Below are 274,839 nucleotides of genomic sequence, written 5' to 3'. Positions count from 1 at the left end.
TCAGGACAAGGACTCAGTGATCAGGACCAGAGCTCAGTGATCAGGACCAAGACCCAGTGATCAGGACCAGAATTCAGTGATCAGGACCAGGACCAGAGCTCAGTGATCAGGACCAGGACCCAGTCATCAGGACCAGGGGCCCAGTGATCAGGACCAGGGCCCAGTGACCAGGACCAGGACCCAGAGATCAGGACCAGGACCCAGAGATCAGGACCAGAATTCAGGTGATCAGCAGGACCAAGACTCAGTGATCAGCGACCAGGGCTCAATGACACCAGGACCAGGACCCAGTGATCAGGGACCAGAATTCAGTGATCAGGACCAGGACTCAGTGATCAGGACCAGAAGCTCAGTGATCAGGACCAGGACCCAGTGATCAGGACCAGGGCCCAGTGATCAAGACCAGGGCCCAGTGATCAGGACCAGAATTCAGTGATCAGGACCAGGACTCAGTGACCAGGACCAGGACTCCAGTGATCAGGACCAGGACTCAGTGATCAGGACCAGAGCTCAGTGATCAGGACCAGGACCCAGTGATCAGGACCAGCGAGCTTAGTGATCAGGACCAGGACCCAGTGATCAGGACCAGAATTCAGTGATCAGGACCAGGACTCAGTGACCAGGACCAGGGCTCAGTGATCAGGACCAGGGCCCAGTGACCAGGACCAGGGCTCAGTGATCAGGTCCAGGACCCAGTGATCAGGACCAGAACTTAGTGATCAGGACCAGGCTCAGTGACCAGGACCAGAATTCAGTGACCAGGACCAGAGCTCAGTGATCAAGACCAGGGCTCAGTGATCAGGACCAGGACCCAGTGACCAGGACCAGGTTCAGTGATCAGGACCAGAGCTTAGTGATCAGGACCAGGATCCAGTCATCAGGACCCGAATTCAGTGATCAGGACCAGGACTCAGTCATCAGGACCAGAGCTCAGTGATCAGGACCAGGACCCAGTCATCAGGACCAGAGCTTAGTGATCAGGACCAGGGCCCAGTGACCAGGACCAGAATTCAGTGATCAGGTCCAGGACCCAGTGATCAGGACCAGAACTTAGTGATCAGGACCAGGCTCAGTGACCAGGACCAGAATTCAGTGACCAGGACCAGGACCCAGTGACCAGGACCAGGACCCAGTGATCAGGACCAGGACCCAGTGACCAGGACCAGGACCCAGTGACCAGGACCAGGGCTCAGTGATCAGGACCAGAATTCAGTGACCAGGACCAGAGCTCAGTGATCAAGACCAGGGCTCAGTGACCAGGACCAGGACCCAGTGATCAGGACCAGGAGTCAGTGACCAGGACTAGGGCCCAGTGATCAGGACCAGGGCTCAGTGATCAGGACCAGAGCCCAGTGATCAGGACCAGGCTCAGTGATCAGGGCCAAGAACTTGAGCTCAGTTATTGTAGAGGTCTTACTTTATACTCTGTTTGATGAAGCACAGTTCTAGTCTTTGCCTAATATTTTTGGGGCAGAATCAGCTCATGATCCATCCATGCATCTGAGACCCTCCTTCATCCATGAGACAGGCATTTGTGTCTCCAGAGCCTCTGCCCCCCTTCTTCCCCTCCCTTCATTCAGAGTCTGAAAACGTCTGCCTTTGGGATAATTTATTGCACCAGAAAGGAAGGCCTTTGTGGGTGGGGCTGTGGCTTCTGACCGGGACTGATGCCTTTTATCCAGCTGGGCTCTCTGGAGGCTCCTCAAGTTTCCTTCCTGCCAACACGAGAGGGGTCAGGGCCTGGTGGCCTCCCGAGGTGGGCAGGGTCCTTGCCAATGCCCTGTCCCCAGCATGGCCTGCCTGCTGTACACTTGCTGAGTCCAGGGAAGGCCACACCCAGGGAAGCGGGTGCCCTGCCCTGTAGGGGCACATAGGGTCTGCCCCCGGCCTGCACAAGCCCTTAGTGTCTGTGCAGGCACCATCCCCCTCTGAGGCCGGTCCCCCACTGGGGAGGGACAGTCAAGCTCTGGTGAGGCTGGGCACTCCCATCCCTCAGCCCAAGGCTCTGCCTCCTTGCCCACCTGCCCAGCTGGCTCCTGCTCAGTACTGGGGGACCTCCCGGCTGTCCGGTGTGGCCCGGATGCTCGTCACGGTCAGCGCTGTGCTGTAGAAGAGGCTCAGCAGGAAGAGGGTGAGCAGGGTGACTGTCGTGGGCCACAGGCTGTCCTCCGGGCTGTCCTCCTCGGGGCTGCCCTGCATCAGGTCCAGCACCAGCCAGGGCTGAGGTTCTGTAAGACACAGAGGCTTTGCCAGGCCTGGGCCTGCTCGGGCGGGGCCAGGCCAGCGCCCTCCCCTGCCCCGACTCTCCGGAGGGGACACGGGCAGCCAGTGCCCGGTCTCAGGACTGAGGCTGCAGACGCCCAGGGAGGGGCCAGGACCCTGCAGCTCTGAAGACACCCACGGGGCTCCCACCTCCGGGGTCTCAGGACCCCTCAGGGAGAGACGTGGCAGGGCAGGAGGGTGGGCACGGCTCTGCTGCCCCAAGGAGAGTTAAAGGCCATGGTCTCCCGACTCCCGGCCCCGCCTGTGTCCTCGGCAAGCCCTTGCACTTGGACCTTCTTGGCCTGGGCCCTGGGTGGGGCCAGAGGCCAGCCGCGCCCACCCTCAGGATGCTCCAGCTTGGGACACGGAGCTCGGTCTGTCTCTCGCTGGGCCAGGGGCTGGGTGGACAAGACCCAGGGGCTCGGTTGCTCTCCCAGGAAATGGCTGATAAAGCTACAAGGAACACAAGGAAGGCCCAGGTGAAAGCCCCAGCTCGGGGTCCCAGGCCTAGGCCTTGCCTGTTAAGTGGGATCTGGGCCTGCTTGTCATAGTTGACCCATCCAGGCATCTGTCCATCCATCCACCCGCCTCTGCATCCGTCCACTACCTGCCCACCCATTCACCGGTCGGCTCTTTCACCCTCCCACCCGTCCATCCATCCACCTACCCATCCAACCCCCATACACCCAGCTCTCTGTCTATCCATTTGTCCATCTGCTCACCCATCTATCTGTCTGGCCATCCACTCATCCACCCACATGTTGGTCCGTCTGTCCACCCGTCCGTCCTCCTGTCCACCTGTCTGTCCACCCTTGCGTCCGTTACATGCTCTCTCTGTGCTGTCTGCTGGCTCCACCCTCGTCTGCTGACCCTCCCTCCTCCCCACCTCTCTAGAAAGCTCCTCCTGTGGCCAGGTCCTGGCTCTTGGCAGCGGGTCCACCTTCTCTGCGACAGCACTTCCCCACTGCTTCACCCATTGCCCTTGGGGACTGGCCCTTGAGAGGGGGCAGTGGCCAGCATTGGCAGGGGGCTCCAGCCCACCTTGGCCCTGGGAGGAGAGAGATAGCCAGAAGGCCATGTCCCCTAGGCGGGCCCAGAAGGTGCTGGACGAGAGCAGGGGCCCAGCTGCCCCTCGGGGGGCCCTGGAGCAGGCGCCCCACAGCAGCCATGGCCTGTCCTCCTGGGCTCCGCCTCCCCAGGCTCCCCTCCTGCCCGGAGCTCCGAGCAGAAGCTATCGAGGGTCCCTGGGTGGAGGAGCTCTCTTCTGACCCTTCCCTCTGCCCGCCATACTGTCCATGGTTTGGGCCACACTTGGGCTCAGGAAGGGATGGGAGACGTGAATCTGGGGGCCAAGCAGGGAGCAGGTGCTGGGCTTCCGCAGTGGGTCCCTGAGCTGTGCCCAGCTGGACAGACAGGGGGTGCTGAGGCCAGGAGGGGCCTGGGGCAGTGGAGCTGGGCCTGGGGAACTTCTGGGCGCTTGGGCGGGGACTCCCCTAGCCCTCCTGGAGCTGGGTCTAGGCTGCCAACTTCCTGCACCTGCAGGGCTCAGGCGTGCACGTGTGCGCGTGCGCATGTGTGTGTGTGCGTGTGAGAGAGAACGTGCATACACAAGAGCATGTGTGCGTGTGTGCGTGCACCCCTGAGTACACGTGCAGAGCGGTGGGTGTGGGGTGGGGAGAGCTGTGCTCCGGGCGGGGGTGGCCCCTTTCTGTTCCGTCAGGGGCTCTCCCGTGCAGAGGGTGGCGCGGGGCCCCGGTGCCCAGCCCTCTCTGAGCCTCTTCTCCTCCAGTCCCTGGTCTGCAGGCTCCCCGCTCTGGCTGGCTCGTGCCTGCCGGCTGCCCCTAGAGGCAGCTTCCGGAACTACAAGTGACCTCGTGACCCCTTCCCTACCGCGGCCCCTGCTCCCAGAACCCACCAGGCTGTGTCTGCTTCGCACGGTCAGCCCTAGCTCGGCCCTCACTGCTGTGCTCACACCCATGTGCACACACACACACGTGCACAGCCGTGAAGGCATGTCCAGCGCCAGGCTGAGGGGACGCCGAGGCCTGGAGAGGGTTGGCGCTGTGGCTTTCCTCGTGGGACCTGCCCCCTCCCAGTTTGCGCAGACCCCGAGGAGGAGCACGGCGGCCGCAGGGAAGCGCGGAGCTGCTTCAGGCGAGCATGGAGTTTATTCAAGGGCTGGGGGTGGGGCACTCAGTAGCAGACCCCATCCACCTCTGACATGACCACAGACACGTTCACGTGGGTGGGTTTACCCGCCAGGCGGTCGATGGTCTTCTGGGTGAAGGCCAGGGGCAGGGCCTCGTGGCCCACCATGCAGGAGAAGGTGTCCCCCTGCTTCCAGACCTCGGCGTCCACGCGTAGCACGCTGGTCACGGCGAAGGTGGCGACACTCTGGCCGGGCTCGGGCAGGGGTCCCCAGGTCAGATACTTCTCGCGGGGCAGCTCTTGATTGCCCTGCAGCCAGCGCACCAGCACGTCCCTGGGGCTGAACCCCCGCACCAGGCACGTCAGCGTCACCAGCTCGTTGAGGGCCAGCTCCTCCGACGGCGGCGGCAGCAGGTGGACCTGAGGCCGGAACGTGTTCGCTGCAGGGCAGAGAGTGGGTCAGGGGTCAGGGGTCGTACAGCGAGGAGAGCGCCCCTGTGCCCTGGGCCCCCCGTGCCTCAGTCTCCCTCTGTGAGGGGTGGGCAGGGCTGGAGAGGGAGGGGCAGGCTTGGGGGGGGTGTCTTGTGCGTGGAGTGTGCCCAGCCGCCCACGTGGTGGTCCAGGCCCACCTAGGTCTTTCTTGATGGTGGTGGTCAGTGGGCTCTCGGAGTCAGGGTAGGTGGCAGAGCAGGAGAAAGTCTGTCCGCTGTTCCAGGGGTCGGCACAGCCCGGCAGGACGCTGGACACGCTGTAGCAGCCGCAGGAGTCGCGCTTGGGCGACCCCTGGACGGCGGTCTTCCCACCTGTCGGGCTCCAGGTGAAGCTGGCACCCTCGGCGCTTTTCAGGCCATTCAGTGTGCACGTGAGGCTGGCGTTGGAGCTCAGGAGCAGATCCTCGAGGGCTGGAGGCTGCAGGGACAGGCTGGGCTCACAGTTTGATGGGAGACACTCCTCAGGACAAACTGAAAGAGAGGCAGGTCAGGTCAGTGAGCCCTCTGCCCGCCTCCCCTGGCCTCCAGCACCAGCCCAGGCCCCTCATGGCACCCCCACTGGGGGCTCAACCCCCTCTTGTCTGAGTAGAGGGCCCACAGGAAAATGGTCCACGTTGGGTTGGGGTGGGAGGATGGGGCCTCACCCCAGCCTCCCCTCTGACCTTTACATTTGCAGGGCACGTCCACGGTCTTGCTGGCTTTGGAGAGGTGCTGCACTTGGCAGGTCACGAACTTGTTTTCTGGGCACAGGCTGGCTGGCAAGGTCAGCTGGCTGCTCATGGTGTACTGGTTCCCGTCCAGCACGGCGGGGAAGTTCCTGACGGACACATTGTCGCCACTCTGGTTCCAGGTCACGCTCAGAGGTGCCGATGGGAAGAAGCCCTGGACCAGGCAGCCGATGACCACCTGCTCGGCTGGGTCGTTGTTCCCAAGGCTCAGTGGGAAGATGCTGGGGCTGGCTTCACTCTCTGAAACACAGGGTTCACTGTGAGACAGCAGCCCTCTGCTGACCGGACCCCTGACAGCCCCACAAACACAGGGCGACGGCCACCTTTCCTTTACACAGAGAGTGAGTGACTGGCCCAAGGTCACACAGCTTGTACGAGGTGCCCCTGGGGTCAGCAGTGCCCACCTGAGTCCAGGCGAGCCATTTCTGAGCATGCCCCTCAGGGCTCTGAGGATGGGGACCACACACGCTCTTCAGACGGGGCCTCTGGGTCAGGCCACTCCCGGGTGGGGGTCCTGGCTGACACAGGGCTCTCTCACTGACCAGCTGAGGCTGTGGGCACTGTAGGAGCCTTAGCTGCCCTCTGTGTGGTGGGCCCACCTTGCCCTCCCCCAGGGTGTGGGGGATCGTGAGAAGTAGAGAGCTGGCTAAGCAGAGACAGCAGCCTGGGCTCGAAGCTGAGTCTGTTGGGGCTTAGTTTGGCTGTCCTGGGGCTCTGGTGGGGAGGGGGAAGCCTGCCTTCTGTGTCCCGCTCCCACTCTCTGGATAGTGTCTCAGTCACACTACCCCCCCGCCCCCTCCCCGACGAATCCCCCCACCTGTTCTAAACCAGCAGTTGGCTTCAGTGGACTACGAGGGTTTTGAGGCTGGAAGCCTAGTAACAAATCAGTCCTTCAGGGCTGCCCCCTGGATGGCCCCTACAGAGGGCATGGGCTATACCTGTGTTTTCACAGTCCCCTTCCTGTCAACAGGTGAAGGCACAGGGGAGAGTCAGAGGAGCACCCTGGGGCTGCGTGGCCCTTGTGTGTCCCCAGGAAACACGGGGTGCTATCTGGCTGGACAGCAGGGCTCTGGGAGTGATCCCTGCTCAACCCACGCCTCCAGGTCAACTCAGGCACTAGCCCAGTCACCCACATTCAACCCAGCCCAGCCCAGCCCAGCCTAGAGTAGTCCATTTTAACCCAGCTCAACCCAACTCAGCCCAGGTCAACTCAATTAAAACCATTTCAACCCAATTCAGCCCAGCTCAGTACAGCCCAGTTAATCTCAGCTCAGCCAAGAAGAGCCCAGTTTAGACCAACTGAGAGGGTAACAGGCAGGAAGGCCAGGGCTCTCCAGAGGAAACAGGCCGCAAGGGTCAGACGTTTCTCCTCTCTTCAGCGGCAGGAGGAAGCAGACCACAGGCCTCAGATTTTTCCCTTCTCTGTACAAACTTAGAAGGAGGTTTCTTTTAAAATTCCGTGTCGCCATGACGACATCTGGTTCCACCTGAACTTAACTTTTCTCAAACCTTGAGCTAACTGATGCATTTTTCCTATGGGAATGTTTTTCTTAAGCTATGTTAATGAACTATGTATTTACTCTATACTCTGTCTTCAAGTCAGTTCCACCTAAGACTCAGAACCAACCTGACAAACCAGTATATTTTACCCATGCAGATATTGTCTTAAGCTATGTTATCCAGACCATGTATTTGCTTGGAAACCTGCCTTTCTTTAAGATTCATGTCAATCATTTTATGGCCTGGGATGACTCACTTTGTGTCAACGTCATCTCAAAATGCATGCTGTGGGTGAGGGGCCTGGTGCCAGTCTGACTTTTGAGACATTTCCTTTCTCTAATTAACAGCCTCCTGATAGGCATGTAACTTATTCCTAAAGACTAGCAGGGGGGCCCTCTTTCTGCCCCCTTCTGATGTCTATGTCAGAAGCTGCCTCTCTCTCTTTTATACTTTAATAAATCTTCATCACACAAAAGCTCTGAGAGATCAAGCCTCGTCACTGGCCCTGGATTGAAGTCCTCTACTCTGGAGGCCAAGAATTCCAGCATCATTCACGGCTCAGCAACAACCTTTCAAGCTCAGTCTAGTTCAGTCTAGTTCAGCCCAGTTCAGCCTAGTTCAGCTCAGCTTACCTACCTCAGCCCAGTTCAGCCCAGCTCAGTCCATTTTAGTCTAATTGAGCCCAGTTCTACCCAGTTCAGCTCAGCTTGCCTGGACCAGCTCAGTTCAGCCAAGTTCAGTCCAGTTCAGCCCAGTTCAGCCCAGCTCACCCAGCTCAGGCCAGCTCAACCCTGCTCAGCCCAACCTAGGCCAGTTCAACCCAGTTCAGCCCATTTCAGCTCAGTTCACCCAGCTCAGCCCAGCTCAGCCCAGCTCAGCCCAGTTTATCCCCGCTCAGCTCAGCCTAGCCTAGCTTAGTCCAGCTCAGCCTAGTTCAGCCCAGCTCATGCAATTCAGGCCAACTCAACCCTGCTCAGCCAGCCTAGGCCAATTCAATCCAGTTCAACCCATTTCAGCCCAGTCCAGCCCAGTTCACCCAGCTCACCTAGCTCAGGCCAGCTCAACCCTGCTCAGCCCAGCCTAGGTCAGTTCAGCCTATTTCAGCCCAGTTCAGCTCTGTTTGCCCAGCTCAGCCCAGCTCAGCTCATCTCAGCCCAGTTTAGCTCAGCTCGTCTCAGCCTGGTTCAGCCCAGCTCAGTCCAGCCTAACCCAGCTCAGCCCAGTTCAGCTCAGCTCAGCCCAGCTCACCTAGCTCAGGCCAGCTCAACCCTGCTCAGCCCAGCCTAGGTCAGTTCAGCCTATTTCAGCCCAGTTCAGCTCAGTTCACCCAGCACAGCCCAGCTCAGCCCAGTTCCGCTCAGCTTGTCTAGCCCAGTCCAGTTCAGTCCAGTTCCACCCAGTTCATCTCAGCTCACCCAACTCAGGCCAGCTCAACCCTGCTCAGCCAAGCCTAGGCTAGTTCAGCCCAGTTCAGCCCATTTCAACCCCGTTCAGCTCAGTTCACACAGCTCAGCCCAGCTTAGCCCTGCTCAGCCCAGTTCAGCCTAGTTCAGCTCAGCTCACATAGTTCAGCCCAGTTCAGCCCAGCTCAGTCCATTTTAGCCTAATTGAGCCCAACTCAACCCAGTTCAGCCCAACTCAGCCTAGTTCAGTTCAGCTCACCTAGCTCAGCCCAGTTCAGCCCAGTTCAGTTCAGTTCACCTAGCTCAGCCCAGCAGCCCAGTTCAGCCCAGCTCAGTCCAGCCTAGCCCAGCTCAGCCCAGCCTAGCCCAGCTCAGCCCAGTTCAGCTCAGCTCAGCCCAGCTCACCTAGCTCAGCCCAGTTCAGCCCAGCTCAGTCCATTTTAACCTAATTGAACCCAGCTCAGCCTAGTTCAGTCCAGTTCAGCCCAGTCCAGCCCAGTTCACCCAGCTCACCTAGCTCAGGCCAGCTCAACCCTGCTCAGCCCAGCCTAGGTCAGCTCAGCCTAGTTCAGTCCTGTTCAGCCCAGTCCAGCCCAGTTCACCCAGCTCACCTAGCTCAGGCCGGCTCAACCCTGCTCAGCCCAGCCTAGGTCAGTTCAGCCTATTTCAGCCCAGTTCAGCTCAGTTTGCCCAGCTCAGCCCAGCTCAGCTCAGCTTAGCCCAGCTCACCTAGCTCAGCCCAGTTCAGCCCAGCTTAGTCCATTTTAACCTAATTGAACCCAGCTCAGCCTAGTTCAGTCCAGTTCAGCCCAGTCCAGCCCAGTTCACCCAGCTCACCTAGCTCAGGCCAGCTCAACCCTGCTCAGCCCAGCCTAGGTCAGCTCAGCCTAGTTCAGCCCAGTTCAGCCCAGCTCAGTCCATTTTAACCTAATTGAACCCAGCTCAGCCCAGTTCAGCTCAGCTCAGCCCAGTACAGCTCAGCTTGCCTAGCCCAGCCCAGTTAAGTCCAGTTCAGTCCAGTCCAGCCCAGTTCATCTCAGCTCACCCAACTCAGGCCAGCTCAACCCTGCTCAGCCAAGCCTAGGCTAGTTCAGCCCAGTTCAGCCCATTTCAGCCCACTTCAGCTCAGTTCACCCAGCTCAGCCCAGCTTAGCTCTGCTCAGCCCAATTTAGCCTAGTTCAGTTCAGCTCACCTAGCTCAGCCCAGTTCAGCCCAACTCAGTCCATTTTAGCCTAACTGAGCTCAGCTCAGCCTAGCTCAGTTCAGCTCGCTTAGCCCAGCCCGGTTCAGGCCAGTCCAGCTCTCAGCTCCCAGCCCAGCTCAGCCTGCTGTGTGCAGCACCCTGCTCTGTGTCTGGTGGGCGGCGGTCTGCCTTTCTTTCTGGAGCCTGTCCTCTGTCCTCCCACCCCAGGAGGCCCTAGAATGCCTAACTACAGAGGAGATGACGCCCAGCAGCTTCTGGGACCCACCTGCTCATGGCTGCCTTAGGGCCCGTGTGGCTGGGAGGGGCCCTTGCCTTCTGGCCATGTAGCCCCGCGCTGCAGGTCCGTCTGCTTGCCCGCCCTGAGGCGCCGGAGTGGGTAGAGGCCTAGGCCTTGTCCAGGCCCTCCTGATGGCTGTGTAGTCTCAGCTGACCCTGCCCCGCTCTGGGCCATTTGGGCTGTTGGTGAGGCTGATGCTGTGAGGGGCAGGCTGGGATCGGCTGCGTGACCCCATAGATGGGGTCACTCACCCACTTCCTGTCCCGCCAGTTGTGGCCGCTTGCCTCCACGTCATGTCTGGTCTGTGGTCTGGCTGTGGTGGGGCCAGGTGTGTGTGGCCTGGACTGTGGGACCCCCAGGAACTTGACCCTTGCCTGAGACTTTGTGGGTGCAGAGGCAGGCACCATGGGTGGGGGGGTCACAGCCCCAGGGGGCTGTCCATGGGGCTGTGCTGGGGGCCGAGGTGGAAAGAAGCCGAGGCCACAGTGGAAGAAGCAGAGGCCACAGTAGCCAGAGTCAGGGGCCACGGATCACTGAGGGAGACATGGTCCCAGAGTGGAGAAGTGAGGCTGGAGGGGGAGGAGGCCGCACGGGTCAGCAGAGGCTGGCGCCCCGAGGGACAGGCACTTCAGGGTGACCCCAGCAAGCAGGCCTCCTAGACTGTCAGGGTGCAGGGCGGCTTGTGGGGGTGGGGCCTCTCCAGCCTGGCTACAACCCTTCCTCTTCCTCCGGGAGCGGCGGGGTCCTTGACTGGAGCTGGAGCGGGGATGTGGGGGTCGCCCCTGTCTGGAGTCTGGAGTCCTGTGTGGTGGGGGTGGCTGGCCTCCTGCCCCTGCTGCCTCCGCCCTGTCTCCTGCTCAGGACTCTCCCACCAGCTGCCCTTCCAGCTGCCCAGGCGCTTGGTCTCCCTGGTGGCCCCAGGAGGCGGCCCCTGCCCGGCCTCTCTGGTGGCCCTCTGGAGGCGGCCCCTGCCTGGGCACACAGTGGGCTGAGGGGTTTGGTTTGCATCTGTTTTCTTATAAAGTTTATTTGTTTTTTAACTTTTGGCTGTGCTGGGTCTTCGGTTGTGGTGTGCGGGCTCTCTCTGGTTGTGGACAGCAGGCGCTGCTCTGACTGTGGTGTGCAGGTTCTCGCTGTGGCGGCCTCTCTCCTGTGGAGCACGGGCTCTGGGTGAGCTCAGCAGGTGCAGCTTCTGGGCTCTAGAGCCCGGTAGTTGTGGCTCACGGGCTGAGTTGCTCTGCGGCAGGTGGGGTCTTTCTGGACCAGGTGTCGATCTGGTGTGCCCTGCACTGCAAGGTGAATTTTCAGCCAGTGGACCACCAGGGAAGCCCTGTTCCTTCATTTCTTCACACACAGAAGGTTCTGGAGCAGTACAGGGACCAACAGTCCCCTCCCGGGAAGAATACCGTTGTGGGGAGGGCGGCTGGCAGGTGGAGATGTTGGGCCTCAGGGGGAGACCGGCTTTTCCCTGGGGCAGGGGTGGGGCCGGGAGGGTAGGAGGAGATGATGGAGGAAAGGGAGCCCAGGGCGGCATGCCAGGTGGGCACACACACCCTGGCTTGGTTTAAGGACCTCTGGGGTCTGTCATGAACCCTGGGTCACCCATAGTGCCACCCACAAGGGACATTTCCTCCCAGGCTGCCGGCTGGCCTTTGGTCCACCCCACGCCCACTGTGCCAGTGGTGTCTGCATCGTGGATGGCTGGCTCCGAGAATCCTTCTTCTTGCCAGCCCTCAAGTGCCCAGGGCTCTGTGCCTTCTGGGGGTCCTTGTGTCCCTCATGTTCCCTGGTGCTGTCCCCGAGAGAGCTGGAGGGACAGGCCTCAGGATGTGTGGTCACATGTGGCCTGGCGGGCATGCAGGAAGCAGAGGAAGGTGGTGGGGGTTGGGGGCTGCCCTCTCCAGCATCCTGTGCCCACATACAGGCAATGCTACCCTACCAAGGTCACAGATGGGCATGGAGCTTTGGGCAGAAAGAAGAGCTTGGACTTGAGACGGATGGACGTGGGGTCTATAGGATTGAGAGCCGCAGGGTTTGGGGGAAGGGTCTGAGCCCTAGTGGGCACTGTTCGTAAGATTCACTGAGCACCTTCGGGAGTCAGGGACTTGTTCAATGTGGGTCCAGGCTGGAGAGGAAAGAGCTGGGACTGGATGAGTCCTTCTGGGCTTCTTCAGAAGCAGGAGGGGCCTCAGCATGGCCAAGGCCTGCTGGCTGGCAGTGAGGGTCCTGGGGCCATGATAAAGACCTCACTGCAGGGCTCAAAACAGCAGAAATTGAATCTCATGCTTTAGAGCCAGAGGGAGACTTGGGTTTGATCCCTGGGTTTGGAAGAGGCCCTGGAGAAGAAAAAGGTTACCCACTCTAGTATTCTGGCCTGGAGAATTCCATGGACTGTATAGTCCACGGGGTCACAAAGAGTTGGACACAACTGAGTGACTTTCACTTGGAGCCAGATGCCTGAGATCAAGGTGTGGGCAGGGCTCTGCCCTGCCTTCCTACCTCCTCCAGCTTTCAACCACCCAGGCATCCCAGGCATTGCCCTGATCTCTGCCCCTGTCCTCATATGACCTCCCGCCCTGAGTCTGACCTCTCCTCCTCTGTCCCTTGTAAGGACTCTTGTCGTTAGATTTAGGGCCCACGTGGACAATCTCATCCTAAAATCCTTTAATCGTATCTGCAAAGACTGAATAAGGTCACACTCATGGGTTCCAGGGCTTAGGACGTGGGCATAATTTCTGGAGGGGCATCGTTCAGTGGTGGGTTAATGGAGAAAGAAGAGGAGGAGGGACAGAGGGGACCCTGAGAAGCTGGCATCTTGCTGCTGGGAGAGCACGTGCAGCAGGGTCACTGGTTCAGAGCCCAGCTGGCTGGCATAACCCTTCCTCTTGTCCTTCTCTGCAGCCCTGCTTTTGGCTGAGCACTCACCGTCCAGCCCCACTACAGGGGTTGCCTGCCACTGTCCTCGGAGAGACACCAGGGAGCGGTCCTGAAGCAGGAGCTTAGTTCCCTGCCCTCGCATTGGACCTGCACAGCCTGGATGTAATCCCGGAGTCCTAGCTACTAGAGCACCAGGGGCTGCGGACTAGAAGGAAGGGTCGCCTGGCTCTTGCCTTATTTGAAAGCACGAATGTTCCAAGGAGGCAAACACTGTAAATACAGGTGTGAAGTTTATGATTAGAGACACAGCACAGCATGCGGAAAGCACGCAGAGAAGAGGCTTATTTATTCAAGGCAGAGCAAGGCAGAGATACCAGCCTGGAAAGAAAGGGTGTGGGCATCCTCCCTAACAGGGAGGAGTGCAGTGAAGAGGTTGCTAACTCTTGTGTGTTGACCCATGTCTATGTTGACTCGTGTGTTTTGACTCATGTGTATGTAGACTCACGTGTGTTGACTCACTTGTACGTTGACTCGTGTATGTAGACTCACGGGTGTGTTGACTCATGTGTATGTAGACTCATGTTTATGTAGAATCACATGTGTGTTGACTCACATGTATGTTGACTTGTGTATGTTGACTCGTGTACATTGACTCATGTGTACGTTGACTCACATGTAAGTAGACTCACATGTATGCTGACTCACGTGTATGTAGACTCACACGTACATAGACTCATGTGTGTGTTGACTCATCTGTGTGTTGACTCATGTGTGTATTGACTCGTGTATGTAGACCCACGTGTACGTAGACTCATGTGTGTGTAGACTCATGTCTGTGTAGATGCATGTGTGTGTTGACTCACATGTATGTAGACTCACATGTGTATTGACTCACTTGTGTGTTGACTCGTGTGTAGACTCATGTGTATGTAGACTCATCTGTACATTGACCCATGTGTACAGACTCGTGTGTGTGTTGACTCGTGTATGTAGACCCATGTGTATGTAGACTCGTGTGTGTTAACTCACATGCATGTAGACTCACGTGTACATTGACTCACATGTAAGTAGACTCACATGTACATAGACTCACATGTATGCTGACTCACGCATATGTTGACTCACACGTATGTAGACTCACATGTGTGTTGACTCACTTGTATGTTGACTCGTGCATGTAGACTCACGGGTATGTTGACTCATGTGTATGTAGACATGTTTATGTATAATCACATGTGTGTTGACTCACATGTATGTTGACTCACGTGTACATTGACTTACGTGCACGTTGACTCATGTAAGTAGACTCACATGTACATAGACTCACATGTATGATGACTCACGCGTATGTAGACTCACATACATAGACTCATGTGTGTGTTGACTTGTGTGTGTGTTGACTCGTGTATGTAGACCCATGTGTACGTAGACTCATCTGTACACTGACCCATGTGTAAGTAGACTCATGTGTGTGTAGACTCATGTGTGTGTAGACCCATGTGTGTGTTGACTCATGTGTGTGTAGACCCATGTGTGTGTTGACTCATGTGTGTGTAGACCTATGTGTGTGTAGACTCGTGTGTGTGTAGACCCGTGTGTGTGTAGACCCATGTGTGTGTAGACTCATGTGCGTGTAGACTCGTGTGTGTGTAGACCCATGTGTGTGTAGACTCGTGTGTGTAGACCCATGTGTGTGTAGACTCATGTGTGTGTAGACCCATGTGTGTGTTGACTCATGTGTGTGTAGACCCATGTGTGTGTAGACCCATGTGTGTGTTGACTCGTGTCTATGGGGCAGTTCTTCTGGGTTTTTTCTCCTCTGGCTGATTATCTTGCCTCTTTTCCCACACTTGACCTGTCCTCGGGCCCTCCCCATATGCATATGCATTTTTTACTGAGGAGGATTCTAGCACAGGCTAACTGGACATTTGACCACACTGATTATGGGTTACACTCTCCCTTTGTGACCCTGGAGGAGCTTTCCTTCACAGGTGCAGCTGGGGAGGATTCCCTGACCTCAGGAGTGATAGGTGGGGTCTTCTTGTCTCTACCTGAGCAGAGCTCAGCTCCTGCCACTAGTTTTGCCCTTGGAGTTTCAGGGAATCACTTACTGCACTTGGCAAACTCCACCTGCTCAGCCCAGGACCCTCTCTCTCTTACCTCACCCCTTTCCCTCCTGACTCTGGGAAGACGTGTGTGGTCAGTGTGTGGTGACGCCCAGCTCACAGGGCTGAGCCCTCGTGGCCCTCGTTCTGGGGTCCCCAGTAGGTCTCATTGTCTGGGGTGCAAGTCAGAGAGAGAAGACAGCCCACTCTGCCCTCAGGAGTCCCAGCTCAGGGGACAGGGAGGAGGGTACCTGGCCTTGGCTTGAGAGAGCCCTGCAGGTAGGGTCTGGTCTCAGGCCTGTCTCCTGAGACTGTACGGGTCTGTGCAAGTGCGTCATGTTCACCTGTGAGGGTGGAGCACGGCAAGGGCTGTGGCTGTGGCCTTGTATGAGGCTCTCTCCTGGTCTCACGTTCTATTTGGGTCAGACGTTTGGTGTCTCTGGACAACCTCAGAGTTGCCCAACCCTGGGTGTTCTACGCTCGATCCCGGCAGGCTGCTTGGTCTATGTTGGTGTCCATGGGGTGTGGTCTCCTAGCATGGATGGCGACTCTCAGAAGGGCCTTCACCATGAATGGTCTCTCCTGTCAGTGCTGACCATGACTGACCCTTTACGGTTTGCCTGCTGGGAGTGGGACTGTTGTCTGACCTCCGTATGGGGAAGGGCGGTGAGTCTGGGCTGGAGGCCAGTGGAGCAGGTGTGGTGGAGGCTGAGGCAGGGTCTCTTTGGGCATCAAAGGATGCTTGAATCAGGCCTGGCTGGACACTTGGGTGCTCAGGACCCAGAGCTTTCTTCTGCCTGCTTCCCTCTGCTCCTTGCCTTCTTCCTTGGGTGGAGGTACCTCCCACTTCCATGGGACCACAGGTACCTCCCCTGAAGTATGCTCATGGGATTTTTTACTTTAATGAACTTTACTTGGAAAAGTTAGGGGAGAGAGGTCAGACAAGGCCACAGTGGGGGGTTTTTGGGGTGGGCTGCTGGGCTGAGTGGGCTGCGGTGCAGGCCCCTGTGTAGAGAGAGGTCAGACAAGGCCACAGCCGGGGGAGGTTTGGGGTGGGCTGCTGGGCTGAGTGGGGTGTTTGGGGTGGGCCTGGGCTGAGCCGGCCGCGGGGCAGGCCCTGTGGTAATGCCCCTGTGCTGTGGGACCTGCCTCCCACTCTGGAGGCCCTGCCTGCAGCCCTGAAAACCCCCACAGCTCTCCCCAGAAGGGCTTCCCTGCCCCCTTATTCTGCAGGCCCAGCACCTGGGGGTGGGCAGCAGGGAGGGTGGACATGGGGACAGGGCAGGGGTGGGGGGCAGGGCCCTTGGACCTGGGGCAAGGAGGCAGGACAGAGGCTGGGGAGGGAGCTCTTGGCTTGGTTGGGCTGGACTCAGATGCTGGTTGGGCTGGACTGGGGCTCTTGAGTCTTAGGTGGGCTCTGGACTCTGAGCATGGGGTGGGCTGTGAGCTCCAGGCCCTCCCCGTGTTATGGGGGCGTTTCTGTTGGTCAGGATGTGGTCCCCACCGCAGGGGCCTGGGAGGAGCCTAGGGTGGTCAGTGTCCACTCCCAGCCCAGGTCCCTGGAGGGGGCAGATGCTCTCCTGGGACTTTTCCCTAAGTAGGGTGGGTGTGGGAGCTGAGAACGGGCCTCCTTGCTGCCTGTGACCTTGAGGCTGGGCTGGACTGTCTGGACGCCTGCATGCTGGTCGTTGAGGCCCTCAGTACTTGTCTGCTCCTTTCTCCTTCCCAGCGCAGCTTGGCAGCCGCAGGGATGCTCAGACACCAGGAGGCAGTGGGCGCTGCGTGACATTCGTGTAGTCTTGGGAGCCCTGGGGCTGCCCCTGGAGGATGGCGTCCAGGACCCACTTCACCTGGGGGAAGGCACGTGTGAGGCAGGTTCTGAGCCCAGCTGGGGCTCCCCTTCTCGGGGCACCCCGCCCGGAAGTGGGGCATCCGTGCCCACCTTGCAGAGGCTGACGGTGGCGCCATAGCTCACGCTGAGCAGGAAGAGCACAATGAAGACAAGGAGGCTGGTCCAGGTCTCCTCTAGCTCCTCGCTCTCAGCTTCCTCTGCACACAGGTCCTCGAGCGCCAGCTCTGTGGGCAGCGGTGGTCAGCCCCCTGGCCTGGCGTCAAGGTGGGGAGGACAGGCCTGGCCACCTTTAGGGAGTGGAGGGAGCTGGGCCTGGTGCCCTGGTCCTGGGTGGCCTCCCCTCTGGCCCCTCTGGCTGGCCTGGCCATGGGGGCGGAGGCCCCTGAGCCGCAGGCAGCTGTGTGGGGGAGTCCGGCCCCCTGCCCCTGTCGTCCATCCTTCTACCCCCAGGTGGTTGGGGTTTTGTCTCCTACCATTTTGCACAGCTTTCTGCTGACTGCTGGTCACTTGCACTCGACTCTGTGGGCTCCTCACCTCTGTCCCACCCCGACTCCCTGCTCCACGGCAGGTGGTGGCCCCTGGCCTGGGGAGTGTCCTCTTCCATCAGCTGCATGGCCCGTGGCTGCCTAGCCCGGCTCCCTGGGTCCCATACCTGCTCAGCCTCACTCTCGTCAACCTGGGGGCCCCTCAAAGAGCATGGGGCTGGCCTCCCTGCCTGGAGCCCTCAGGAGAAGCCTGGACCCGGGATGGCCCCTGGAGTCAACAGATCATCACAAGGGGCACCCGAGAGCTGTGCCCAGACATGTGGACCTTGCCCAACCTGTGGGAATCCAGAGCTGCCCCCAGCCCTCTGCCCGTCCTGTCCCGGGGCTGGGCCCCTCCTCTCCCAGCACAGCCTCCACTCCGGGCTCCTTTCAGGGTGTGGGTTGTGCACGTGGTGCTTTCTGTGTGTGTGTGGCGGTGCCTGTGTGCTGTCCACACGTGCATCCACATACATGTCTCTGTGATTGTGTCCATGTCTGTGTGCACTCAGGTGTGTGTCCATGTGTGTCAGTGTGTGTATCTGTGTGTGTTCCCATGTGTCTGTGCATCCAACTGGTCACCTATGGGGTGCAACTGACAGAGAAGGGTTGGCCTGGGAGGCTGGGACCACAGCAGGAAACCACGTGGGGCAAGGGAGGGTCCAGGGTCCAGGGTGACAGGGTGTGGCCTGGGTGAGAGGGTGTGGCCTGGGTGAGAGGGTGTGGCCTGGGTGAGAAGGTGTGAGGGTGTGGCCTGGGTGACAGGGTGTGAGGGTATGGGCTGAGTGAGAGAGTGTGGCCTGGGTGAGAGGGTGAGAGGGTCTGGCTTGGGTGAGAGGGTGAGAGGGTGTGGCCTGGGTGAGAGGGTGAGAGGGTGTGGCCTGGGTGAGAGGGTGTGAGGGTGTGGCCTGGATGAGAGGGTGTAGCCTAGATGAGAGGGTGTGGCCTGGGTGAGAGGGTGTGGCTTGGGTGAGAGGGTGAGAGGGTCTGGCTTGGGTGAGAGGGTGTGGCCTGGGTGTGAGGGTGTGGCCTGGGTGAGAGGGTGAGAGGGTGTGGCCTGGGTGAGAGGGTGTGGCCTGGGTGAGAGGGTGAGAGGGTCTGGCTTGGGTGAGAGGGTGAGAGGGTGTGGCCTGGGTGAGAGGGTCTGGCTTGGGTGAGAGGGTGAGAGGGTGTGGCCTGGGTGAGAGGGTGAGAGGGTGTGGCCTGGGTGTGAGGGTGTGGCCTGGGTGAGAGGGTGTGAGGGTGTGGCCTGGGTGAGAGGGTGAGAGGGTGTGGCCTGGGTGAGAGGGTGTGGCCTGGGTGAGAGGGTGAGAGGGTGTGGCCTGGGTGAGAGGGTGTGGCCTGGGTGAGAGGGTGTGGCCTAATGAGAGGGTGTGGCCTGGGTGAGAGGGTGAGAGGGTCTGGCCTGGGTGAGAGGGTGTGGCCTAGATGAGAGGGTGTGGCCTGGGTGAGAGGGTGTGAGGGTGTGTTCTGGGTGAGAGGGTGTGGCCTGGGTGAGAGGGTGTGAGGGTGTGTTCTGGGTGAGAGGGTGTGGCCTGGGTGAGAGGGTGTGGCCTGAGTGAGAGAGTGTCGCCTGGGTGAGAGGGTGAGAGGGTGTGGCCTGGGTGAGAAGGTGAGAGGGTGTGGCCTGGGTGAGAGGGTAGGCCTCTTGTGAGTGTGTGGGATGCTGCCTGTGGCTGGCAGTAGATGGGTGTGGAGCCTTGGCACCAGTGGATATGGTGGCCTGAGGGTGCTTGGGAGTGATGGGTGTATCCCAGACCGATTCAGAGTGGAGTGAGGCTGAGCAGCAAGATGGGGCACTGGACGCGGAGCCCAGCCCAGCAGGACCTCACGGGTAGGGGGTAGCTGGGGGGGGCAGAGAAGCAGACCCCACACTCGCCCACGTGCGCAGCTGGCCTGCTTGTGCCCCGGAGGTGACAGTGGAGGCGCGTGCTGGCGCCTGTGTGCGGGTCTAACTTGACCCATTTCTCTATCTGGAGGGCGTCTGTGTGAGCAGCTGGACTTGGGAGCTTGGGGGCTTATCTGTGTCCAGAGGGGCTGGCAGGAGCCTCGGGTGGAGGCCCCCCACCTGGGGGTCTGAGACCCCCAGAAAAGGCTGAGGCCTCTGTGGTCCCTCCCCTAGGACCGCCCTCTGGCTCTTAGAACTTGCTGAGTGGGCAGAATTCATAGTGGGGTAGAGGGAGGGCCTCGACATGGAGAGTGATGCTGGACAGAGCCCTGCCTCAGCCCTGTCTGCCTGCCGAGCCTTCCCTTTCTCTGTGCCGGGACATCCCCCTCGACCCTGACCCACAGCCCATGAGCCCCAAGAACAGGCATGCCCAGGGCTCTGAGCAGGCACCAGAGTGTTTATTGGCGGTGGACAGAAGGTCCCACTGGCCCCTCCCCTGCCCCGGGAGAGGGGCGGGTGGGAGGGCGGGCATTATTTACCGCTGTTAATGAACACCGATTTCTCCAGGGTCCTAGTCTTGGGCAGTGCCTCGTGGATCACTTGGCAGGTGAACTCATCGTCCATCTTCCAGCTGGCCTTGGGGACCGCCAGGCGGCTGTAGGCGAAGAAGGCGAGGCTGTTGTTGTCGGCCCTGTCGGGCTGCGTGGTGGTGTGCTGGCCTTCCCGCATCGGTTTCTTGTTACGCAGCCACTGCACAGAGATGTCCTTGGGGAAGAATTTCTGGATCAGGCAGGTGAGGGTGAGCTCCTCCTGATTCTCCAGCTCCTTTCTGTCTGGCCAGAACACGTAGACCTTGGGGGCCACACGCTTGCCTGCGGACAGGTGTGTGGTTAGCCAGGCTTCTCTCAGGAGGCCCACCTACCTCCCCTCAGCCTGCCACTCACCAACATCCTTGGAGATGGATCTCTGGATATCCTTGGGCAGGTCGCCGTGGCTCACTTTGCAGTAGTAGGTCTCGCCTTCAACCCAGTCAATGACGTCCACCGGCAGGGTGGACGTGACGGTGATCGTCCCGTTGAACTGATGCTTGATGTCGACGGGGTCTGCGTGCACAGGTTTCCCGTTTGCCCTCGACCAGGTCAGGCTCAAGTTATTCGTGCTGGCCAGGTCCACAACCAGGCAGGTGATCTTGGGCGACTTGTTGACGTACAGCTCGAGGGGGGTGGGTGGGATCAGGTAGGTGCTCACGCCGCGGGGCTCGGACTCGGCTGTGTGCGAGAGGGGCCCGTGTGAGGTTGACCACCCTCCTCCCTGAGCCCCCGGTGTCTGAGTGTTGGCGAAGGTGAGGGCCATACCTGTGCACCTGCGGGCGTGGTTGTCGAAGTTGAAGCCGTAATAGTTGACCCGGCAGGTGTAGGTTTTCTCGGACACCCACTGGCCCTGTGTGATGTTGACTTCGCTGTAGGTGGTGGTCAGATTGCCCTCCTGTATCTCGGGGCCGGGCTGTGCATACAGTTCTTTGGACTCGTGCCCGTCCACCAGCCAGGTGACCTTGATCTTGCCTGGGGTGTAGCCGGAGATCCGGCACAGGAGCTGGATGGTGGTGTGGGTGTCGCCGCTGGGGTCACAGGAGGAGTAGAAGAGCCTCACCGAGGGGTCGCTGAAGTTCTTGGCGCACTCTGGGGGCAGAGGAGGCAGGCGTGGGGCTGGTCTCCCGGAGACCCCCAGCCTCTCCTCCCTGCTCCTCCCGCCTGGCTGGCCCGCCCCCCACTCCCAGCCGCCCCAGCCCTGGCTCACCAGTGCTGACGGTCTTCATGGCAGTGGTGTTAGTCTCAGCGTGGAAAACACTGCAGGTGAACTGCTTGGGCTGCTCGCCCGAGACGGTCAGCTGGCTGGTGGTGACGTAGAGACTGGAGTTCGCCATTTGGATGCTAGGGAAGGTCAGGGTGCTCCCGTCCAGGGGCACTGTGTCCCAGGTCACAGCCACTGACCCTGGGAAGTAGTCCTTGACCAGGCAGCCCAGGGCCACAGAGGTTTCTTTTATGCAACAGGTCCTCAAGGGGTAGATGGATGGATGCTGGCTGGAGACTGTGGGGACAGGACCAGGTCAGCGCTGGTCTCAGGACTGTCACCCATATGTGCCAGTCTGACTGCTCACCCGGGGTGGGCTGTGGAGCTGAGGTGGGGTGGTCTGGCTCAGGGAACACTGGGACTCTGCTCCAGCCTTGAGGGACAGATGGCTTCTTCTGGGTCCTTTTCTCACCTCCTGACCCCTCCAGGGACCCCTCCAGCGAGCAGCTCTGCTCCACCTCCTGACCCCTCCAGGGACCTTTCCAGTGAGCAGCTCTGCTCCACCTCCTGACCCCTCCAGGGACCCCTCCAGCGAGCAGCTCTGCTCCACCTCCTGACCCCTCCAGGGACCCCACCAGTGAGCAGTGACAGTCACTGCCTTTGGCCTGAGTGCCTGGACACAGGACACTTGAGTGGAGGTGCCAACCCACCTCCTGGAGGTGGGTGCTCAGAGCCCATGACCCCTGTCAGTGCCTGGGGACCGGAGAGACCTCCAGGAGATACCAGGCTGTTCTTCTGCCCCTACTCAGACCCCTATTGGAGATTAGGGACCCTGAGAACCCCAGCAACCACGAGTTTGTCCCCTCTGCCCACCCTTAGCCTTGGCCTGGGTCAGAGACTCCCAGGAATCACCAGGCTGCTTCCCCACCCCCAACCCTAACTCAAATCCCCCTGGGGATCCAAAGGCCCCCCACTTCCCAGAAATCACCCCAGTCGTTGTGGGCATCCTGTGGGTGGATACACCTGCTGCCCTCTGGGCCCTGCTCCCTGCAGCCAGTGGATTAGCCCTTCAGGTCCCTGAGCTGTTCCATCACGGCTGCCCCCTCACCCCATTCTTCCCCTGAACAGCCCAGGCCCCCTGGAATTCCAACTACAGTCCCTTTGAGAGAGGATGAAGATCCCTCCAGGCCCTTCTCAGCCCCCTCTGAAGCGCCCCCCACAGGCTCAGCCCAGTTCATTCAGCTCAGCCTATTCAGCCCTGTTCATCCCAGTTCAGCCCAATTCAACCCTGTTCATCCCAGTTCAGCCCAATTCAGCCCTGTGCATCCCAGTTCAGCCCAATTCAACCCTGTTCATCCCAGTTCAGCCCAGTTCAACCCTGTTCATCCCAGTTCAGCCCAGCTTAACTCAGTCTAGTTCAGCCCAGCTCAACCCATTTCAGCCCAGCTAAGCCCCGTTGATTCCTGTTCACCCCAGTTCAGCTCAGCTCAGCCCAGTTCAGCCCAACTCAGCCCAGTTTAGCCCAGCTCAGCTCAACTCAGTCCAGTTCAGCCTGTTCAGGCCATTTCAGCCCAGCTCGACACTATTCAGCCCAGCTCAGCTCAGCTCAACTCAACTCAACCAAGCCCAGCTCAGCCATGTTCACCCCAGCTCAGCCCTGTTCCTCCCAATTCAGCTCTGTTTAGCTCAGTTCAGCTCAGATAAGCCCAACTCAGTCTAGTTCAGCCCAGCTAAGCCCAGCTCAACTCAGTTCAGCCCAAATTAGCCCAACTTAGCCCAGTTCCGTTCAGCTCAGCCCAGTTTAGCCAAGTTCAGCCCAGCTCAACCCAGCTAAGCTCAGTTCAGCCCAGCTCAGCTCAGCTCAGGTCAGCCCAGCTCAACTCAGTCAAGCCCAGTTCAACTCAACCAAGCCAAGCTCAGCACAGTTCAGTCCAGTTCAGTCAGTTCAGACCAGTGCAGCTCAGGCCAGCTCATCCCTGTTCAGTCTGTTCAGCTTGGCTCAGTCTAGTTCAGCCGTCCTCAGCCTTATTCAGCCCTGTTCATCCCAGCTCAGCTCTATTCAGCTCAGCTCAACCCAGTTCAACCCAGCTCAGCCCAGTTTAACTCAGCTCAGCCCAGCCCCTTTCAGCCCAGCTTAGCCTGGTTCAGCCCCGTTCAGCTTAGTTCAGCCCTGTTCAAGCCAGTTCAGTTCAGCTCAACCCTTTTCCACCCATCTCAGCCCAGTTCAGCCCCATTCAACCTGGTTCAGCCCTATTCAAGCCAGTTCAGTCCAGTTCAGCCCAGCTCAGCCCTGTTCAGCCCACCAGCCCAGATAGGTCTGGCTGCCCATCTTACCCACCTAGCCATTCTAGTTCGGCTGTACTCAGCTGAGCCCAGTTTCTTCTGACTCAGCCCAATTCAGTCCAGCTGAGTCCAGTCAAGTCCAGGTCCACCTAGTTCAGCTTAGCACAGCCCAGTTCAGCCAACCCAGGACAGCTGACTCCTGAGCTCTGCTCAGCTGGACCAGCCTGGTCTAGGACAGCCAAGATAGGCTACCCTGGCCCCTTTAGGACGGCATCTCTCCAAGCCACCTGGCTCAGTCCACCCAGTTTAACCCTGGATCACCTTGACTCCAAGCAGCCCAGCTCCCTTCAGCTCAGTGCACAGTCCCACGTGGCTGAGGACAGCCCATATGGCCAGTGAGGCCCAGCTGAGGCTGGGATGGTTCGTCTCCCTCCTTGTAGCTCCATCCACTAAGCCGCACTTGGCCCAGAGGAGCCCTGCCTGGACTACCTGGGTCAGGGCGGCTCAGGCTGGATGATATGGGCGCAGCACTCCTGCTCTGCTGCCTGGCATGTGGACTGACCCCGGCAGCTTTCGATCCTGGGCTGGCCACCACTGTCCTGGCTGGCTGTGGACAGATTCACGCTCAGCCCACTTTCCACGCCCTGTGTGTGGTCCCTGCCCTGGCCCTGACCTGTCTGAGAATCTCGACCCCTTTGTCTTCTCCAGGTCGGCTTCGAGCATTTTCTCCCTTTCCTGTGTCCCCATGCGGGGAGTGGACAGTGGAGAGACAAGCAGTGACCTGGAGGCCGCATTCCCATGGCAGGCAGTTCAGGTATCTTCCCCCAGCAGGGTCTGGGTGGCTCCAAGAACTGGGGCGCCCGAGGTGCTGGGTCCTCCGTCATGTGTCCATGGCTGATGTGGCCCGTCTGGCCAGTGGTGGCCATCTGCAGGATCCCAGGATAGGCTCCTGGGTGAGGTGAATCGTTAAGACTCATTGCTGATATTTTTACATCCAGATGGTAGGGCCTGGGCGGGGATTGGGGGAGCTCTGCCTCACTGCTCTCAGCTAAAAATGGGTTGGGAACCCCCGGAGGCCTCAGCAGCCCTGGAACTTCCCTTCTCTCTCTGTTCTTGGGAAGTCGACTGAGTGATGGCGGGTCCCAGGCCAGGCTCCTCTTTGTGGCCTCACCCCCTGGCCTCTGCTGCTGGCTCGTGGCCTCTCTCCTCAATGCCACCAGCTGCCTTGGTGAGCCCTTGGCATGCACTGTGGTCGTGTGATAGCCAGGAAGGGACAGGGCAGCGGGCACTACCACCACTGTCCCCGAGGCCACCCTGTGAGCGAGAGGTCGAGGCCTGGTGGCCCCAGAGCCTGCGGTGGATCCTGGGGCTACCCGAGGGCACACTGCCAGGAGGAGCAGGCTGGAGTCTGGCCCCCTGGGGTGGCCCTGCCTGAGTGTGCGGGGCTGTGAGTCCAGCTGGGTGTAGGTAGGGGAGCGACAGCCTGCCTGGCCTGGGGAAGGCTGGACACGAGCTTCCCTGGAGCCTGGGGTGGACCGTGCCCCCTGGGCTGCCATTGTCCACCGAGGGTGTGAGGACAGCGGTGACCTGTGACCTGTGGGGCAGCTGGTCCCCCACAGATGCTCACCAATGTGGCTCTGCTGGTGATGGCTGAGTGTCAGCCTTGCCTCCCTGCCATGGGCCTGGGCTACCGGACCCTGTCCCCTGGACCCAGGACGTGCTGGGCTGGAGGTCTGCGTGCCAGAGGCCTTGTCAGGCCTGGTCCCCTTGGAGGGCAGAAGACCCCAGCGGGGCAGCTGGATGCCTGGGGTGGACCCAGTGCACAGAGCTGGGGCCCCGAGGACCCCAGAACAGATTGTTCTGGCCTGTGCCACCCCTCCCCCCTTGGCCCCAGGGACAGATGGTGCATGGGAGGTGGACGGGAGGACACTGAGTTCCCTGGAAGGACCCAGGGTTCTCAGAGAAACCACAGGGAGGGCAGAGCCCCACTGGGGAGCCTCCCGCCAGGTGGTGTCAGGCCCTGCAGCCTTCACTGGGTGAGTGGGGCTGGGGCTTGGCCTGTCTGCCTGGGCCTACCCTGGCATCCCTTTGCTCATTCTCTCCTGCTGTGGGCACTCAGGGCAGAGGCCTTGGTGCCCAGCCAATATATATGTTTATCTGGCTGTGCTGGGGCTTAGTTGTGGCATGTGGAAGCTAGTTCTCTGGCCAGGGATTGAACCCAGGCCCCCTGAATTGGGAGCATGGAGTCGTAACCGGGGGGCCAGCAGCAAAGTTCCCCCTTGCTAGTTTTCAACTTGTGATAAGCTTCTCCTGGTTAATCCCTTGGCTGTTAATGCTGCTTATTGAATCCTTTTCGTTGAACAGAAATTATTGATTTCCACATGACCGATTGATCGGTTATTTACCCTCCAGCTTGCACTTTCGGGGCTGCTGTGTGAGCTTCCTGGGCCTGCCGTAACAAAGGCCACATAGTTGGTGGCTTAAAACCAAAGAAATGGACCCTCACGTTCTGGGAGTCTGAACTCTCCAGAAGGCTCCAGGGAAGGAGCCCTCCTGCCTCTTTCAGTGCCTGGTGGCATCCAGTCTTGGCCTCCATCCGCACACGGCCATCTGACCTTTGTGTCAGCTCCTCCTGTTTTAAGCCGTTGGACTTGATGTGCTTCTGAAATCTAGTGTGAACTAACCTCAAGGTCCTTAAGCAAATGACATTTGCAGAGACCTCATATCCAGACAAGGTCCCATTGTGGAGTGCTGGGGGCACGCACACGGCACCAGGGAGATGCTGCCTCTACTCTTTGCCAGCCTTGGCCAGTCCTTTCCTTCCAGCTTTCAAGCTGGCCTTTCTGATGTAAGTGTTGGATTCCAGCAGGCTCCCCCACCACCCACTCACCTCGCAACTGCTGTGGAGTAGAAATGCAGGTTGAATTTCTCCATGGAAGAAGCCAGTTTCCGCGGTCACCTCAGAAGCTTTCCTGCTGCCCGACAGTGCCACGCTCACTGTAGTCCAAGCTCCGAGGCACGGCCAGGCTGTTTCCGAGTGTTCTCCTAATCCTTGGGTCTGCTCATTTGTGGGTGAGACCATCATTTTCAGTGACGGTTAGGGGTATGTGCTAACACTGAGGCGGACAGTCTCCCCCAAACCCTCCATTCTTTGCTTTATGTTTCAAAATGGTCTAAGCTGTAAATGGATCCCACCAACCCACCAACCCACCAACCCACCAACCAACCAACTCAGCTGGGATTTTGATTTGGCATACACTGTATCTCTTAGTCTGAAGCCGTCCCTTTCTTGACTGGTGTATTTCTCCAGCCACTCAGATTTCTTTCATGCCCTTGAGGGGAATCTGACTTTTCCCTTAAAAGACCTGGGACTTTCTTTTCCGGTTCTCCCTTGAGCTGCCGTGGCTTGTGCTGTCTTTTCGATCGCAGTTTCTAGTAGGCTTTGCTGACGTGGAAAAGCGTGACTGCTCTTGGTAAACTGGTCGTGCATAGGAATTGCGCTGGTTTTCCTGTCAGTTCTAACAGTTTGCAGATTGTGTTGGCTTTTCCTTGGAAATGAGCATATCATCTGCGAATAATACCTATTTCACATCTTTCCTTTCAATCGAAACAGCCCTGTTTCTTTTTTCTTGTCATGTACCATTGGCCAGGACCTCCAATAATCTATTAAATGACGATCTTTCAAACTGTTTCGACCACAGTCCTTGTTTCACATTTTAATTTAATTCACATGCATACATTATTTATGAAAGAATAGTGAAAATGTTAGTTGCTCAGTTGTGTCCAACTCTTTGCAACCCTGTTGGCTGTAGCCTGCCAGGTTCCTCTGTCCATGGAATTCTCCAGGTAATAATACTGGAGTGGGTTGCCATTTCCTTCTCCGGGGGGATCTTCCCCACCCAGGGATTGAACCAAGGTCCCCTGCACTGCAGCTAGTTTCTTTACTGTTTGAGTCACCAGGTAAGCCCAACATTATTTATATATAACATATAATGTATATTTATTTATGTAACTGAAACAAAAGTTTCACGAAAATATTTAGTCTTGTATACAATGCATAGATTTTTCTCATTTTCTTTATTTATTACGAAAGGTTTTTTATTTAAAAACCTTTATTATGAAACCATATAAAGGTTTTTCACTCTTTCTTTATTAAAAAAGGTAGCTCTCTGATTTGATTTCACTGTCCACAAATAGTCAGGTCACATGTGTGAAAAGCACTGCACAATGGTATGGCAGGAGGGACGCGCATACTTGCGTCATCTCTGTTGCCCTAATGGTCCAGGGGCGAGTGATGAGAATGAAGACAGGATACGAAATCTGGTGCAATGGGTCAGGGGACCTGCAGCCGCTACTGGACTGGCATGCAGAGCACACTCTGAGTCCAGCTTTTATTCCTGATTGCAGACCACAAGACTTTCTCAAACCCTATCTTTCTCAAGACACGTGCTGTGTTAATCATGAACTCCTGAATGTCCTGGACGACACTGATGCAGTCCAGGTCTTCTTGTTTACACCCCAGGCCATTCTCTTCTGGTCTAGTCTCGGGAACAGTTGGCAAGGTCACAGGCAGCGTTCACACCCGGCGCCGACCCAGTGTTCCAAGGTCCATGTTTTCATGATGCCAGTCATACTCCCTCCGGGTCTGGCCTTGGGGTTTGAAAGTTAACCATTAACACAGTTTCTTAATATCTGCTGTTTTCCAGATCCTGTTTCTGTGGGATTTCTCAAGGCTGTGAAAGTACATTATTAGGGATTCCCACTACACGGCTCCAGTCTCACGGGAATGCCTCTACAACCTGTCTGTCAAATGTATTCCTTCTTTCTTACGTTCTTCTGGGTCGATAAGTACTTCTTAGCCTACCATTCTAGTCCCCTTGTTGACTTTTTAGATGAGTCTCTTTGCATTACGGTTTTCGTGACTATATACTGTGCATTCCGAACTCACCACAGCGAACTTAGATTAAATATTTGCTACCTCACATAAGTCATTAGATCTGTGAAAACTTTGGTTTCATTTATGGACTCATCCTCTGTGCTATCGTCATGTACACTGCGTCCATACATATTAAAACCCCCATAACACACTGTTGGTGATTTTTAAACAATCAATTATCTTTTCAAGAAACGAAGAGAAGAAAGATAATTTTTTGCACTTGCATCTGTACCATCTCTGAAGCTCCTCTTTCCATCCTGTAGGTCTGAGTTTTCAGTTGGTGTCATTTCCTTTCAGCACAAAGTTTCTCTGTTAGCCTTTCCTTTACTGCAGGCCTCTTGGAAATGCGCTTCCTCAGGCCCTGTGTGTCTTTAAATGTCTATCATACACTCATACTCATTTCACAATGGTATTTTCCCTGGATGCAGAATTCTGGCTGAAACTCCCCGTTCCACTGGCTCCTGGTCACCGCTTCTCCCTGTGAGAAGCCAGACGTGACTTGCTCCCTGTATTTTGGAATGGTATTTTCCCTGGATGCAGAATTCTGGCTGAAACTCCCCATTCCACTGGCTCCTGGTCACCGCTTCTCCCTGTGAGAAGCCAGACGTGACTTGCTCCCTGCATTTTGGAATGGTATTTTCCCTGGATGCAGAATTCTGGCTGAAACTCCCCGTTCCACTGGCTCCTGGTCACCGCTTCTCCCTGTGAGAAGCCAGACGTGACTTGCTCCCTGTACATTCGTGTCATTTCTCTGACTGCTCTCAAGGCACCCTCTTCATCTCTGGTTGTCATCAGTCTGAGCAATATGCCTCCACATGGCACATCATATCATACTTGCTGTTAGGAACTGGCTGAGCTTCTTAAATCTGTGAATTGATACTTTGGCCACATTGGGAACCTTTTCCCGCCCCGTTCTATCGCTTGTCCCTTTCTAGGGCTCCATCCAGTTTTACGTGTTTTCAAGTGTTTCACAGTGTCCCGCAGGACACTGAGTCTCTTTTCTTTATTTTCCCCAATATTTTTCTTTGTGTTCTTTGAATTGGATTAAAAACATTTTATTGATATATAAAGTACAGATTCAATGTGTATCTATATATTATGTAAAATGTATTTTATGTATGTAACACATTAGAATATCTATAATAAATATAGAATATCTCTATGTTGAAATGCAGTTTTCTGACCTTTCTTTTAGCGTCTTCAATCTGCTGTGAAGCTCATCAAGTGACTTAACAAATTCAGAATTGTACTTCTAGTTCTAGAATTTTGATTTGGTTCTTGTAAATAGTCTGAACATTTTCTGTAGAGATTATCTGCTCCATTGACAACCTTGTATCTTGACTGTGGGTCGCATTTTCTTGTTTCTTTGCACAAGCAGTGACTTTTGAGTGTGCGCTTGGTGCTGCAGATCGAACGTAACAAAGGCGATGGACTGTGCGCTCTTCCTCAGACAAGGACTGATTTTCTGTTGGGAGGCAGTTAGCTCCAGTCTGTCTGCTCTGGCACCATTCCTGTATTTGGCGGTAGCTCAGGTCGCCTCAGCCCTTTTGAGCTCCTGCTGGTGCCTCCTCCAGGCCCTTTGGAGTTTCCCCACACATGCGCAGGGAAGGGGCCAGCTGAGATCTGGGCAGAGTGCGCTGCAGGGCTGGGGCTCCCTTTCTGTGGCTCCCTCCTTTTCTGGACTCCTCTCCTCAAGCCCCAGCTGCCCTTGCGTGCAGCCTTGCATCCTGTGATGCGACGCTGTGCTGACTGCGGTTCCTGCTCGTGTCCTAGCCACACCTGGTGCCTGGCCACAGGTACCTCCTCAGACTAACCTTTCAGAGGGTCTCCAGTGTCTTTCGGGCATTCCCCAGTGCCTTCAGATCCTTTTTCAGATAGCTTTTTTTCCTCCCACGGCTTATAATTATTATTTGCAAGGGGTTAGTCTGGGCCAGGCTGCCCCACCTGTGCTGGAGTCAGAACTACTTTCTCTGATGTGGGTTCTCACTTTCATTTCCCTGGTAACCAGCATGTTTCCTTTCAAACGTTTGAGGGCTGTTTGGACATCTTTTGTGAAACCTCTGTTTAATTCTCTTGACCACTTCTCTGCCAGAGTGTTTGATTTTCTGATTGGTTTGCAGGAGCTTTCTCTCTATTCTGGATCTGTTTCTGTTGTGCATGTTAGTAGGAGGAACTGTGAAAGACTTGGCAGTGGGCCAAAGGGCTGCTTCTTGTGATTTCTGTGGAAAGCAAGGTGCTGTCTTGCATGCCCTTCAAGGCTGTCTGATCCTAGAGGGCTCTATGATTTTCACTGTCTTTGAGCTGCTTTATAACTCCATAAGCCATGGATAATCGATGGCAATGCAAATTCTCTGTTTTGGAAGGAGAGTTGTTTCTTCCCTGCCTCCCATCTGTAGACTCCGTTCTTAACGCATTTGTATCTCTTTAATTCTGGCTGTGCTGGGCCTCTGCCGTTGCAGTGAGCGGGTGCTGCTTTCTGGAGGTGGCACGCAGGCTTCTCACTGTGGCGGCTTCTGCTGTGCAGCGTGGGCACTAAGGTGCGTGGGCTTCAGCAGCTGCAGCCCCTGGGCTCCAGAGCGCAGGGTCCGTAGTTGCGGCTCCCAGGCTTAGTTGGCTGGGGCATGTGGAATCTTCCTGGATCAGGGAGGGAACTCGCGTCTCCTGCAGGGGCAGGCAGATTCTTTACTACTGAGCTGTGAGGAAAGCCCCTCCAGAAGGCATTCATTTATTCGGTTGTGTTGCTCTTAGTCTTGGCATGGGACTTTCATCGTGGCATGCGGGCTCAGCAGTTGTGGTGTGCGGGCAAAGTTGCCCCACGGCATGTGTGATCTTAGTTCCCCAACCAAGGAGCTAACCTGTGTCCCCTGCATTGGATCACCAAGGAAAGTGAAAGTGAAAGTGAAGTCGCTCAGTTGTGTCCGACTCTTTGCGACCCCATGGACTGTACCCTACCTAGCTCCTCTGTCCATGGGATTCTCCAGGCAATAGTACTGGAGTGGGGTGCCACTGCCTTCTCCAGAGGATCTTCCCTCTCCCGCATTGTAGACAGGCGCTTTACCATCTGAGCCACCAGGGAAGCCGCTATCAACTCATTTCTGCACCCCTGATTCAGCTGTATGCATGTGGCACTGTGAACTCTGCTTTGCACTGGGTGTGGCCCACTAGAGAGTGAGTGCCCTGTGAGGAGTGTCCTTTGTGTGTCCGCTCGTCCTCAGACCGTGTTTCGAAACCTGCTCTTCAGCAGGTCACTGTGATGTCCTCCCAAGCGGCCTCACGCAGCCCGAGTCCAGGAAGTCCTGTGGCCTGGAGGGCGGGAGACCAGGCGTTGACCAGCAGACCCAAGGCAGCCGCACCATCGCCCCAGCGCTCTGCTCCAGGGCGTGCCCTGGGACGCTTGCCCTGACCCCGCAGAAGGGGCTGCTTCCTCTGCTGTAGGGCCTCCTGCCCCAGCTCCCCCTTCATAGCAGTGGCCGTGGCAGCCCTCACGTCAGTGCTTGTGGGACAGCGCACTCGGCACCTGGCTCTGCCCTGCTCTGTCTTTCCTGAGGTCAGAGGCCACGCCTGTGTCATTCATCAGGGACACTAGGTGGCTGGCTTGATGGCAGGCTTGCTGTCTGGGGAGGAGCTGTCCAGTAGATAAACAGACGCACCTTCACAGGCCTTCCAGGGCTTCTTTCTCTCTGAAAGCCTCCCAGCTGGATGGATGCCCTCAGGCAGCCTGTCCCGAGGGCAGGAATCTGACCGGGAGGGCCTCCCAGGGTCTCTGTAAGAGGCAGTGTGGACAATGGCGACAACGTGAGCTTTGGGCTCAGAAGACGTAGATGAAGCCCGGGACCTGGCTCCCGCCAGAGGCAGGGGGTCCCCACGGACAGGGGCCGCAGGTGCTCACTCTCTTCAGTGGTAAGGTAGTAGCAGTGCCCCGGCCTCGTGGGGGGTCGTGGGCACAAACGAGATCAGGCCCTTGTGAGGGTCAGTCTCACACGCCCCCTCAGTGAGGCGATTCATTCTGACGCTAGTCCGGGTGTTGCTGTGAAGGGGTTTTCTACACGTGGTTAACGTCTACAACCAAAGGGCTCTGAGTAAGGGAGCTGACCCTCTGCGACATGGGCAAGCCTCATGTGACCAGTGAAGGATCTGAAAACAGAGCCGAGGCTTCCTCGGGGAGGAAGGGCTTCCTCCTCAGGACAGCAGCAGCCGCTCCTGGCTGAGCCTCCAGCCCACTGGCCTGCCCCGCGCGTGTGAGCCCTGCCTGTCAGCCCCGTGCTAGCAGAGAGCCAGGCCTTCGGAAGAGAGCCGGTCGTCCCTGCGCGTCGACACGCGTGCGTCGCCGATGCCCGGGCCGCGCTTCGCTGTGCTCCCAGCTCCGCCTCTCGTTGCGCGTGCGTCTGCGTGTGGCTGTGTCGTACGGATTTGTGCGGCGCACGAGTCATCTTTGTCCTGTTGGCTCTGTTTCTCTTGACAACCCTAACAGTGTCTGAAAACTCTGGAGCAGTCAGGACTCTGCACACGTCAGACGTGTTATAATGCTTATACTCGTTGTTGAGCGTACGTTGCTCAGTGGCGTCCGAGGGCCACTGTGTCGCCAGCTCTCACCAGGAGGCCACCATACCAGCCCCAGGTGAGCAGGCTGCGGTGTCAGAGGCCATATTCCTCTTTTGTGGCCGTGTCTCCTGCAGGCTGTCTGGGCTTCTCTGTCCTGGGATCCAGGCCGAAGGAGCAGGTGTTTCTGGAACTTGCCATTGTCAGGGTGGAGGGACGGAGCAGGTGTGGGCTGTGACGGACGCTGCCATGCACGCTCCTGCAGCCGAGGCAAGGCCGGTGGGAGGGGAGCATCACTGCACCGAGGGACAGAGCCGTAGGGGGTGCGTGGTGAGCCGTGGGGACAGTCACCAGCGTGCCCCCAGGATGAGGACACACTCAAGGAGCCTGAAGCCAGCTGCCTGCGAGCTGGTGTGTCAGCCCTGGCCCGTGACTGTGCCCTGCCGGGTCTGTCTGTGCCCCTGACACTGTTGGCTCCTCACTGGCTTGATCCCCCCTCGGCCTCTCCTCTGGCTTGGTCCTCTGCGGCCTACGTTTGAAGGGAGCCCGGAGGTGGTGGTGGTGGGACTAACCCCCAGCCTGAAGTTATGCTAATGCTGTGACCGACACCTCTACTTACTGGCCCCTAGCCACAGCCCGCAGCTGGGCCATTCTGGGTGGGTCTGGGCAGGCCTTGGCCCCAGTGACCCCAGCCTACAGAGCAGTCTGACGAGCCCACAGGGGCAGTGGGCAGATGGGCGCCCGTCCTGGCTCCCTTGCTTGTTCAGGGGTCCAGACACATCTGGGGATGCCTGTAAGAGCCTCCTGCGGGCAGCCCACCTGCTCTCCCCACCCCTCCCCACCAGGCTGACTGACCCTGCGGCTTTGGGCTGCCTGGTGCCCTGGCAACTGCGGTGCCAGGAGCCTGTGGGCCAGGACAGTCCCCGCCAGGACGCCACAGGAACCTCACTCCCGGGCCTGGCCAGTCCCCGGGCCCACCCATGCAGGCTGAGCTCATGGTGGGGCTTTGGTAGCAAGGGCATGGGGTCTCATGTGCCCACACCCAGGTTGTGGTGGGTCCCTCCCCCATCTCAATAGCCCAAGTGTTGCTCTGCCAACCCAGCTGGGTCCTGGGGTGGGGGTATCTGGCCAGGAGTTTCCTGTCTTAGTGGGTCTGGCTGCTCTGACCGGGCACCGCAGGCATGTGGATGGCAGACATGCTCTCACTGTTCTTGGGGCAGGAAGTTCAAGGTCTCAGTGCTGGCGGATTCGGTGTCTTGTGGGGGCTGCTTCCTGGTTCATAGGTGGCATCTCCCTGCTGTGCCCTGAGGCAGGAGGGCTGAGAGCCCTGGGGCTCCCAACAGGGACGGCAATCCATTCCCAAAGGGCTCCACTATCAGGACCACATCCTCTCTCAAAGCCCCACCTCTGAGTGGCATCGCATTTGGGCTGAGGACTTCAACACAGGAATCTCGGGGAAACATTCAGTCCATTGCCCCTCTTCTTTCCCTCTCCCACTCACACTGACCACTCTACAGCCTGGGCCCCTCAGGGACACCACACCAAAGACACCACACCACTGAGGCTACATCAGGTTTCAGAGTTCAGATGATTCCCATGGGACAAGGCAGGAGGCTGGGACAGGGGGCCTCACGGTGGAGGGGTGTGTGTGTGTGTGTGTGTGTAGATGCATATGGAGGTGTGTGTATGTGAGGTGACATTCTGAGAGGTGCGTGTGTGTGTGTGTAGATACAGATGGAGGTGTGTGTAGACACAGACGGAGGTGTGTGTAGACACAGATGGAGGTGTGTGTAGACACAGACGGAGGTGTGTGTAGATGCAGATGGAGGTGTGTGTAGGCACAGATGGGGGTGTGTGTACACAGGTGACACACTGATGGGGGTGCGTGTGTGTGTGTGTGTGTAAGATGCATATGGAGGTGTGTGTACAGGAGGTGACATTCTGAGAGGTGCGTGTGTGTGTGTGTAGACACAGATGGAGGTGTGTGTAGACGCAGATGGCGGTGTGTGTAGACGCAGACGGAGGTGTGTGTGCATGTGGTAACATTCTGAGAGGTGCGTGTGTGTGTGTGTAGACACAGATGGAGGTATGTGTAGACGCAGATGGAGGTGTGTGTAGACGCAGATGGAGGTGTGTGTAGACGCAGATGGAGGTGTGTGTAGACGCAGATGGAGGTGTGTGTAGACGCAGATGGAGGTGTGTGTAGACGCAGATGGAGGTGTGTGTAGACGCAGATGGAGGTGTGTGTAGACGCAGATGGAGGTGTGTGTAGACACAGATGGGGGTGTGTGTACACAGGTGACACACTGACGGGGGTGTGTGTGTGTGTGTGTGTAAGATGCATATGGAGGTGTGTGTACAGGAGGTGACATTCTGAGAGGTGCGTGTGTGTGTGTGTAGACACAGATGGAGGTGTGTGTAGACGCAGATGGTGGTGTGTGTAGGTGCAGATGGAGGTGTGTGTAGACGCAGATGGAGGTGTGTGTAGACGCAGATGGCGGTGTGTGTAGACACAGATGGGGGTGTGTGTACATGGGTGACACACTGACGGGGGTGTGTGTGTGTGTGTGTGTAGATGCAGACGGAGGTGTGTGTGCATGTGGTAACACACTGATGTTGTGTGTGTCTCTGTGTGCAGACTCAGATGGACGTGTGTGTACACCAGGTGGCACAGTGACGGGTGTGACCCGGGGCTCTTACTCTGGAGTCTCTTGGGGTGAGGAGGCAGCTGGAGGCTGACCTCAGGCTCATGTGGGCACAGCTGGAGCGGCTCAAGGGCAGGCACCCCCACTGGGCTTTGAGGGGCATGGGGAATGTGCAGAGGTGGGGGTGAGAAATGGCGTGTTTCCTGCCACATCAGTAAACGAGAATGCCACAGTCATCTGTGGCTGCATCCCTCCAATGTGAGCCACTGGCCCTGAGGGCACTCAGGAGCGAGAAGAACGCTTGCCTCCTAGAAGCCCGCAGGCTGCAGCCACTCCCTGTGGTGAGTCTTGGGGAGCGCAGGGTGTGAAATCGCAGGGTGCCGGCCCCAGGACAGCTGAGGTGAAAGGAACCTTGTCAGCAACCCAGGCTCTTGCGTCTCCAGGCGTGCGGAAAGCGCTAAGTCCCCTAACGTGGGCCTCCGGTTCCGTCTAATGACAGCAACCTTCTGACATTCAGATCGCCGGCCCTTTGTTGCAGGCTTCTGCGTGCTGGCCCCTCCCCTCCTCTCCTCAGGGCCGTTCTCTCAGGATGCTCGAGGTGCTGCGCCCGGGCTTGAAGTCCTAGAAATTCCCACCCAATTAAACATAACTTTTAGGTTGTGAATGTTTTTAAATCGACAGAGGGAAACTGTGAGGAGGGGTGCCCTGTGGTGTGGCTTTTGAGAAGGCAGCATGGGAGTCCTGGAAGGTGGTGTGGGGGGTCAGTTCTCCAGGGGACCAGGGGTAGCCTTGCCAGGGGTTGTGTTCAGCCAGGAGGCCAGAGAGCCAGTGCCCGAGTTGGCTACCCTAGCCTTCCTGATGGCTGGACCAGCTAGCGGCTGATTGTTGGTCTGGGAGATGGATGTGAGGGGCAAGGCCCAGGGCTGGGCAGGCTGGACAGCTGATTGGGTGGTCAGCGTCTTGGTTAGGTGGTTAGTGTGTGGGGAAAGCAGAGTGTGGGGGACCCCCAAGAGCCTGCTGGCAGAGAGGCCTCATGTACATGTGGCCTGGCCAGGTCCCCCAGGGCCAGATGGTTTCCTGGACCATGGTGTCCACCCCGTGGCCATCCTGCTGGCCCCCTCCCAGCACCCAGTCGTACGTCTGGTCCTCAGAGTGATGTGTGAAGTCCTCTGTCTGTCCCTCTACGCACAGGAGCCTGGATCGGCACCTCCGAGGGCCTTGGGGGGATGTGGCCACGCTGACATGATGGCAGCTCCCTGTCTGGAGCCGGTCTTGCTGGGCCCAGGCCTGGGCTGTCCAGCAGCAGGACCTCCCTCCCTCTTGATAGGCTTGGGCAAACACTAGCATGCCCCCATGATGACTCAGCTCCCTGAAAATGCCCTCCAGAGAGAGCCCAGCACGGCCAGCACCCTCCCAGGCCCTGGCCGCCTTCTTGGAGCTGTCCCTGAGCACGACCCTCCTCCGCCCTTGGGGAGGGTCCAGTCTCCTCGGTCCCCGGCGTCTGTGAGGATGGAGTCCTGACTGCATCCTGCATCCAGGCCGGCTGGTGGACACAGAGGCCTCATCGTATGCAGGCGGCCACCCTTCCTGGTCCCTCTCTGGAGCCCTGGGCCCCTCCCGCTTTTCCTGTGGCACAGCCATCACCTCCGTGCAGCCCAGGCTGAGTACAGTGTCCCCAGCGCCCTCTGAGGTCCTTCTCACTGACCAGTGTGTCCTGAGCACTGAACCAGGTCCCTCTGACATCCCTCCCCCAGCTGCCCCTCCTGGCCTGCTTTCACTTGTCCCCTCCTGCTCTGGGTTTCCGGCACCAACCAGCCTGTTTGGGGCAGAACTGCGACCCCAAATTCAAATCTTGCAGCCCTGACCCCCAGACCTCAAGTGTCACTGCTTTTGGAGGCGGCGTCTCTGAAGAGGTGATGAGGGTGAGCTGGGATCCCAGGGTGGGCCCTTGTCCAGTCTGACTGGAGACCCTCTAAGAGGAGGTGAGGACAGAGACAGGCACAGAGGGGTGCGCCCGTGAGGACACGGCATCTACACCCCACGGAGACAGGCCTCAGCAGGAGCCGGCCCTGTGCTCCTGGATCCGGGGTCCCAGGCTCCAGGGTGTGAGTGGTGACGCCTGTGGTCCAAGGCCCCTGCGGTGTTTGTTACAGCCTCCTGTGCTGACCACCCAACACGGGGCACTTGTCTGTGGCTCCCCTGGTGCCAGGCTGGCCTCTGCCTGGGAGGCGGAGTGGAGCCCTAGGGGCGGGTCGTGGGTGGGGGTCAGGCACCCATGAGTCAGGTAGGGATGGGACCAGGGACCCTGGGTGAAGGTGGTGGGGGCAGGAAGCCCGGGGCCAGTGGGGGTGGGGCAGCCGGGCTGTGGACTCCTCAAAGGGAGAAGGTGTGTCAACATACGGAGACTGGCCGGTGAGCTGGGTGAAGTCAAGACGCTTTATTGTCGTTAAAGAGATAAAGACAGCAAAGAGCAGGCTACCGCATTGCGCAGCAGAAGCTTCCCAAGCCCCAGGCTGTGGTCCTTCCAGTCCTGGGGCAGCGCCTCCCATCCAGAGAAGCCCGTGCACATTTCTGCAACGACGGGAGAGTCTGTCCCGAGAGGCGGGGTGGGCCCGGGGCCCGGGGCTGGGCCTCTGTGGGTCTCTGGTCTCACCTCTCACCCCCGCTCTCGGTGCAGGCCGAGCTCCTGGGGGAGTGTCAGGCTGTTGGCCACCGGATGGACTGGCTGCCCTGCCGTCCTGTGTCCTGGGAGCCCCTGCAGCTCTGTCCACTGGGAACCAGTCACCAGGCCCGTCTCCAGGCGGCCTGTTGGCGGGACGTCACCCCTTCCCCCACCAGGGCTCCTGCAGCCTCTGTGGGCCCAGGCCCTGCTCCCAGCAGCGTCCTTGGTGGAGATTACCTGGGTGACCGGTAGTGGTCCTCCCAGGAGCTTGGTCAGCAGGGCAGCTGTCGGACAGCTGTTCCCAAGGATCTGACACAGGGGCCTCCTCCAGGGACCTGTGGTCTGGATCCCACCCTGGGCAGGATGGGTGCCCTGTGCATACGGTGTGGGGACTCAGCTTCCTCCCTTAGGGACCTGTGGTCTGGATCCAGGCCTGGGCAAGATGCGGGGGCTGGGCCCTGTGCATACGGTGTGGGAACTCAGCTTCCTCCCCCAGGGACCTGCGGTCTGGATCCAGGCCTGGGCAAGACGGGTGCCCTGTGCAGACAGCCCTGGACCCATGCACTCTTCGTAGGGCAACTGGTGGCAACGGTGTCTTGCAGGCTGCGCAGAGGCCCTCGGCGTCCATCAGCTCAGGCTGGGGCATCACCTGCTGCTCACTTGGGTCTTTGAGGGGGGCTGGGCAGACAGTGGCGGCTACAGAGCCAGAGTTCTGAGGTACACGGAAGGATGGCCGGGAGCTCAGGGGTTAGCGAGCTCAGAAGGCAGTGGGGCAGCCCTGGCACAGGCTGGGAGTCACGAGTGGAAAGGGGTGGTCCAGCCGTGGCCCACAGGAGCTCTAGGCGCCCTGTCCGATCATGTTTCTGTAGTTGGGAGTGATCGACTGCTTCAGCTCCACCACAGATGAGAGGATCCACTTCACCTGCCAGGGAGAGTGGGGTGAGTGCAGCCAGGACATCACCGGCTAGCTCCCAGGGACAGAGAGGGACAGGGAGGGACAGGGAGGGGCAGGGAGGGACAGAGAGTGGACAGTGAGTGGACAGGGAGGGGCAGGGAGGGACAGGGAGGGACAGAGAGGGACAGGGAGGGGCAGGGAGGGACAGAGAGTGGACAGTGAGTGGACACTGAGTGGACAGGGAGGGATAGGGAGGGACAGGGAGGGACAGGGAGGGACAGAGAGGGACAGGGAGGGGCAGGGAGGGACAGAGAGTGGACAGTGAGTGGACAGGGAGGGGCAGGGAGGGGCAGGGGGCAGGGAGGGACAGAGAGTGGACAGTGAGTGGACACTGAGTGGACAGGGAGGGATAGGGAGGGACAGGGAGGGACAGGGAGGGACAGAGAGGGACAGGGAGGGGCAGGGAGGGACAGAGAGTGGACAGTGAGTGGACACTGAGTGGACAGGGAGGGACAGGGAGGGACAGAGAGTGGACAGTGAGTGGACAGGGAGGGGCAGGGAGGGGCAGGGAGGGGCAGGGGGCAGGGAGGCACAGGGAGGGGCAGGGAGGGGCAGGGAGGGACAGGGAGGGACAGAGAGTGGACAGTGAGTGGACAGGGAGGGACAGGGAGGGACAGAGAGGGACAGGGAGGGGCAGGGAGGGACAGAGAGTGGACAGTGAGTGGACACTGAGTGGACAGGGAGGGACAGGGAGGGACGGGGAGGGACAGAGAGGGACAGAGAGTGGACAGTGAGTGGACAGGGAGGGGCAGGGAGGGGCAGGGAGGGGCAGGGGGCAGGGAGGCACAGGGAGGGGCAGGGAGGGGCAGGGAGGGGCAGGGAGGGACAGGGAGTGGACAGGGAGGCACAGGGAGGGACAGGGAGGGACTCTGCTGGGACCCTGGGGACAGAGAGGGGGCCCGAGGGCCCAGCAGGGTGGGCCCCCACCTTGAAGAGGGTCACGGTGGCGCTGTAGCAGACGCTGAGCAGGAAGAGCGTGATGAAGATGGAGATAGTCGTCCAGAGCCCGTCCAGCTCCCCGTCCTGGGCGTCTGCACAGCTCTCCTCCTCCAGCAGCAGATCTGCACAGGGAGGGGGGTCAGTGCTGTGTCTGCCCACGGGGGGCTGGGCGGGGTCATCGGGGCTTCGGGGCAGGGCTCCCTCTGCGGCCGGGGGGGAGGGCGGTGTGATCCCCCATGGGCCGGGCAGGGGTCACCTGAGGTCAGTCTCTGGGCCCCAGCCCCAGCCCTCCAGCCCTGGCCACTGTCTGGGCCTGGCCTGTGGGGTCCTGCTCCCATCCTGAGCTGTGCCCTGAGCTGGGGCCCTGACCCCACCTCCCCGCAGGACAGAGGCTCAGTTCCTGGCCTCCTCTGCCCTGGGGGCCAGGCCTGGAGCCGGGAGGCTCAGCAGAGCGCACGTGCCTGAGCCCTGTCCCCGAGAGGGAGGGCAGACAGTGCCGGGCTGTGTCCCTGTGCCCGAGGGGTGAGGGTGCCAGGACGAGGGTCTGAGGGGGGATCTCAGCCTGTGAGGGAGGGGCGTGGGTGCCCCAGGGGAGGCGAGGAAGGATGTCTGACCTGGTCAGTGTGGTCAGTGTGGGAAAGGGCCGCTGAGCAGCCCAAGGGCGCTGGAGGATGGGGACCAGCTGGTGTCCACAGGGAGGGCTCACGAGACCCAGCTCTGGGTCTGGGCCCGTGGGGTCACCCCATGGGTCCCCGAGTTCGAGACCTGAGTGTGTGCAGGCGTGTGGGTGAGTGACGGGGGTGAAGCGTGCTTGTGTGCGGGTGGACGCCTGAGTGCGTGTGCAGGAGGCTGGGTGTGGGCTGTCTCGTGTGCGTGCGGGGCTGGGGCTTGGTGTCCATGGCTCTGGGCTCAGTGTCCCCAGGGAGCAGCTAGGTCCCTGCCCTGGATGTTCAGGGCTCCCAGCCTGGGCCCTTTCAGGCACAGGGACGACCTCCCCACGGGTGCACAGGCCTGGCCCCGGGCAGAGAGAGCCAGGCAGAGCCTCCTGGCCGACGAGGATGACGCCTGACCTCGGGAGCCTGAGGGTGAAGCAGGGCCACCCCCCAGGCCACTCTGGCTCCAGGCAGGCCCAGAGTGGACACACGGACTCTGGGCACCCAGAAACAGGGGCCTGGGGACAAGGACGCGGCCCTGGCCCACGGCGTGGGCTGGAGCAGAGGCGGGAAGCGTTGGGCCTCAATCCCTGAGGTCTCGGGGGCTTCCCCCGTTCCTGCCCAGGGTCTGGCCCAGAATGTGGTGGCTGGAGGGGGCCGTGGAGCTGCGCCTCTGGCCAAGCCCCTCCGAGGCCTCGGGCAGCCCCCAGGTGGCCTGCCGGACCCACTCACTGTGTGTCTGGCCCGGAGAGGGGTCAGCGCCCCCACAGATGCTGAACCAAGCGGCCCAGAGTGGGCTCAGCCCGCCCCCCGCAGGCCTGGCGGTCACCAGGGCTCTGCCTCGGAAAGAACCAGCACAGCGTTGCAGGGTCCCAGGGCGGCCTGGGCGCTTTATTCATGGCGGCCCAGGAGGCATGCACAGAGGGAGGGGCTAGGGCGTCCTGGCTGGACCTGGAGCCCGGGGAGGGCGGGCTGGGGGAGGGCTTGCTGGTGCGGGGGCGTGTGGCTCATTTACCCGGAGGCTTAGAGATGGACTTCTGTGTGTAGTGATTGTGCAGAGCCTCGTGCATCACCACACACGCGTAGGTGTCTCCTTCCTGCCAGCTGCTCTTGTCCACCCTGAGCCTGCTGTACAGGAAGTAGGAGCCGTCGGCGTCCAGCTGGGATGTGGTCGTGCGGTACTTGTCCTCCGACTCGGGCTGCCGCGCTCTCTGCCACTCCACGGCGATGTAGTCTGGGTAGAAGCCGGTGACGAGGCAGGTGACGCTGAGCGTGCTTTTGCTGAGCTCTTCCTGGGGTGGGGCCAGGACGTACACCTGCGGCTCCCGGGCCTGCCCTGTGGGGACAGGCAAGCCTGTTAGCACAGAAATCACTCTGATTGGCCCACGGGACCTTCCTGGGCCCGCCCACCTGGCCCACCTTTGTCCCTGGAGATGGTCCTCACGATGGGGGCCGGGAGGGCTTTGTTGTTGACCTTGCACTTGAACTCCTTCCCTCCAGTCCAGTGGTCGTGCTGGATGGGCAGGGCGCTGACCACGCGGAAGGTGCTGTTGAACTGCTCCTCTCTCGGCTTTGTCCTGGCCGTGTGCACCTCCACGTTGTCCACGAACCAGGAGAACTGCACCTCGGGGTCGTCCTGGCCCACGTCCACCACCACACACGTGACCTCGGGCGTTCCTGTGATCATGAGGCTGTCCTTGGGTTTCGGGGGGAAGATGAAGACAGACGGTCCCCTCACGCCTGACGGCGGAGGCATGGCAGATTAGCATCGGGGTCTCACTTATCTAAGGCAGCCGTCCCCCTCCACCCCCACACCCTGAGTCCTCCTGGTGCTGTCCCCATCTGCTGGATGGAGAAAAGTTTTCCCGACTTACAAGGCTGTTTGGGACACTTGCAGTAGTCACTGGAGATCCCTGCAGAGAGAGCAGACTGGGGGTTACCAGGGGCAGGAAGCCATGGGCTGGGCTTAGGGCAGGGATGGGTTTTGGCAGGTCTGAGCCCAGGGCCTGTCTCTGTGGGTCCAGGTGTGTGGACATCGACCAGCCTGCAGCCACCCTGGACCTGGTGGAAACTCCAGACGACCCCCTCCCCAAGCCTGCGAGACCATCAGGAGAGAGACAGGGCCTCCCCTGACACGCTGGGCCTGGTTCACAGCACCCCTGGGGGTGGGGTCCCTGCAGGCAGAGGGGCTGACCCTGGTCTCCTGGAGTGGACACCCTCCCCTGGGGTCGTCTTCTCACCAACACGCTTGTCCACCCTGGTGCTGCTGGCCGGGTGGGCTACGTTGCAGATGAAGGTCTGGGCTCCTGAGGTGCTGGCCGGCACGGTCACCATGCTGCTGAGAGAATAGAGCCCGGAGGACTGCAGGACGGCCGGGAAGGTGCGCACGCCGCTGGTCAGGGCACCCGAGTTCCAGGTCACGGTCACCGGCTCGGGCATATAGCTGGAGACCAGGCAGCCCAGGGTCACGGTGGAGCTGGACGTGTCCCCGCAGCTGGATGCCAGAGGGTAGACTTTCGGGGGTGTGGTGGAGGCTGTGAGAGAGGAGGCTGGGTGAATGCAGGGTCCAGCAGGACCTCAGGTGCCCAGGCGTGGGGCACCTCTGAGCCCAGCCACCATCTGCTTCCAGGGTCTGACGACTGCCCGGCGTGGGGGCCACCCGGCTCTGTGTGCTGCAGCTGGGATGCCTGGACACAGCTTGGGTCGGTGAGTGTGGCCTCCTGGACTAGAGCCCAGGGCCCCTTCCCTCCTCTGGGCGCCTGGCCCTTCTGGTGGCCCCTGCTCCCTCAGCCTGGAGGAGCCTGCCCCCTCATCCTGCTCTGCCGCCAGCCCCCGTCCGGCCTGGCCTCAGGCCTGCAGGCCGGTGACTTTGGGGCCAGCTCTGTGCACAGGCGCTCTGGGCTCATGTCCCAGCCCTGATCCTGGACCCTGTCTCTGAGTTCTCCTCCTTGATTGTCCCCTCCCAACCCTGGTCCAACCAGGCTCCCAAAGGTGTGTCTCTGGCCCCGTCCTTCACCTGGTTCCCATGATTGGCCCTTGGCCCCTGCTCCACGCTCCTGGCTGCCCGGCTCCTCCTCACCAGACCCTCCAGGCCCTGATCTTCCTGGGTGCACCCCACGCTCAGCACTGTGGGGGCCTTGCTTGGGCCCTGCCCGCACCTCCAGCACTGAGTGGCTCTACGGGCCCCAGCCCGTCTAACCGGGCTGTCCCTAGACCCTGGTCAGCTCCGTGGGCCTGCAGCCTCATCTGAGACCTCGAAGAAGAGTCTGGTTAGCTACCTGGGCCCCAGACCCCGGCCGAGCTGTCCCTAGAGCCTGGTCAGCTCCGTGGGCCTGCAGCCTCATCTGAGACCTCGAGGAAGAGCCTGGTCAGCTCCCCGGGCCCCTGCCCGTCTGAGACCTCGAGGAAGAGCCTCATGTAGTCCCAGCCTTGTCCACTGTCTTGGCAGCTGCCCCTTGCCTTGGCCGACCCCATCCACCCTGAGTCCCCACAGATGGCTGCAACACAATGGGAACCCTGGGCCTGTGAATGGAGGCCACCTGCTCTCATCGGGAAGCCCTCCCACTTCAGGCCAGAGCATCCTTCATTTTCCTCTGCACTTGGCCTTGCTATCCCCGACCCTGCAGCAAAAGGGCTCCCTTTAGCTCAGACCCTCTGCCTCCGACTTCAGCACTAGCCGGCCAGCTGCTCGTTCCCAGAGCCCGGGTCACCTGCGCAATCACCACCTTCTCCCCTCAGACACCCCAGAGAGTCCCCTGCCCTCCCTGCCCCTTTCACCCCTAGAAGCCCTACCTGCCCCCTGAGTGCCAGGCGTCCCCTGTCCTCCCCGGCCCCTACTCACCCCTACAACTCTACCCGACCCCCCAAAGCTCTGGGGGCTCCACCGTCCTCCCCGGCCCCTGCTCACCCCTACAGCTGTACCTGACCCCCCAAAGCTCTGGGGGGCTCCCCCTCCTCCCCGGCCCCTGCTCACCCCTACAGCTGTACCCGAGCCCCCAAAGCTCTGGGGGGCTCCCCCGTCCTCCCCGGCCCCTGCTCACCCCTACAGCTGTACCCGACCCCCCAAAGCTCTGGGGGGCTCCCCCGTCCTCCCAGGCCCCTGCCCGCCTTCACGAGCCATGCCTGCTCAGCCAAAGCTCTGGGGTCGCCCCTGTCCTTTCAGCCCCCTGCTCACCTCAGAAGCGCTACGTGCTCTGCTGAAGCTCTTAGGTGCCCCCTGCCCTTCCAGCCTCCGGCTCACCCTCACAACCTGTACCTGCTCCCCCAAAACCCAGGGGCTTCCCCAGTCCTATTAGCCCTCTGCTCACCCTCACAAGCTGTACCTGCTCCCCCAAATCACCAGGGGCACAACAAGTCCTCCAAGGCCTGCTCACTCATAAGCTGTACCTGTTCCCCCAAACACCAGGGACACCCCCTGTTCTCCCAGCCCCAGCCCACCCTCACAAGCTGTACCAGCTTCCCCAAACACCAGAGGTCCCCTGCCCTCCTAACCCCTGCTTACCCTCATAACCTGTACCTGCTCCCCCAAAGCCCCAGGGCTCTCCCTGCTCTCCCAGCCCCTGCTCACTCCCAAAAGCTGTAGCCACCCCCCCAAATCCTCAGGGCTTCCCCTGTCCTCCCAGGCCCTGCTCACCCTCACAAGCTGTACCTGCTCCCCCAAACACCAGGGACACACCCTGTTCTCCCAGCCCCAGCCCACCCTCACAAGCTGTACCTGCTCCCTCAAATCCCCAGGGGCACACCAAGTCCTCCAAGGCTTGCTTACCCATAAGCTGTACCTGCTCCCCCAAACACCAGGGACACCCCTTGTTCTCCCAGCCCCTGAACACCCATAAGCTGTACTTGTTCCCCCAAACACCAGGGAGACACCCTGTCCTCCCAGACCCTGCTCACCCATAAGCTGCACCTGTTTCCCCAGATCTCCAGGGGCCCCCCTGCCCTCCAAGCCCCTGCTCACTTGCAGCCTCACTGCCCCCTGTCCCTGGGCTGCCCCCTCAGCCTCTCCTGCCCCTCTGGCCCCTCTGGGAGCCCTCACCCCTGCCCCGCTCCACTCCTCACCCCTTTATTTCCTGGGCTCAGCTCTCATCCCTGGACTTGCCAGGTGCCCACGCGGCCTCCAGACAGCCCTCCCCTGGAGGAGCTCTGTCCGCCCGGGCCCCTCCTGGCGGAGGTCCTGCCCTTGCTCTCCGCTCTTCTCTGTCCTGGCACCCACACCCTCCTCTGGCCCCTTGCTGCCTCCAGTTTTCGGGTCACCTGCCTCTCTCCAGCTCCCGCTGCTGGTCCTCAGGGCCCTGGGCTCTGGTCAGCCCCCTGCGTCCTGGGGGGCGGTGGGCTCAGCCCTGTGCTGCCCGCTGTGGCCTCAGAGCCTGGCCGGCCCTGCAGCCCTGCCCCTAGTCGTTGCCACTGCCTTCGGCCCCAGCCCAGTCGGGACCCACAGTCCCCGCACGTGGCCCTATCCTGGGACCCACGCCAGCTCCACTGGCCTGTCCAGGAGCCGTCACTGCCCTGGGGTCCTCTCCCTTCCCTACTCCTCAGATCAGACCCTCCTTCCATCCTGGCTGGTCCTCATGCCCACCCAGCCCTGGCCTCCAGAGGCCCTGGTCATGCGCAGCCCTCCCCTCCCGTCTCCAGCCTGTGTTGCTCCTTGATGGCCCACAGCCCCCACGAGCTTCCCAGCCCCGGGCAGCAGCGCTCTTGGTGCGGTGCCCCCTGCCCGGGTTCCGTCCCCGCGCTCGTCCCGCACCGTGACTAGGGGCAGCTGCCTCCCCCAGGCCCACTCGGCTGCTCCAGCCCCTCCGGGAGTCCCGAGGCCGATCTCCCTCCAGGGCTCTCATTCCTGTCCCTGTGTGCTCACCCTCAGGGTCCCCACTCACCCATGGAGGGGGCCGTGCAGGGGGCTCCCCTGCAGCCCGGGGCTCCAGGCCCCTTCCCTGCTCTGGCCCCAGACACGTGTGCTGCTGGGATCTGTGCGCTGTGTCTGCAGCCCTGCTCCCTGGGACTCGGGCACCAGTCCCCCGACGTGTGAACGCCCTGCCCACAAGTCTCCAAACACTAAGAAGTGGATTGAAACCTGCTGGCACGCCTTGCTTCCTGAGGTTCCCTTTTCTTCTGCGTGGTTCTGCCTCAGAGGGCCTGGGGGAGTCCAGACGCGGCGAGTTGCGTCTTGTGGGTGAGTGGGGTGGTTTGAGCAGTGCTCTGGGACCCAAGGGAGGAGTGGGAACCCCAGCCGTCACGGCTTTCCACCTTCCGCTGGGATTATGCCTGGTTGAACCACCACAGCCCAGGGTCTGGGCCCTTCGCTTGTGCCCTCTAGGCCTCCCAGCCCTGGTGGGCTCCTCTTCAGCCCTGTGGGAGGTGTCGTGCCCAGTGTGTGGCCCAGCCTCGGGCCAGGTCTGGGCCCCCAGCCCGCGTGGGCTTCCCTCTAGACCACTGTCCTTGTCTGGGTCCTGACTCTGCCCACCTCCTCCCCCTGCCTCTTCTATGGCTCTGATATCTGGCAGAGGCCGGAACAGCATCTACGGTCAGAGGGCAGCTGTTCTGGCCATAGCTGTTGTCTGTTGGCAGAGTCATGGTGGTCACTGGGGCCCAAAGTGATGGTCGAACTGAGAGACACGGTGCAGCCCCTCCACTACTGGCTGTGGGCACAGTGGCCTCCCTGCGTGTGGACGACAGGATCCCTCTGTTCCTAGTGCCGTGAAATGCTGCAGGGCACCCTAGACCCCATGTGCACGCTGGCTGTCCCATCAATAGAGCAGTAGGGATTGGGAGACACCATAGGCCCTACCCTGGAAGTGCTGTGGGTGGAGGTCTTTTCCTTAGAGAGACAGCAGGGAGCAGTCCTGAAGCAGGAGCTTAGTTCCCCTGCCCTCGCATTGGACCTGCACAGCCTGGATGAAATCCCGGAGTCCTAGCAGCTAGAGCACCAGGGGCTGCGGACTAGAAGGAAGGGTCGCCTGGCTCTTGCCTCATTTGAAAGCGCGAATGTTCCGAGGAGGCAAACACTGTAAATACAGGTGTGAAGTTTATGATTAGAGACACAGCACAGCATGCGGAAAGCACGCAGAGAAGAGGCTTATTTATTCAAGGCAGAGCAAGGCAGAGAGACCAGCCTGGACAGAAAGGGTGTGGGCGTCCTCCCTAACGCGGAGGAGTGCGGGCGTCCTCCCTAACGCGGAGGAGTGCGGGCGTCCTCCCTAATGGGGAGGAGTGCAGTGAAGAGGTTGCTAACTTGTGTGTGTGTTGACCCATGTCTATATTGACTCATGACAATGTTGGTTCATGTCTGTGTTGACTCATGTGTGTGTAGACTCACGTGTATGTTGACTCACATGTATGTATACACACATGTGTGTTGACTCACGTCTGTGTTGACTCATGTCTGTGTTGACTCATGTGTGTGTTGACCCATGTCTGTATTGACTGATGACAATGTTGATTCATGTCTGTGTTGACTCCTGTCTATGTAGACTCATGTGTATGTTGACTCCTGTGTGTGTTGACTCACGTGTGTGTTGACCCATATATGTGTTGACTCATGTGTGTGTTGACTCACGTGTGTGTTGACTCATGTATGTGTTGACTCATGTGTGTGTTGACTCGCGTGTGTGTTGACTCATGTATGTGTTGACTCATGTGTGTGTTGACTCGAGTGTGTTGACTCATGTGTGTGTTGACTCGCGTGTGTTGACTCATGTGTGTGTTGACTCGCGTGTGTTGACTCGCGTGTGTGTTGACTCACGTGTGTTGACTCATGTGTGTGTTGACTCGCGTGTGTTGACTCGCGTGTGTACTGACTCATGTCTACGGGGCAGTTCTGGGTTTTGTTCTCCTCTGGCTGATTATCTCACCTCTTTCCTCACATTTGACCTGTCCTTGGGCCCTGCCCTTATGCGTGTGGATCTTTTTACCAAGAAAGATTGCAGTGCGTGGGTAGCAGGAGGTTTGATAACATTTATTATGGGGTGGTGCCTCCCCCCCAACCTTGTGACCCTCAAGGCACCTTCCTGCACAAGTGCAGTTGGGGAGGCTCCCCTGTCTGATCGATGGGGCCCTCTCGTCTCTGTCCCAGCTGAGCTCAGCTCCTGCCACTAGCTTTGTCCTTGGAGTGTCAGGGAGTCACCTACTGTGCTTGGCAAACTCCACCTGCTCAGCCTTGGGGCTCTTTTCTCTACTACCTCAAATCCCTCTGAGAGACGAGAACCCCAAGAAATGTTTATTTGGAAGATGAAGGGTGAAGGTCTGTCTTCTGTAGCTTCTTCAGGTTGGCATGCGTTCACAGACATCTAGCTGGGGGTCACAGAGTTTCTGCCTTGTTTTATTAAGGGGCCAAGGGTGACTTCTGCTGTTATTTTGAAAGAATCTGTTCCGATGAGTTGCTGGAATCTCTGCATCACTGTCATCTTGCCTGGAAGACTGTAGTGCTCGAAGAGAACAGACTGAGCATGTGGATTAAATGAGGACGGGATCAGAAGTCAGTAAAAAAATATACTGTGACCAGGGGCTCGGGTAGGAGTAAGAACTTAGCCAGGGGCCTGGCAGGAGTAAGACGGTCATGTTTGGTAAGAGTTTTGATTGTGATGCCGCAGAGTCAGAGCCTGGATCATCCTGTTCAAAGGAATGGAGCCGTTTGCCAGACACGTTTCTAATGTCCTTGTTTATTAGCCCACTGTGATGCATGTGGGTTTAGTAGGTCCAGTTAGAAGTAGTTGGACAATCTGGAGGTTGTCGACAAAACCAGTCTCGTTTCTTCTCAAGAGAGTAAGCCTGAGACCTAGTCTGGACCTGGTATTTCAAAGAGACTTGTAGCCAGGTGGCCAGTTGTCTGGTTTTATCTAAGCAGGTTTTAACCTTTAATTTGGTATCAATACATAAATAATAGGCACTATTTGTTTCTTCTTTATGCTAATATATGGACTAAAGCAATTTCATTGTCTCAAATGAAATAGGTGCTAGATGAGACTTTGAAAATGTGAGGCTCAGCCACCAGCTGCCAGCTGGTGTTGTCTTGAGAATGGCTGATGGCCTCAAGTCTGATGCAGCTCATAAAACTGAAGCTCTCAGCAGTGCAAGGAGCTGTGTCAAATCACATCCATAGTGTCCCGTAATATTACCTTGGATGTCTGAGCCACAGTGCTCCCCTCTCGACTTCTAATTGTAATTTTTTCCTGAATAGCCCAAACAGATGTCACCATTAATGATTTTAGTGTTTTTCTAGGTATGAGAAGTTGAAAGAATCTGGGCTTATAGACATCCTTACCTGAGAAGACCCGACTATCTGAAGGCCTGATCTGTCAGTCTTCCTGGAGCACAGAGATCCTCTTTGCTGATCTCCACCCTGAACTCCTTTCAGAGGGTATTGAAGGTCAGCGCTGTAGTGGTTCATGAATCAATCCTGTAGAGATAGTTGGCAAGTGCCAGTTTCCAGCTGGCAGGGTCCCTTCATGGTCATGAATTTGACCAAGTTTTGGGGGGCATTTCATGACCATTTCATCCCACTGTGCTAGGAATGCTCATTCCTGGTTCTGGAAAAGATTTCATTGACAGGCCACTCAATGTATTGTTACTGGACTATACCTTATTATATATAGGTAGTAACTATATAGTAACTATATGTGAACCGTGAAATTCCAGATGTTCAAGCTGGTTTTAGAAAAGGCAGAGGAACCAGAGATCAAATTGCCAAAATCCGCTGGATCATTGAAAAAGCAAGAGAGTTCCAGAAAAACATCTATTTCTGCTTTATTGACTATGCCAAAGCCTTTGACTGTGTGGATCACAATAAACTGTGGAAAATTCTGAAAGAGATGGGAATACCAGACCACCTGACCTGCCTCTTGAGAAACCTATATGCAGGTCAGGAAGCAACAGTTAGAACTGGACATGGAACAACAGACTGGTTCCAAATAGGAAAAGGAGTACATCAAGGCTGTATATTGTCACTCTGCTTATGTAACTTATATGCAGAGTACATCATGAGAAACGCTGGACTGGAAGAAGCACAGGCTGGAATCAAGATTGCCTGGAGAAGTATCAATAACCTCAGATATGCAGATGACACCACCCTTATGGCAGAAAGTGAAGAGGAACTAAAGAGCCTCTTGATGAAAGTGAAAGAGGAGAGTGAAAAAGCTGGCTTAAAGCTCAACATCCAGAAAACTAAGACCATGGCATCTGGTCCCATCTATTCCCATGGGGAATAGATGCAGAAACAGTGGAAACAGTGTCAGACTGTATTTTTTGGGGCTCCAAAATCACTGCAGATCATGATTGCAGTCATGAAACTAAAAGACACTTACTCCTTGGAAGGAAAGTTATGACCAACCTAGACAGCATATTAAAAAGCAGAGACATTACTTTGCCAACAAAGGTCCGTCTAGTCAAGGCTATGGTGTTTCCTGTGGTCATGTAGGGATGTGAGAGTTGGACTGTGAAGAAGGCTGAGCACCGAAGAATTGATGCTTTCGAACTGTGGTGTTGGAGAAGACTCTTGAGAGTCCCTTGGACTGCAAGGAGATCCAACCAGTCCATTCTGAAGGAGATCAGTCCTGGTGTTCATTGGAAGGACTGATGCTAAAGCTGAAACTCCAATACTTTGGCCACCTCATGTGAAGAGTTGACTCATTGGAAAAGACCTTGATGCTGGGAGGGATTGGGGGCAGGAAGAGAAGGGGACGACAGAGGATGAGATGGCTGGATGGCATCACCGATTTGATGGACATAAGTTTGAGTAAACTCTGGGAGTTGGTGATGGACAGGGAGGCCTGGCGTGCTGTAATTCATGGGGTTGCAAAGAGTCGGACACGACTGAGCAACTGAACTGACTGAGCTGGAAGTCTCTGGACCACCTGTCTTACTAGCCTCCTATGGCTTGGGTCTCAAGATGACAGTCTAGAAGGATGTGTGAGAACTCCAAAACTGCAACTGGCTGCTGAACAGCTGTTGACAGGGGAATGCTGGATCCCACCAAAAAGATGCTCCACATCCAAGGGCAAAGGAAAAGCCCCAAAAGTCAGTAGGAGGGGCAAAATTGTGTTTAGAATCAAACCCCATACCTGCCAGAGACGCTCAGAGGGCTCATACGAAACCTTGTGCACACCAGGACCCAGAGACCCCATGAGAGAGTGAGCCTGACCTGCCACTGAGTGTTCGAGTGTCTCCTGCAGAGGCACAGACCAGCAGTGGCTGCCGCGGGGACGGCGCTGTGCAGCGGATCTGGCAGGCGCTGCATGCGGCCTGAACCCTCTTGGAGAAGGTCACCATTGGCCTCACCATAAAGCCGCCGAGCAGCCGACCCACAGACTGGAGAAGGGTTATATGAATTGAGTCCTTGCACTGCGGCAGAAGTCCTGGGCCCACAGCAGACTCCCCAGCCTTGGGATCAGCAAAGGGACTGAGAACCCCCAGGGAACTTGGCTATGAAAGCCAGTGGGATTTGATTACAGAACTTCCACAGGACTGGGGAAACAAACTCTTGTAGGGCACAGACAAAACTCTGTGCTCACCAGGACCCAGGAGAAAGGAGTGGTGGCCCAACAAGAGATGGAGCCAGACTTTCCTCTGAGTGTCCAGGAGACTCTGGCAGAGGCATGGGCTACAGTGGCCTGCCGCAGCATCAAGGGCACTGAGTACCAAGGTCCTGGGGGCCGCGGGGGTTGCTGGCAAAAGTCCTTTTGAAGGAGGTCGCCATTACAACCATTACCCCCACCACAGTTTGGCCTCATACTAAAATACAGGGAGAGAACCCAGCCCCAGCCATCAACAGAAAATCGGATTAAATGTTTGCTGAGCATGGCCCTGCCCATCAGAACAAGACCCAGATTCCCCCACGTCCAGTCCCTCCCACCAGGAAGCTTCCACAAGCCTCTTAGCCGCATACATCAGAGGCAAGACAGAATAAAAACCACCGTCACAGAAAATGAGCCAAGCTGATCACATGGATCACTGCCTTGTCTAACTCAATGAAGCTATGAGCCATGCTGTGTAGGGCCGCCCAAGATGGACGGGTCATGGTGGAGAGTTCTGACAGAACGTGGTCCACTGGAGAAGGGGCGTACTTGCCTTGAGAACCCCATGAGCAATACGAAAAGGCGAAAAGATAGGACACTGGAAGACGAACTCCCCAGGTTGGAAGGCGCTCAATATGCTACAGGAGAAGAGCAGAGAAACAGCTCCAGAAAGAGTGAAGAGGCCAAGCCAGAGCGAAAGCCACACCCAGCTGTGGGTGTGACTGGTGACGGATGTAAAGTCTGACGCTGTGAAGAACAATACTGCGCAGGAATCTGAAAAATTAGGTCCATAAATCAAGGTAAATTAGAAGTGGTCAAACAGGAGATGGAAGGAGTGAACATCAATATTTTAGAAACTAGTGAACCCGAAGGGACCGGAATGGGTGAACGTAGTCCACTACATCACAACTACTACTGTGTGGAAGAATCCCTTAGAAGAAATGGAGTAGCCCTCATAGTCAAGAAAAGAGTCTGAAATGCAGTGCTTGGGTGCAAGCTGAAAGATGATGGAAGGGTCTGTCTTCGTTTCCAAGGGAAACCATTCAGTGTCACAGAATCCGAGTCTATGCCCCACCACTAATGCTGGAGAAGCCGATGTTGTAGGTACTATGAAGACCTACAGGATGCTGGAGAACTAACACCAAAAAAAAGACGCCCTTTTCATCACAGGAGACTGGAGTGCAAAACAGGAAGTCAAGAGACACCTGGAGCAACAGGAAAGTTTGGCCTTGAAGCACCAAATGAAGCAGGGCAAAGGCTAACAGAGTTTTGCCAAGAGAATGCACTGGGCATAGCGAGCACCCTCTTCCAAACACAAAAGTCACAACTATCCACATGGACGTCATCAGATGGTCAATACTGAAATTAGATTAATTATAGTCTTTAGAGCTGAAGACGGAGAAGCTGTATACAGTCAGCTAAAACAAGACTGGAAACTGACTGTGGCTCCGATCATGAACTCTTTATTGCAAAATTCAGGCTTAAACTGAAGAAAGTAGGGAAACCCACCAGACTGTTCAGGTGTGATCTAAAGCAACTTCCTCACAATTATACAGTGGAAGTGACAAATAGATTCAAGGGCTTAGATCTGATAGACAGAGCGGCTGAAGAACTACGGATGGAGGCTCATGACATTGTACAGGAGGCAAGGATCAAGACCATCCCCAAGAAAAAGTAAAGCAAAAAGGCAAAATGGTTGTCTGAGGAGGCCTTACAAATAGCTGAGAAAAGAAGAGAAGCAAAAGGCAAAGGAGAAAAGGAAAGATATACCCAACTGAATGACAAGTTCCAAAGAATAGCAAGGAGAGATCAGAAAGCCTGCCTCAGCGATCAATGCAAAGAAATAGAGGAAAACAATAGAATGGGAAAGACTAGAGATCTTCTCAAGAAAATTAGAGATACCAAGGGAACATTTCATGCAAAGATGGGCTCGATAAAGGACAGAAATGGTCTGGACCTAACAGAAGCAGAAGATATTAAGGAGAGGTGGCAAGAATGCACAGAAGAACTCTACAAAAAAGATCTTCATGACCCACATAACCATTATGTTGTGGTCACTCACCTAGAGCCAGACATCCTGGAGTGGAAGTCAAGTGGGCCTTAGGAAGCATCACTACGAACAAAGCTAGTGGAGGTGATAGAATTCCAGTTGAGCTATTTCAAATCCTGAAAGATGGTGCTGTGAAAGTGCTGCACTCAATATGCCAGCAAATTTGGAAAACTCAGCAGTGGCCACAGGACTGGAAAAGGTCCATTTTCATTCCAATCCCAAAGAAAGGCAATGCCAAAGAATGCTCAAACTACTGCACAATTGCACTCATCTCACATGCTAGTAAAGTAATGCTCAGAATTCTCCAAGCCAGGCTTCAGCAATACATGAACCGAGAACTTCCAGATGTTCAAGCTGGATTTAGAAAAGGCAGAGAAACCAGAGATCAAATTGCCAACATCCATTGGATCATTGAAAAAGCAAGAGAGTTCCAGAAAACCATCTACTTCTGCTTTATTGGCTATGCCAAAGCCTCTGACTGTGTGGATCACAATAAACTGTGGAAAATTCTGAAAGAGATGGGGATACCAGACCACCCTACCTGCCTCTCAGGAAACCCACATCCTGGCCAAGAAGCAACAGTTAGGACTGAACAGGGAACAGCAAACTGCTTCAAAATGGGGAAAAGAGAACACCAAGGCAGTATATTGTCACCCTGCTTACTTAACTTCCACGCAGAGTACGTCAGGTAAAACAGCAGGCTGAATGAAGCTCAAGCTGGAATCAAGATTGCCAGGAGAAACATCAGGGGCTTAACCTCAAATATGTAAACACCACCTCTCTAATGGCAGAATGTGAGGAGGAACTAAAGAGCCTCTCGATGAGGATCATAGCGCAGTGAAAAACCTGGCTTAAAAGTCAGCATTGAAAGAAAACAAGATCATGGCATCTGGCCCCATCACTTCATGACAAATATAGGTGGGAAAACAGAAACACTGAGGACTTTATTTTCTTGGGCTCCAAAATCACTGTGAATGGCGACTGCAGCCGTGGAAATAAAAGAGGCTTGCTCCTTGGAAGGAAAGCTGTGACAAACCTATACAGCATATTAAAAAACAGAGACACCACCTTGCCAACAAAGATCCATCTAATCAAAGCTGTGGTTTTTCCAGTAGTCATATATGGATGTGAGTGTTGGGCCATGCAGAAGGCTGAGTGACCCGTGGTGCTGAAGCAGACTCTTGAGAGTCCCTTGGAAACAAGGAGATCAAACCAGTCAATCCTAAAGGAAACCAACCTTAAATATTCATTGGAAGGATTTATGCTGAAGCTCCAATACTTTGGACAGATGATGTGAAGAGCTAACTCATTGGAAAAGACAGTGATGCTGAGAAAGATTGAGGGCAGGAGGAGATGGGGCCACAGAGGATGAGATGATTGAATGGCATGCTCGACTCAGCGGACATGAGTTGAGAAACTCCTGGAGACAGTGAAGGACAGGGAAGTCTGGTGTGCTGTAGTCCATGGGGTTAGAGAGTCAGGCACGACTGAGCAACTGAACAGTGAGTAGGTTTGTTATAGCTTCTCTTCCAAGGAGCAAGCATCTTCTAATTTCATGCCTGTAGTCACTGGCCAAAGTGATCTCAGAGCCCAAGAAAAATGAAGCAAAGTCTGCCTTGGTCTCCATTTCTCCCCCATCTGTTTGCCGTGAAGTGATGGGACCGGATACCATGACCTTTGTGTTTTGAATGTTGAATCTGAAGCCAGCTTTTTCACTCTCCTCTGTCACCCTCATCAAGAGGCTCTTTAGCTCCTCTTCACTTTCTGCCGTCAGGGTGGTGTCATCTGCATACCTGAGGTAGCTGATATATCTCCTGGCGATCTGGATTCCAGCTTGTGTTTCCTCCGGCCCAGCAGTGTGCACGAGGTACTCTGCATAGAAGTTAAATAAGCAGGGTGAGAACACACAGCTTTGATGTTCTCCTTTCCCAATTTCGAAGCAGGCTGTTGTTTCCTGTCTAGGTCTACCTGTTGTCTCTTGACCTGCGTACAGGTTTCTCAGGAGGCAGGTAAGGAGGTCTGGTATTTCCATCTCCTTAAGAATTTTCCAAAGATTGCTGTGATCCACAGAGTCAAAGGCTTTAGCACAGTCAGTGAAGCAGAAGTATATGTTTTTCTGGAATTCCCTTGCTTTTTCTATGGTCCAGCGGATGTTGGCAATTTAATCTCTGGCTCCTCTGCCTTTTCTGAATCCAGACTGCACATCTGGGAGTTCTCTGTTCACTACTACTGAAGCCTGGCTAGAAGGATTTGCGGTCTAACCTAACTAGTTGTGAAATGAGTGCACCTGTATGATCGAACATTCTTTGGCTTTGCCTTTCTTTGGAATTGGAATGAAAACTGACCTTTTCCAGGCCTGTGACTACTGTTGAGCTTTCTAAATTTGCTGGCATATTGAGTGCAGCACTAATGGTGCCATCTTTTAGGATTTGAATTAGCTCAGCTGGAACTCCACTAGCTTTGTTCATAGCGATGCTTCCCAAGGCCTGCTTGACTTCATTCTCAGGCTGTCTGGCTCTAGGTGAGTGATCACACCATCATGGTTATCCGGGTCATTAAGACTTTTTTTTCCCAGTAGTCATGTACTGATATGAAAGTTGGACCATAGAGAAGGTTGAGCACTGAAGAATGGATGCTTTTGAATTGTGTTGCTGGAGAAGACTCTTAAGAGTCCCGTGCCCAGCAAGGAGATCAAATCAATCAATCCTAAAGGAAGTCAACCCTGAATATTCATTGGAATGACTGATGTTGAAGTTCCAATACTCTGGTCACCTGATGCGAAGAGCGGACTCAGTGCTGGGAAAGACTGAGGGCAGGAGAAGAAGGGGGCGACAGAGGGTGAGACGGTTGGATGGCCTTACTTACTCAGTGGACGTGAGTCTGAGCAAACTCCCAGACAGTGAAGGACAGGGAAGCCTGGCGTGCTGCAGTTTGTGGTGTCACAAAGAGCTGGGCATGACTTGGCTCCTGAACAACAGCAGAGGCCTTTTTGCGCAGCTCTTCTGTGTCTTCTTGCCGCCTCTTCCTAACCGCTCGTGCTTCTGTTAGGCCCACACAACTTCCGTCTCTTGTTGCGCCCGTCTTTGCGTGAGCTATTGCCCTGGTTGCTCCAGTTTTCTTGAAGAGGTCTCTAGCCTGCCGTACCCTGTTGTCTCCCTCTATCTCCTCGCACTGCTCACTCGAGGAGGCTCTCCGGCCTCCCCGCGGGCTCTGCGCTGAGTCGGGCGCATCTTCCCTTTCTCCTCTGCCCCTCACCCCCCTTCTCTTCTCAGTGGTGTGTGGGGCCTCTTCAGACCGCCGCTTGGCCTTCTCGCATCTCTCCTCTTTGGGGTGGTCTTGGTCACCACCCCCCGACCGTGTTATGAGCTTCCATCCGTAGTTCTTCACGCTCTCAGTCTACCGGATCTAACCCCTTGAATGTGTGTGTCATCTCCACTGTTTAATCATAAGGCTTTTGATTTAGGTCAGACCTGAATGGTCTTGTGGTTTTCTTTACTTTTTTCAATTTAAGCCTGAATTTTGAAATAAAGAGTTCATGATCTGAGCCACAGTCATCTCCAGGTCTTGTTTTTTGTTTTTTTTTTTTGTTTGTTTTTTGGCTTTATAGAGCTTTTCTGTCTTCAGCTGCAAAGAGTATAATCAGTTAGATTTTGGTATGACCGCCTGGTGATGTTCGTGTTTAGAGTCATCTCTTGTGTTCTTGGAAGAGGGTGTTTGCTTGACCAGCGTGTTGTTCTCTTGGCAAAATTCTGTTAGCCTTTTCCCTGCTTCTCTTTGTGCTCCAAGGTCAAACTTAACTGTCACTCCAGCTAACTCTTGACTTTCCACGTTTGCACTCCAGTCCCCTATGATGAAAAGGACATCTGTTCTGGGTGTCAGTTCTAGAAGGCCCTGTAGGTCTCCAGCCACTCGACATCAGCCTTTCTGGCACTGATGGTCGAGGCATAGACTTGGGTTACTGTAGTGTTGAATTGTTTGCCTTAGAAATGAACTGAAATCATTCTGCTTTTTTTTTTTTTGAGATTGCATCCAAGTACTGCATTTCAGACTCTTTCATTGAGTATGAGGGCTACTCCATTTAGTATAAGGTATTCTTGCCCACAGTAGTAGATGTAATAGTCATCTGATTTAAATTTGCCCATTCCCATCCATTTTAGTTCACTGATTCCTAATAAGTTGATGTTCACTCTTGCTGTCTCCTTGCTGACCACTTGATTCTTGGCCCTAACATTCCAGGTTCCTATGCAATAGTGTTCTTTACAGCATTGGTAAAAAGAGGGTGAATAGGCTGTCTTTGTCTCTTGTAAAGATGTTAAGGAAATAGTCATGGCAACAGTCGACAAAGAGGGACCAAACCATGTTTGAGTAAAGAATTAAGGGATCTCTGCTCCTTCTGGGGACATGTGAGATTCTACACAGGTGCGGAAAGTTTCCTTGTGGGTCAAAAGCCAGGGAATAACGCCAGGCCGTAATGAGTCTTGCTCCTCCCGGAACTTCGCTTTGAGATCCAGCTTGGCTGAGGGCCGGTGCACACCCAGGGGAGGGTCCTGAGACAAATTAGCCTGCGGGCAGCTGTGGGCAAAGCAAGATGACTGGCTTGAAGGCAGACAAAGATCCGGAACACTGCCACCCCCTGTAGCTCAATTCTTAAAGAATCTGCCTACAATACAGGAGACCTGGGTTTGATTCCTGGGTTGGCAGGATCCTCTGGAGAAGGGAATGGCAACCCATTCTTGCCTGCATTCTTGCCTGGGAAATCCCATGGACAGAGGAGCCTGGCAGGCTAGAGTCCCTGGGGCCCCAAGCGTTGGCCATGACTTAACGACTAAACCGCCAAACTTCCCGGACGTGGGGCGCTCTCTCGAGTTTTCCCTGGTGTCTTTCCACGTGTACTTTTCTTTTTTAACATACTTTTCAGTTTTACCTTCTGCCACCTCATCTGAATTCTTTCTTGACAAAGCAGGCAAGGACCAAGGCTGTCCAGTGGCAGGTCCTCTCTGACCCCTGAAAGGTTTGGAAAAACACTAGCATGGCCCCCAGCTGACCAGGCACCTCTCCACTATGACCCAGCTCCCTGAAAATGCCCTCCGGAGAGAGCCCAGCACGGCCAGCACCCTCCCAGGCCCTGGCCGCCTTCTTGGAGCTGTCCCTGAGCAGGACCCTCCTCCGCCCTTGGGGAGGGTCCAGTCTCCTCGGTCCCCGGTGTCTGTGAGGATGGAGTCTTGACTGCATCCTGCATCCAGGCCGGCTGGTGGACACAGAGGCCTCATCGCATGCAGGCGGCCACCCTTCCTGGTCCCTCTCAGGAGCCCTGGGCCCATCCCGCTTTTCCTGTGGCACAGCCATTACCTCCGTGCAGCCCAGGCTGAGCACAGTGTCCCCAGCGCCCTCTGAGGTCCTGCTCACTGACCAGTGTGTCCTGAGCACTGAACCAGGTCCCTTTGACATCCCTCCCCCAGCTGCCCCTCCTGGCCTGCTTTCACTGGTCCCCTCCTGCTCTGGGTTTCCGGCACCAACCAGCCTGTTTGGGGCAGAACTGTGACCCCAAATTCAAATCTTGCAGCCCTGACCCCCAGACCTCAAACGTCACTGCTTTTGGAGGCGGCGTCTCTGAAGAGGTGATGAGGGTGAGCTGGGATCCCAGGGTGGGCCCTTGTCCAGTCTGACTGGAGACCCTCTAAGAGGAGGTGAGGACAGAGACAGGCACAGAGAGGTGTGCCCGTGAGGACACGGCATCTACACCCCACGGAGACAGGCCTCAGCAGGAGCCGGCCCTGTGCTCCTGGATCCGGGGTCCCAGGCTCCAGGGTGTGAGTGGTGACGCCTGTGGTCCAAGCCCCCTGCGGTGTTTGTTACAGCCTCCTGTGCTGACCACCCAACACGGGGCACTTGTCTGTGGCTCCCCTGGTGCCAGGCTGGCCTCTGCCTGGGAGGCGGAGTGGAGCCCTAGGGGCGGGTCGTGGGTGGGGGTCAGGCACCCATGAGTCAGGTAGGGATGGGACCAGGGACCCTGGGTGCAGGTGGTGGGGGCAGGAAGCCCGGGGCCAGTGGGGGTGGGGCAGCCGGGCTGTGGACTCCTCAAAGGGAGAAGGTGTGTCAACATACGGAGACTGGCCGGTGAGCTGGGTGAAGTCAAGACGCTTTATTGTCGTTAAAGAGATAAAGAGACAGCAAAGAGCAGGCTACCGCATTGCGCAGCAGAAGCTTCCCAAGCCCCAGGCTGTGGTCCTTCCAGTCCTGGGGCAGCGCCTCCCATCCAGAGAAGCCCGTGCACATTTCTGCAACGACGGGAGAGTCTGTCCCGAGAGGCGGGGTGGGCCCGGGGCCCGGGGCTGGGCCTCTGTGGGTCTCTGGTCTCACCTCTCACCCCCGCTCTCGGTGCAGGCCGAGCTCCTGGGGGAGTGTCAGGCTGTTGGCCACCGGATGGACTGGCTGCCCTGCCGTCCTGTGTCCTGGGAGCCCCTGCAGCTCTGTCCACTGGGAACCGGTCACCAGGCCCGTCTCCAGGCGGCCCGTTGGCGGGACGTCACCCCTTCCCCACCGGCGCTCCTGCGGCCTCTGTGGGCCCAGGCCCTGCTCCCAGCAGCGTCCTCGGTGGAGGTGACCTGAGTGACCGGTAGTGGTCCTCCCAGGAGCTTGCCTGCTGGGAGGCTGGGCCCCTGCAGGACAGCTGTTCCCAGGGATCTGACACAGGGGCCTCCCCCGGGGACCTGTGGTCTGGATCCAGGCCTGGGTAAGATGCGGGGGCTGGGCCCTGTGCATAGGGTGTGGGGACTCAGCTTCCTCCCCCAGGGACCTGCGGTCTGGATCCAGGCCTGGGCAAGATGCGGGTGCCCTGTGTAGACTGCCCTGGACCCAGCCTCCTGCTCCTCCAGGCAGAGCTGAACTCCGACGTGTGTGTTCCTCGTGGGGGACTCGCAGCCCACTGGTGTCTTGCAGGCTTCCCAGAGGCCCTCAGCGTCCATCAGCTCGGTGGGGTCTACGCCTGCTGTCCACTCGGGTCTCCGGGGATGGGGGCAGGTTTTGGTGACCATGAGGCCTGCGGGTAGAGATGCGGGCAAGGCTGGCCAAGAGGTCAGAGGTCGCTGGGTCAGAGCGTGAAGGAGCAGGCCTGGTGCAGGTTGATGCTCGAAATAATGGACGCTGTCCAGATGGTTCTGTGGCCACCCTGGACTCTGCTCACAGGAGCTCTAGGCGCCCTGCCCGATCATATTTCTGTAGTCGGGGACGATGGTCCTCTTCAGCTCCACCACTGATGAGAAGATCCACTTCACCTGGCGGGGGGAACGGGGTGGGGGACGGGGTGAGCAGAGACACCTCGATGCGGGCCTCCCCCAGGGCAGTGAGGAGCAGTGAGGGGCAGAGAGGGGCAGAGATGGACAGAGAGGGACAGAGAGGGGCAGAGATGGACAGAGAGGGACAGTGAGGGACAGAGAGGGACACTGAGGGACAGTGAGGGACAGTGAAGTGATAGGGAGGTGACTCTGAGGGGACACTGAGGGACAGTCTGGTCAGTTAGGGGACAGTTTAAGGACAGTGATGGCAGTGATGGGTTGCTGAGACCGATAGGGAGGAAATGAAGGGCAGAATAGGTGATTAGAGAGCTACCTGACTGGGGGTTATAAGTTGAAAAACACAGGAAACTCCTGTAAATTAACAATTACTCGAGAAAGCAGGTTGGTTTAACCACAAGACTAAGCAGTCTTGCTTAGCAACGAAACTGTGCAACAGCAGCCGGAGATGCGCTCCCGAACAGTGAGGCAACGACGGCCTGAGCCCACGACGGCCTGAGCCCACGACGGCCTGAGCCCACATCCTGCCCTGTGAGCTCAGTGAGCTGAGGACCCCTGAGCTAATACAGGCTCTCTGCACACAAAAAGCAAGCATTTACAGGAAGGTGACTTCTAAAATGAAAGACCCTCATTGTACGGAGACCTAAAATATTTTCCGGAGTCTATGACAGTCCTGACCTGACCATCGAGAGGGAAAAGTAAACTCCTCTAGCCTAACTGGGGGAGGAACTGATGACCAAAACGCGACATATACTCAAGAGAGACCAAGAAGGCGTTTTCCCTTCCCCACTTCTCCTTCGATGGAAACCGGTGTCCACGAAGTTCTCAGGGAGCAGCAGCGCCCCATTACCGCTCGTAAGCGTCACAAGCCTCCTCGTCTAAAAACTCATTTCTCAGCTAGCACTCCACCCTTGCTAAATTCTCCCAACTGACATGAAGGGAGGCATGTGGTACAGAAACTCTTCAGAAGCCCTCTGAAATGACCCCAATCTGTCTCAAGGATACGGTGAAGGGAAAACGAACAGATAGAGAAGGACAGGGAGGGGTAGGGAGGGGCAGGGAGGGGCAGGGAGTGGACAGGGAGGGACAGTGAGGGGCAGGGAGGGGCAGGGAGGGACTCTGCGGGGACCCTGGGGACAGAGGGTGGGCCCCCACCTTGAAGAGGGTCACGGTGGCGCTGTAGCAGACGCTGAGCAGGAAGAGCGTGATGAAGATGGAGATAGTCGTCCAGAGCCCGTCCAGCTCCCCGTCCTGGGCGTCCGCACAGCTCTCCTCCTCCAGCAGCAGATCTGCACAGGGAGGGGGGTCAGTGCTGTGTCTGCCCACGGGGGGCTGGGCGGGGTCATCGGGGCTTCGGGGCAGGGCTCCCTCTGCGGCCGGGGGGGAAGGCGGTGTGATCCCCCATGGGCCGGGCAGGGGTCACCTGAGGTCAGTCTCTGGGCCCCAGCCCCAGCCCTCCAGCCCTGGCCACTGTCTGGGCCTGGCCTGTGGGGTCCTGCTCCCATCCTGAGCTGTGCCCTGAGCTGGGGCCCTGACCCCACCTCCCCGCAGGACAGAGGCTCAGTTCCTGGCCTCCTCTGCCCTGGGGGCCAGGCCTGGAGCCGGGAGGCTCAGCAGAGCGCACGTGCCTGAGCCCTGTCCCCGGGAGGGAGGGCAGACAGTGCCGGGCTGTGTCCCTGTGCCCGAGGGGTGAGGGTGCCAGGACGAGGGGCTGAAGGGGGATCTCAGCCTATGAGGGAGGGGCGTGGGTGCCCCAGGGGAGGCGAGGAAGGATGTCTGACCTGGTCAGTGTGGTCAGTGTGGGAAAGGGCCGCTGAGCAGCCCAAGGGCGCTGGAGGATGGGGACCAGCTGGTGTCCACAGGGAGGGCTCACGAGACCCAGCTCTGGGTCTGGGCCCGTGGGGTCACCCCATGGGTCCCCGAGTTCGAGACCTGAGTGTGTGCAGGCGTGTGGGTGAGTGATGGGGGTGAAGCGTGCTTGTGTGCAGGTGGACGCCTGAGTGCGTGTGGAGGAGGCTGGGTGTGGGCTGTCTCGTGTGCGTGCGGGGCTGGGGCTTGGTGTCTGTGGCTCTGGGCTCAGTGTCCCAGGGAGCAGCTAGGTCCCTGCCCTGGACGTTCAGGGCTCCCAGCCTGGGCCCTTTCAGGCACAGGGACGACCTCCCCACGGGCGCACAGGCCTGGCCCCGGGCAGAGAGAGCCAGGCAGAGCCTCCTGGCCGACGAGGATGACGCCTGACCTCGGGAGCCTGAGGGTGAAGCAGGGCCACCCCCCAGGCCACTCTGGCTCCAGGCAGGCCCAGAGTGGACACACGGACTCAGGGCAACCAGGAACAGGGGCCTGGGGACAAGGACGCGGCCCTGGCCCACGGCGTGGGCTGGAGCAGAGGCGGGAAGCGTTGGGCCTCAATCTCTGAGGTCTCGGGGGCTTCCCCCGTTCCTGCCCAGAGTCCGGCCCAGAATGTGGTGGCTGGAGGGGGCCGTGGAGCTGCGCCTCTGGCCAAGCCCCTCCGAGGCCTCGGGCAGCCCCCAGGTGGCCTGCCGGACCCACTCACTGTGTGTCTGGCCCGGAGAGGGGTCAGCGCCCCCACAGATGCTGAACCAAGCGGCCCAGAGTGGGCTCAGCCCGCCCCCCGCAGGCCTGGCGGTCACCAGGGCTCTGCCTCGGAAAGAACCAGCACAGCGTTGCAGGGTCCCAGGGCGGCCTGGGTGCTTTATTCATGGCGGCCCAGGAGGCATGCACAGAGGGAGGGGCTAGGGCGTCCTGGCTGGACCTGGAGCCCGGGGAGGGCGGGCTGGGGGAGGGCTTGCTGGTGCGGGGGCGTGTGGCTCATTTACCCGGAGGCTTAGAGATGGACTTCTGTGTGTAGTGATTGTGCAGAGCCTCGTGCATCACCACACACGCGTAGGTGTCTCCTTCCTGCCAGCTGCTCTTGTTCACCCTGAGCCTGCTGTACAGGAAGTAGGAGCCGTCGGCGTCCAGCTGGGATGTGGTCGTGCCGTACTTGTCCTCCGACTCGGGCTGCCCATTTCTCTGCCACTCCACGGCGATGTAGTCTGGGTAGAAGCCGGTGACGAGGCAGGTGACGCTGAGCGTGCTTTTGCTGAGCTCTTCCTGGGGTGGGGCCAGGACGTACACCTGCGGCTCCCGGGCCTGCCCTGTGGGGACAGGCAAGCCTGTTAGCACAGAAATCACTCTGATTGGCCCACGGGACCCTCCTGGGCCCGCCCACCTGGCCCACCTTTGGTCCTGGAGATGGTCCTCACGATGGGGGCCGGGAGGCCTTCGTTGTGGACCTTGCACTTGAACTCCTTCCCTCCTGTCCAGTCTTGGTGCTGGATGGGCAGGGCGCTGACCACGCGGAAGGTGCTGTTGAACTGCTCCTCTCTCGGCTTTGTCCTGGCCGTGTGCACCTCCACGTTGTCCACGAACCAGGAGAACTGCACCTCGGGGTCGTCCTGGCCCACGTCCACCACCACACACGTGACCTCGGGCTTTCCAGAGATTGTAAGGGTGTCCTTCGGTTTCGGGGGGAAGATGAAGACAGACGGTCCTCCGGGGAGCTCAGGGGCTTTGGGGAAGACATAACAGGTGTCAGCCCCTGGGCAGACTTCCTCTTGGCCCCACATCCTCGCCTGTGGCCCTCCCAGACCCTGACCACGTCCAGGGTTGATGGTGAGACTGGGTGACTTACGTGGGCATCGGCAATGTTTGCATGGGTCCTCGCATCTAGGCTCTGCTGAGAGAGCAGATTGGGGGTTACCAGGGGCAGGAAGCCATGGGCTGGGCTTAGGGCAGAGGGGCTGGCCCTGGTCTCCTGGAGTGGACACCCTCCCCCGGGGTCGTCTTCTCACCAACACGCTTGTCCACCTTGGTGCTGCTGGCCGGGTGGGCTACGTTGCAGATGAAGGTCTGGGCTCCTGAGGTGCTGGCCGGCACGGTCACCATGCTGCTGAGAGAGTAGAGCCCGGAGGACTGCAGGACGGCCGGGAAGGTGTGCACGCCGCTGGTCAGGGCACCCGAGTTCCAGGTCACGGTCACCGGCTCGGGCATATAGCTGGAGACCAGGCAGCCCAGGGTCACGATGGAGCTGGACGTGTCCCCGCAGCAAGAAGTCAGAGGGTAGACTTTCGGGGGTGTGGTGGAGGCTGTGAGAGAGGAGGCTGGGTGAATGCAGGGTCCAGCAGGACCTCAGGCGCCCAGGCCTGGGGCACCTCTGAGCCCAGCCACCATCTGCTTCCAGGGTCTGACGACTGCCCGGCGTGGGGGCCACCCGGCTCTGTGTGCTGCAGCTGGGATGCCTGGACACAGCTTGGGTCGGTGAGTGTGGCCTCCTGGATTAGAGCCCAGGGCCCCTTCCCTCCTGTTGGAGCCTGGCCTGACCCATGGCCCCTGCTCCCCCAGGCTGGTCAGCTCCCTGGGCCTGCAGCCTGTCTGACTGCTGAGAGGGCGCCCTGTATTTCCTTGCCCCCTCGCACCGCCCTATCAAGTACACCATGCCAAGTCCGGCCCTACCTTGGCTCCTCAGCCACACAGGCTGCTGGGACAGGCGGACCCTCGGCCCAGGAAGTGCAGCCCACCCGGTGCCCTCAGGTCGCCCCTTCCCTGCAGCCTCAGATCCCTTCCTCTCGGGTCTTTGCTCCTCCTTGCTTTGTTCTTCACGCAGACCCTCCACCAAACAGCACCCCCGTCAGCTTGAGGGGAGGCCCACACCCCTGTCTCAGCCCTCCGCCTCACCAGCTGTGGCCGGGGCTCTCCCAGCGCTGTGTCCTTGCTCCCTGACGCCCGCTCCTCGCCCTCGTCCACCACCCACACCCCTGTCTCAGCCCTTTGGACTCAGCTCTGGACGGCTGTGCTCTTGCGCCCATCTTCTCTGCAGGGCCTGCACTGCCCAGTGTCCCTGAATCTGGCCCCATAGCACAAACGGCCGCTTGCACCCTAGACCCTTTCCTACTGGTGTGCTGAGCACACACACGGTCAACTGAGGTCCTCGGCAGGGGCGTGACATCCCAGCGCCTGCTCAGCTGCACCATCTTTGTCTGCCCCCCTAATACCCTGGGAGAGCTCCCTGAACTCCCAGCCCCCTGCTTATCCCCAGAAGCTGTACCTGCTCCCTCAAATCTCCAAGGGCACTTCCTGTGCTCTCAGCACCTGCTCACCCACAAGCTGCACCTGTTCCCACAAAGCAACAGGAGCACCTCCTGTCCTCCCAGCCTCCTGCTCCCCCTCAAGCTGTACCTGCTCCTCCAAATCTCCAGGGGCACCCCATGTCCTCCCAGCCCCCTGGTTACCCTCACAAGCTGTACCTGCTCCCCCAAAACACCAAGGGCTCCCTCTGCCCTCCTAGCCCCCTGCTCATCCGCAGAAGCACGACCTGCTCCCCTAAAGCTCTTGAGATACCCCCTGCTTTCCCAGCCCCCTGTTCACCCTCACAAGCTGCACCTGCTCCCCCAAAGCACCAGGCACACCCCCTTACTTTCAGCCCCCTGCTCACCCTCATAATCTGTGGCTGTTTCCCCAAAGCACAAGGGGCTCACCCTGTCCTCCCAGCCCCTGCTCACTCTCATAACCTATACCTGCTCCCTGAAAGCTCTTGAGATAGCCCCTGCTTTCTCAGCCCCCTGCTCACCCACATAAGCTGTACCAGCTCCCCCAAAGCAGTAGGGGCGCCCCCTGGCCTCCCAACCTCCTAATCACACTGAGAGGCTGTACACACTCCTGCAAAGTACCAGGGGCCCCCACTGTCCTCCCAGCCCCTGCTCACCCTCACAGGCTGTATCTGCTCCCCCAAAGCACCAGGGCATCCCCCTGCCCTCCCAGCCCCTGCTCACCCTCTCAAGCTGTATCTGCTCCCCTAAAGCACCAGGGACACCCCCTGTCCTCCCAGCCCCTGCTCACCCTCAGAGGCTGTACCTGCCCCCGCAAAGCACCAGGCCATCTCCCCACCCTCCCAGCCCCTGCTCACCCTCACAGGCTCTACCTGCTCACCCAAGGCACCAGGGGCCCCCCCGTCCTCCCAGCCCCTGCTCACCCTCACAGGCTGTACCTGCTCCCCCAAAGCACCAGGGGCCCCAACTGTCCTCCCAGCTCCTTGCTCACCCTCACAGGCTGTACCTGCTCCCCCAAAGCACCAGGGCATCCCCCTGCCCTCCCAGCCCCTGCTCACCCTCTCAAGCTATACCTGCTCCCCTAAAGCACCAGGGACACCCCCTGTCCTCCCAGCCCCTGCTCACCCTCAGAGGCTGTACCTGCCCCCGCAAAGCACCAGGCCATCTCCCCACCCTCCCAGCCCCTGCTCACCCTCACAGGCTCTACCTGCTCACCCAAGGCACCAGGGGCCCCCCCGTCCTCCCAGCCCCTGCTCACCCTCACAGGCTGTACCTGCCCCCGCAAAGCACCAGGCCATCTCCCCTACCCTCCCAGCCTCTGCTCACCCTCACAGCCTGTACCTGCTCCCCCAAAGCACCAGGGGCCCCCACTGTCCTCCCAGCTCCTTCTCACCCTCACAGGCTGTACCTGCTCACCCAAGGCACCAGGGCCCCTCCCTGTCCTCCCAGTCCCTGCTCACCCTTACAGGCTGTACCTGCTCCCCGAAAGCACCAGGGGCTCCCCCTGTCCTCCCAGCCCCTGCTCACCCTTACAGGCTCTACCTGCTCCCCCAAAGCACCAGGGCCCCCCCCTGCCCTCTGAGCCCCTGCTCACCCTCACAGGCTGTACCTGCTCCCCCAAAGCACCAGGGGCTCCCCTGTCCTCCCAGGCCCTTGCTCACCCTCTCAAGCTGTACCTGCTCCCCCGAAGCACCAGGGGCTCCCCCTGCCCTCCCAGCTCCTTGCTCACCCTCACAGGCTGTACCTGCTCCCCCAGAGCACCAGGGACACCCCCTGTCCTCCCAGGCCCTGCTCACCCTCACAGGCTGTACCTGCTCCCCCAAAGCACCAGGGGCCCCCACTGTCCTCCCAGTCCCTTGCTCACCCTCCGAAGCTGTACCTGCTCCCCCAAAGCACCAGGGGCTCCCCCTGTCCTCCCAACCCCTTGCTCACCCTCACAGGCTGTACCTGCTCCCCCAAAGCACCAGGGGCTCCCCTGTCCTCCCAGCCCCTTGCTCACCCTCACAGGCTGTACCTGCTCCCCCAAAGCACCAGGGGCCCCAACTGTCCTCCCAGCTCCTTGCTCACCCTCACAGGCTGTACCTGCTCCCCCAAAGCACCAGGGCATCCCCCTGCCCTCCCAGCCCCTGCTCACCCTCTCAAGCTATACCTGCTCCCCTAAAGCACCAGGGACACCCCCTGTCCTCCCAGCCCCTGCTCACCCTCAGAGGCTGTTCCTGCCCCTGCAAAGCACCAGGCCATCTCCCCACCCTCCCAGCCCCTGCTCACCCTCACAGGCTCTACCTGCTCACCCAAGGCACCAGGGGCCCCCCCGTCCTCCCAGCCCCTGCTCACCCTCACAGGCTGTACCTGCCCCCGCAAAGCACCAGGCCATCTCCCTACCCTCCCAGCCTCTGCTCACCCTCACAGCCTGTACCTGCTCCCCCAAAGCACCAGGGGCCCCCACTGTCCTCCCAGCTCCTTCTCACCCTCACAGGCTGTACCTGCTCACCCAAGGCACCAGGGCCCCCCCCTGTCCTCCCAGTCCCTGCTCACCCTTACAGGCTGTACCTGCTCCCCGAAAGCACCAGGGGCTCCCCCTGTCCTCCCAGCCCCTGCTCACCCTTACAGGCTCTACCTGCTCCCCCAAAGCACCAGGGCCCCCCCCTGCCCTCTGAGCCCCTGCTCACCCTCACAGGCTGTACCTGCTCCCCCAAAGCACCAGGGGCTCCCCTGTCCTCCCAGCCCCTTGCTCACCCTCAAGCTGTACCTGCTCCCCCAGAGCACCAGGGACACCCCCTGTCCTCCCAGGCCCTGCTCACCCTCACAGGCTGTACCTGCTCCCCCAAAGCACCAGGGGCCCCCACTGTCCTCCCAGTCCCTTGCTCACCCTCCGAAGCTGTACCTGCTCCCCCAAAGCACCAGGGGCTCCCCCTGTCCTCCCAGCTCCTTGCTCATCCTCACAGGCTGTACCTGCTCCCCCAAAGCACCAGGGACACCCCCTGTCCTCCGAGCCCCTGCTCACCCTCACAGGCTGTACCTGCTCCCGCAAAGCACCAGGGGCCCCCACTGTCCTCCCAGCCCCTTGCTCACCCTCCCAAGCTGTACCTGCTCCCCCAAAGCACCAGGGGCTTCCCCTGTCCTCCCAGCCCCTTGCTCACCCTCACAGGCTGTACCTGCTCCCCCAAAGCACCAGGGGCTCCCCTGTCCTCCCAGCCCCTTGCTCACCCTCACAGGCTGTACCTGCTCCCCCAAAGCACCGGGGGCCCCAACTGTCCTCCCAGCTCCTTGCTCACCCTCACAGGCTGTACCTGCTCCCCCAAAGCACCAGGGGCTCCCCCTGTCCTCCCAGCTCCTTGCTCACCCTCGCAGGCTGTATCTGCTCCCCCAAAGCACCAGGGCATCCCCCTGCCCTCCCAGCCCCTGCTCACCCTCTCAAGCTATACCTGCTCCCCTAAAGCACCAGGGACACCCCCTGTCCTCCCAGCCCCTGCTCACCCTCAGAGGCTGTACCTGCCCCCGCAAAGAACCAGGCCATCTCCCTACCCTCCCAGCCTCTGCTCACCCTCACAGCCTGTACCTGCTCCCCCAAAGCACCAGGGGCCCCCACTGTCCTCCCAGCTCCTTCTCACCCTCACAGGCTGTACCTGCTCACCCAAGGCACCAGGGCCCCGCCCTGTCCTCCCAGCCCCTGCTCACCCTTACAGGCTGTACCTGCTCCCCGAAAGCACCAGGGGCTCCCCCTGTCTTCCCAGCCCCTGCTCACCCTTACAGGCTCTACCTGCTCCCCCAAAGCACCAGGCCCCCCCCCTGCCCTCTGAGCCCCTGCTCACCCTCACAGGCTGTACCTGCTCCCCCAAAGCACCAGGGGCTCCCCTGTCCTCCCAGCCCCTTGCTCACCCTCAAGCTGTACCTGCTCCCCCGAAGCACCAGGGACACCCCCTGTCCTCCCAGGCCCTGCTCACCCTCACAGGCTGTACCTGCTCCCCCAGAGCACCAGGGACACCCCCTGTCCTCCCAGGCCCTGCTCACCCTCACAGGCTCTACCTGCTCCCCCAAGGCACCAGGGGCCCCCCCGTCCTCCCAGCCCCTGCTCACCCTCACAGGCTGTACCTACTCCCCCAAAGCAACAGGGGCTCCCCCTGTCCTCCCAGCCCCTTGCTCACCCTTTCAAGCTATATCTGCTCCCCCAAAGCAGCAGGGGCCCCGACCCTCCTCCCAGCTCCTTCTCACCATCACAAGCTGTACCTGCTCCCCCAAAGAATCAGGGGCCCCCACTGTCCTCCCAGCCCCTTGCTTATCCTCACAGGCTGTACCTGCTCCCCCAAAGCACCAGGGGCACCCCCTGTCCTCCCAGCCCCTTGCTCACCCTCCCAAGCTGTATCTGCTCCCCCAAAGCACCAGGGGCTCCCCCTGTCCTCCCAGTCCCTGCTCACCCTCACAAGCTATACCTGTTTCCCCACATCACCAGGGCATCCCTCTGCCCTCCCAGCCCCTGCTCACCCCGACAAGCTGTACCCGCTCCAGCAAAGCACCAGGGGCTCCCCCTCCCCTCCCAGCTGCTTGCTCACCTACAGAAGCTCTACCTGCTTCCCCAAACACCAGGGACCCCCTGCCCTCCTTACTGCTGCTCACTCACAAGCTGCATCTGCTCCTCCAGATCTCCAGGCCCGCCCCTGCCCTCCCAGCCCCTGCTCTCCCAGCCCCTGCTCACTTGCAGCCTCACTGCCCCCTGTCCCTGGGCTGCCCCCTCAGCCTCTCCTGCCCCTCTGGCCCCTCTGGGAGCCCTCACCCCTGCCCAGCTCCACTCCCTCACCCCTTTATTTCCTGGGCTCAGCTCTCATCCCTGGACTTGCCAGGTGCCCACGCGGCCTCCAGGCAGCCCTCCCCTGGAGGAGCTCTGTCCGCCCGGGCCCCTCCTGGCGGAGGTCCTGCCCTTGCTCTCCGCTCTTCTCTGTCCCTCCACCCACACCCTCCTCTGGCCCCTTGCTGCCTCCAGTTTTCGGGTCACCTGCCTCTCTCCAGCTCCCGCTGCTGGTCCTCAGGGCCCTGGGCTCTGGTCAGCCCCCTGCGTCCTGGGGGGCGGTGGGCTCAGCCCTGTGCTGCCCGCTGTGGCCTCGGAGCCTGGCCGGCCCTGCAGTCCTGCCCCCAGCTCTGCCGCTGTGCTCAGCCCCAGCCCAGTCGGGACCCACAGTCCCCGCACATGGCCCTATCCTGGGACCCACGTCGGCTCCACCAGCCTGTCCAGGAGCCGTCACTGCCCTGGGGTCCTCTCCCTTCCCTACTCCTCAGATCAGACCCTCCTTCCATCCTGGCTGGTCCTCATGCCCACCCAGCCCTGGCCTCCAGAGGCCCTGGTCATGCGCAGCCCTCCCCTCCCGTCTCCAGCCCGTCCTGCTCCTCAACAGCCCACAGCCCCCCCGAGCTTCCCAGCCCCGGGCAGCAGCGCTCTTGGTGCGGTGCCCCCTGCCCGGGTTCCGTCCCCGCGCTCGTCCCGCACCGTGACTAGGGGCAGCTGCCTCCCCCAGGCCCACTCGGCTGCTCCAGCCCCTCCAGGGGTCCCGAGGCCTATCTCCCTCCACGGCTCTCATTCCTGTCCCTGTGTGCTCATCCTCAGGGTCCCCACTCACCCATGGAGGGGGCCGTGCAGGGGCCTCCCCTACAGCCCGGGGCTCCAGGCCCCTTCCCTGCTCTGGCCCCAGACACATGTGCTCCTGGGATCTGTGCGCTGTGTCTGCAGCCCTGCTCCCTGGGACTTGGGCAGCAGTCCCAGGAGGCGTGAGGGCCCTTCCCCCAGTGCCGTGAAGACTAAGAACAGGAATGAAACCTGGTGACGAGACTTGCTTCCTGAAGTTCCCTTTTCTTCTGAGTGTTTTCTGTCTCAGAGGGCCTGGGGGAGTCCAGATGCGGCTGAGGTACGTCTTGCGTGTTGGTGGGGTGGCTTAAACAGCGCCCTTGCACCCAGGGGAGGAGCGGGAATCCCGGCCGTCACGGTGTCGCTCTCCCTCATGCATTGTGCCTGGCCAACCCACCACATCCCAGGGATAAAGTAGGACTCTGGTGTTAATGTATCCACACGACTGCATATACAGTAGATAGCCAGCGAGGACCTACCGTACAGCATAGCGAAGCCCTAGGGATAGGAATAGGGGGAGGGAAAGGAATACAAGGGATCCAGAATGGCAAGTAAGAAAAATGTCACTGTTTGCAGATGACATAATTTAACACATGCAAAATGCTAAAGAAGGTACCAGAAAGCTCCTAGAGCTCCGTAATGAATTGGATAAAATTTATGGGTACAAAATTAATACATAGAAATCTGTTGCATTCTATATGGCAGCAATGAAATACCATAAAGAGAATTTAAGGAAAAAAATCACATTTACCATCCCATCAAAAAGAATAATACCTAGGAATAAACCTTCCCTAGTCAAGGCTATGGTTTTTCCAGTGGTCATGTGTGGATGTGAGAGTTGGACTCTGAAGAAGGCTGAGCGCCAAAGAACTGATGCTTTTGAACTGTGGTGTTGGAGAAGACTCTTGAGAGTCCCTTGGACTGCAAGGAGATCCAACCAGTCCATTCTGAAGGAGATCAGCCCTGGGCTTTCTTTGGAAGGAATGATGCTAAAGCTGAAGCTCCAGTACTTTGGCCACCTCATGCGAAGAGCTGACTCATTGGAAAAGACTCTGATGCTGGGAGGGATTGGGGGCAGGAGGAGAAGGGGACGACAGAGGATGAGATGGCTGGATGGCATCATGGACTTGATGGACGTGAGTCTGAGTGAACTCCGGGAAATGGTGATGGACAGGGAGGCCTGGCATGCTGCGGTTCGTGGGGTTGCAGAGAGTCGGACACGACTGAGCGACTGGACTGAACTGAGCTGAACTGAGGAGGAAATCCCTCTGCTCTGGAAGCTATGGCGCTGATGAAGAAATTGAGGCGACAAGCGGATGGGAAGACGCTCTTGAATCAGAAGAATCGATGGTCGCCAGTGACGCTTCTACCCAAAGCAGCCTATAGGTCCACTGTGACACCTATCAGATGGCCAATGGCAATTTTCACAGACCCAAAACAAACTTTAAAAAATTTTCTGGGTGACATAAAGACCCCAGATAGTCAAAGCAATCTCAAGAAACAAAAATGGAGCTGGAGGCATCGGGCTCCCTGGCTTCAGAGTGAACCACGAAGCTACAGTCGTCAAAACATTACGGTGCTTGCGCAAAACCGAAGTTATAGATTGGTGATCAAAGAAACAGGGTGGACAGCCCAGGAATGATCCCACCCACCCACGGTCAATTCATCTGTGGCACAGGGGGCAAGAGTACAACACGGAGAAAAGACAGTCAGTCTCTTGAATAAGTCCTGGAAAAACTGGATTGTTACTTTCTAATGAATGAACTTATAAATTCTCTAGATCCATGGGCAAAAATAAACTCAAAATGGATTAAAGACAAAAGTGTGAGATGGGAGGCTATCAAAGAGAAAGAGGGAAACATGGGCAAAACACTCTTTGACATAAATCAAGGTGGTATCTTTTTGTAACCATCTCCCAGGGTAACAGAAATAAAAAGAAGATTAAACAAATGGGACCTAATTAAGCTAAAAGGCTTTTGTACAGCATGGAAAACCGTCAACAAAACAATGCTACCTGCAGAATGAGAGAAGATATTTGCAAATCACGTGACCACTAAAGGATAAACTTCCAAAATGTGCAAGCAGCTCATACAGCTCAATAAAAAATAAAAATAAAATAAAGCTAAACAACCCACGAGGAGAGAGAAAACTGGCCAAGGTGGAGTGTTCAGGATCTCTTGCCCCACATTTTGCAAAGAGTGACTGTGTAATAGCTGAGATCGTTTATAGCACTGCACGTGCCTGTCATGAGGCACTGGCTAGGCCAAGGCTTGTGTGTGATATCCACACGTGAGCTCCACCCGGAATGCGGCAGCACTTTACTGCTTCTGCTTGACTGACTACACTAAAGCCTTTGAATGGGTGCTTCACAACAGACTGGAACATTCTTAAAGAGAGGGGAATACCAGACCACATTAACTGCCTCCTGAGAAACCTGTATGCAGGTCAAGAAGTAACAGTTAGAACCAGACAAGCAACAACAGACTAGTTCAAATTTGGAAAAGGACAACATCAAGACTGTATATTGTCACCCTGCTTATTTAACGTCTATGCCGAGCGCATCATGGGAAATGCCTGGATGGAGAAGCACCAGCTGCAATCAAGATTGCCAGGAAAAATAGCAATAGCCTCAGATACGCAGATGACACACCCTTATGGCAGAAAGCGAAGAGGAGCTAAAGAGGAAGTGAAAGAGGAGAGTGGAAAAGCTGGCTTAAAGCTCAACATTCAAAGCATGAAGACCATGGCGTTCATGGCGAAGTAGATGAGGAAACAGTGGGAACAGTGACAGGCTATTTTCTTGGGCTCCAAAATCACTGCAGATGGTGACTGCAGCCGTGAAATTAAAAGATACCTGTTCCTTGAAGAAAAGCTATGACCAACGTAGACAGCACACTAGAAAGCAGAGATATTACTTTGCTGGCAAAGGTCCATCTAGTCAAAGCTATGGTTTTTCCAGCCGTCATGTATGGATGTGAGAGTTGGACCATAAAGAAAGCTGAGTGAAGAATCAATGCTTCTGAACTGTGGTTGGAGAAGACTCTTGGGAGTCCCTTGGACTGCAAGGAGGTCCAACCACTCCAATCTAAAGGAAATCAGTCCTGGCTATTCATTGGAAGAACTGATGTTGAAGCTGAAACTCCAATACTTTGGCCACCTCATGCCAAGTGTTGACTCATTGGAAAAGACTCTGATGCTGGGAGGGATTGGGGGCAGGAGGAGGGGACGACAGAGGATGAGATGGCTGGATGGCATCACTGACTCGATGGACGTGAGTGTGAGCAAGCTCTGGGAGTTGGTGATGGACAGGGAGGCCTGGTGTGCTGCAGCCCATGGGGTTGCAAAGAGTCGGACACGACTGAGCAGCTGGACTGACTGACAGGGGTCGCTTTCTCGGTCCCGGTCTCCCCACTGCGCCTCTCCCCTCTACGTGCTGCACGGTTACTAGGGTCTGGGGGATGCTTCACACCTGGTACTGGGGCTCTCTCATGTTGGTCTGACGGTGTTTGACCCACATGCCTTTCTGATCATCCCTGAAGGTCTCACCCCACTTTGGGGAGAGGACTTCTGGGCTTTACTGGGGCCATCGTGTTGTTAGGAGACCCTGGATAACCCCTTATTTGGCCCCAACTGAGGCTAATCAGAAGAGGGAGCCAGACCCATGCCTGCCATTCCCCTGTGGCCTGCGTATAGGGACCCCTGGGATGGCCCTCCACGTGCCAGCTGCTGCCTGGGGTGAATTGCCACCATGTTAAATGAGCGATGCTGGTTTGGGGTAAACGGGACAGGTCAAGTCCATAAAGATACTCAGGGCTTCTCATCTAAGGCATCACCTCATGGAGATGGCTCTCAGCGGGTCCAGGTTCTCCTGGATCCTACTCCTTGTAGGGTCTTTGACCTCTATCTCTCTTCCTCTCCCCTTTGGCCCACATCTACTCATTCTCGTAGAAAGACCTGCCTCCTCCAGATCACAGTCATCCACGTCCCGATGATGGTGGTGCAGGGTCCCACCCACTCCCTGCAGCAGATTCCAACCAGGCGGCAGCAGGACTCACCAGGCAGAGTTCATGGCCCGAGGTAGGCAGAGCCCAGGAGTCCAGTGCCAGCCTGAAGGAGCCACAGAAGGACCATTACCCTCATCCCCCTAATTAGATGCCTTGGGGTCCAGGTATCTTAGGGGGGATTTGAGGTAGGAGACAGATGGCCCCACCAGTGGAACCAGTGTGACCTCTCTCTCCTGACTCTTTCTAGTAAAGTTCCCTTAAAATAAAATCCCATGAATGAACTCTGGGCTAGGTGCTTGTGGTCCCTTGGAAGTGAGTGGTGCCCCCACCAGAGCATGTGGACAAAGGACAGAGGGAAGGGGGCAGAGGAGTGAAGCTGGCCCCGAGGACCCAAGTGTCCAGCCAGGACACTTGAGTTCAAGCAAGTGGACAAAGCAGGACAGTTTGTCCTGCTTCAAATACTTTGATGCCCACAGAAACCCAAGCTCAGATTCCACCACATCTGCTCTGCTGGCCTCCAGCTCAGACTCACTGCCCCTCCCTACACGAAGGTCAAACAACAAGGTCAAACAACAGTCTCACTCCCAATGGGCATACCCTAAGGGGTCAGTCACTCGGTGCTGCTGAGGCCACAGAAATACAGCTACACAGAATCAAGGTGGGCCTAGTCGCCACCCAACCCATCCACCCGCTGAGCTCAGGCAAAAGCAGCCAGTCTTTAGGCCCTGTCCCACCAGCCAGCCTAGATGGCCTGGAGAGCAAGTGAGGGCATCTGGAGCCCCACGGAAACAGGGCAGAGAGATGGACACATGTGCCCAAGGGCAGGGTTCCTTCAGATACAGAGAGCACTCTGCACCCAATGAGCAGAAAAACACGTGACCGGGGGGCTTCACAGGAAGGAGAATGGGGTGGCCACCAGCAGGAGGAAAATGATCAATAATTAGAAAAGGACCCTAAGGAGGAAACTGGGGGCAGGGACCTTCTGGGCCTCCTGAGGGTGGCTGAGCTTGTAGACCATATATCAGGGCAGGGTGGCCTCATGCCCAGTACACAGCACCCAGACCATGCTGGCAGGAGAGCCCACTTCCAGTGAAGACCCTGCTCACAGCCGCCGTCCATGCTGGGAGATCACATCCCATGGATGCTGACACAACTCTGCAGCCTGCAGGGATCGAGGGTAGAACACCCAGGGCTGGGCAACTCTGAGGTTGTCCAGAGACACCAAGGGTCTGGTTCACATGGAACATGAGACCAGGAGAGAGCCTCATACCAGGCCAAGGCCACAGCCTGGCCACCCTCTGCTCCACCCTCACAGGTCAACACTCACTGGAGATCTCTTCCTGGCCAGTGGGAGGGAGGATGCCCAGAGATCTGTGCAGGAGGTGGAGGGGCCAACTTGCCCAGGTTAAATCCCAGGGGGCCTTATGAACATTCCTCTTTGTAAGACACTGGAGCCAAGGCCAGACCATTAACAGTCTCAGAACAATGACCTATGTAGGCAGCCACCAGCCCAGAACATCCAGCACCGCCACCGGAGCCAGACTGGGACACAGTCCTTTCCTTCCACCTCAGACCTGCACGTCATCAGACCTCTATCTCTATCGACAGCCCAGGAAGCCCTACCACCGCTCTGTGCTTCCTCCCACGGCCCAGTCTCCTTAATACCCCATGGCTTCCTGGATTTTGTCATCACTTCCCACTGAGGACCAACCAGAGAAAGCTGGACAGGACATGGCCCAACCTTCACACTGCGATCCATATCTTGTCAGCCATCCAGCTTTCCCAGCCTTGCAGACCCCATCACATCTCTAATTTCTCTATAGGAGATCACATCACATTTCCTATAGAGAAGCTTTCTATAGACAGAAAACACGTTAACCTGCTAATACACACATTGTATATTAAGAATGTTATAGGCCTTCAGTTCAGTTCAGTCACTCACTTATGTCTGACTCTTTGTGATTTCATGGACTGCAGCAAGCCAGGCTTCCCTGTCCATCACCAACTCCCAGAGTTTGTTCAGATTCATGTCCTTTGAGTTGGTGATGCCATCCAGCCGTCTCATCCTCTGTTGTCTCCTTCTCCTCCTGCCTTGAATCAGGGTCTTTACTCCTCCCACCTTCCCAAGCATCAGGGTCTTTTCCAAGGAGTCAGTTCTTCACATCAGGTGGCTAAAGTATTGGAGCTTCAGCATAAGCATCATTCTTTCCAATGAATATTCAGGACTGATTTCCTTTAGGATTGATTGGTTTGATCTTGCAGTCCAAGGGACTCTCCAGAGTTTTCTCCAACACCACAGTTCAAAAGCATCAATTCTTCAATGCTCAGCTTTCTTTATGGTCCAACTCTCACATCCATACATGACCACTGGAAAACCACAGTTTTTGCTGTGTGGACCTCTGTTGGCAAAGCCATGGCTCTGCTTTCTAATGTGCTGTCTGGGTTTCACGCGGCTTTTCTTCCAAGGACCAACCATCTTCTAATTTCACGGCTGCAGTCACCATCTGCAGTGATCCTGGAGCCCAAGAAAATAAAGCCTGACACTGTTTCCATTGTTTCCTCATCTGTTTGCCATGGCGTGATGGGACTGGATGCCATGATCTTTGTTTTATGAATGTTGAGTTTTAAACCAACTTTTTCACTCTCCTCTTTCACTTTCATCAAGAGGCTCTTTCATTCCTCTTCGCTTTCTGCCATAAGGGTGGTGTCATCTGCATATCTGAGGTTATTGATATTTCTCCTGGCAATCTTGATTCCAGCTCATGCTTCATCCATCCAGGCATTTCACATGATGTACTCTGCATAGAAGTTAAATAAGCAGGGTGACAACGTGCACTCTTATTATTCTCCTTTTCAATATGGAGACAGTCCTTTGTTTCATGTCCAGTTCTAACTGTTGCTTCTTGACCTGCACACAGATTTCTTAGGAGGCAGGTAAAGTGGACTGGTATTCTGATCTTTCAGAATTTTCCACAGTTTGTTGTGATTTATACAGTCAAGGGCTTTGGCATAGTCAATAAAGCAGAAATAAAAGTTTTTCTGGAACTCACTTGCTTTTTTGATGATCCAACAGATGTTGGCAATTTGATCTCTGGTTCTTCTGCCTTTTCTAAATTCAGCTTGAACATCTGGAAGTTCTCAGTTCACATACAGTTGAAGCTTGGATTGGAGAATTTTGAGAATTATTTGCTACTGTGTGAGATGAGTGCAATTGTGTGGTAGTTTGAACATTATCTGGCATTGCTTTTCTTTGGGATTGGAATGAAAACTAACCTTTTCCAGTCCTGTGTCCACTGCTGAGTTTTCCAAATTTGCAGGCATATTGAGGGCAGCACTTTGACAGCATCGACCTTAAGACTTAAATTAGCTCAGCTGGAATTCCATCACCTACACCAGCTTTGTACGTAGTGATGCTCCCTAAGGTCCACTTGACTTCAGACTCCAGGATTTCTGGCTCTAGGTGAGCGATCATACCATTATGGTTTTCTGGATCATGAAGGTCTTTTTTGTATAGTTCTGTGTATTCTTGCTACCTCTTCTTAATCTCTTCTGCTTCTGTTAGGTCCATGCCATTTCTGTCTTTCCTTGGGCCCATCTTTGCATGAAATGTTCCCTTCATGTCTCTAAGTTTCTTGAGGAGATTTCTAGTCTTTCCCAATCTATTGTTTTCCTCTATTTCTTTGCATTGATCACTGAGGAAGGCTTTCTTAATCTCTCCTTAGAACTCTGCATTCAGCTGGGTATATCTTTCCTTTTCTCCTCTGCCTTTTGCTTCTCTTCTTTTCTCAGCTATTTGTAAGGCTTCCTCAGACAGCCATTTTGTGTTTTTTGCGTTTCTTTTTCTTGGGGATGGTCTTGATCATTGTCTCCTATACAATGTCATGAACCTTCATCCATAGTTCTTAAAGCATCCTATCAGATCGAATCCCCTGACTCTATTTGTCACTTCCACTGTGTAATCGTAAGGGGTTTGCTTCAGGTCTCACCTGAACAGTCTAGTGCTTTTCCCCACTTTCTCCAACTTAAGTCTGACTTTTGCAGTTAGCACGACCTGAGCCAGAGTCAGCTTCCCGTCTTGTCTTTGTTGACTGTATAGAGCTTCTCCATCTTCAGCTGGAAAGAATATAATCAGTCTGATTTTGGTATTGACCATCTGGTGAGGTCCATGTGTAGAGTTGTCAGTTTTGTTTTTGGAAGAGGGTGCTTGCTCTGACTGGTGCGTTCTCTTGGCAAAACTGTTAGCCTTTGCCCTGCTTCTTTCTGTGGTCCAAGGTCAAACTTGCCTGTTACTCCGGGTATCTCTTGACTTCCCACTTTTGCCTTCCAATCCCCCATGATGAAAAGACATCGTTTTTTGGTGTTAATTCTAGAAGGCCTTGTAGGCCATCATAGAACCGTTCAACTTCAGCGTCTTTGGCATTAGTGATTGGGGCATAGACTTGGATTACTGTGATACTGAATGGCTTGCCTTGGAAAAGAACAGAGATCATTCTGTCATTTTTGAGACTGCACCCAAGTACTGCATTTCAGACTCTTTTCTTGACTATGATGGCTACTCCATTTCTTCTAAGGGATTCCTGCCCACAGTAGCAGATATAATGGTCATGTGAATTAAATTTGCCCATTCCAGTCCATTTTAGTTCACTGATTCCTAAAATGTCGATGTTCACTCTTGCCATCTCCTGTTTGACCGCTTCTAGTTTGCCTTGATTCATGGACTTAACATTCCAGGTTCCCGTGCAGTGTTGCTTTCTACAGCACCGGAATTTACGTCCTTCACCAGTCGCATCCACGACTGGGCCTTGTTTTCACTTTGGTTCCCTCTTTTCATTGTTTCTGGAGTTATTTTCTCCATTCTTCTTCAGGAGGATATTGGGCACCTGCTGACCTGGGGAGTTCATCTTTCAGTGTCCTATCTTTTTGCCTTTTCATACTGTTCACGGGGCTCTCAAGGCAAGAATACTGAAGTGGTTTGCTCTTCCCCTCTCCAGTGGACCATGTTTAGTCAGAACTCTCCACCATGACCCATCCATCTTGGTTGGCCCTGCATGGCATGGCTCATAGTTTCATGGAATTAGACCAGGCTGTTATCCATTGTGATCAGTTTGGTTAGTTTTTTGTGATTGTGGTTTTCATTCTGTCTGCCCTCTGATAAATAAGGATAAGAGGCTTATGGAAGCTTTCTGTTGGAACATACTGACTGTGAGGGAAATTGGGTCTTGTTCTGATGGGCAGGGCCATGCTCAGTAAATCTTTAATCCAATTTTCTATTGATGAGCTGAGTTCCCTCCCTGTTGCTTGGCTTGAGGCCAAACTATTGACCCATTGCTCCACCTGAGACTTGTGGACACTCACAGGCACGTCTAGGTCAGTCTCTTACTGGCTCCAAAGTAGAATTCCCTGGAGGTTCTCAGTGCCTGTGCTGGATCCTCCTTAGGGGATCTGTGTGGGTCCTAGAACTTTCTTAACAGTGTGAGAATTTCTTTGGTATATCGATTGGTAAATCAATTTTATTACCTGCCACATCAAGGGACACCTGGGGCTCCTTGATGGAGATGTCTTTTGGGCTTAAACCACAGCACCCCTCAGCCATCCAGCATGGCCATCTCAGCAGAGGGATCCCCCTCCTCCTGGGGTCAAAGAGAGTTCCATGTCCAGTGACCTGTCTGTTTTCAGACTGTGCATGTCCTAGGCAAGAACACACAGAAGAACTGGACAAAAAAGGTCTTCATGACCCGGATAATCACGATGCCGTGATCACTCACCTAGAGCCAGACACCCTGGAATGAGAAGTCGAGTGGGCCTTAGGAAGCATCGCTATGAACAAAGCTAGTGGAGGTGATGGAATTCCAGTTGAGCTATTTCAACCCCTAAAAGATGATGCTGTGAAAGTGCTGCACTCAAGATGCCAGCAAATTTGGAAAACTCAGCAGTGGCCACAGGACTGGAAAAGGTCAGTTTTCACCCCAATCCCAAAGAAAGGCAATGCCAAAGAATGCTCAAACTACTGCACAATTGCACTCATCTCACACACTAGTAAAGTAATGCTCCAAATTCTCCAACCCAAGCTTCAGTACTACAGTGAACCGTGAACTTCCAGATGTTCAAGCTGGTTTTAGAAAAGGCAGAGGAACCAACCAGAGATCAAATTGCTAACATCTGCTGGATCATGGAAAAAGCAAGAGAGTTCCAGAAAAATATCTATTTCTGCTTTATTGACTATGCCAAAGCCTTTGACTGTGTGGATAACAACAAACTGTGGAAAATTCTAAAAGAGATGAGAATACCAGACTACCTGACCTGCCTTCTGAGAAACCTATATGCAGGTCAGGAAGAAAGAGTTAGAACTGGACATGGAACAACAGACTGGTTCCAAATAGGAAAAGGAGTGTGTCAAGACTGTATATTGTCACCCTGTTTATTTAACTTATATGCAGAGTACATCATGAGAAATGCTGGACTGGAAGGAACACAAGCTGGAATCAAGATTGCCAGGAGAATTATCAATAACCTCAGATATCCAGATGACACCATCCTTATGGCAGAAAGTGAAGAAGAACTAAAGAGCCTCTTGATGAAAGTGAAAGAGGAGAGTGAAAAAGTTGGCTTAAAGCTCAACATTCAGAAAACCAAGATCATGGCATCTGGTCCCATCACTTCATGGCAAATAGATGGGGAAACAGTGGAAACTGTGGCTGACTTTATTTTTTTGGGCTCCAAAATCTCTGCAGATGGTGACTGCAGCCATGAAATTAAAAGATGCTTGCTACTTGGAAGGAAAGTTATGAGCAACTTAGACAGCATGTTAAAAAGCAGAGACATTACTTTGTCAACAAAGGTCCGTCTAGCAAGGCTATAGTTTTTCCAGTAGTCATGGATGATGTGAGAGTTGGACTATAAAGAAAGCTGAGCACCAAAGAAGTGATGCTTTTGAACTGTGGTGTTGGAGAAGACTCTTGAGAGTCCCTTGGACTGCAAGAAGATCCAACCAGTCCATCCTAAAGGAGATCAGTCCTGGGTGTTCATTGGAAGGACTGATGTTGAAGCTGAAACTCCAATACTTTGGCCACCTGATGTGAAGAGTTGACTCATTGGAAAAGACCCTGATGCTGGGAAAGATTGAGGGCAGAAGGAGAAGGGGATGACAGAGGATGAGATGGTTGGATGGCATCACTGACTCACTGGAGATGAGTTTGACTAAACTCTGGGAGTTGGTGATGGACAGGGAGGCCTGGCGTGCTGTGGTCCATGGGGTTGCGAAGAGTCGGATGACTGAGCAACTGAACTGAGCTGAACTGATGGCCCAGGTGGCCTCTTCTGGTACTTATGAGCCCAGTGGCTGGTTGACTTGCACTGGAAGCATTGCTTCCTGTTGCTTTTACCTCCGAATGGGTGGCTGAGACTTCTTCTGTCCTTTGGGTCTTCCTGGGTTGCAGGGCATGGCTGTGGTTAGGCTATCAATTCAGCTTGAGCTCTAGCCTGCCTCTACTCATGACAGTTTTTTCCTCCTCCTCAGTCTGATCTCGATTATTAAATACCCTAAAGGTCACCTCTAGCTGCTGGGGCATAGGAGTTTGTAGGTTTAAGAGCCATCTTTTTTCTTTCTCTTGGGTCTCTTCCTTGACATTTTCCCAGTTGACTGGCCTTCTAATGCACTTTCTTGTCCCTTTGATTGGCCATGGACCAGTGGTTCCTGCTCTTTTTCCTCCCTCCCCCACTCCCAGGAATTATATCTCAAGTGGGCTCCAAATTTGGGATTATACTCTCACCACTGTTATAAATTTTGGGATGGTCCCTGGTGAGCTGGTCAGTGCGCCATTGGGCTGCTGTCCAAATCCTTTGCTCCTCCTCTTGGGTAGATAAGTAGATAGTACTATTTGGACATCCTTTCTGTTCAATCAGACTTGAAATACTTCAGTGAACCTACTAGAGTCTTCAGACATTTGGCCCAGAGTTTGTCTGTATAGGGCTAAATGGTGAGGGAGAAGAGCTTGTGTCCTCTGTGCCTTTGCCATCTGCCACATCCCCAGAGGGCACTTTCTCCCTGAGGCTGCGTGATAGGAAGTCCCAGTATGTGTCAGCCTAGTGAGTCCTCCTTTTTCATCCTGGGGAAAGGGCAGGTACAGAGGGGCATGGGGAGGTGGGCTTTGGGGTTGTGTTACAGGGAAGAGCTGACTCTAGGCTGGATCTGGTTCTTTGATTTTTGCTTCCTGTTGCTTCTGTTCACTGGAATGATACTGTCCACACATAATGGTCTGCATTAGGGAACCCCGGGTTTCCCAGATGGTGCTAGTGGTAAGGAATACCTCTGCCAGTGCAGGAGGTGTAAGAGACTTGGGTTTCATCCCTGGGTCAGGAAGATCCTCTGGAGGAGGACATTGCAATCCACTCCAGTATTCTTGCCTGGAGAATCCCATGGACAAAGGAGGCTAGAGTCCATAGGGTCATGTCAAGGGAGCGTGTAACTTCCTTGGTTTCGTCTCATCACAACAAAAATTTGAAGCGATGGATGTTAAAGCCCTCGGCGTGTCGCAGCTCTCAGACAGACCGCGCTATAGCTCTAAGCTCTCTGGCAGATCCGTGTCACAGCTCAGTTCCATTCAGAAAATGAAGGGGCAATACATCCTCGAGGCGCAAGGGCTGCTGCTGCTGCTGCTGAGTCGCTCAGTCGTGTCCGACTCTGCGCGGCCCCACAGACGGCAGCCCACCAGGCTCCCTCATCCCTGGGATTCTCCAGGCAAGAACACTGGAGTGGGTTGCCGTTTCCTTCTCCAATGCAGGAAAGTGAAAGGTGAAAGTGAAGTCACTCAGTCATGTCAGACTCTGTGTGACCCCATGGACTGCAGCCCACCAGGCTCCTCTGTCCGTGGGATTTGCATGCTGACCCAAAAGACGCAAGTAGGAGAGAGAGAGGGAGAGGGAGAGAGAGAGGGAGAGGGAGAGACAGAGAGCACGCACGAGCACAGGGGCAAGGCCCCGGCCCTTGGGCTCCTCGTCTTACGTGCTTTTCCTCCCCCTGGGCCTGCTCTGTGTAACCTGGGCTGGCCGCGAGCGCTGTTTGCTCCACCTGAGGTCCTCACTCCAGTCCTCGGACCTCCCTTTGTTCTGTCTTCATGGGCTTTTCCCTTGATTTTTAGCCGCTGCCATTTTGGACCCCTTTTCCCTGTTCTAGCTACCTGAACAGTCACAAAGGATTAGTCATGACTGAAGCGACTTAAAACAGCATGGGGAACCCCACCCCACTGCCTGAGTGTTAAACCAAAGTGCCTGTGGTCAGGGGGATGTCCTGACCTGTCCACCTGTGGGCGGAATAGGAAGGAAGGAAATAACGGACCCCCTCCCTGAGGCTGGCCATTCTAGGAGATATTTGTGATCTTTTTACTGTGCAAATAGATGGGGAAACAATGGAAGCAGTGACAGGCTTTATTTTCTTGGGCTCCAAAATCACTGCAGATGGTGACTGCAGCCATGAAATTAAAAGACACCTTCTCCTTGGAAAAAAAGCTATGACAAACCTAGACAGTGTATTAAAAAGCAGAGATATTATTTTGCTAATAGAAGTCCATGTAGTCAAAACTGCTTTTCCAGTAGTCATGTATGGATGTGAGAGTTGGACCATAAAGAAAGCTGAGCACCGAAGAATCGATGTTTTTGAACTGTGGTGTTGGAGGACTCTTGAGAGTCCCTTGGACTGCAAGGAGATCAAACCAGTCAATCCTAAAGGAAATCAGTCCTGAATATTCATTGGAAAAATTGATGCTGAAGCTGAAGCTCCAATACTTTGAAAGGTTGTTCCTGAACCGCAAAAGACGCTGGGATTCTTGGCCTCCAGAGGAGAAGAATTCAACCCTGGGCCAGAGACAAGACTTGATTACTCAGAGCTTTTGTGTAATAAAGTTTTATTAATGTATAAAAGAGATAGAGACAGCTTCTGACATAGATACCAGAAGGGGGCAGAAAGAGTGCCCCTCCCCCTCTAGTCTTTAGCTGGGTGTTATTTAGCTACTCAGTTCAGTTCAGTTCAGTTCAGTTCAGTCGATCAGTCATGTCTGACTCTTTGCGACCCCATGAATCGCAGCACACCAGGCCTCCCTGTCCATCACCAACTCCCGGAGTTCACTCAGACTCACGTCCATTGAGTCCGTGATGCAGCAGTCTGCTAATTAAAGAAAGGAAATGTCTCAAAATTCAGACAGTGGCAGCAGGCCCCTCACCCACAACATGCATTCTGAGATAACCTTGACACCAGGTGAGTCATCCCAGGCCATGAAATGATCGACATGAATCTTGAAGATTTCCATACAAACAATTAGGTTCATTAATATAGATTGGGAGAACAATGTATGAATATAACGCACTGGTTTGTCAAGTCAGTTCTGAGCCTTTAGGTGGAACAGACTTGGAGACAGAGCCTGGGGTAAATACACAGCACGTTCAAAATAGCTGAAGCAAACGTTTCCATAAGAAAATGCCCTGGTCAGCTCAAGGCTTGAGAAAAGTCAAGTTCAGGTGGAACCAGGTGTCATTAAAGCAACACAGAATTTTAAGAGAAACCTCTATTTAACTTTGTATAGAGAAAGGGAAAAAACATCACACTGGTTTGTTTCTTCCTGCCACTTAAGACAGAGATAAAAATGTCTGACACTTACAGCCTATTCCCTCTGTTTGGAGACTCCTGGCCTTCCTGCCTGTTACCCTCTCATCTTTGGCCACCTGATGTGAAGAACTGACTCATTGGGAAAGACCCTGATGCTGTGAAAGAGTGAGGGAAGGAGGAGAAGGGGACAATAGAGGATGAGATGGTTGGATGGCATCACTGACTCAATGGACATGAGTTTGAGAAAGCTCCAGGAGTTGGTGATGGACAGGGAGGCCTGACATGCTGCAGTCCTTGGGGTCGCAAAGAGCTGGACACGACTGAGGGACTGAACTGATGTGTCCTCTGCTTCCTCACCTCCACACCCTTGTTCTGTGAAAGAACCGGGCATCAACACCCCTATGAGATGATTATTTTGAGACATTAGCCTGACATCTTCTCAGTACGCCAGCTTTCCGAATAAAGTCATTCTTGGATTTATTGGCTTGTGCAGTGAGAATATCGAGCTTGGACTTGGTAACGGTTGCTCAGTGAAGGGTGCAGAATTAGGGGTGTAGAGTAGATGAGACTTGGTCTCCCTTTTTCCCTTTGGAGAGTCCTGTAAGGTTAAATGATGATCATCTAGGATGCTGGGAGGGTTCTCTGACTTCCGAGGCCTCTGATTAAGGGAGCTGCATAGAGCAGGATTCTGGTGAAGAGACCAGATGGCCTGATCCTAGGGAACCTCAGCCCATTTTCCCAACTGTGGCAACATAGATCCAGTAGCAAGACAGTATTATAACTTCAAGACCCACTTTTGGGCCGTTTCTCTCCATCCCCCAACTGACATAAAGGCCAGGTGGTGTTACATATAGCCTGCATGCTTCATTTTGTTGGGTAGTTAGTATAAGAAACAGGAGTCCAAAATGGCTGCGGTTCATGGGGTGGCAGAGTCGGACACGACTGAGCGACTGAACTGAATGGAACTGAAAAGACGAGGAATGGAAAAGCCCGAGAAAAGGGAACAAAGGAAGGCCCAGGACTAGAGTCAGGACCTCAGGAGAGCAAACAGCCCAGCTTACATAGGGCAGGCCCGGGGGAGGAGAAGACCTATAAAGAGAGGGGCCAAAGGACAGGGCTCTCTCTTCTCTTCGCATCTTTGGGTTGGCATGCCCTCATCCCTCGAGGATGTATTTTCCTGCTATTTCTAACTAAAACTGAACTGTAACACGGAGCTGTCTGAGAGCCGTCACGCGGTCTATCCGAGAGCTGTGATGTGCTGAAGGCTTTAATATCTGTCGGTTCAAATTTTTGTTGAGACGAGACGGAACCAAGGAGATGACACGTGCCTGACGATTTCTTACACCATCTAAACAAAAAGTTTCCAGTCCTCTTTTAAAAACTATGTACTTATTTATTTATTTTTGGGTGCACTGGGTCTTCATTGCTGAGCAAGTCTTTTCTAATTGTGGTCTCCAGGCTTCTCACAGTATTGGCTTATGGGCACCTCCAAGAAGTGTTTCTTATAGTATAGAAGAGGTTCCTCCCATGTTGAATAACTTGTAAGCAAGAACAGATAGGTGCTCCTAGGAACTGAATATGGCCAGGCTGGAACTGTGTTCAGTTAGAAGGCCTGTGGAGAGCCCTCCCTTTGACCACCCTGGCCTTCCTGAGGGCTGGGCCGGAAGGAGGAAACAGAACAGGCTCCATCTTGAAAGCAGGACTTCATCTTGAGCTGCACTGTGGACTTTGAGCTCTATGCCCAGTATCAGTGGAAACGACATACCAACTGGAACACTAGGCCCCCAGAAGGAGGAGCCCCAGGGCTTGTACCTAGACCCTCCAAGGCCTAAAAGAATACCCTAATTATCTGTGTAACTGAATAGAATCATACATTCTATTATGCTTATTGGGGTATGACCACAGGCCTATTGATAATTGTCCACTGCTAAGTACTTAGGCTAAAGGCATAAGAATCACGGGTTAACTTTGATGGTAACTTTCTTTTCCCTTTGTTCAGACGAGCTTCAGGGAATTTGGGGAGGCGGGTTTGTGTCCTTCTGAGTGAGTTTGTTTCCCAGAATGCATGGCTACAACAGGCCAGTTAGAGGTCGTTTGTTGGTCTGGGAGATGGACGTGAGGGGCAGGGCCCAGGGCTGGGCAGGCTGGATGGCCGATTGGATGGTCAGCACCTTGCTTAGATGACTAGTGTGTGGGAGAAGCAGAGTGTGGGGGAGACCCAAGAGCCAGCAGACAGAGGGAACCCCAGGCTCACACTGCCTGGCTGGGTCCCCCAGGGCCAGATGGTTTCCTGGACCATGATGTCCACCCCGTGGCCATCCTGCTGGCCCCCTCCCAGCACCCAGTCTTACGTCTGGTCCTCAGAGTGATGTGTGAAGTCCTCTGTCTGTCCCTCTATGCACAGGAGCCTGGATTGGCACCTCCGAGGGCCTTGGGGTGATGCGGTCATGCTGACATGATGGCAGCTCCCTGTCTGGAGCTGGTCTTGCTGGGCCCAGGCCTGGGCTGTCCAGCAGCAGGACCTCCCTGTTAGGACCAAACTGAAGCCAGGACAGGCTCTAAGGGGCAGTCTAGGCCTGAGGTTTAGTCTCTAGGAAAGCTGAGGCACCGGGAACTCCAGCAGGCAGTGTAGCTCGACCAATCAGAAAAAATCCCCTTAGCCCCCCGCCTGCACCAGACCTGAGCCAATCCGGATAGGGATTCGAGGTTAAAAGTCCTGCCCATGCATGTGGTTTAACCAATCAGCTATGCGGTTACAAGAACAAAGAACCGTCTGTATAAAAGTAGATGTGATTCAGAGCTCGGGGCTCTCGTGGAGACTCCACTATGCTGGATGAGACTTGAGCCCTAGCTAGCAATAAACCCCTTCATGCTTTTGCATTGCTGTGAACGTCTTATTCTCTCAGTTTTGGGGACTCGGACTCTGGGCACAACATTTGGGGTCTCGTCTGGGATCCCTTTAACTGGGAAGAATAATTTCTCACTAGGAGGAGAGATATCTGAACATCGGTATTAGTTCTGGTTAAGACCAGCGTAAGGCCGAGGCCTGGCATCGTGCTGGGGAGGCGGCTGGCTCTGTTCTCTGGTTAAGACCAGCGAAAGGCCGAGGCCCGGCATCATGCTGGGGAGGCGGCTGGCTCTGTGGACGCCTTGTCGGTAAGATTACCTCGAGGGAAAGGAAGTTTCAGGGGGGCCCAGGAAGACCTAGTGCTGTGTTCTCGGCCGACGTGTATTTGTTATCTGTCTGTCGTGTCTGTGTGGGCGCCGCATTGTCTCTGCTCTGTGTGTGTTCATTTTGTCTCCTGGGTTCTTCTCTGTAATCATGGGGCAAGCGACTTCTGCTCCTTTGTCCCTTATGACTGACCATTTCTCTGATTTCAGATCTAGGGCGCAAAATCTATCATTATTGGTGAAAAAGCCGAGACTGACATCCTGACCACTCGGGGCAGACCCAGCGGCTGCAACCGGGACCCTTTTGTCCCTGGTCTCCTCCTGACACGGACAACTGGCCAGAGTGCCCCGATTGGTAAGGAACAAGAGACTTTATTGATCTCTCTCCCCTTCCCTCTCTATCTCCTCTCCTTAACCCTTCCTATCCTTCACTGTTTTTCTAGTCCCCCGGTCCTGGGTGCAGGAATCTGGTTGAAGGGCCCTCAGCCTGGGCTGAGGATTGGAGACTGATCACCTCCTCTTGGCAGAGAACTCGAATTCTGGTTCTGATTTCTGGTAGGGCCGAGTTCCGGTCCTCCCTTCTCTGGAGGCCCCGGGAAAAGTCCCGTAATGCCTGGGTATCTGTAGGTGGCAGGAGACGTCTGTAAGGCCACCCCCTTTGCCCCCCTCTCCTGCCTCCTCCCCCTTCTTCTTTCCACCTGGCTTCCTTTCCTCCCTTGAAATCTTTGATGTTAATACTTAGATCTGAAGTTTTGTGTCTCTGTAGGAGGTTTCCTGAGAGACTATATTTTTGTATTTAAGAGCTTCTGTGGTGGAGCCGAGGTTAAAGCGTCTGCCTGCAATATGGGAGACCTGGGTTCGATCCCTGGGTCGAGAAGATCCCCTGGAGAAGGAAATCTTGCTTTGTCTGGCCACCATGTGGTTTAGACTGCCGCCATTTTGTTACGACTTGATTTTCTTTCCCTGTGCCTTGAGACCAGGGCTCTCAGGAGCACTTATCTAGACCATCTCTGACTCCTGACACTGAGGTAAAAGAGAAAAATAAAAGACTTGAAGCTGGATCTTGCACTGTGTCTGTCTAAATATGTCTTGGTAATATTTTTGTGGTTAACATGTATATGAGCTCTATTTATTTGGCTTAAAAAAAGGGGTAAGTGCGGGGGACTGCCCGTGAAGGGTTAAGTCTTGGGAGCTGCTCGGCGTTATGCAGAGCCCTAGGACATGTTCCTAAGCTCCCTGTCCCGCCCCCCTGAAGAATTTATTACCCTTAAGGCTCCAGGACGTTTGGTTCTTGCAACATTTCATAGAAGATAGATTAGCTTATTGATAGAAGATAGATTATCTATTTGTGATGTACACAACGGTAAGGGTCTTGTGATTGTATTTGGAGATTAAGAACAATCTTGTGAATGTCAGAAGTCACGTACTTTATCCTATATATACTGCAGCACAATAAAGGAAGGCATCAGCCATTTTGGTCTGATCCTCTCAACCCCATCTTTCGTCTCTCTCTTATTTTTCTTAGCGGGGACGCTCCGTTCTCTCCCTGTGCAGGTGCGACTCTTGCTTGTGCTGGCCGCGGCAGGTGGCGCCCAACGTGGGGCTCGATTTCGACAGTTTTCCTCGCCACTACTCTTATTAGCTAAAAAGAGTGAGTATATACGTATACAAGTGAATTTAAATTGAGGAGGAGTAGTAAGGTTTATAGTTGAGAGTATAAATATGGGACAGACGCATAGTCGTCAATTGTTTGTACATATGTTATCTGTGATGTTAAAACATCGGGGAATTACTGTTTCCAAACCTAAATTAATCAATTTTCTTTCATTTATTGAGGAAGTTTGCCCTTGGTTCCCCAGAGAAGGCACAGTAAATTTAGAAACATGGAAAAAGGTAGGGGAACAAATTCGGGCTCATTATACTCTACATGGCCCTGAAAATGTGCCTGTTGAAACTTTATCCTTTTGGACACTAATTCGTGATTGTCTGGACTTTGACAATGATGAATTAAAACGTTTAGGAAATTTATTAAAACAGGAAGAAAATCCTCTACATGTTCCTGATCCGGAACCCAGGTATGCTGTTCCCAAGGGAGTTGAAGGCGACCCTCCGTTTTCTAAATTATCGCGTCCTTCAGATAATGATGATTCACTTTCATCCACAGATGAGGCGGAATTAGACGAAGAAGCTGCTAAATACCATCAAGAAGATTGGGGTTTTTTAGCACAAGAAAAGGGGACGTCAACATCTAAAGATGATTTGGTTGAATGTTTAAAAAACCTCACTGTTGCTTTACAGAGTTCAGGAATTAAGCTTCCCATTAGCAACTCTAAATCTCCTTCTGCTCCGCCTCTGCCCCCTGCCTATGCTCCTTCCATTATAGCAGGTCTCGATCCCCCTCCGGGGGCTCCTCCTCCTCCTCCATCTGAGATTGTGTCTCCGCTGCAAAAGGCATTGAAACAAGCACAACGACTTGGTGAGGTCGTCTCCGACTTTTCTCTTGCTTTTCCTGTCTTTGAAAATAACAACCAGCATTTTTATGAAGCGCTGCCTTTCAAACAATTAAAAGAGTTAAAGATTGCTTGCTCACAATACGGTCCTACCGCTCCATTCACTATTGCTATGATAGAAAGTTTGGGTACTCAAAATCTACCCCCAAATGATTGGAAACAAATAGCTAGGGCCTGTCTTTCGGGGGGAGATTATCTACTATGGAAATCTGAATATGCTGAACAGTGTGCTCGTATAGCCGATGTCAATCAGCAACAAGGTATACAAACTTCCTACGAAATGTTGGCTGGTGAAGGTGCTTTCCAGGCTACTAATACTCAACTTAACTTTTTACCTGGTGCATATCCACAAATATCAAATGCGGCTCGACAGGCATGGAAAAAACTTCCTAGCTCTAGTATTAAGACAGAAGATCTCTCAAAAGTCCGACAGGGACCTGATGAGCCTTAACAGGACTTCGTGGCACGGCTCTTAGATGCTATAGGTAAAATAATGTCAGATGAAAAGGCTGGGATGGTATTCGCAAAACAATTGGCTTTTGAAAACGCTAACTCTGCCTGTCAAGCTGCTTTACGACCTTATCGAAAAAAGGGAGACCTGTCTGATTTTATTCGCATTTGTGCTGACATTGGACCCTCCTACATGCAAGGCATTGCTATGGCAGCGGCATCACAAGGAAAAAGCATTAAAGAGGCACTTTTTCAGCAACAGGCCAAGAACAAGAAAGGATGTCAAAAGTCAGGTAACTCGGGTTGCTTCGTTTGTGGTCAGCCTGGCCATCGGGCTGCAGTGTGCCCTCAAAAACAACAAACCCCTGCTAATACTCCTAATTTGTGCCCACGATGTAAAAAAGGAAAGCACTGGGCACGGGATTGTCGTTCCAAAACGGATGTTCAAGGTAATCCTTTACCCCCGGTTTCGGGAAACTGGGTGAGGGGCCAGCCCCTGGCCCCGAAACAATGTTATGGGGCAACACTGCAGGTTCCAAAAGAACCATTGCAGACCTCTGTCGAGCCACAAGAGGCAGCGCAGGATTGGACCTCTGTGCCACCTCCTACACAGTATTAACACCCGAGATGGGGGTTCAAACCCTTGCCACAGGAGTGTTTGGGCCTTTACCTCCAGGAACTGCTGGATTGCTTTTAGGGCGCAGCAGTGCGTCTTTAAAAGGAATACTTATTCATCCTGGTGTGATTGACTCTGATTATACAGGAGAGATAAAAATATTAGCCTCCGCTCCTAACAAAATTATTGTGATTAATGCAGGACAACGTATAGCTCAACTTCTTTTAGTTCCATTAGTTATACAAGGAAAAACAATTAACCGAGATCGTCAAGAAAGAGGCTTCGGGTCCTCTGACGCCTATTGGGTGCAAAATGTTACCGAGGCACGACCAGAACTTGAGCTACGCATTGATGGTAAGCTTTTCCGCGGAGTGCTTGATACAGGGGCCGATATTAGCGTTATTTCTGAAAAATACTGGCTTACTACATGGCCTAAACAAATAGCTATTTCCACTCTTCAGGGTATTGGCCAAACTACCAATCCAGAACAAAGTTCGTCCCTTCTTACTTGGAGGGATAAAGATGGCCATACAGGCCAATTTAAGCCTTATATTCTGCCCCATCTTCCAGTTAATCTATGGGGGCGTGATATATTAAGCAAAATGGGTGTTTGTTAATATAGTCCTTCACCCACCGTAACAGAATTAATGTTGGATCAGGGCTTACTCCCAAACCAAGGTTTGGGTAAACAACATCAAGGCATCATTTTACCCCTTGATTTAAAATCTAATCAAAGTCGAAAGGGCTTGGGGTGTTTTCCCTAGGGACCTCTGATTCTCCTGTGACACATGCCGATCCTATTGATTGGAAATCTGAGGAACCGGTATGGGTCGATCAGTGGCCCCTAACACAAGAGAAACTTTCTGCCGCACAACAGCTGGTGCAGGAACAGCTGAGACTTGGGCATATTGAACCTTCTACCTCTGCGTGGAATTCCCCAATTTTTGTTATCAAAAAGAAGTCAGGAAAATGGAGATTGCTACAAGACCTTCGCAAGGTAAATGAAACGATGATGCATATGGGAGCCCTACAACCTGGGTTGCCCACTCCTTCCGCTATACCTGACAAATCCTATATCATTATTATAGATTTAAAAGATTGTTTTTACACTATTCCTCTTGCACCTCAAGATTGTAAAAGATTTGCCTTTAGTTTGCCCTCTGTTAATTTTAAAGAACCTATGCAACGCTATCAATGGAGAGTCCTCCCACAAGGAATGACTAATAGCCCTACGTTATGTCAAAAATTTGTTGCTACAGCATTAGCTCCCGTTCGTCAACGTTTTCCTCAGTTATATTTAGTTCATTATATGGACGATATATTACTAGCTCATGCTGACGAACATCTATTGTATCAAGCTTTTTCTATTCTAAAGAAACACTTGAGTCTTAATGGTCTTGTCATAGCTGATGAAAAAATTCAAACTCATTTTCCCTATAATTATTTGGGTTTCTCCTTATATCCTCGTGTTTATAATACCCAATTAGTAAAATTACAGACTGACCATTTAAAAACTCTAAATGATTTCCAAAAACTTCTAGGAGACATTAATTGGATACGCCCTTATTTAAAACTACCCACTTATACCTTGCAGCCTTTATTTGATATCCTTAAAGGTGACTCTGACCCTGCGTCACCCCGAACACTTTCTTCAGAAGGACGATCAGCCTTACAATCAATAGAAGAAGCTATTAGACAACAACAGATTACTTATTGTGATTACCAACGGCCATGGGGTTTGTATATACTTCCTACCCCTCGAGCACCCACAGGGGTTCTTTATCAAGATAAACCTTTGCGATGGATATATCTATCTGCTACTCCAACTAAACATCTGCTCCCTTACTATGAGCTTGTTGCAAAAATTGTAGCAAAAGGACGTCATGAGGCCATCCAATATTTTGGTATAGAACCCCCTTTCATTTGTATTCCTTATGCTTTAGAACAACAAGATTGGCTTTTTCAATTTTCAGATAATTGGTCTATAGCTTTTGCAAACTACCCAGGACGGATTACTCATCATTATCCTTCTGATAAATTGTTACAATTTGCTAGCTTTCATGCCTTTATTTTTCCAAAAATAAACAACCCATTCCTGAAGCGACACTTATATTTACAGATGGATCTTCTAATGGTACTGCAGCTTTAATTATTAACCATCAAACTTATTATGCACATACCAGTTTCTCTTCTGCCCAGGTTGTGGAATTATTTGCAGTCCATCAAGCATTGCTAACTGTATCCACTTCCTTCAATTTATTTACAGACAGCTCCTATGTGGTCGGTGCCCTACAGATGATTGAAACTGTTCCAATTATCGGCACAACCTCTCCTGAAGTTCTTAACTTATTTAAATTAATTCAACAGGCCCTCCACCGTCGTCAATACCCGTGTTTCTTTGGGCATATTCGTGAGCATTCCACCCTTCCTGGTGCCTTAGTACAAGGCAATCACACTGCGGACGTTCTTACTAAACAAGTGTTTTTTCAATCAGCTATCGATGCAGCCAAAAAATCTCACAACTTACATCATCAAAATAGTCATTCTTTACGGTTACAATTTAAGATTGCCCGTGAAGCTGCACGACAAATCGTAAAATCTTGCTCTACCTGTCCTCAATTCTTTGTTCTCCCTCAATATGGTATTAACCCTCGAGGTTTACGCCCTAATCATCTCTGGCAAACAGATGTCACTCACATTCCTCAATTTGGGCGTCTTAAATATGTTCATGTCTCTATTGACACTTTTTCCAATTTTCTCATGGCCTCCCTTCATACTGGAGAATCGACACATCACTGTATTCAACATTTGCTGTTTTGCTTTTCTATTTCAGGAATCCCACAAACCCTTAAAACAGATAATGGACCTGGTTATACTAGCCGTTCTTTTCAACGTTTTTGTCTTTCTTTTCAAATTCATCATAAAACAGGCATTCCATATAACCCACAGGGACAAGGTATTGTGGAACGAGCCCATCAGCGTCTCAAACATCAACTATTAAAACAAAAAAAGGGGAATGACTTGTATAGCCCCTCACCGCATAATGCCTTGAATCATGCTCTTTATGTTCTAAATTTTTTAACTCTAGACGCAGAAGGCAATTCAGCAGCCCAACGTTTTTGGGGAGAACAGTCCTCATGCAAAAAACCACTCGTACGATGGAAAGATCCACTTACCAATCTGTGGTATGGGCCAGACCCTGTATTAATATGGGGACGCGGGCATGTTTGTGTTTTTCCACAGGATGCCGAAGCGCCGCGCTGGATCCCGGAGAGGCTGGTACGCGCGGCGGAGGAACTCCCTGACACATCAAATGCACCACATGACACTGAGCGAGCCCACGAGTGAGCTGCCTACCCAAAGGCAGATTGAGGCGTTGATGCGATATGCTCAGAATGAGGCTCATGTACAACCTCTGGTGATGCCTACCAATATACTGATCATGTTATTATTATTGTTACAGCGGATGCAAAACGGGGCGGCTGCGGCTTTTTGGGCATACATTCCCGATCCACCTACGATTCAATCATTAGGATGGGATAAAGAAGTAGTACCTGTCTATGTCAATGATACAAGTCTTTTGGGAGGAAAATCAGATATTCATATTTCTCCCCAGCAAGCTACTATCTCTTTTTATGGTCTTACTACACAATATCCTATGTGCTTTTCTTATCAATCACAACATCCTCACTGTATACAGATGTCAGCTGATATATCTTATCCTCGAGTGACTATTTCTGGCATTGATGAAAAAACCGGAAAAAGATCGTACCGTGACGGAACCGGACCTGTCGACATTCCGTTTTGCGACAAACATCTAAGCATCGGCATAGGAATAGACACTCCTTGGACTTTATGTCGAGCCCGGGTTGCGTCAGTGTACAACATCAACAACGCCGATGCCACCCTTTTATGGGATTGGGCACCTGGGGGAACACCTGATTTCCCTGAATATCGAGGACAGCATCCACCCATTTTCTCTGTAAACACTGCTCAAGTATATCAAACAGAACTGTGGAAACTTTTGGCTGCTTTTGGTCATGGCAATAGTCTATATTTACAACCCAATACTAGTGGGAACAAATATGGTAATGTAGGAGTTACGGGACTTTTATATCCCCGAGCTTGTGTCCCTTACCCATTTATGCTGATACAAGGCCATATGGAAATAACACTGTCATTGAATATTTATCATTTAAATTGTTCTAATTGCATACTTACCAATTGCATAAGAGGTGTTGCCAAAGGAGAACAAGTTATAATAGTAAAACAACCTGCTTTTGTAATGTTACCTGTTGAAATAACTGAAAGCTTGGTATGACGAGACTGCTTTAGAATTACTACAACGCATTAACACGGCTCTTAGCCGCACTGAAAGAAGTGTGAGCCTGATTGTTCTGGGTATAGTATCTTTAATCACCCTTATAGCAACTGCTGTTACCGCTTCTGTATCTTTAGCACAATCCATTCAAGCTGCTCATACTGTAGATTCCTTGTCATATAATGTTACTAAAGTAATGGGAACACAAGAAGATATAGATAGAAAAATAGAAGATAGATTATCAGCTTTATATGATGTGGTTAGAGTTCTAGGAGAACAAGTTCAGAGCATTAGTTTCCGCATGAAAATCCAATGTCATGCTAATTATAAGTGGATTTGTGTTACAAAAAAGGCTTATAATGCATCTGATTTCCCGTGGGATAAGGTGAAAAAACATTTACAAGGAGTATGGTTTAACACTAATGTGTCTTTAGATCTATTGCAATTGCATAATGAAATTCTTAATATTGAAAATTCTCCAAAAGCTACTTTGAATATAGCTGATACTGTTGATAATTTTTTACAAAATTTATTTTCTAACTTCCCTAACCTTCATTCACTGTGGCGAAGCATAATTGCTGTGGGCGCGGTTCTGACTGTTGTGCTTATCATAATTTGTCTAGCTCCTTGTCTTATTCGTAGTATTGTTAAAGAATTTCTACATATGAGAGTTTTAATACATAAAAATATGTTGCAACACCGACATCTTATGGAGCTTTTAAAAAATAAAGAGAGGGGAGCTGCGGGGGACTGCCCGTGAAGGGTTAAGTCTTGGGAGCTGCTCGGCGTTATGCAGAGCCCTAGGACATGTTCCTAAGCTCCCTGTCCCGCCCCCCTGAAGAATTTATTACCCTTAAGGCTCCAGGACGTTTGGTTCTTGCAACATTTCATAGAAGATAGATTAGCTTATTGATAGAAGATAGATTATCTATTTGTGATGTACACAACGGTAAGGGTCTTGTGATTGTATTTGGAGATTAAGAACAATCTTGTGAATGTCAGAAGTCACGTACTTTATCCTATATATACTGCAGCACAATAAAGGAAGGCATCAGCCATTTTGGTCTGATCCTCTCAACCCCATCTTTTGTCTCTCTCTTATTTTTCTTAGCGGGGACGCTCCATTCTCTCCCTGTGCAGGTGCGACTCTTGCTTGTGCTGGCCGCGGCAGGTAAGCACTTACAAATCAAGTAATTCTAAATTAAACAATAAATTCCAGGTTCATGTGAAATGGGAAATATTCCGTGTTAAATACCTGATATTAATGTTTGTTTGTTGACCTATCTAATACAGACATGTCTTAAAATAATTAACGTTAAGTAGAATATTTTCATTGTACCTAGGATTAATATAAGTTAAATATTATATCTGTTACAAGTTTGTCAACACGGAAATTACCTCAAGTGAAGAAACTTCTAAAAATGTAAATGAGATATGAGCTTTTATATCTCTAGCTAACTTTGGGGTGCTTCAGAGGGCCCCTGGAGCATCCCAAGGAGAGATATTAAACTGCGTTTATTTGGCTGGTTAAATTACATGGAAAAGATTATCAAATGAGTAATAAATCCGCTCATGTTATAATGTATGGTAAATTAACTAATACAGATATCCTAGAAATTATATGGAGTTTTTAACATTCTGATATGTCCTGGTATTTTAATGAAAAACCTGATGACTTCACAAAAGTTAGCAAGAGGACTGAATGAACCAGTAAATATGCTTATAACTTTTATGGTTTCTATCTGAAAAATTATGGGTTTAAATCTTACGTTTTCAGGAAGTAGGGAAAATCTTCCTCTCAAACTAATTATGACAATACTTTGGTAAAATTAAACATTATAAACAAAACAATTATATTTTCTGACTCCTCTAAAAATTGGAAGTTCTTAGGTTTCCAGTAAGTTCATCAAATGAGTGAGGAAGGTTATCTCACGGATACAAAAATCTCAAGAAATGTTTGAGACCTTAAAAGGGGAGAATTCCCCTAGATCTGTTGGCAGAATCTGCGCTAAGCCTGGGGGTGCGTTTCCCAGCCCTGTTTTATTTTAGAAGCTCAGTCTGAGGCTCTATAAACGTTTCAGCAAAATAAAAGCCTATGATCAATTATGGTTATAAAAGTCATCAGGCCAAAATCAGTGAGAACAGGCCTATTTTGCAAACAAACTAGCCTTAATTTGGTTATATTTAATAAAAATAAGGGTAACTTTAAGGAGAAAAAGATATTTCAAAACGTTAAATCCCAGTTTGTTAATGGAGGTCTGCATCTAGTAAGACTCATCTCTTAGACAGTTCTTTGCTGTTATGTGATGTTAATGTAAAATTTAACTGAATTCTTAAAGAACACCCTGAGTTTGTTTCTGAAGCTCATCTCAGTAATCTATCTTTGGATGAAGATCAGATGCCTCAGGACCTGCAACCAGGACTGGAAAAGGACATAATTTAAGGGACTGTCTCCAACATGGATGGAAGGACTTTTTTATCAGGAGAAACTACACCACACCAGGAGGAGAAGACGACGACGTCCGAGGGAGACAGCTTCCCTGAGATGCTGGACCTGAATCGTATGATCATTTATGTTTTCTTGACTTCTTCGACCTTTGCATATGAGTCAGATGCTTTTCTATCATAGGCCTGATCCTATACTATTAAAAACCAATCCAATTGTTGGGTTTGTGGCCAATTACCTCTGTCTAGTTCTGGGTTACCTTGGTAAATTTCTCTACTACCAGACTCTAACTGGTTGGCCCTGAGAAAATTTACTTAAAAATTATAGTCATATTCTGGTCACTATGGTATTACTAGATGAGATCCCCTCACCGGGCCAATTAATAATGCCTGCTCTGACTCTGGCTATAAATTTGAGCTTTTTTCTACTACCCAAGCTCAATCAGAACAAGAAAAGTTTCCACAAAGAAGAAAAAAATCTCCCATAATTATGGGATGGATTTATATAGATAATACCAGGCTACAATAATTTAGGTTTAAAGTCTCCTCTGTTAAAAACGATAAATAAATAAGTAAATCATACTAAAGATAATCAGTCTAGTGACACTAGAAAGCTGGGCCGTGTGCCTCATAGAAGGCGCCAACATGTAATTTCCCTGGAAGATGAAGACTCTACAGGGCAGACTAAGGCAGTGACCTGAGACAGGCTGGGCGACGTCTAACGGAAGCTCTGAACAGAAGTCTTCCTTGCGACTTTGCTAACACTGCTGGCTATGTTGTTTGTATTTCCCCTGTCTTACAAAATTGCTGTTTCTTACACTGTCAAATGTGTGCATGAGGCCTCTAATAAAATAATATATAGTCCCATATGAGATCGATGATAGTAACAGTGTAACTCTAGATATGGCAAGAAGCAACAAGAGGGAATATTTTCCTGGACCAAAAAGCTAATAAGACAGGTGGTCCAGGGAATTTTAGATACTGTTTCATGGCCTAATCCAGTAACAGCACATTGAGTGGCCTGTTTATCTGAGAATGGACATTCTCAGCACCACGGGATAAAATGGTCATCAAGTGCCCCCCCCCCCCCATCATGGTCAAGTTTATGAGCAAAAAGGGGCTCTGCCAACTGAAGACTGACACTCGCCATCTGCACCTACAAAGATTAAATCACAGCCGCTGCAACTGCTGACTTTCAAAGCCCCTGAAAGGAGTTCAGGGTGAAAATCAGGAATGAGGCACTCTGTGCTCTGGAAAAACTGGCAGAACAGGCCGTCAGATAGTTAGATCTTTTCAGGAGAAGATTTTATGAGTCCCAATTCTTGCATCTTCTCATATCTAGAGAAACACTGACATCACTAACTTTGAAATCTGCTTTGGCTATTAAGAAATAGTTTACAATTAAAAGTCAAAATACAGTAGCTACAGTTCAGATATCCTGGAAAATAACCAGGTGATGCTATGGGTGTACTTTCAGATTAGAGCTTGTATTGCTCCAAGCTGGGGCAGTCCTATGCCCCATTTTGATAGGAAGTTATCATAGTCATTGTTGCCTAGTTCCCTAAAATTAAAACTGAGCGAGACTCTGTGGGGCTCTGGAGTACAGATCTGCTCTGTGTTCTCCATTTCTTATCTGTAAGATATAGACTTTGTTCAGCCTCCTTGGCCTTCCCTGAATTCCAAAGCACGGATTCAAACAATTGCTAATCAGGGAAGGGAGGATCCATCAAAGGTTGGTACAGCCTCCAGACAGAGTCCTGGTTCCTACTCAAAGAAATATGCATAACAGTGTCTTTGAGCCCCCACCCAGGTGGAGGATGGTAACTTCAGACTAAACACAAGATTCCTGGAGCACTGCTCTGTTGCCTCACCACCAACCAATCAGAAGGGGTCACAAACCCTGTAACCCTCACCCCAAATGTTGCCTTCTGTTTCCAGGGACCAGAGATGACCATCCTGTTAGGTCTTTTGTTTGGCCCTTGTCTACTTCATCTCTGAGAGGGGCCAACTAAATTGCTGCAACTACAAGGGTAGAAGATGGTTTCAGATGTGAAAAACCCCAACTTAGATCAGGTAGAGAGACTTCTGCTCTGCTAGGCAGGCCTACACCCATGCACAGCAGGAAAAAGTTACAGAAGAAAGAGACCTCCGCCCCAAACCCAGAAAGTATCTTGAGTATGAAGTCTCTCAGGGGGCCTATGTGCTGTGTTAGGCGAAAAATGTTTTTTTTTAATGTAAATCACTCAGGGGTAATCAGGGAGTCCCTGGCCAAGATAAGAGAAGGGCTAAATCAAAAGAGAGAAAAAAAAAAAAAAGAAAAATGTCTCAAAATTGATTTGAGTCCTGGTTCTAACAGTCCCTGTGGTTAACAATGCTAATTTCCAACCTGGTGAGCCCTCTAATAGTGCTACTATTAATACTTACTTTTGGTCCATGCATAATAACTAAGCTTGTTGCCTTTGTAAAAGACTGCGTCAATACCGTCCAACTGATGGTACTGAGGCAACAGTATCAGGCCCTGCCCCAAAATAAAGAGGAAGTATCCTCTATGTAGCTGAAGACAGGGGGAGGAATGTTAGGACCAAACTGAAGCCAGGACAGGCTTTAAGGGGCAGGCTAGGCCTGAGGTTTAGTCTCTAGGAAAGCTGAGGCACCGGGAACTCCCGCAGGCAGTGTAACTCGACCAATTAGAAAAAATCCCCGTAGACCCCGCCCGCGCCAGACCTGAGCCAATCCGGATAGGGATTCGAGGTTAAAAGTCCCGTGCACGTGTACGGTTTAACCAATCAGCTATGCGGTTACAAGAACAAAGAACCATCTGTATAAACGTAGCTGTGATTCAGAGCTCGGGGCTCTCCTCAAGACTCCACTACGTTGGACGAGACTTGAGCCGTAGCTGGCAATAAACCCCTTCATGCTTTTGCATTGCTGTGAACGTCTTATTCTCTCAGTTTTGGGGACTCGGACTCTGGGCACAACACTCCCTTCCCCCTGAAAGTCTTGTGCAAACACTAGCATGCCCCCATGATGACTCAGCTCCCTGAAAATGCCCTCCAGAGAGAGCCCAGCACGGCCAGCACCCTCCCAGGCCCTGGCCGCCTTCTTGGAGCTGTCCCTGAACAGGATCCTCCTCCGCCCTTGGGGAGGGTCCAGTCTCCTCGGTCCCCGGTGTCTGTGAGGATGGAGTCCTGACTGCATCCTGCATCCAGGCTGGCTGGTGGACACAGAGGCCTCATCGCATGCAGGCGGCCACCCTTCCTGGTCCCTCTCTGGAGCCCTGGGCCCCTCCCGCTTTTCCTGCGGCACAGCCATCACCTCCATGCAGCCCAGGCTGAGCACAGTGTCCCCAGCACCCTCTGAGGTCCTTCTCACTGACCAGTGTGTCCTGAGCACTGAACCAGGTCCCTTTGACATCCCTCCCCCAGCTGCCCCTCCTGGCCTGCTTTCACTGGTCCCCTCCTGCTCTGGGTTTCCGGCACCAACCAGCCTGTTTGGGGCAGAACTGTGACCCCAAATTCAAATCTTGCAGCCCTGACCCCCAGACCTCAAACGTCACTGCTTTTGGAGGCAGCATCTCTGAAGAGGTGATGAGGGTGAGCTGGGATCCCAGGGTGGGCCCTTGTCCAGTCTGACTGGAGACCCTCTAAGAGGAGGTGAGGACAGAGACAGGCACAGAGAGGTGTGCCCGTGAGGACACGGCATCTACACCCCACGGAGACAGGCCTCAGCAGGAGCCGGCCCTGTGCTCCTGGATCCGGGGTCCCAGGCTCCAGGGTGTGAGTGGTGACGCCTGTGGTCCAAGCCCCCTGCGGTGTTTGTTACAGCCTCCTGTGCTGACCACCCAACACGGGGCACTTGTCTGTGGCTCCCCTGGTGCCAGGCTGGCCTCTGCCTGGGAGGCGGAGTGGAGCCCTAGGGGCGGGTCGTGGGTGGGGGTCAGGCACCCATGAGTCAGGTAGGGATGGGACCAGGGACCCTGGGTGCAGGTGGTGGGGGCAGGAAGCCCGGGGCCAGTGGGGGTGGGGCAGCCAGGCTGTGGACTCCTCAAAGGGAGAAGGTGTGTCAACATACGGAGACTGGCCGGTGAGCTGGGTGAAGTCAAGACGCTTTATTGTCGTTAAAGAGATAAAGAGACAGCAAAGAGCAGGCTACCGCATTGCGCAGCAGAAGCTTCCCAAGCCCCAGGCTGTGGTCCTTCCAGTCCTGGGGCAGCGCCTCCCATCCAGAGAAGCCCGTGCACATTTCTGCAACGACGGGAGAGTCTGTCCCGAGAGGCGGGGTGGGCCCGGGGCCCGGGGCTGGGCCTCTGTGGGTCTCTGGTCTCACCTCTCACCCCCGCTCTCGGTGCAGGCCGAGCTCCTGGGGGAGTGTCAGGCTGTTGGCCACCGGATGGACTGGCTGCCCTGCCGTCCTGTGTCCTGGGAGCCCCTGCAGCTCTGTCCACTGGGAACCGGTCACCAGGCCCGTCTCCAGGCGGCCCGTTGGCGGGACGTCACCCCTTCCCCACCGGGGCTCCTGCGGCCTCTGTGGGCCCAGGCCCTGCTCCCAGCAGCGTCCTCGGTGGAGGTGACCTGAGTGACCGGTAGTGGTCCTCCCAGGAGCTTGCCTGCTGGGAGGCTGGGCCCCTGCAGGACAGCTGTTCCCAGGGATCTGACACAGGGGCCTCCCCCGGGGACCTGTGGTCTGGATCCAGGCCTGGGTAAGATGCGGGGGCTGGGCCCTGTGCATAGGGTGTGGGGACTCAGCTTCCTCCCCCAGGGACCTGCGGTCTGGATCCAGGCCTGGGCAAGATGCGGGTGCCCTGTGTAGACTGCCCTGGACCCAGCCTCCTGCTCCTCCAGGCAGAGCTGAACTCCGACGTGTGTGTTCCTGGTGGGGGACTCGCAGCCCACTGGTGTCTTGCAGGCTTCCCAGAGGCCCTCAGCGTCCATCAGCTCGATGGGGTCACCACTTGTTTTCCACTTGGGTGTTAGGGGGGCGGGGCAAGTTGCCATGGCCGCAACGTCAGAGTGGAGATGTGGGTGAGTCTGGGTGAGAGGTTAGAGGTTGGCTGGGTCAGAGCGCAAAGGAGCAGGCCTGGCTGAAACGGAGCAGCACAGGGCGCTGGACGTGGCCCCGCCAGGTCTGGGGCGACCATGCCCTCCACCCACAGGAGCTCTAGGCGCCCTGCCCAATCATGTTCCTGTAGTCGGGGACGATCGTCCTCTTCAGCTCCACTGCTGAGGAGAAGATCCATTTCACCTGTGGGGGGACAGGGTGAGCAAGGACTGGATCCCACGTGGGCCTCCCCCAGGGGTATGAGTAGAGAGTGAGTGGGCAGTGAGGGGCATTGAGGGACTGCGGGGAGCCTGGGGACAGAGAGGGGGCCCGAGGACCCAGCAGGGTGGGCCCCCACCTTGAAGAGGGTCACGGTGGCGCTGTAGCAGACGCTGAGCAGGAAGAGCGTGATGAAGATGGAGATAGTCGTCCAGAGCCCGTCCAGCTCCCCGTCCAGGTCGTCCGCACAGCTCTCCTCCTCCAGCAGCAGATCTGCACAGGGAGGGGGGTCAGTGCTGTGTCTGCCCACGGGGGGCTGGGCGGGGTCATCGGGGCTTCGGGGCAGGGCTCCCTCTGCGGCCGGGGGGGAGGGCGGTGTGATCCCCCATGGGCCGGGCAGGGGTCACCTGAGGTCAGTCTCTGGGCCCCAGCCCCAGCCCTCCAGCCCTGGCCACTGTCTGGGCCTGGCCTGTGGGGTCCTGCTCCCATCCTGAGCTGTGCCCTGAGCTGGGGCCCTGACCCCACCTCCCCGCAGGACAGAGGCTCAGTTCCTGGCCTCCTCTGCCCTGGGGGCCAGGCCTGGAGCCGGGAGGCTCAGCAGAGCGCACATGCCTGGGCCCTGTCCCCGGGAGGGAGGGCAGACAGTGCCGGGCTGTGTCCCTGTGCCCGAGGGGTGAGGGTGCCAGGACGAGGGGCTGAGGGGGGATCTCAGCCTATGAGGGAGGGGCGTGGGTGCCCCAGGGGAGGCGAGGAAGGATGTCTGACCTGGTCAGTGTGGTCAGTGTGGGAAAGGGCCGCTGAGCAGCCCAAGGGCGCTGGAGGATGGGGACCAGCTGGTGTCCACAGGGAGGGCTCACGAGACCCAGCTCTGGGTCTGGGCCCGTGGGGTCACCCCATGGGTCTGCGAGTGCGAGACCTGAGTGTGTGCAGGCGTGTGGGTGTGTGACGGGGGTGAAGCGTGCTTGTGTGCAGGTGGACGCCTGAGTGCGTGTGGAGGAGGCTGGGTGTGGGCTGTCTCGTGTGCGTGCGGGGCTGGGGCTTGGTGTCCATGGCTCTGGGCTCAGTGTCCCAGGGAGCAGCTAGGTCCCTGCCCTGGACGTTCAGGGCTCCCAGCCTGGGCCCTTTCAGGCACAGGGACGACCTCCCCACGGGCGCACAGGCCTGGCCCCGGGCAGAGAGAGCCAGGCAGAGCCTCCTGGCCGACGAGGACGACGCCTGACGTCGGGAGCCTGAGGGTGAAGCAGGGCCACCCCCCAGGCCACTCTGGCTCCAGGCAGGCCCAGAGTGGACACACGGACTCTGGGCACCCAGGAACAGGGGCCTGGGGACAAGGACGCGGCCCTGGCCCACGGCGTGGGCTGGAGCAGAGGCGGGAAGCGTTGGGCCTCAATCCCTGAGGTCTCGGGGGCTTCCCCCGTTCCTGCCCAGAGTCCGGCCCAGAATGTGGTGGCTGGAGGGGGCCGTGGAGCTGCGCCTCTGGCCAAGCCCCTCCGAGGCCTCGGGCAGCCCCCAGGTGGCCTGCCGGACCCACTCACTGTGTGTCTGGCCCGGAGAGGGGTCAGCGCCCCCACAGATGCTGAACCAAGCGGCCCAGAGTGGGCTCAGCCCGCCCCCCGCAGGCCTGGCGGTCACCAGGGCTCTGCCTCGGAAAGAACCAGCACAGCGTTGCAGGGTCCCAGGGCGGCCTGGGCGCTTTATTCATGGCGGCCCAGGAGGCATGCACAGAGGGAGGGGCTAGGGCGTCCTGGCTGGACCTGGAGCCCGGGGAGGGCGGGCTGGGGGAGGGCTTGCTGGTGCGGGGGCTGGACCTGGAGCTCGGGGTTGGCGGGGAGGGGCGGGTGGATGAGGGAACGTTCACTAGGTCAGCGGCGTGTGGCTCATTTACCCGGAGACTTAGAGATGGACTTCTCTTTGTAGTGATTCCGTAGAGCTTCATGCATCACCGCACACGTGTAGGTGTCTCCTTCCTGCCAGCTGCTCTTGTTCACCCTGAGCCTGCTGTACAGGAAGTAGGAGCCGTCGGCGTCCAGCTGGGGTGGGGCTGTGTGGTATTTGTCCTCCGACTCAGGCTGCCCATCTCTCTGCCACTCCACGTCTACCTCTTCTGGGTAGAAACCGGTGATGAGGCAGGTGACGCTGAGCGTGCTTTTGCTGAGCTCTTCCCGGGGTGGGGCCAGGACGTACACCTGCGGCTCCCGGGCCTGCCCTGTGGGGACAGGCAAGCCTGTTAGCACAGAAATCACTCTGATTGGCCCACGGGACCCTCCTGGGCCCGCCCACCTGGCCCACCTTTGGCCCTGGAGATGGTCCTTATGATGGGGGCCGGGAGGCCTTCGTTGTGGACCTTGCACTTGAACTCCTTTCCCTGCAGCCAGTCTTTGTGCTGGATGGGCAGGGCGCTGACCACGCGGAAGGTGCTGTTGAACTGCTCCTCCCTCGGCGTTGTCCTGGCCGTGTGCACCTCCACGTTGTCCATGAACCAGGAGAACTGCACCTCGGGGTCGTCCTGGCCCACGTCCACCACCACACACGTGACCTCAGGCGTTCCAGAGATTGTAAGGGTGTCCTTGGGTTTCGGGGGGAAGATGAAGACAGACAGTCCTCCCAGAGGTTCTGTGGCTGGTGAGAAAGCACGGTGGGGGTTCTGCACTTGGGAAACCTCCTCTGGGTGTGCGTTCTCCACCCGGCTGCCCACGAGTGCTGTCTGCCACTGTTGGACAGTGGGTGACGCCAGCTGACTTACCTGGGCACTTGGGACACTGGCAGGGTTCCTGTTCACCTTTGGGCTCTGCAGAGAGAGCAGACTGGGATTACCAGGGCAGGAAGCCAAGGGCTGGGCTTAGGGAGGGACAGGTTTTAGTAGCCGAGCCCAGGGCCTGCCTCTGTGGGGCCAGGAGCCGAGGTGTCATCCAGCCTGCAGCAGCCTGGACGTTGTGGAAACTCCAGACAACCCCCTCCCCAAGCCTGCGGGACCTTCAGGAGAGAGACAGACAGGGCCTCCCCTGACACGCCGGGCCTGGTTCCAAGCACCCCAGGGGTGAGGCCCCTGCAGGCGGGAGTGTGGGGCTCACATACCCTTGGTCGTGGGTCTTACAGGACGGATAGGTGACCCTGGCGTTGTCTTCGGGACCTGAGGCCTTGCAGTGACAGGCTTGTCCACCTTGGTACTGCTGGCCGGGTGGGCTACGTTGCAGATGAAGGTCTGGGCTCCTGAGGTGCTGGCCGGCACGGTCACCACGCTGCTGAGAGAGTAGAGCCCGGAGGACTGCAGGACGGCTGGGAAGGTGCGCACGCCGCTGGTCAGGGCACCCGAGTTCCAGGTCACGGTCACCGGCTCGGGCATATAGCTGGAGACCAGGCAGCCCAGGGTCACGGTGGAGCTGGACGTGTCCCCGCAGCTGGATGCCAGAGGGTAGACTTTCGGGGGTGTGGTGGAGGCTGTGAGAGAGGAGGCTGGGTGAATGCAGGGTCCAGCAGGACCTCAGGTGCCCAGGCGTGGGGCACCTCTGAGCCCAGCCACCATCTGCTTCCAGGGTCTGACGACTGCCCGGCGTGGGGGCCACCCGGCTCTGTGTGCTGCAGCTGGGATGTCTGGACACAGCTTGGGTCGGTGAGTGTGGCCTCCTGGATTAGAGCCCAGGGCCCCTTCCCTCCTCTGGGCACCTGGCCCTTCTGGTGGCCCCTGCTCCCTCAGCCTGGAGGAGCCTGTCCCCCTCATCCTGCTCTGCCGCCAGCCCCCGTCCGGCCTGGCCTCAGCCCTGCAGGCCGGTGACTTTGGGGCCAGCTCTGTGCACAGGCGCTCTGGGCTCATGTCCCAGCCCTGATCCTGGACCCTGTCTCTGAGTTCTCTTCCTTGATTGTCCCCTCCCAACCCTGGTCCCACCAGGCTCCCAAAGGTGTGTCTCTGGCCCTGTACCTCACCTGGTTCCCCTGATTGGCCCTCGGCCCCTGCTCCACGCTCCTGGCTGCCCGGCTCCTCCTCACCAGACCCTCCAGGCCCTGATCTTCCTGGGTGCACCCCGCGCTCAGCACTGTGGGGGCCTTGCTTGGGCCCTGCCCGCACCTCCAGCACTGAGTGGCTCTACGGGCCCCAGCCCGTCTAACCGGGCTGTCCCTAGACCCTGGTCAGCTCCGTGGGCCTGCAGCCTCATCTGAGACCTCGAAGAAGAGTCTGGTTAGCTACCTGGGCCCCAGCCCCCGGCCGAGCTGTCCCTAGAGCCTGGTCAGCTCCGTGGGCCTGCAGCCTCATCTGAGACCTCGAGGAAGAGCCTGGTCAGCTCCCCGGGCCCCTGCCCGTCTGAGACCTCGAGGAAGAGCCTCATGTAGTCCCAGCCTTGTCCGCTGTCTTGGCAGCTGCCCCTTGCCTTGGCCGACCCCATCCACCCTGAGTCCCCACAGATGGCTGCAACACAATGGGAACCCTGGGCCTGTGAATGGAGGCCACCTGCTCTCATCGGGAAGCCCTCCCACTTCAGGCCAGAGCATCCTTCATTTTCCTCTGCACTTGGCCTTGCTATCCCCGACCCTGCAGCAAAAGGGCTCCCTTTAGCTCAGACCCTCTGCCTCCGACTTCAGCACTAGCCGGCCAGCTGCTCGTTCCCAGAGCCCGGGTCACCTGCGCAATCGCCACCTTCTCCCCTCAGACACCCCAGAGAGTCCCCTGCCCTCCCTGCCCCTTTCACCCCTAGAAGCCCTACCTGCCCCCGAGCGCCAGGCGTCCCCCGTCCTCCCCGGCCCCTGCTCACCCCTACAGCTGTACCCGACCCCCCAAAGCTCTGGGGGGCTCCCCCGTCCTCCCCGGCCCCTGCTCACCCCTACAGCTGTACCCGACCCCCCAAAGCTCTGGGGGGCTCCCCCTCCTCCCCGGCCCCTGCTCACCCCTACAGCTGTACCCGATCCATCAAAGCTCTGGGGGGCTCCCCCGTCCTCCCAGGCCCCTGCTCACCCCTACAGCTGTACCCGAGCCCCCAAAGCTCTGGGGGGCTCCCCGTCCTCCCCGGCCCCTGCTCACCCCTACAGCTGTACCCGATCCCTCAAAGCTCTGGGGGGCTCCCCCGTCCTCCCAGGCCCCTGCCCGCCTTCACGAGCCATGCCTGCTCAGCCAAAGCTCTGGGGTCGCCCCTGTCCTTTCAGCCCCCTGCTCACCTCAGAAGCGCTACGTGCTCTGCTGAAGCTCTTAGGTGCCCCCTGCCCTTCCAGCCTCCGGCTCACCCTCACAACCTGTACCTGCTCCCCAAAAACCCAGGGGCTTCCCCAGTCCTATTAGCCCTCTGCTCACCCTCACAAGCTGTACCTGCTCCCCCAAACACCAGGGACATCCCCTGTTCTCCCAGCCCCAGCCCACCCTCACAAGCTGTACCAGCTTCCCCAAACACCAGAGGTCCCCTGCCCTCCTAACCCCTGCTCACCCTCATAACCTGTACCTGCTCCCCCAAAGCCCCAGGGCTCTCCCTGCTCTCCCAGCCCCTGCTCACTCCCAAAAGCTGTAGCCCCCCCCCCAAATCCTCAGGGCTTCCCCTGTCCTCCCAGGCCCTGCTCACCCTCACAAGCTGTACCTGCTCCCCCAAACACCAGGGACACCCCCTGTCCTACTAGCCCCCTGCTCATCCTCATAACCTGTACCTGCTCCCCTAAAGCACCAGGGGCCCCCTGCCCTCCTAACCCCTGCTCACACACAAGCTGTACCTGCCCCCCCCACCAAACCACCAGGGCTCCCCCTGCCCTCCCAGCCCCTGCTCACCCCCAAAAGCTGTACCTGCTTCCCCAAACACCAGAGGTCCCCTGCCCTCCTGACCCCTGCTCACCCACAAGCTGTACCTGCTCCCCCAAAGCCCCAGGGCTCTCCCTGCTCTCCCAGCCCCTGCTCACTCCCAAAAGCTGTACCCACCCCCCCAAATCCTCAGGGCTTCCCCTGTCCTCCAGGCCCTGCTCACCCTCTCAAGCTGTACCTGCTCCCCCAAAGCACCAGGGCCCCCCTGCCCTCCCAGGCCCTGCTCACCCTCATAACCTGTACCTGCTCCCCCAAAGCACCAGGGGCCCCCTGCCCTCCTAACCCCTGCTCACTGGTGGCCTCACTGCCCCCTGTCCCTGGGCTGCCCCCTCAGCCTCTCCTGCCCCTCTGGCCCCTCTGGGAGCCCTCACCCCTGCCCAGCTCCACTCCTCACCCCTTTATTTCCTGGGCTCAGCTCTCATCCCTGGACTTGCCAGGTGCCCACGCGGCCTCCAGGCAGCCTCCCCTGGAGGAGCTCTGTCCGCCCGGGCCCCTCCTGGCGGAGGTCCTGCCCTTGCTCTCCGCTCTTCTCTGTCCCTCCACCCACACCCTCCTCTGGCCCCTTGCTGCCTCCAGTTTTCGGGTCACCTGCCTCTCTCCAGCTCCCGCTGCTGGTCCTCAGGGCCCTGGGCTCTGGTCAGCCCCCTGCGTCCTGGGGGGCGGTGGGCTCAGCCCTGTGCTGCCCGCTGTGGCCTCAGAGCCTGGCCGGCCCTGCAGTCCTGCCCCCAGCTCTGCCACTGTGCTCAGCCCCAGCCCAGTCAGGACCCACAGTCCCCGCACATGGCCCTATCCTGGGACCCACGTCGGCTCCACCAGCCTGTCCAGGAGCCGTCACTGCCCTGGGGTCCTCTCCCTTCCCTACTCCTCAGATCAGACCCTCCTTCCATCCTGGCTGGTCCTCATGCCCACCCAGCCCTGGCCTCCAGAGGCCCTGGTCATGCGCAGCCCTCCCCTCCCATCTCCAGCCCGTCCTGCTCCTCGACGGCCCACAGCCCCCCCGAGCTTCCCAGCCCCGGGCAGCAGCGCTCTTGGTGCGGTGCCCCCTGCCCGGGTTCCGTCCCCGCGCTCGTCCCGCACCGTGACTAGGGGCAGCTGCCTCCCCCAGGCCCACTCGGCTGCTCCAGCCCCTCCGGGGGTCCCGAGGCCGATCTCCCTCCAGGGCTCTCATTCCCGTCCCTGTGTGCTCACCCTCAGGGTCCCCACTCACCCATGGAGGGGGCCGTGCAGGGGGCTCCCCTGCAGCCCGGGGCTCCGGGCCCCTTCCCTGCTCTGGCCCCAGACACGTGTGCTGCTGGGATCTGTGCGCTGTGTCTGCAGCCCTGCTCCCTAGCACTTGTGACTTGGCCCCCAGAGGTGTGAACGCCCTGCCCCCAGTCCTGCAAACCTGCGAAGCGGATTGAAACCTGGCGGCGCGCCTTGCTCCCTGAGGTTCCCTTTTCTTCTGGGTGTTTCTGCCTCAGAGGGCCTGGGGGAGTCCAGACGCGGCTGAGGTGCCTGGTGTGGGTATCTGTGTGGAGGTGGGTGAGAGAGGCCCTGGGACCCAGGGGAGCGGTGGGAACCCCAGGGTCATGGGCCTTCACTGTCTGCAAGGATCACGCCTGTTGCTGCTCTGCAGCCCGGGGCCTGGGCCCCGCACCTGAGCCCTCTGGGCCTCCCAGCCCACTGGGCTCCTGGGCCGCCCTGGACAGTGTGGCTGTGCCGTCTGATGGCTTCAGTGTTAGGCCCGGGGTCCGGAATTCCAGGAGCCCCCATAGCCCCCACCCCAGACGTGCCGTGTGCGGGGGGCAGGGTGCCACTCCTCCGTGCTTGGTGGGCAGCCTGCCCGCTGCGCTGCTTCAGGCCCGCCCCCCACCTGGCCAGCACTGTGGGGAGGGGCTGCGGAATGTGGGTCTGACCTGCGTTAGGGTCCTGGTCCCCGGTCACCGGGCCTGCAAGCTGTAGTCACAGGTGCCTGCATTGCTCACGAACCACATATATCATAACCTGCTCAGCTCACAAGTGATGAGTCTGGAAAAAGGCCTGACAATGTCTGGGCTTAGAGGGTCAGGCCCGTGGGGTCCACCCACCTGTCCCCCAGGTTTCTGGGGAGACAAACTGCCACGTGGCCCAGGGCACGGAGGGTGCTGGTTTCCTCCTCCTGGTCCCCTGCTGCTGTGCGTTTGGTGAGGAGGGTCAGTCCCTCTTGGGAATCCCTGCAGGACATTTCTGTCCCCACGCAGCTGGGGCAAGCTGCTGTGGCTGGTGACGGCTGACAATGGGACGCAGGTGCTCGAGGCCTGGGCTTTCTCAAATGCACAGTGTGCGCAGCAGGTCTTGAGGCCGCATTCTTTCTAGACGAACCCTTTTACTGGAGAGGGCTGGTGAGGCCGGCCGTTCGCTGAGTGCTGCGAGACTGTGAGCCTCATGGTGAAGTCCGGGTCTTCACCATGAGAGAAGAAGCCGCCTCACGGTGAGAGCAGAGAGAGGCTTTGAGGTGTTCCTGGCGGCTGAGTCCTGGTTGGGATGTCACAGCAGAGGAGTCAGCCTTTCAGGTGTCCCTCAGCCCAGCTGTGAGTCCCCACCGTGTCTGGGACCTGGCTCATCCTTGACTCAACCTGCTGTAAAGGCACCTGCGTAACCCGACCCCTCTGAACCCTCTTTTCTAACCTCCTTCCTGTCTGCCCCGTGGCTGCCGGGTACCGGGCCTCACACCCGCCTCCCCAGATCCCGACGGCTGCTGCTCCCAGGACAGAGCGCGGTGCCTGTCCCTCCCTCAGGTTCTGTTTCTGGAAGGACTTTTCATTCTTGTGCACATTCAGGTTTAACCCAGGAAACAGAAGCCCCTCGAGGCCCTTCAGCGAGGACTGCGGCCTCTCAGGAAATCAAAGGCTGACGGAATCGTAATAAGAGGAGGCTGGGCGCCGGCAGGTGAGCTGGCCCCACGGAGGCTGAGGATCATCTGTGCGGAAGCTGCTCGGCCCCGGGGGTGGGAACACCCACTCAGAGTCTCCAAGGGAAGCCTGGCTTTCTTTGTGTGTGGTGTGGATGCCCTCCAGGGCTGCCTGCATCCTCAGCTGTGTGACCAATCACGCGAGGTCCTCCTCGAGTGTCCGGGCTGCGGGTAAGCAGGACCCTGCCTGCCCACGAGGCTGCTCGGCAGCTGCCCCCTCACCCCATCTCCCTTCATGTCTCCTGGCAACTGCCTCCCCTGCCCAGGCTGCTCCGCCAGCTTCATCTCTGTCCCTGTTTGCATCAGGCCTCAGGATACGCTGGGGCTGTTTGTCACTGTGACCCTGAGCTGCTGTGATGAGATCTGTGTCTCCTGAAGCACTGGGGACGTTTTAAGGGGAAAAGCAGAGGCTGCTTCTTCCCAGCTGCTGCGGCCAGGGCTTGGGCTTCACGGGAGTGGCGGTTTGGTGGCTTGCCTCTGTGTACTTGGGCGACTTGCTAACTGCGTGGGAGCGAGATCACGTGCGTGTGAGAGCCTGTAGCATTCTCGGTGGACAATGTGTGCGCTAGCAGGTTGGGGCTTCTCAGGTGGCGCTAGAGCTAAACAACCCGCCTGCTGGTGCAGGAGGCGTGAGAGACACAGGCTCGAGGCCTGGATCAGGAAGATCCCCTGGAGGAGGGCACGGAACCCATGCCAGTATTCTTGCCTGGAGAATCCCACGGACAGATGAAATTTGAGGGCTACAGTCCACAGTGTTGCAAAGAGTTTGACACAACTGAAGAGTTTTAGCGTGTAATCACGTATGTTAAATCATGTATGTTAAAATATTTTCTGTGCGTGGAAAGCTTCTCTATAGGAAAAAGAGGCCCTCAGGGGTCCTGATGGGGCATGCAGGGCTGGGGAAGCTGGACGGCTGACAAGATATGGACCCCAGTGTGAAGGCTGGGCCACGTCCTGTCCAGCTTTCTCTGCTTGGTCCTCAGCGGGAAGCGAGGACAAAGCCCAGGAAGCCGTGCGGTGTTGATGGAGCCTGGGCCGTGGGGGGATGTCACTGCGGGGTAGGGCTTCCGGGGCTGTTGCTAGAGATGGCGGTCTGACATCCTGCAGGTCTGGCCCACAGGGAGGGGGCTGCGTCCTGGGCTGCTTCCTCTGGGGGTGCTGGGTGTCCCCGGCTGGCGGCAGCATCCCCGGACAGAGTGCATGCTGTGTCAGGCCGGGATTCCGGTCAGTTCATGTCTCTGCACACCCTGGTCCAGAGTGTAGTGAGTGAGAATGTTCGTGAGGCCCCTGTGGAAGGCCTCCAGCGGTTCCTCCAGCCGCACTCCCCGCCCCTTGAGCAGAGACTTTCCCATGCATCTGGCCCTCTGCCTCTGGGAGTGACCCCTGTCGACCACTGTATGACTTGTTGGAGTCCGGGATGCTCAGCGGGATCCATACACGTAAAGTGACCGCCGGGCGACCTGCCCATCTGTGGCCCCCGTGGTACCCCGGCCGGCCCTGGGTCCTCATCACATGGAAGCTGAGACTGTGCCCTGCAGCTGATGGGACCCTGCCCTGCAGCTGGTGGGGGTGGGGGGCCGCTTGATGAAGAATGGAGACCCATCGGAAGGCTGTCTGCTGATCAGGCAAGCACAGCAGGCCCTCTGCATTCTCTCATACAACCAACTGTGGGTTAAACACATATTTGAAATCCAGAAAGTTCCAAGAAGGAGGCCTGAACTGGCCGTGTGCTGGCACCCTAACAGCTGTGGCACTGCACTAGGCATCACAAGTGACCTGGGGGGACGTGCGGGGCCGCACGGGGGTGCCACCCCATGCCGTGCGAGGGGACTGAGCGTCCGTGGACTTTGGTATGTGAGCGCAGCCAGAAGCCAAACTCCCAGGCACCCCGCGAAGGCAGCCCTCCTCTTTAACAGATATTTATCTGAACCCCAGCAGCTGTCTGCTGTGACCCTGGTGTGACCCTGGACGTGACCCTCCAGATGTGACCTCTAGGCGTACGAAAATGTGTTTCCCTCTCTGAGTGACCCCCGTGTGTCCCTGGATGTGACCCCCCCCAGGTGTGACCTCCAGGTGTACAGAACATGTATTTTCCCTTCTGAACCCCCATCTCCCTGGCAACTATACCAGTGACGTGGTCCCTCTTGACTCGATTTCCAGGCCGCCCTCTCCACCCTTGGACACCAGAGCAGCCTCAGCCTCGGCCTGTCCCGGCCTTATGGACGGCCTGCAGGTCCCCTCACATGCCACCCTTAGGGTCACCTGGGAGCAACACGTGGAATCCTGTCCATCTGACTCCACAAAACAGAAGGCTCTAAAAGCCCTCAAGGGGCTCAGGGAGGGGTGGCCGCCCCCTTCAACGTCGGCCCCTGAGGCTGGAGTGGGCCGTCTTCCTGAGCTGACGCCTGCCGTGGTCTGCTCAGGAGATCCTACCAGGCCGCCCGTGGTTCCCTCTGGGGTCAGCTCCCGGCCAGACCCCAGCATCTCCCCGGGGCAGGGGCAGCGGGTTCTGGACTCCTCCCTGCCTCCCCCACCTGCCCACTGCCCTCCTCAGGCGGTCTCTGACCCCCTCCTCCTGGACTATGGGTGGGTCAGCTTGTTGGAGGCACCAGCTGTAGGGAAATGTGGGGGAGGCTGAAGCCGCCTCCTTCCACAGACTGCTAGTGGCCTTCAGGTCTGGGGAGGGGCTTGCTCTTGTGGGGTGGAAATAGCCCCACCTACATGGGGTTCCCTGGTTGGGCCCTGTGACTCGGCAGGACAGATTGACTGGGAGAGCAGCCAGAAGGTTAGGAACATGCTCGCACGCGTGCATGCACACACACTTGCACAGATGTGCACACGTGAGCACATACATGAGACACGCACACACACGGCACTCATGTTGAATCCCACAGCATGGTGGCACTGGGCTTCCACAGACCTTGACCAAGGGCCTGGGCTCTAGGCAAGTGACAAGACAGAGCGGGGGGACTGCGGTCTCCTGGAGCAGGGCACTCAGGAAGGCAGGTGGGGGGCGGGGCGCGGGGGACACGCAAGTCAGGCTTGCCCTGCACACCGCCCAGCGGCCTCTGGCTGACAAAGCCCTGCTGTGCTCTGAGGAGTCTCCCTGCCCTTCCTGGTGGGAGACGGTCAGGGGGGAGTTTCCCTATGCTTGCTTCTCTAATTGCTTGCAGCTCAGAAACGACTTTTGCCTCACAGTGGCATGAGCACGAGCACCAGGCAAGCCTGATGATCACGACGGTCACGAGCGCAGTCGCAGGCCTCCTGGGGCCCAGGCCAGCAGCGTCCACCCCCGCGACACCTCCACATTGCCACTCACCCATGGATCAGAGGACCGTGCGCAGCTCATCCGTCCCCTGCACCACCTCCCCTCTGCTGCTGAAACGGGGAGTTCAGGGCTCCGTAGGACACGAGCCACCTCCTCCGCCCGCATGGCCCTGCAATGAGCCTCTCTCTGTTCCAAACTCCGACCCTTTAGTTTGCTTGGCCTCTCAGTGCATCGGGCATTGTGTGTGAACGCCTGGACTGCAGACCCCAGGGAGCCTGTGAGGAGGGTTCTGCTCTGAGGGCTGTCTGCTTTAGCTTCCTGAGAGAGGGTGTCTGGGGTAAGTTTTGGAGATCTTGCATGTCCCAGAGTGACTTAGTTCCGCTCTTTCGTGTGGATGTCAACATCTCCTGTGCTTACTGTGTTGTACGTGCGTTCTTTGCTGCTGAGCCACTGGGGAAGCCGGATGCTCAAGGGGTGGTCTTTCCAAACAAACAGCACTGAAGCAGCACCACCCGCCCGCACAGAATGTAACCCTGACCCCGCCACAGAGTCAACTCGCTGACCCACGTGCAAAACACAAAGCTACCTGTCGTTTTATACGCTAGAGATTCCAGAGCAAACAGCAGAATACCAGGGGACTGTGGTTTGGCAGTGAGTTTTAGACCCAATACCAAACGCCCACTTAGTGAAAAACAAAAATTCATTAGCTGAACTTGATTGAATTGAAATGTGTCTGGGGAGAATGGCATTGAAACATGTATATGATCATATGCGAAACGAATCGCCAGTCCAGGTTTGATGCATGAGACAGGGTGCTCGGGGCTGGGGCACTGGGACGACCCAAAGGGATGGGATGGGGAGGGAGGTGGGAGGGGATTCAGGACGGGGAACATGTGTACACTCATGGGGGATTCATGTCAATGTATGACAAAACCAAAACAATAGTGTAAAGTAATTAGCCTCCAATTAAAATAAATACATTTATATTAAAAAAAGAAACATGTCTGCCTGTGAAAGACATGGTCAGGAGAATGAAAAGATGGGCCACAAAGGGGTAGACATGCAAAACTCATGGTTTACAAAGGGCTTAATTCCAAAACGGGCAGAGCATGATTAAAACCCAACAGCAGAGACACAAACACCCCGACTTACAAATGAGCAGAAGATCTGTGCAGACCTCTCCCCAAAGAAGACTTACAGACACTCCTGACGGGAGTGTCACGTGACAGGATGCTCCACCTCACCTGCCATCAGAGATGCGGGTTAGGCCACAATGACTAAACGTATGGCTGAACGCAGTGAGTAGACGCAGATTCAGCCGCCGCTGCACAACTTCCGACGGTGAGAGTCTGGGAACAAAGAACGGGAACCTGACGTTTCCAAGTGCTGGTGAGGGTGCAGAGCAACAGGAGCTCTCATCTGCTCTTGGATGCAAAGCAAAGCAGCCAGTTTGGAAGATAGTCTGGCAATTTCTTAACAATCTAAATATGACCTCACCATACTGCTCAGCAGCTGCACTCCTAGATATTTATCCAAATGAGCTGAAACTCATGTCCTCCTTAGAACCTGCACACAGATACTTAGAGGTGCTAGGTGTTTATGGATACCTTATTCATATTTTCCCAGACTTGAAAGCAACCAGGATATTCCTCAGTTCAGTTCAGTTTAGTTCAGTCGCTCAGTCGTGTCCGACTCTTTGTGACCCCATGAATGGCAGCCATAGCCTTGACTACACAGACCTTTGTTGGCAAAGTAATGTCTCTGCTTTTCAATATGCTGTCTAGGTTGGTCATAACTTTCCTTCCAAGGAGTAAGCGTCTTTTAATTTCATGACTGCAGTCACCATCTGCAGTGATTTTGGAGCCCCCCAAAATAAAATCTGACACTGTTTCCCCATCTATTTCCCATGAAGTGATGGGACCGGATGCCATGATCTCAGTTTTCTGAATGTTGAGCTTTAAGCCAACTTTTTCACTCTCCTCTTTCACTTCCATCAAGAGGCTCTTTAGTTCCTCTTCCCTTTCCTCAGTAGGTGAGTGGGCTAATTACTTGCAGTGCATCAGGACACTGCAGTAGGACTGTGCAAGGAAAGATACAAGCTGCTTTTGGTGAATCGACCCTTCGCCGTTGCGCACACTATTGGTAGCTTCCCTTCTGTCTCGTAGTTACTCTGTTCCTCTTTTTCCTATCTTTCTATCTTAGTCTCGCTGGTTTTGTTGGCCTCATGGAGCAGCATATAGAATCAGTTTCCTTGCAAGGAAGTGAATCCGCACCCCTACACTGGAAACGCAGAGTCTCGGCCGCTTGCCCGCCGGGGAGCCCCCATGTCGCACCGATTCCTGTCGTGACAGCCTTTGATTCCTTTGTTTCAATGGGTGTAGCTCCAGTTACGCAGAATGAGTTGAATGCCAGGATCCTCCATATGACACAGTGCCTGCAGTTAATAACTGCACTGTGTGCCTTGACATTTGTCAGAGAGACAATCTCATGTTAAGTCTACTTCAAACACACATGCCTCCTAAACAGTGAGCCCAAGGGCAGACTTTCAGAGGTGATGGATGAGTCTATACTTTGATTGCAGTGATGGTTTCACAGGTGTGTGCACATGTCCAAAGTCACGTATGCATTAAACACAGGCAGGTATTTTATATATCAGTTACATACAGACGACACTATCACAAAAGAAGTAAATAAAAAATAAATATGCTGTCAAGCCACAAAAACACATGGAGGAATCTTACATGCCTATTGCTAGAGAAGGCTACATGCTCTGTGATTCAAACTCAAAGACACATCTATAGGGACAGACTACAGATCAGTGGTTGCCAGGGTCTCGCAAGGGAGGGGTGAGAAATGTGTGGGTGAAGTAGGGGTCGTGAGGGCAGTAAGGTTATATTGCGTGATGCTGAAGTGGTGGCCACATGGGCAGCAGGTTAGACAGCATATCTGACCCAGGCCGCTCCATGGACAGCAGCCTGCAGACTTCTGGGTGCAAATGGCATTGTGCATTTGTCAAAACTCAAACAATTCTACCCATAAGGTAACAACTGTAGCACCGTAACATTGACTAGGGATTTAGTTAAGTGACATATTGATTTTGGTTTAATTGCTGTAAGAAACTGTTGTTGCTGTTCAGTAGCTCAGTCGTGTCTGACTCTTTGTGACCCCATGGATGCAGCGAACCAGGCCTCCCTGTCTGTCACCAGCTCCTGGAGTTTGCACAAACCATGTCCATTGATTCATCTCATCCTCTCATCCCTTTCTCCTCCTGCTCTCAATCTTTCCCAGCATCAGCATATTTTCCATTAAGTCAACTCTTTGCATCAGGTGGCCAAAGTACTGGAGCTTCAGCATCAGTCCTTTTAATGAATATTTGGATTGATTTCCTTTAGGATTGACTGGTTTGATCTTGCAGTCCAAGGAATACTCAAGAATCTTCTCCAGCACCACAGTTTGAAAGCATTTATTTAGTTATAACAAATGAAGAACACTGATTCAAGATATTAATAATAGCTGAAACTGTGCGTACCTGCAGGTGGAATTGGAGTATTCCTCTTGTTCAATGTATCTGTTTACCTAAAACTATTTAAAAAGAACAAAGTCTGTTTGTTTAAAAATAGCATTATGTTGTGCAGGAAAACAAAAGCAGAACCATGGACAGCAGCTGAAACAGTTGGCTGGACCAAGGGAGCGCTGTGGACAGCAGCTTCGATGGCCTTGGGCACAAACATGGACAGCCTTTGCCTGATGAGCAGAAGGAAGCATCGTGGGCAGCAAAGCCACTTTAGGTGAGCAGTTTGCAGATTGCAAGAGCATTCTGGGCTATCATCCCATGACCTCATGTTTTAGGGCATAAATCATGTTCATTTTTGTAGCCTGATGGCCCAAAGTCTTGGAGTCATGTGTGCACAGACCACGAGTGCCCCGCAAAGAATGGATCGATCCCAAGAACGTAGGTGGACTGATAAGATGGTCTCTTATTTTGATATTAAATTTGCATATATATATTAAATATACATGTGAAACCAAGTGAAAGTCGCTCCGTTGTGTCCGACTCTTTAAGACCCCGTGGACCATACAGTCCATGGAACTCTCCAGGCCAGAATACTGGAGTGGGTAGCTGTGCCCTTCTCCAGGGGATCTTCCCAACCCAGGGATCAAACCCAGGTCTCCTGCATTGCAGGAGGATTCTTTACCAGCTGAGCCACCAGGGAAGCCCAAGAATACATGTATTTAAATTAAACTCTAGTTAGTTTACAGTCCTGTATTAGTGTAGGTATAAACAGAGCGGCTCAGTGTTCTTACAGACTATACTCCGTTGGCGGCTACTGCAAAATGCCGGCCCTGTGTTCTGTGCTGTGCGATAGACCCTTGTAGCTTGCTTGCTTTGCACATGGTGGTTTGTGCCTCCTCGCCCCGTGCTCCTAGCGTGCCTCCCCTCTACTTCTCTCCTCGCTGCTTTCTGTATCTGTGAGTCTGTTTCTTTTTTGTTATATTCATTCATCTGCTCTAACTTTTAGACTGCACATGTGAACTGATAACATACAGTATTTGTTTTTCTCCATGACTTATTTCGCTTAGCATGACCCGTGCGTGTTGCTCCCTGTGGCAAAATCACCCTCTTCTTTCACGACTGAGTGAAGTTCCGTTGTGTGCACCTCAGCTTCCTTACCCATCCCTCTGCTGATAGACACTTAGGTTGCTTCCACACCTTGCCTGCTGTGAACAGTGCTGCTATGAACACTGGGCTCCGTGTGTCTTTTCACGTTATTGTTTTCATTTTCTTGGATTGCTTGTGGCAAGCGTGATCTTTTACTTGCAGTGCGTGAACTTCTGAGTTCTGGCATTGGGGATCTTGTTCCCTGGCCTAGGGTCTAACCCGGGCCCTCTGCATCTGGGGCCTCCCCCCACCGGGGACGTCCCTGGCAATCCAGTTATGATGCATCTTGGTGTGAAATCTCTTTGGGCCCATCTTGCTTGGGACTCTCTGTGCTTCCTGTATCTCACTGGAGAAGACCCTGATGCTGGGAAAGATTGAGGGCAGGAGGAGAAGTGGATGACAGAGAATGGGATAACATCACTGGCTCAATGGACATGAGCTTGAGCAAGCTCCAGGAGATGGTGAAGGACAGGGGAGCCTGGCATGCTGCCATCCGTGAAAGAGTCGGACGCGACTGAGCAAGAGAGAAACATTACACTGACCAATCTTTGTTTGTTAAAAATGTCCTTGGACTCTGAGGATTAAGCCCCACTTGCTCAGGGTGTACAATTGTTTTAATACGCTAATGAATTTTGTTTGTTTGTATTTAGTTGCGGATTTTTGCATCGATGTTCATAAAGGATATTTGTCTATAGGTTTCTCGTATGCGTTTGTCTGCATTTAGTATCAGGGTTATGCTGCCTCATAGAATGACTGAGGAAGGCTCACTCCTCTTCAATACTTTGGAAAAGTTTGAGGGTTGGTATTAGTTCCTCTTTGAATGTTTGGTGGAGTTCACCAGGGAGCCATCATGTCTATTGGGATCTCACAGGATTCCACTGACTCAGGTTCTTACTGCTCATGGGGCTACTCTGTTTCTCCATAACGTAGTTTTGATAGGTTTTGTGTTTCTAGGAATTTCCCCATTTCATCTAGGTTATCCCATTTGTTGGTGTATTTAAGGGACAGATCTGATAGACAGAGTGCTTGATGAACTATGGACGGAGGTTTGTGACATTGTGTAGGACACAGGGATCAAGACCAACCCCAAGAAAAAGAAATGTAGAAAAGCAAAATGGCTGCCTGGGGAGGCCTTACAAATAGCTGTGAAAAGAAGAGAAGTGAAAAGCAAAGGAGAAAAGGAAAGATATACCCATTTGAATGTAGAGTTCCAAAGAATAGCAAGGAAAGATAAGAAAGCCTTCTTCAGTGGTCAATGCAAAGAAATAGAGGAAAACAATAGAATGGGAAAGACTAGAGATCTCTTCAAGAAAATTAGAGATACCAAGGGAACATTTCATGCAAAGATGGGCTCGATAAAGGACAGAAATGGTATGGACCTAACAGAAGCAGAAGATATTAAGAAGAGGTGGCAAGAATACACAGAAGAACTGTACAAAAAAGATCTTCATGACCAAGATAATCACGATGGTGTGATCACTCATCTAGAGTCAGACATCCTGGAATGTGAAGTCAAGTGGGCCTTAGGAAGCATCACTACGAACAAAGCTAGTGGAGGTGATGGAATTCCAGTTGAGCTGTTTCAAATCCTGAAAGATGATGCTATGAAAGTGCTGCATTCAATATGCCAGCAAATTTGGAAAACTCAGCAGTGGCCACAGGACTGGAAAAGGTCGGTTTTCATTCCAATACCAAAGAAAGGCAATGCCAAAGAATGCTCAAACTACCGCACAATTGCACTCATTTCACACACTATTAAAGTAATGCTCAAAATTCTCCAAGCCAGGCTTCAGCAATACATGAACCGTGAACTTCCAGATGTGCAAGCTGGATTTAGAAAAGGCAGAGAAACCAGATAAAATTGCCAACATCCGCTAGGTCACCGAAAAAGCAAGAGAGTTCCAGAAAAACATCTATTTCTGCTTTATTGACTTTGCCAAAGCCTTTGACTGTGTGGATAACAACAAACTGTGGAAAATTCTGAAAGAGATGGGAATACCAGACCACCTGACCTGCCTCTTGAGAAACCTATATGCAGGTCAGGAAGCAACAGTTAAAACTGGACGTGGAACACCAGACTGGTTCCAAATAGGAAAAAGAGTACATTAAGGCTGTATATTGTCACCCTGCTTATTTAATTTATATGCAGAGTACATCATGGGAAACGCTAGGCTGGAAGAAGCACAAGCTGGAATCAAGATTGCCGGGAGAAATATCAATAACCTCAGATATGCAGATGACACCACCCTTATGGCAGAAAGTGAAGAAGAAGTAAAGAGTCTCTTGATGAAAATGAAAGAAGAGAGTAAAAAATTGGCTTAAAGCTCAACATTCAGAAAACTAAGACCATGGCATCCAGTCCCATCACTTCATGACAAATAGATGGGGAAACAGTGGAAACAGTGGCTGACTGTATTTTTGGGGGCTTCAAAATCACTGCAGATGGTGATTGTAGCCATGAAATTAAAAGACACTTGGTCCTTGGAAGGAAAGTTATGAGCAACTTAGACAGCATATTCAAAAGCAGAGACATTACTTTGTCAACAAAGGTCTGTCTAGTCAAGGCTATGGTTTTTCCAGTGGTCATGTAGGGATGTGAGAGTTGGACTATAAAGAAAGCTGAGCACCAAAGAACTGGTGCTTTTGAGCTGTGATGTTGGAGAAGACTCTTGAGAGTCCCTTGGACTGCAAGGAGACCCAACCAGTCCATTCTAAAGGAAATCAGTCCTGAATATTCATCGGAAAGGCTGATGCTGAAGCTGAAGCTCTCATACTTTGGCCACCTGATGCAGAGAACTGACTCATTTTAAAAGACTCTGATTCTGGGAAAGATTAAAGGTGGGAGGAGAAGGGCACAGCAGAGGATGAGATGGTTGGGTGGCATCACCGTCTCAATGGACATGAGCTTTAGTAAGCTCTGAAGTTGGTGATGGACAGGGAAGCCTGGTGTGCTGCAGTCTATGGGGTCACAAAGAGTTGGACACGACTGAGTGACTGACCTGAACCAGTATGTGTTCCTCTTATCCTGAATGCACTTCCATCTCCCTACCCACCTTACCCTCTGGGTTGTCCCAGAGCCCTGGCTTTGTGTGCCCTGACTTATGCATTGGACTTGCACTGGTCATCTACATGGTAATGTGCACGTTTCAATGCTATTCTGTCAAATCATCTCACCCTCACCTTCTCCTGCTGAGTGCAAAAGTCTGTTCTTTACATCTGTGTTTCCTTGGCTGCTCTTCATGTAGGGCCGTCAGTACTATCTTTCTAAATTCCATATAAATGAGTTAATATACAGTATTTGTCTTTCTCTTCCTGACTTATTTCACTCTGTATAACTCCAGGTTCATCCACCTCATTAGAACTGACTCAAATGTGTTCCTTTTTATAGCTGAGTAATATTCCATTGTGTATATGTACCACAACTTCTTATCCATTCATCTGCCAATGGACATCTAAGCTGTTTCCATGTCCTAGCTATTGTAAACAGTGCTGTAATGAACACTGGGGTACATGTGTCTCTTTCAATTCTGGTTTTCTTGAGGTGTATGCCCAGCAGTGGGATTGCTGGGTCATATGGAAGTTCTATTTCCAGTTTTTAAGGAATCTCCACACTGTTCTCCAGCTTTAGCCTTGTTATTGATGTCTAACTTCACCCATTTGAGATCAAAGAAGATATTTTGTATGAAATCTATTTAAAAAAATCTATTGAGCTTTAATTTGTAGCCTAACATATGGTCTATCTTGGAAAAGGTCCCTTGTGTGCTAGAGAAGAATGTGTGTGCTCTCGTTGGGTGGAGTGTTTTGAGGATCTGTTAAATCAAGTTAGTCAAGTTGATAAAATCCTGTTTCTTTACTTATCTCCTGGCAGTATTGTCCATTATCCCTGTCCATCCCTGTCCGTCACCAACTCTCAGAGCTTACTAGAGCGCATGTCCACGTCCAGTGTGGAGTGCTGGAGTCTCTAGCTGCAGATGCGTCCGTTCACCTGCCAGTTCTGTCAGGTTTCCTTTCGTGTGTTTTGCTTCTGTCGCAAAGTGTGTCGAAGTTTATATTGTTCCCTATTCTTCCTGCTTTGAATCTTGTATTATTATACAATGTACTTCGTCTTTTGTGAACTTTCCAAATTTAAAGTTTATTTTATCTGATATAAGTTCAGTTACCTCTGCTCTCTTTTGCATAGAGTATCTTTTCCCATCTTTACACTTTTAATATATTTGTGTCTTTTACTCTAAAGTAGTCTCTTATTAAAAAAAATAGCACATAATTGGAATGTGTCTTTTATCTTTTCTGCAATTTTGCGTCTTTTGGTTGGAGAGTTTAATCGTTTACATGTAAAGAAATTTCCGATAAGGAGAGACTTACTTGTGTCAATTTGCTATTTGTTTTCTGTGTGCCTTACAGCTTTTCCTTTGGCTTCATTTCTTTCATCACCATGCTCTTTTGTGTTTAGATTTTTTGTAGTAGAGCATTCAAGTCTCTTTCTCGTTTACTTTTGCTAATGTCCTAGAGCTATTTTCTTTGTGGCTATCAAGGAGACTGCAGTTAGCATTTTAAGTAAGAACACTCTAACGATTTATATCAGCTGGGATTTCTTTGGAAGGAATGATGCTAAAGCTGAAACTCCAGTACTTTGGCCACCTCATGCGAACAGTTGACTCATTGGAAAAGACTCTGATGCTGGGAGGGATTGGGGGCAGGAGGAGAAGGGGACGACAGAGGATGAGATGGCTGGATGGCATCTCTGACTCGATGGACGTGAGTCTGAGTGAACTCCGGGAGTTGGTGATGGACAGGGAGGCCTGGCGTGCTGCGATTCAGGGGGATGCAAAGAGTTGGACACGACTGAGTGACTGAACTGGACTGAACCTAAATCAAATCCTTTCTGGTTATACAATGGAAGTAACAAACAGATTCAAGGGATTAGATCAGATAGACAGGGAGCCTAAAGAACTATGAACGGAGGTTCATAACATTGTACAAGAGGCAGTGATCAAAACCATCCCCAAGAAAAAGAAATGCAAAAAGGCAAAATGGTTGTTGAGGAAGTCTTACATATAGCTTAAAAAAGAAGAGAAGTGAAAGGCAAGGAGAAAAGGAAATGTATACTCTTCTGAATGCAATTAAGTTCAGCTGCTCAGTCATGTCTGACTCTTTGCAACCCCGTGGACTGCAACACCCCAAGCATCCGTGTCCATCACCAACTCCCAGAGCTTGTTCAGACTCATGTCCATCGAACTGGTGATGCCATCCAACCATCTCATCTTCTGTCATCCCCTTCTCCTGCTGCCTTCAATCTTTCCCAGCATCAGGGTCTTTTCCAGTGAGTCAGTTCTTCACATCAGGTGGCTAAAGTATTGGAGCTTCAGCTTCAGCTTCAGCCCTTCCAGTGAATATTCAGGACTGATTTCCTTTAGGATGGACTGGCTGGATTTCCTTGCAGTCCAAGGGACTCTCAAGAGTCTTCTCCAACACCACAGTTCAAAAGCATCAATTCTTTCATGCTCAGCTTTCCTTATTGTCCAACTCTCACATCCATCCATGACTACTGGAAAAACCATAGCTTTGACTCTATGGACTTTTGTTGGTAAAATAATGCCTCTGCTTTTTATTATGTTGTCTAGGTTGGTCATAGATTTTCTTCCGAGTAGCAAGTGTCTTTTAATTTCATGGCTGCAATCACCATCTGCAGTGATTTTGGAGCCCAAGAAAATATAATCTGCCACGGTTTCAGTATATCCCTGTCTATTTGCTATGAATGATGCTACGGTCTTCGTTTTCTGAATGTTGAGGTTTAAGCCAGCTTTTTCACTCTCCTTTTTCACTTTCTTCAAGAGGCTGTTTAGTTTCTTTTCTCTTTCTGCCATAAGGGTGGTGTCATCTGCATATTTGAGGTTATTGATATTTCTCCTGGCAATCTTCATTCCAGCTTGTGCTTCATCCAATCTGGCATTTTGAATGATGTACTCTGCATAAAAATTAAATATTCAAGGTGATAATATACAGCTTTGATGTAATCTTTTCCCATTTTGGAACCAGTCTGTTGTTCCATGTCTGATTATAACTGTTGCTTCTTGACCTGTATACAGACTTCTCAGAAGGCAGGTGGTCTGGTATTTCCATCTCTTGAAGAATTTCCCAGTTTGTTGTGATCCACACAAAGGCTTTAGCATAGTCAGTGAGCAGAAGTAGATGTTTCTCTGGAATTCCCTTGCTTTTTCCGTGATCCAAAGGATGTTGGCAACTTGATCTCTGGTGCCTCTGCCTTTCCTAAATCCAGCTTAAATATCTGGAATTTCTTGGTCCACATACTGTTGAAGCCTAGCATGGAGAATTTTGAACATTACTTAGCTAGCGTGTGAGATGAGTGAAACTGTGTGGTAGTTTGACTATTCTTTGGCATTGCCTTTCTTTGGGATTGGAATGAAAACTGACATTTTCCAGTCCTGTGGCCACTGCTGAGTCTTCCAAATTTGCTGGCATATTGAGCACAGCGCTTTTACAGCATCATATTTTAGGATTTGAACTAGTTCAGCTGGGATTCTATCACCTCCAATAGCTTTGTTTGTGTGATCCTTCCTAAGGCCCACTTGACTTCACAGTCTAGGATGTCTGGTTTAGGAGAGTGATACCACCATTGTGGTTATCTGGGTCATGAAGATCTTTTTTGTACAGTTCTTCTGTGTATTCTTGCCACCTCTTCTTAATATCTTCTGCTTCTGTTAGGTCTATACCATTTCTGTCCTTTATTGAGCCCATCTTTGCATGAAATGCTCCCTTGGTATCTCTAGTTTTCTTGAAGAGATCTCTAGTCTTTCCCATTTTATTGTTTTCTTTGCATTGATCTCTTAGGAAAGCTTTCTTATCTCTCCTTGCTATTCTTTGCATATTCTTTGTTTTCTTTGCATTGATCATTAGGAATATTTTCTTATTCCACCTTGCTAGTCTTTGGAACTCGGCTTTCAGATGGATATATCTTTCCTCTTTTCCTTTGCCTTTCACTTCTCTTGTTTTCCCAGCTGTTTGTAAGGCCTCCTCAGACAACCGTTTTGCCTTTTTGCGTTTCTTCTTGGGGATGGTTTTGATCACTACCTCCTATACAATGTTATGAACCTCCATCCATAGCTCTTCACACACTCTATCAGATCTAATCCTTTGAATGTATTTGTCACTCCACTGTATAATCATAAGGGATTTGATTTAGGTCATATCTGAATGGTCTAGTGGTTTTCCCTACTTTCTTTCATTTAAGTCCAAATTTGGCAATAAGGAGTTCGTGATCTGAGCCACAGTCAGCTCCCAATCTTGTTTCTGCTGACTGTGTAGAGTTTCTCCATCTTTGGCTGCAAAGATTATAATCAATCTGATTTTGGTATTGAACATCCGGCAGTGTCCATGTGTAGAGTCGCTTTGACCAGTGTGTTCTCTTGGCAAAACTCTGTTAGCCTTTTCCCTGCTTCATTTTACTCCAAGGCCAAATGTGCCGTCACTCCAGGCACCTCTTGACTATCCACTCTTGCATTCCAGTTTCCTGTGATGAAAAGGACGTCTGTTTTGGTGTTAGTTCCAGCAGGTCTTGTGTGTGTTCATGGAACCATTCAACTTCAGCTTCTTCAGCATTAGTGGTTGGGGCATAGACTTGGGTTACCGTGATATTGAATGGTTTGCCTTGGAAACAAACAGAGATCATTCTGTCATTTTTGAGCTCGCACCCAAGTACTGCATTTCAGACTCTTTGTTGACTATGAGGGCTACTTCATTTCTTCTAGATGATCCTTGCCCACAGTAGTAAATGTAATGATCATCTGAATTGAATCCACCCATTCTGGTCTATTTCAGTTCACTAATTCCTAAAATATTGGTGTTCAGTCTTGCCATTCCCTGCTTGACCACTTCTAATTCACCTTGATTCACAGACCTAACATTCCAGTTTCCTGTGTGATATTGTTTTTTTACAGCATCAGACTTTACTTCCATCACAGTCACATCCACTACTGGGTGTTGTTTTTGCTTTGGTTCAATCTCTTCATTCTTTCTGGAGTTGTTTACCTACTTTTCTCCAGTAGCATATTGGGCATCTCCTGTCCTGGAGAGTTCATCTTTCATTATCATATCTTTTTGCGTTTTCATACTGGTCGTGGGGTTCTCAAGGCAAGAATGCCTAAGTGGCTTGCCATTCCCTTCTCCAGTGGACCGCATTCTGTCAGAGCTCTCCACCATGACCCCTGACCCCTCCGTCCTGGGTGGCTCCACATGGCATGGCTCATAGTTTCACTGAGTCAGACAAGGCTGTGATCCAAGGGATCAGTCTGTTTAGTTTTTTGTATCTGTGGTTTCCATTCTGCATGTCCTTTGGTGGATAAGGCTAAGAGGCTTGTGAAAGCTTCCTTATGGGAAGGACTGGTTGTGGGGATCTGGGTCTTGCTCTGATGGGTGGGGCCATGCTCAGTAATTTGCTCTTCTTCCAACTGGGAAAGGACTATGTCAAGGCTATATATAGTCACTCTACTTATTTAACCTACATGCAGAGTACATCATGTGAAATGCAGGGCTGGATGAAGGACAAGGTGGAATCAAGTTTGCTGGGAGAAACATCAATAATCTCAGACATGTAGATGACACCACCCTTATGGCAGAAAGAGAAAAGGAACTAAAGAGCCTTTTGATGAAAGTGAAAGTGGAGAGTGAAAAAGCTGGCTTAAAGCTCAACATCCAAAAAACTAAGTTCCTGGCATCCAGTCCCATCACTTCATGGCAAATAGATGGGGAAACAGTGGAAACAGTGACAGACTTAATTTTCTTGGGTTCCAAAATCACTGCAGATGGTGACTGCAGCCACAAAATTAAAAGACACTTACTCCTTGGAAGAAAAGCTATGACCAACCTCTACAGCATATTAAAAAGCAGACATGACTTTGCCCACAAAAGTCCTGCTAGTCAGAGCCATGGTTTCTCCAGTAGTCATGTATGGAGGTGAGTTGGACTATAAGGAAAGCTGAGCATTGAAGAATTGATGCTTTCGAACTGTGGTGTTGGAGAAGCCTCTTGAGAGTCCCTTGGACTGCAAGGAGATTCAACCAGTCCATCCCAAAGGAAATCAGTCCTGAATATTCATTGGAAGGACTGATGCTAAAGTTGAAGCTCCATTACTTTGGCTACCTGATGTGAAGAACTGACTCATCAGAAAAGACCCTGATTCTGGGAAAGATTGAAGGCCAGAGGAGAAGGGCATGGCAGAGGATGAGATGTTTGGATGGCATCACCAACTCAATGGACATGAGTCTGAGCAAGCTCTGGGGATTGGTGATGGACAGGAAAGTCTGGAGTGCTGCAGTCCCTGGGGTCGCAAAGAGTCAGACATGCCTGAGTTGCCAACCTGACTGAATGGTGCTCAGTAAACCTTTAATCCAATTTTCCGTTGGTGGGTGAGGCTGTTTTCCCTTCCTGTAGTGTGGCGTGAGCCCCAACTATGGTAGGGGCAATGGTGATAATGGCGACCTCCTTCAAAAGGTTTTTTTGTCAGCACACCCTGTGGCTCCCTGGATTGTTGTATTCAGTGTCCTTGACCTTTTGAGAGGCCACTGTCGACCCATACCTCCGCTGGAGACTCCTGGACACTTATAGACAAGTCTGACTCAGGTTCTTGTGGGGTCACTGCTTCTTTCTCCTGGGTCCTGGTGCTCACAAGGCTCTGTTTCTGCCCTCCAAGAGTCTGTTTCTCCGGTCCTGCGGATGTTCTATAATCAAATCCATTGGCCTTCAAATTCTCTTGGGGTTCTCAGTTCCTTTGCCAGATCCTCAGTTTGGGAAATCCGTTGTTGTTCCTGGAACTTTTACAACAGTTCAAGAACGTCTTTGGTATAATTGTTCTCTTGTTTGTGGGTTGTCTGCTCATTGGCTTTATGGTGGCTGTGCCTCCCAGGTCTGCTGCAACCAGAGCTCCTGTCCCAGTGGCAGGCCACTGCTGATCCATGCCTTCTCAGGAGACACTCAAAAACTCAAAGGAACTCTGAAACTCTGAATGCAGAGTTCCAAAGAATAGCAAGGAGAGATAAGAAATCCTTCTTAAGTGAACAATGCAAATAAATAGAGGAAAACAATAGAATGGGAAAGACTAGAAATCTATTCAAGAAAACCAGAAATACCAAGGGAACATTTCATGCAAAGATGGTCACAATAAAGTACAGAAATAGTATGGACCTAACAGAAGCAGAAGATATTAAGGAGAAGTGGCAAGAACACACAGAAGAACTGTACGAAAGAGGTCCTTATGACCTGGATAATCACAATGGTGTGATCACTCTCCTGCAGCCAGACATCCTGGAGTGTGAAGGCCAGTGGGCCTTAGGAAGCATCACTAGGAACAAAGCTAGTGGAGGTGATGGCAGTCCAGCTGAGCTGTTTCAAATCCCAAAAGATGATGCTGTGAAAGTGCTGCACTCAAAATGCCAGCAAATTTGGAAAACTCAAGAGCGGCCACAAGATTGGAAAAGTTTGATTTTCATTCCAATCATAAAGAAGGGAAATATTAAAGAATGTTCAAACTACTTCACAACTGCACTCATTTCACATCCTAGTAAGGTAATGCTCAAATACTTTCTAGCTAGTCTTCAACAGTATATGAACTGAGAGTGTACAAGTTAGATTTATTTTATTTTTTAAATATAAATTTATTTATTTTAATTGGAGGCTAATTACTTTACTATATTGTATTGGTTTCACCATACATCAACATGAATCCACCACGGGTGTACACATGTTCCCCATCCTGAATCCCCCTCCCACCTCCCTCCCCATACCATCCCTCTGGGTCATCCCAGTGCACCAGCACCAAGCATCCTGTATCCTGCATCGAACCTGGACTGGTGATTCATTTCATACATGATATTATACACGTTTTAATGCCACTCTCCCAAATCATCCCACCCTTTCCCTCTCCCACAGAGTCCGAAAGACTGTTCTATACATCTGTGTCTCTTTTGCTGTCTCGCATACAGGGTTATCGTTACCATCTTTCTAAATTCCATATATATGCATTAGTATACTGTCTTGTTGTTTCTCTTTCTGGCTTACTTCACTATGTATAATCGGCTCCAGTTTCATCCACCTCATTAGAACTGATTCAAATGTATTCTTTTTAACAGCTGAGTAACACTCCATTGTGTATATGTACTACAGCTTTCTTATCCATTCGTCTGCCGATGGACATCTAGGTTGCTTCCATGTCCTGGCTATTATAAACAGTGCTGTGATGAACATTGGGGTACACGTGTCTCTTTCAATTCTGGTTTCCTCACTGTGCATGCCCAGCAGTGGGATTGCTGGGTCATACTGCAGTTCTATTTCCAGCTTTTAAAGAAATCTCCACACTGTTCTCCATAGTGGCTGCAATAGTTTGCATTCCCACCAACAGTGTAAGAGGGTTCCCTTTTCTCCACACTCTCTCTAGCATTTATTGCTTGTAGACTTTTGGATCGCAGCCATTCTGACTGGCGTGAAATGGTACCTCATTGAGGTTTTGATTTGCATTTTTTTGATAATGAGTGATGTTGAGCATCTTTTCATGTGTTTGTTAGCCATCCATATGTCTTCTTTGGAGAAATGTCTGTTTAGTTCTTTGGCCCATTTTTTGATTGGGTCGTATATTTTTCTGGAATTGAGTTGCAGGAGTTGCTTGTATATTTTTGAGATTAATTCTTTGTCAGTTGCTTCATTTACTATTATTTTCTCCCATTCAGAAGGCTGTCTTTTCACCTTGCTTATAGTTTCCTTCGTTGTACAGAAGCTTTTAATTTTAATTAGGTCCCATTTGTTTATTTTTGCTTTTATTTCCAATATTCTGGGAGGTGGGTCATGAATGATCTTGCTGTGGTTTATGTCAGAGAGTGTTTTGCCTATGTCCTCCTCCAGGAGTTTTATAGTTTCTGGTCTTATGTATAGATCTTTAATCCATTTTGAGTTTATTTTTGTGTATGGTATTAGAAAGTGTTCTAGTTTTGTTCTTTTACAAGTGGTTGACCAGTTTTCCCAGCACCACTTGTTAAAGAGATTGTCTTTTCTCCATTGTATATTCTTGCCTCCTTTGTCAAATATAAGATGTCCATAGGTGCGTGGACTTATCTCTGGGCTTTCTATTTTGTTCCATTGATCTGTATTTCTGTCTTTGTGCCAGTACCATACTGTCTTGATGACTGTGGCTTTGTAGTAGAGGCTGAAGTCAGGCAGGTTGATTCCTCCAGTTCCATTCTTCTTTCTCAAGATTGCTTTGGCTATTCGAGGTTTTTTGTATTTCCATACAAATTGTGAAATTATTTGTTCTAGCTCTGTGAAAAATACCGTTGGTAGTTTGATAGGGTTGCATTGAATCTATAGATTGCTTTGGGTAGTATACTCATTTTCACTATATTGATTCTTTTGATCCATGAACACAGTATATTTCTCCATCTATTTTATTTATTTATTTATTTATTTTTAAAAATCTTTAATTCTTACATGCATTCCCAAACATGAACCCCCTTCCCACCTCCCTCCCCATAGCATCTCTCTGGGTCATCTCCAGGCACCTGCCCCAAGCATGCTGTATCCTGCGTCAGACATAGACTGGTGATTCGATTCTTACATGATAGTATACATGTTAGAATGCCATTCTCCCAAATCATCCCACCCTCTCCCTCTCCCTCTGAGTCCAAAAGTCCGTTATATACATCTGTGTCTTTTTTCCTGTCCTGCATACAGGGTCGTCATTGCCATCTTTCTAAATTCCATATATATGTGTTAGTATACTGTATTGGTGTTTTTCTTTCTGGCTTACTTCACTCTGTATAATCGGCTCCAGTTTCATCCATCTCATCAGAACTGATTCAAATGAATTCTTTTTAACGGCTGAGTAATACTCCATTGTGTATATGTACCACAGCTTTCTTATCCATTCATCTGCTGATGGACATCTAGGTTGTTTCCATGTCCTGGCTATTATAAACAGTACTGTGATGAACATTCGGGTACATGTGTCTCTTTCAATTCTGGTTTCCTTGGTGTGTATGCCCAGCAGTGGGATTGCTGGGTCATAAGGTAGTTCTATTTGCAATTTTTTAAGGAATCTCCACACTGTTCTCCATAGTGGCTGTACTAGTTTGCATTCCCACCAACAGTGTAGGAGGGTCGCCTTTTCTCCACACCCTCTCCAGCATTTATTGCTTGCAGATTTTTGGATCGCAGCCATTCTGACTGGTGTGAAATGGTACCTCATTGTGGTTTTGATTTGCATTTCTCTAATAATGAGTGATGTTGAGCATCTTTTCATGTGTTTGTTAGCCATCCGTATGTCTTCTTTGGAGAAATGTCTATTTAGTTCTTTGGCCCATTTTTTGATTGGGTCGTTTATTTTTCTGGAATTGAGCTGCATAGGTTGCTTGTATATTTTTGAGATTAGTTGTTTGTCAGTTGCTTCATTTGCTATTATTTTCTCCTATTCAGAAGGCTGTCTTTTCACCTTGCTTATAGTTTCCTTTGTTGTGCAGAAGCTTTTAATTTTAATTAGATCCCATTTGTTTATTTTTGCTTTTATTTCCAGAATTCTGGGAGGTGGATCATAGAGGATCCTGCTGTGATTTATGTCAGAGAGTGTTTTGCCTATGTTCTCCTCTAGGAGTTTTATAGTTTCTGGTCTTACATTTAGATCTTTAATCCATTTTGAGTTTATTTTTGTGTGCGGTGTTAGAAAGTGATCTAGTTTCATTCTTTTACAAGTGGTTGACCAGTTTTCCCAGCACCACTTGTTAAAGAGATTGTCTTTAATCCATTGTATATTCTTGCCTCCTTTGTGAAAGGTAAGGTGTCCATATGTGTGTGGATTTATCTCTGGGCTTTCTATTTTGTTCCATTGATCTATATGTCTGTCTTTGAGCCAGTACCATACTGTTCTGATGACTGTGGCTTTGTAGTAGAGCCTGAAGTCCGGCAAGTTGATTCCTCCAGTTCCATTCTTATTTCTCAAGATTGCTTTGGCTATTCGAGGTTTTTTGTATTTCCATACAAATCTTGAAATTATTTGTTCTAGTTCTGTGAAAACTACGGCTGGTAGCTTGATAGGGATTGCATTGAATTTGTAAATTGCTTTGGGTAGTATACTCATTTTCACTATATTGATTCTTCCGATCCATGAACATGGTCTATTTCTCCATCTATTAGTGTCCTCTTTGATTTCTTTCATCAGTGTTTTATAGTTTCCTATATATAGGTCTTTAGTTTCTTTAGGTAGATATATTCCTAAGTATGTTATTCTTTTCGTTGCAATGGTGAATGGAATTGTTTCCTTAATTTCTTTTTCTACTTTCTAATTATTAGTGTATAGGAATGCAAGGGATTTCTGTGTGTTGATTTCATATCCTGCAACTTTACTATATTCATTGATTAGCTCTAGTAATTTTCTGGGGGAGTCTTTAGGGTTTTCCATGTAGAGGATCATGTCATCTGCAAACAGTGAGAGTTTTACTTCTTCTTTTCCAATTTGGATTCCTTTTATTTCTTTTTCTGCTCTGATTGCTGTGGCCAAAACTTCCAGAACTATGTTGAATAGTAGCAGTGAAAGTGGACACCCTTGTCTTGTTCCTGACTTTAGGGGAAATGCTTTCAATTTTTCACCATTGAGGATAATGTTTGCTGTGGGTTTGTCATATATAGCTTTTATTATGTTGAGGTATGTTCCTTCTATTCCTGCTTTCTGGAGAGTTTTAATCATAAATGGATGTTGAATTTTGTCAAAGGCCTTCTCTGCATCTATTGAGATAATCATATGGCTTTTATTTTTCAATTTGTTAATGTGGTGAATTACATTGATTGATTTGTGGATATTGAAGAATCCTTGCTATTTCTCCATCTATTAGTGTCCTCTTTGATTTCTTTCACAAGTGTTTTATAGTTTTCTATATATAGGTCTTTTGTTTCTTTAGGTAGATATATTCCTAAGTATTTTATTCTTTTTGTTGCAATGGTGAATGGAATTGTTTGCTTAATTTCTTTTTCTACTTTCTAATTATTAGTGTATAGGAATGCAAGGGATTTCTGTGTGTTGATTTTATATCCTGGAACTTTACTATATTCATTGACCAGTTCTAGTAATTTTCTGGTGGAGTCTTTAGGGTTTTCTATGTAGAGGATCATGTCATCTGCAAACAGTGAAAGTTTTACTTCTTCATGTCTCATCTGGATTCCTTTTATTTCTTTTTCTGCTCTGATTGCTATAGCCAAAACTTCCAGAACTGTGCTGAATAATAGTGGTGAATGTGGGCACCCTTGTCTTGTTCCTGACTTTAGGGGAAATGCTTTCAATTTTTCACCATTGAGGATAATGTTTGCTGTGGGTTTGTCATATATAGCTTTTATTATGTTGAGGTATGTTCCTTCTATTCCTGCTTTCTGGAGAGTTTTAATCATAAATGGATGTTGAATTTTGTCAAAGGCTTTCTCTGAATCTATTGAGATAATCATATGGCTTTTATTTTTCAATTTATTAATGTGGTGTATTACATTGATTGATTTGCAGATATTGAAGAATCCTTGCATCCCTGGGATAAAGCCCACTTGGTCATGGTGTATGATCTTTTTAATGTATTATTGGATTCTGATTGCTAGAATTTTGCATCTATGTTCATCAGTGATATTGGCCTGTAGTTTTCTTTTTTTGTGGTATCTTTGCCAGGTTTTGATATTAGGGTGATGGTGGCCTCATAGAATGAGTTTGGAACTTTACCTTCCTCTGCAATTTTCTGGAAGAGTTTGAGTAGGACAGGTGTTAGCTCTTCTCTAAATTTTCGGTAGAATTCAGCTGTGAAGCCATCTGGACCTTGGTGTTTGTTTGCTGGAAGAGTTCTGATTACAGTTTCAATTTCTGTGCTTGTGATGGGTCTGTTAAGATTTTCTATTTCTTCCTGGTTCAGTTTTGGAAAGTTGTACTTTTCTAAGAATTTGTCCATTTCTTCCACGTTGTCCATTGTATGGGCATATAATTGCTAATAGTAGTCTCTTATGATCCTTTGTATTTCTGTGTTGTCTGTTGTGATCTCTCCGTTTTCTTTTTAAATTTTATTGATTTGATTTTTCTCTCTTTGTTTCTTGATGAGTCTGGCTAATGGTTTGTCAATTTTATTTATCCTTTCAAAGAACCAGCTTTTGGCTTTGTTGATTTTTGCTATGGTATTTTGTTTCTTTTGCATTTATTTCTGCCCTAATTTTTAAGATTTCTTTCCTTCTACTAACTCTGGGGTTCTCCATTTCTTCCTTTTCTAGTTGCTTTAGGTGTAGAGTTAGGTTATTTATTTGACTTTTTTCTTGTGTCTTGAGGTACGCCTGTATTGCTATGAACCTTCCCCTTAGCACTGCTTTTATGGTGTCCCACAGGTTTTGGGTTGTTGTGTTTTCATTTTCTTTATGCATAATTTGATTTCTTTTTTGATTTCTTCTGTGATTTATTATTCAGCAGCGTGTTGTTCAGCTTCCATATGTCAGAATTTTAAATAGTTTTTCTCTTGTAATTGAGATTTCTATGCATAATTTGATTTCTTTTTTGATTTCTTCTGTGATTTATTATTCAGCAGCGTGTTGTTCAGCTTCCGTATGTCAGAATTTTAAATAGTTTTTCTCTTGTAATTGAGATTTAATCTTACTGCATTGTAGCCAGAAAAGATGCTTGGGATGATTTCAGTGTTTTTTGAATTTACCAAGGCTAGATTTATGGCCCAGGATGTGATCTATCCTGGAGAAGGTTCTGTGTGCACTTGAGGAAAAGGGGAAATTCATTGTTTTGGGGTGAAATGTCCTATAGCAATTAGGTCTAACTGGTCTATTGTATCATTTAAAGTTTGTGTTTCCCTGTTAATTTTCTGTTTATTTGATCTATCCATAGGTGTGAGTGGGGGTATTAAAGTCTCCCAGTATTATTGTGTTATTGTTAATTTCCCCTTTCATACTTGTTACCATTTGCCTTACATATTGTGGTGCACCTATATATCTATAATTGTTGGGTGCATATATATTTATAATTGTTATATCTTCTTCTTGGATTGATCCTTTGATCATTATGTCATGTCTTTCTTTGTCTCTTTTCACAGCCTTTGTTTTAAAGTCTATTTTATTGGATATGAGAATTGCTACTCCTGCTTTCTTTTGGTCTCCTTTTGTGTGAAATATCTGTTTCCAGCCCTTCACTTTCAGTCTGTATGTGTCCCTTGTTTCAAGGTGGGTCTCTTGTAGACAGCATATATAGGGGTCTTGTTTTTGTATCCATTCAGCCAGTCTTTGTCTTTTGGTTGGGGTATTCAACCTATTTACGTTTAAGGTAATTATTGATAAGCATGATCCCGTTGCCATTTACTTTATTGTTTTGGGTTCGGGTTTATACAGCCTTTTTGTTTCCTGTCTAGAGAAGATCCTTTAGCATTTGTTGGAGAGCTGGTTTGGTGGTGCTGAATTCTCTCAGCTTTGGCTTGTCTGTAAAGCTTTTGATTTCTCCTTCATATTTGAATGAGATCCTTGCTGGGTACAGTAATCTGGGCTGTAGGTTATTTTCCTTCATCACTTTAAGTATGTCTTGCCATTCACTCCTGGTCTGAAGACTTTCTATTGAAAGATCAGCTGTTACCCTTATGGGAATCTCCTTGTGTGTTATTTGTTGTCTTTCTCTTGCTGCTTTTAATATTTGTTCTTTGTGTTTGATCTTTGTTAATTTGATTAATATGTGTCTTGGGGTGTTTCGCCTTGGGTTTATCCTGTTTGGGACTCTCTGGGTTTCTTGGACTTGGGTGATTATTTCCTTCCCCATTTTAGGGAAGCTTTCAAGTATTATCTCCTCAAGTATTCTCTGACGGTCTTTCTTTTTGTCTTCTTCTTCTGGGACTCCATATATATTTGGAATATATATTTGTATATTCAAAGCTATGGTTTTTCCATAATATTCATGTACAGATGTGAGACCATAAAGAAGGCTAAGCATTGAAGAATCAATGCTTTTGAACAGTGATGCTGGAGAATACTCTTAATAGTCCCTTGGACAGCAAGGAGATCAAATCAGTCAATCCTCAAGGAAATCAGTCCTGAATATTCATTGGAAGGACTGATGCTGAAGCTGAATCTCCAATACTTTGGCCACCTAATGTGCAGAGCTGACTCATTGGAAAAATCCTTGATGCTGGGAAAGATTGAGGGCAGGAGGAGAAGGGGGTGACAGAGGAGGAGATGGTTGGATGGCATCAGCGACTCAATGGACATGAGTTTGAGCAGTCTTTGGGAGATAGTGCAACACAGGGAAGAGTGGTGTGCTGCAGCCCATGGGGTCTGAAAGAATCGGATACACTGAGGGACTGAACAACAATGGTAAGCAACAGCAATGAACAACCCCCACCTCGATAACATGCAAACTCTTCTTCCCCTCAGTTGATTGTCCATGTCACAAAATCACATCTTTGCACATTGTATATTTCAACACACAATGTAAGAATTCTTTTAAATGTATTAGTCTCTCTTTTCCCTGCTTTATTGAGATCTAATTGATATATGATATTGTATTAGTTTAGGAACCATGACTCTTTTAAATTATATGATAAAGAGCACATGGAATTATAAGTCAAAGTCTCAGTAATATTAGTTTCTAGACTAATTAAAATTTACTAGTCCTAAATCATGTATTAAATAGAAAACAGTATGTGGAGTTACATTCTTCCCTGTAGCCTAAACAGTAAAGAATCTGCCTGCAGTGCAGGAGACCGGGGTTTGATCCCTGGGTCAGGAAGATCCTCTGGAGAGGGAATGGTAATCCACTCCAGTATTCTTGCCTGGAGAATCCCATGGGCAGAGGAGCCTGGTGGGCTACAGTCTGTGGGATTGTGAAGAGTCAGACATGGCTGAACACTAACGCTGCTACTACTATGTGGAGTTACAAACTCCGGTTATAAAAATACAAATTTTTGCACTTGCCCATGTATTTACCTTTTCCAGGATGTTTACTTCTTCCTACAGCTTCTAGTACTGTGTAGTGTTCTTTCACTGCGCTCTGCAGGACTCCCTTGGACACTTTTGCAGACAGGTTAAATGGTCATCAACTCACTCAGCTTTTATCAGAGAATGTCTTAACTTCTTACTCACTATTGAGGGACAGTTTTGCTAGATACAGAATTCTTGGCTGCCTGGCTTTTTCTTTGAGCACTTCACATATATTAGCTGACTGCCATTTGGCCTCCAATGTTTTTGATGAGAAATATGTTTACAAGCTTATGAGAAGCCCTTATATGTGATGTTTCTTTCTGTCTTACTGCCTTCAAGATTCTGTGTTTACCTTTGATTTTTGAAATTTGATTATAATGTGTCTTGGTATGAGTCTCTGAGGTCATTTAACTTGGAGCTTATTGAGCTGCCTGGATATTTATATTCATGTCTTCCATCAAGTTTCAGAAGTTTTCAGTCCTTTTGTTCAAATACTCTCTCTGTCTTCTTCTGGGACAACCATGGTGTGTGGTGGTCCACTTGGCATCTCCGCCTGGCGTCTCCTGTCTCTTAGCCTCTGTTTGCTTTTCTTCAATCTTGTTCTTTCTGTTCCTCATGCAGAAATTGGTAATTCCACTATCCTATCATCTAGCTCAACGATTCTTTTCTCTCAAAGAGTCATTGCTCAAATCCGTCTTGAATCTTTCATTTCAGTTATTCTCCATATTTCTTCTTCAGAGTTTCTTTTTGGTTTCTTTTTAATTTTTCTAGCTCCTTGCTGACATTTTCATTTTGTTTAGACATCATTTTCTTGACTTTCTTCACGTATTCATTTAGGTCTTTGAGAATCTTTAAGATGGCCATTTTAAAGACTTTATCTAATAGACTTGCCATCAAATCTTTTTCAGAAACATTTTCTGTTGATTAATTTTTTCCTTTGAGTTGCCATACTTTCCTGTTTATTGGTATGCTTTGTAATTTTTTGGTTGAAAGGTTGGCAATTGAAAATAATAATGTGGTGACTCTGGAAATCAGATCCCTGTATTACCACTCCAGGGTTTGAAATTTGTTTGTTAGTGTTTGGTTTATTGTTTCGGGTTTTTTTTCTTTTTTATTATTGTAGGCTGCCTCTGTGCCAATGACTATCCTGAAGTATGAGTTACCGTCTTCTCAGGTGTTTTCTGAGCCTGTGCCATTCCTGGACATGCATGTCCACTTTGTAATTTTCCCTAAATACATTGTTGCCTTTGAATGTCTTAGTCTTTGATGGTTCCCGAAAGGGAAACAGGAAGAATAAAGGTAAGGGTTGGGGAAAAGAGGGCTCCAGCCCCTTACGCCACCTCAGCCGGGGGGGAGGGGCTTACAGAACTGGGGGAAGGTAAAGCAGCAGAGGCCACCGTCCTCTTTATAAGCACCTCTACGCTTCCCCAGTGGCTCAGCAGTAAAGAAGCCACCTGCAGGGCAGGAGACACAGGCTTGATCCCTGGGTTGGAAGACCCCCTGGAGGAGGAAATGGCAACCCGCTCCAGTATTCTTGCCTGGGAAATCCCATGCACAGAGATGCCTGATGGGCTACAGCCCATGGGGTTGCAAAGAGTTGGCCAGGACTGAGTACACACACACACTGTGATCGAAAGTAGCAACTGCAGCATAGATCTCTGATATTTGGAAGACTGCATCCTTTTTGCCCAGTTCCTGGCCCCTGTAAGCTATGTGCAAGTTATTCCAGGAACCCATGCCCAGCTGCCCACCATGTGGCTGCAGCTGGGGACTGGTTAGCTTCTGCACCTGACCAAAATTCATCACAGTGTGCCACCAAGTCTTCATCTGGAAGTTGAAGCCTTCAGTAGACTCCAGAGTTCCAAATGGTTACGTTAGACAGATTTCCTTTCCAACTGCCTGCCCTGATGAAGTGTGGCACCTTCAGACCCTCTGCCCGTTTCAGAGGCAAGAGCCCTCCTCAGACCTTGTCATCAACTGCCTTCAGGGCCTTTGGTTGGTGAGCTCCATGACTCTACAGTGGGCATGCAGATCTTTTATCTCCTAGCTTCTCCCGCAGTTGTGCAGAGTCTAGCTCTTCACACTCTCTACTCTGTGTTGCTCACAGTGGTCCAGGACTCCTAAAAGAGCCCTATCTGGCCCAACTATACATTGCATGTCTTTCCTGGAGTGAAACAAGGGTTCGCTCAAAACATGCAACATTTGAAGTCAATGGTAAGCTTTCTTCCAAACTGACTTTCCCAATTTGACTTCCCAGAAGCAATGCTTGAAAGATTCTCTGGATCTACATCCTAAAACTCGGTGTGGCCAGACTTCTTAGTTTTTACCAATGTCAATTTACTAAGTAATTTATTTTGCTCTTGACTTAACCCTTGAGTCATATAGGGGTATTTTTTTTACCCCCTTGTCTGAGACGTCTTCCTCATTTGCAGTGCTATCAGAGGACTTGGCACCATGGCCTTGGTATTCAGCAGTTTATCTGTGCCCAGCAGATGTTGAGCTTTACAGGCCAGCTCTGTGTTTGGTGAGAGCGGGATGGCTAGGCTGTGTCGGCAGACCTTGCTCTCAGGTCTTGAGCCCACCTAGTCCAGCCGCATCCTGGCCACCTTGCTATAGAGACTGCACTTGGGAGCCCACTGCACTCCCCTGGCCTCTGACCAGACCCATCAGGAGCAGGGACAGGGTGGGGCTCTGCCTTGTTACCCTCCCTCTCAGGCTGCTGCCTCACCCTGCAGGCTCCCCTCCATCCCTGCCCCTGCTCCCCGTGACCTCCAGGCAGCTCTTTGTGTTGACTCTGTTGTGAACTAAGGGCCCCAGCCCAGCTCCTCCACCTCTGACTTCATCTTGAGCCCCAAAGTCCTGGCTCCCACAACCTCCCACCCAGCATCCCTTCCTGGACCTCTGATAGGCAGCTCACACCCACATTGCTGAAAGGAGAATTTTTGACCCTCAGTTCAGTTCAGTTCAGTCACTCAGTCATGTCCGACTATTTGTGACCCCATGAATCGCAGCACTCCAGGCCTCCCTGTCCATCACCAACTCCCAGAGTTTACCCAAACTCATGTCCATCGAGTTGGTGATGCCATCCAGCCATCTCATCCTCTGTCGTCCCTTTCTCCTCCTGCCCCCAATCCCTCCCAGCATCAGGGTCTTTTCCAATGAGTCAGCTCTTTGCATGAGGTGGCCAAAGTACTGGAGTTTCAGCTTCAGCATCAACCCCTCCAAAGAAATCCCAGGGCTGATCTCCTTCAGAATGGACTGGTTGGATCTCCTTGCAGTCCAAGGGACTCTCAAGAGTCTTCTCCAACACCACAGTTCAAAAGCATCAATTCTTCAGCGCTCAGCTTTCTTCGCAGTCCAAATCTCACATCCATACATGACTGCTGGGAAAACCATAGCCTTGACTAGACGAAAATTTGTTGGCAAAGTAATGTCTCTGCTTTTCAACATACTATCTAGGTTGGTCATAACTTTTCTTCCAAGGAGTAAGTGTCTTTTAATTTCATGGCTGCAGTCACCATCTACAGTGATTTTGGAGCCCCCCAAAATAGTCTGACACTGTTTCCACTGTTTCCCCATCTATTTCCTGGCACTCAGCAAATGGCACTGCATTCATGCTGTGAGGCAGGAGGCCCAGTGGGAGCAGTCCTCTCTCTGCAGACCCGTGGCCCAACCTCCAGGCTCACTCCTGATCTGAGGGCTTCTCTTCCCTCCACGTCCCCCACCTCCTCCTACACTTCTGCCAGGACCTCTGCGCAGCCCCTGAGGGCCCCTGAGCTTCCCCCGTCCCTCTTGCACAGCCTGCTTTCCAGTGACAGTTTGGAAAACCCCGCCCCACCCAGGTGCCTCCAGGGGCTTCCCGTCGCCCCAGAACAAAGCCTAATGCTCGAGAGTGCTGGCGTTGCCCCGTGTGGCCTGGCTGCTCTGACCCCTCTTCCGCAGGCTCCTCTCTCTTCAGCTGGCCCCGCTGGCCTTCCCACCACCCCTTGTACTTGGAAGATGTGTCTTCCTCAGACCTTTTCTCCTTCTGCTCCTTGTGCCCGGATGTGCCACCCAGACCTGCACACAGCCTGCCTCTGCTAAGACCGTGCCAGGCACTGGGGTGCCCGTCCTTGCCTGGCCCCACGCCCTTCATAGGTGCTGGCTGATTCCTAACTGTGTCATTTGTAGCCTGTCAGGCAGCGGCACCACATGTGGTCACAACGCGTGTGTTTCCATCTCAACACCTGTGTGGCACGCAGTAGGTCTACATGAATAGCTGCCATTCGCATGGGTGGCTCATTGTTGAAAGCCAATCTTCTTTGGTTATTTGTGAATTTTGACAGTTTCATGTGTTTTACTGGTTATTTGCTGTTTACAACCCACTGGAAGTGGCCTCCCACTCTCTACCTTCCATTGAAACCTTTTACTCGAAGTTTCTCCCATTCGTTTTATTTCAATGTTTATTTAGTTGGACTGTGTGATGGTTAATTTTGTGGATTAACTTGACTAGTTCACAGGACCCACATATTTGATCAAACACTAATTGAAAGGATGAAGGTGTTTGAAAAATGTGCTTAACATTTAAATCAGTAGATGTTGAATAAAACAGATTGTTCCACATGGGTGGGCCTCATCTAATCAGTTGGTTCCCCAAGGAAGAAGGAATTATAGCTTTGGACTCAAACTGTAGCACCACCTCTTCCCTTGGTCTCTGGGCAGCTAGTTGCTTAAAATCTCTCTCCCTTATATCTTTATATCAATGTACATGTGTACACTCACCTGTTTGTCTCAGATATTTATTCTCTGAAGAACCCTGACTGATACAGACTTTTTCAGGTCACACACTTCAGCCACTCTGTCTCTCATAGCATTTAACTTTGCTTACTGTGAGTTTCTCTTTATAGATTAAAATTTTCTCTCTCTGTCAGCAGATCTATCAATGTTATTTTTAAAGTTCCTGGCTGTGGTGTCATTCTGAGAAAACGCCTCTTTACCCCAGCAGAACGTAAATAGTCTCCCATCGTTTCCTTTGGTCTGAGTTTTGATTTGCATTGATGCTGCTGGTCCTGACCTTGCTTTTGTCCTGATGGTGAGAGCAGGGGTCCCGATTCTTTGCTCTTCCATCTCCAGGCTCTCTTTTGAGGTCTTGTCCCACCACAAGTCATCCAGAATAAACTCAGCAACATGGGCCTGGCCGTGGGCCAGGAACGGACGTGGGCCCTGGCTGGAGTGTGCAGGTGGGCTCACGCCCAGGTCTGGGGAGGCCTCGGTCCACAAGCCTTGGGGAGCAGGACTGGCTGAGACTGTTCCCCTCAAACACCAAGGGATGGGCGGGCAGTTGAACCCTGTGCAGGTGGCTGAGAAGTGGCTCCCACACCCTGGGACCAGGCTTGTCAGGCCTTGATTTAGGTGAGGGAGGGCGGATGGCTGCTGTTTGCTGCCTTGGCTGGGAACAGACGTTCGTGGCCCTGGAGGAGGGTGTGCAGGCAGGCAGGCTGTAGAGTGAGAGGGTAATGGCCCCATTGCTCACGGCAGAGTGGAGCCTGGGGCCGTGGTAGTGCCGGGAAGGGAAATGCTGGCCAAGCGGAGGCCCCGGGGCACCTGTCTCGTTCAGATAGGCCTCCGGGCAGATGAAAGGGGAAGTCTGCTGGCGAGCGGCTGGTGCGCTTTCCTGTGGTTAGGGGAGCTTGGTGCTCGGAGGGATGTGGGGAGCTTGTGGGTGAAAGCTCACTTCATGCTGTGCTTTGAGGCATTCTGTGAAAGTGTTTGTTGGACAAAAAAGAGCTCAAGTCCAGACCTCTTGGCTCAGACTGGCGCCCGCAGGCTCAGGGGTCACATCTGTGGGCCTTGGGGCCCCACAGCCCTCCCGGCCTCCCAGGGCCTGCAGGTGGGGTTCCAGGGCTTGAGCCCCTGGGAGGGTGGGGCCAGGAGCGTAGGCCTGGGGACCGTGGGGGGTGGCATGAGGCTGCACGGGGGCTCCTGGGGAGCGGCCACTGGGGCCCACGAGCGAGTCTTCCTTGGAGGCTCTGAGACCCTCAGCCCTCTGGCCAGACGTTGCTTCCTCCCTTCACACAGGCCTCAGTGGCTGCAGGCGCTAGAACTGCCAGTCCCACTGTCCAGGCTGGCGCAGGCAGCCCCTAGGGCCCCCAGAGGTGGGGACACATGTGGAAAGTCGGCACCAGGCGTGGATGGCTGTGAGCAGGGTGCGTGGCCAGTGTGGGGCTCCGGATGTGAGATTTTAGCTTTCCTTCTCTTGCGTTGTTAGTTTCTAGTTTGCTGCCTCGGGTCTTCGCTGAAGCCCATGGACTTTCTGCTTGTGCTGCGGGATCAGTTGCTGCCTGGCGTATTGGTTCCCCGACTAGGGGTTGAGCCCATGTTCCCTTTGAAGCAAGGCCGATTCTTAACTGCAGGGCCACCAGGGAAGCCCTATCCCATTTCTGATGTAACAGGAACCCACGGTGGGGTTTGAGCAGGGGTTGCCCGACGAATGTAGGGTTGGAAAGACCCTGCTGGCTGTGGGCTGGGGAGCAGCTTCAGCCCAGCTTTGGAGACAACTTCGAGGTGTCCTTTCGGGCCCACTTGGCAGGTGGTCACTCACTGAGACGGGAAGAGTGGGCGAGGGGGCGGTCTGAGGAGGGCCGTCACTACGGGGACACTCTGGTCGGGCAGGGACATGGTGGCCCTTGGTCTCCGTCTCTCCATGCGTACCTGCTGGCATCTGCCACACATGGTCTCTGCTCACACGGAGTATCACGAGACCCTGTGCTCTTGGGGTTCGCTTTCTGGGATAAAGAGATGACCTACTGGTGTGACGAGTGTGTGACCCATAGAATGTGCAGGAAGGGGGGGAGCAAAGAGCTCAGCATGGAAGGGAGCAGGCAGGGGCAGCAGGACAGGAGGCCGGGCAGGGAGGGGGTACCACAAGGAGCCCAGGACCTGCAGATGAGCTTCTGATAATTGCGAGGCACTTTCTGGCTGTGGACCAGCTGAGGCCTCATCTGAGATCTTGAGACAGGGCTGCTCACTGCCAGAAGGAGAGGGCTACAGAGGGCACAGGGCAGTGGGTGGGTGGTTGACCGGAGGAAGCCTCCGAGGACCCACAGGCATGGCGACTGCCCCCATCAGGGCAGCAGGTCTGCAATGGCGGCAAGTGCGGCTTCCTGGTGGAGGTTACAGGCAGAGGGCAAGGTCTGCGGCTCCCCTGGAACGGGCTGCCACGAGGAAGGGAATCAGTTCCCAGGGTTTGCACCTGAGCCCTTGGAGGACAGGGCCCTTGGCCAGGAGGACACACAGCCTTGCCTGGAGCAATTAATGGCCTTGGGTGGGAAGGGCTGATCTGGAGAGACAGTTGGTGTCTTTATTTTTGTGGCTGCAGCAAATCACTGCAAACATTTGTTCCCTACATGGTGAGGGGACGAGTCTGAAACAGCCTCGCTGGGCCTTGGTGAGCATGGTAATGGCTGCCTGCCCTCCAGAGACCCCAGGGAGGCTCTGCATCGGCCCTTTCGCCCTCAGAGCTGCAACCCAGCTCACGGCCCCTCCTGCACCCTCAGAGTCGGCAGACTTGTGTCCTGCGTCCGCCTCTCAGGCCTTCTGCTCGGCCAGCCCCTGCCTCCTCCTGTGAGGGCCTGGGGATGGCTCCAGGCCAAGGTCCCAGGCCCCTGTCCTGTCTCAGAGGCCAAGCTCAGCCCTGACTTGGAGGCTGCAGGATCAGGACTGGTGTCCTTAGGGCGGGTCGGCCTGCTCTCTAGAACTGTGGTGCTGGGTGTATTGGGAGTGAGATACGTTGCTGACCTCCAGGCCTGACACATGGAGTAAGGTCCGTGACTAGGATGAGAGACGAGCAGGAGCTGCGGACAGGTGCTGCTGGCCATATGCCAGGTGTGGGGGCTGGATGGGGGCCAAGGGGGAAGACCAGTACCAGGGGGAGCCAACCAGTGAGCAGGGGAACCGACCCGTGAGCAGGGGAACCGACCCGTGAGCAGGGAGAATCAGAACCAAGCAGTGAGCAGGGGAACCAGCCCGTGAGCAGGGGAATGAATGGTGTAGAGTCTGGAGCCGACAAGAGGAGTGACACCGTGTCCAGCACTGGGGCTGGCCAGAGACAGGACGCCCTCCTCCTGGTTTGAGAGGGGAGGCCAGACAGGACCCGCCCGAGGCCAGCACCGAGGAAGGGTGTTTGCCACACTGGCCTCCCTGCCTGGGCCCAGGGTCACACCTGCCTGCCGCGGGAACTCTGGACAGCAGCAGGAGGGCCAGGAGTGAGCAGGCGCTGGCCAGTGCCAGCGTCTTCTCCAAGTCCCTTCAGGCAGTGCTTTCCTCCACACTCTGCCCTCCGTGAGGGGCGTGAGGGGTGCCTCCTCCCCGTCTGATGGGGACTCTGTGTGCCCAGCCTCTCCCACTCCCACCGCTTAGGGCCATCTCTGGTGTGTGGGCGTGCACACGCACACCTGAGTGGTGCGGGGGCACATGTGCTTTCGTGTCTCTGAGTGTGAACCCGTGTGCGTGCAGACCTTCGCATGTGTGCCCACAGGCATGTGCCTCGCGTTTGTCTGTGTCTGCACACCCGTGGGTGTGCTTGTGTGCAGGGTGTGGCCCCACCTGTAGGTGCACACGTGTGAGGGCTGCATGCGTGCGCACCCGTGTGCGCAGGTGTGGACACACGCAGCTGGAGTGCCCAGTCCCTTCAGTGCAGCAGGCTTGGCATCCTCCTTCCGAGGCAGCCTCCTGCTGTGTGCCCGACCCTGCCCACCTCTCCTGTGTGCATGGACCTGCCCAGGTGTTTGCCCTTGGCCTCCTGGGTGCTCTCACCTGGAAGGTCTGAGGGCTGGGCCACAGAAATGGGAGGCAGGAGGGAGGACCAGGCTCTTTATGTGGCAGATGGTGGGCGGGGAGGTGGAGGGGCTGCAGCCGAGACCACTGGCTCTGGGGCTGCAGGGCCAGCTGGGGGCCTCCGCTCTGCCCCATGATGCCCTCCTCTTGGGCTGGGGGCTGGGCTCTGTGGTGGACTGAGTGTGGGGCCGCAAGGCCTCTGTGCGCAGGGTGGGGTCCAGCGTGGGCTCCTCTGCCCTCTGGGAGCAGCAGGCCGCGTGGAGGCCGGGTCCTTCCATGCGGAGCCAGCGTCTGCTCTCCGGGGCTACTTCACCTGCAGCAAGAGCCTGCGGGTCAGGAAGGGGCCGGGGCTCCCAGGCCCAGGGCCCCTGGCCGGCCGAGCTGGGGGCCCCACCTCCCCATGGCCCTGGGAAGTGGGTCCTAGCACCTGCCCTACTCCAGGGCTGAGGGAGCGGCTCCCTCAGAAACCCTGGCCCACCCTAGGGGCCCTGGCCCAGGACGTAGGGCCCCGCCTGCCTGGGCCACCTGCCTTGATGAAGGTGACGAAGCCGCCGTAGACCACAGTGACGAGGAAGAGGGCCAGGAAGGTGAGCCAGAGGGGGCTGGCGTCCTCCACATCTGCGCTGTCGTCGCTGCTCTCGTCCTGGCTCCAGGGCGGCCAGGTGGCCAGGCCTGCGGGGGAGCGGGCACTGCTGAGGCCTCGGCCACACCCACTCCAGCACACGGCAGGCTGCTGACCACGACGGGTCTGCCCGAGGGGCACGGCCACAGGCCCCCACACGGCACCACTGGCACTGGGGCCCCATGTGAACAACCTTCTCCCTGCGGGGCACGGACGGGGCACAGAGGGGCCGCAGGGCCCAACGGGGCACAGAGCTGGATGGGGCACACAGCACGGTGGGGTAGACGGCCTGAAGCCGGCCTTCCTGCCAGCATGAGTGCGGGCGGCGGGTAGGCAGCCCCAGTGCCGACGTGGATCCTCAGGTCCCACCCTGCAGGCTGCAGCGACAGCCGCTCGCAGAAGCAGCTGCTGTGTGAGGGTGAAAGGTGAGGCCGGGCTGGTGTTCCAGCAGAAGGAACGGTGTCATGAGGGCTCTGAGTCGGGAGAGTGGACGGGAGCCTTGCGTCCTGCAGTGGGGAGCTGGCGAGGGGCCGCACAGGAGGCCAGGGCAGGCCGAGGCTGGGAACTAGAGGCTTTAAGCCAGGGCCGAGTCTGTGCATCAGAAGTCAGTCTTGCTGGACCCGGGGCTGGGGCAGGACGGGCCGGCCAGCTCAGAACCCTCGTGTGGAGCGGTGCTTCAGTCCAGTGGGAGGGCCCGGGGCAGGGAGGAAGTGCTAAGTCCCGGGACCCATCACCCGGCCCGCACTTCCTAGTCCCTCTTTCCGTGAGCACTCATTCCCTGGGGGTCCGCCTTGAGCCCGACCAGAGCTGCGGGAGGTGGGGTCTGCAGGGCTGCCGTCCAGGAGCCACTGGTCCCGGCACAGGAAGTAAGCGTGGAAGCTTGCTCGCCCTCTGTGGAATCTAGTGGTGGAAGAGCAGTGTGTCTTGGTCTCTGTCTGCCTCAGTTTTCCGCTAATGAGGTCATATTGTGTTCTACAAAGGTATGGATCCATGATTCATTGGAAAATTTTTCAAAGGCAGCAGCCCTTTGCCATGGAGAACCTGAAGGAACCTGTTCTAGACACATGGAATGCAGGGGTGAGTGGTCTGGGGGTCGGTGAGGTGGCTAAATGCGATGACAGGACCCCCTGGATGCCCCATGGCCCAGCTATGGAGGTCAGGGAGGCCTTCTCAGACACATGGGATGAGAAGGCGGGAAAGAGTTCGGGTTGGATAAGCCACATTGGGAAGAACTGCAGGAGGGCAAGGCCGCGCCCCTTCGCCCGTCTCTGCTGGGGCAGGACGTGCCAGCGGGCAACCCTTTGGGAAGAGCCCATGAAACCGCGGGGCAGGACGCTTTTCTCAAGGCAACAGGAGCCACTCACAGAGCTTAAGCCGAGAGCACAATCGCAATTGTTTTCAGCTCCGAGATCGGGGTCACCCATGGTCTAGCTCTATTTGGCATTTTCATTCTGACTGCAGGTGAAGGTTTTCTGCTTCTTTGCACGCCGAGGGTATTTTGATTGCACGCTGGACACGGTGCACAGACATAAAGTGAGCGTGAAGTCGATGACGCATGTATACTTTCCGAGGAGTGAGCGCACACTCTCCTCTGTTGGGCAGGGAGGTTGAGGAGCTGTGCTTTCACCAGGAGTTGAGTTGGGCTGGGTGGTGGGTTCCTTGGCTACTGGCTCCCGGCGTGGGAGTGGGGTGAGGCTCCTCCTCCTGGTGGGAATGGCTCTGAGCCTGGGCCTCTCCGGCTGTGGCCCCACCTGCTCTCAGGGGCTGCTTGCAGCAGAATCCCTGGGTGGAGGGTCAGTGGGCCCAGGGGATTTTTCAGGGGCTTGCCTGTACCCACATCCTGGGCCAGCCTGTGTGGGAACTAAACCCTGGCTGGTTCCTTCACGTCCCTCTTGTCTCACGGATGTCCAGGCCTCTGTCCACCTGTGTTGAGGATGAGGATAACTGCCAGCAGCCTCTTCTGACCTAGGAATTTGGGCCAGTTGGACACTGAGTCCTCGGCTCGTTTGAGACTTTAAATGAACATGATTTTTATGGTTTATTTGGCATTGACCTTTTGTTACCACATGAGTGGCTGACCTACAAGCTTCTACATCCTAAGTGGAAGCAGAACTGTGATGGGTGTTTGAAGGTCACCTTGGCAGCTGAAAGGAGGGTGGGCTGAAGGGGACAGCCCTGGGCAGGAGGACTGGGATGGGGTCTTTGGACAGAAGGTGCCGATTCGAGGGGCACAGGACTTAGGCGGGTAGCTTGGCTTCTGTGATGACAGAGGGCAGAGGGCCCTGGCCACAGTCTGGGGGGCCGGGGTGACGCAGGTTTTCGGGAGACGGGGCCAGTGGTTGAGGAGCCTGGGGCCCCAGAGCAGGAGCAGGAAGCAGAGGCCAGGGGCCCCAGGGGGAGCCTTCCAGCTGCTACTTTGTGAAAATGACCACCGCAGCTGCAGGCCTGGGCCAAGCTGCTAGTGGCCTCCTTTGAGAAGAGGGCAGTGGTGGTGGGCTGGGCCTGGAACCGAGACGGAGGGGTAGCCTTCAGATGCAGGTGGACGGGGCGGGATGGGGAGGGCATGGGAGTCCTTCAAGGAAAGCAGCAGGCCCCTCAGGCAGCATTGCTAGAGCTGGAGGGTAGCTGGCCCAGCGAGGAGGAGCTGCCGTCCCGGCTGTGGAGACCCGGCTGCCTTACAGGGAGCGGCTCTGGCCATCCTCCTCTGGTCTGGAGGAGGGACCACCAAGGAAGGCCCGGCGGCTGGTCAGCTCTGGGGCCGGGGCTGGTGCTGGTTGTGGCCCCTGGAGTGGGGCTTTCCCTCCACCCCTCCACGGGCCCTGGGGTCTGGCCAGGCCTCCCACAGCCTCTGCCACTCGCCCTGTATAGAGCATGGCCCTGGCTGCTGGACATAGCTTTGGTCCCCACAGGAAAGTGGGAGGTTTGGGTCAAGCCTCTGGGGGAGGCCGGTGCAGAGTGTCCTGTGACTCGAGGTCGTGCGGTGCCCAGGCTCTGTCAGGCGGCCGGTCCGGGGTGGGGGTGGGTTGGGTCTACAGGAGGAGGCCCTACGGGGTGTGTGGGGTGGGGGAGTGGGTGGGGGGGCCTGCTGTGGGGTGCGTGGTGGGGGGGGGCATGCTCTGGTGGCCCCCCGGGCACCCTGCGTGGCCTTCAGGGTGCAGCCTGCCAAGCCCATCTCTCTCGAGGTGTCAGGGCCTGGCTGTGGTCTGCACGTCTGCCCCACTCGGCGTGGGGCCCACAGCAGCTCAGGCCTGCAGGCTAGGTCCCGGACCCTGGGCAAGCCTAGCCTTTCTCTCCCAGTGCCCACTGCCTCTGGGCCCCATCGGACACCTTCCCTGCCAGCCCCCGCACTGGGCGGCCTGGACGCCTGCCGGCCCGTGAGTCCTGCCACCTCCCTGACCGGTGTGTCCACCGCAGTCTTGCGGGGCTGGGCTGCATGCTGCGGTGTCGGGGGAGGACACCTCAGAGGGGAGGGAGAGCTCCGGGCCCCTAGACCCCCTCCTCTGTGGCACCTGGCCCTGTGTTCCTCCAGGAGGCCTATGGTCAGGGGCTGCTGTGGGTGTGTGCGAACCAGACCCCTCTGGGAGCCCAAGTCCAGCCCCCAGGCCTGGGCATACCTGGCCTCCCGGGTGCTGACTGGGCTCCTCGAAGGCTGGGGGGCTTGGGAGCTGGGGAGCCTCAGACGCCCCCAGAGGGCAGCTGTTGAGGGTGGCCGCTCTCACCCCCAGCCCAGGGCAGGCCCCTGCTTTGTGCCCTGTGGCGGGCACATCTTGGTGGGAAATGGCTGCTTGGGTTGTGGGGGGTGGGCAACATCTCTCGCCCTTCCTGGACCAGCATGCAGCGTGTGGACATGTGTCCGGGGCCAGCAGGGCAGCTGTTGGGCTTCCAGAGCCCTGGGGCCCCCGACACGGAGCGGCCGAGTCCTTGCTGCCCGGCACCTCTGGGGCTGCCCCTCCACTTCCTGCCCTGTGTCCCGGCCGCTCAGATGGAGCCCTGGGCCCATGTGACTCACCACCAGTGTCCAGGCTGCAGCTGCCATTGAGGAGCGTCCGGGAGGCCTCGTGGCTGACCACACAGGTGTAGGTGGACCCCACATGGTCCAGGGGGCTGGAGACATGCAGGACACTCCAGGTGTGGAATGAGGCGTGCCCAGCCTGGGCTGTGGTGTGCGCTGTGGCAAACTGGGAAGGCTCCACTTCTTGCTGGTCCTCCAGCCATGTGAGGAGGATGTCCACAGGTGAGAAGCCGGACACCTCGCACAGGAGCCAGGCAGGGGAGAAGGGGCCAGACGTGGTCAGAGTGCGGAGGGTCAGATTGCCGGGCACTGAGGCAGCTGTGGGGAGAAGCCGTGGTATGCTCGTGAGTTGGAGCTCCAGGGGGTGGGTCCCCGGGGGAAGGAGGTGGCCGGGGTGCTGCGGGGCCCGCGGCTGCCCTCACCATGCTCTCTCTGTGCCGTCAGGGTCACTGGTGACCACAGGCCAGGGCCGCTCAGCGTGCAGGTGATGTTGGAGCCTGAGGCCCACAGCGACCTGGGCAGGGCCAGGCGGCTGCTCTGGCTCCAGGAGCCGTTCATGTGCCAGGTGGGTCTCTCCTCCACGGCCCCGGCATGGGGCTGCCCGTTCACCTCCCAGGAGAAGCGGGCATCCTGCAGGGCCTCCCCCATGGCCAGGCAGGTAAACTCTGCCTTGTCCGAGAGCCAGAGGCCCTGCGGGGGCGGGGGCAGCAGGCGGACGCTGGGGGCCTGGGTGTGGTTCTGACACTCTGTGGGGAGGCAAGGAGAGGTGTGGTCTTGGCTGGGGGGCAGGGGGGTTGAGGGCTGGCCAGGGGCACCCGCCCAGCCCCAGGCCCGCCCTCTCCCGATGGACCCCCGGACTCTGTTGCTTCCAGCAGTGCAGAGGGCAGGGGTCCGCCCACCACTGGGCTGGGGTCTCTCTTGCAAGCAGGCTGTTTCCGGTGCCCTTGAAAGCACTCTGCCCTTCTCCCCCTCTGTCCCAAGGGACTGACCTCTGCAGGGGTCCTTTGGACACGCTAGTGTCCGGGCTTCTGTCTGGCTGTGGCTGGTGGCCGGCACTGTGAAGAGTGGGGGGAGTCAGGGTCTCCTCCAGGTGCCACAGACAGCCGGGGCTGAGGCCTCCCAACATCCTCAGCCCTAGGGGTGGCCATCGTCTGGGGGTCGCCTCTGTCAGCGTCTGCGGCTCTGCTCTGGTCCTGGTGGGACCCTGGCTGCCCGCTTGCTGGTTGCGAGTATCTACGCTAAGTGCCTGGGGGCCACCCTCGTGACCATCGGCAGCACAGCTTATGGCAAGAAGGACTCGTGAGCCACTGGCCATGGGTCTCTGACAGCCAGGGGTCAGCAACTTTTTCTATAAAGGCCCAGAGAGCAGATGTTTGAAGCCGTGCTGCGACCACACAGGGCTTCTGTCTGTCCCTCCTCCTGGTTCATCCCTCTAAGCTGGACAGGCCAGCCCCAGCTGCAGAGCTGGACAGGTAGCCCCGGCTGCAGGGATCTGGCTTCACGATGCATCTGGCCTCCAGGCTGTGCTCAAGCTGCACTGTGTCTGGGTCAGGAGCCACGCCCTGAGGGGAGGGCTGGGCTCATGTGGTCAGCAGGCCCTGGGCCCCAGGAGGGTCACTCCCCATGGGAGGGCAGTCTAGCCCCGGAGCAGGAGGGCTCAGCCTGTGCTCATGGAGCTCGGCCCCCTTCCTCAAGGCTGCTGGGTGGGTGGCTTGGCTGCAGCAGTCTGGTCAGGGCTGAAGGCTGATGCTCGGGGAGGGCTGGGCTGTGCACAGTGCCCCCCGACCCCGAGGTGACCCTCTAATCTGCAGGGCCCACCTCTCTCCTGACTTGCCCCGCCCTGTGTGCCTGACCAGGTCAGCCCACACCCAGGGGTCGTGCACATCGGTGGCAGATTCTGCCCTAGACTGTGGGCATCATGGCCCGCAGGCTGGGTTGGGGGCCGCCCAGGGAGACATCACAGCCATGGTGGCCTCTTGGAGGGTCGCCAGCAGCCCAGGGGCCAGTGAGGGAATGGCCCAGCTCCCTCCAGCGGCTCCTGCTCTGGGCCAGGGGTGCATCCAGGGTGAGGGGTGACTCTGGGCCCCAGCTGGGCACCCGGCACTCAGAGAAGCTGGAGCCAGGTGCAGGTGGGGGTAGGGCAGCCTGGCAGGCGGCACTGCTTCTGTGAGGGTCTCAGCTTCACACTCAGTTCCATGCATGGGCTGGACCAGGGGAGTCCCGAGCTGGCCTGTGGGCCTCCCTCTCACCGTGCTCCTCCCAGTGTGATCTGGGCGCCTCACCCATCCATGAGGGGCTGAGGGCCACACAGAGGCCTAGGCGGCATCTGCCAGTGCCTAGCCCAGGCCTGGCCCGCAGTCGGTGCCCCTGAGTTCACTGCCCCACCTTCCTGGCTCAAGGCGTGACTTAAAGACTCGACGGGGAAGTCATGGAGGGCTGCCTGAAGATGGCAGTGGAGGGGCGGGCTGACAGGTATGCATGGATGTGCGTGGGCTGTGCACGGATGGGGCTGCTCACCTGGGCTGCTCTGAGTGGTGACGGCTTTGCTGGAGCCCTCTGACCTGGATTTCAGAGACGGTGCTAGCGTGGTCGGGGTCAGAATTGATGCAGAAACTAGAGGAGCAGGGGGCAGGTGAGGTCAGAGTGCACTGTGCCCTGGGGGGGTGCTGCAAGGCAGACAGGAGGGGTGGGCTGGGCTCCCCTGGCCCTGCCCGGCCTCGGCCATGGGCGGAGCCTAGCTCACCTCTGGGGACCACCCTTGTGGTCTTGACGGGCTTTCCTCCCTTGGGGTGCTGGACTTCACACACCAGGTAGCCGTCCGTCCCTTGAAAGGCGCTTGAGGAATGCAGGGCCACCTGAGAGGAGGCCGACCACAAGCCGTCCCTCAGGACTTCGGGGAAGGTCCAGAATTTCTCGCTGCTGACTGTGCTGTTGTTGAACTTCCAGGAGAAGCTGACAGAATTGGGCACGAAGTCCCGGGCCAGGCAGCCCAGGGCCACCGTGTTCTCATCAGACGGGGAGCTCACACAGGACACCAGGGGGAAGACTTTCGGGTGAGATTCACTTTCTGGGGACCCGAGAGAGGACACAAGAGAAGCGGGGGTGAGAGGCGTCTTGCTGGTCGGGGGTGTGGGCAGCTCCACCTTCTCTCTGGGACAGTGGAGCAGAGGGCACACTCAGCCCTGCCAGCCCACCCTCACTACCTGTGGCTCAGCCACTTGGGGTCTGGCCCGGGGGTCTGTGGCCATTGGTGAGACCAGTGCACACTCAGCCCTGTCAGTCCTCAGCACAACTAGGTCACTGAGGTCAGCCCAGTGTTGGCCAGGACAGCCTAGCACGGCCAGCTCAGTCCAGCTAGACCCACCATGCTCAGCAGAGGTTAAGCAAGCCCAAAGCACCTCATCAGCTTGCCCAAGTCAAGCCCAGGCAGTGCCTTTCTGCCGGACCTGTCTCAGCCCACCATGGACAATCCAATTCAGCCAAGCACAGCCCAGCTCAAACCACCTCAGCCCAGTTCAGCTCAGCCCTGATCAACCCAACTCAGCTTAGCTTAACCTAGTTCAGACCAGCTCAGCTCAGCTCAACCCAGCTCAGCCCAGCCCAGCCTGGCTCAACCTGGCTCAGCCCAGTTCAACTCGGCCCTGATCAACCTAACTCAGCTCAGCTTAACCCAGCTCAGCCCAGCTCAGCTCAGCTCAGCCCAGCTCACCCGGTTGGCCCAGCCCAGCTCAGCCCAGCTCAAGTCTGCTGTGGGCAGCCCAGGGCTGCCCTCACAGACGTGAAAGCCCAGTGGTTCTGACACAAAAGGGTAGGATCCCGGACCCGTGGCTTCGGCTATAGCCCCTGGTCTGCGGACGATGACCAGCTGGGCTCGCCTCTCCCAGCCTCTTCCCGCTTCTCCTCCTGGGAGCCTTCTTGCCCCTTCCCCTGGGTGCCCGGTGCCTCCATCTCCACATCAGGCCCAGCCGGCCCTTCTCCCAGCCGTCAGTCACCGCCACCCTCCACTCTGGGTGAAAAGCTTGCTGGCGACTTAACTTCCCTAGTGCATCTCATAGGCCGAGCCACGCTTGCCTCCCTCAAACAGAGGCCCTGTCTCTGCTGAGCAGGCAGCGCGGCTTCTCTGGGAGAGGAGAGCCTGGGCACACGTCCCTGGGGCCTGGCTGTCTGGGTACGTGCTGTGGGCCTGAGTTCCTGCCCTGAGTCTAAAAGAGTCCTGGTGACTAACTGCTCTCTGGCAAATGTCCTCATTAAAAACCACGGGAAATGCCTCTTATCTGAGCCTGCTCCCAATTCTGTCTTTATTACAAAGTTCTGCTGAGAAAGAGGATACTCTCTAGCACACAGCGACCATCTGAACCCCAAACTTCACTGAACACCTAAGTGTGGACGCGGGAAGTGGTCCCTGTGGATGTGAAGCACCTGAGCCATTGGACAGCAGGGAAACAGTCTCCTAGAAACAGTCTTTAAGGAAAGTCAACCTGAGAGGGCTAGGCAGTGGTCACTTGAGGAATTCAGACAAATAGACCTCACGTGTCACAGAGTAGGGGTTGAAGACTGATTCCCCTTGATGTAAAAACAAACCCATCTCATACAGAAGGTCCCTGACTCATGACTCAGTGTTTACTCTGACTTTATGATGCTGTGAAAGCAATGCACGCTCAGGAGAAACCGCACTTCGAATCTCCGACTTCGATCTTTCCCACCTGGTGATATGCAGTCTGTCCTCTGCTGTGGAAGCTGGGCAGTGCGGTGGCTGCAGCCAAGACCTCCAGTGCTCAGGAGGGTGAGCAACTCACACTCACAGCCACCCTGGACCCTGACAACCGCTCTGTTTGTTTTTTTCTTTGTGTTCAGTATTCAGTAAATTACACCAGACGATCTGCACTTTCCATTAATAGCATAGGCTTGAGAACTTCCAGATGTACAAGCTGGATTTAGAAAAGGCAGAGGAACCAGAGATCAAATTGCCAACATCCACTGGATCATAGAAAAAAAAATGCAAAAGAAGTCCAGAAAAACATCGACTTCTGCTTCACTGACTATGTAAAAACCATTGTGTGAATCACAACAAACTGTGGAAAACTCTTAAAGAGATGGGAATGACAGCCCACCTTACCTGCCTCCTGAGAAACCTGGATGCGGGTCAAAAAGCAGCTGTTAGAGCTGGCCATGGAGCAATGAACTGGCGCAGAACCAGGAAAGGAGTGTGTCTAGGTTGTATATTGTCACCCTGCACATTTAACTTATGTGCCGAGTACATCATATGAAATTCCCAGCTGGATGAGTCACAAACTGGAATCTAGATTGCCAGGAGAAATATTGACAATTCAGATACGCAGATGATACCACTCTAAATGCAGAATGCAAAGAGGAACTAAAGAGCCTCTTGATGAAGGTGAAAGAAGAGAGTGAAAAAGCTGGCTTAAAACTCATCAGTCAAAAATCTAAGACCATGGCATCCGGTCCCATCACTTCAGGGTAAATAGATGGGGAAAAAATGGAAACAGTGTCAGACTTTATTTTCTTATTCTCCAAAATCACTGCTGACTGTGACTGCAGCCATGAAATTAAAAGACGCTTGCTCCTTGGAAGGAAAGCTATGACCAACCTAGACAGCATATTAAAAAGCAGAAGCATTACTTTGATGACAAATTCTGTCTAGTCAAAGCTATGGTTTTTCCAGTGGTCATGTATGGTTGTGACAGATAGACCATAAAGAAGGCTGAGTGCTGAGAAATCAATGCTTTTGAACTGTGGTGTTGGAGAAGACTCTTGAGAGTCCCTTGGACTGCAAGGAGACCCAACCAGTCAATACCTAAAGGAAATCAGTCCTGAATATTCATTGGAAGGACTGATGCTGAAGCTCCAATATTTTGGCTGCCTGATGTGAAGAGCTGACTCATTTGAAAGAATCAGATGCTGAGAAAGTTTGAGGTCAGGAGGCAAAGGGGATGACAGAGGATGAGATGGTTGGATGGCATCACCGGCTCAATGGACATGAGTTTGAACATGCTCTGGGAGTTGGTGATGGACAGGAAAACCTCGTGTGCTATAGTCCATGGGGTCATAAAAATGTGGACATGACTGAGCAATGGAGCAATGACAAGGCTTGAGTTAGATGATTTTACCCAAGTGTCAGTTAATGTAAGTGTTCTGAGCCTTTTAAGGCAGGTAAAGATAAGCCCTGGTGTTTGGCCTGTGAAGCACATTAAATGGAATTTCAAACTACTTTCAACTTACATTGGGCCTATCAAGAAGTAACCAGATGTTAAGTTGAGGGGGTTTGTGCAGACGTCCTGGGCAGCAAGTCTGCCTGCACCGGCTCCTGCCGCTCACAGCTCGGCACCTGGTCCCTGGCATGTCCCGTGGGCTCTCTGACCTGGGCGGATTCCTCCGAATCCCTTCGCTGTGCTAACTTGTGACCTGCCCACTGGCCTGGCGGCAGAAGCCAGGCCCGTGCATCCCCAGCTGCGGGCAGTCCCAGGAGACCCCCCAGCCTCGGCGAGCCTGGGGACTCAGAGCAGAGACTGTCCCTCCAGACGGTCCCGGGCCCTGCTGACTCCCACCCCACTGGGCACCCTCTCAGACCCCCAGCTAGTAGTGTGACCAGAGTAACTCACGGCGAATGCCCACGCTTCACCCCAAGGCTGTCCTGGGATGGGTGCCCGAAAGGCAGCCCTGAACATCCTGCAGCAAAGGTGCCGCACTGAGAAAGCTGCTTCATCGCCAGGAGGGAGCCGGCCAGCTGCGACTGTGAGCACACCCACCGTGCGCGCAGTGTGTGCACGGCCTCAGCTCAACCACCTTGAAGGAGTGACTCATCAAAGAGTGCAGCAATGCACTGATACAATGCGCCTGAGACAGATAAACTTCTTAAACATCGACTTTGAAAATGAATATAAGTGAGCAGTTGATAGGCTCTGAGTGAAATACATTCAAACAGGCGCTGCGAACTGCCAGGAGCAGGAGCGCACTCCCCGCGGAGCCCCAGGAGCCAGCCCTGCTGACGCCTGGTCCACGGGTCCTGCATCTCACTGGGAGACAGCCAGCTCCTGTGGTCCACACCTGGCCTGTGCTTCTTGGTGGTCACGGCCCTCAGACAATCCTACGGGTCCTGGCCTGAGCCCCTCAGCCTGCGTGAGAGCTACCCCCACCCCCCCGCTGGAGGCGCCCTGCGTGCCGTGGAGCCCCTCACCCAACGTTCCCCTGTCTGGTGGGTTGGGCCACAAAATGCCGGGAGCCAGCATGAGGAATCCCACCCGTGACAAGGTCATGCGGCAGAGGCCTTGATGGGCAAGGCGAATCAGGCCTCAGGGTTTCCCCCTGGTATTTCCTGAGCATGTACCCCCCAAAATAAGAATCTGCCTGCCTTATTGTACTTTTCTACTTTTCTGACACTCTCTGGAAAAAGTTAATTCAGGGCTTCAGTCTCCTGCAAAAGAATGTCTCGGCTTAAAACCCCCTCTGATAACTCTCTAGCTTGCCTAACAGGTTCCCCCGGACCTCTTATAGCTTGAGAATTGCTTACAGCCCCCAACTGTGAGAGGCACAAAGCTTAAAGCATCTTAAAGACACAGAGCCTTTTCTAAAGAGCTAAAGATCATATTGGTGACGGATTTCACTGTTGACTCAATGATTGCTGCCAGGCCTCCATAATCTTTATCTTTTAGGCACCTGGGAGGATGTTAATCAATGTAATCGGGATATGGAAAAAGGTATATAGTAGTTTTGATGTTAGCAACACTAGACTTTAGAGTCGATTACTCTTCTTTTGTTGTGAATCACTGTTCTCCTTTCACTTGTTATAAACTGCTGTACCTTTGCTATGTAAGAATGTAACTCTATTTGGTGCTTTCTGAGAGTGGCACCAGACTTTGAGAAGAACAACACAAATAAGTCTTCTGGTTGACAAACCTTTATCAGAAAAAAGGCTGTAAAATGTTAATTGGCCCTTTTGACCGGAAGATGATGTAAATCACCTAAGGCTTGTGTATACCACTAGGTATGCAGAGAGAAAAGCCCGGTTTTGATAAGAGTCTGGGCTGCTAACACTGCATAACTTTGTGTTACCCATTGATCTCTATGTACAATCAAAAAGGTATAAAAGGCCTTCCTAGACAATAGAGGCCGGGCCAGTCGCTGGACTGGTTTCCTCCGTGTCGCCTCTTTACTCTAATTTCAGGCTGAATTCCCATCTGGGGCGTGGAGGCTCACCATCTCTACTTACTTGCCCCGGCTTCTAAGATCCACACGAAGGGGAGCCCAAGGCGGGGCACCCCCCGCTATTCAAGAGGACACCGGTGGCCTAACGTAGACGGTGCGAGCTCCTTGTCTGGAACTTTATTGGCTTCCCACGTAAACCAAGTTATTCAGCCTCTTTTCTCCACTAAATTTTCCTACTACACTATTTCTTCCTAATCTAATCGTATATTTATAAATAAATAAGTTTTTTCCTCACCTACTCTGTCCCCGCTTCGAATTACCTTGGATCCACCAGGGCTGGACCCCAGCAGCGAAGGCCACCATTTAACCAGAAACACCTTCCAGGAGCCTACTGCTGGGAGGCGGCCTTCTCTGGGGACCGGGTCCACTCCCACTCCCTTGGACAGTCACTGCCAGGTGCCTGGCAGCCCCACGAGAGGCGTCCTGGGAAGCCCCAGGCCCCCTCCAGCCCCTGAAGCTGCCTCCCTGGAGAGCCAGGTCACCCTCACCTGGCTCCCTCTTCTGGCCCCCGGGGCCTCGTCTCTGGTCCCACTGCCCACCCTACCCTGGCTGCTGCTGCCACAGCTAGCCTGGACCTCCCCAGGGCCTGAGCGTGCCGCCGCCCCTGTCAGCCTCTACCTGGACCCCCGCACCTTATCTCCGAGGGCTAATTCCTTGTTCCCCTGCCCTGCTGCCAGCTGCCCCCTCTTTCCAGGCCTTTCCTCCATGCCTCTCCAGTCCTGCGCCCTCCCTGTAGCTTCACCTGAGACTTCCTTTCACCCTCCAGTTACCATCTTCTGGCCGGCAGGCGAAGCCTCACACTCCCGCAGGGTGCAGCGTGGCTGCACACACACTGGCCCTCCTCCTGAGTCCCTCCTGCACACACCACGTGCACCTGAGGTTGGACAAGCCCTCCCATGGTTGGGATTCCAGGAATGGTGGCAGAGAGGGACAGGGTGTCCTTGGGGCTCTTGGCAGGGTCCCCACGGATGCACACAGTGGCCCCAGCTCAGGCCACCTTGGGAAACCAGTCCTGGGATCTTCTGCAGCTCGGCCATCTTCCTCCCTCTGGATCAGCCCCAAGACACGGCCCCTGCGTAGCACCACGGGCCTGGGAGGAGACACCCGTCCCTTTCCCGCCAGTAATGGGTTCAGCACTCAGGATATGTGGCACACAGGAGTGTGGCTTGGGGGGAAAAAATCCATCACGAGGAAGCAGTTTCATAAGATAAAGTATCCTTGTTTATTTTAAGGCCACAAATGCGACATTGCAAAGCAGGGCCAGGTGGGGCCTATAACTGCGGGCTCCATGCTTGGCCATGGCACTCAGCCACTCCGAGAAAAGCCAGTTTCTTACAGCTTGAAGCTGGAGAGGATGCGGGGAAGATTTCAGTACAAGCGAACAAGCCACATCGGCCAGGGGCCCGGCCCCAAGGCAGCCCCCCTTGTTCCATCTCTGGTGCCCCGTGTCCTTGGCCGGCCGTCACTTCACCTGCGGGTGGCAGAGACAGCGTGAGTGGGTACGGGGGCACTGGGGGCCTGCGGCCTCACCCCCTCCCCGGGGCCAGGTGGCCTACCTTGAACAGGGTGACCGTGGTGCTGTAGAAGAGGCTCAGGAGGAAGAGCACGATGAAGGTGGAGGCCATGGTGTTGAGGTTCTCGAAGCCTTCCTCCTCGGCGCTCACCTCCCCCTCTGCGGGAGACAGGGCACAGGGTCAGCATGGCTGAGCTGCCCGCAGAGCCCGCCCTGGCCCTCCTCGGCCGCGCTGACTCGCCAGAAGGGCTGGGGGACTGCAGAAGCAAGCGGGCAGGCGAGCAGGCGTGTGCCTGCCTCCCCGGCACCCCCGGGGCAGCTGGGAGCTCCGGGCCTTGTCAGGCAGCGTCTTGGCCAGGTGTGGTAGGCCCCTGGCTGCCTGATTCCGCAGCCAGCAGGGGCAGAGCGTGGCTGAGGCTGAGCCAAGCAGTGACCCCGAGTGCCTGGCCCAAGGAGCGCCGGGGTGGTAGAGAGCGAGACAGTGCACTCACGCACACACCAGGGTGGGGTCTCACCGAGCTGGAGGCGGGGGTGGCCCCAGGGTCCTGGCTCCTCTGGAGGACATGGGGCCATGGGGGGCTGACAGTGGTGGTGGGGCGTCCTGTCTCTGGTGGTTTGGGGTGGGCTCCCCAGCCAGTGAGGACAAGCCCTGGGGGCAGATGGCTGCCTGTGCCAAGGGGCCCATCCCTCTGGCCTCCATCTCTCTCTGTCTTGGAGCCACAGCATGTATGAGAGAGGCCATGTGGGGCCCTGGCTGGGGCCTGGACTGCAGGACTCACAGCTGTGGGATCAGGAGGTCAGATAGACATCTGAGGCCCAGGAAGAGTGACGCTGGGACAAAGGCTTGGGACAGTCACCTAGGTCTGCAGCCACTACACTGACGGGCCCTTGGTCCCCAGAGAGTCAGGAGTGTAGGGGAGGTTGGGAGTCAGCCTGAAGGGGCACTGGTGTGGTCGGCAGAGGCGACCCCCTCGCCCATCGGCTCAGTGCCCTCCACCCCAGGTTCACGTGTGGCCCTGCAGCTGCCTGCTCCAAGGGGGGCCTCCCAGGCACGGCTCGCTCTGTCAGGACGTGCCTGAGTCTGTCTCTTCACAGGGAAAGAGGAGAACTGGGGCCCTGCCGCCTTCACAAGGGCCTGGACTGGGAGAAGCCTCCCTCCTGGACATGGGCCCTGAGTTCCCTGAGGAGCTGCCTCTGGCCAGACCCAGAGTGGCCCTCTGCGCACCCTGCTCTGGGGCTGGGGCTGGGGGCTGTGGAGGAGTCCAGGCTGGGCCGGCCCCCAGGTGTACCTCCAAGCTGAGACAGAGGGACAAGCAGAGCGTGGGTGTGGTGCAGAGGGACCCCGCCAGACAGGGCAGTGAGTGGCCATGGGTGTGCAAGGGCTGGGGTCCGAGTGTGCAAGCCTGGGTGTGCGCAGTGTGTGCGTGTGTGTGCGTGAGCATGTGCACATCTGTGCGTATACGTCTACATGTCCGTGGCTTGTCCTCACACACACGTGTGAGCACCCACGTGCATGTGCCTGTGAGTGGCTGTGACTGTGTGTGCTCGGTGTGAGTGTGCGTGTGCATGTGTGTCTGTGTGTCCACATGTTCATGCGTCCATGTCTGTGTGTGTGCCTGCTCACCCAGGTCCATCACACACATGTCTGTGTCACGCGTGCCCATGTCTCTGTCCATGTGCGTGCGCATGCGTCTCTCTGCATGTATGTGTGTGACGGTGTGCATGTGTGTGTGTTGCACGCCCGTGTGCCCCCAGTGTGGGCATGGAAGTGACTAGAGGCGCAGCGAGCATGGGCTCGGCCTGCTGTGAGCATCCTGCAAGGAGCACCGGGGCTCTTGGGCGTGGGTTGGAAGCGAGTGGGGAGGCGGGGGTGCGGATGATGGAGGGTGGTCTGCAGGGTGAGGGCAGACAGCCACAGACCTAGCAGGGAGAGCTTTGCTCACTCATAGCCAGCATCTTTTGAATGGATCTTTTTATTTCTAATTTTTATAAAAGGCAACATCTCACGCATCAGCATGGTTAGACTCATGCACGCACACAGCGACGGTCACCTGGGGGCTCTGACCAGGCATCAGTAGCAGGTGCTGGCCGTGTCAGACATGACCAGGGACACGTTGTACAGGGTGGGTTTACCGGTGGACTTGTCCACGGTCCGCTCGGTGACCATGTGGGGCAGGGCCTCGTGGCCCACGACGCAGGTGTAGGTCTCCCCTTTGCTCCAGTCCTCCTCGGTCACTGTCAGGATGCTGTGCACGAAGTACACGTTGGGGTCCTGGGGCTCGGGCGCCGGGCTGCTTGTCACGTACTTGCTCTTGGCCACAGGCTCCCCCTTCTGCAGCCACTGCACGAACACGTCCGCGGGCGCGAAGCCCTTCACCAGGCAGGTGACGGAGGCTGACTCCCGCAGGCTCAGCTGTTCCCGCGTTGGAGGCAGCACGTACACGGACGGCGGTTTCATGGCGATGTCTGAGGTGGGGGAGGGGGGCACAGTGGTGAGATTGGGGAGCGTGGGTCCTCTCCTGGCCCTGCCTGCTGTCCTCAGACCCCGGAAGCTGTGGGAGAGTCTGGGGTGGAGGGCAGGGGCGGGGCGGGGCAGGGCCTACCTTTGGGCTTGGAGATAGTGCTCTTTTCTGGGAAGGGCAGGTCCAAGTGGGCCACTGTGCACGTGTACTCCTCTCCGGACTCCCAGTCCTCCGAGCAGACTGAGGCCTCACCCCTGGCGCTGAAGGTGTCGTTGAGGTGTCTCTCAAAATAAGTGTGGGTCTCCAGGGCCTTGCCATTCTGATGGGACCAGCTGATGTTCAGGCCATCATAGGAAGCCAGGTTTGTGACCAGACAGGAAAGCTTGGCTGACTTCGTGAGGAAGATGTCGGCAAAGGATGGGGGGATGGTGAAGACCCCGATGGGAGACGGTGGTGCTGGAGGTGGGAGAGAGTTGTTTGGAGTGAAATCAGGTGAAGGGAGAGGTCTGCCCAAAGAGCAGGGCCTACTTGGCTGAGTCCCTTGTGAGCCTGGGGCCCTGTTGGAGGGGCGCCGGCCCCCAGCCACCCTGCACAGTCCCTCCTGCCCTTGGCCGCTCTGGGAAGCCAAGGCTCAGGGAGCAGCTGGCACGTCTGGGGTGGTGTCTGCAGACCTGAGGGTGAGCACCCCCCAACCAGGGCTGCACTCACTAGCATCACACGAAGAGGACGCGTTCTTCTGGAAGGTTTCCTTGTTGTGCTCCACCTGGCAGGTGTACGCGCTCTGGCTGAGCCATTCTCGCTCTGTGATGGTCAGCATGCTGTAGGCCCTGTATGTTATGGGTGAGGACTGTACAGTCTCCACCTGGCCTTCAGAAATATCAGACACTATCCGCTTTCCATCACGAAACCAGGACAAGGAGATCTGTTTGGGGCTGAAGTCAGTGGCCTGGCAGATGAGGCTGGACTTGCTATTGCCGTTACCAGAGAGGCTGTTGCAAGGCGGGACAAAGACACTCACGACGGGGGACAACACTTCCGCCTCTGCAGAGAAGGACAAGGGGTCAGTGGGGCCTGGACCCTCCCCTCCGCACCCAACCACAGGACAGGCCCGACTCACTTGGAGCGACCACCATCACAGTCCCGACGGGCTTTCCTCCCTTGGGGTGCTGGACTTCACACACCAGGTAGCCATCCGTCCCTTGAAAGGCGCTTGAGGAATGCAGGGCCACCTGAGAGGAGGCCGACCACAAGCCGTCCCTCAGGACTTCGGGGAAGGTCCAGAATTTCTCGCTGCTGACTGTGCTGTTGTTGAACTTCCAGGAGAAGCTGACAGAATTGGGCACGAAGTCCCGGGCCAGGCAGCCCAGGGCCACCGTGTTCTCATCAGACGGGGAGCTCACACAGGACACCAGGGGGAAGACTTTCGGGTGAGATTCACTTTCTGGGGACCCGAGAGAGGACACAAGAGAAGCGGGGGTGAGAGGCGTCTTGCTGGTCGGGGGTGTGGGCAGCTCCACCTTCTCTCTGGGACAGTGGAGCAGAGGGCACACTCAGCCCTGCCAGCCCACCCTTACTGCCCACGGCTCAGCCACTTGGGACCTGACCCGGGGTCTGGGGTCATCAATAAGACTGATACACTCAGGCCCCAGTCCTCAGCACAACCAGATCACTGAGGTCAGCCCACTGTTGACCAGGACAGTCCAGTGGGGTCAGCTCAGTCCATCTAGACCCACCAGCCTCAGCGGAGGTTAAATGGACCCAAAGCATCTCAACAGTTTGCCCAAGTCAAGCCAGCTCAGTGGGTTCACTTCTGCTGGCCCAGTCTCAGCCCACCATGGTTAACCCAGCATACCCCTGTTAAGCCGAGGCTAGCCCAGATCAGCTCAGCCCAGCTCAGCTCAGTTCAGCCCAGCTCAGCCCAGCTCAGCCCAGCCCAGCTCAGTCCAGCTCAGCCTAGCCCAGCTCAGTCCAGCTCAGCCCAGCTCACCCATTCTTCCCAGCTCAACCCAGCCAAGCTCAGCCCAGCTTACCTACTCTGCCCAGCTCAGCCCAGCTCAGCCCAGCTCAGCTCAGCTCAGTTCAGCCCAGCTCACCCACTCCGTCCAGCTCAGCCCAGCTCAGCCCAGCTCAGCTCAGCTCAGTTCAGCCCAGCTCACCCACTCCGTCCAGCTCAGGCCGGCTCAACCCAGCTCAGGCCAGCTTAACCCAGCCCAGCCCAGCTCACCCACTCTGCCCAGCTCAGCCCAGCTCAGCCCAGCTCAGCTCAGCTCACTTCAGCCCAGCTCACCCACTCTGCCCAGCTCAGGCCAGCTCAACCTAGCTCAACCCAGCCCAGCCTAGCTCACCCACTCTGCCCAGCTCAGCCCAGCAAAGCTCAACTCAGCTCAGCCCAGGTCAAACCAACTCAGCCCAGTTCAGCCCAGCTCAGCTCAGCTCAGCCCAGCCCAGCCCAGCCCAGCCCAGCTCAGCTCAGTCCAGCCTAGCCCAGCCCAGCCCAGCCTAGCTCAGTCCAGCCCAGCTCAGCCCAGGTCACCCATTCTGCCCAGCCTAGCCCAGCTCAGCCCAGCTCAACCCAGCTCAGCCCAGCTCAGCTCAGCTCAGCCCAGCCCAGCCCAGCTCAGCTCAGTCCAGCCCAGCTCAGCCCAGGTCACCCATTCTGCCCAGCCTAGCCCAGCTCAGCCCAGCTCAGCCCAGCTCAGCCCAGCTCAACCCAGCTCAGGCCAGCCCAACCCAGCTCAGGCCAGCCCAGCCCAGCTCACCCACTCTGCCCAGCCCAGCCCAGCCCAGCAAAGCTCAGCCCAGCTCAGCCCAGCTCAATCAAGCCCAGCCCAGCTCATCCCAGCTCACCCCAGCTCACCCACTCCACCTTGCTCAGCCCAGCTCAACCCAGCTCAGGCCAGCTCACCCACTCTGCCCAGCTCAGCCCAGCAAAGCTCAGCCTAGCTCAGCCCAACAAAGCTCAGCCCAGCTCAGCCCAGCAAAGCTCAGCCCAGTTCAGCCCAGCTCAACCAAGCCCAGCTCAGCTCAGCCCAGGTCAAATCAACTCAGCCCAGCTCAGCTCAGCTCAGCTCAGCCCAGCTCAGCCCACCTCACCCACTCTGCCCAGCTCAGCCCAACAAAGCTCAGCCCAGCTCAGCCCAGCTCAGCCTAGCTCACCCACTCCGCCCAGCTCAACCCAGCCCAGTTCAGCTTAGCTCAGTCCAGCTCAGCCCAGCTCACCCACTCAACCCAGCTCAGGCCAGCCCAGCTCAGGCCAGACCAGCCCAGCCCAGCCCAGCTCACCCACCCTGCCCAGCTCAGCCCAGCAAAGCTCAGCCAAGCTCAGCCCAGCTCACCCACTCCACCCTGCTCAGTCCAGCTCAGCCTAGCCCAGCTCAGCCCAGCTCAGCCCAGCTCAGTCCAGCTCAGCCCAGCTCACCCACTCTGCTCAGCTCAGCCCAGCTCAGCTCAGTTTAACCCAGCTCAGCCCAGTTCAACCCAGCCCCCCTCAGCCCAGCTCAGCCACTCCATTCAGCTCAGCCCAGCTCACCCACTCTGCCCAGCTCAGTCAAGCCCAGTTCAGCTTAGCTCAGCTCAGCTCACCCACTCCGCCCAGCTCAACCCAGCCCAGTTCAGCTCAGCTCAGCCCAGCTCACTCACTCCACCCAGCCCAGCCCAGCTAGCCTAGCCCAGCTCAGCTCAGCTCAGCCCAGCTCACCCATACCGCCCAGCTCAACCCAGCCCAGCTCAGCTCAGCTCAGCCCAGCTCACCCACTCCACCCAGCCCAGCCCAGCTCAGCCTAGCCCAGCTCAGCTCAGCACAGCCCAGCTCAGCCCAGCTCACCCACTCCACCCTGCTCAGCCCAGCTCAGGCCAGCCCAGCCCAGCTCAGCCTAGCAAAGCTCAGCCAAGCTCAGCCCAGCTCAACCAAGCCCAGCCCAGCTCAGCCCAGCTCACCCAAGCTCACCCCAGCTCACCCACTCCACCCTGCTCAGCCCAGCTCAGGCCAGCCCAGCCCAGCTCAGCCCAGCAAAGCTCAGCCCAGCTCAGCCTAGCAAAGCTCAGCCAAGCTCAGCCCAGCTCAACCAAGCCCAGCTCAGCTCAGCCCAGGTCAACTCAACTCAGCCCAGCTCAGCTCAGCTCAACACAGCCCAGCTCACCCACTCCGCCCAGCCCAGCCCAGCTCAGCCCAGCTCACCCATTCTGCTCAGCTCAGCCCAGCTCAGCTCAGTTTAACCCAGCTCAGCCCAGTTCAACCCAGCCCCTCCTCAGCCCAGCTCAGCCACTCCATTCAGCTCAGCCTAGCTCACCCACTCTGCCCAGCTCAGTCCAGCTCAACCCAGCTCAGTCCAGCTCAACCCAGCTCAGCCAGCTCACCCACTCCTCCCAGCTCAACCCAGCCCAGCTCAGCTTAGCTCAGTTCAGCTCACCCACTCCGCCCAGCTCAACCCAGCCCAGTTCAGCTCAGCTCAGCCCAGCTCACCCACTCCACCCAGCCCAGCCCAGCTCAGCCTAGCCCAGCTCAGCCTAGCCCAGCTCAGCTCAGCTCAGCCCAGCTCACCCACTCCGCCCATCTCAGCCCAGCTGAGCCCAGCTCAACTCAGCCTAACCCAGCTCAGCCCAGCTCACCCACTCTGCCCAGCTCCGCTAAACCCAGCTCAGCCCAGCTCAGCTCACCTACTCTGTCCAGCTCAGCTTAGCACAGCTCATCCCAGCTCACCTGCTCAGCTCAGCCCAGCCCATCCCAGCTCAGTGCAGCCCAGCTCCGCGCAGCCCAGCTCAGCTTAGCCCAGCTCCGCGCAGCCCAGCTCAGCTCAGCCCAGCTCACCCACTCTGCCCAGCTCCGCTCAACCCAGCTCAGCCCAGCTCAGCCCAGCTCAGCTCACCTACTCCGTCCAGCTCAGCTTAGCACGGCTCATCCCAGCTCACTTGCTCAGCTCAGCCCAGCTCAGCTCAGCCCAGCCCAGCTCAGCTCAGCCCAGCCCAGCTCAGCCCAGCTCAGCCCAGCTCAGCCCAGCTCACCCACTCTGCCCAGCTCCACTCAACCCAGCTCAGCCCAGCTCAGCTCACCTAACCTACTGCTTCCAGCTCAGCTTAGCACAGCTCATCCCAGCTCACCTGTTCAGCACAGCCCAGCTCAGCTCAGCCCAGCCCAGCTTAGCCCAGCCCAGCTCAGCCCAGCTCAGCTCAGCCCAGCTCAGCCCAGCCCAGCTCAGCTCAGCCCAGCCCAGCTTAGCCCAGCTCAGCGCAGCCCAGCTCAGCCCAGCTCAGCTCACCTAACCTACTGCTTCCAGCTCAGCTTAGCACAGCTCATCCCAGCTCACCTGTTCAGCACAGCCCAGCTCAGCTCAGCCCAGCTCAGCTCAGCCCAGCCCAGCCCAGCCCAGCCCAGCCCAGCCCAGCTCAGCTCAGCTCAGCTCAACCCGGCTCAGCCCAGCTCAGCCCAATTCAACCTGGCTCAGACTGGCTCAGCCCAGCTCAGCTCACCCACTCGGTCCAGCTCAGCTCAGCACGCTCATCCCAGCTCACCTGCTCAGCTCAGCACAGCTCAGCACAGCTCAGCCTAGCTCAACTCAGCTCAGCTCAGCACAGTTCAGCCTAGCTCACCTGCTGTCGGTGGCCCAGGGCTGCCCTCACAGACGTGAAAGCCCAGTAGTTCTGATGAGAAAGGGTCAGATTCTGGACCTTGGCCTTGGCTAAAGCCCCTGGTCTGCGGACGCTGCCCAGCTGGGCTCACCCCTCCCAGCCTCTTCCCGCTTCTCCTCCTGGGAGCCCTCTCGCCCCTTCCCTTGGGCGGCCAATGCCTCTGTTCCCACACCAGGCCCAGCCGGCCCTTCTCCCAGCCGTCAGTCACCGCCACCCTCCACTCTGGGTGAAAAGCTTGCTGGCGACTTTAGCTTCTCTAGAGCATCTCACAGGCTGAGGCACGCTTGCCACCCTCAGACAGAGGCCCTGTCTCTGCTGAGCAGGCAGCACGGCTTCTCTGGGAGAGGAGAGCCTGGGCACACGTCCCTGGGGCCTGGCTGTCTGGGTACGTGCTGTGGGCCTGAGTTCCTACCCCGAGTCTAAAAGAGTCCTGGTGACTAACTGCTCTCTGGCAAATGTCCTCATTAAAAACCACGGGAAATGCCTCTTATCTGAGCCTGCTCCCAATTCTGTCTTTATTACAAAGTTCTGCTGAGAAAGAGGATACTCTCTAGCACACAGCGACCATCTGAACCCCAAAGGTGCGTTGAACACCTAAGTGTGGACGCGGGAAGTGGTCCCTGTGGGTGTGAAGCACCCCAGCGTCGCAGGCAGTAGGTATAGATTCCCTTTCAAGTAGAAACAAAAACACTTCATGCAGACGTCCCGGGGCAGCAAGTCTGCCTGCACCGGCTCCTGCCTCTCACAGCTCGGCGCCTGGTCCCTGGCATGTCCCGTGGGCTCTCTGACCTGGGCGGATTCCTCCGAATCCCTTCCCTGCGCTAACTCATGACCTGACCCGCGCATCCCCAGGTGCGGGCAGTCCCAGGAGACCCCCCAGCCTCGGCGAGCCTGGGGACTCAGAGCAGAGACTGTCCCTCCAGACGGTCCCGGGCCCTGCTGACTCCCACCCCACTGGGCACCCTCTCAGTCCCCCGGCTAGTAGTGTGACCAGAGTAACTCACGGCGAATGCCCACGCGTCACCCCAAGGCTGTCCTGGGATGGGTGCCTGAAAGGCAGCCCTGAACATCCTGCAGCAAAGGTGCCGCACTGAGAAAGCTGCTTCATCGCCAGGAGGGAGCCGGCCAGCTGCGACTGTGAGCACACCCACCGTGCGCGCGGCGTGTGCACGGCCTCAGCTCAACCACCTTGAAGGAGTGACTCATCAAAGAGTGCAGCAATGCACTGATACAATGCGCCTGAGACAGATTAATTTCTTAAACATCCACTTTGAAAATGAATATAAGTGAGCAGTTGATAAGCTAAAGCTGAAGTTGATTCAAATAGTCAGAAGAGGAACCTTCCAGTTTCGGTCAGCATCTGCGCCTTATTTTAGAAATGCAAATTAGCCAGGTGCTGTTGTGCTCAGTGGGACACTTTCGGTTCTGTGGGGCTGGGCAAAACCGGCCGCAAACCACCTTTTGGGAACCAGAAGCGATAAATTTACCAACTGTTTTTTCTTGCTTCCAAAAACAGACTCTCAGCTTCCTGCCACCTGCTGCAGGTGGTCAGTCCGGCCCGTGGCCATCTTGACTAACTCGGCACCACCAATTACATTAAAAAAATAAGCTGAATTTATTATTCTCAAAACAGCCCTGAATTGGGGCCGAGGGCCGATGGAACCTAGTTAGTACTTTTCGGCCAAACTCGTACTCAACTCTCCAAAGCCATGATTCGCAGTTGTTAATTAAATGATAAAAATTTAAAATACTTTAAATATCTCTCTTTTTAAAGTTTCAATTTTCCAGACTATCAGGAGTCGCTTTGAAGATGCCCTGTCTTGGTATTCGCAAGCACACCTCCTCTGGCGAACAGCTTTTCTTTCTCTTAGAGTGGCCTCACAAAGCCCAGCGCCCGTCACCTCCCCAGCCTCCCCTCTCTTGCCACGGTCGGGACACTGCGTGTCCGTCCTCACCTAGACAATTCTCTTCCTGCCCAATAAAGAATTTTAAACACAGTCTAGTGCAGAGCACACCTCACCCGAGGAGGGTGTTCTCTGCCCCCGCTGCGGGCGGCGCTCCTGAGGCCCTAAGTTATCCAGACACGCTCCTCCGCAGAGGCTAGGACCACAGCAAGTTGCCCTGCTGCCAAGGGAGGCCTGGGACTCCCCCACTGGTGGCCCTTCCCGCCCAAGCCCCCTCTGAATGCCAGCAAGATTCTGGTTTTTTAAAGCCATCAGAAGATAGAGACTCTGAAGTGCATAGGGCAGCTGGTCCCTCCTGGCCAGGCTGCCCAGTCCCCCCGGGGAGGAGGGGACAAGGACACATCAGAGGACCAGTGATGCTCAGAAAAATCCCACGAATAGGAGAGAAAGCAAAGGCTCTGTATGGCCGCTCTTACCTGAGGAGACGGTGACCAGGAGTCCTCGGCCCCAGACATCTACACCGTAGTAATCACAGTGGTGATTATCTCCAGCCTCGCCCAACAAAAACCTTGGGAGCCTGGCAAGGCTCGAGGCACCTGGGCCCCCACCCCATCTCCAGGCGCCACCGGGAAGCCGCTGGTCAAAGTCACTTGCCTGTGACCCTCTGCTGGCCCCGCCCCCACCTGACTGTGCCAGAGACACTATGTCCCATTTTGGCCCCCAGAGGCCAGACCACCGCCTGCCTGGGCCAGCTGACCGTGACCCACAGACACCTAAGTCCAGCCTTGAGCAGCCACCTGCCCCAGAAAGCGACGGAAGCCCCCGGTCCTGCTCAAGTCAGACAGCCAGACCCGCCAAAGGAGCCGCCTCATACCCACATTGTGGTGTCCTTGGGGCGGGGACCCTCTCCCCAGCTCCCTTTCTTGACCTCCAGAATGCCCCTGGATCTCTGACACCCCAGGCCTCCCCAGGTGCAGTGAAGTGGGGTGGTGAGGGCTCAGCTGAGCAGACAGTGTCCAGGGTCCCTGGCCCCAGTGCTTGAGCCAGTCGTTACACTGTGACAGTGATGCTGGGACCCCAAGCACGAGCTCGTGGCCGGCTGAGGCCTCCGGACTACCTCACATGTGGCCTCACGAGGCCAGCACAGCTGGGACCTTGGGAGTCCAGAGCCCAGGGGTGGCTGAGGCCCCCAGAGAAAGCCCTGGCTAGAGCCCAGAAGGAGAGGGTGCCTGGAGCCTCTGCTCCTTGCTGCTGTAAGCCTGGGCCCCTGGGCCCTCCCCATCTCAGACCCCTGGCCGTCCCAGGCCCTCTAGACCCGACACCCTCGATTTCCCCCAAAGTGCACCAAAACTCTGAGAGAGAGTGAGGAGAGAAGGCTGGTGAGGACTCACCTGAGGAGACGGTGACCAGGAGTCCTGGGCCCCAGTAGTCAATATAGTCACAGTGCCATGGGCCCCGTTAGGGGCTGTGCGAAAACCCAAGGCTTGGCGGCCTCTGCTCCCATGCAAAGCCAGGCCCCCAGGTCCACAGAGCCCACTCTGCCTGGCCACATTCCACAGGCAGAGGCGCCACCTCAACAGGGCAGAGAGGCAAACGGCCTCAGAAGCAGATCCCTCAGGGGCCACAGAGGGTCTGCCACAGACCAAGGGGCCTCTGGAGACTTCTTTCCCAGCCCAGGACAGAGCGGGCAGAGAGCCGTCTCACCTGAGGAAACTGTGACCGGGGCGTGCTGGCCCCAGGAGTCAAAAGCAATGATGAAGGACGCCGTCCCGGCTGTCCCCAAGACATGAACCCTTGGGAGGTCAGGCCTCCCCTGCCCTCACCTCACAGACCCTGACCCCGCCGGGCTCCGCCCACGTTTCCTCCCACCCAGCCAGCTCCTCTCAGGCCTCAGCTGCCTCACCTCCAGGGGCTCTGGCAGATCCAAGGGCAGGACCCCACTAGACCAGGACCCTGCCTTGCTCCGGGCATGGTGGGGCTGCACAGGCCCAGGGAACTGCCCGAGGCCCAGGCAGCACTGCAAGGGAGACACTGCTCAAGGACGCGGTGACTGGGGTGCGCTGGCCCCAGAGATCCAAGTCCCAGCAGCACAGCTTCTCTTCTGCTGCTTCTTTCCTACAAAAACACACCCTGCCTCCTTGCTGGCCCTGACTCCCATCCCAAGTCCACCCAAGTCCCATTGTCCCCTGACTTGGTCACTGGACACGAGATTCTCCTGAGGAGACGGTGACCAGGGCACCCTGGTCCCAGAGATGGAAGTCAGCATAGTCACAGTGGGCTGGCCCTGTGCTGGGGGGCATGGAAACCCACTCAGGGTCCCCAGGAAGCCCCCAGGAAGCCCCCAGGAGCTGCAAGTCTGTCTTCCCGAAGACACTTGCCCCCCACCCTCGAAGCACCTGCCTGCCTCAGGCCCCTGGTCTGGGATTTGAGCATCTGCTGACTCCTGACCTGCTTTGTTCCCTTGAGGTCACATGCTCCCTGCTCCTCCTGAGGCTCACTGCCCCAACCCCTGATTCCCTAGGCTCCGTACAACCCGGGCCTTGGGGACCTGGCCCCTCGCCTGGGCTGGGCCCTGTTCCGTGCCCACCTGGGAGGCTCCTGCACCTTCAGCCCAGGTGGCTCTTCTCCAGTGCCTTCAGGCTCCTGGCTGACCTGACCCCATATGCCCTGACAGGGAACCCTCAGAGTGAGATCCCCCCACTTCCCTGGGGCCGCTCTGCTCAGGGGCTTTTGTAAAGCTGTCAGTTTTTGTGGCCCCACCCAGTTCCTGGCTTGGCCAAAACCCTGAGGGCTGGCCACGGGCGAGGTGGGGCCGGGGGGTCGGCCACCGAGCCCCTTGGAGAGCCCTGCCCACTGATCCCCAGGGCCATTCCTGGGCTGGACACACAGAGTCTGTCACTGTTAATGATCCTTACGGTGCCGAAGGTGGCCTGCGCTGGGTCCCTTCTCTTCTGGAAATGAGGGGAGATTCGAGCTGTCTTGCATCAACCCACACTGGAGCTGTGTTCTCAGCTGGAGAAAGGCCCATGGGGGCAGTCGGTGGGGGGCGGGCCGGGGCTGTTGCTGGCCCTCTGGGTTGCTGGCACCGGGGGTCTGTCAGGGGCTCTCTCTGGCCGTGGCTGTGAAGCTGGCAGAAGCCCCTTATTAACTTCACCTCTCACTGGCCTCCATGGGAGCGGCGTCAAGGGGCTGAGGTCGCACTGCATGCTGCACCACGGGGTGCCCCCAGGGCTGGGGCCTGCCCTGTCCACCGGCTGCTGTCCTCGGGGAGGAGTTTCAGCTCTAAATGCCCCTGGCAGGCAGGCAGGTGTGAGGGGAGGGGCATGATGGTTTCAAGGAGAGGATTGCTGCTCTTCCAGACCTGCATGCACCCTAGGGGCTGGAGGGGAGGGGGTCTGCCCTCAACAGCATCAGAGCTGGGGCATGGGTGTCAGGAGCCATGGGTGGGCCCTTGGGGGGCCAGGTGTGAGCGTGGTGGGCATGCTCGCCCTTGGACCACTGTTGGGGGTGGGAGAGAAGGGCACAGATATGGCTTGGACTAGGGGGAATGACCGTGCCCTGGAGGCTTGCTGAGGGAGGGGGTGAGTGGACAGCATGTTGGGAAGTCTCTCTGTGTCTAAGTCCACCTGAGGCCACGGCTAGAGGCTGGGCCTTGTGCCCGGAGGAGAATGGCTGGCAGTTTTTGCAGTTGGATTTAAGGTGGCCTGTGATAGCTTGAAGTGTTTGGTGAGTGGTGCCGCTGGTCCCCTTTGTGGTCTCTGAAGGGGAAGGTTTAACTCTGGGACCAAAGACAGTCTCAGTCACCTGAGCTTTGTGTAGAATTTTACTTGAAGTGAAAGGGACAGAAAAGCTTCTGACAGACACCAGAAGAGAGTAGGACAATACCGGCCTAGTTGAGTCTTATTTCTCAACTGGCTGCTGAGAACAGGTAAGAAGAGGAGCCTCAAGGTTGTAAGAGCTCCGCCAGACCCTTCCCCAAGGCATATGTCCCGAGCTAACTTCAGTACAAGATTAGCCAGGGAGTTCTGGGCAACATCTCTGGGTGAGATATATACTGTCGCTGTGTAATCAGGGATACAAATCTTGAGAAATAGGTTCCCAGGCAAGACGCAATAAGCATTAACATAGAGCCTCCGAGAAGCATTTCCATGAGTGAGACATTGTGCTGTGTGATCATCAGCTCCTAAAGAAAGGCCGGTTCTCAGGCAAGATGCCCTGCTGTGCAGGCTTAAGGAAAGCGTGAGCGAGAAAGTGCACCCACTCCTTAAAGGGGCTTGGACTGCCAGCTAAGCTTCAATTCATCCACCTGGGTGCCCATCGCTCAGTCAGTAAAGAATCTGCCTGCAAGCAGAAGATCCAGGTTTGATTCTTGGGTCGGGAAGATCCCCTGGAGAAAGGAATGGCAACCCACTCCAGTATTTTTGCCTAGAGAATCCCATGGACAGAGGAGCCTGGTAGGCTAGAGTCCATGGGGTCACAAAGAGTCAGACGTGGCTTAGCGACTAAACCACCACCACCACCTGTGTGTCCAGCAAAGAGGCTGAAGGATGGGGGGGCTTGTTGAGAGACCTGGTTTTGGCTCTGGGGCCTCGTGTCTCCCTTTTAGGAAATGGGGGATGTGGCTGCCCCAGGCCCTCCAGGAAACAACTGCTGTGGCCCTCCTGCGTCTCTGGTTCCTGCTTGGGGTAGGGGAGGTGCCCATGGTGCCCTGCCAGCCCCTCTCACTGGGCTTGCATCTCCAGCCCCGGGCAGCCAGGGCCCTGCTGGCACAGGATCAGCTAGGTCACAGCATCGTGGGCCCTGTGTGGGCGGCAGCCCTGCCCTTGTCTGGCCCCAACAAGTGACAGGATATGGCTTTGACTTTTTGAGCCCTTCCAAGTCTGACCTGCCTCCCCCCTCCACCCCACAACTGCCTCTTCCCAGCAATGGTGTGCAGAGATTGGGTAAGTGCAGGGGTGGCAGGTCCAGAGCTTGCAGACCATGCAGCTGGCCATGTTCATGCCCAGGCTGGGCTCCTTCTACGGCATCCAGTGGCTGAGTTCCGGGACCCCGTCCTGCCCCCACCCTCCTCAAACCAGAGAAAGGACACGATGCTAGCGGCAGCAAGTTGCCAGATGACGCGTCTGGATCTCCGTGGTGGAGCAGCTGGACCCGGGCCCACTGGCCATGCTGAGTCAGTCTCCTGTCTTCTGCCCACACCGCTCTGGAGGGTGGGTGACCTACCCCACTCTGGAGCATGAGGCTGCGAAGGTGTCTCTTGACTGGGCTGCCCTAAGCAGGGTGTGGAGTCCAGTTGAGACTGAGGCAGGAGGAAAGGTTGCCCTGGTCACACAGATGCTTCATTAGAGTCAGGGCACATCCATGCCATTGCTTCTGAAAATAGCCAGTGAGCTACAAGGGCTCTTGGGCCCTTCCCATGGGACTGCATGGGAAGGACACCTCCAGCTGCAGGTGACGGAGGCCTGACCTTCACTGGGACGACCAAGGCTGGTGGCCTCCTCACAAGTGAGGAGGCGGGGTGGGAGCTTGCTTAAGGCTGAGGGTGTGGGGGCGGGCTGTGTCTCTGAGGACATCTTGGCCACTCCCTCAGGACTATGGGGCAGCTGCCATGGCTGGACGCATGACAGGCCCTCTCTCCTGCCCTGTGGCAGGTAGGAAGAGTGGCAGCAAGTCGCCCCTATGCAGCCTGGCTGTTCATGCAGGAAGGGGAGCCCCGCTGCTTCCACCCCTCCGTGTTCAGAACGATGCTTCACCCACAGGACCCGGGACCCGGGAATGCTCTCCTCTGGGTGATTCCGGGGAGGCAGAGTTGCTTCTGAGTGCCTTCTCTTAGCCTCTTCTTTCTGCCTGGAGACTGGCTGCCATGGAAGCTGCTGGGGAAAGGATGTGAGCAACGTGGATGGGTTTTCAGTGACAGGGCAGGAGCCCCCTGGGCTCAGACCCCAGGGGAGAATCCCCCTGAGAGTGGGACATGCTCATCCCTTCAGTACAGTGACTACACATTTGGCAGGGTCTCAGGGACCATGATGCCCCCTTCACGAACCCTCCTTTGCCCTAAGGTTACATGCATCAGGCCAAGGCCAATGCTTGGGCAACAGTCCCCAGGGGGACCCAAAGCCCTAGATGGGGCCCAGACTGTGGACACTCACCCTCCCCTATAGGTCAGGGAGGGGCACCAAGCAGGTGGCCTGGTCACTGCTGTGTGCACTCGCTTGCCTGGATGTGCTCACACTCATTAGTTTGCAGGAATTTGCATGAATTTCTCTGCATGCGTTAGCTTGCCTTGCCTAGTCTTATGCGTGTTTGAGGTAGTTTGCCAGCTTTTCCCATGAGGGTGGTCATGACTTGGATTTTGAGGTTCTTTCCTGCTGTGAACTTCTTCATCATTCCCACAGACTCTTGCCACCATAAATTTCCAGCCAATGGTAAAGGGAGGGGCCAGGAGAAGAGCCAAGCACCCTTGGAATTCTTGGAAGGCTCCCAGTGACCATGGGGTCCTGACTGACCACCCACACCATGCTGGGAAAAGTGGCTGTCCTGTGGATGAGGTCTCAGGATGGACAGAACCAGAAAACATGGCACACTTGGCTCACACAACAGGAAGGTCCCCCTTGAAGGCATGGTGATGAATTGGCTTTCACATCCAAAGGTGCCCCCGCACTGTCCTCCACCATAACTGACCCGCCACAATCAGCCTACATACGGCCAGCTGCCTTTATGCTGGTGGTGCTGCTTCTGCTTGGAGCCATACCAGCTCCCTGTGGCAGGAGGTGTGTGGCAGGAACTGTGGGATGAAACTTGGGGTTTAGAGGACTCAGGAAGAGAAGTGGTGTTGGCTGCACAGAGACAGCCTGAAGGGGCAGGAGTGTGGTACGGCTGCAATCAGGGGAGTACATGGAGGGAGTCTGGGCCTGCCTTAGAAGCAAAGCACCATTGGTGAGAGGCATGTGAATGATTGGGCAAGACATGCCTCAGCAACCTTGTTCCCCTTGTGCTGCACAGGACATCAGCTTGGCGGGCTCCGGGGTGTGCCCCACAGGACACCACCTTGGTGGGCTCTAGGGTGTGGACATCAGCTTGGAGGGCTCTAGTATGTGCCCCACAGGACACCACCTTGGGGGGTTCTAGGGTGTGCCTGATCGGACACCACCATGGTGGGCTCCAGCATGTGCCTGATCGGACACCACCTTGGTAAGCTCTGGGATGCGATCAATAGGATAGCACCTTGGCAGTTTTTGGGGTGCACTCAACAGGACCACAGTGGCACGTTCAGGAGTGTACGTCTCAGCTGCTGCTGCCTCGGCAGGCTCCAGGAGCAGACGCAGTGGGCTGCCTGCTCATGGAGGTGGGCAACCATAGCTGAGCCCCAGGGTCTGTTTGACTTAGGAAGCAGGGCTGAGATCTCCTCCTGCAGCTGTGAATTTATCACCATGGCCGTCTTTGTGAACTCAGCAGCTATAGGTCATCCGGATGGGCAGCAGGTTCTCCAGAAGCTGGAAAGGTCTGTTCTTGGTAGCTGTGGGCTGTGTAGGTGTGTGCGTGCCAATACTGGGCTGGGTCTGGCTCTGAGCTGCCTCCATGGTAGGTCCAGGCACACAACCGCTGTGTTCCTGGAGCCTGCCTTCAGTGGATCTGAGCTGGTGGCCTTGTGAAAACGATGACTGGGGGACACCAGGGCAGGCTGCCAGCATTCCCAGCAATGAGGCGGGGCCAGGGGCAGTGCCAGCAGCAGTGTGCTTTGTGAGCTGTCACATCGGGTGACAGGCGACGCAGCACGACTCACTCCCGGACGGGCAGCTCCAGAAGAGGGATGCTCAGTGGGTTCTCTCCAGTGGTGGTGCTCCAGCCACACCTACCTCCCACCACAGACCATAACGGCAGCTCAGAAACAGACCTGAGGGCCTCTACTTCAACAGCGAGGGCACAGACTTTCCCCCAACGGGGCTGTGACACCCACAGAGCAGAGTGGAAACCTTGCCCAATGCCCAGTGCACACCTCCTGCCAAGGGGATGGCTGATGGCCTGCACACGCTGTGGAAAGGGACAGCAGGCATTCACACGAAAAACAGCCTTGGCACCAAAGTATATTAGACCTACGCAGGCTACTCCTTATAAAGTAGCCAATGGAGACCACAGTAGACAACTGTTTTTCCTAAATTCAAGGACTGGGAGAAATATGAGTAACATGAGAATCAGAGAAACCACTCCCACCTAAAAGACCAAGGGAATTCCCCAGAAGGAGTAGATAATGAGACAGACCTCTTGAGCCTAAGGACACCAAGTTCAAAAAGGAAGTAATGAAAATACTGAAGGAATTATGAAAGGCTATCAACAGAAAGGCAGATTACTGTTAAAAGGAATTAAAAACTCAAGGAGGAGCAAGGAAAATTAGAAAATTCCTTTGCTGAGATGAATGCTGAGCTCAAGGCAATGAATAGCAGGATGAATCTAGTAGAAGAAAGAATAAGTGACCTGGAAGATGGACTAGTGAAAGGCATCCAATATAAAGAGCACACAGAAAGCCAACCCCCCCTCCCCCCAAAAAAACCAGAAAAACCCTATGAAAGCAGTAAGAGGAAAGGCCACCCCAAACACAGCAACCTAAGCAAGATGAAAAGGCAGAGAAATATTCAGCAGGCAAAGGAGTATGATAAAAGCCCACCAAAACAAACAAAAGAGGAGGAGATAGAGAGTCTAGCTGAGAAAGAATTCAGAGTAATGATAGTAAAAATGATACAAAATCTTGAAAACAAAATGGAGTTACAGATAAATAGTCTGGAGACAAGGATTGAGAAGATGCAAGAAAAGTTTAACAAGGACCTAGGAGAAATAAAAAAGAGTCAATCAATAATGAATATTTATGCAACAACTGAGATCAAAAGCACTCTGGAGGGAACCAACAGTAGAATAACCGAGGCAGAATACAGGGTAAGTGAGGTGGAAGATAGACTGGTGGGAATAAGTGAAGCAGAGAGGGAAAAAGAAAAAAGAATCAAAAGAAGTGAGGACAACCTCAGAGGCCTCTGGGACAATGTTAAACACCCCAACATTTGAATCATAGGAGTCCCAGAAGAAGACTACATAAAGAAAGGGCATGAGAAAATACTTGAGGAGATAATAGTTGAAAACTTCCATAAAATGGGGAAGGAAATAGGCACCAAAGTCCAAGAAACCCAGAGAGTCTGAAACAGGATAAACCCAAGGCGAAACACCCCAAGACACATATTAATCAAATTAATGAAGGTCAAACACAAAGAACAAATATTAAAAGCAGCAAGGTAAAAACAACAAATATGGGGATGACAAGGGGATCCCATAAGGATAACAGCTGATCTTTCAATAGAAACTCTTCAAGCCAGAAGAGACTGGCAGAACATACTTAAAGTGATGAAAGAAAATAACTTACAACCCAGCAAGGATCTCATTCAAATATGGAAAAATCAAAAGCTTTACAGACAAGCAAAAGCTGAGAGAATTCAGCACCACCAAAACAGCTCTCCAACAAATGCTAAAGGATCTTCTCTAGACAGCAAACACAGAAAAGGGTTATAAATTCGAACCCAAAACAACAAAGTAAATGGCAATGGGATCATACTTATCAATAATTGCTTTGAATGTAAATGGGTTGAATTCCCCAACCAAAAGACAAAGACTGGCTGAATGGATACAAAAACAAGACCCCTATATATGCTGTCTACAAGAGACCCACTTCAAAACAAGGGACACATACAGACTGAAAGTGAAGGGCTGGAAACAGATATTTCACACAAAAGGAGACCAAAAGAAAGCAGGAGTAGCAATACTCATATCCAATAAAATAGACTTTGAAATAAAGGCTGTGAAAAGAGACAAAGAAAGACACTACATAATGATCAAAGGATTAATCCAAGAAGATATAACAATTATAAATATATATGCATCTAACATAGGAGCACCACAATATGTAAGACAAATGCTAACAGGTATGAAAGGGGAAATTAACAATAACACAATAATAGTGGGAGACTTTAATACCCCACTCACACCTATGGACAGATCAACTAAACAGAAAATTAACAAGGAAACACAAACTTTAAATGATACACTAGACCAATTAGACCTAATTGATATCTACAGGACATTTCACCCCAAAACAATGAATTTCACCTTTTTCTCACGTGCACACGGAACCTTCTCCAGGATAGATCACATCCTGGGCCATAAATCTAGCCTTGGTAAATTCAAAAAACTTGAAATAATCTCAAGCATCTTTTCTGATCACAATGCAGTAAGATTAGATGTCAACTACAGGAAAAAAACTATTAAAAATACAAACACATGGAGGCTGAACAACACACTCCTGAATAACCAACAAATCACAGAAGAAATAAAAAAAGAAGTAAAAATGTGCATAAAAAGAATGAAAATGAAAACACAACAACCCAAACCCTGTGGGACTCAGAGAAAGCAGCGGTAAAGGGAATGTTCATCCAATGTGAGCCTGCCTCAAGAAACAGGACAGGAGCCAAATAGAGAGCATAGCTTTGCAGCTGAAGCAGCTGGAAGGAGAAGAGATGAAGCACCCCAGGGTTAGTAGAAGGAAAGAAATCATAAAAATTAGGGCAGAAATAAGTGAAAAAGAAACAAGGGAGAACATAGCCAAAATCAGCAAAGCCAAAAGCTGGATCTTTGAGAAGATAAATAAAATAGACAAACCATTAGCCAGACTCATTAAAAAAAGGGGGAGAAGAATCAAACCAGCAAAATTAGAAATGAAAATGGAGAGATCACAACAGACAACACAGAAATACAAAGGATCATAAGAGACTACTATCAGCAATTCTATGCCAATAAAATGGACAACATGGAAGAAATGGACGAGTTCTTAGAGAAGTATAACTTTCCAAAACTGAACCAGGAAGAAATAGAAAATCTTAGCAGATCCATCACAAGCACAGAAATTGAAACTGTAATCACAAATCTTCCAGCAAACAAAAGCCCAGGACCAGATGACGTCACAGCTGAACTCTACTGAAAATTTAGAGAAGAGCTAATACCTATCCTACTCAAACTCTTCCAGAAAATTGAAGAGGAAGGGAAACTTCCAAACTCATTCTATGAGGCCACCATCACCCTAATACCAAAACCTGACAAAGACGCCACAAAACTACAGGCCAATATCACTGATGAACACAGATGCAAAAATTCTCAACAAATCCTAGCAAGCAGAATCCAACAACACATTAAAAAGTTCATACACCATGACCAAGTGGGCTTTATCCCAGGGATGCAAGGATTCCTCAATATTCACAAATCCATCAATGTGATACATCACATTAACAAATTCAAGGATAAAAACCATATGATTATCTCAATAGATGCGGAGAAAGCCCTTGAGAAAATTCAACATCCATATATGATAAAAAACCCTCCAAAAAGCAGGCATAGTAGGAACATCCCTCAACATAATAAAAGCCATATATGATAAACTCACAGCAGTCATTATCCTCAATGGTGAAATTTGAAAGCATTTCCTCTAAAGTCAGGAACAAGACAAGAATGTCCACTCTCACCACTTCAATTCAACATAGTTTTGGAAATTTTAACCACAGCTATCAGAGAAGAAAAAGAAATTAAAGGAATCCAGATTGGACAAGAAGAAGTAAAACTCTGTTTGCAGATGGCATGATCCTCTACATAGAAAACCCTAAATACTCCACCAGAAAATTACCAGAGCTGGCCAATGAATGCAGTAAAGTTGCAGGATATAAACGTAACACACGGAAATCCCTTACGTTCTTATACACTAGCAATAAGAAGACAGAAAGAGAAATTAGGGAAACAATTCCATTCACCATTGCAATGAAAAGAATAAAATACTCAGGAATCAGTTAAGTTCACTTCAGTCGCTCAGTTGTGTCCAAGTCTTTGTGACCCCATGAATTGCAGCACGCCAGGCCTCCCTGTCCATCACCAATTGATGGAGTCTACCCAAACCCATGTCCATTGAGTTGGTGATGCCATCCAACCATCTCATCCTCTTGTCCCCTTCACTACCTGCCCTCAATCTTTTGCAGCATCAGGGTCTTTTCAAATGAGTCAGCCCTGTGCATCAGGTCGCCAAACTATTGGAGTTTCAGCTTCAACATCAGTCCTTCCAATAAATACCCAGGACTGATCTCCTTTAGGATGGACTGGTTGGATCTCCTTGCAGTCCAAGGGACTCTCAAGAGTCTTCTCCAACACCACAGTTCAAAAGCATCAATTCTTCAGTACTCAGCTTTCTTCACAGTCCAACTCTCACATCCATACATGACCACTGGAAAAACCATAGCCTTGACTCGACGGACCTTTGTTGGCAAAGTAATGTCTCTACTTTTCAATATGCTATCTTTGTTGGTCATACCTTTTCTTCCAAGGAGTATTCGCCTTTTAATTTCATGGCTGCAATCACCATCTGCAGGGATTTTGGAGCCCCCAAAATAAAGTCTGACACTGTTTCCACTGTTTCCCTGTCTATTTCCCATGAAGTGATGGGACCAGATGCCATGATCTTCGGTTTCTGAATGTTGAGCTTTAAGCCAACTTTTTCACTCTCCACTTTCACTTTCATCAAGATGCTTTTTAGTTCCTCTTCACTTTCTGCCATAAGGGTGGTGTCATCTTCATATCTGAGGTTATTGCTATTTCTCCCAGCAATTGTGATTCCAGCTGGTGCTTCTTCCAGCCCAGTGTTTCTCATGATGTACTCTGCATAGAAGTTAAATAAGCAGGGTGACAATATACAGCCTTGATGTACTCCTTTTCCTATTTGGAACAAGTCTGTTTTTCCATGTCCAGTTCTAACTGTTGCTTCCTGACCTGCATACAGGTTTCTCAAGAGGCAAGTCAGATGGTCTGGTATTCCCATCTCTTTCAGAATTTTCCACAGTTTATTGTGATCCACAGAGTCAAAGGCTTTGGCATAGTCAAGAAAGCAGAAATAGATGTTTTTCTGGAACTCTCTTGCTTTTTCCGTGATCCAGTGGATGTTGGCAATTTGATCTCTTGTTCCTCTGCCTTATCTAAAACCAGCTTGAACATCTGAAAGTTCATGGTTCATGTATTGCTGAAGCATGGCTTGGAGAATGTTGAGCATTACTAGTGTGTGCTGCTGCTGCTGCTAAGTTGCTTCAGTCGTGTCCGACTCTGTGAGACCCCATAGACGGCAGCCCACCAGGTTCCCCCGTCCCTGGGATTCTCCAGGCAAGAACACTGGAGTGGGTTGCCATTTCCTTCTCCGGTGCATGAAAGTGAAAAGTGAAAGTGGGGTCACTCAGTCGTGTCTGACTCTTCTTGACCCAGTGGACTACAGCCTAGCAGGTTCCCCCGTCCATGGGATTTTCCAGGCAAGAGTACTGGAGTGGGCTGCCACTGCCTTCTCCACTAGTGTGTGAGATGATTACAATTGTGTGGTAGTCTGAGCATTCTTTGGCATTGCCTTTCTTGGGGATTGGAATGAAAACTGATCTTTTCCAGTCCTGTGGCTACTGCTGAGTTTTCCAAATTTGAGTATATATCTACCTAAAGAAACAAAAAGGACAGAAATGGGGTGGACCTAACAGAAGCAGAAGATATTAAGAAGAGGTGGCAGGGATACACAGAAGAACTGTACAAAAAAGATCTTCACGACCAAGATAATCACAGTGGTGTGATCACTCACCTAGAGCCAGACATCCTGGAATGTGAAGTCAAGTGGGCCTTAGAAAGCATCACTACGAACAAAGGTAGTGGAGGTGATGGAATTCCAGTTGAGCTATTTCAAATCCTGAAAGATGGTGCTGTGAAAGTGCTACACTCAATATGCCAGCAAATTTGGAAAACTCAGCAGTGGCCACAGGACTGGAAAAGATCAGTTTTCATTCCAATCCCCAAGAAAGGCAATGGTCCAACTCTCACATCCATACGTGATTACTGGAAAAACCATAGCCTTGACTAGACGGACCACCACAAGAGGAAAAGAAAAAAAAAGGACCAAAGGAAATATATAAAACCAATTAGAAAATGAGGTTTAAAATGGCCATAAATACATATATTTCATAATTATCTTAAATATCAGTGGTCTAAATGCTCCTACCAGATGTATTAGAATGCATACTGGATAAAAAAGAAGAGCTGGCGACATGCTGTCTATAAGAGACTGGCCTTAGGACAAAGGGCATACATAGATTCAAACCGAGGGAGTGGAAAAGATGTTCCACCCAAATGTGAATGACCGGAAAGCAGAAATCACAATATTCATATCAGACAAAATAGACTTTAGAACTTAGACCTAAAGAAAGACAAAGAAGGACACTATATACTGATAAAAGAATCACCATAAGAGGATTTTACACTCATCAACATATACACACCCAATTCAGGATCACCCCAATACATGGAACAGATACTAACAGACATAAAGGAGAAATTGATGGGAACACAACAATAGGAGACTTTAACACTTCACTGACACCAGTGGACAGATCTTCCAGAGAACCAGTAAGACGACAGAGATTCTAAATGGTACAAAATAGAACAGTAAGACTTGACTGATACGTTCATGATATTGCATCCAAAAAACCAGAATATACATTCTTTTCAAATACACAAGGAACATTCTTTAGAACACAAACTAGGGCAGAAAACAAGCCTCAGAATATTTAAGAGTGTAGAAATTATCTCGAGTACTTTTTCTGATCACACAGCATGAGACTATTAACCAACCACAGAAAAGGAAATGAGAAAAAACCAACTACATGGAGACTAAATAACATGCTACTATAAAACCAATGAGTCAACGAGGAAACCAAAGAGGAAATTGAAACTATCTTGAGACAAAAGACAATGAAAACACATACAAAGTCTATGGGATACAGCAAAAGCAGTTTCTAGAGGAAGTTCAGAGTGATATAGGCCTTCATAGAAAAACAAGAAAAATCTCAAATAACACCTATCAGCAGCAGAAGACATTAAGCAGAAGTGGTTAAAATACACAGAACTATATTAAAATGCCGTAGTGACCTGGACAACCAAGATGGTGTGGTCACTCACCTAGAGCCAGATAACCTGGCGTGTGAAATCAAATGGGCCTTAGGAAGAATTACGAGGAACAAATCTAGTAGAGGGGACAGAATTCCAGCCCAGCTATTTGAGATATTAAAAATTGATGCTGTTAAGGTACTGTACTCAATATGTCAGCCAATTTGGAAAACTCAGCAGTGATCACAGGACTGGAAATCGTGTTTCCACTCCAATCCCTAAGGAGGGCAACGCCAAAGAATGCTCCAGCCACTGTACAGGTGTTCTCGTTTCACATGATAGCAAGGTAATGCTCCAAGTCCTTCAAGCTAGACTTCAGTTCAGTGCAGTTCAGCTGCTCAGTCGTGTCCGACTCTTGGCGACCCCATGAATCGAAGCACGCCAGGCCTCCCTGTCCATCAGCAACTCCCGGAGTTCACTCAGACTCATGTCCATCGAGTCTGTGATGCCATCCAGCCATCTCATCCTCTGTCGTCCCCTTCTCCTCCTGCCCCCAATCCCTCCCAGCATCAGAGTCTTTTCCAATGAGTCAGCTCTTCACATGAGGTGGCCAAAGTACTGGAGCTTCAGCTTTAGCATCATTCCGTCCAAAGAACACCCAGGGCTGATCTCCTTCAGAATGGACTGGTTGGATCTCCTTGCAGTCCAAGGGACTCTCAAGAGTCTTCTCCAACACCACAGTTCAAAAGCATCCATTCTTCGGCGCTCAGCTTTCTTTACAGTCCAACTCTCACATCCATACATGACCACAGGGAAAACCATAGCCTTGACTAGATGGACCTTAGTCGGCAAAGTAATGTCTCTGGTTTTGAATATGCTATCTAGGTTGGTCATAACTTTTCTTCCAAGGAGTAAGCATCTTTTCATTTCATGGCTGCAGTCACCATCTGCAGTGATTTTGGAGCCCCCCAAAATAAAGTCTGACACTGTTTCCACTGTTTCTCCATCTATTTCCCATGAAGTGATGGGACCAGATGCCATGATCTTCATTTTCTGAATGTTGAGCTTTAAGCCAACTTTTTCGCTCTCCTCTTTCACTTTCATCAAGAGGCTTTTTAGTTCCTCTTCACTTTCTGCCATAAGGGTGGTGTCATCTGCATATCTGAGGTTATTGATATTCCTCCTGGCAATCTTGATTCCAGCTTGTGTTTCTTCCAGTCCAGCATTTCTCATGATGTACTCTGCATATACGGTAAATAAGCAGGGTGACAATATACAGCCTTGACGTACTCCTTTTCCTATTTGGAACCAGTATGTTCCATGCCCAGTTCTAACTGTTGCTTTCTGACCTTCATACAGATTTCTCAAGGGACAGGACAGGTGGTCTGGTATTCCCATCTCTTTCAGAATTTTCCACAGTTTATTGTGTTCCACACAGTCAAAGGCTTTGGCATAGTCAATAAAGCAGAAATAAATGTTTTTCTGGAACTCTCTTGCTTTTTCCATGATTCAGCGGATGTTGGCAATTTGATCTCTAGTTCCTCTCCCTTTTCTAAAAGCAGCTTGAACATCAGGAAGTTCACAGTTCATGTATTGCTGAAGCCTGGCTTGGAGAATTTTGAGCATTAATTTACTAGCATGTGAGATGAGTGCAATTGTGCCGTAGTTTGAGCATTCTTTGGCATTGCCTTTCTTTGGGATTGGAATGAAAACTGACCTTTTCCAGTCCTGTGGCCACTGCTGAGTTTTCCAAATTTGCTGGCATATTGAGTGCAGCACTTTCACAGCATCATCTTTCAGGATTTGAAATAGCTCAACTGGAATTCCATCACCTCCACTAGCTTTGTTTGTAGTGATGCTTTCTAAGGCCCACTTGACTTCACATTCCAAGATGTCTAGCTCTAGATGAGTGATCACACCATTGTGATTATCTGGGTTGAAGATCATTTTTGTACAGTTCTTCCGTGTATTCTTGCCACCTCTTCTTAATATCTTCTGCTTCTATTAGGTCCATACCATTTCTGTCCTTTATCGAGCTCATCTTTGCATGAAATGTTCCCTTGGTATCTCTAATTTTCTTGAAGAGATCTCTAGTCTTTCCCATTCTGTTCTTTTCCTCTATTTCTTTGCACCGATCGCTGAAGAAGGCTTTCTTATCTCTTCTTGCTATTCTTTGGAACTCTGCATTCAGATGCTTATATCTTTCCTTTTCTCCTTGGCTTTTCGCTTCTCTTCTTTTCACAGCTATTTGTAAGGCTTCCCCAGACAGCCATTTTGCTTTCTTGCATTTCTTTTCCATGGGGATGGTCTTGATCCCTGTCTCCTGTACAATGTCACAAACCTCCGTGCATAGTTCATCAGGCACTCTATCTATCAGATCTAGTCCCTTAAATCTATTTCTCACTTCCACTGTATAATCATAAGGGATTTGATTACACAAACCACTTCAGTATTCTTGCCTTGAGAACCCCATGAACAGTATGAAAAGGCAAAATGATAAGATACTGAAAGAGGAACTCCCCAGGTCAGTAGGTGCCCAATATGCTACTGGAGGTCAGTGGAGAAATAACTCCAGGAAGAATGAAGGGATGGAGCCAAAGCAAAAACAATACCCAGCTTGGATGTGACTGGTGATAGAAGCAAGGTCCGATGCTGTCAAGAGCAATATTGCATAGGAACCTGGAATGTCAGGTCCATGAATCAAGGCAAATTGGAAGTGGTCAAACAGGAGATGGCAAGAGTGAACGTCGGCATTCTAGGGATCAGCAAACTAAAATGGACTGGAATGGGTGAATTTAACTCAGATGACCATTATATCTACTACTGTGGGCAGGAATCCCTCAGAAGAAATGGAGTAGCCATCATGGTCAGCAGAAGAGTCCAAAATGCAGTACTTGGATGCAATCTCAAAAACGACAGAATGATCTCTGTTCATTTCCAAGGCAAACCATTCAATATCACAGTTATCCAAGTCTATGCCCCAACCAGTAATGCTGAAGAAGCTGAAGTTGAACGGTTCTGTGAAGACCTACAAGACCTTTTAGAACTAACACCCCCAAAAGATGTCCTTTTCATTATAGGGGACTGGAATGCAAAAGTAGGAAGTCAAGAAACACCTGGAGTAACAGGCAAATTTGGCCTTGGAATGCAGAATGAAGCAGGGCAAAGACTAATAGAGTTTTGCCAAGATAATGCACTGGTCATAGCAAACACCCTCTTCCAACAACACAAGAGAAGACTCTACACATGGACATCACCAGATGGTCAACACCGAAATCAGATTGATTATATTCTCTGCAGCAAAAGATGGAGAAGCTCTAAACAGTCAACAAAAACAAGACCAGGAGCTGATTGTGGCTCAGATAATGAACTCCTTATTACCAAATTCAGACTAAAATTGAAGAAAACAGGGAAAACTGCTAGACCATTCAGCTAGACTTCAACAGAATGTGAACCGAGAACTTCCAGATGTAAAAGCTGGATTTAGAAAAGGCAGAGTAACCGCAGATTAGATTGCCAACATTTGATTGGTTATGGAGGAAGCAAGAGAATTCCAGAAAAACATCTACTTCTGCTTTATTGATGATGCTAAAACTTTTGACTGTGTGGATCACAACAAACATGGAAAATTCATCTTACCTATCTTCTGAGAAATGTGTATGCATGTCAGGTAGCCACAATTAGAACATGACTTGGAAAAACAGACTGATTCCAAACTGGGAAAGGAGTACAACAGGGCTGTATATTGTCACCCTGCTTATTTAAATTCTATGCAGAGTACGTCGTGTGAAATGCTGAACTGGATGAATCAAGCTGGAATCAAGATTTCTGGGGAAATATTAACCTCAGATATGAAGACGATACCACTTTGATGGCAAAACTTGGGGCAGAACTAGTCTCTTCATGATGGTGAAAAAGGAGAATGAAAAAGCTGCTTGAAACTCAACATTCAAAAAACCAACATCATGGCATTTGGTAGGATCAATTCATGGCAAATAGAAGGGAAAAAGTGGAATCAGTGACAGATTTTATTTTCCTGGGCTCCAAAATCACTGCAGATGGTGACTGCAGCCATGAAATTAAAAGACACTTGTTCCTTGGAAGGAAAGCTATGACAAACTTAACATATTAGAAAGAAGACACCACTTTGCCAAAAGTTCCATGTAGTCAAAGCTATGACTTTTTGAGTAGTCATGTACAGAAGTGAGAGTTGGACCACAAAAAAGGCTGAGTTTTGAAGAACTGATGCTTTTGAACTGCGGTGTTGGAGAAGACTCTTGAGAGTCCCTTGGACTGCAAGGAGATCAAACCAGTCTTCCTAAAGGAAATCAACTCAGATTATTCATTGAAAGGACTGATGCTTAAGCTCCCAGGGTTACTACTTTGTAACCCTGATGCCAAGAGTTGGTTTATACAAAAAGACTCAGGTGCTGGGAAAGATAGAAGGCAAAAAGACAGGGGCATAAGAGGATGAGATGGTTAGAGAGCATCACTGACTCAATGGACATGAATTTGAGTTAGGTCTGGGAGATAGTGAAGGACAGGGGAGCTTGTGGGGCTACAGTCCATGGGGTCATAAAGAGTCAGACACAACTTAGCAACTGAACAATATTATACATGTTGAATATGAAATATATGTATATACATGCACATTGCATGTATATGTTCAATAGGAACAATATAGACTATTGAAGATAATATTATATTTTCTTATAACTCTCTCTCTCTCTCTCCATATATATATACATAAATATAAAATTCATTCAATTGTGAAGGACCTCAAGGAGACACTCTCCCAAGTTGATGCCTGTGGAAAATATATTTCAGTACTAGTTGCTTTTTTGGAGGGCATAAAATTCTTGGATCACATTTTTCTCTCCAACAGGGTTTTATGGGCAATGACAGATCCCTCGCCTCTTGTGTTTGGTCTGATTGTGTGTAGGTGCTGCTTTGCTTATTTTGAAGTCATGTTCAGTTTCTTCAGTTGCTCAGTCGTGTCTGACTCTTTGTGACCCCATGGACTGTAGCACGCCAGGCTTCCCTGTCCATCACCGTCTCCTGGAGCTTGCTCAAACTCGTGTCCATTGAGTCGGTGATGCCATTCAACCATCTCATCCTCTGTTGTCCCTTCTCCTCCTGCCTTCAATCTTTGCCAGCTTCAGGGTCTTTTCCAATGAGTCAGCTCTTCGCATTAGGTGGCCAAAGTATTGGAGCTTCAGCATCAGTCCTTTCAATGAATACTCAAGACTGATCTCCTTTAGGATGGACTGGTTGGATCTCCTTGCAGTCCAAGGGACTCTCTCAAGAGTCTTCTCCAGCACTTAGAGGGTAACAGGCAGGAAGGCCAGGGGTCTCCAAATGGAGGAAATAGCCTGCAAGTGTCAGACATTTTTATCTCTCTTAATTCGCAGGAGGAAACAAAGTAGCGATGTTTTTTCCTTCTCTATACAAATTTAAAAGGAGGTTTCTCTTAAAATTCTGTGTTGTCATAATGATACCTGGTTTCACCTGAAGTTAACCAATGCCTTTTTCTTATGGAAATGTTTATCTTAAGCTATGCTAATGTACTACGCCTTTACCCCAAACTGTCTTCAAGTGGGTTCCGCCTTTTGGGCTCAAAACCTACTTGATAAACCAGTATGTTATACTCCGATATTGTTCCTCTAATCTATGTAAATAACACTATTTGTCTGGTGCTCTGCCCTTCTTCAAGATTCAAGTTAATCCTTTAATGGCCCAAGATGAACCATTTGGAGCCAAGTTTATCCCAAAATGCATCCTATGGGGGAGGGGCCTGGTGCCAGTCTGAGTTTTGAGACATTCCTTTCTTGCATTAACAGGCTGCTGGTGACTATTAACACCCAGCTGAAGACCAGTGGGGGAGAGGAGCACTCTTTCTGCCCCCTTCTGATGCCTAGGTCAGAAGCTTTCTCTATCTCCTTTATACTTTAATAAAACTTTATTACACAAAAGCTCTGAGCGATCAAGCCTCGTCTCTGGCCCCGGATTGAATTCTTCTCCTCCGGGGGCCAAGAATCCCGGCGTCGTAATTCAACAACAACCTTTCAACACCACAGTTCAAAAGCATCAATTCTTCACCACTGGGACCAAGGATGTGTCTGAATTCTGCTCTGCTGTCCTTAGTTGGTGGGCAAAGGGGCTGCTCATCCCAGACACTGCCTCTGTGTCCCAGGATGGGCAGAGAGTGAGCTGCACTCTGGAAGCCCTGCCCTTGGACCTCAGTGCATTTCACGGCGAATACCAGGGTCATGCGGATGCCCCTAGGGGCAGAGGGGTCTGGGCTGCACTGGGAAGGATGAGAGGAGGATGGGTGTTTGGTGGGTGTGAGGAAGATCGGCCCCAGAGATGAAGGACAGGAGCTGTGGGTGGAGGGGTCCGGCATGGGCCATGCTGGGCAGAAGAGGGCTCAGGGCTCGGGTGTGGTTTCAGGTTGACCTAGTTGGGTGAGGAGACCCCAGGGCCAGGGCAGAGAGGGGAGTAGCAGTGTAGGGGGTTCAGGGAGGGAAAAGTGAGGGGGTGGGGTGGGGAGGGTACAGGTGCAGGGTTGGGGGCAGGGGGACTGTAGGGACAGAACTGGAGAGGGGAGTGAGCAGGCAAAGTGTGATCCGGAGCTGGGGCCGTGGGTGTGGCGATGTCCGGTGCTTGGCCTGGGCCAAGGTGGATGGAGAGTAGGCCGGGGCCTGTGACCGGCCAGGACCTGAGGGTGTGCACCCTGGTGACCGACAGCGAGGGGAACAGCGGCTCTCAGGATCCAAGGAGGGCGTTCCCAGTGGTCCTTGTTGAGCTCCAGGTGGATGGCAGTGTGACCAGGGAGGGAGCTGTGAGGGCTCTCTGGGGTCCCTGGCATCGCGGGCCAGCAGCCCGGGGCCTCCTGGGTGCTCCCTGCCTAGACTGCTGCACCGCTTTCTGCGTCTCAGTGAGACTCTGGGTGACCCTGGGGATTGGAGTTTTGCACGTGGATCTTAGGGACCTGGAGCAGGTGTCGGGGGCCTCTGTGAGACCCTCAGGCCTTCCCCACTGCACAGGGTCAGGAGCATTGAGAGCTTTGGGGCCAAGGAGCCCCTGCCTACGGGAGCCCTTCCTGGCTGAGTGCAGGGGGTCAGAGCCCTGAACCTCCAGTCCCTGAGCTGTTTCCCTGTCCTCCCCGGGCTGGTGCAGGCAGAGCCCTGGGGTGCCCTTGTGCACCCCTGTGTCCTGTTGCCAAATCCTCGATGCCCCTTCCCTCCAACTGTAGCTGAAAGTGCTGCCTCCTCCAGGAAGCCACTCTGACTGAGTCCAGACCAGCCTGAGCAGGGAGACCCGGCCTCCCTGTCATGCTCTGCGTCTTCGCTCACGGACTGCAGTGAGGCCTGCACCTGACTGCAGCCCCCGCCCAGGCCCCGTGCAGGGACCTGGGATGGTGAGCGAGGGGAGGAGTGGAGGGCACCCTGCCTCTGGGCAGGGCAGTCCGGCTCTCTGCTAGAATTCTCTGCGGACCTCCAGGCCTGTGTGTGGGGTGGGGCAGGGCAGGAAGCCAGGCAGGAAGGGGCTTTGCAGTCAGACTCAGTGAGCAGCTGTCACTGGAGCTTGCCTGGGGCTTAAGGGCTTTCCTGTCTGGGGGCGGCGGCAGGGGGAGGCGTTGCCACACAGAGAAGAGGCTGCCGGGGTGCCCGGCTGTGTCAAGCCACCTCCCTGGAGAGACCATGCTGGTGCTGAGGTCTGGCACGTGGCCCGCACCCAGGAAAGGAGCTCGGTGAGTGCCGCCCTGAACCTTTGCCCTGAGCGGGGTCCAGACCCTCTTGCAGACAGGCTCAGGGTGATGGTGGGTAGGCGCAGGCTGTGGACACACCTGAACGTAGAGCCCACAGGGGCCTCGGGCTTCTGGGGGTCCTGCTGTGGGCCGGGCCCTAGGGCTGCCTGGGGTGGCTGAGACCCCAGAGCTGGGGTAAAGGTGGAAACACCAGGAGGGGCCACGCTGTGGGGCTCCTGAGGAGGACCTGCATGAGAGACTGTCCCCCAGCATGAGATGGCCCTGGGGCTCCCCCGTGGCTGGGAGGAGGGCCTGAGGGCCTCTTTCAGGGTGGTCTTCCCGGGGCCCCCTCCTGAAATGGGGCCTGAGTGCTGCCTCGATCCTGCCCCCCATGGGGTCCTCCAGATCCGCTCCCTGTGAGTCAGCATTGTGGTCAGCCCTGGGCAGCAGGCAGGGCATGGGGGGCCGTGGTCCTGGCAGACACTTGTGGACAGTGCGACTCTGAGCCTCCTGGGTGTCTATGCGGGGTCTGCAGGGGCTGGACACGACCCTGGGCAGCTCAGGACACTGGAGGCAGCTCTGGCCCGTGACTGCGGAGACATGGAGGAGGGTGGAGACACAGTCTCCCACTTGCCCAGCTCCAGGACCTGGAGACGAGGCACCGCTGGGCTCTGCTGTCTCACCCCAGGTCTGAGGCAGTGTGGGCCGGGCTGCACTCTGCTCTCTGACCTCAGGCCCGGGGCCGGGTACCTGGGGGCCGGTTTGGTCATATCTCCTCTCGCAGTGTTGCTCCCCTCAGCTCTGTGGTGACCCAGGGCTGCCTGGAATCCCCATTGGCCCCCAGGCCTGGGGCCTCTGTGACAAGGTTGGGCTGCCGGGCAGGACAGGACCCAGGAGTGTGGGCCTTTGAGTCTGATCCTGGCCCACTGCTCACCCATGACAGGTGCTATGAGTGGCTGAGGCCATGGTGTCCCAGCAGAGGCCCAGCTGGCCTCAGGCCTGCACAAACTCCTCCAGGGTTAGGGGCGGGAAGCTGCTGAGGGCCTCCTGTCTGGGTATCTGCAGCCCAGCGCCTGGCCCAGGACCCTTCCTCAGGCTGTTGTTTTCCTGAGTCAGCAGGGTGAGAGCCTGCAGGGTGCAGTCCAATGGTCAGGAGGGCAGGTGGTGCCCCAAACACAGCCTACAGCTTCCCTGTTTGTGGACCCTCAGGGGCCGGGGTTTTTGTTCCAGAGAGTGTCACTGTGGCATAACCATAATCGCTATAATAACTACCACCATAACACAGCCAGCATCAGAAACCCCAGCTGCTGGCCTTCAGCGCCCCCTTGGTCCCGTCTGATGGGCATGGATCCTTCGGGAGCTGTCAGCTGGTCCAGGTCTGGACAGGCCCCGTGGTGGGGAAAATTCCGAGAACCGAGTCTTGACCCAGGTCTGGACGGGCCCCATGGCAGGGAGGGTTCTGAGGATCTGGTCCCCAGCCGGCCTCTGGCCTGCACAAGCTCCTTCGGGGTCAGGGAGTGGGAACCTGCTGGGGGCCTCCTGTCTGGGTCTCCGCAGCCCAGTGCCTGGTCCAGGACCCTTCCTCAGGCTGTTGCTTTCCTGAGCCAGCAGGGTGAGGGTGTGCAGGGTGCAGTCCAATGGTCAGGAGGGCAGGCGGTGCCCTGGACCTGGAGGACAGGCTTCCTGGTCTGGGACCTCGGGGCAGGGGTTTCTAATACTGAGAGTGTCACTGTGGTAGCGATACTACAGTAACTACAACCATACCTATCATATCACCACCATGACGCAGCCGGCATCACAAACCCCAGCCGCTGGCCTTCAGTGCCCCCTTGGTCCCGTCTGATGGGCGTGGATCCCTCGGGAGCTGTCATGGACGGGCCCCACGGGGTCGGTCCCCAGCCTGTCACAGGCCTGCAGAAGCTCCTCCAGGGTCAGGGGCGGGAAGCTGCTGGGGGTCTCATTGTCTGGGTCTCAGCAGCCCAGCGCCTGGCCCAGGACCCTTCCTCAGGCTGTTGCTGCCCCAAGTCAGCAGGGGTGGGGCCTGCAGGGTGCAGTCCAATGGTCAGGAGGGCAGGCGGTGCCCCAAACACAGCCTACAGCATTCCTGTTCGTGGACCCTCAGGGGCGGGGGTTTTTGTCCCAGAGAGTGTCACTGTGGCATAACCATAACCATAACCATAACCATAACCACTATAACAACTACCACCATGATGCAGCCGGCATCAGAAACCCCAGCTGCTGGCCTTCAGCGCCCCCTTGGTCTTGTCTGGTGGGAGTGGAGTCTTCGGGAGCTGTCAGCTGGTCCAGGTCTGGACAGGCCCCATGGTGGGGAGAATTCTGAGAACCGAGTCTTGACCCAGGTCTGGACAGGCCCCGTGGTGGGGAGAATTCTGAGAACCGAGTCTTGATCCAGGTCTGGACAGGCCCCGCGGTGGGGAGAATTCTGAGAACCGAGTCTTGACCCAGGTCTGGACGGCCCAGTAGCAGGGTGGCCTGTGATGTCTCCTTGCCCAGCCCACCCTGTGGCCATGGAGGACCCTCCTCCAGGTGCAGGGCTGAGTGCACCCTGGACCAAGTGGCTCTCTGAGCCCAGGTCTGATGTCCTGCTGAGCCTGCACTCTGATCCTCTTCAGGCCAGTGGTGGCACGCCGGGGAAACTCAGAAGCTGCGCAGAGGCCAGAGCAGGGTGGTCGTGGACAGCGTCCTGTGCAGGAACCTGGCAGGTAGGGACGCCAGTCCATCTTGAGCTCCCCAGGCTGACCTGGAGGGCGGGTGGCCACACCGCAGGGCTGGGGGAGAGACTTAGGTGTAGCGGCTCCCACGGGCACTCCCCAAAGAGGCTGGCCACTGGCTCGGCTTCTGCTGCAGTGCCCGCCCCGGCCAAGATCTCTGGACACTGCACAAGTGCCTGCACGCCCTTTCTACATGTGAGAGGCCCCACGAGCCCCTGCAGGCCAGGGCTGGATCCGGACTCCCCTACCTCGGATCTGGCAGCATGCTGGGAGAGGCTGCCTCTGCATGAACCCCTCACAGCCTGCTCCCTGGCGAGCTCCTATGCAGTTGAGTACAGCCCCGGCTCCAGCGTCCACTGCTGCCAGCTTCCCTGAGCTCCCAGCAGGGTTGGAGGTGTCCAGGGTCTTGCCCCTGGGAAACTTGACCTGACGGTTTGCCCAGCGTGGGCTCTGTTCTACCTGACCCCATCTGGGGGCGCACTGAGCGCCCAGTGGTCAGGGCCAGCTTGGGCTAGGACATGCGGGGTCAGTGCAGTTGTCTCAGAGTCTGGACATGGGCCCATGGGCCGCATCCGCCCAGAGAGGCCCCGAAGGCTGAAGTTCTGGTCTCTGAAGCTCAGGTCGTGAGGCCTGGCCGTGTGGGGCTGGGCGGCCATACTGTTAGCAGGTGTTTGCTGCCCCATGTCTCACTGTGGTAGTCACTATAGTAACACCGCAGTAGAGCCCTTGGCAAAAGGGCAAAAAGCCTTGTTTGTGCTGTAGGCCATCCGCGTGGGGACCCTGGATGTGGGGCATTCAGAGGGCTGAGCGGTAGTAGGGGCTGGGCCGCCTGGCTGGCTGTGGGTGGATTGGTGCCGGGCTCAGCACTTGTGGAAGGCATGGCGCCACAGGTGTCCTGCTGGAGCATGTGGGAGGTGTCTCCCACCAGGTGGACGATGACCACACCGGCTCTGTCCTGAGGCTCTGAGCTGGGCTCGGCCAAGTGATAGCCTCCTGGGTTGACAGATTGAACCCAAACTGCCTGCAAACTGTGTGTTGGTCACCTTGAGGCCGGGTGTGCTCTGGGGCCAGCAGGTGCCTCCCACCAGGAAACCCAGGAGCAGAGCAGGGTCATTCCTGCTGCTGCCCATCCTGGGAGTCTGGGCCCAGTTGTGCTGGCCCAGCCCTGAGAGTGGCACTGAGCTGCTCCATCCTCGTGGCTCCAGCGGGACTGGGAGCAGGTGCAGGGAGCTGCGTCCCCCAACCCTGAACCTGTCCCCACCCTGACGCTGGGGGCCCAGACGCCCAGGACGAGGCATTCGCTGAGGGCCAGGGCTCTCCTCCCCAGGTGGTTCATGCCCTCTGCGCCCTCACGGCTCCAGGCCTTGGAGCATGGTTGAGAACCACCCTCTTGAGGCCCTCAGTGGCCCCTGGGCACCCACTCCACGCTGATTTTGGGTGGTGGGTTGCGATCAGGCCTGGAAGCTCTGGCTTGTCCAGCAGAGTCCCTGCTGGAACGTAGACAGTCCTCTGGATCTGGTCTCCCCCTAGCACCCCGGGGCATCGAGAGGGGCCCCCTCCGCCTGCAGGGGGTGCACATGGCTGGGGCTGGAGGGCTGGCCCTTTGCCAGGACCCCTGCCCTGCTGGCAAGTCTTGGTCCTGGGGAGTCTCGGTCCTGGGGAGGGGTCAGGGGCTCCCTGGGATGGCTGCCTCATCAAGACCTCAGCCACCTTTGCTCAATGGTCTTGGTAGGTGGCCTGGAACCCCGGGCCCTTCCTTGTCCCCTGGCCATGGGCCAAGCCCAGGGCCCATGCCCATACATCCCTTCTGGCTCACTCTCCTGAGTTGGTGGGGGAGGCACCCTGGTTGGGAGCCCAGTGCCCCTGGGGACGCACTGCCCAGCTCCATACCTGCGTGCAGGTTGGGCTTTATGTCAGGGCCTGAGCCACTGTGGCTATAGCAGTAGCTATCATCATGGTATTCTCACGGCGACATGCACACCTGCTGGGACCCAGCGTGAGGAACTCCGCCCGTGGCAAAGGTCATGAGGAAGGAGGCTCCGCATTAAGCAAAGGCGAGATAGAGCCTCAGGAAAACCCCTGTTCCCGAGCATCTACCCCCAAAACCAGGGTCTGCCTACTTTACTGTTTTATGCTCTCACCTATACGCACATTACCTCTTTCTGAGAAGGAGTTAACTTACAGCTCCAAGTCAATAAAAATTCCTGGGCATGACAAGAGTGTTTCAACTTATGAACTCCTCTGAAGGTTATCTAGCCTGCCTGTACGGGTTCGTCTGGCCACATGTGATTGTTTAGACTTACTAAAGGCAGATTCTTTTGGGAAGTTAGAAATTATTAGTATAGTGGGTTGGTTAGGAATTATATTGATGAAGGGTTTTTCATTTGTTGTGCCAATAATTGCTGCTAATTCCCTGCCCTGGGTGTGACAAGGGTGTCTCAGGTCAGACCTCTCTGCTGACAGACTAGCTTGTGTGACACCCTCTCAACCATAAACAGCACAGAGAGTTTGGAGTATTTTGAGAGTCTTAATTAGCATAGGGCTTTTCTCATTGTTGAGTCAATGATTGCTGCGAGGCCTCCGTATCCTTAGGCACCTGGGAATATATTAATGTATTTGGAATATAGAAAAGGAAATATAGTAGTTTTTGATGTTAGCAATACTAGACCTTTTGAGTTAATGAATTTTCTCTTTTGTTATAGATCACTGCACTTTGTTATAAATCACTGTGTCCTTGCTATGTGAAAATGTAACTTTATCACTATCTTAAGACTAAATAGATCTTAAGGGGAACATTGGTGAAGGGTTTTCATTTGTTGGGCTGATGTTTGCTGCTAAATATCCATATTTCCTGCCCTTATAATGAATATAACTAGCATATAGGAGAAATAAGTATTAACCTTTAAGATTAATCATGTTAACCTTAGGTTAAATAAATTCCTTTCTTAGTTGTAACCCACTACACTCTCACCCTATAGGAATGCAACTTTATCTGCTACCTTCAGATGGTGGTGCCTGGTTTAAGAAAAAACACCCTTGGAAAAATAAGTTTTTTGGTTATCAGAAAGAAAGGCTCTTAAAATGTCAGCAGGTCTCATGGCCAGAAGATGATGTAAAACCCCTAAGACCTTTTTTTATACATTTATGTGAAGCACCTGATTTTGATAAAGGTCAGGATTGCTGACCCCCGCGCGACTCTGTATTCATCCCTATGTATAACAAAAGGTATATAAGCAAACCTAAAAAATAAAATAATCGGATCAGTTTCTGGAAAGACTGGTTCCCCCGTGTCGTTTCTTTCTTGCTCCCTGTTTTTCTGGCTGATTCCAATCTGGAATGTGGGTACTCACCAAGCCTGCTAATTTTGCCTAGGCTTCTAAGATCGGACCAGGGAGGCCTCAGTGCCTCCTCTCCTTCGGGAGAATGGAAAGACGCCTATGGCCTACATAGGTGGTGATTGGTATTCTACGTAAACCAAGTTATTCAGCCTCTTTTTCTCCACTAATTTTCCTACTACAGTATCCGTTTCTAATCTCTCTATATATCTGTAATTAGATAAGTTTTTTCCTAGGACGCTGATTCCATCCCCACCTTTGAATTACCCTGGATCCATCGGGGCTGGACCCCGGCACACACCCTCAAAATCTTCCCTACCCGGCTTTGTGTGTGGCTGCCCTCGTGGGCTCCAGCTGTCTCTGAGGTGGGGATGCTGTGTTTCTAGTGGGTTTTTGCTTTGAACCCCAGGGTGAGCAAGGTGCAGGTGAGTCTGACCCAAATCTCCATGGGTGAAGAGGCAGCCCCGCTCTGGGCCTGGGGCCCACTGAGATCTGCCCATGGGTGAAGAGGCAGCCCCACTCTCGGCCTGGGGCCCACTGAGATCTGCCCATGAGTCCCACGGGCAATCTGCATGGCTCGAGGGTTGGCACCCCCTCTCTGGGCTTGGGGCTCGCTGAGATCTGTCCTTGGGTCCCACGGGCAGTCTGCCTGGCTCGGGGGTCCTGGTTGTGTCCTTGCTGCCCTCTGGGCCCCTCTCAGGGTTTCCCTGTCCCAGGCCTGACCAGTGAGGGCGAGCACCCCTGGCCCTCAGCTCACATCTGCTGGAAGTTGCTCATGGTGCTGGGCTCACGCCTGGCTCATGTGCCAGCCACCTGGAGCCCGGGGACGGCCGCCCAGATGTGAGACCGGCTCCTGTCTATGGCTGTGGGGGGCCCTACTCCTCCCAGCATTGGGTGCAGATGGCCCGTGATGTGGGTGTTTCCGTGGTTGGTTGGGAAGTCTCTGGTGACCAGCCTGCCCTACCCTGTTCCCTGGCTGTAGTGCATGTCCTTCTGAGGACCCTCACAGAGCCTGCTGGGGGCACCTGCTGCCCAAGGAGGCTGGACGTCCAAGTGAGTCAGGGCCTGGCCTGCCGCCTTGCAGCCCCAGCTGGACTTGGCCTGAGGGCCAGCCTGTGAGGGGCTGATGGCCCTTGGCTCCGCATCCACTGTCCAGGTTAGCTGCTCACACAGTTACTGTCCAGGGGCCTTTCCCACGGAAGTGGTGGAAACAGCTTTTCTCAGTCACTGTAACAGCAGGGGAGAGCTGACTGCACCCCTGCACAGAGGTGACAGCTGTGTCATGGGAGAAGCTGGAGTGGGGTGCCCGGGACTCTGGTTTAAGAGGGACCAGGAAGTGTGGCCACGTGTGTGTGATGAGGCCGCTGTGTCCACTGGCCACAACGGAGCGGGGACTGGGTCAAGACTCTGTCCTCACTGAGGGCTCCGTGTCTCTGGAGTCTGGCAGCTGAGGGGCTTGGGGGGCTGCGGGCTGCTGAGGCTGGCCCTCTAGCACTTCAGCCAAAACTGTCACCAGTGTGGCAGAAACCAGCACTCGAGAAGCCAGGCCCGGCACTCAGAGGGCTGGAGAGCTCAGGTTTGTTATGCTGGGGAGCCCAGAGCAGTTAACACTCCAAGCTCTGAGCTCTGAACAAAGGGGTGACAGGGTTTTTATAGACAGGCTGCTGTGGGCAACACCAGCTGCTGATACGCTGGATTAAACTACGGGGTTTTCCGTGCGTGGGAACAGCAGTCAAGATGGGGAGGGGAAGCCTGACCTGGACAGACATAATTAAGCAGGTTTGCAGCGGCTGAGCAGTTGCAAAGAGCAGGACAAGGCTGCGTAAGATAAGCTCCAGTTCCTAGTATTGCAAATCCCCACTGTCTGAGACTACGTGACCTGTGTGATCCAGACTTTGCAAGGAGCAAGCTGAGTTACAGAGGCAGAAGGAGCAGGAGGCGATGTAAAATTCTAACTTTTCCTCTTCACCAGGACAGCCGACATTCCTCTGGGTGTGCAGAGCAGCGGAAGTTCAGTGGAGGCCTCTGACGCCAGGATCTCTGGCACTGTTGTGGGGGCCACGCCTACCTACATCCTCGGGGGTGGGGATGCCCTGTTAGGAGCCAGGCCCTCCCAGCACCTGTGCTTATGGAGTGGCCACCAGGATGGGGAGGAGCGAGGCCTCTGCCCTCCTGCGGGGCAGCCTGGGAGCTCCGCGCTGGAAAGCAGCCAGGCATCCGTGGGCAGGGCCACAGTGAGCCAGGGCATCAGAGGACAAGACGCAGCCCCACACACAAAAGCCCGGGGAATGAGAGCAGATGGGCAGGCCTGGGAGGTGGTTGCTGGGGGTGCGTTAGGCATGCTGTGAGACTGCCAGAGGGCCGGGGCCTCATGTCTGGGATAGAGGGCGGTGGGGGAGCCAGGTGATATAGTTTTGCAACAAAGGGAAGATAGTTTGAACGTCCAAAGGGTATTGCTAATTAAAGAAAGCCAGATAACCCAGGTTCAGGAGCTAGTGCTTTTCTGTGAGTGGGAAGGTGCCAGAGTCTGGGCTCCCTGAAAGCATTCATTTCACAAGCACCTCCGCTGTCTGGGCCAGTGTCCCACATTTTCACATCCTGAGTTTCCTCAGGGCTCACTGAGGGGAGTGGCTGCAGCCCTTGGGCTGCTGGACGGCAGGTATTGTTCATGTCCTCAGGTGCCCTCAGGGCTCAGAAATTCACCTTTGGAGGGCTGGCATCTCTGATGACTGTGGCATCCTTGTTTACTGATATGGCAGGAAGTACTCCATTTCTCAAAGGAAAGAAGAAAAAGGGAGATTTTATTCAAGCCAAACAGGATTCTAGCCCCAGAAGGGCAGCAGATTCTCAGAAGTCACTCTGCTTACCGGGAGTCGAAGGCACAGTCATGAACATTTTTGAGACAAAGGATCGTCTCTTGGAAAGACGTGAGGGTATTTCACAGAAAGGTCACCAACGGTGCCCAGCCAGGTAAGTCATTTAAAGTGGGCAGAGGTTTGCTGAGAATCCTCCAGAGCTGGGAAAGAGTGCTGATCTTTAGGAAGTTGCACGGCCAGTGTCGGAAGAGAGGAAAACGTGCCCTTTCCCTTGGGGCAGGCCCTCCGACGTCTGAGGAGCGCCGGCTGAGCTGTGCCACAGAAGCACAGGCGCCAGGAAGGCCCAGCACGGGGCGGGGGCACCCTACAGGGAGGGCCTGTCCTGCCTGAAATAGAAAAGCCGTCTCACCACCTTTCAGGGTGACTGCAGGTGTGGAGGGGGCAGGGGCGCCCCCTTGGCGTCCACCTGGGCTTGCAGTGCCTTAGTAGAGTGAGTCTTTGCTTCCCATGGGGGAGATCCCTGGGTGAGCTGTACAGAGTTCTGAGTGTCTGGTTCGAGTCTGTGCAGTGAACTGGACAGAGTTTGGCTCCCTAGAATTTCATCTGGACTTCCCTCGTGGCTCACTGGTAAAGAAGTCTCCTGCCCGTGCAGGGGATGCTGGTTTGATCCTGGGTCAGGAAGCTCCCCTGGAGAAGGAAATGGCAACAGACGCCATTATTCTTGCCTGGGAAATCCCATGGCCAGAGGAACCTGGCGGGCTATACAGTCATGGGGTTGTGAAGAGTTGGACACAACTTAGCGTCTAAACCACAACAAGCAAGAACAAGAGTTTCATTGATGACGTCTGGCTGTTTGCTGCCACGTCATCCAGCCTGAGCTTCTCCTTTTGGCTGAATGACGGCCACGGGGCGTCAGGGCAGGATCCCTACACACGGGCATGACCAGTTTTGCAGATGTCTGAAAGCTTGCGCAGATCCACCAGGGCCCGGACTCACCTGTGCAGACGGTTACAGACTCGGTAACCTCAGCGCTTTCTTGAGGATTAGCCTTCTAATTCGATTCCTACTTCTTCCTCAGTCAGTTCTGTGGCTGGAAAAGGAGCGTCCTGGGTGATGGCATGGACTTTGTTGCCATGCTGTGCTAACCCTTGTGCTCTGGACCTGCTCGACCTCCCAGCCTGCACTGTGTCCAGGGCAGAGGAGCAGAGCCTTTAGGGGGAGCGGGTGGTACGGGGCAGGGAGAGCCCTTGGAGTGGGGCAGGGACAGAGAGCACTGCCCGCTGGGGCGGTGGCCTGCAGCTTGAGGGTGTGTCGTGCTCTGCTCGGGGCCCAGGGCCACTGGAGTGAATCCCACGGCTAGGCTTTGGCTCCATAGACTCGGCCACGCTGGGGGTGGGCGCACACTTTCCGGAGCTGCGGGCGGGGCAGGTTTGTCAGCTGCCGCAGGTGGAGGGGGGCGCTCAGGCTGCAGGAACAGAGTGGCAGAAGCTGGTGAAGAGCCTGGAGGACTGAGTGCTTGGTGTGGCCTGGGCAGTGCGCCCGGTGCCCACATGTCACTTGCTGGGTCCTCACCATGAACCCCCAGGGGACCTGTGGCGACTGTGATGATTAATTACTCCACAGGCTGTGCACAAGCTGCAAGGGGCCCAGGCACGATCGCCTGCCAGCTGCTGGTGGAGCCAGATCTCCACACAAGAACAGAGGCTGGGATGAGAAAACGAGGGTGGGTGGACAGGGTTGGTTCTGGGGTGGGGAAGGGCTCTGGCTTCTGGGGAGGATGGCGCAGATGCACGGAGTCCAGGGCAGGTCCGCAGTGAGCTCAGGCTGAGTGGATGACGCACGTTCTGCTGGGTCTGGACAGAGGACTTGCCAAGCCCTGCATTCTGAGGCTGATATCTCGCCTCTGTGGACAACAGGAGCACCTGGCCACTGCCCTAGGCTTCCTGTGGGCACCCGCACACGGCTCCAGGCAGAGGACATGTCTCCCCTCGTCCCCTCCAGGTCACCCCTGGAGCCCCAGGTGGCCAGCATGGCCCCTGGAGCCGAGCGCCCCCAGCGTGTGCTCTCGTGGGGCTGCAGCTGTGCTGGGCAGCTGTGGCTGCTTGCTGAGGCCCTCACCAGTGTCCACGCCTACCCACTTAGCCTGAGTTGGTGTTGTGGCCAGTTCTGGGGGCTCCATGCACGGGGGCTTTCCTTCTGAGGCTGCTAGCAACCCCCGGCCCACAGGGACTGCAGTGCTGTCCCCTGCAGGGGGGCCAGCGGGCGTCCATGAGCAAGGACAGCTGAGAGCAGGAGGCGGTGCTGAGGTGGGAAGGCACGGCTCTGGGGGGTGGTGGGAGGCCTCAGGTCAGTCAGTTCACTCGCTCAGTCGTGTCCGACTCTGCCACCCCACGGACGGCTGCTCACCAGGCCTCCCTGTCCATCACCATCCCCTGGAGCTTGCTCAAACTCATGTCCATCGAGTCGGCGATGCCTTCCAACCATCTCATCCTCTGTCATCCTTGTCTCCTCTCACCTTCAATCTTTCCCAGCATCAGGGTCTTCTCCAAGGAGTTAGTTCTTCACATCAGGTGGTCAAAATATTGTAGCTTCAGCTTTGGCCTCACTCCTTCCAATGAATATTCAGGACTGATTTCTTTTAGCATGGACTGGTAGGATATCCTTGCAGTCCAAGAGGCTCTCCAGAGTCTTCTCCACCAGGGAGGCACTGAGGCCGGCTGGTCAGGAAGGCGCGGCTCTGGGGGGTGGGAGGCCTAGGGGGCACCTTCTCCCGGGTGGGCCCAACCTTCAGCCTACGAGCCCCTCCCAGCTGGTCCAGGGTTCCAGGGCTCACTCACCAGTCACTGTCCCCAAAGCGCAGGCTGTAGGAGAGCCAGCCCAGCCCCTGGGCGCCCTTGCCTTGGTGCAGCTCCTTCCTGGGAATCACCACCTCCGTGGAGATGTAGCGCCATGAGGGACGGTCCCGAGAGCACTGGGCAGGGGCCAGCACTGCCCAGAGCCCGAGCAGCCAGAGGGCTGCCCTCAGGGTGACCCGGCCCTCTGCCAGCATGGGGGCGCTGCTCAGGGATGTCTGCCAGCGAGGACAGAGAAGGCGAGGCCCCGCAGGGAAGCCAGGTCTGAGCCGCGTGCTGAGGCCACTGCCACCGAGGAGACACTGACAGAGAACAGAGGGTGCCTGGGCGGCCGTGCCCAGCCCTGTGCGGGTCATCTGCAGAGACTGAGTCACAGTCACAGGGCGAGGCCCTGGACTAGCCTGGTCATCAGTTCAGCGGGGCTGGGGAGGGGCAGGGGTAGGGCCGAGTCCACGAGGGTGGCATGGGAGGGGCAGGGGAGGGGAGCAGAGGCCTGTCTCCACTCCACACGTCCAGCCCTTCTTCCTGCGGTCTGCATGGCCAACGTTCACCCGCAACACGGCTCACGGCCCACCGCTCTGCCCGCGGGGGCTGCCAGGCCCGCTCCTGCACAGGCCTTTTTCCTCCCTGCGAGCTCCACTTCCTTCTACTTTGGCGACTGGAAGCAGACTTGCTTATGTCACTTAACATCACGGGTGTTGAAAATGTTTTAAAAGTTCATGATTGCGTGTGTCTCATTCTGGTTAGCAGGTAGGTCACTTGCAAACCACGTGTTCCTCTTGGTTTTCGCTTGGAAGCCTCGTTTAGGCCCCCTGAGGAGCAAGCTCCCCACTCTCCTCTGGGACGCTCTCTGTCATTCTTGCTGACCCTGGCTGGTGAGACCAGAAACCAGGCCTGACTACAAGCCCCCGGGTTCCCTTCTTGTCCTTCTGTGTGGCTCTCTCGGCAGGAGATGGTTCTCGCCTGTGCCTCTGTGGGCCCAGGGGGCCTGCTGGTACCCAAGGGGAGAGAGGAAGTTTTCAGGCATTTTTACACAACTTTGTAGCCATCCACAGAGGACAGAGACTCACTCACAGGGCAGAATCAAAAGCAAGATTCCGCTTTCATCCGTAACATGAGAATCTGCATCACAGAGGGTGCCCTCTGCAGCATTTTGCTCGTTGGGCGTTTCGCTTTCTGCCTTCTTGTCTCGGGAGAGCACACGTCTGACTCAGGCCGGATCTGGCTCCTTCCCTTTCACGTCTGTGTTCTGTTGCCTTGTCTGCAAGCCGCTCGCTAGAGGGAGGAGGCCCACGGTGTATGGAGTGGCTGGCTCCTGAGCTCTGCCCCCTTGCCCGAGTGTCAGCTCTCAGGAGACCCGCGGCCAAGCCCGCGGGGCATGGCTGCAGGGGGTGAGCCCCTGAGCCGTCCATTCAGAGTCCGGCTGGAAGCAGGAAGCGTCTGCAGCAGCCTGTGGCCTTTAGCACTTTAGAAGGCCCCTCACCTCCCAGTCTCTGCACCGTAAGAGACACAGGAGTCAAACCCCAGGCCAGAGGGTTCGGGAGGACTCTCGTCGGCCCTCTGCTCGTCTGCTGGCTCGGCCAGTGAGGCCGCTACTCGTGGCCCTGACTCCTGGCCCTTGGTGGAACGGCCTGCCGTGAGGCGAGCTGAGCGGAAGGAGCCTGGGCTCCGGGAAGTCTCTGGGCCCCGCTGCTCGGCAGCCCCGCCCCTTCCTCTTGGCTCTGTATTCAGTGCCTGCCGTCATCCTGGGGGAGTTACAGACTCCTTCAGGTCCTCTTCACCGTTTGCAGAAACGGTCAGAGGGAGTACTTCCTGCAGGCGGGAAAGGTGTTTCCTGCTACCTGCTGGACCCTGTAGAGGACGGAGCGCTGCATCTGCCTTCAGGCCTGTGCAGCAGCGGCTGTTGCCGGGGAGGCGCGTGCCAGGGACCATGTCCCGGGAAGGTGCGTCTCTGATTTCCGGGCCTGGGGGTTTTGGTTGCAGGAACACAGTGTGTGTGTTGTGCGGGCTCTGGCAGGCAGTGTGCCCCTGGAAGTTATGTGGTGATATCTGGGGCAACGGTGCTTTGGCAGCCCTGCGGTATTCTGAGTCCCTGAGACGTGCCATTGAGGTCAGCTGGCGATGGGAAAGCGGCTGCCGATGCCATGGGGCCTGGCTCCTACCGTCCACAGTGTCTCCATCTTCCCCACCTGGCTGGTCCTCCGTGCGGAGCATGAGTCCCAGAGACAACACGAGACAGGAGTCTCAGGAGGTTCACTCAGCTCAGATGTGACGTACCCGGCCACTATTTCCACCCTTCTGTGAACACCCTGTCTTCTTCAGAGTGAGGGAGGACACCTGCTGACCAATTGTCTCCTCCAGGGACAAGGGCAGCTCTCGTTTTAGTGGGAAAATGATCGGTATCCATTCTGGCTGTATTTAGCCACCCAGTTGGCTCCATGGGTCTCCTGAGGCCGTGTCAGCCTCCTGAGTGTGGGCTGGGGAGGAAACAGGCATAAATTTAGAAGGAGGCAAACATCACATGCCCACAGGTGGCGGGAGAGCCAGCAAAGGCCAGGGAGCCCTGGGATTTGTGAAGGGGCCCACAGCAGGGCAGCCGCTAAGCCAGGCCTGCAGTTGCCATACACAGGGTCCCCGTCCCCCTGGCAGTGTGGGCCCCGCAGGAAGAGTGGGGACCTCAGGGCGTAGTGTGGAGAGCACGTGGAGCACACACTTGTGGCCACCCGGTGCATCACCAGCTCCTTTGTTCCCCGCACACGTGGTTTACAGAAGCTGTCATGCAGAAGTTGGGGTTGCTGGGGTGAGGTCGGGTGGGGGGAATAGTCCTGCAGATCCTTTCTTTGACTGGAGGGAATGCTGTACAAGGGAGCTGGTCCCCTCCCCCGTGGGGGTGATCGAGAGGGTGCTCCTGACCTATAAGACCAAAGTGCTGGCCCGGAGGGCTTGCCCCTGGTCACCTGCCGCCTGAGCAGAGACGCTGTGTGTGAGGCGTCGGCAGGGAGCAGAGGCAGTGTGGACTGTCTGGTCTATGGGGCCGCAAAGAGGTGGATACAACTGAGCAGCTTTCACTTTCTCATTGTTTACTCTGTTCACTTATCTTTGTGTGATTTCTGCTGAACGAGACTCACATAATTATTGGAAGGTGGCGCTAGTGATAAAGATCCCGCCTACCAATACAGCAGATGTAAGAGATACAGGATCCATCCCTGGGTCAGGGAGATGCCCTGGAGGAGCGCATGGCAACCCGCTCCAGTACTCTTGCCTGGAAAACTTCATGGACAGAGGAGCCTAATGGGCTACAGTCCATTGGGTGCTAAAGAGTCCGACATAACTGGTGACAGGCATGCATGCATTAGGACAAAAGTGATTTAAAATCACTAAGTTCCATGAGCTAAAGGTAGTGTTTGTTCCCTGAGACTATCAGCAGGCATGGCTGAACACCAAGACGGTGCTCACAATGGCTTCTTTATTCATCAGGAATATTCTGCATATTCCGTAGATGTATTGTGCTCTCTCGTTGAAAGACTTGTCCTCGTATATATTTCTTGTGGCTCATACTTTGACAAGAGAGCTGAGGATATCAAGTAGGGATTGCTTATAGAGTAAAAGCCTTCCTCTAGTATGTGTCCTCTATCTGACGCAAAACCACCCAAATGACAGAAGCTACTGCACCTACGAGAGCCTGTGAGTTAGTGAGGGGAGGAATGCCCCTCGTGGTGCTCAGAGCGCTGACTCCACACTCGGCGTTATTCATAGTTTTCTCCATGGAAATTCAGTGGGACCCCCGCCCCAGGTTGACGTCGAAGCTGAGTCTGAGGACACCACAGACATAGATGCAGGAACACAGACGACACAAACTTTCCATCTTCCTGCGTCTCTGCATGGTGTCAGCAGACTCAGCTTCTATCTCAGGCTGATGTGGAAGTCCCGCTGCGTCTCCATGGAGAGGACTATGGTTGATGCTGTGAGAGAGGTGTCAGTTCAGTTATCACCACCGAGGGGGCTTCTTCCCTGGCTCTGGGTTTATACACCTCTGTGGTCTGAGTCCAGCATGCACTTATACTGCTGACAGCTGGCTAGCTCGTTCACTGGCCCTGCTGTGTCGAGCCCCACAGCTGAGTCACACAGAGCCTCTCCCATGGACTTAGCGAGCTTACACCAAATGTCCAGAGAATGGGCCTAAGTCACAAGAGGAAGCAACCCTAAGAGACTGTGCCCCTCGTGCAGTGAGGATAAGGTCCCCTATCCCAGCACACCAGTCTGCCTCAGGGACTGAGGGGGTACTCCAGAGTCAGGAATGCAGAGAAGTTCCCAGAAAACCTGCTACAAGGAGAGGAAGCCTCCTGACAGGAGACCAGCTGTCAATTACCATCTGCACCTGCTCCCGCAACGCACAACTGTGTGTCCGCAGCACCAGCCCGTGGTCATGGAGCCCCCAGAGGGTGGTGGTGTCTGGGCTCACACTGCCTTCCCCTCACTGTGTCTCTTGCCCAGCAACACACGGCCGTGTCCTCAGCGGTCACAGAGCTCAGCTGCAGGGAGAACTGGTTCTTGGGTGTCTCTGCAGATGGAGGTGTGGCTCTGGATGGAGGGGGTGTAGTAAGTGTCACCATCATCAGTGATGCATGCTGTCTGCTCTAGCCCCGTCCCTGGGGCCTGGCGAATCCAGTTCCCACTATAAGCACGTGATGGAGTAAGCAGAGACAGCGCACGTGAGGAGAGGGTCAGTGAGGGCTTCACCAGCTCTGGGCCTGACTGCTGCAGTGCCAGGGTTCAGCCCCAGTGGATCCAGGGAATTTGAAGGTGGGGATGGCGTCGGCGTCCTTGGAAAAATACATATTTAATTACAGATATATAGAGAGATTAGAAATGGATAGTGTAGTAGGAAGATTAGTGGAGAAAAAGAGGCTGAATAACTTGGATTACATGGAATAGAATCCATGCTCCAGATGGGAATTCAGCCAGAAAAACAGGGAGCAAGAAAGAAACGACAGGGGGGAATCAGTCTTTCTGGAAACTGATCCTATTTCTCTATTTTTGGGTTTGCTTATATACCTTTTGTTACGCATAGGGATGAATACAGAGTCACGCGGGGGTCAACAGTCCTGACCTTTATCAAAATCAGGTGCTTCACATAAAAAGGTCTTAGGGATTTTATGATCCTTTCTTTCTGATAACCGAAAACTTATTTTTTCCAAAGGTGTTTTTTCTTAAACCAGGCACCACCCTCCAAATAAAGTTACATTCCTATAGGGTGAGGGTGTAGTGAGTTACAATCAAGAAAGGAATTTATTTAACCTAAGATTAACATGATTAATCTTAGAGGTAAATACTTATTCTCCTATATGCTTAAAGGTTAATACTTATTTCTCCTATATGTTAGTTATATCATTATAAGGGCAGGGAATATGGAGATTTAGCAGCAAACATCAGCCCAACAAATAAAAATTCTTTCACCAATGTTCCCAATAGGATCTATTTAGTCTTAAGATAGTGATAAAGTTACATTTTCACATAGCAAGGACACAGTAATGTATAACAAAGTACAGTGATCTATTACAAAAGAGAAAATTCATTAACTCAAAAAGTCTAGTATTGCTAACATCAAAAACTACTATATTTCCTTTGCTATAGTCCAAATACATTGATTAATATATTCCCAGGTGCCTAAGGATATGGAGGCCTGGCGACATTGACTCAACAAGAAGAAAAAGCCCTATGCTAATTAAGACTCTCAAAATACTCCAAAACTCTCTGTGCTGTTTATGGTTGAGAGGTAGTAAACAATCATGTGCCTAGTGGCAGCAGTATGGATAATCCTGTCACACAAGCTAGTCTGTCAGCAGAGAGGTTTGACCTGAGACATCCTTGTCCCACCCAGAGCAGGGAATTATTGACACAACAAATGAAAAACCCTTCACCAATATAATTCTTAACCAACCCACTATACTAATACTTTCTAACTCCCTCAAAGAATTTGCCTTTAGTAAGTCTAAAGCATCTTGTGTCTCTCAGGTTGGGAGGCTGTAAACAATCACATGTGGCCAGAGGAACCTATACAGGTGGGCTAGATAACCTTCAGAGGAGTCCATTAGCTGAAACACTCTTGTCACACCCAGGAATTTTTATTGCCTTGGAGCTGCACGTTTACTCCTCCAAGAGAAACGGTTATGGGGGAGAGCATAAAACAGACTCTGGTGTGGGGGTAGATGCTCAGGAACAGGGGGTTTCCTGAGGCTTGATCATGCCTTTGCGTATGCCCAGCCTCCTTCCTCAATACCTTTGCCATGAGCGGAGTTCCTCATGCTGGCCCCCTACCCTGCAGTGCATCTGGGACTGGACACCTGGGAAGGAGGGTCAGTCCCTGTCAGTGACCCGCAGTCACAGCCATCCCCACAGACCCAGGTCTGCACTGAGCCCCTCTCCTTGGGAAGCTGTCACCAGGCAGAAGAGAAGACCCACAGCCCCATCTTCTGCACCACAACCCTGCCTTCGCTGACACCTCAGCCCTGTGGGAGGAGGGATGTGAGCTCCCTCAACCCAGGGGTGGACTGTACCCTGGAGCAGGAGGAGGAATTTCCATGTGGACTAGCCCTGTCCTTGTAAGTGGGGATGGAGTGTGGCCACCATCTCTGTGGTCTCTCTGGGTCCCTGTGAAGTCTCTTCCCTTCAGCTCACTCAGTGTTTGAATTTGTTTCGGGCAGCACTTGGTTTATGAGCTCCATTGACATCACTTCATCTAGGGAGAGGACTGAAGACACATTACAGGTTGGCCCTGTCTTTTCATATAGATATTATTTTATCATGTGAATATTTCAGTTCAGTTCTGTCACTCAGTCGTGTCTGACTCTTTGCAACCGCATGGACCACAGCACGCCAGGCCTCCCTGGCGTCACCAACGTCACATCAGCAACTCCTGGAGTTTACCCAAACTCAAGCGCATGGAGTCACTGATGCCATCCAACCATCTCATCCTCTGTCGTCCCCTTCTCCTCTCACCTTCAATCTTTCCCAGCCTCAGGGCCTCTTGAAATGAGTCAGCTCTTAGCATCAGTTGGCCAAAGTATTGGAGTTTCAGCTTCAACTTCAGTCCTTCCAATGAATATTCAGGATTGATTTCCTTTAGGATGGACTAGGTGGATCCCCTTGCAGTTCAAGAGACTCTCAAGAGTCTTCTCCAACACCACAGTTCAAAAGCATCATTTCTTCGGGGCTCAGATTTCTCTGCAGTCCAACTCTCACATCCATACATGGCTACTGGAAACACCATAGCCTTGACTAGATGGACCTTTGTTGGCAAAGTAATGTCTCTGCTTTTTAATATGCTGTCTAGATTGGTCATAACTTTTGTTTTTTAATTTTTATTTTTACTTTATTTTACTTTACAATACTGTATTGGTTTTGCCATACATTGACATGAATCTGCTACGGGTGTACATGAGTTCCCAATCCTGAACCCCTCTCCCACCTCCTACCCCATATCATCTCTCTGGATCATCCCAGTGTACCAGCCCCAAGCATCCTGTATCCTGTATCAAACATAGACTGGTGATTCGTTTTTTACATGATAGTATACATGTTTCAATGCCATTCTGCCAAATCATCCCACCCTCTCCGTCTCCCTCAGAGTCCAAAAGTCCATTCTATACATATGTGTCTCTTTTGCTGTCTCTCATACAGGGTTACCATTACCATCTTTCTAAATTCCATATATATGTGTTAGTATACTGTATTGGTGTTTTTCTTTCTGGCTTACTTCACTCTGTATAATCGACTCCAGTTTCATCCACCTCATTAGAACTGATTCAAACGTATTCTTTCTAATGTCTGAGTAATACTCCGTTGTGTATACGTACCACAGCTTTCTTCTCCATTCATCTGCTGATGGACATCTAGGTTGTTTCCATGTCCTGGCTATTTTAAACAATGCTGCAATGAACACTGGGGTACACGTGCCTGTTTCCGTTCTGGTTTCCTCGGTGTGTATGCCCAGCAGTGGGATGCAGGGTCATGCTGCTGCTGCTGCTGCTAAGTCGGTTCAGTCGCGTCCCACTCTGTGTGACCCTGCCGGGGGCCAGAGTGAGGAACTCCGCCCATGGCAAAGGTCATGGGGAAGGAGGCTTGGCATACACAAAGGCGTGATCAAGCCTCAGGAAACCCCCTGTTCCCGAGCATCTACCCCAAAACCAGAGTCTGTTTTATGCTCTCACCTACACCTCTGACTTTACGGGGGCTCTCCCCCATAACCATTTCTCTCGGAGAAGGAGTAAACGTGCAGCTCCAAGGCAATAAAAATTCCTGGGCGTGACAAGAGTGTTTCAGCTTACGGACTCCTCTGAAGGTTATCTAGCCCACCTGTATAGGTTCGTCCGGCCACATGTGATTGTTTACAGCCTCCCAACCTGAGAGGCATGAGATGTTTTAGACTTACTAAAGGCAAATTCTTTTGGGGAGTTAGAAATTATTAGTATAACGGGTTGGTTATGAATTATATTGGTGAAGGGTTTTTCATTTGTTGTGTCAATAATTGCTGCTAATTCCCTGCTCTGGGTGGGACAAGGATGTCTCAGGTCAAAGCTCTCTGCTGACAGACTAGCTTGTGTGACAGGATTATCCATACTCCTGCCACTAGGCACATGATTGTTTACTACCTCTCAACCGTAAACAGCACAGAGAGTTTTGGAGTATTTTGCGAGTCTTAATTAGATAGGACTTTTTCTTCTTGTTGAGTCAATGATTGCCACCAGGCCTCTATATCCTTAGGCACCTGGGAATATATTAATCAATGTATTTGGACTATAGCAAAGGAAATATAGTAATTTTTGATGTTAGCAATACTAGACTTTTTGAGTTAATGAATTTTCTCCTTTGTAATAGATCACTGTACTTTGTTATAAATCACTGTGTCCTTGCTATGTAAGAATGTAACTTTATCACTATCTTAAGACTAAATAGATCTTAAGGGGAGCATTGGTGAAAGGATTTTCATTTGTTGGGCTGATGTTTGCTGCTAAATCTCCATGTTCCCTACCCTTATAATGAATATAACTAGCATATAGGAGAAATAAGTATTAACCTTCAAGCATATAGGAGAAATAAGTATTAACCTTTAAGACTAATCATGTTAACCTTGGGTTAAATAAATTCCTTTCTTGATTGTAACTCACTACACCCTCACCCTATAGGAATGTAACTTTATTTGGAGGGTGGTGCCTGGTTTAAGAAAAAACACCCTTGGAAGAAATAAGTTTTTTGGTTATCAGAAAGAAAGGATCATAAAATGTCAGCAGGTCTCACTCATGGCCTGAAGATGATGTAATATTCCTAAGACCTTTTTTTTATACATTTATGTGAAGCACCTGATTTTGGCAAAGGTCAGGACTGCTGACTCCCACGTGACTCTGTATTCATCCCTATGTGTAACGAAAGGTATATAAGCAAACCCCAAAATAAAGAAATCGGATCAGTTTCCGGAAAGACTGATTCCCCCATGTCGCTTCTTTCTTGCTCCTGTTTTTCTGGCTGAATTCCCATCTGGAGCATGGATGCTATTCCACGTAATCCAAGTTATTCAGCCTCCTTTTCTCCACTAATCTTCCTACTACACTATCCATTTCTAATCTCTCTATATCTGTGATTAAATATGTATTTTTCCAAAGACGCCGACTCCGTCCCCACCTTCGAATCACCGGGATCCACCGGGGCTGGACCCCGGCATGACCCCATAGATGGCAGCCCACCAGGCACCCCCATCCCTGGGATTCTCCAGGCAAGAACAGTGGAGTGGGTTGTCATTTCCTTCTTCAATGCATGAAGGTGAAAAGTGAAAGTGATATTGCTCAGTCGAGTCCGACTCTTAGTGACCCCGTGGACTGCAGCCTACCAGGCTCCTCCATCCATGGGATTTTCCAGGCAAGAGTACTGGAGTCGGGGTGCCATTGCCTTCTCCATGCTGGGTCATAAGGCAGTTCTATTTGTAATTTTCTAAGGAATCTCCACACTGTTCTCCATAGTGGCTGTACTAGTTTGCATTCCCACCAACAGTATAAGAGGGTTCCCTTTTCTCCACACCCTCTCCAGCATTTATTGCTTGTAGACTTTTGGATTGCAGCCATTCTGACTGGTGTGAAATGGTACCTCATTGTGGTCTTGATTTGCATTTCGCTGATAATGAGTGATGTTGAGCATCTTTTCATGTGTTTGTTAACCATCCATATGTCTTCTTTGGAGCAATGTCTATTTAGTTCTTTGGCCCATTTTTTGATTGGGTCATTCATTCTTCTGGAGTTGAGCTGCATAAGTTGCTTGTATATTTTTGAGATTAGTTGTTTGTCAGTTGCTTTATTTGCTATTATTTTCTCTCATTCAGAAGGCTGTCTTTTCACCTTGCTTATAGTTTCCTTTGTTGTGCAGAAGCTTTTAATTTTAATTAGATCCCATTTGTTTATTTTTGCTTTTATTTCCAGAATTCTGGGAGGTGGATCATAGAGGATCCTGCTGTGATTTATGTCAGAGAGTGTTTTGCCTATGTTCTCCTCTAGGAGTTTTATAGTTTCTGGTCTTACATTTAGATCTTTAATCCATTTTGAGTTTATTTTTGTGTACGGTGTTAGAAAGCGTTCTAGTTTCATTCTTTTACAAGTGGTTGACCAGTTTTCCCAGCACCACTTGTTAAAGAGATTGTCTTTAATCCATTGTATATTCTTGCCTCCTTTGTCAAAGATAAGGTGTCCATAGTTGTGTGGATTTATCTCTGGGTTTTCTGTTTTGCTCCATTGATCTATATATCTGTCTTTGTGCCAGTACCATACTGTCTTGATGACTGTGGCTTTGTAGTAGAGCCTGAAGTCAGGCAGGTTGATTCCTCCAGTTCCATTCTTCTTTCTCAAGATTGCTTTGACTATTCAAGGTTTTTCGTATTTCCATACAATTTGTGAAATCATTTGTTCTAGCTCTGAAGAATACGGCTGGTAGCTTGATAGGGATTGCATTGAATCTGTAGATTGCTTTGGGTAGCATACTCATTTTCACTATATTGATTCTTCTGATCCACAAACATGGTATGTTTCTCCATCTATTAGTGTCCTCTTTGATTTCTTTCATCAAGTTTTATAGTTTTCTATATAGAGGTCTTTAGTTTCTTTAGGTAGATATATTCCTAAGTATTTTATTCTTTTCATTGCAATGGTGAATGGAATTGTTCCCTTAATTTCTTTTTCTACTTTCTCATTATTAGTGTATAGGAAGGCAAGGGATTTCTGTGTGTTGATTTTATATCCTGCAACTTTGCTATATTCATTGATTAGCTCTAGTAATTTTCTGGTGGAGTCTTTAGGGTTTTCCATGTAGAGGATCATGTCATCTGCAAACAGTGAGAGTTTTACTTCTTCTTTCCAATTTGGATTCCTTTCATTTCTTTTTCTGCTCTGATTGCTGCGGCCAAAACTTCCAGAACTATGTTGAATAGTAGCAGTGAAAGTGGACACCCTTGTCTTGTTCCTGACTTTAGGGGAAATGCTTTCAATTTTTCACCATTGAGGATAATGTTTGCTGTGGGTTTGTCATATATAGCTTTTATTATGTTGAGGTATGTTCCTTCTATTCCAGCTTTCTGGAGAGTTTTAATTATAAATGGATGTTGAATTTTGTCAAAGGCCTTCTCTGCATCTGTTGAGATAATCATATGGCTTTTATTTTTCAATTTGTTAATGTGGTGAATTACATTGACTGATTTGTGGATATTGAAGAATCCTTGCATCCCTGGGATAAAGCCCACTTGGTCATATTGTATGATCTTTTTAATGTGTTGTTGGATTCTGATTGCTAGGATTTTGTTAAGGATTTTTGCATCTATGTTCATCAGTGATATTGGCCGGTAGTTTTCTTTTTTGGTGGCATCTATGTCAGGTTTTGGTATTAGGGTGATGGTGGCCTCATAGAATGAGTTTGGAAGTTTACCTTCCTCTGCAATTTTCTGGAAGAGTTTGAGTAGGATAGGTGTTAGCTCTTCTCTAAATTTTAGAATTCAGCTGTGAAGCCATCTGGACCAGGGCTTTTGTTTGCTGGAAGAGTTCTGATTACAGTTTCAATTTCCGTGCTTGTGATGTGTCTGTTAAGATTTTCTATTTCTTCCTGGTTCAGTTGTGGAAAGTTGTACTTTTCTAAGAATTTGTCCATTTCTTCCACATTGTCCATTTTATTGGCATATAATTGCTGATAGTAGTCTCTTATGATCCTTTGTATCTCTGTGTTGTCTGTTGTGATCTCTCCATTTTCATTTCTAATTTTATTGATTTGATTTTTCTCTCTTTGTTTCTTGAGGAGTCTGGCTAATGGTTTGTCAATTTTATTTATCCTTTCAAAGAACCAGCTTTTGGCTTTGTTGATTTTTGCTATGGTATTTTGTTTCTTTTGCATTTATTTCTGCCCTAATTTTTAAGATTTCTTTCCTTCTACTAACTCTGGGGTTCTCCATTTCTTCCTTTTTTAGTTGTTTTAGGTGTAGAGTTAGGTTATTTATTTGACTTTTTTCTTGTTTCTTGAGGTACGCCTGTATTGCTATGAACTTTCCTCTTAGCACTGCTTTTATAGTGTCCCACAGGTTTTGGGTTGTTGTGTTTTCTTTTTCCTTCATTTCTATGAATATTTTGATTTCTTTTTTGATTTCTTCTGTGATTTGTTGGTTATTCAGAAGCGTGTTCTTCAGCCTCCATATGTTGGAATTTTTGATAGTTTTTCTCCTGTAATTAAGATCTAATCTTTATGCATTATGGTCAGAAAAGATGGTTGGAATGATTTCTTTTTTTTTTTCTTTTTGAATTTATCAAGGTTAGATTTATGGCCCAGGAAGTGATCTATCCTGGCGAAGTTTCTGTGAGCACTTGAGGAAAAGGTGAAATTCATTGTTTGGGGTGAAATATCCTATAGATATCAATTAGGTCTAACTGGTCTACTGTATCATTTAAAGTTTGCGTTTCCTTGTTAATTTTCTGTTTAGTTGATCTGTCCACAGATGTGAGTGGGGTATTAAGGTCTCCCACTATTGTTGTGTTATTGTTAATTTCCCCTTTCATACTTGTTAGCATTTGTCTTACATCTTGCGGTGCTCCTATGTTGGGTGCATATATATTTATAATTGTTATATCTTCTTCTTGGATTGATCCTTTGATCATTATGTAGTGGCCTACTTTGTCTCTTTTCACAGCCTTTGTTTTAAAGTCCATTTTATCGGATATGAGTATTGCTACTCCTGCTTTCTTTTGGTCTCTATTTGCATGGAATATCTTTTTCCAGCCCTTCACTTTCAGTCTGTATGTGTCCCTTGTTTTGAGGTGGGTCTCTTGTAGGCAGCATATATAGGGATCTTGTTTTTGTATCCATTCAGCCAGTCTTTGCCTTTTGGTTGGGGCATTCAACCCCTTTACATTTAAGGTAATTATTGATAAGCATGATCCCGTTGCCATTTACTTTATTGTTTTGGGTTCGGGTTCATACACCCTTTTTGTGTTTCCTGTCTAGAGAAGATCCTTTAGCATTTGTTGGAGAGCTGGTTTGGTGGTGCTGAATTATCTCAGCTTTGGCTTGTCTGTAAGGCTTTTGATTTCTCCTTCATATTTGAGTGAGATCCTTGCTGGGTACAGTAATCTGGGCTGTAGGTTATTTTCTTTCATCACTTTAGGTATGTCTTGCCATTCCCTCCTGGCCTGAAGAGTTTCTATTGAAAGATCAGCTGTTACCCTTATGGGAATCCCCTTGTGTGTTATTTGTTTTTTTTTCCCTTGCTGCTTTTGATATTTGTTCTTTGTGTTTGATCTTTGTTAATTTGATTAATATATGTCTTGTGGTGTTTCGCCTTGGTTTATCCTGTTTGGAACTCTCTGGGTTTCTTAGACTTGGGTGATTATTTCCTTCCCCATTTTAGGGAAGTTTTCAACTATTATCCCCTCAAGTATTTTCTGATTGTCTTTCTTTTTGTCTTCTTCTGGGACTCCTATAATTCGAATGTTGGGGCATTTCATATTGTCCTGGAGGTCTCTGAAATTGTCCTCATTGCTACCGGTGGATGCAGGTGTCTGCGCTGCTTCTCCGCTGGGGGAGTTACCGTTGGGCTCGTAATCTGTAGGTTTTAATTATTTATTTATTCTTCTTCCCTGTTATGTTGCCCTCTGTGCTTCCAAGGCTCGTCACAGACTCGGCAGTGGGAGAGTTTCCTGGTGTTTGGAAACTTCTCTCTTCTTAAGACTCCCTTCCTGGGCGGAGCTTCCTCCCTACCTCCTTTGTCTGGTTTTTTTTTTCTTTTATATTTTTTCCTACCCGTTGTTGAAGACAATCATCTGCTTTTCCGGGTGCCTGATGTCCTCTGCCATCATTCAGAAGTTGTTTTCTGGAATTTACTCAGCGTTGAAATGTTCTTTTGATGAATTTGTGAGGGAGAAAGTGGGCTCCCTGTCCTATTCCTCCACCGTCTTAGGACCGCCCCCTAGTCATAACTTTTCTTCCAAGGAGGAAGCGTCTTTTTATTTCATGGGTGCAGTCACCATCTGCAGTGGGTTTGGAGCCCCCAGAATAACGTCTCTCACTGCTTCCCCTGTTTGCCCATCTATTTGCCATGAAGTGATGGGTCCAGATGCCATGACCTTAGTTTTCTGATTGTTGAGTTTTATGCCAACTTTTCACTCTCCTCTTTCACTTTCATCAAGAGGCTTTTTAGTTCTTCTTCACTTTCTGCCATAAGGGTTGTGTATTCTGCATATCTGTGGTTATCAATATTTCTTTTGGCAATCTTCATTCCAGCTTGTGCTTCATCCAGCCCAGCATTTCTCATGATTTCCTCTGTATAAGTTAAATAAGCAGGGTGACAACATATAGCCTTGACGTACTCCTTTCCCTATTTGGAACCAGTATGTTCCATGCCCAGTTCTAACTGTTGCTTTCTGACCTTCATACAGATTTCTCAAGCGACAGGTCAGGTGGTCTGGTATTGCCATCTCTTTCAGAATTTTCCACAGCTTATTGTGATCCACACAGTTAAAGGCTTTGGCATAGCCAAGAAAGAAGAAATAGATGTTATTTTTCTGGAACTCTCTTGCTTTTTTGATGATCCAGCAGATGTTGGCAATTTGATCTCTGGTTCTTCTGCCCTTTCTAAAACCAAGTTAAAGATCTGAAAATTCTCAGTTCATGTATTGTTCAAGCCTACTTGGAGAATTTTGAGCATTACTTTGCTAGCATTTGAGATGAATGCATTCTTTGGCATTCTTTAACATACTTTGCCATTCTTGGGGAATGGAATGAAAACTGAGTTTTCCAGTCCTGTGGCCCCTGCTGAACTTTCCAAATTTGCTGTCATATTGAGTGCAAACTTTCACAGCACCATCTTTTAGGATTTGAAATAGCTCAGCTGGAATTCTGTCACCTCCACTAGCTTTGTTCCTAGTGATGCTTCCTAAGGCCTACTTGACTTCACATTCCAGAATGTCTGGCTCTAGATGAGTGATCACACCATCATGATTATCTGGGTCATGAAGACCTTTTTTGTACAGTTCTTTGTATTCTTGCCACCTCTTCTTAATATCTTTTGCTTCTTAATATCATTGCTATCCTTTCTTGAGCCCATTTTTGCATGAAATGTTTCCTTTGTATCACTAATTTTCTTGAACAGATGTCTAGTCTTTCCCATTCTACTGTTTTCCTCTAATTCTTTGCATTGATCGCTGAGGGAGGCTTTCTTCTCTCTCCTTGCTATTCTTTGAAACTCTGCCTTCAAATGGGAATATCTTTCCTTTTGTCCTTTGCTTTGGCATCTCTTCTTTTCACAGCTATTTGTAAGGCCTCCTCAGAAAGCCATTTTTCTTTTTTGCATTTATTTTTCTTGGGGATGGTGTTGCGTCCTGTCCCCTGTACAATGTCACAAATCTCAGTCCATAGTTCATCAGGCACTTTGTCTGTCAGATCTAGTCCCTTAAATCTATTTCTCACTTCCATGTATAATCATAAGGGATTTGATTAAGTCATGCCTGAATGGCATCTGGTCCTATCACTTCAAGGGAAATAAATGGGGAAACAGTGGAAGCAGTGTCAGACTTTATTTTTCTGGGCTCCAATCACTGCAGATGGTGACTCCAGCCATGAAATTAAAAGACGCTTACTCCTTGGAAGAAAAGTTATGACCAACCTAGATAGCATATTCAAAAGCAGAGATATTACTTTGCCGACAAAGGTCTGTCTAGTCAAGGCTATGGTTTTTCCTGTGGTCATGTATGGATGTAAGGTTTGGACTGTGAAGAAGGCTGAGTGCCAAAGAATTGATGTTTTTGAACTGTGGTGTTGGAGAAGACTCTTGAGAGTCCCTTGGACTGCAAGGAGATTCAACCAGTCCATTCTGAAGGAGACCAGCCCTGGGATTTCTTTGGAAGGAATGATGCTGAAGCTGAAACTCCAGTACTTGGCCACCTCATGTGAAGAGTTGACTCATTGGAAAAGACTCTGATGCTGGGAGGGGTTGGGGGCAGGAGGAGAAGGGGACGACAGAGGATGAGATGGCTGGATGGCATCACTGACTCGATGGACCTGAATCTGAGTGAACTCCGGGAGTTGGTGATGGACAGGGAGGCCTGGCCTGCTGAGATTCATGGGGTCACAAAGAGTCGGACACGACCGAGCAACTGAACTGAACTCAACGGTCTAGTGGTTTTCCCTAGGTTCTTCAATTTAAGTCTGAATTTGGCAAGAAGGAGTTCATGATCTGAGCCATAGTCTGCCCCTGGTCTTGTTTTGTTGACTGTATAGAGCTTCTCCATCTTTGGCTGCAAAGAATACAATCAATGTGAATTTGGTGTTGGCCATCTGGTGAAGTCCCTGTGTAGAGTCTTCTCCTGTTTTGTTGGAGGAAGGTGTTTGCTATGACCAGTGCATTCTCTTGACAAAACTCTATTAGCCTTTGCCCTGCTTCATTCTGTACTCCAATGCCGTATTTGCCTGTTACTCCAGGCATTTCTTGACTTCCTACTTTTGCATTCCAGTCCCCTATAATGAAAAGGACATCTTTTTTGGATGTTAGTTCTAGAAAGTCCTGTAGGTCTTCATAGAACCATTCAACTTTAGCGTCTTCAGCATTACTGGTCAGGGCATACACTTGGATTACCATGATATTGACTGGTTTGCCTTGGAAACGAACAGAGATCATTCTGTCGTTTTGGACAGCGCATCCAAGTACTGCATTTCAGACTCTTTTGTTGACGATGATGTCCATTCCATGTCTTCTAAGGGAATCTTGCCCGTAGTAGTAGATACAATGACCATCTGAGTTAAATTCACCCATTCTAGTCCATCTTAGGTCACTGATTCTTAGAATATTGATGTTCCCTTTTGTCATCTCCTGTTTGACCACTTAGGAAACATGAAATAACAGGAGGACGAGATAGTGTTACACACCTTTAGAGAAGCTAAAGTACAAAATACTAAAGCGATCAAATGCTTGGGGTGAAGTAATATAAATGTCGCTTATCCACTAGCTGGAAGGAGTGGAAATGGCAGCCAACTGGTAATGTATTTGATGATTTCATAGACAGAAAACAGAGAATCACCACGTGACTGAGGAGTGGGCTAGAAAAGTATTTACCAATTATTTGGATATTTATGTTTTTACAAACATCTTCATATACATGCCCATATCACTTTGCAATTCTGAGCTTTTACTACTTGCTGAATTTATAGACTAAATGTATATGGTTATTTACCATGTTATTAGGATACAATTGTTTGTGTTGATTCCTTTTATCTTCATTTCTATTTCATCTCTCATTTATCTGTCTACCAAATGCATAACTAACCACCTACAATAACCCCTTAGGATACAGCCTCACTGGTGTCCAGACATTTTCAAGTGTCCTCTGGGGAAAAAGTGACTCCAGTGATCTATGACATCAATTGCCAACTTCAAACACCGCTCACTATTCAGATGAAAGACACAGAATCTAATAGAGCTGGGGAGAGTTTCAGCCTGAGAGGATTTGGAAATCCACCTGAGGGTGGAAGCAGATGAGAAGTTAACAGAAGAATTAATGCTGAAAAAGCTGACAGCAGGGACAGAAGGCAGTGACCTAAGATGCCCCCTGAGGAAACATTTCTGGGCAGCCTGTCCAAAGACAGGTGGGGAAAGACAGACCAGCCTGACCCCATGAAATCACGTCCCAGGTTCAGAAACAGGAAAGCTCTCTGGGGTGACAGTGGAAGGAGCCTGCAGGGGAGGGAATGTTCCAGCGGAGAGACCCCAGCTTCTGAGAGAAAGCCCCATCATGACGTTCTGTCTCCTGCCTTGAAAAGTGTCCTCTTGTTTCCTGGTGAACCTGGGTGCCCCCTGGTGCTTGGAGTAGCCCCTGAAGGCAGGGTTATGTGTGTTGGGTCTGACTTCTCCCTGGACCTCCTGGGACAGCATCACAGGGTTGTGTCCTAGGTCCTCATGGAGCTAGACGGACGTGTCTCTATGGATGGAGAGTGGTTTCTGGAGAGACATGCTCTATGCTGCACTGTTCCTGGGACCAAAGCACCCCGTCACTGCAGCTCTGACTCTTCAGACTGATTGGATCCAGCCTGAGCAGTCAGCACTCTGTGTGATGCAGAATCCACAGACAGACCAGGTGGGGAGAGGGCCTCCAATAGTCCTGGTTCAACTCCCGCACCAGCACCTGACAGGACACCTGGGCAGGGGAAACCATGAGATGCCCTCTTCACAGAGATCACTACATCACTGCACCTTCCTCAGACCCACAGGATGCTCGCAGCTCAGAGATGCCAGCAGGAGGGGGAAGGACCAGACAGATTTCATCTTCCTTTGGATTAAAGCTGACTTTCAGAGAACTAGGTCGATGAAGACAGGAAGGCTGACTCCCAATGTGACAAGGATGCCTTGACCCATTTCCCTCTGGCTTCCTGATATTTGTTTCTCAATGAGGTCTTGGCCTGTGGGTTTCTCTGTCCATCCTTTCCTAGTTTTATCAAGATACCTAAGTCAGATTAGTGAGCACGCTTAGCCTTGACCTCTGATCCCTGTCAATGTTGGAGTCATTTCACTAACCCTGCTGTCTCCCAGATGCTTCTGATCACCCTGATGTCTATGGATCAAGAATCCTTGGGAGACAGTCTAGCCAGGACCCCTGAACTTGAAGCTTCCTCATGGTCATTTTCCGGCCAGTCAATCTCCTTCTTGTCCATTGCTGGGAGCCATCATGAGCAATCCCACCTGTGGCATAGGTCATGAGGAAAGGGGTCTGACAAAATGCAAAGGCAGGATCAGGCCTCACGGGTCCCCTGTATTTTCTCGAGCATCTACCCCCCAAACCAGAGTCTGCCTGCTTTCTGTGTTATGCTTTCCACCTATTCTTCTTCATTAACAGGGGGCTGTCCCCCACCCCCTTTTTCTGGGAAAAGCTAATTCAGAGATTTTAGGTCATAAGTCTCCTGGTGTAATAAGAGTGTTTCTATCCAAAACCCCTCTGATGGCTTTCCAGCCTGCCTGACAGGTTTGTCTGGACTCTTACAGCTGGGCGTGTGATTGTTTGGGGCCTCCCCGACCCGAGAGGCATAGGAAGCTTAAACATCCTAGGAATGTAGGGGCTTCCGAGGAGTCAAAATCATTAGAATAGGACTGATTAAGGGTTTCATTGTTGAGCCAATACTTGCTGCCAAGTTTTCATCTCTTTTGTTTGTTGATAGAGTTGGTATGTAGAAAAAACAGGCAGTAGCCCTGGCATTAGCAACATTAGACCTTTGAGTTAAGTACTCTCTTTGTTATAACCCACTGCACCTTTGTTCTACAGGGATGTAGCTTTATTCAGTGCTTTGAGGGTGATGGAGATTAAAGAAAAGCACTTCAGGGAAAATGAGATTAACATTCATTAAGGAAGAGAGCCATAAAGTGTCAACAGGCCTCTTGGCCAGAAGATAATGTAAATCACCTGAAACCTTTTGTATACGGAAAGATATGCAAAAAGAAAGCCTGGTCTCAATAAGGGTCAGGACTGCTGCTCCTGCATAACTCTGCATATTCCATTATTTTTTATGTACCACTTGAGGTACATAAGCTGCTTTTGAAAATAAAGTTGTGGGTCTGACACCAATGCTTGGCTCCCCCGTGTCGTTCTTTTCTCCCTTTTCAGGCTGAATTTCCATCTGGAGTGTGGAGGCTCGCCAAGCCTACTAATTTTGCCTGGGCTTCTAAGATCTGAACGAGGGGGCACTTTGTGTCTCCACTCCTTCGGGAGACCAGGAAGATGCCTGCAGCCTACGTAGGTGGTGCAAACTCCTTCTCTTGGAGTTTTATTGGTTCTCTGCGTAAACCAAGTTATTCAGCATCTTTTCTCCACTAATTTTCCTAGTACACTATTCTTTCCTAATATCTCTTTATATCTCTAATAAATAAGTCTCTCCTCGCCGACTCCATCCCCACTTTGAATTCCCTGGATCCACCAGGGCTGGACCCCAACAGTCCATAAATCTCCATTTCACCATGTGTATTTGGAACAGAACCAAGTTTCCAAGGCTACCTCAAATAAGAAAAACTGAGATCCGAATCCCATTTCAAAAAATAATATTTATATTTGAGACATCAATGTCAAGGTCACATGCCCAGAAGTACCAATCTTGCCTGAATGAAACTTTGTGAGAAAGATATTTTCTATTTAAAGTTACCTTGCAGCAATGGGTGCTTAGAGACACTAGCCTGTGCTTGAGGACCACACACGGGGTCATTTTAAAGGGGAAAATTGTCAACTAAGGAGCACTAAAATGTGAAACTATATCAGTAAAGTGAACGTGAAGGAGACTGATTTACATGATTGGATGAAACATGAGGGAACGGACTTGACTGCCCTCAAGTAGAAATATGCGTGTGTTGGATGATTTAAAGAGTCCACATTGCAAATGTCCATAATGACCGTGAAATGATGGTATATGTCTCATGATGCTAATAATAGCTAAAAAGAAGGTGAAGTAGCAAATGTGGAATCTGGATAATGAGGATGTTTGAATACGCAGTATTGGGTCTCTCTGCACCAGCACCTGGAACACTGGACACTGCAGAATTCTACCTGTTTGTGCAGTTTCACCGAAAGAAGGAGAGTGAGTCTCTTCCTTCCACATGTACAAAATCAACAAAAACTGCAGCAACTGAAACTCTCCTGTGTCTTCTCAGAACATTCATACATTTCAAGATTCAGACTCATCAGGAAAATGGGGATGGGCCTCAGGGGTATGCTGAGATCCTTTGAGGAGAAGAAAAGTAAACCCAGAAATTATCCATAATTCCTGAGTATTACGTGCACGTAAAAAATTAATCTTACTTTAACAGAAAATTAAAAGTGCAAAAACATATGCATATTCCCACAGTGTGCCGAGTGTGACGTAAAGGCCAGCAGTGAGACGTTAGGACACAGAGGAGGGTCTCTGATGGGCTCCTGGGCAGGAAGAGGGAAGCACAGGCTCTCCCAGGAATCCCCTCCAGCCCTGGGGCACCTGCTCCTGGGCTCAGCCCTGTGCTCGGGTGTCCCACAAGCCCCTGGTGGTCGTGGGGCCCCCTGGAGGGTGGCTAGTGTCTGAGCTCACACTGACACCCCTCACTGTGTCTCTTGCACAGTAATACACAGCTGTGTCCACAGAGGTCACAGAGCTCATCTGCAGGGAGAACTGGTTCTTGGACGTGTCCCTGGAGATGGAGGTGTGGGTCTTGATGGAGGGGCTGTCGTGAGTGTCACCATTATAATATATGCTTCCCATCCACTCTAGCCCCTTCCCTGGGGCCTGGTGGATCCAGCTCCCTCCATAACCACGTGATGGAGTAACCAGAGGCAGCACATGTGAGGGAGACAGTCTGTGAGGGCTTCAGCAGGTCAGGGCCCGACTCCTGCACCTTCACCTGGGACAGGACACCCGGGGACAAGAAGACTCAAACCCAGTCAGTCACCTGCTGCCACAATTACCCCCACAGATGCATGTCTGATGCCTGAGGCCTTCACCTTGGGGAACTGCCACCAGGCAGAGGAGAAGCCCCATCTTCTACACAGCAGCTCTGCCTTCACTGAGGCCTCCATCCTGTGTGAGCAGAGAGGGCTGAGCTCCCACAGCCCAGGGGTGGGTTTTACCCTGGAGCTTGAAGAGGCATGTGCACTGAGGAGCTCTTTCCCTGTGAGTCCAGAGAGGCTGTGGTCACACTCACCCTGGTCACCGCGGGATCTCCATGGGCACCTTCTGAATTTTCATGGTTGGCAACCAAGGGTGGGAAAGCAGTGTGTCTATCAGAGGCTTGGAACCAGATTCCAGGCAGGTCCCCCTTTCTGAGCCCAGGGTCCCTGACCTGACGGCCCCCTCCCCTGCCCCGTGCCCATGTCAGCTCAGCCCCTCACCCTCTCAGTCCTTGGGTCTTCCCTCAGGGCTGAGCTCAGCACAGCTCCTGCTTCCTGTCCCTGTGCCAGTGACGATCACTGTGATGGGAGAGAGGACACATGGTGGTGGGCTCCACGTTGACCCCATGGACAAATCCACCTGAGGACCTCTGTATCTCCCCTTATGAATGATCCAGACATAAGCTCAGAATGAGTGTGGACTTCAGAGAGGTTGAGGAGAGATGGCATCACCCTGATTGCCCTCACCTGGAATGTGTGTGTGTTGAGTGACTCAGTGAACTGGCCATGCTGTCAATGTCTATATAAGGACACAAGGTAACAGTGTTAATGTTAAGATGCTAATAAAAGCGAGCGTGTAGGTGACTTTGCGGTACAGAATCTGTGATGACGAGAATCATCGCATGTGCAGCACTGGGGACCTCTGACGCCAGAGCCTTTCACACTGCTCGCTCCAGATTCTAAGTGTGCAGTTTCACAGGCAGAAGGAGGTTGGGTCTCTTCCTTTCTCATGTACAAAAACAAAACAAAGATTAAAATGTTTAAATATCTTATGTTGCCTTTCAGGATAGTTAACAGTTTTGAGATTAACGAGAGTCAAGTGTTTTACTGAGTTCCTTTGAAAAAGAAAATGAAGGAGTAAAAATTTTAGCTGCTGAGTATCGTGTGTGTGCGTGTGTGTGTGTGTGTGCGTGTGTGTGTGCGTGTGTGCGTGTGTGTGTGCGTGTGTGTGTGCGTGTGTGTGTGTGTGTGTGAGTGTTTGGCTAAGCTATCCTTGCTTCAAGGGTAAATTAAATATATAGATACACACAGTTGTCTGAGAGTGACATAAACCACAACACTGAAATACCAGGACACAGAAGAGGGTCTATGGTGCAGCTCCTGGGCAGGAGGAGGAAAGAGATTCTCTAGGAGAATCCCCCCACCCAGACCACCCACTGCCCAAGGCTTCTTCTGCACCTGCTCCGGGGCGCTGCTCTGTACTGAGTCCTGAGCGCCCCCTGGTGTGCACGGGCCCCTATCCAGGGAGGTTTTTGTCTGGGCTCACACTGACTTCCGCTCACTGTGTCTCTTGCACAGTAGTACACGGCCGTGTCCTCAGTTGTCACGCTGCTCAGTGACAGGGAGACTTGGCTCTTGGAGGTGTCCCTGGTGATGCTGAGCCGGGATTTCAGGGCCGGGTTATAGCCTGTGCTTCCACCACTGCTTATACCACCAAGCCACTCCAGCGCCTTTCCTGGAGCCTGGCGGACCCAGCCTACACCATAGCTGGTTAATGAGAATCCAGAGACCGTGCAGGTGAGGGAGAGGGTCTGTGAGGGCTTCACCAGGCTGGGTCCCGACTCCTGCAGCTGCACCTGCGACAGGACCCCTGTGGACAGAGAGAAGCACGGTGACCCATGGGCTCAGAGGCAGCTTCCCCACGTGCCCATGTCTGATCCAGAGACACTCACCTCTGGGGGCTGACAGCACAAAGAGGAGGGTCCACAGTGGGTTCATCTTGGAGCAGATGAGAGTCACCACTCCTGGAGATCTCTTCAAGCCTGAGGAGGAACCTGAATTTAAGTGAGCTGGTGCTTTGTTTCTACCCTGTGACCTGAGTGGATATTTGCATACGGGAGGGACCTCTGTATAAAAAGCAGAAAGCAGTGAATAGCGGTCTTGTCTATGGGGCTCCCCCTGTGAGGGGGTGCTGACTGTGCCCTCAGAGAACTCAGCCCCTCTTGGGGTCCCCCTCCCCAGACCAGGCAGATTGTCATTTGAGGAATGAAATGATGACAGAGGGCTGGTCAGGGAAAAAGATGCTGTCAGGGAACAATGCCAGATTTGGGGAAGAGACTTTAGTCCCATGGAGCTGCTTACCTTTACTCTTCAAATGCCCACCACCCATTCAGGGACCACGTAGATGTCAGACACAAAGTCGTATTTGTTTTCTTTTCTGATTAGCTAATGTTTACTCACTCCATATTCTAAAATTTGAGGAAAATATACATGTAATAATCACTGAATTTTTTAAATCTTTTTTATTTTGTTATTTATTATTATTCTTTTTTACTTTACAATATTGTATTGGTTTTTTAAAAAAATGTTTTATTTTTAGTTTATTTGGCTTTACAATACTGTATTGGTTTTGCCATACTTTGACATGAATCAGCCACGGGTGTACATGAGTTCCCAATCCTGAACCGCTCTCCCACCTCCCACCCCATATCGTCTCTCTGGATCATCCTCGTGCACCAGCGCCAAGCATCCTGTATCCTGTATCAAGCATAGACTGGCGATTCGTTTCTTACCTGATAGTATACATGTTTCAATGTCTTTCTCCCAAATCATCCCACCCTCTCCATCTCCCTCAGAGCCCAAAAGTCCGTTCTAAAATCTATGTCTCTTTTGCTGTCTCACATACAGGGTTATCATTACCATCTTCCTAAATTCCGTATATATGTGTTAGTACACTGTATTGATGTTTTTCTTTTTGGCTTATTTCACTCTGTATAATCAGCTCCAGTTTCATCCACCTCATTAGAACTGATTCAAATGTATTCTCTGTAATGGCTGAGTAATACTCCACTGTGTATATGTACCACAGCTTTCTTATCCATTCATGTGCTGATGGACATCTAGGTTGCTTCCATGTCCTGGCTATTATAAAGAGTGCTGCGATGAACATTGGGGTACACGTGTCTCTTTCTGTTCTGGTTTCCTTGGTATGTATGCCCAGCAGTGGGATGCAGGGTCATAAGGCAGTTCTATTTGCAATTTTTTAAGGAATCTCCACACTGTTCTCCATAGTGGCTGTACTAGTTTGCATTCCCACCAACAGTGTAAGAGGGTTCCCTTTTCTCCACACCCTCTCCAGCACTTATTGCTTGTAGACTTTTGGATCGCAGCCATTCTGACTGGTGTGAAATGGTACCTCATTGTGGTCTTGATTTGCATTTCTCTGATAATGAGTGATGCTGAGCATCTTTTCATGTGTTTGTTAGCCATCCATATGTCTTCTTTGGAGAAATGTCTATTTAGTTCTTTGGCCCATTTTTTGATTGGGTCATTTATTTTTCTGGAGTTGAGCTGCATAAGTTGCTTATATATTTTTGAGATTAGTTGTCTGTCAGCTGCTTCATTTGCTATTATTTTCTCCCATTCAGAAGGCTGTCTTTTCGCCTTGCTTATAGTTTCCTTTGTTGTGCAGAAGAATTTTTAATTTTAAATAGGTCCCGTTTGTTTATTTTAGCTTTTATTTCCATTACTCTGGGAGGTGGGTCATAGGGGATCCTGCTGTGATTTATGTCAGAGAGTGTTTTGCCTATGTTCTCCTTTAGGAGTTTTATAGTTTCTGGTCTTACGTTTAGATCTTTAATCCATTTTGAGTTTATTTTTGTGTATGGTATTAGAAAGTGATCTAGTTTCATTCTTTTACAAGTGGTTGACCAGTTTTCCCAGCACCACTTGTTAAAGAGATTGTCTTTTCTCCATTGTATATTTTTGCCTCCTCTGTCAAAGGTAAGGTGTCCATAGGTGCGTGGATTTATCTCTGGGCTTTCTATTTTGTTCCATTGATCTATATTTCTGTCTTTGTGCCAGAACCATACTGTCTTGATGACTATGGCTTTGTAGTAGAGCATGAAGTCAGGCAGGCTGATTCCTCCAGTTCCATTCTTCTTTCTCAAGATTGCTTTGGCTATTCGAGGTTTTTTGTATTTCCATACAATTTGTGAAATTATTTGTTCTAGCTCTGTGAAAAATACTGCTGGTAGCTTGATAGGGATTGCACTGAATCTGTAGATTGCTTTGGGTAGCATACTCATTTTCACTGTATTGAGTCTTCCAATCCATGAACTTGGTATATTTCTCCATCTATTAGTGTCCTCTTTGATTTATTTCATCAGCATTTTATAATTTTCTATATATAGGTCTTTAGTTTCTTTGAAAGTGAAAGTGAAGTTGCTTAGTCATGTCAGACTCTCTGCGACCCAGTGGACTGTAGCCCACCAGGCTCCTCTGTCCATGGGATTCTCCAAGCAAGAATACTGGAATGGGCTGCCATTTCCTTCCCCAGGGTATCTTCCCTACCCAGGGATCAAACCCAGGTCTCCTGCATTGCAGGCAGATGCTTTAACCTCTGAGCCACCAGGGAAGTTTTTAGGTAGATATATTCCTAAGTATTTTATTCTTTTCGTTGCAATGGTGAATGGAATTGTTTCCTTAATTTCTTTTTCTACTTTCTCATTATTAGTGTATAGGAAGGCAAGGGATTTCTGTGTGTTGATTTTATATCCTGCAACTTTATATTCATTGATTAGCTCTAGTAATTTTCTGGTGGAGTCTTTAGGGTTTTCCATGTAGAGGATCATGTCATCTGCAAACAGTGAGAGTTTTACTTCTTCTTTTCCAATTTGGATTCCTTTCATTTCTTTTTCTGCTCTGATTGCTGTGGCCAAAACTTCCAGAACTATGTTGAATAGTAGCGGTGGAAGTGGGCACCCTCGTCTTGTTCCTGACTTTAGGGGAAATGCTTTCAATTTTTCACCACTGAGGATAATGTTTGCTGTGGGTTTGTCATATATAGCTTTTATTATGTTGAGGTATGTTCCTTCTATTCCTGCCTTCTGGAGAGTTTTAATCATAAATGGATGTTGAATTTTGTCAAAGGCCTTCTCTGCATCTGTTGAGATAATCATATGGCTTTTATTTTTCAATCTGTTAATGTGGTGAATTACATTGACTGATTTGCGGATATTGAAGAATCCTTGCATCCCTGGGATAAAGCCCACTTGGTCATGGTGTATGATCTTTTTAATGTGTTGTTGGATTCTGATTGCTAGGATTTTGTTAAGGATTTTTGCATCTATGTTCATCAGTGATATTGGCCTGTAGTTTTCTTTTTTGGTGGCATCTATGTCAGGTTTTGGTATTAGGGTGATGGTGGCCTCATAGAATGAATTTGGAAGTTTACCTTCCTCTGCAATTTTCTGGAAGAGTTTGAGTAGGATAGGTGTTAGCTCTTCTCTAAATTTTCAGTAGAATTCAGCTGTGAGGCCGTCTGGACCTGGGCTTTTGTTTGCTGGAAGAGTTCTGATTACAATTTCAATTTCCATGCTTGTGATGTGTCTGTTAAGATTTTCTATTTCTTCCTGGTTCAGTTGTGGAAAGTTGTACTTTTCTAAGAATTTGTCCTTTTCTTCCACGTTGTCCATTTTATTGGCATAGAATTGCTGATAGTAGTCTCTTATGATCCTTTGTATTTCTGTGTTGTCTGTTGTGATCTCTCCATTTTCATTTCTAATTTTATTGATTTGATTTTTCTCTGTTTCTTGATGAGTCTGGCTAATGGTTTGTCAATTTTATTTATCCTTTCAAAGAACCAGCTTTTGGCTTTGTTGATTTTTGCTATGGTCTCTTTTGTTTCTTTTGCATTTATTTCTGCCCTAATTTTTAAGATTTCTTTCCTTCTACTAACTCTGGGATTCTCCATTTCTTCCTTTTCTAGTTGCTTTAGGTGTAGAGTTAGGTTATTTATTTGACTTTTTTCTTGTTTCTTGAGGTACGCCTGTATTGCTATGCACTTTCCTCTTAGCACTGCTTTTATAGTGTCCCACAGGTTTTGGGTTGTTGTGTTTTCATTTTCCTTCATTTCTATGCATATTTTGATTTCTTTTTTGATTTCTTCTGTGATTTGTTGGTTATTCAGAAGCGTGTTGTTCAGCCACCATATGTTGGAATTTTTGATAGTTTTTCTCCTGTTATTGAGATCTAATCTTAATGCATTATGGTCAGAAAAGATGCTTGGAATGATTTCTTTTTTTTTTTTTTTTTTTGAATTTATCAAGGTTAGATTTATGGCCCAGGTTGTGATCTATCCTGGAGAAGGTTCCATGAGCACTTGAGAAAAAGGTGCAATTCATTGTTTTGGGGTGAAATATCCTATAGATATCAATTAGGTCTAACTGGTCTAATGTATCATTTAAAGTTTGTGTTTCTTTGTTAATTTTCTGTTTAGTTGATCTGTCCATAGGTGTGAGTGGGGTATTCAAGTCTCCCACTGTTATTGTGTTATTGTTGATTTCCCCTTTCATACTTGTTAGCATTTGTCTTACATATTGCGGTGCTCCTATGTTAGGTGCATATATATTTATAATTGTTATATCTTCTTCTTGGATTGATCCTTTAATCATTATGTAGTGGCCTTGTTTATCTCTTCTCACAGCCTTTGTCTTAAAGTCTATTTTATCAGATATGAGTATTGCTACTCCTGCTTTCTTTTGGTCTCTATTTGCGTGCAATATATAATCTTTTTCCAGCCTTTCACTTTCAGTCTGTATGTGTCCCTTGTTTTGACGTGGGTCTCTTTTAGGCAGCATATATAGGGATCTTGTTTTTGTACCCATTCAGCCAGTCTTTGCCTTTTGGTTGGGGCATTCAACCTTTTTACGTTTAAGGTAACTATTGATAAATATGATCCCGTTGCCATTTACTTTATTGTTTTGGGTTCGGGTTCTTACACCCTTTTTGTGTTTGCTGTCTAGAGAAGATCCTTTAGCATTTGTTGGAGAGCTGGTTTGGTGGTGCTGAATTCTCTCAGCTTTTGCTTGTCTGTAAAGCTTTTGAATTCTCTTTCATATTTGAATACGATCCTTGTTGGTTACAGTAATCTGGACTGTAGGTTTTTCTTTTTCAGCACTTTAAGTATGTCCTGCCATTACCCCCTGGTCTGAAGAGTTTCTATTGAAAGATCAGCTGTTATCCTTATGGGAATTCCCCGTGTGTTGTTTTTCCCCCTGTGTTGTTTATTTGTTGTTTTTCCCTTGCTGCTTTTAATATTGGTTCTTTGTGTTTGATCTTTGTTAATTTGATTAATATGTGTCTTGGGGTGTTTCGCCTTGGGTTTATCCTGTTTGGGACTCTCTGTGTTTCTTGGACTTGGGTGATTATTTCCTTCCCCATTTTAGGGAAGTTTTCAACTATTATCTCCTTAAGTATTTTCTGATTGTCTTTCTTTTTGTCTTCTTCTGGGACTCCTATAATTCAAATGTTGGAGCATTTCATGTTGTCCTGGAGGTCTTTGAGATTGTCCTCATTTCTTTTAATTTGTTTTTCTTTTTTCCAATCTGATTGATTTATTTCTACCATTCTATGTTCTATTTCACTAATCCTATCTTCTGCCTCTGATATTCTACTATCTGTTACCTCCAGAGTGTTTCTGATCTCACTTATTGCATTATTCATTATATATTGACTCTTTTTAATTTCTTCTAGGTCCTTGTTAAAACTTTCTTGCATCTTCTCCAGGCTATTTATCTGTGATTCCATTTTTATTTGAAGGTTTTGGATCATTTTCACTATCATTATTTTGAATTCTTTCTCAGGTAGATTCCCTACCTCTTCCTCTTTTGTTTGGTTTGGTGGGCATTTCTCCTGTTCCTTTTCCTCCTGGGTGGTCCTCTGTCTCTTCGTCTTGGTTATATTGCTGCGTTTGGGGTGGCCTTTCTGGATCCTGGGAATTTGTGGAGTTCTCTTTATTATGGAGGTTCCTCGCTGTGGGCGGGGTTGTATCAGTGGTTTGTCAAGGTTTCTTGGTTAGAGAAGCTTGTGTCGGAGTTCTGGTGGGTGGAGCTGGATTTTTTCTCTCTGGAGTGCAATGAAGTGTCCAGTAGTGAGTTATGAGATGTCTATGGTTTTGGAGTAACTTGAGCTGCCTGTATATTGAAGCTCAGGGGTGTGTTCCTGTGTTGCTGGAGAATTTGCGTGGTACGTCTTGCTCTGGAACTTGTTGGCCCTTGGGTGGTGCTTGGTTCCTGTGTAGGTATGAAGGCATTTGATGAGCTCCAATCGATTAATGTTCCCTGGATTCAGGAGTTCTCTGATGTTCTCGGGATTTGGACTTAAGCCTCCTGTTTCTGGTTTTCAGTTTTATTTTTACAGTGGCCTCAGGACTTCTCCATCTATACAGCACCGATGATAAAACATCTAGGTTAAATATGAAAAGTTTCCCCACATTGAGGGACACCCAGAGAGGTTCACTGAGTTACATGGAGAAGAGAAGAGGGAGGGTATAGTTAGAGGTGACTGGAATGAGATGAGGTGGGATCAAAAGAGGAGAGAGCAAGCTAGCCAGTAATCACTTCCTTATGGGCGCTCCACCGTCTGGACTGCTCAGAGATGTTCACGGAGTTATACAGGGAAGAGGAGAGAGAGGGAGGAAGTAGACAGAGGTGGCCAGGAGGGTAAAAGAGGGGAATGAAAGGGAGAGAGAGACAGATCCGGCCAGTTACCAGTTCCTTAAGTGTTCTCCACCGTCTGGAACACACAGAGATTCCCAGAGTTGGGTAGAGAAGAGAAGGGGGAGGGAGGAGACAGAAGCCTCCTGGTGGAGAAAAAGGAGAGTCCAAAGGAGGAGAGATGGTCAAGCCAGTAGTCTTGCTCTCAGGTAAAATTGGGTACTGAAGATTGGGTTTTTAAATGTACAAAATTGACAACAAATACCAAAAAGCAAAGATTAAAAATCTGGGGTAGAGATTGGATTTTCAAAAATACAATATTAAAGAAAAGAAGAAGAAGAAGAAGAAGAAGAAGAAGAAGAGGAAAGAAGCCACAAGAATAACTAAAACCCAACAACAACCACAAAAAAAATATATACAGCGTTTGCTTTAAAAATAGGGTCTTGTTTTTTTTGGAAAGTAATATTAGGTTATAAAAACTGAAATTAAAGGAGAAATAGAGGACTTAAAATTTTTTAAAGTTAAAAAAAAGAAGAAAAAGAAAAGAAGAAAAAACAATCAAACAACATGAACAAAAAAGAAAAAAGAGAATGGTCGTAAAAAAGGTAAAGATATATCTGGGACTTCCTCTGGTGTTGTGGGCAGTGTGGGGTCCCGTCCAAGGCGGTTCCTCTGTTTAGCTTCTTCTGTTTGCTGGTCTCTTCAGTGTCTGATTTCCACCCTGACACAAGGGGGCGGTGGTGGACACTTTGTTGTTGTTGTTGTTAGGCTCACTTGTTGAGTCGCGCTGTGGGGAGGGAGGGATGCTGCACACAAATAAGACTGGCGTGTGATCGCAGTGTCTCAGCCCCGCTGGGCCTGCCCCTGCACACGGCGCACACCGCTCAGGCTCTGCGTTGCTCCGCCGGGAACCGTCTGAGGCTGGCCCAAGGCTGCGTGCGCCTCCCTGGTCTAAGCCGCTCAGGCTCGGCTCTCAGGTAGCCCTCAGAGGCGCAGATTTGGTTGGGCCTGCGTTTTGTGCCCTTCCCAGGACCGAGCAGCTCAGGCGCTTGGCGAGCGCGGTCCCTGCGACTCATCGCCTTTCCCGGCCCTGATGCTCAGTGTTCTGGGTGGACCGCCGGTGCCCCTTCTCAGGCAGATGGTGACCGTCCAGAACCCCAAGAAGGCTTAGCTAGCAAAGAAGCCTGCTTGCAGTTTGGTAGATAATGTCTCTCTGGGGCTGTGATTGTCCCCTTGCAGCCCTTACGGCTCTGGCTGCCTGTCACCAGAGGGGGATGGTCTGCAGCCGGCTGTTTCTGTTCCGTCCTTTGTTCTGTGCGCGGTCCTGGTGGCGTCTTATCTTAGAGCTTTTCGCGTGGTGGCTATCCCACACTCTGGTTTGCTAGCCCAAGTTAGTTTGCTCTGGTTATGTTCGCAGCATTCCGGCCCGATTCTTAAAAAGCACTTCAGCCCGCGCCTCCCTGCCCAGCCCCCACTAGCTAGTGGTGGATGCAGGCGTCTGCGCTGCGTCTCCGCTGCGGAAGTTACCGTTGGGCTCGTAATCTGTTGGTTTTAATTATTTATTGATTTTTCTTCCTAGTTATGTGACCCTCTGTGCTTCCACGGCTCGTCACAGACTCGGCAGCGGGCTCCCCGTCCTATTCCTCCGCCATTTTAGAACCGCCCCATGGTCATAACTTTTCTTCCAAGGAGGAAGCGTCTTTTTATTTCATGGATGCAGTCACCATCTGCAGTGGGTTTGGAGCCCCCAGAATAACGTCTCTCCCTGCTTCCCCTGTTTGCCCATCTATTTGCCATGAAGTGATGGGTCCAGATGCCATGACCTTAGTTTTCTGAATGTTGAGTTTTATGCCAACTTTTCACTCTCCTCTTTCACTTTCATCAAGAGGCTTTTTAGTTCTTCTTCACTTTCTGCCATAAGGGTTGTGTATTCTGCATATCTGTGGTTATCAATATTTCTTTTGGCAATCTTGATTCCAGCTTGTGCTTCATCCAGCCCAGCATTTCTCATGATGTCCTCTGTATAAGTTAAATAAGCAGGGTGACAATATACAGCCTTGACGTACTCCTTTCCCTATTTGGAACCAGTATGTTCCGTGCCCAGTTCTAACTGTTGCTTTCTGACCTTCATACAGATTTCTCACGGGACAGGACAGGTGGTCTGGTATTCCCATCTCTTTCAGAATTTTCCAGTTTATTGTGACCCACACAGTTAAAGGCTTTGGCATAGTCAATAAAGCAGAAATAGATTTTTTTTCTGGATCTCTCTTGCTTTTTTGATGATCCAGCAGATGTTGGCAATTTGATCTCTGGCCCTCTGCCTTTTCTAAAACCAACTTGAAGATCTGGAAAATCTCGGTTCACGTATTGTTCAAGCCTACTTGGAGAATTTTGAGCATTATTTGCCAGCATTTGAGATGAATGCAGTTGTGTGGTAGTTTGAGCGTTCTTCGGCATTCTTTGACATTCTTTGCCTTTCCTGGGGACTGGAATGAAAACTGAGTTTTCCAGTCCTGTGGCCCCTGCTGAATTTTCCAAATTTGCTGTCAAATGAGTGCAAACTTTCACAGCACCATCTTTTAGGATTTGAAATAGCTCAGCTGGAATTCCATCACCTCCACTAGCTTTGTTCCTAGTGATGCCTCCTAAGGCCCGCTTGACTTCCCTTTCCAGGATGTCCGGCTCTAGATGAGTGATTACACCATCGTGATTATCTGGGTCGTGAAGACCTTTCTTGTACAGTTCTTTGTATTCTTGCACCTCTTCTTAATATCTTTTGCTTCTTAATATCATTTCTGTCCTTCTTGAGCCCATCTTTGCATGGAATGTTCCCTTGGTATCGCTAATTTTCTTGAACAGATCTCTAGTCTTTCCCATTCTACTGGTTTCCTCTAATTCTTTGCATTGATCGCTGAGGAAAGCTTTCTTCTCTCTCCTTGCTATTCCTTGAAACTCTGCCTTCGAATGGGGATATCTTCCCATTTCTCCTTTGCTTTGGCATCTCTTCTTTTCACAGCTGTTTGTAAGGCCTCCTCAGACAGCCATTTTGCTTTCTTGCATTTATTTTTTCTTGGGGATGGTGTTGCTCCCTGTCCCCTTACAATGTCACAAATCTCAGTCCATAGTTCATCAGGCACTCTGTCTGTCAGATCTAGTCCCTTAAATCTATTTCTCACTTCCACTGTATAATCGTAGGGATTTAAGTCATGCCTGAATGGTATCCGGTCCCATCACTTCATGGGAAATAGATGGGGAAACAGTGGAAACAGTGCAGGACTTTATAAATCTCCATAAATCTCCATTTTACCATCTGTATTTGGAACTGAACCAAGTTTCCAAGGCTACCTCCAATAACAAAAATTGAGATCTGAATCCCACTTTGAAAAATAGTATTTATATTTGAGACATCAATGTCAGGGTCACATGCCCGGAAGTACCAATCTTGCCTGAGTGAAACTTTGTGAGAAAGATATTTCCTATTTAAAGTTAGCTTGCAGCAATGGGTGCTTAGAGACACTAGCCTGTGCTTGAGGACTACACACGGGGTCGTTTTAAAGGGGAAAATTGTCAACTAAGGAGCACGAAATCTGAAAATATGTCAGTAAAGTGAACGTGAAGGAGACTGATTTACATGATTGGATGAAACATGAGGGAACGGACTTGACTGCCCTCAAGTAGAAATATGCGTGTGTTGGATGATTTAAAGACAGTCCACATTGCAGATGTCCATAATGACCGTGAAATGATGGTGTATGTCTCATGATGCTAATAATAGCTAAAAAGAAGGTGAAGTAGCAAATGTGGAATCTGGATAACGAGGATGTTTGACTACGCAGTATTGGGTCTCTCTGCACCAGCACCTGGAACACTGGACACTGCAGAATTCTACCTGTTTGTGCAGTTTCACCGAAAGAAGGAGAGTGAGTCTCTTCCTTCCACACGTACAAAATCAACAAAAACTGCAGCAACTGAAACTCTCCTGTGTCTTCTCAGAACATTCATACATTTCAAGATTCAGACTCACCAAGAAAATGGGGATGGGCCTCAGGGGTATGCTGAGATCCATTGAGGAGAAGAAACATAAACCCAGAAATTATCCTTAAATCTTGAGTATTAAATGTGCATGTAAATATCCATCCTACTTCAACAGAAAATCAAAACTGCAAAACACATGTGGGATCCCTCAGTATGTCGAGTGTGACATAAAGGCCAGCAGTGAGACGTTAGGACACAGAGGAGGGTCTCTGGTGGGCTCCTGGGCAGGAAGAGGGAAGCACAGGCTCTCCCAGGAATCCCCTCCAGCCCCGGGGCACCTGCTCCTGGGGTCAACCCTGTGCTCGGGTGTCCCACAAGGCCCCTGGTTGTTGCCGGTCCCCCCGGGGGGTGGCTAGTGTCTGAGCTCACACTGACACCCCTCACTGTGTCTCTTGCACAGTAATACACAGCTGTGCCCACAGTGGTCACAGAGCTCAGCTGCAGGGAGAACTGGTTCTTGGACGTGTCCCTGGATATGGAGGTGTGGCCCTTGATGGAGGGGCTGTCGTGAGTGTCATCGTTATAATATATGCTTCCCATCCACTCTAGCCCCTTCCCTGAGGCCTGGTGGATCCAGCTCCCTCCATAACCACGTGATGGAGTAACCAGAGGCAGCCCATGTGAGGGAGACGGTCTGTGAGGGCTTCAGCAGGTCAGGGCCCGACTCCTGCACCTTCACCTGGGACAGGACACCCGGGGACAAGAAGACTCAAACCCAGTCAGTCACCTGCTGGCACAGTAACCCCCACAGATGCGTGTCTGACGCCCGAGGCCTCCCCCTTGGGGAGCTGACACCAGGCAGAGGAGAAGACCCCACAGCCCCATCTTCTACACAGCAGCTCTGCCTTCACTGAGGCCTCCATCCTGTGTGAGCAGAGAGGGCTGAGCTCCCACAGCCCAGGGGTGGGTTTTACCCTGGAGCTTGAAGAGGCATGTGCACTGAGGAGCTCTTTCCCTGTGAGTCCAGAGAGGCTGTGGTCACACTCACCCTGGTCACCCCGGGATCCCCATGGGCGCCTTCTGAATTTTCATGGTTGGCGAGCAAGGGAGGGAAAGCAGTGTGTCTACCAGAGGCTTGGAACCATCCCTGGGCAGGTCCCCCTTTCTGAGCCCAGAGTCTCTGTCCTGACGGCGCCCTCCCCTGCCCCATGCCCATGTCAGCTCAGCCCCTCGCCCTCTCAGTCCTTGGGTCTTTCCTCAGGGCTGAGCCCAGCACAGCTCCTGCTTCCTGTCCCTGTGCCAGTGACGGTAACTGTGACGGGAGAGAGGACACATGGTGGTGGGCTCCACGTTGACCCCACGGACAAATCCACCTGAGGACCTCTGTATCTCCCCTTATGAATGATCCAGACATAAGCTCAGAATGGGTGTGGACTTCAGAGAATTTGAGGCGAGATGGCATCACGCTGATTGCCCTCACCTGGAATGTGTGTGTGTTGAGTGACTCAGTGAACTGGCCATGCTGTCAATGTCTATATAAGGACACAAGGTAACAGTGGTAATGTTAAGACGCTAATGAAAGCGAGCGTGTAGGTGACTTTGCGGTACAGAATCTGTGATGACGAGAATCATCGCATGTGCAGCACTGGGGACCTCTGACGCCAGAGCCTTTCACACTGCTCGCTCCAGATTCTAAGTGTGCAGTTTCACAGGCAGAAGGAGGTTGGGTCTCTTCCTTCCTCATGTACAAAAACAAAACAAAAATAAAAGATTTTAATATCTTATATTTCCTTCAGGAGTTAACCGTTTTGAAATTAACGAGAGTCAAGTGTTTTACTGAGTTCCTTAGACAGAAGGAAAATATAGGAGAAAAAAATTTAGCTGTTGAGTATCGTGTGTGTGTGTGTGTGTGTGTGTGTGTGTGTGTGCGTGTGTGTGTGTGTGTTTGCATAAAGCTGTCTTTGATTCAAGGAAAATTTAAAATAGATATAAACACACAGTTGTCTGAGAGTGACTTAAACCATAACAATGAAATACCAGGACACAGAAGAGGGTCTTGGTGCAGCTCCTGGGCAGGAGGAGGAAAGAGAATCTCTAGGAAAATCCCCCCAGGCCTCCCACCGCCCAAGGCTGCTTCTGCACCTGCTCCGGGGTGCTGCCGCGTAGTGAGACCTGTGCGCCCCCTGGTGGGCACGGGCCCCTATGCAGGGAGGTTTTTGTCTGGGCTCACACTGACTTCCCCTCACTGTGTCTCTTGCACAGTAGTACACGGCTGTGTCCTCAGTTGTCACGCTGCTCAGTGACAGGGAGACTTGGCTCTTGGAGGTGTCCCTGGTGATGCTGAGCCGGGATTTCAGGGCCGAGTTATAGTATGTACTTCCACCACTATATATGATACCAAGCCACTCCAGCGCCTTTCCTGGAGCCTGGCGGACCCAGCCTACAGCATAGCTGGTTAATGAGACTCCAGAGACCGTGCAGGTGAGGGAGAGGGTCTGTGAGGGCTTCACCAGGCTGGGTCCCGACTCCTGCAGCTGCACCTGCGACAGGACCCCTGTGGACAGAGAGAAGCACGGTGACCCATGGGCTCAGAGGCAGCTTCCCCACGTACCCATGTCTGATCCAGAGACACTCACCTCTGGGGGCTGACAGCACAAAGAGGAGGGTCCACAGTGGGTTCATCTTGGAGCAGATGAGAGTCACCACTCCTGGAGATCTCTTCAAGCCTGAGGAGGAACCTGAATTTAAGTGAGCTGGTGCTTTGTTTCTACCCTGTGACCTGAGTGGATATTTGCATACGGGAGGGACCTCTGTATAAAAAGCAGAAAGCAGTGAATAGAGGTCATGCCTCTGGGGCTCCCCTGTGAGGGGGGTGCTGACTGTGCCCTCAGAGAACTCAGCCCCTCCTGGGGTCGCCTTCCCCAAGACAAGAAGACTGTTGAGGAATGAAATGATGATGGAGGGCTGGTCAGGAAAATAATGCTTTCCGGGAACAAAAACAGATTTGGGGAAGAGACTTTAATCTCATGAACATGTTTGCCTTACTCAAAAAATGCCCACCACACATTCAGGTACCAGCCATTTGTTAGACACAAACATTTTATTTTAGTTTTTTATTTTCTGATTAGCTGATGTTTACTTACTCTATGCAAACTCAGAGAAAAATATACATATAATAATCACATTGAATTCAAATGGAGTTGAGTACAATTTAATGTCTATCAGAATTCCCAAAGCATTTATATTTTCCTTGGTTTCTTGCCTATTTTTTCATCTTGAACAGCTTATAACCTCAAGAATCACTCTAGAGGAGGTTAGTTCATAGTAATTAAAAACAGCATTAATTTTGTGGACGAAGTAGACATTTCTGCTGACCTGCTCGTCTTCCCAGCACCGCTGACTTGCCCGGCAGCCTGCATTTTCCTGTGCACAACTGCGTGTCTGCAGGAACTCGTGACGCTCAGCATCTCCTCCCTGAGGGTGGACACTGAGGACCCCAAGTCCACTGAGGACTGAGGACTGAGGACAGGCAGCTCCTGGAGCCCGTTAGTGCTCCGCTCCCCCGTCTCCCTGTGGCCTCACACCTGCATTTCTGGGTGTGAGGTGTAGACTGGGGCTGGCGACCGTCACAGCGTGTGTGGATTTACAGCGGGTTTCCTGGGAGGAGAGTGCTGTCGTCAGTGTCGTCAGCAGCGTTCTCTCTCCTGGAGCCAGAAAAGACCAGTGCGTGTCCCCACTCTGACTGACACCCTGTCCCTGTGACCCTGGGCTTCTCCTGCCCTGAGACGTCACCCCTTCGGGTCTGGCGCAGGTCAGCTCTTCCTCGGCACGGGAAGCTCACCTGTACACTGTCTGAGTTAGAACCTACTGTCTATGAAAAGCCCTTCCCGGTCTGGCTTTGGCCACAGCAGTTGTGCACCAGCATGTCTTCTGTGCCAGATCCAGTTTCCCGACCCCTGAAAGTGCTCTGGGCAGAGGCCTCTCCTCACTCTGCCTCAGAGTGTGTGGGGTCCCTTGTCCCCAATGCTCTGCAACATGGTCAAGCCTCCAGGGAAGGGCCCTGGAGCTCTTCCCTCAGCTCAACACCTTTGTCCATCATCAAGGCCAGCGGAGGCTTGTGGGGCATCACCTAACAGGCTTTCCCTCTCCTGCACTTTCTGTGATCTTGTGATCCCATTGGACCACCTGTAAAACCCAAATATGCTTCCCATCTCACGAGTTGGAAGGCTGCAGACCACATCCCCAAATCCACTGCTCGTTGGTTTATATGGCGTTTAGTTTATGGCATCGGAAATGGGATCGAGAGTATCCCCACCAACTCCTAAGCCATGCGCAATCAGATGCTGGCACCCACTCCGACCTGCTGAGTTTAGTGCTCTCTGGATGAGTGTGGTCTAGTAGTTTTGTGGGGAGTCCTTAAGGTTTTCTATCTACAGTGTTCTGTAGGTAATGAGAATTTTGCCTCTTGTGGTAAAGAATCCACTTCCAATTTAGGAGACCTGGCTTCAATCCTCGGGTCTGAAAGATAGGAAATAGCAACCCACTCCAGTATTCTTGCCTAGAAAGGAGAAGGAAGACTGGCGGGCTACAGTCCATGGGGTAACAAAGTGTCAGACATGACTGAGTGACTAACACACACTTATCTCTGAACTCTACGCCTGCCCAGTAGTTCTGAATTGAAAGCTGACAATGATACAGGCCTTCTTCAAGAAACTGGAAGAAAACAATCGAACTCACTACCTACAGAAATTAGACAACAAGCGCCAGAAAAGCCCAGAGGCAGTGGAAGGAAGGAAATAACAAAAAAGTGCAGAAATTAATAATACTGACATGAACACACACACACACAAACAACAGGCAAAACGATCGGGAAATCATCAGCTGGCTGACGTCGTTGTCGCGGTAGTTTTTGCAAAGACAAGAAAAACCATAAACCTTTAGTCAGTCTCCAAAGGAGGAAAAAGAATGTCCTGGAATAAAATAAAAAACTAGAAAAGACATAAAGCTAATACCACAGGGATACAAAAAATCACATGAGATTATTACAAACAGTTGTATGCCAAGAAATTGACAATCTAGAGGAAATGGACAAACTCCTAAACTGTAAAACCTGCAGGAGTGAATCAAGATGGAGCAGAGGACATGACGAGACCGATCATGTGTGCAAACTGGGCTTCATGATAGTGAGTTTAAAACCTTCCGAGGAGCAACAGTCTCGGAACAGAAAGCTTCTCGAGGGACTTTATAAAACACACCTTTGATGAATTTAATGCGAAACTTCTCAAAACCTATTAGCAAATCAGATTCAACAACGACTAGGGAGGATCACGCACCATCCACAGTTGTCTTCTACTTGAGGGTCACGGCGATGGTTCAAGATCCCAGAGCAGGAAATAGGCAGGTGAAAGCGCGCAGCTTCAAATACGCACCACCTCCCACCTTAAGGAATGGAAAGTAAGGGGGCAGATCAACAGGCCCAGAGGCTGCAAGAGAAGCCGGAGAAGGCTATTCCCAGACCTTGCACTTAGTAGGTTCACATGGACGGGTTTAAACACTGTCGGGGCCAGTGGGGCCTCCCTGGTGGCTCAGCAGTGAAGAACCTGCTTGCAGTGAAAGAAATGCGGGAGACTTGGGTTCAGTCCCTGGGTCGGGAAGATCCCCTGGAGGAGGAAATACCGACCCACTCCGGTATTCTTGGCCTGGAGAAGCCCATGGAGGAGGAGCTTGGCAGGCTATAGTCCACAGGGTGGCAAAGAGTCAGACACAGCTGTAGCCCTGAGCACGCGTGCACCTGGGACCAGGGTCCTTTCTGACTCACACGGAATGAAGCTCCTTGTAGCTGAGATATGCCTGCCTTAGTGTTGTATTTTAGAACACAAATCCTCATGCATTGCTGAGTTAGAGGACTAGATTTGGGACTTGGAGGTGATGGTATTTAGGCCAACTTTGCTCTATAATCTTTATTATAACTGACATTATGATTTAGTGTGAATTCTTAGGTTGACAGTTTGGAGGTTTTCTGGGATTTGCTAAGTGTACTGGGCCTGTGGGAAGGATGTATTTGCAGGGCTGAAGGTGGACTGTGTTTGTCCGAATCATTCATTGAGTCTCTGAATGTCATCTCACATGGCATAAGGGACTTTGGAGAACGTGACTAATTTAGAGGTCTGATTTTCCTGGATTATCATGTGGCTCCAGTTGAAACCACAAATGTGTTCATCAGAGGGAGGCCAAGGGCATCAACCCTGGGAGCAGTGGCCACTGATGGAAGGTGCTTTGCTGGGCTGTGCAGGTGAAGGAAGTGGCTGAGAGCCAGGGATGCGGGTGTGAAGCCCTAGAATGGACAGGGCAAAGAAGCAGATTGTCCCTGACTGTATCCTTTCAGAGTGCATAACAGGCGCTCAGGTGGTCGGTCTGTAAGCAACCCTTGATTTCCCACAGTCCTAGAGGCTGGAAGCCCCAGGTCAGGACACCAGTGAGGCTGCCTTCTGGTGAGGCTCCCCTCGGGGCTCACATCTCCACCTTCCTGCTGGGTCCTTACCTGGTGTACGGGGACAAGTGTGTCCTCTGGGGATTCTTAGAAAGACTCCTAGCCAAATCATGGGGACTCTCCTCTCATGATCTAAGCATCTGCCAAAGACCGCAATTCTCACGTCATTATCCTAGGTGCACAGGAATTCCAAACCTGAATTCTGGGAGCTCAGATGCATTCAGACCCTGAGAGCCTTGGGACTGTGGTCCTGCCGCATCTGGATTCCAGTCCAGTGAAGCTGATATCAGACTCTGAACTGTGGCCGGAAAGAGAATGTGTGTGCATCGATTTGAGCCGCACACGTGTGGGAAGCTGACACGATGACCCGCAGAGTGATACCGGCTAGGATGTGGGCCTCACAGCAGCCAGTGTCTCCCACAGGGCTCCCTCTAGGTGGTGACCACAAGCACTGCCCCTGGGGCCAGGGCACTGCAGGCCGCCGCCCCTGGGAGGAACCGTGTGCCGCCACAGACTGAGGGGCCTGTGCGCCTGTCGACCCCGACTCTGTAGCCCTGCTCGTGGCTGTCTGACCAGATGCCACGTGTGGGCTGCTTGGCAGAGACTGGGAAATAGAAACTCACCCTTGGGATCCCCCAAGGACGATGCCACTTTGAAAACTGAAGAATGAGCCAGAGGACTTGCCAGGAGACTCTACAGAACAAGAATCCCATCCTTGACATTAACCAGGTATTCCCAGATAATGCCTCACCTAACATTCCCAAGAACAATGAGGCTCTCAATACCCCTGCTAAGAAAGGAATAAAAATCCCTAGCCCTTTGGAGGGAAATCTTTACCTCGCATCTTTCTTTCATATGTTTGTTATCTTGAGATCTTGCTCAAAAGCACCAGTGTCCAGGAGAGCATGATCTGATCTCTCAGATTCCAGACTCTTGGTGACGAGAAGTCAGGAAAACCATCATTTCTCTCTCTCCTCTCCCAGCACAGCCGCCCTGCCCCTCAGGGTTTCTGGCACCCTCGGGATGTGGGTTTTCACACTGTGTGTCTCACCCAGTAATAAACAGCCGTGTCCTCAGACCTCAGACTGCTCAGCTCCATGTAGGCGGTGCCGGTGGACGTGTCTGCAGCCAGCGTGACTCTGCTCTGGAACTGCTGTGCATACTTTGTTCCACCATCCTTGCTGTCCATCTGTCCATCCGTTCAAGCCCTTGTTGAGGGGCCTGTCGCACCCAGTGCCTGTAGTAGTCGGTGAAGGTGTATCCAGAAGCCTTGCAGGACCCCTTCACTGATCCCCAGGCTTCCTCAGCTCAGCCCCAAGAGCACCAGCTGCACCTGGAGTGCACACCTGTGGACAGGGGACAGTAGCGCCTGAACCCCCTCGACTGGACCCTGTCCTTTCCTTCACCCCAGAACCGGGAGGACCCCGATCTGGAGCCAAGGCCACCAGGAGGAGGGCTCTTCAGCTCCAGTCCCTGGAGAGGGCTGTGCTCCCAGGACTGCTGTGCAGAGCCGGTGTTGCTGGGGGTGATGTTCCCGGGCTCAGAATATCCGTATTTAACCTAGGACACCTCAGGTCATCTGCATGTTCTAGAGGCTGAAGACTTTACAGTCAATACATGGGCGATATCAGGAAGGAGGAGTCTTGTGACCCATGGCCACGCTCAGTGGGTGCGTGTCTGTGTCCTCATCCTTGTTTGAGGACGTGTGTGCCTGCCAGGTCCCTGACCCCTGTGTACACAGAGCTCTTCCACTGAGGGACGCGTCCCACAGGACACAGTCCCCATCATGAACCAGCCTTTAGTGCCACAGAGACACCTTCACCTCTAATCAGTGAGTTTCCCAACGTCAGCCACCACTGGGTATTCACAGACACACACCTCATACACACACACACACACACACACACACACACACACCTCTCACACACACACATCTTTCACACACACACACAGACACACCTCTCACACACACACCCATTACACACACACACACACACCTATCACACATGTACTCATACACACCTGTCACACAGATACATCTGTCACACACACAAACACAAAAAAGTGTTACACTAACACAAACCTGTCATACAAACATACTCAAACACACACCTGTCACAACACACATACAACCTGTGACACATACCACGCACCAGTCACACACACACACCGGTCACACACATACACACACAGACTTGTCACACACACACACCTGTAACAAACACTCACACTGGTTACACACACACAGCTGTTACACACACACCTGTCTCTCACACACACCTGTTACACACATACCTCTCACACACGCACACAGCTGTTATACACATACACACATACACCAGTCACACATACCCACCTGTCACGCACACATGTGTTTCACACACACACATTACACACACAGCTTTCATGCACACACATAGATGTCACACACACACACCTATCACACCAACAATGTCACACAGGCATACAGACACACACATACATGTCAAACACACACCTGTCACACACACACACCTGTCTCACAGATATACAGACACAAACACTCACACACATTTTCACACTCACAAATAAACACACAAACCCAGCCACACCCATTCACACACTCAGATAAACACATACACACCCTCATACTTACATATACACACTCACATGCACGCACACACACACACTCATATACACACACGCGGACATGCACACACATATGCACCCGCACTCTCACATGCACACTGACACACACTCACAGGCTTATACTCTTGTGCTTCTCATGGCCTCACTGAGCTGTGTATTCCCAACAGGCCCCAATATTAAACGTCACCAGTCCTTGTCCTGCCAGTTATGGTGTTCAGTGAAAAGAGAAGCCTCTCTGAGTCTCCCCGGGGCCCTCCCCACATGCTCCTGGGCAGCAGCCCTGCACTGGGGTCCTGGGCGGCCCCTGCCTGGGCGCACAGGGCAGCCCTAGCAGTGTTTCTAGTCTGCTGTCAAGTGGCTGTTTCTACCTTCAGAGTGTTCTTCTAGAGACAGCATGTTCTTTTAACCATCTCCAGAAATAGCCTCAACAAACGCACACACTCTGTAGAGAGACCCCAAGGAAGGAGCCTGTGAGAACACCTGGACGTCGCCTCCCTGGGGCTGCAGGTGCACTGATGCTGTTGACACTCACAGTGAGCCCAGAGGCTCTCGAGGACGTGGGGTGCCTTCACGCCCTGGGCCCCCGTGGGCTCACAGCATGTCACAGGATATCTGCAAGCAGAAGCATGGGGCTCAATGCCCAGCCACCTACCATTCACTCCTGGCTCACCTGTTCATGCAGCACCTGGACCCTGCAGGGGCCCCACAAGAAGGTCCAGACAAGCCCCCTTGTCGGAAACCAGTGCAGTCGCCCCTGACACCTCACAGCACCAACGCCTGAGGGGCTCCTAGTGCCCACACCTGTGAGAGGAGACACCTGAGATGTCGGGAGAGGATGAGGCAGAGCCCTTGTCAGCTGACTCAGGTGAGGCTGCCCTGAGGGAGTGCTCACCCATGGAATGGGGCGGTGAGCATGCCCAGTCACCTTAGTCATGTCTGATGCTTTGAGACCCCACGGACTGTAGCCCACCAGACTCCTCTGCCCATGGGATTCTCTAGGCAGGAACACTGCCTTCACAGGAAGTTAACAGAAGAATTAATGCTGAAAAAGCTGACAGCAGGGGCAGAAGGCAGTGACCTAAGATGCCCCCTGAGGAAACATTTCTGGGAGGCCTGTCCTAAGACAGATGGGGAGAGACAGACCAGCCTGACCCCATGAAATCACGTCGCAGGTCCAGAAACAGGAAAGCTCTCTGGGGTGACAGTGGAAGGAGCCTGCAGGGGAGGGAATGTTCCAGCGGAAAGACCCCAGCTTCTGAGAGAAAGCCCCATCATGACGTTCTGTCTCCTGCCTTGAAAAGTGTCCTCTTGTTTCCTGATGAACACAAGTGCCCCCTGGTGCTTGGAGTAGCCCCTGAAGGCAGGGTTATGTGTGTTGGGTCTGACTTCTCCCTGGACCTCCTGGGACAGCATCACAGGGTTGTGTCCTAGGTCCTCATGGAGCTAGACGGACGTGTCTCTGTGGATGGAGAGTGGTTTCTGGAGAGATATGCGCTATGCTGCACTGTTCCTGGGACCAAAGCACCCCGTCACTGCAGCTCTGACTCTTCAGACTGATTGGATCCAGCCTGAGCAGTCAGCACTCTGTGTGATGCAGAATCCACAGACAGACCAGGTGGGGAGAGGGCCTCCAATAGTCCTGGTTCAACTCCCGCACCAGCACCTGACAGGACACCTGGGCAGGAGAAACCATGAGACGCCCTCTTCACAGAGGTCACTACATCACTGCACCTTCCTCAGACCCGCAGGATGCTCGCAGCTCAGAGATGCCAGCAGGAGGGGGAAGGACCAGACAGATTTCATCTTCCTTTGGATTAAAGCTGACTTTCAGAGAACTAGGTCGATGAAGACAAGAAGGCTGGCTCCCAAGGTTCCAAGGATGCCTCGACCCATTTCCCTCTGGCTTCCTGAAGTTTGTTACTCAACGAGGTCTTGGCTTGTGGGTTTCTCTGTCCATCCTTTCCTAGTTTATCAAGACACCTAAGTCAGATTACTGAGCACGCTTACCCTTGACCTCTGATCACTCTCAATGTTGGAGTCATTTCACTAACCCTGCTGTCTCCCAGATGCTTCTGATCACCCTGATGTCTATGGATCAAGAATCCTTGGGAGACAGTCTAGCCAGGACCCCTGAACTTGAAGTCTCCTCATGGTCATTTTCCATCCAGTCAATCTCCTTCTTGTTCATAAATCTCCATTTACCCATCTGTATTTGGAACTGAACCAAGTTTCCAAGGCTACCTCCAATAACATAAATTGAGATCTGAATCCCATTTAAAAAAATAATATTTATATTTGAGTCATCAATGTCAAGGTCACATGCCCAGAAGTACCATTCATGCCTGAATGAAACTTTGTGAGAAAGATATTTTCTATTTAAAGTTACCTTGCAGCAATGGGTGCTTAGAGATACTAGCCTGTGCTTGAGGACTACACACGGGGTCATTTTAAAGGGGGAAATTGTCAACTAAGGAGCACTAAAATGTGAAACTATGTCAGTGAAGTGAACGTGAAGGAGACTGATTTACATGATTGGATGAAACATGAGGGGATGGACTTGACTGCCCTCAAGTAGAAATATGCGTGTGTTGGGTGATTTAAAGACAGTCCACATTGCAAATGTCCATAATGACCATGAAATGATGGTGTATGTCTCATGATGCTAATAATAGCTAAAAAGTAGGTGAACTTACAAATGCGGTGTCTGAATATTGACGATGTTTGAATACGTAGTATTGGGTCTCTCTGCACCAGCACCTGTAACACTGGACACTGCAGAATTCTACCTGTTTTTACAGTTTCACCGAAAGAAGGAGAGTGAGTCTCTTCCTTCCACATGTACAGAAACTGTTGGGAGCCAGTGTGAGGATCTCCGCCCATGGCAAAGGTCATGAGGAAGGAAGCTTGGCATACGCAAAGGCGTGATCAAGCCTCAGGAAACCCCCTGTTCCCGAGCATCTACCCCCCAACCAGAATACTCTACGGGGAGCTCTCCCCCATAACCATTTCTCTCAGAGAAGGAGTTAACTTGCAGCTCCAGTTAATAAAAATTCCTGGGCGTGACAAGAGCGTTCCAGCTTACGAACTCTGGAGGTTCTCTGGCCTGCCTGATCAGGCTCATCCAGCCGCACGTGATGGTTTACAGCCTCCCAACTGTGAGAGGCACTGGATGATTTAAAACTTTCTAAATACAGACTCTTTTGAGAAGTTAGAAGATTATTAGTATAGCATTAGTAGGTTGATTAGGAATTATATTGATGAAGGGTTTTTTCATTTGTCCTGCCAATAATTACTGCTAATTCCCTGCCCTGGGTGTGACAAGGATGTCTCAGGTCAAACCTCTCTGCTGACAGACTAGCTCGTGTGTGTGACAACCTCTCAACCATAAACAGCACAGAGAGTTTGGAGTATTAGCATAGGGCTTTTTTCATTGATGAGTCAATGATTGCCATCAGGCCTCCATATCCTTAGGCACCTGGGAATATATTAGTCAATGTATTTGAAATATAGAAAAGGAAATATAGTAGTTTTTGATGTTAGCAATACTAGACTTTTTGAGTTAGTGAATTCTCCCTTTTATTATAGACCACTGTACTTTGTTATAAATCACTATAAATCACTATGCTATGTAAAAATGCAACTTTATCACTATCTTAAGACAAAACAGATCTTAAGAGAAACATTGGTGAAGGGTTTACATTTGTTGAGCCAATATTTGCTGCTAAATCTCCATATTCCTGCCCTTATAATGAATATAACTAGCATATAGGAGAAATAAGTATTAACCTTTAAGATTAATCATGTTAAACCTTAGGTTAAGTAAATTCCTTTCTTGATTGTAACTCACTACACCCTCACCCTATAGGAATGCAACTTTATTTGGAGGGTGGCACCTGATTTAAGAAAAAATCACCCCTGGAAAAATAAGTTTTCTGGTTAACTGAACAGTATCAGACAGGGCGATAAAATGTCAGCAGACCTCATGGCTAAAAGATGATGAAACTCATAAGACCTTTGTATAATTTTATATGAAGCACCTGATTGTGACAAGGGTCAGGTCTGCTGACCCCCGCGTGACGCTGTATTCATCCCTGTGTATAACAAAAAGGTATATAAACAAACCTGAGAAATAAAGAAATCGGATCAGTTTCTGGAAAGACTGATTTCCCCATGTCATTTCTTTCTTGTTCCCCGTTTTCCTGGCTGAATTCCCATCTGAAATGTGGGTACTCACCAAGCCTGCTAGTTCTGCCTGGGCTGCTGAGATCGGACCGGGGAGGCCTCAGTGCCTCCTCTCCTTTGGGAGAATGGAAAGACGCCTGTGGCCTACGTAGGTGGTGGTTGGGATTCCATGTAAACCAGGTGTTCAGCCTCCTTCCTCCACTAATTCTCCTACTACTCTATCTGTTTCTAATCTCCCTCTACATCTGTAATTAAATAAGTTTTTTCCAGGACGCCGACTCCGACCCACCTTCGAATCACCCTGGATCCGCTGGGGCTGGACCCCGGCCAAAAACAACAAAAGTTGTACCAACTGAAAATCTCTTGTGTCTCTTCAGAACATTCATAAATTTCAAGATTCAGACTCACCAGGAAAATGTGGATGGGCCTCTGGGGTATGCTGAGATCGTTTGAGGAGAAGAAAAGTAAACCCAGAAGTTATCCTGAATCCTTGAGTATTAAATGTGTATGTATAAAATCCATCCTACTTCAACAGAAAATTAAAACTGCAGAAACACAAGCAGATTCCCTCATTATGCCGAGTGTGACATAAAGGCCAGCAGTGAGACGTTAGGACACAGAGGAGGGTCTCTGGTGGGCTCCTGGGCAGGAAGAGGGAAGCACAGGCTCTCCCAGGAATCCCCTCCAGCCCCGGGGCACCTGCTCCTGGGCTCAGCCCTGTGCTCGTGTGTCCCACAAACCCCCTGGTGGTCTCGGGCCCCCCCGGAGGGTGGCTAGTGTCTGGGCTCACACGGATACCCCTCACTGTGTCTCTTGCACAGTAATACACAGCTGTGTCCACAGTGGTCACAGAGCTCAGCTGCAGGGAGAACTGGTCCTTGGACGTGTCCCTGGAGATGGAGGTGTGGCTCTTGATGGAGGGGCTGTCGTGAGTGTCACCATTATAATATATGCTTCCCATCCACTCTAGCCCCTTCCCTGGGGCCTGGTGGATCCAGCTCCCTCCATAACCACGTGATGGAGTAACCAGAGGCAGCCCATGTGAGGGAGACGGTCTGTGAGGGCTTCAGCAGGTCAGGGCCCGACTCCTGCACCTTCACCTGGGACAGGACACCCGGGGACAGGAAGACTCAGACCCAGTCACCTGCTCCTGGGGTCCATCCCCGGTGGACCCAGGGAATTCGAAGCAGGTACATAGTTGGCGATTAATGAGAGATTAATTAGAAATTTAAAGTGAAATTGGAGAAGAATAATGTAGTGAAAAAATAGAGGAAAAAAGAGGCTGGTATTCCTTGGTTTACACGGAAAGCTAATTAAGTCTCAAGACAAGAAACTTGCACCCTCTACGTAGGCCACAGATGCCCACTCGAATAGCCCCGCCTGGGCTCCCTCTCGTGTGGGTCTCAGAAGCCTGGGCAAATAAGTAGACAGGGCAAGCCTCGGTGTTTCAAGGGATCAGCCTGAAAAATAGAGGGAGGGAGAGGGAGAAAGGGAGAGAGAGTTGACACGGGGGTGGCCAAGCTTGTGCAAAAACCCCATAACTTTATTTTCAAAAGGTGCTTATATACCCTAAGTTTTGCATAATGGAAGATGCAGAGTCATGCAGGGGCAGCAGTCCTGACCCTTATTGAGACCAGGCTTTCTTTCTGCATATCTTTCCGGATACAAAAGGTCTCAGGTGATTTACATTATCTTCTGGCCAAGAGGCCTGTTAACACTTTATGGCTCTCTTCCTTAACGAATGTTAATCTCATTTCCCCTGAAGGGTTTTTCTTTAATCTGCATCACCCTCAAAGCACTAAATAAAGTTGCATCCCTGTAGAACAAAGGTGCAGTGGGTTCGAACAAAGAAAGTACTTAACTCAAAGATCTATGTTGCTACTTGTTTTTTCTATATACCAACTTTATCAATTAACGCACTCCTGGGTACACAACAAACAAAGGATATTAAAGCTTGACAGAGAGTATTGGCTCCACAATGACACCCTTAATCAGTTCTATTCTGATGATTTCTCCTAGAATTTTTTAAGCATTTTGTGCCTCTCACGGTTGGGAGGCTGTAAACAATCACATGCACAGTTGGAAAAATCCAGACAGACCAGTCAGGTAAGTTAGAAAGCTATCAGAGGGGTTTGAGCTGAGACACTCCTTTTATGCCCAGGAATCTATTTACTAGAGCTCTAAGTTAATGTTCTTTAGAGAAAGGTGGTCGGGGATAGCCCCCCGTTAATGTCAGAAGAGCATAGTATAGCAAATAGTAAACAGACAGGTTTTGGTTTCGGGGTAGATGCTCGGGCAGAGGCCCCTTGAGACCTGACTCACCCTTCCTGTCAAGCCTCTTCCTCACAACCTTTGTCATGGGTGGGATTCCTCCTGCTGGCTCCTGGCAACCTGCTGGCACAATAACTCCCACAGATGCGTGTCTGATGCCCGAGGCCTCCCCCTTGGGGAGCTGCCACCAGGCAGAGGAGAAGACCCATCTTCTACACAGCAGCTCTGCCTTCACTGAGGCCTCCATCCTGTGTGAGCAGAGACGGCTGAGCTCCCACAGCCCAGGGGTGGGTTTTACCCTGGAGCTTGAAGAGGCATGTGCACTGAGGAGCTCATTTCCTGTGAGTCCAGAGAGGCTGTGGTCGCACTCACCCTGGTCACCCCGGGATCCCCATGGGCGCCTTCTGAATTTTCATGGTTGGCGAGCAAGGGTGGGAGAGCAGTGTGTCTACCAGAGGCTTGGAACCAGATCCCAGGCAGGTCCCCCTTTCTGAGCCCAGAGTCTCTGTCCTGACGGCGCCCTCCCCTGCCCCGTGCCCATGTCAGCTCAGCCCCTCGCCCTCTCAGTCCTTGGGTCTTTCCTCAGGGCTGAGCCCAGCACAGCTCCTGCTTCCTGTCCCTGTGCCAGTGACGGTCACTGTGATGGGAGAGAGGACACGTGGTGGTGGGCTCCACGTTGACCCCACGGACAAAACCACCTGAGGACCTCTGTATCTCCCCTTATGAATGATCCAGACATAAGCTCAGAATGGGTGTGGACTTCAGAGAATTTGAGGTAAGATGGCATCACCCTGACTGCCCTCACTGGGAATGTGTGTGTGTTGAGTGACTCAGTGAACTGGCCATGCTGTCAATGTCTATATAAGGACACAAGGTAGCAGTGTTTATGTTAAGACGCTAATGAAAGCGAGCGTGTAGGTGACTTTGCAGTACAGAATCTGTGAGCAGCACTGGGGACTTCTGCCACTGGAGCCATTGACACTGATCGCTCCAGATTCTAACTGTGCAATTTGACAGAAAGAGGGAGGTTGGGACTCTTCCTTCCTCATGTACAAAAACAGAACAAAGATTAAATGTTTAAGTATCTCGTGTTTCCTTCAGGATAGTTAACAGTTTTGAAATTAACGAGAGTCAAGTGTTTTACTGAGTTCCTTTGAAAAAGAAAATGTAGGAGTAAAAATTTTAGCTGTGAGTATCGTGTGTGTGTGTGCGTGTCTGTGTGTGTGTGTGTGTGTGTGTGTGTGTGTGTGTTTGCAGAAAGCTATATTTGCTTCAAGGAAAAATTAAAATATACATATACACACACAGTTGTCTGAGAGTGACATAAACCATAACAATGAAATACCAGGACACAGAAGAGGGTCTGTGGTGCAGCTCCTGGGCAGGAGGAGGAAAGAGAATCTCTAGGAGAATCCCCCCCAGGCCTCCGACCGCCCAAGGCTGCTTCTGCACCTGCTCCGGGGCGCAGTTCTGTGCTGAGTCCTGAGCGCCCCCTGATGGACACGGGCCTCTATGTAGGGAGGTTTTTGTCTGGGTTCCCACACTGACTTCCCCTCACTGTGTCTCTTGCACAGTAGTACAGGGCCATATCCTCAGTTGTCACGCTGCTCAGTGACAGGGAGACTTGGCTCTTGGAGGTGTCCCTGGTGATGCTGAGCCGGGATTTCAGGGCCGGGTTATAGCCTGTGCTTCCACCACTGCTTATACCACCAACCCACTCCAGCGCCTTTCCTGGAGCCTGGCGGACCCAGCCTACAGCATAGCTGGTTAATGAGAATCCAGAGACCGTGCAGGTGAGGGAGAGGGTCTGTGAGGGCTTCACCAGGCTGGGTCCCGACTCCTGCAGCTGCACCTGCGACAAGACCCCTGTGGACAGAGAGAAGCACGGTGACCCATGGGCTCAGAGGCAGCTTCCCCATGTGCCCACGTCTGATCCAGAGACACTCAGCTCTGGGGGCTGACAGCACAAAGAGGAGGGTCCACAGTGGGTTCATCTTGGAGCAGATGAGAGTCACCACTCCTGGAGATCTCTTCAAGCCTGAGGAGGAACCTGAATTTAAGTGAGCTGCTGCTCTGTTTCTATCCTGTGACCTGAGTGGATATTTGCACACGGGAGGGACCTCTGTATAAAAAGCAGAAAGCAGTGAATGGAGGTCTTGTCTATGGGGCTCCCCTGTGAGGGGGGTGCTGACTGTGCCCTCAGAGAACTCAGCCCCTCCTGGGGTCCCCCTCCCCAAACCAGGCAGACTGTTTTTTGAGGAATGAAAGGATGACAAGGGCTGGCAGGGAAAAAGGTGCTTTCAGGGAACAATGCCAGATTTGGGGAAGAGAGTTTAATCCCATGGAGCGGCTTACCTTTACTCATCAAATGCCCGCCACCCATTCAGGGACCACGCAGATGTCAGACACAAACTCTTATTTGTTTTCTTTTCTGATTACCTTATGTTTTCTTACTCCATATTCAAAAATTAGGGAAAAATATACATGTAATAATTACTGAATTCAAATGGACTTGGATACAATTAAATGTTCATCAGAATTCCCAAAACATTTATATTTCCTTTAGCTTGTGTGACTGTTTATTCATCTGAAACAGCTTAAATTACCTCAAGAATCACTCTAGAGATAGTTTGTTCTAATTAAACACAGGATTATACTTAACACAGCATTAACAATGCTTATTATTTAATTATTAATAATAACAATGAAACACAGCATTACTTTTGTGGACAAAGTAGACACTTCTGCTGAGATGTCTTCCCAGCATGGTGACTTTCCCAGTGGCCTGTCCTGCATTGCCCTGTGCACGGCTGAGTGTCTGCAGGAACTCGTGAAGCTCAGCATCCCCCTCCGAGGGTGGACACTGTGGGCCCAAGGCTGCTGAGGACCGAGGACAGACAGCTCCTGGGAGCTCCTCGGTGCTCCGACATGCTGCAGCTGTCCTGGCACTGGGCGCAGGCTCCCTCATCCTCCAGGGGCTTATTTCTTCCTCTCTGCTTCCCTGCCAGTGAGATGGGAGCTCAGGGAGCACAGTCCCCAGCACAGTGGTGAGAGGACACGCATGGTTCTTGGGGGTAAATGTTCACAGTGAACGGCGTGCAGAGTGTGAGGGTGGCACGGTCAGAGGAAAGGCCCTCCTCAGGAAACAGAAAGTGAAAGAGTCGTGTCCGACTCTTTGCGACCCCATGGACTGTAGCCCACCAAGCTCCTCTGTCCATGGGATTCTCCAGGCGAGAGTACTGGAGTGGGTTGCCATTTCCTTGTCAGCAAGCAGGTTCCCCTGAAGACCCCACTGAGAGCAGCTTTCCCAGGTCCTGGGTCTCCGTGCCCTGGACTGAGCCTGAGGTCCTCTGAGTGAGCAGTACTGGAGAGCAGAGCACAGCTCCCCCCTCTCCCTGTGGCCCTGAGGCTGTGGCCTCACACCTGCATTTCCGTCTGTGAGGATGTACATTGGAGATGACGACCATCACAGCGTGTGTGCACTTTACAGTGGGTTTCCCAGCGGAGGTGAGTGCTGTCATCAGTGGTGTTATCTCTCCTGGAGCCTGAAAAGACCAGTGTGTGTCCCCATCGCTGACTGACATCCTGTCCATGTGACCCTGGTCCGCTCCTTCCTGAGATATCAACACTGCAGCTTCAGGAAAGGCCAGCTCTCCCTCAGCCCAGGGATCTCACCTGTGGATCAACTGCTGTGGAACGTGCTGTCTATGAAAAGCCCTTTCCTCCATTCTGTTTCATGGAAAGAGTCCTCTTATAGATGGAGATATAATCACAGAATTACAGAAGGAAATGTATGGAAGGAAAATTATAGGAGGAAATAGAATTTACCGCATTGCCTCTAGGTTTTCAATAATAGTTCAGTTCAGTTCAGTCGCTTAGTTGTGTCCGACTCTTTGCGACCCCATGAATCCCAGCACACCAGGCCTCCCTGTCCATCACCATCTCCCGGAGTTCACTCAGACTCACGTCCATCGAGTACGTGATGCCATCCAGCCATCTCATCCTCGTCATCCCCTTCTCCTCCTGCCCCTAATCCCTCTGAGCATCAGAGTCTTTTCCAATGAGTCAAATCTTCGCATGAGGTGGCCAAAGTACCGGAGTTTCAGCTTTAGCATCATTCCTTCCAAATAAACACCAGGGCTGATCTCCTTTAGAATGGACTGGTTGGGTCTCCTTGCAGTCCAAGGGACTCTCAAGAGTCTTCTCCAACACCACAGTTCAAAAGCATCCATTCTTCGGCACTCAGCCTTCTTCACAGTCCAACTCTCACATCCATACATGACCACAGGAAAAACCACAGCCTTGACCAGCCGAACCTTAGTCAGCAAAGTAATGTCTCTGCTTTTGAATATGCTATCTAGGTTGGTCATAACTTTTCTTCCGAGGAGTAAGCGTCTTTTAATTTCATGGCTGCATTCACCATCCGCAGTGATTTTGGAGCCCCCCAAAATAAAGTCTGACACTGTTTCCACTGTTTCCCCATCTATTTCCCATGAAGTGATGGGACCAGATGCCATGATCTTCGTTTTCTGAATGTTGAGCTTTAAGCCAACTTTTCCACTCTCCTCTTTCACTTTCATCAAGAGGCTTTTTAGTTCCTCTTCACTTTCTGCCATAAGGGTGGTGTCATCTGCATATCTGAGGTTATTGATATTTCTCCCGGCAATCTTGATTCCAGCTTGTGCTTCTTCCAGTCCAGCGTTTCTCATGATGTACTCTGCATATAAGTTAAATAAGCAGGGTGACAATATACAGCCTTGATGTACTCCTTTTCCTATTTGAACCAGTCTGTTGTTCCATGTCCTGTTCTAACTGTTGCTTCCTGACCTGCATACAGATTTCTCAAGAGGCAGGTTAGGTGGTCTGGTATTCCCATCTCTTTCAGAATTTTCCACAGTTTATTGTGATCCACACAGTCAAAGGCTTTGGCATAGTCAAGAAAGCAGAAATAGATGTTTTTCTGGAACTCTCTTGCTTTTTGCATGGTCCAGTAGATGTTGGCAATTTGATCTCTGGTTCCTCTGCCTTTTCTAAAAGCAGCTTGAACATCAGGGAGTTCATGGTTCACGTATTGCTGAAACCTGGCTTGGAGAATTTTGAGCATTACTTTACTAGCATGTGAGATGAGTGCAATTGTGCGGTAGTTTGAGCATTCTTTTGCATTTCCTTCTTTGGAATTGGAATGAAAACTGACCTTTTCCAGTCCTGTGGCCACTGCTGAGTTTTCCAAACTTGCTGGCATATTGAGTGCAGCACTTTCACAGCATCATCTTTCAGGATTTGAAACAGCTCCACTGGAATTCCATCACCTCCACTAGCTTGGTTCGTAGTGATGCTCTCTAAGGCCCACTTGACTTCACTTTCCAAGATGTCTGGCTCTAGATTAGTGATCACATCATCATGATATCTGGGTTGTGAAGACCTTTTTTGTACAGTTCTTCTGTGTATTCTTGCCACCTCTTCTTAATATCTTCTGCTTCTGTTAGGTCCATACCATTCCTGTCCTTTATTGAGCCAATCATTGCATGAAATGTTCCCTTGGTATCTCTAATTTTCTTGAAGAGGTCTCTAATCTTTCCCATTCTGTTCTTTTCCTCTATTTCTTTGCATTGATCGCTGAAGAAGGCTTTCTTATCTCTTCTTGCTATTCTTCGGAACTCTGCATTCAGGTGCTTATATCTTTCCTTTTCTCCTTTGCTTTTCGCTTCTCTTCTTTTCACAGCTATTTGTAAGGCCTCCCCAGACAGCCATTTTGCTGTTTTGCATTTCTGTTCCATGGGGATGGTCTTGATCCCTGTCTCCTGTACAGTCACGAACCTCATTCCATAGTTCATCAGGCACTCTATCTATCAGATCTAGGCCCTTAAATCTATTTCTCACTCCCACTGTATAATCATAAGGGATTTGATTTAGGTCATAGCTGAATGATCTAGCGGTTTTCCCTATTTTCTTCAATTTGAATCTGAATTTGGTAATAAGTAGTTCATGATCTGAGCCACCAGCTCTTGGTAGAGTAAATTAAATAAGGAAGAACCTCCATGTGTGTAGATAATAAGACACTCGGCTAAAGCGGGATGAGTTAGAATCAGAGCACGCATCTGCACCCTCTGGTCTGGACCTGAAAAGTGAGCAGGCGCTGTGGGGCCGGGGAGGGGAGGAGTGCCATCCAACGCCTGGAACCAGGTGAGCCTGATATTTACCAGGTGCAATCAGTGACAGCCTTCAAGCACATGCCCAGCATCTGGCCTGGGTTTGCCTTGATGAGCTGGAGGTCTGGAGGAGACCATACCAATTCCTGTTTGTGTGGAAGGAAATGTAACCAGTCTTCAGGTTTCAAGGCCACACAGGGCCTGGAAAGGCCCGTCTGTGCACAGGTGTGCTGTGTCAGAACAAGCGTCTGTGGGCTCAGTGAGTCACAGGAAGACGGGACCTCACTCCTCAGTTATTTAAATGTGAGACATTTTAAAATGATCTTATTTCATTGAATAGAATTCAGTTTGGGAAGCTGTTTGTAATTAAAATTAAATATGTCAAAATACTCTCACACATTTTTGCACAAGAGCTCAGACAAAGAGTCAATACGACATTGATAAAGGTCCTCGAACATGTCGGCCTCGCTCAGGCTCCGTGTACTGCAGCACGCCAAGCTCCTCTGTCCTCCAGGATCTCTGGAGTTTGCTCAAATTCCTGTCCTTTGAGTCAGTGGTGCCATCCAGCCACCTCATCGTCTGTCACCCCCTTTGCCTCCAATCTTTCCCAGCATCAGGGTCATTTCCAATGAATCAGCTCTTTGTATCAGGTGGCCAAAGTATTGGAGCTTCAGCAGATGGAGGGCCCTATTTGCATGACCTGCTAGTATATAAGAAGTTATGTCATCGAAAGAGAGCAGAAAGGACAGTTCAGGAGAACAAGCCAGTGTCTTGGATTTTGTGGTGTTGAAGGTATTTACAAAATGCAATTTTCTTCCAGAGCAATAACTCTCATAGGTCATTTTTCTCATGCACACAGCCCTGTGTGGCAGGTGGCCTTGTAACCCTCGTATTGGAGAGATACACTGCACCCGGGACTGCAGAGGGCTTTTGGAGCATCCAAGGATAAACACTGGGTGACTCTTAGACCCAGTGTCCACATCAGTGCCCTGGGCCTGGCTGCCCCCTGAACTACTTCAGGACAGAGATGCTGTGGGAGGTTGGAGAGCCCCTTCTGTTACCTGAGAATGAGAACTTTGTTCTCTTCCTGTTGTTAAATAAAATACTTGGAGACAGCAGGGCTCTTTACAAGTAATTTCAAAAGTCTAACATTTCATTATCTTTCTTTCACCCCTAAATGCCAAGTCATCCTTCTTTGCATTTCTAACAGCTTTAATGTGGTACTTGATACAATAACCCACGTGCACTCTGATAAATGCTGACGTAGGCATGACCATCATCAAGAGAGAACAAATCAAGTCCTTTCATTATTTTCAGGAGCTTCTGGTTTTCCTCTTTCCTGTCCCTTCTCTTCTTCGTCCCTGTCCCCATGTAATCTTGATCTTTTCTCCAGGATTACTTGAGGACTACTTCAGATTACTCTTCATTTTCTAGAATTTACAAAATAGAATCATGTGGTCTGCATTTCTCCTGGAGCATCCTGTTTCACTGAGCATGACTACTTGTGAATACCAGCTTCCTCTGTGTGAACCAGAGTCATGGGCGTCAGTGACAGGTGAGGTTTCCAAGGAGGGTCATGGCAGTCTTGCTGCATTCATTAAGCTGGTCTCTGGACTGGGAATTGTTTCCAGTTTCTGGGCATTGCAAGAAAGAGGCTATCCTCTTGGAGATATAGAGAGCGAGGAGCTGAAAATTGTTTCTCTCTCTCTTTTTTTTTTTTTTTTACCAAAAACCCCTGAAAATAGACAATTTACACATGATCAGAATCTCATCAAGTTTTGTTTCTGTTCAATCAGTTATGGGCGACTTTCTGAGACCACATGGCTGGCAGCACGCCAGGCTTCCCTGTCTTCACTATCTCCCAGAGCTTGCTCAGACACATGTCCATTCAGTTGCTGATGCCAGCCAAGCTTCTCATCCTCTATCATCCCCTTCTCCTCCTGCCCTCAAGCTTTCCCAGCATCAGTGCTTTTTTCTAATGAGTCAGCTCTTTGCATCAGGTGGCCAAAGCATTGGAGCTTCAGTTTCAGCATCAGTACTTCCAATGAATATTCAGGATTGATTTCCTTTGAGATTCATTTGTTTTATCTCCTTGCAGTCCTCGGGACTCTACGAGTCTCCCCAACACCATGGTTCAAAAGCACCAATTCCTCAGTGCTCAGCCTTCTTTATGATCCAACTCCCACATCCATACATGGCTACTGGCAAACCATAGCTTTGACTATATGGACGCTTGTTGGCAAAGTAATGTCTCTGCTTTTTAATATGCTGTCTAGGTTGTCATAGGTCTTCTTCCAAGGAGCAAGCATCTTTTCATTTCATGGCCGCAATCACCGTCTGCAGTGATTTTGGAGCCTGAGAGGCAGTTGCTGGGAGTGCATTAGGTGTGCTGTGAGACTGCCAGGGACCCAGGGCCTCATGTCTGGGTAAGAGGGCGGTGGGGGAGCCAGTGATATAGAAGCTTTGCAACAAAGGGAAGGTAGCTTGAATGTCCAAAGGGTATTGCTAACTAAAGAAAGCCGGATAACCCAAGTTCAGGAGCTAGTGCTTTGCTGTGAGTGGGAAGGTGCAAGAGTCTGGGCTCCCTGAAAGCATTCATTTCACAAGCACCTCCACTATCTGGGCCAGTGTCCTGTGTTTTCACATCCTGAGTTTCCTCAGGGCAGACTGAGGGGAGTGGCTGCAGTCCCCGGGCTGCTGGACGGCAGGTATAGTTCACGTCCTTGGGGGCCCTCAGGGCTCAGAAATTCACCTTTGGAGGGCTGGCATCTCGGATGACTGTGCCATCCTTGTTTGCTGATATGGCAGGAAGTACTCGATTTCTCAAAGGAAAGAAAAAGAAGGGAGATTTTATTCAAGCCAAACAGGATTCTAGCCCCAGAAGGGCAGTGGATTCTCAGAAGTCACTCTGCTTACCGGGAGTCGAAGGCACAGTCATGAACATTTTTGAGACAAAGGATCGTCCATCAGAAGGACGTGAGGGTATTTCACAGAAAGGTCACCAAGGGTGCCCAGCCATGTAAGTCATTTAAAGTGGGCAGAGGTTTGCTGAGAATCCTCCAGAGCTGGGAAAGAGTGCTGATCTTTAGGAAGTTGCACGGCCAGTGTCGGAAGAGAGGAAAACGTGCCCTTTCCCTTGGGGCAGGCCCTCCGACGTCTGAGGAGCACCGGCTGAGCTGTGCCACAGAAGCACAGGCGCCAGGAAGGCCCAGCACGGGGCGGGGGCACCCTACACGGAGGGCCTGTCCTGCCTGAAATAGAAAAGCCGTCTCACCACCTTTCAGGGTGACTGCAGGTGTGGAGGGGGCAGGGGCGCCCCCTTGGCGTCCACCTGGGCTTGCAGTGCCTTAGTAGAGTGAGTCTTTGCTTCCCATGGGGGAGATCCCTGGGTGAGCTGTACAGAGTTCTGAGTGTCTGGTTTGAGTCTGTGCAGTGAACTGGACAGAGTTTGACTCCCTAGAATTTCATCTGGACTTCCCTGGTGGCTCACTGGTAAAGAAGTCTCCTGCCCGTGCAGGAGATGCTGGTTTGATCCTGGGTCAGGAAGCTCCCCTGGAGAAGGAAATGGCAACAGACGCCATTATTCTTGCCTGGGAAATCCCATGGCCAGAGGAACCTGGCGGGCTATACAGTCATGGGGTTGTGAAGAGTTGGACACAACAGCGTCTAAACCACAACAAGCAAGAACAAGAGTTTCATTGATGACGTCTGGCTGTTTGCTGCCACGTCATCCAGCCTGAGCTTCTCCTTTTGGCTGAATGACGGCCACGGGGCGTCAGGGCAGGATCCCTACACACGGGCATGACCAGTTTTGCAGATGTCTGAAAGCTTGCCCAGATCCACCAGGCCCCGGACTCGCCTGTGCAGACTGTTACAGACTCGGTAACCTCAGCACTTTCTTGAGGATTAGCCTTCTAATTCGATTCCTACTTCTTCCTCAGTCAGTTCTGTGGCTGGAAAAGGAGCGTCCTGGGTGATGGCATGGACTTTGTTGCCATGCTGTGCTAACCCTTGTGCTCTGGACCTGCTCGACCTCCCAGCCTGCACTGTGTCCAGGGCAGAGGAGCAGAGCCTTTAGGGGGAGCGGGTGGTGCGGGGCAGGGAGAGCCCCTGGACTGAGGCAGGGACAGAGAGCACTGCTGCAGACATGGCTGGACGGCCGGGCTGCCTGCGAGCACTGCCCACCTGGACGGTGGCCTCCAGGTTGTGGGTGTGTCGCGCTCTGCCCGAGGGCCAGGGCCACTGGAGTGAATCCCACAGCTAGGCTTTGGCTCCACAGACACGGCCATGCTGGGGGTGGGCGCACACTTTCTGGAGCTGTGGGTGGGGCAGGTGTGTCAGCTGCCACAGGTTCGTGGTTGGGGGGGGGCGGTGCTCAGGCTGCAGGAACAGAGTGGCAGAAGCTGGTGAAGATCCTGGAGGACTGAGTGCTTGGTGTGGCCTGGGCAGCCCGCCCGGTGCCCACACGTCACTCGCTGGGTCCTCACCATGAAGCCCAGGGAACCCGTGGCGACTGTGATGATTAGTTACTCCACAGGCTGCACTCGGGCCTCAAGGGGCTCAGGCACCGTTGCCTGCCAGCTGCTGGTGGAGCCAGATCTCCACACAAGAACAGAGGCTCTGATGAGAAGACGGCGCTGGGGGTGGGTGGGTAGGGTTGGTTCTGGGGTGGGTGCTGGGAGCCAGCGTGAGGAATTCCTCCCGTGACAAGGTCATGCGGCAGAGCTCTGATGGCAAGGCTAATCAGACCTCAGGTTTTCCCCCTGGAATTTCCTGAGCATCCACCCTCCAAAAATAAGAATCGGCCTGCTTTTCCACTCTTCTGACATTCTCTGGAAAAAGTCAATTCAGGGCTTTAGTCTTCTGCATTTGAAAGAGTGTTTCAATCCAAAAACCCCTCTGATGGCTTTCCAGCCTGCCTGCAGGACTCGTACAGCTGCGCGTGTGATTGTTTGAGGCCTCCTGACCACAGGAGGCACAGGAAGCTTAAAACATCCTAGGAATGTGGGGGCTTCCGAGGAGTCAAAATCACTAGAATAGGACTGATTAAAGGTTTCATTTGTTGAGCCAGTACTTGCTGCCAAATTTTCATGTCCTTTATTTTTAGATATAGTTGGTATATAGAAAAACAAGTAGTAGACCTGGTATTAGCAACATTAGATCTTTGAGTTAAGTACCTTCTTTGTTATAACCCTCTGCGCCTTTGTTCTATAGAGATGTAACTTTAGCGCCTTAAGGAGATGCAGATTAAAGCAAAACACTTAGGGGAAATGAAATTAGCATTCATTAAGGAGGAGAGCCAAAAAGTGTTAACAAGCCTCTTGGCCAGAGGATAATGTAAATCACCTGAGACCTTTTGTATACAAAAAGATATACAGAAAGAGTCTGGGCTCCGAAGGCTACATCATTTTGTTTTACCCACTGATCTCTGTGTATAATGAAAAGTATAAAAGGCCTTGAAGGACAATAGAAGGAGAGCCAGTCGCTGGACTGGTTTCCCCCGTGTCTTCTCTTTACTCTAATTTCAGGCTGAATTCCCATCTGGGACGTGGAGGCTCACTATGTCTACTTATTTGTCCGGCCTTTAAGATCCATAAGAGAGAGAGCCCAAGGCGGGGCACTCTCCGATATTCAAACGGGCACCGGCGGCCTAACGTAGACGGTGCAAGCTCCTTGTCTGGAGCTTGATTGGTTTTCTACGTAACCCAAGTTAATCAGCCTCTTCTCTCCACTTAATCTTCCTACTACACTATTGTTTCTTAATCTAATCTTATATCAATAAACAAATAAGTTTTTCTCACGCCAGTGCCGTCCCCGATTGAAATTCCCTGGATCCACCGGGGCTGGACCCCAAAGGTGGGGAAGGGCTCTGGCTTCTGAGGAGGATGGCACAGAGGCACGGAGTCCAGAGCAGGTCCCGCAGTGAGCTCAGGCTGAGTGGACAACGCGCACTCTGCTGGGTCTGGACAGAGGACTCGCCAAGCCCTGCATTCTGGAGGCTGATATCTCGCCTCTGTGGACAACAGGAGCACCTGGCCACTGCCCTAGGCTTCCCGTGGGCACCCGCACATGGCTCCAGGCAGAGGACATGTCTCCCCTCGTCCCCTCCAGGTCACCCCTGGAGCCCCAGGTGGCCAGCATGGCCCCTGGAGCCGAGCGCCCCCAGCGTGTGCTCTCGTGGGGCTGCAGCTGTGCTGGGCAGCTGTGGCTGCTTGCTGAGGCCCTCACCAGTGTCCACGCCTACCTGCTTAGCCTGGGGCTGGTGTTGTGGCCAGTCCTGGGGGCTCCATGCACGGGGGCTTTCCTTCTGAGGCTACTAGCAACCCCCGGCCCACAGGGACTGCAGTGCTGTCCCCTGCAGGGGGGCCAGCGGGCGTCCATGAGCAAGGACAGCTGAGAGCAGGAGGCGGCGCTGAGGTGGGAAGGCGCGGCTCTGGGGGTGGTGGGAGGCCTCAGGTCAGTCAGTTCACTCGCTCAGTCGTGTCCGACTCTGCCACCCCACGGACGGCTGCTCACCAGGCCTCCCTGTCCATCACCATCCCCTGGAGCTTGCTCAAACTCATATCCATAGAGTCGGTGATGCCGTCCAACCATCTCATCCTCTGTCATCCTTGTCTCCTCTCACCTTCAATCTTTCCAGCATCAGGGTCTTTTCCAAGGAGTTAGTTCTTCACATCAGGTGGTCAAAGTATTGGAGCTTCGGCTTCAGCATCAGTCCTTCCAGTGAAAAATTCGGGAGTGATTTCTTTTTAGGATGGACTGGTTGGATATCCTTGCAGTCCAAGACTCTCCAGAGTCTTCTCCACCAGGGAGGCACTGAGGCCGGCTGGTCAGGAAGGTGCGGCTCTGGGGGGGGGGTGGTGGGAGGCCTAGGGGGCACCTCCTCCCGGGTGGGCGCAACCTTCAGCCTACGAGCCCCTCCCACCGGTCCAGGGTTCCAGGGGCTCACTCACCATCACCGTCATCAGTCCCACTCTTTGATACGTGCTGCTTGGTCAGGTTTCTTTGGTTCTTCCCCAGAGACAGGGGAAGGTATCTTCTATTTTAGACTCCATTCTGTTCAGTTTCAGAATCAACTAATAGCAAATACGTGTCTTTCCCTGGGCTGCTTCAGGTCAGGAAACATGACAAGACTGCCTCTGGGTCCTCTCCTCCTTCCAAAGCCCTGGGTGGACCCGAAGCTGCTGACTGTGCTCAGTGGACTTTGCAATGTCTCACCCACCGCAGCCCGCCTTCTCCAGCTTCTTCTCCACATGGGGGAAGAACCACTGGAAGGAGAAGAACCTTGTCTCCCACGGGCTTGGTGGAAGAGTGGGCCTTTCACTTAGGGAGCTGTCTCTGGCCTCTCGCTTCCTCAGGTATGGGAGGGAGCATGTGGGCCAAAGGAGGCTTTGTCAATGTTCTGAGCAGGTGCCCAGTGTTGAAAGCACCTAAACCAGGCTCTCTGCCAGCCCTGACCAGGAGAAGGGGGAACAGTCCTGCCCTGGTCAGGGTGGGGGCACCTCTTCCGCCTGCACCAGGCGCTGCAGGCAGGTGTCAGTGGGAGCGCGGAGGACCCTGGGCAGTCGGAGGGTCTTCACACATGAGTGCTGGCAGTGTGTCTCCCCAGCAGACCCAGTGGCCCCTGGGCTCCCACTTCTGGAGCCATTGTGGGGCCCGGGAGAGGGTTTCCAGAACCTGCCACCTCTGAGTATTAGAACCCAGTTTGAGTTTGAGGAGTTTAAAGCCTTTACCCAAGAATGGTGGGGAAAGAGGAGAGCCCACCTAGGTTCTAGTGCTGAGTCTGCAGAGCCTGGGGGCCATGGGCACCAGGCTGGGCACCTGGGGCACGTCCTCCCAGGGCCAGACACACCCAGCACTTGAGCACACTCACTCTTGCACACACACGCATGACGTTCACCTCAGAAAAAGCCAGAGGTCACCCAAAGGTGAGAAATGACTGTCTGGGTCTCTGCTCTGTCCTGAGGTGGGATGTGGAAGGTACCCACCCTGCCCAGCTGCCAGAGGACAGTGGGGCTGCCACACGTGGCAGACCACCCCATTAACCCCACAGCCCGCGTGAGTAGTCCTCGACTGGGAGTAGTCCTTCAAACGAGAAGGTACCTAGGAGATGAGGAAAACCTCAGTGTTCAAGAGCACTGATTTGGAGAACCCCCCGGTAAAGTTGTCCCTAAAGGGGTTGTTAACACCGGGACCAGCAACTTTGGGTCAAGACCCAGTTGCTGACTCAGGTCTCTCCTGACCAGTCTCAGGCTCAGTTTGGGCTCTTAGGAATACAAAATGCTAGAGGACACCTATGTATGGTTTTCAAGCTTTATTTCAGAGTGCTGGTCAGCGGCCTATCGAAGAGACCCGGTGTGAGAATGCTGACCCTCCTGATACCTGCCCCCACCCCTGACTGCCGCAGACTTCAGCTCTGCTGTCTATCACTGATTCCTTCTCAGAGCTTCCTCCTCCCTCCCTGCAGTTGTGCAGGGTCAGGAGGCTGGTTTACACAGGATTCACTGTCTGTTCCTTAATTTTACTGGTACGGATAGTTTTTACATTTGTGGCCACACCAAATAGGACTGCAGCTGTAAGGGCATACAGGCGACCGAACACCAGTCTCACGTAGACTATGATTGTTTCATCATGCTGTACCGATCGAAATACTTTTGGAGGGGGTCCACTGTCTTGACTCCCCCCGTCACCCGTGGTTTGGCAAAGCGGAGGTGCCCAGCCCAGGTGGCAATGGCACTTGCCTTCACTGTTTGCAAACGCCTCTGGAGTTGCATTTCTGAGGGAGACACGTATAGTTTATTTTACTAAAGAGAACCGTTGCAGTAGTTGTCAAAACAGTACTTTCCAGGAGCACAGAGGGTACCATCTCTCACGTGGCCATAATCAACTGTTCCTTGCCCACGGTGTAGGTCCAGCCAAAACACAAGCCAGTGTCGTATGTTCTTGACGAAAATCCAACGTGTTCCTGCAGCGGAGGGAGAAAACTGACATTGGCGCACTGCAGCCTTCCGCAAAGCATATCCTCATCTGCACAAGCTATAAAGCGGAAAGACCAAGTTATTCTTTTACAGAATCCATATCGGAAGCCTTTTCTGTTTACATTATAGCATTGAGGCGGAGCACTCAAAGCCCCTCTCCCAAAGATTTCTTTGCAATGCACAGTGCGGTCTGTGCAACTTCCATTAAAGCAGTACCCCTCTTCACCACAAGGGGTTCCATTTTGCATAAACACATCTTTAGGGCAGGCCTTGCTTATCCCACGGCAGTACTCAGGAAGGTCACACATACTCCAGATGGGTCTGCAGAGCGTCCCGGGCTTGGAGAATGTGCAGTTTGTGCAGCATGTTTCTGTATCACAGACACTCGCAGCAGTGAAAGAACAGAGGTGGTCACAGCACGGGTTTGCTATAGCACTCCTTGAAGGAGCGCAGTCGCATTGCTCCCCAGTTTCCACTTCTTTGTTTCCACAACGATCGCGTGTCATCGATCTGTTGTAATATGCCATGTCAGTCTGAAACATACAAGTGTTTAATTCATTCCTAAGGTCATTATGTAAATTCTCGTAAGAGCAGTTGCTGAAAGCGTCTGTCAGTGACTGGTAGCCATTCATAATGCAGGTGGTCCTTCTCTGGCAAACACAGCTTTCACTGTCGTAATACAGTCCAATGCTTCTGCCCAGTAGAAAGCACAGATAGAGA

At 52.6% G+C, this 274,839-nt stretch overlaps 4 long non-coding RNA genes and 7 gene segments (V, D, J or C); 1 reads left to right on the top strand and 10 right to left on the bottom strand.

Moving 5' to 3' along the window:
* LOC102170970 lies at window positions 4,412–10,149 on the bottom strand. The segment is given in 4 exon segments: window positions 4,412–4,850; window positions 5,040–5,372; window positions 5,564–5,869; window positions 10,003–10,149. Coding segments are annotated over 3 exon segments (846 nt in total).
* LOC102171239 lies at window positions 16,274–21,361 on the bottom strand (the record flags this gene model as incomplete). The annotated part of the segment is given in 6 exon segments: window positions 16,274–16,846; window positions 16,939–17,072; window positions 19,800–20,129; window positions 20,202–20,525; window positions 20,613–20,936; window positions 21,055–21,361. Coding segments are annotated over 6 exon segments (1,515 nt in total), but the record flags the coding sequence as incomplete, so codon positions are not given.
* On the bottom strand, window positions 37,870–40,124 carry LOC108638497. Its single transcript, XR_001919844.1, has 2 exons — window positions 39,996–40,124; window positions 37,870–39,035 (listed from the first exon to the last, which is right to left on the bottom strand). It is a non-coding gene; the product is annotated as an uncharacterized LOC108638497 (long non-coding RNA).
* On the bottom strand, window positions 41,523–174,893 carry LOC102185461. The segment is given in 5 exon segments: window positions 41,523–41,996; window positions 42,080–42,400; window positions 42,535–42,573; window positions 65,358–65,651; window positions 174,846–174,893. Coding segments are annotated over 4 exon segments (888 nt in total).
* LOC106503980 lies at window positions 60,337–62,804 on the bottom strand. The gene is made up of 2 exons (XR_001919842.1): window positions 62,662–62,804; window positions 60,337–61,488 (listed from the first exon to the last, which is right to left on the bottom strand). It is a non-coding gene; the product is annotated as an uncharacterized LOC106503980 (long non-coding RNA).
* On the bottom strand, window positions 104,428–105,868 carry LOC108638496. Its single transcript, XR_001919843.1, has 2 exons — window positions 105,735–105,868; window positions 104,428–105,580 (listed from the first exon to the last, which is right to left on the bottom strand). It is a non-coding gene; the product is annotated as an uncharacterized LOC108638496 (long non-coding RNA).
* LOC102168903 lies at window positions 107,261–161,281 on the bottom strand. The segment is given in 5 exon segments: window positions 107,261–107,801; window positions 107,885–108,214; window positions 108,339–108,383; window positions 108,671–109,033; window positions 161,263–161,281. Coding segments are annotated over 4 exon segments (972 nt in total).
* Window positions 164,069–175,939, bottom strand: LOC102191415. The segment is given in 7 exon segments: window positions 164,069–164,336; window positions 164,422–164,537; window positions 166,512–166,844; window positions 166,982–167,296; window positions 167,549–167,881; window positions 167,958–168,281; window positions 175,761–175,939. Coding segments are annotated over 6 exon segments (1,122 nt in total).
* LOC102191230 lies at window positions 196,909–202,848 on the top strand. The gene is made up of 3 exons (XR_311313.3): window positions 196,909–197,101; window positions 199,732–199,821; window positions 202,809–202,848. It is a non-coding gene; the product is annotated as an uncharacterized LOC102191230 (long non-coding RNA).
* Window positions 232,075–232,796, bottom strand: LOC102179658. The segment is given in 2 exon segments: window positions 232,075–232,599; window positions 232,682–232,796. Coding segments are annotated over 2 exon segments (510 nt in total).
* On the bottom strand, window positions 245,422–246,172 carry LOC108638495. The segment is given in 2 exon segments: window positions 245,422–245,975; window positions 246,058–246,172. Coding segments are annotated over 2 exon segments (585 nt in total).

The sequence above is a fragment of the Capra hircus genome, chromosome 21, assembly GCF_001704415.2.
Source record: "Capra hircus breed San Clemente chromosome 21, ASM170441v1, whole genome shotgun sequence".
Lineage (NCBI taxonomy): Eukaryota > Metazoa > Chordata > Mammalia > Artiodactyla > Bovidae > Capra > Capra hircus.
This window is presented reverse-complemented; position numbering and strand designations above follow the sequence as displayed.